General features: G+C 46.3%; 5 protein-coding genes, 1 non-coding gene and 1 pseudogene across 13 annotated transcripts; 4 read left to right on the top strand and 3 right to left on the bottom strand.

The window, feature by feature from the left end:
• Positions 1-9,133: 9,133 nt before the first annotated feature.
• On the bottom strand, positions 9,134-20,641 carry UBFD1 (ubiquitin family domain containing 1). Of its 2 annotated transcripts, none has more exons than XM_068565556.1 (7): positions 20,466-20,609; positions 19,952-20,281; positions 18,854-19,062; positions 16,163-16,228; positions 15,896-16,001; positions 11,989-12,071; positions 9,134-9,515 (listed from the first exon to the last, which is right to left on the bottom strand). In XM_068565556.1, the coding sequence occupies exons 1-7, from the start codon at positions 20,488-20,490 to the stop codon at positions 9,405-9,407; spliced, it is 930 nt and encodes a 309-aa protein (XP_068421657.1). In that variant the 5' UTR covers positions 20,491-20,609; the 3' UTR covers positions 9,134-9,404. The 2 variants fall into 2 exon arrangements, with proteins under 2 accessions (XP_068421657.1, XP_068421656.1); XM_068565555.1 differs by lacking the exon at positions 9,134-9,515 and adding an exon at positions 14,564-14,614 and having other exon boundaries at positions 12,012-12,071; positions 20,466-20,641.
• Positions 20,642-20,864: 223 nt separating this feature from the next.
• Positions 20,865-47,883, top strand: EARS2 (glutamyl-tRNA synthetase 2, mitochondrial). Of its 7 annotated transcripts, none has more exons than XR_011076943.1 (9): positions 20,865-21,029; positions 23,435-23,590; positions 26,825-27,014; positions 29,532-30,004; positions 31,135-31,243; positions 34,106-34,259; positions 34,373-34,503; positions 38,123-38,882; positions 39,143-39,171. XR_011076943.1 is itself a non-coding variant. In XM_068565762.1 (9 exons), the coding sequence occupies exons 1-9, from the start codon at positions 20,891-20,893 to the stop codon at positions 47,751-47,753; spliced, it is 1,656 nt and encodes a 551-aa protein (XP_068421863.1). In that variant the 5' UTR covers positions 20,865-20,890; the 3' UTR covers positions 47,754-47,883. The 7 variants fall into 7 exon arrangements, 6 of the variants coding, with proteins under 6 accessions (XP_068421863.1, XP_068421862.1, XP_068421864.1 ...); XM_068565762.1 differs by lacking the exon at positions 38,123-38,882 and adding an exon at positions 47,565-47,883 and having other exon boundaries at positions 34,394-34,503; positions 39,159-39,294; XM_068565761.1 differs by lacking the exon at positions 38,123-38,882 and adding an exon at positions 47,565-47,881 and having other exon boundaries at positions 39,159-39,294.
• A 4,465-nt stretch (positions 47,884-52,348) lies between these two features.
• On the top strand, positions 52,349-82,806 carry GGA2 (golgi associated, gamma adaptin ear containing, ARF binding protein 2). The gene is made up of 17 exons (XM_068565302.1): positions 52,349-52,518; positions 61,165-61,249; positions 62,057-62,132; positions 63,017-63,115; positions 66,146-66,269; positions 67,494-67,597; positions 69,077-69,157; positions 69,702-69,839; positions 70,928-71,009; positions 73,776-73,901; positions 74,667-74,789; positions 75,086-75,114; positions 75,508-75,641; positions 77,039-77,196; positions 79,395-79,564; positions 80,546-80,656; positions 81,150-82,806. Exons 1-17 carry the CDS (start codon positions 52,413-52,415, stop codon positions 81,258-81,260), a joined length of 1,857 nt encoding a protein of 618 aa, XP_068421403.1. The 5' UTR covers positions 52,349-52,412; the 3' UTR covers positions 81,261-82,806.
• Positions 55,200-55,555, top strand: LOC137750063 (transcription and mRNA export factor ENY2 pseudogene; annotated as a pseudogene).
• A 9,852-nt stretch (positions 82,807-92,658) lies between the features above and the next one.
• On the top strand, positions 92,659-170,308 carry COG7 (component of oligomeric golgi complex 7). The gene is made up of 17 exons (XM_068524215.1): positions 92,659-93,001; positions 99,189-99,337; positions 99,645-99,761; positions 100,953-101,121; positions 113,016-113,098; positions 113,871-113,993; positions 119,532-119,730; positions 125,507-125,634; positions 126,569-126,723; positions 131,574-131,690; positions 133,771-133,836; positions 139,412-139,598; positions 141,220-141,360; positions 147,192-147,275; positions 150,996-151,110; positions 167,073-167,216; positions 169,888-170,308. Exons 1-17 carry the CDS (start codon positions 92,833-92,835, stop codon positions 170,052-170,054), a joined length of 2,313 nt encoding a protein of 770 aa, XP_068380316.1. The 5' UTR covers positions 92,659-92,832; the 3' UTR covers positions 170,055-170,308.
• Positions 170,309-173,274: 2,966 nt separating this feature from the next.
• SCNN1B (sodium channel epithelial 1 subunit beta) lies at positions 173,275-248,489 on the bottom strand. Its single transcript, XM_068565554.1, has 13 exons — positions 248,418-248,489; positions 202,840-203,158; positions 200,191-200,467; positions 192,197-192,387; positions 182,802-182,905; positions 180,832-180,995; positions 180,412-180,519; positions 177,844-177,961; positions 176,704-176,779; positions 176,553-176,610; positions 175,806-175,867; positions 174,404-174,479; positions 173,275-174,131 (listed from the first exon to the last, which is right to left on the bottom strand). Exons 2-13 carry the CDS (start codon positions 203,148-203,150, stop codon positions 173,751-173,753), a joined length of 1,926 nt encoding a protein of 641 aa, XP_068421655.1. The 5' UTR covers positions 203,151-203,158; positions 248,418-248,489; the 3' UTR covers positions 173,275-173,750.
• TRNAR-UCU (transfer RNA arginine (anticodon UCU)) lies at positions 236,375-236,447 on the bottom strand. The gene has a single exon. It is a non-coding gene; the product is annotated as a tRNA-Arg (tRNA).
• Positions 248,490-261,274: the final 12,785 nt, after the last annotated feature.

Here is a 261,274-nt window from a genome sequence, read left to right as displayed (position 1 = left end):
CCTTCTTGGAGGTACCCAATGTTGCCAGTTCCTTCTGTGTCACTCTAGAATTACTATAGACAAAGTCAGGCAGCCGTACTTCTGGCCTTTTTCAGTAACAGGAAGCATTCATTGTTACACTGCATTTTTTTTTTTTAATATTGATACTTAACAAGGTATTCTTGGAAAACTGCCAAATTGGAGCGTAAGGCACTGCCTCATTCTTTTTCACAACTGCATTTATTCAACAAATAGTTTGAGTGCTTATTAGGCACTAGAGGTCCGGTAGGCAACAAAACAGGCTGCACGAGACTCCTTTGATGGGAATGTACCATAATTTAACATCTGGGGTAAATGTCCTTCTCGCTATTTTAACCCCCATGGCAGCTGCACATTTTACCAAAAATTGCATCTGTCTTTATTGCTGCCTAAGATCATGAAGTCCAGCAGTACAGCCACCGAAGTGACTGCTTGCTAACCTCAACCATACACCTGCAGTGAAACGGCCCCTTCACATCATTCTGTAGCTAAGTCCGGAAGGAGCCAGAATGAGGAAAAAAAGCTCACTGAATCACACACATTACTCATTGATGATGCTATTAAAGATCTGGGTGTTCAAACAACAGCAGAGGCCTTTCTGGTCTAAAAACTTGCTGGAAAGTTCTCTGAGAGACCTGTGTGCCACTATACATAGGCAGCAAACTGGCCAAATGTAGCATTCCAAAGTGCGTGAATTAGGATAAATGGGATTGTGTGCATAGTTTTTAATCGTCTCCCACGAGTGCCTTCGAGGATCAGTGTGTCTGCTGTAGGCAGGGCCCTCTGTGAGAGGGTGGCTGGGAGGCCTGTCATGACCTGTGTGTGGCCCCGTCGCTCTTCTGTGTCTCCCAGACAGCCAGTGCACTCACGTACCCAGTGAAACAACGGTGTGCTCACCATGTGCGGCGCACTCCCCGAGGCAGGGCCTCGGTACACAAGGATAAAGATTGTCTCTGCTCTCAGGTAGCTCACCATCTAATACGGGAGACAGTTAAAATCCACATGATGTTTCACATTCAGCATCACCAATACCTGACGTGATGAACCGAGGACATGTCACCTCTGGTATTGATAAAACTGATCATGAGCAAACAAATCCAGAAGGTGGAACTTTAAAAAGCCAATGATATGGGACAAAAAGGACAGGGTAACTAAATTAAAGGAGACCAGAGACACATCAACTTCATGGGAAATGTGAAGCTTGAAAGGTTTGGGGGAAAAAAAAGACATTTTGAGGACAATTGAACTCTACATAGGTGATAAGTGTTAAATTTCTTAGATATAATCAGTATTATGTAGTAAACTCACCTTATTCTCAGGAGATACATACTTAATACATCTTGAAGCATCAAGATGTCTGCAGCTGACTTTCAAATGGTTCAGGAAAAAAAAACAGTAGCAAAACTGTTAACAAATGGTGACTAGCTGACAGGTATATGCACGTATATGGGCATTCACTGTACTACTGTCAACTATCCTGTTTGAAATTTCTGAAAATAAAGAGAAAATTCAACATGATACATGTAACAAAAAGTGTATTGATGGCATACAACTGGATATCCAACGATATGGGATTGGTTAAATAGAGATAATTTTACACAGTGAAAGATGGGTGTTTTAAGTGAAAAGGGACTATAAACAGCATGATTCCATTTCCATAAAACACATACCAAAATGTTAAAGATTACCACCACATGGTAGAAATAACATTGGCTTATTTTCACTAATCAGTATTTTCTAAATTATAAATACCATGTTTTGTGTAATAAACGAAAAACAAAAGTATTAAAAATCTGTGAAAACCGAAGAGTCGTTCAGCAGAAGCTGAGGAGTGAGGCTTGGGAAAGGCGTTCCCGGGCAGTGAAGCCGAAGCAGTTTCTAAGGCTCTGCCAGGGTCAGCCCCGTGGCAAGGGCAGGAGACATGGAAGCGCCCCGTGTGCACTGATGTCATTTGTTCAGGCAGGGATATGGCTGGAGCGTGAACTCATGGGTGGGGGGGCCTGTGGTTCAAGCTGTGGCCGGGATCAGGTCACGAAGGAGGGCCCTACCATCTGGTAAGGAACTTGTCGGCAGTGGGTGTGGGATTTTCTGCAGGGAAGACACAGTCAGCTATACTTGAGCTCAGCGGTTGGCGGCAAAGGGTGGACTGAAGGGGATGAGTTTGCTGGTTACTAGAAGAACCCAAGAGAAAGACGCAGATTTGGAGGATGGGATAAAGAGAGATGGATTGCAAAAATATTCTGGGGATAAAGATAGCAGTACTTGGTCAGTTGACGGAGGAAGTTAAGTCTAGGGTATCTCTCAAGCTTATGGCTTGGGCTATTGGTGCTGGGTGAGTTGCTGTCTGAAACAGGGAATAGAGGAGGGTCAGACTGAAGAGGGAGACAAGGACTTCCCTGGCGGTCCAGCGGTTAAGACTCCATGCTTTCACTGCAGGGGGAGTGGGTTCGATTCCCTGGTCGGGGAACTAAGATCCTGCATGCCACGTGGCACAGCCAAAAAGTTGAAAAAAAAAAAGAGGGATATAATTTCAGTTTGGGATGATGGATTTATTTGTGGGATACCCAAGCAGATGACAGATAATGAGCCAGATCTCAAGAAAAACTCCGGGCTGGAGTCAGAGTGTTTGTGAGGTGCTTCCCCTGGGCCTGTTCCCTCCTACTGCGAAGTTCCCACTGAGGATCCCCTCTCCCTCTGATAAGGGATTTACGTGGGAATGACTGACCCTCTGCTCATGAGATGGCCTCTTAGTGCTTAAGCCTAAAGTGAATTCTGCTTCCTTCAGAGGGGGAACAGAGCTGGGGTGGAGAAGCTAGGAGAACTGTGTGAGACTTACCCCTTGAAATTTCTCTATCAAGTGCATGTATTACTTACGTCTTAGTTTTTTAAATGGTAGCCAAGCAATAAATGTCAAGTCACAAACACAAGTTAGTGCCCTTAAGACATTAAACTGGGGAGAGAAAAGAAGAAAAACTATGAAAGCAAGACAAGAAGTAGCCAAGTTCTTTCCTAAGTTCTCAACAATACCATGAGCATCTGCACAGACTCTGGCGTCAGGCATATCTGGGTTCTGAATCACAGCCTTGGTCCCTGACAGGCATATGACCTTGGCTAAGTCACTTCCCTAAGCCTAAGTTTCCTCCGATGGGTAAAGTGGGGCTGACAAGAGGGACGTGGTGGAGTGGTGACAATGTAACGCGTGTGCGTAATCTGACCCGGTGCCTGCCAACGGACAGACTCAGTGAAGGAGCTGATGTTACGGGACTTGCAGGCAGAGTACTTAAGAGCAAGTCCCCCGTGGAGAGAGGGTCCAGAAGAGGAACCCACTCTTCACCAAGGCTGGAACCCTAAAGAAGGTCCTTTCCAAGTGATTTACCTGGCACATAGCAAGAGGTCCAATCCCTGCTGGGTGGTCTGCCACAGCTGCTGTTTTCTACAGTCTGCAGTATTCACCTGAAAGCCCCAGACTCACAATGAACGGAAGTCAACTAACACAGGTCTCGGACACTAAGGTTATTATGTTTGTGTGCTTGTCGAGGGCAGAGTAACAAGCCAATAAGAGCCCTGTCTGGTATTTCTACTCTGGAATTCTTGCGGAAGAAAACAATTCTCTTTCCCTTGGGGTTGCAAGTCTGGTAGAAGCTAAGTCAAGAGAGAACAAAGCAGAGCCAGGAGTTGGAGGGTCAGGCGCCTGATGTGACTTAAGCGCCTGCATAGGCCTAGGTCTGACACTCCGGATTTTCTGGTTACATGAGCCAAATCCTCTTGCGTAATTCATGTGAATTCGGTTTGTCACCAATAACCAAGAGTCCTCAGTCATGGACCCCTGGAGTCCTTAAATCTCAGACTTAGATGCGGGAGGGAAGCCAGAGTGATCAGAGGACAAGGGGACTCTACCCAGCGGGGGCGCGAGTTCCCTGACAGCCTCCTCCTGAACCCCAGCTCCAGAAGCTGCAGTAACAGACGGTACAAGACTCACGACGGGAAGCGAAAGAGAGTCGGGGTCACCGTGAAATTAAGATGAAAAACATATGGGAGGAGATTACTTTAAAGTGAGAGAGAAAAGCCAGGACTAGCAACAACAGAGAAGTTAAAAGGGTATTTAAAAAAAAATACAAGACTTGGGAGAAGGACTCAAAAACATAAGGATTATTGATCGGAAAGAACAGTTCTAGAAGATATATTAGACCATGTTACTAATATCATATCATCTGTATATTAGATGATATTGCTGAATTGATATTAGTTTTCTTAGGTGAGGTAACCGTGTCATACTTAGGTATAACAATGGCCTTATTCTTCAGAGATGCTGCTTAAATATTCACAGGTGAAGTGTCATGATGTCTGCATGCCTGTCAAATGCTTCAGCAAAATAAAGTATGTGAGAGAAAGCAAATGGAGTTAATATTTTAACACCTGATGAACCCAGGTGAAAGCATGAGGTGGTCACTAGCATTCTTCAACTTTCTGTAGGTTTGAAAATTTCCAAAACAAAAAAGGGAAGACAGCAAGGGACTGAAATTAGATATGGAGGAAAGTGGTAAAAATAGAAGAAACTTGAAAGCTAGGAGTTATAAAATGCGGTGAAGAGTAGGAAAGGTTCTATCAGTAGAATAAGATAGGCTAACAAGGCTTCAGAACAAAAATAGCCTTGATGAACTGGAAAAGCCAGAGGTTAATCCCAGCTGGAAGCAGCCGGGTGGTGTTGGCACAGGCCTCCAGGGTGGAAAGCACGTCAACTTCCTACAGCCGGCATGGGCTAGACAGACCGCTCGGGCAAAAGCAGGAAGAAGTCCTTGCCTACTGCCCTAATGACAGTCTGTTCTGTGGGATCCTGTTGTAGAAAGTGTTCTGTTAGCTGCCCATGGTTGAGAAAATGCCAAGATATCTACCCCCCCAAATATGGTAAGAAATTCAGACTGGAGTTTATCTCATTCTCCATCTTAGGAGGGTCAATCATCCTATTCGTTTTAAGGTGCCTGCAATAACGGTTCAGAATTAGGATAGAATCCAGAAGTACCCTCCGTGCAGACCGAAGATTCTCTAGGTGGGCATCAGGCAACGAACAGCATATAGCACAGCCCCACCCGTCCCTCCCTCCCATATAACAGTTAGAGGCTTAAGAATCTAACAGTGTTGTTTCAGGATTATGAGGTATTGGAAAAGTGGAAAAGAGCCAGGAAGGGGCAGTGAGACCAGAACCTTCAGGAACATTTACAACGCAGGGGGAAGAGAAGAGAGGGTTCCAGTGGGAGTGGTGCTGGGTCAAAACCAAGTTCTGACAAACTATAGTCACTCTTTGTGCCAAGGATTCTGCTTTTGTCCCATTTTTGGTAACAGATTTCCCTCCCTCCTCCTGGGTCTTTGTAGCTTGAGGCTAGAGCTGCAGCTCCGTCTCAGTGTTTCACCAAACACGTCCTCGAAGAGTGAAGTCACACGAGGCGCTAGGTGGGAGGCGTAAGGGCTGGGAGGCAGCTTCCCCTCCAACACCTGGGGGCCGGGCCAAGGAGAACAGCCCTAACAGGGACGTGGCTGACTGCCGAGGTGGTAGTGTGACTAACACAGCGTAAAACAAATCAAACCCCTTTATCAACTATTTTCAGCAGGAACAAATTTGGATATACGTATATGCCAAGTAAGTAAGAAGGTAACATGGTACACCACAGCTGGCCAAAAATGGCTCTGGGCCCAGTTCCAAATGTTGGTCAATCCCCAGTACAGATTAGGCGCGTGAAGAATTGGAAGGAAAAGGAGACGCAATTAATTATCAAACTTTAATTGATAGACTAATCTTACAGGATAAACAATAAGACAGCTAGTCAAGGTTACACTTAAAAAAAAAATCCAGCAGCGCAAATCTAATAGACTAAATAACGTTCATCTCCTCCCAAACAGGCATTTGATTAAAAACAAAAACCAGAACAGAGCGTACACCACAAGGAAAACATGGTACTTATGTATATTGTCAAATAATTCTGCAGAAGTGGTTAAGAAAGAAAGAGACTTTTAGAAATTCAGAAAGCAGTAGAACCACCCAGCCTGGCCGGTAAATTTGCCAGACGTCGTGTGCTTTGGAGGGCTCCTGACCGCCTATAACTTCAGAAAGGCCACCAGGCCCCTCTAAGAAGGAAACAGGGGCCAGTCTTAACTGGAGATGACTTTTTCACAAAGCCTTAAGACAAAGGGACCATCCTTTCCCAAGACAACAGGCATGAGCAGAGGCAAGGAGAGAAAGAGGCGTCCCTCAGAGGATGCGGTGGAAAGCAAGCCGCCCTCGCGTGGCCCTCGGCACCCGGGGTCCATACCACGCCCTTCCCTGCCCCCGGCAAAGAGGGCGGGCCAAGTGCGGGAGCCTGGGACCGCTCCTCCAGGCACGTGGTTAGAGTGAGAGTAAGAAGAAAGGCAGCCCCTTCCGGCTGAAATACGGCAACTTTTCAGAGACGTGGCAAAGTGAGTCTCCTTGCCCCTTGTAATCTAAAGCAGCAACTCCGGAGAAAGTGCATCCTTAGTTCAGTTCGACTTCATTTAAAAAGAGCTAATGCTACTTGCAAAAGGCCCGTCATCGATTAAAATACTTAATACCAAAGAGTTCCAGCAAGTGTCGGGACTGTCTTTCTACATTTTCTGACCAGACTGACTGGAACAGAGCCGAGGGGCCAGGCCGCCACAGGCACCAGCTGGTCACTATCCTGCCAAGTCGCCGCAGGGAGGGAAGGAGAGGCAGGTTGCCTGTGCGCGAGCGAGCCCTGCAGGGGGACCGCCGGCACGACCTCCCGAGAGAAAGCAGCAGCCCCGGCCACGCCGCCCTGCACGCACGCCCCGGGCCGCAGCGGGGAGACCACAGCCAGGGCTCTGCCCAGAAAGCATCCTGAGGGAAAAATGAACACCGCGAGGCTACCGAAGGGCAGAGTCTCAGTTTGCTAACACAGGTTTAGTCAGTACGTTCTGGACCGTAAGATGACGATGAAGCGACCACTCACGGGGCCGAGTGACAAGCTAGTGAATACTGCTGGGACCCAGGCACGGCTCTACACCCAACACTCCTCCCAGCGGCTCCTGGTGCCGCCCCCTCGGCTCTCCGGGGCTTCCAGCAAGGTCTCCACGGAGTCGGGAGCCAGAGCCCAAGATGGTTCCAGCAGATTTAGTGAGCTCTGTAAAGCAACACTCAGACAGGTCCATACGAAAAGATGTCATTTACATTATTTATATATCTCCAAGTAAGGAAAAAAGCACCATTTTACTTAAAATAAAAAGGCTCACACAGGCTTTGGTCCTGTCTTGAGATGACACCAGCCTGAGCGAGAGGCGGTTTGGCCCTTGGGGAGCAGGGAGACGGACGGGACACACGCTGTCGCCGGGAGGGAGGGGCGTCAGGTGGCACGGGCAGCCGCACGAGTGGGGCAAGTGAGGAGACCTGGCAGGAAGGGCCTCAGAGAGCAGCCCCACGCGGCCAGTCTGGGGACGGAGACGCGTGCTGCAAGAGACCAAAAGCAGGCGTGTGGCACCGTCAGGACAAGCCCCTGGGACAGGGACGCCGGCCGACAGAAAGGGCAGTACTCAAACAGAGGTGACGCTCTTCCTGCTACGTGACCGTTTCCTCTGTAGGCCCGTCAACTGCAGAGGGAGGCTTCAACAAGTAGCAAAGAAGCACTCTTTTCTCCAGGAGCTGCGGGCCAACGAGGACAGAAAAGCTACAGTCGCTGCTCCTTTTTCAAGGATGAAAAACAGGCAGTTTCCTGAACACTACACTTCCCGTACATACTTATGCCCCCCAAAAAAGCAAGAGTAGATTTTCCTGCCCAGATGCATAACTTGGCATTGACTACACCACGAAAAGCAAGAGTCTGTCTGGATGGGCTGGATTCCTGAACTACAGCTTAGAAGGGAAGGGCGCAGAATATCACCATAAACTGGCTCACAAGGAATAGTCATCTTAGGTGAACACATGCTAATACATTTCACAGAATGAGGGGTAACAGTCTAGAATCCAAAGTGTGAAGTTTGGAACATCTCTCGCCAAACCTTACTATGAGGGCCTGCACCAGTGAGAGGAGAATTGCAAAGACAGCAGCAGAGCAACAGCGAACAGCACAAAGGGTATCATTCACCAAGAGACCGTCCCCCGTTCCAGAGTCAACCAAGCCACCGGGAGACAAGAGAACTTCACGTGGACAAAGAACATCAGGGCTAAAACCAGAAGAGGGAGAGCTGATCACGAAAGCCATTTATCCAATTTTCGATGTTTAAATACATCGGCCAACCCACTAGGTCAGACGTCTTCTTCTTGAGAAAGGCAGCATCTCTGAACCTGGGATGAAGGACACTTGAACATAATGCATGAGCAGAAGGACCCAATGGAGACGCGTAATTGAAAGAATCATTGGACTGCTGAAGAATTTCTCGAAACTTCTAAGGAAAGAACGATCTGGGTCTGTGGCTGTAGGGCTGTAGAGCTGGCTTCCACCTGGCTCCTCTCAAAGAGGTCTTTGTCGGCCTACCCAGGCACACCTGTGCCAGGCTGGGCCTCAAAGCCGAACCAGTGAGGGCTGCAGACAACCGTCAAAGCGGCAGCGGATCTCCCCAGAGATCGGGGCCCAAAGGGCAAGACGTTTAGACAGGAGTCACCGCGACACACTCTGCTGCTCAACAATCACCACGGCCAGTGTGAGCGACCCCGACCAGACCCACAGCTCTTCCTCTCCCGCCTCGTGTTCACGAGCAGCAGCGTGGCAAGAGGGAAGCCAGGAAAGGAGGTGGTAATGAGGTACAAAAGGAGCAACTGACATCTTTGGGTTTTTAAAACATAAATTCCAATCTAGGAAGTGGGAAAATAAAAAGGGAAAGAATTCATTCTGAATCAATGGACAGAGAAATATGGCTTACTAACCCCACATTCTGCATACAATTTCATATAAGAGAGGGAAAAACCCACCCCAACTCATCATAACGCAGTCCAAATGTTTGCAACCAAAGATTCATGAAAATAGTTCAGGTGAAATCACTTAAAACAAAAAAAAAAAAAGAAAAAGAAACCAGAAAGCTTTCGATCATTCCTTTCTAAACAAAATTGGTAGATCTACTCTCAAACACACTTAAGAGTATTCCACACAACATGTTCAGAATTCAGATTTATTGATTTCCACCATATTGACTTTTAAAAATGGTATGAAGCTGACTGCAAGAAAGGGAACCGGTGATTTTAAGTTAAAATTAAGCTAATGGTGAAAGTACATCACCTCTGGCTTCAGTCACCACATCACCTTAGAGTGGATATAGATTTTTTTTGAACAAAGTTCCAGAACTCTGAAATCCAGGGATGCTGCAGGCCTCTCCCAGCAATGTCCTTCACTTTGGGTCAGTCTCCTGGGCCAGAGGTGAAAGTGCTTTCAAAAATACTGCCATTTCCCCAGCACAGTGTCTTTGATTGCATCCACATATTGAGTTGGAACCCAGTACACCCAGTAGTAAGAGGCTTCCGTGGGGCCCAACTGAAACGCCTGGAAGGGAAAAAGGAAAACCAAGCGGTACTTCAGAGGTCGGGAGACTGAGCAGGCAGCACAACAAACACGGGGAGGGCTGAGAAGTGAATTAATTAAAAAGGGAAGGGGGAAAAAAAAAAAACTGTGCACATGGGGAGCATTCTCCTGTCAAAAATAAATGGATAAATAAAACATAAAAAGGTGGGAGAGTTAGGCACAGCCGATCCTGAAGCGGTGGTTCCCGAACTCGCGTGTGCAGCAGAGCCAGCTGGGGGCTTGTTAGAATAGACTGGTGGGCTCCAGCCCTTAAAGTTCCTGGTCCTGGAGAGGTGGGGCAGGGCCTGAGGATCTGCATTTCTAACAAGTTCCCAGGTGATATAATACTGCTGATCCAGAGACCAGTTTGAGAACCACTGCCCTAGGAAAACTGTCACACATGCAGGAGGAAACAGACATGAGTGTTCAAAGCAGCACTGTCAGAAATGATAAAAACCTGGAAACAACCTACATATCCATCAGTAAGGGAACGCAAAATTAAAAGTGACCTACTCGTATGAATACTGGATTTACTTTTTAAAGGTATGAACTGGATCTAGAGTTAATACAGACAGATCGTAATGTTGAACCAAAAAAAAGCAAGTTGCAGAACGATACATACCATGATACCATTTATGAAAACTGAAAAAACACAAAACAATACCGTATCTTGGTCATGGATATACATGAAAATAAACGCACAGAGAGATGGGAAGGATCCACATGATAAATCATGATAATGGCAATGGGGGGAGGGGAAGACAATGGGGACATTCACTGTTGGTATATTTTCTTTTATTTAAAGCAAGATTGAAAACAAATTACAAAATATTTACAATAGTCATTTCTTGGTGATGGATATATGGGTTTGTTATAGTACTCTCGGTCCTTTTCTGTGCTTTTTAACATTTCTCTAAGGTGACATTCCCCCTTTTTCTAAGGTGACCTGTGAATCTAGCTAGTGAAATGGCATCTGCAAAGAGGGAAATAAACACTTTCATTAAGACAAAGGCCAAGGTGCTACTTAATGGTGTTTAGAAAAGAAAGGGGGCGATTAGAACCCACCTCTGCCAGCAATGACTCCAGAGAGAAATCAGCATTTAAACTAAATACAAAGGCATTAGCCGCCCACACCACCTCCTTAAAAGATGTCCGAAATGGTCCACTCTACTTGTTTGAAATCCTTCTTCCCAGGCTGTCTGAAAACTGGGACTGCAAACCCTACCGGGTCAAACTGGTGAGACAGATGTTTCGAAAGGGAGTGAAGGGGCCCAGCTGAAAATATTAAAATCCAACTTTTGAAACCGAAAAAATCACTGAGCAGGCAAAACAAATCACCTGCAATCCTTTAAAGACTACAGAGACTAGTGGCGGAAGGGGCGCCCGAGGGCCTCCCCTGTGTTGTCGTCACCAGTGCCCGGAGGCACCACACCCATGAGCTGTGCACCCAGGGCTGCACTGCCAGCCACGGCCTGACGCAGCCCCTGAGCTGACAGAGCCCGACACGGCAGCAGAGGGGACACGACCGGCTGACTTCCTAGAGCCAGGGCACCTGGCATCTGCCCAGAGAGAACTGCCGTGCCTCGAGATCCGCTCTTCCCGGACCTCCCCGCACCGCCCTCTGCCGTGAACTCTGTGCGCCAACCCGCAGGCCGCACCGCTAGCCCCTGCTCCTCCCTGGGCTGGGCCGATGACGTGGCTGCATCACGGCCACCTCCTAGGCCGAGCGAGGGAGGCAGCGCCGCCCGCACCCTGTCACTGCTCAGGTCAGGCCCCTGGCACAGCAACTTCGGAGCAAGGTGGCTGAACTCCATTCTTAAAGCAGCCCCTTCAACAGTGCTGGGAAAACAGAAGGTGTCTGCCTAAGCTGCTCAGGGAGTCTCGCCACGGAACTCTCGCTCTGCTCCGCAGACTTGGAGAACGCCTCCAGACACGCTGTCTGGGAAAGAGCAGCCGCTCTCTTTAGAGCAGAACTCCATGCTTAACCAGGTCACAGACTACCCCCTCCCCACAGGGTCCTGGGCCACTCGATGGCTGCCCCCTGGGGTAAGCAACAGCACTGCAGAGAGGGGCAGCCTGGTGCCCTCACAGACGCCAAGGCGAGTGGGAGGTTTTGTTTCATACGCAAGACAAAACTGAAAATGAAGACCCACAAGCCATTAACCTCCTCTTTACATTTATTTTCCTGGTCTAAAAACAAAATATTACAGATATGAGAGATGCAAAAGAGATAAAGTGTATCCCCTTTAAACTGCTGGGGGCAGGGTGCGGTTTGCAAAATAAACAGAACGAGGAATAGGTCACGGATTAAGTTCTAAGAACGGGAAGACAACATGAGGGTCTTAAACCTGCGCGTCTTCTCAACACTGAGTGTTCTCCTCAGTGGAAAGTCCACTCCCTGCTGGAGGAGCAGAAGCAGGAGACTAGTGAGGGCTAGGCCACGCCGGCTACTTACCATCATGTGGTAGTCTTCGTGTCCTTCGATAGGTTCACTGACCACATTTTTAATGGAACCCATGGGCAATTTCTCAGTCCGCTCTAAGTTAAGAGGGATTACAGTGATTATTAAAGGCCCCCCTGCTCTACTCCTGTGACTCAGCAGTCCCTCCTCAGGGTTGGTGGCCGGGGGAATCTACCTCCACCCTCTAGGGACGACGGGAGAGATCTTCTGGTCAGTACACCTCCAGCCCTGCTTGGGAGTTGGGAACTTCTTAGGAGCAAATGGGGAACCGGACTTGACAGAGGTATATTAAAGGTTTCTGAGAGCAGAGGTATAGCTTGCCTGGTGTTACTCTGTAACGTCTGATGATTAATAAACACCCAAGAAATTCCTCTGCATCCTTACTGCCAAGCCCAGCCCTGGCTGAGGTCTTTGGTGCCTGGGATAGTCAAGGGGACCATAAAGAGGCAACTGCATGCCCCTGTGACTCGTACAGGAAGGGGGATGCTTGGGGCTTTCAGACCAGTTTCTATCCCTTGATCCTGCTCACTCACCCTCCCCCCCCATTCCCTCCCTTGGCCCCCCACCCCTCCAAATACACACACTTGAAGAAGTTCTCTGAGAGCATTCATAACCTCTTATGATTAACACTCTAAATGCCACTTATCACATGGGGTCAGAAGACATTTTGCAGCAAGTTTAAGGATGGCAGGTAAGAAAGAGGAGGCAGCGAGGGACGCCTGCAGTGAGATGAGACTGGAGGTGAGCCGAGTGCAGCAGGACAGGGCTGGTGGCAGGAGAGGCGGGGGCACCTGCACGACAAAGCCACCGCCCAGAAGCAGCAGACACCTCAGGGACAGGGAGGAGTTCTCAGCACATGGAGAAACCAAGCTGGAAAACTCATTACAGGCTTTGCAGAAAGCAAAGTCTGGAAAATGGGTAAGTTGACAAAACAAACCAGGAACTTAGAGCCCTGACTTGTCGTCTAGTTGGTGACTTGAGACATGTTATTTCCATCCTGTGGGCCTTGGTCTCTGAAAAATGGGGGTGAGGAGATGGGACCTGAAGATGTTCATTCAGATTTTGACTTCCAGTGGCTCTAAAACAGTGACCCACAGGTAGGACCTGACCAGCACTTATCTTTAAGATGGAAACTTTTTTAAACACCAGCCATTTTGAATTGTCCAGAGATTTCATGCAAAAATATGGACCTCTGGCTTCTCTTGAAAACACAGAAGATTCAACAATCCTGGGCCCACATTCCTGAGTGACAGCATTCAGCTAGATTAGAGACTCGAGTTCCCTACAAGCAGGGCACATGCTCCCCCGAGGCGGCTCCACGTGGTCACAGGTCCCAGTTCCTGCCTGGAGCTCATTCTTCTCCCTCCACTGGGCCTGAGGCTGTCAGTACTGCCTTCTACACACGCTACCGCAGGAGCCCTTGAGTGCCACTCGGTAAAGCACCCCATCGAGAAAGAGGCCAACTAGCGGCTGGGATGGTCACGTCAGCAGAAAGATGAAGCCAGTGGCTGGCAGCCAACTCCCAGAACAAGCTGTCCTCCTCGGACAGTGCTGAGGACACTCAGGTGACAGGACTCCTGAGCTCCCAAGTGAGAAGAAAGCCTGAGGTACACTGACACAGCAGTCTGGGTGGGAATGGAAAGCCCCGCCTTGGTCAACCCTTGAAGACATGAATGTTCACGGCCAGGCTCTTTAACAAGGCTAGTGAGTAATGCGGCTCTCAACAGCTCTGAAGCCCTGATACATCAAGACTCTTCTAGAGCTCTGCCTTTGTGCCAAAGCAGAAAGGCAGCTGCTCCTACAAGCTGAAATAAAACCTCTAACTCACGTGTGGGAGGTTCTCTTTAGCCCCTGCAGTTACGATGTTGTTTCCTATATAACTTCATAACCTGAAAACACTCCCTGAGGAACCAACGAACACTTACACACTTAGTCCTCGTCCAGCTCCCCTGCCTGCACCCACCCTCTGGGCCAGCATCCTTAGCCCCTGCCTCCCATTAGGCTGCCCGAGTGAAAGTGCAAGCCTAGGAAGAGGCGGGGTCTCAGCAAGTCAATGCAATGGTGGAGAACTAAGCAAAATCACCTGCAAGGTCATGAATAAGTGACAACCTGACAGAGGCAGGGCAGCTCACAATTAAAAAAAACTGATGATGTGACAGGCTCTGCAGAAGAGAATGACCTGCTAAAGGGTTCAAAGGCCCCTGGGAATACTGGGAAAGCCCTTAAATATTATGCACAACTTGCTTTTTGCCCATGCAGTTAGAGTCGAAAGTGAAATGAAGACTATAGCAAGGAATCATAAACTTGTTAGAAAACTCAAGCATTTTGGCCATTTCAGTCTTTGTTCATTTTAAGAATCAGGATAGGGTGGAAAACAAGAAACATTTTCAAATTTCACATGATTAAAATCTCACTCTCCGTCACCCTTACTCCAATTATTTTCCATAAAACTTTGGTCCCATTTAAAGCAGAATCATACTAAATGGCCTGTCCCTGAAACCAAGTAACCTCAGACGATGAGATCCCCTATACTTCTCTTTACCATTTACCTCGAACACTGAATACCTACAGTGCTGGCCAGAAACAGGTGACTTAGGCATGTTCGGTTCCCTCCAGGAATCTAACAGGGGGACAGACAAGTCAGAGAGTAATGAGTGCTCTGAGGATATAACGGGGCTCTCTATGAACAGAAGGGGCAGCAATTCATTTGGAGGGTGGGGGAGATATCAGGGAAGGCTTCATTAGGAGAGCACATTTAGGTAGGACCTCGGAAGACTTTGTTAACAACAGGAATGGGAAGTAGGCATTCTGGGTGAGGGCACAGCATGAGCAAAGACATGAGCTGTGCAAAGCACGGTGGGAAGCTCAGGGAGTGATGCAGTTGAAGTACGTAGGGCACAACAATGCAAGTGGGGCAGGAAGCGAGGTCAGAAACTTAACTGGGCCCCATCATTGAGAATACGGGACACTATGCTTAGGCATTTGAACTTGGCCTTAAAGAGCGCAAGGTTTTTGAGCACAGGAACCAGTGAGGAAAAACCAGTACAGAAGATGGGCAAGACAAAAGAGATCCCAGATGGGGCAGGGATATAGATTAATTTGCTTTAACAGACCAAGTTTTGAGACGCTAGGAGTTAACTGGCGCAACAGAGTGGCAAAGAAAGGGACACAGATAATTCTGGAATGTAACTGACAAGACTTTGAACCATCTGGGGGAAGGGAGAGGGAGGACAGTCAGAGACACTTCCCAGCAAATAGCAAGCCTGATTCACAGGCACAGGCAGAGTAGGTGGGGGGAAGCAGAGGGCAACCAGGCAGGGAAGGAGAGGCAGGTCCCTAGTACAGGGGCAAACTCTGATCTACAGGAGCCAGGCAGGTGACATAAATGAATAAAGCTGGCTACAATAAAAGATAAATGAAACAGTGAGGACTATAGCACGGACCACCTGAAGCCACAGCTCGGCTCTGGCTGATCGTTGCCATGTGAAAATGCAGGTCCAGAATGGCTAGATCTTTTGCTTCTTTTCAAGAGAAGCACCAAAAAAAAAAAAAAAAAAAAATCAGATCCAGTGAAACCTCCTGATTTTCACAGATTGTGTGTAAACTCATAAAACCCTTGTCTGTGGACTAGACCTGGCCCTCAGGCCACACATTTGGAACCTCTGGTTTTGGCTGCAACTGAAGAGCCAATGTTTGAAGGATTGGCCCTGAGATCAGACTAAAAAGAATGAGGAAAGAGGGTCCAAATAGAAGGCGAGCATCAAAAAGCAAAATTGAAAGCCAGGAGCACACAAAGCACAGTGGAGAAGGATTTCAGAATGAGGAGCGGAATTGCACCCAAGGCCACGCCCTGCAGGGTACGAGAGGCAGTGAGCCAGGAAGAGGTGAGAGCAGTCCGTACCTTTAGTGCCGATCCACAGCTGGTCTTGTTCTAGCTTAAAGGTAAGTCTCACTTTTCCCCCGGACTTATTGTACATGCCAGATAAGGGTACAGCTGGCAGGCGCTCCTGGAGACACAAGAGCATGGTAAGAGAGGGAGGAACCAGAAACAAGGCGAGACAGGAAAAGAAGACGGGACAAGAGTCGAGGACCTGATTGCAGGAACCTCAGGAAGTCAGAAGGTGAGCCTGGTTCCTTTTCAGATTGCTCACAAAGGAGTTTGGCTTACCTGGGCACCCTTAACAGATGGCATCACATCTTCAGGTTTTCCTTTATCCAACACTTTCCTGTGTTGCTATAAGTCAGAAGAGATAATTAAATGAAACAGCTGACTGCACATTAGTCTATTATTACCTCTTTGAAAAAGAGAATGAATAAAACCTTAATGTTTTGGTTCAAAAGCTTTTTGTGACTACAGATATGGGTCCTTTGACACTACAGAGCAGTGCTGCCCAGCAGAAATTTCCGTGATGGAAATATTCTGTATCTATGCTGTCTAAAACAGTAGCCATGAGTCACTTGTGGCTATTACGCATTTGAAATGTGGCTAGCATGAGTAAGGAACTGAATTCTTCATATTACTGAATTTTAGTCGGCCACATGTGGCTACCACATTAGACATCAAAGCTCTAGAGCAATCAGGATTTCCAGATTGCTAATTCAAATAAACTTTACTTCCTTCTCCCCCTCCCCCGAAATCACCACTGAAAGAACTAATCATCACGATAAGACAGCCACAAAGGATGCTTGCTCTCCTGGCATGTACAGAACAGGACAGCCGTTTCTGTCAACTTAAACTCCCAAAGAAACCTATAAGGATGCTGATAATCAGCTTAGCTGCCTAGAAGGGGCACTTCTTCAACAAATGGAGACTCAATCCATTGCAGAAATCTTCCCCATAACCCCACCCTCAACCCCAGCTAAACAGAAAGCTCAGGAGCCACATTTCCAAAGAGAAATGCTGATTACTCTATAGCCTGACATTAAGAAGTCTCTAACCCCACTCCCACCTCAGGAGTTTGAAGCAGCTCATTAAGGGTTCTAATTAGGCTCATGGCCCCCTAAAACTGTTTTTGTCTGGCCCAAATGCCTGAGTCTTGTTTCCTCTCCATCTGTGGCTTTACAGGTACAGTCGCTGTCTGGTCAAGCTAGAACCGTAGGGTAACAAGTGGGTAGAGGGTAAACATTTAATCGAATTTAAGCACCAGGTGGCCAAGAGCCAGCTTAAACCCGCACCGGCACGGTGGAAACCCTCTGGTAGGAGTAAACTCAACACTACCAGACTACTAGCAAAAGGTCACTCTACATATCAGCCCTAGATTCTTGAGCAAGCTGATGAAAAGCCAGGAGAACGGGTCCCTCTCAGGAAGCCACGTTACGCCTCATAACCGGCATCAATGGAACAAAGCTGCGCGGATTAGAAGCCTAACTGGACTCATAGCTCACAAGTACCTTTTGAAGAATTTTCCCTTCACTGTGGAGAACACTTCTAAAGCCTGTTAAGCTACCAGTAGTAACTCAAAACCTGGATTTAAGAGGCATGTTATGCTCCAAGGGTGTAACCAGTGGGAAGGCTCATTCACGTCTGACATGTTCCTATTTGACAATTTCACACATTGTGGCAGAGGAAGATATGAAAATGGAAATGCACTCATTTAGTTACATTATCATCCCATATTTAGAGGCAAAAGTGTCCAAATAAACACATTTTAGATGTTAATATAGGTTTACAACCCCTTATCTGAAACCCTATGGACAAATGTTTTGTACTTTATAAAGTCTAAAACTTTTTAAGGATTTTATAAACGTAATAGTTTCTTTCTTTTTCGGAATACAGTTTTAAAATACACTACATAATATTCTTTGTGGAGTCTAGGGTAGCACCTTGTTATCAAATGTGTTAATATTTCTAGGGCAAAACATGACTATTCACACTAATTCTGATCAGGTTTTGCTGCCAAATTTATAAAAGCACTTGGGTTTTCAGACTCTTTTGGGGTTCTGGAAGCACATATAAGGGATTACGGACCTGTAACACAAAATTGTGTCCTTCTCACACTGTTGGCCATGTGCCTTGGTGCCTAAGGTCACTGAAATTGATGCTGGTCAAGGTTGGTTTACTCTCCTCAGGATACAGACTGAGTTGAGAATATCTATTTTCCTGGAACACATTAAGAGTGGCCAGGAGACTCCATAACTACAAGTGGGGTTTGCTGGGTGATAAGACCACAAGTGATGGTTCTTCCAATCAGTTCCTTCCACAGTGAAACACTCTTACTTTTCCCAATTACAAAAAAGAATCTGAATGGCTACAATGAGCACAAAACAGGCTGGATCTCTTCCATCCAAAATGAGCAACAAAGCATGTAAAAATTCAGGCCCCCATTTCACAGACCAGGAAGAGGGAAAAAATGAAAATCAGCATAGCTATCTTCCTAGTCAGCTTCATTTGGCTTCCTGAAACAGTCACTTTTAGAGGAACCTCTGAAAGCTACTGATTTCCATGCCTATCCAGAAAAGGGCTTGTTGACGTGAGGGAAGCCACAAGCCAAAAAACAAACATAAGCACTTGTATAAAATGGAGGATTAATTCCAATAGTGGCATTTTTCTCTGGCGCTAAATAGGAGAGAAACCCACAACTGCTTCATTTCAATACCTGGTCTAAAGCCTGCCTTTACAAAGGCCTTATCCTAAAGTAGATAGACTTGAGACACACTGACCCGCCAGATGAGACAAAGATGCAAATCTCAGGTAGTTGTCACCTCCACTCAACAGCCAGCCGCACCCAACTGCTGCCATAAATTTCCATCATGGGCCCTGTCCAAAAAGGAGCTTATTCTAGAAAGGATACAACCAGCCTAGGCTTGAGAGGACAAAGCCTCACACTTCCCAGGACCAACAATCACACGACAGACTCACTTTCTGCCTGCAGAGAGGCTCCTTCTTGTTCTCTTCGGCCTTTGCGTCCTGCTGGGCAGCATCTTTGGGTGTGTTTACTGCTAAAACATCATTTATCGTGGAGCCAACCACCATGATCTTGGCTCCACTGGTGACTTTTATTTCTCTCAACGTCTTATCCTCAGGGACAAGTCCCTTATACATGACTTTCTGCATGGCAGGCGGGAGACCTTGGGAAAAGGTAGAGGACAGTGAAAGGAAGAAACGAAAAACATTCTTGCACAACAGACCCGAAAGTGAATACTGCTCTATCGCCAATTACTTTTGTGCACTCAGGCAATTCACAACCTCTCTAAGCCTCCAGAACTTCATAAGAGTAATGACAATAGTTCCTTCTGTATGAACTTGTTTTAAGGACTAAGATATAATACATATGGAGCATTTAGTGCAGCACCTGGTATTTAATAACTGATCAATAAATATCAGCTATTATTCATTCCAAGTTGTTCCTCAACCATCTTGTGACTCAAATATTAAGTGAGAGTCCACAAACCCCAGGGATATAGAAACCAATAAGGTTTCTGTTTTTATGGAGCTTACAGGGTACGTGCAGAAAATGTAAAAAGAAAATCATTTCAGATGGCAAACTGCTGTAAATAAGAAAAAACTAAGTAATACGAGCATCTGTGAAGGGGCCAGCATGAGAGCCAAAAACAGTGTTTCCTAAACTTCCCTTATTAGAAGTACCTGAGACATTTGCTAAAAATAATTCCTGGCCACATTCCAGACCCACTGAATCAAAATCTCCAGGGGGAAGGGCCTAGGAGCTGTAAATTTCACAAGCGCCTTAGGTGATTCTATTAGAGATGTTAGAAGCACGAGTTAGAAACTTGGCCCGAAGAGTCAGAACTGGCATTGAATCCCAGCTCAGCCACGGACTAGCTCTGACTTTGGGTCTCATTTTCCCCACCTGAATAATGGGCACATTACTACTTACTTGGGAGGACTGTTGTGAGCATTGAGAAAGCTGATGCAAGGAAAGCGGCCAGCGCGGTGCCTAGTACAGCGTCAACACTAGACAGGTGAAGTGGGAAAGGCTGTCAGAGCCACGGGGATTACCTGTAATCGAGTGAATCTTCTGTTTTAGCTCGGAGCCTGTGCTATCCAGGGGAAACTTCACGTCGTGCTTAGTCTTGTTCCAGATGATCTTCAGGTCCACCAGCTCCCTGCCCGCGCCGCCGCCCGCGTCCTCGCCGTTGCTGACCGAGGCCTGGGCCGCGAGGTCCCCAGGGGGCTGGGCCGGGGCAGGCTGCAGACTGCCTCGCGCGGCGCAGGAGTCCTCGGCCGCCACCCCCGCCGCGGCTTCGGCCTCCAAGCAGTTGAGGGGCCGCGCGGGCCCCTCGGTCGCCACGGTCTCGGCCTCCGTGTCCATGCCAGTTTCCTCCATGCCTGCAAGGGGGTTAGGGGGTGGGCGCTCGCCGCGGGCTGGGCCTGGGACCGGATTCTGCCCGGGCGCCGCCGGACCGCCGCTCCCGAGCCAGGCTGCTCCCCCCGCCGCGCCAGGCCGCATCCCCCAGGGGCTCCCGCCTCACCTCGGCCCGACCCGGGCGCCCGCCACCCCCTCGACACTCACCATCCGGGGCTCCGGCCGCCGCCATGATGATTGTGTACAACACCCACCGCTCCCGCAGAGGCCGCCGGGAAAAGGCGAGCTGGCTGAGATTGGCCCCGGTAACAGCCCCTAATCGCGCACAGCCTGGCCGGAAACAGGTGGAGGTTTCTATGGAGACCCGCCTCCTCCGCTTCCCCGGCCCGGCCCCTGCCACGCTTTAGCTTTCAAGAACCCAGGGGGCGGGCCCGGGAAATCGCCCACTCGCTGGACTCTGCCCCCTAGAGGCCGAGTGGGGCCGCAGTCGTGCAAGGGGGCGTGGGCTTGTAGGCTAGGAGGCCTGCGCCTTTAAGGGGCGGGGTTGCGCCTGCTGTGGCGGAAGCGGATTTGCTGGGAGGAGTCCCCGGAAGTGATGCACGGAGAAGCCCACGTGTGCGATTCCACTCCACATGGCTGTGCTCCTGAAGAGGTTGTTGCATCCCCGGAGGCCCCCGGCGGCCTTGGGCCGCCCCCTGGGACGGCGCGAGGCCAGCCTGGACACTCATGCCGAGGCTGCGGTGCGAGTGCGGTTCGCCCCCAGCCCCACAGGTAACCTTGGCGGACGTGACGCTGCAGGCCGAGACCCACCGTCTCTTGCCCGCCCCCCGAACGATCCGAGCGAATCCCTTCCGGTGGAGTCAGACTGGGCGGGCAGTGTGGCCTCATTATACAGAAGCAGAAATAGGTTTACGAGCGGAAGTTTTTCGCATTGCCAGGAATTTCGTGTTTATTGTACTGTACCATTTCTTTGGGCCCCTTTTTTCCTTTGTGTATATAGTAAATGTGTATTGAGTACAAAATGTTCTAGGCGCTGCGATACAGTGGACATAGAGAAAGTAGGACCCCCGCTCCCAAGAAGCCTACACTGTAGTGGCTGCAACAAACACGTATAAAAATAACTAGTTTTAAACAGTCACGTGTGTCATGTGGAAAATGAAGCAGGGTAGGGGACTGGGGGTTGGGTAGGATGCTCAAGGATGCCTTGCTGAGGAGGTGACATATGAGCGGAGAACCAGATAACAAGAAGGAACTAGGTATGTGAAACCTATAGAAGGAACCTTCTGGGCAGAGGAAATTGGAGGTACAAAGGCCCTGTGATTAGTGTTGGAGCCTAGCAAACCAGAGAGTGAGGCAGGGGCCCATTGTATACCCTAGCGGCGATCTTGTCAGGGCTTCCGCACCAGTTCCCCAAATTCTTTTCTCACCAAGGCAACCTGCTTGCCCTCTTCACACCAAGCATGCCTCTCATTCTGAACTCCAGGGTCACAAAGCTACCTTTGTGGCAAGATCTCAGCTACACAGAGTGACAGGGGTCTTTCTCGGCAGGCAGTATAGTGTAGAGCACGCTTCTCAAACCACCCCTGGTGAAAGGACTGGTTTCTGATTTCCAGTCAATTATGGACTAATACTTTTATAAAATCAATATAAGGAAATTAGTAGAAAAAGGAAACTCGTAAAAGCATACAAAATATGAGACTATTTCTTTTTATTGAATTCAAAAGATATAAAGTTATTCTGTCAAATTGCTGTCAACTTGGTTGGGAACTGCCAACAGTTTGCAGACAAGCTCTGGTTTGGGTGCCAAGGCCTGGGATTGTCTGGGCCCAAATTTCTGGCTTTGCCACTTCCTATCTGTGTGGCTTGAGAAAATTATTTAACCTCTCTGAACCTCTGAGTTTTACCATCTGTCAAACAGGGCTGGTAATAGTACCTGCCTCATGGTTTGAGCTAATGCAACTGAGGCACTGGATAAGGACTGGTACTCATGGAAAGCACTTAGTAAGCAGAAGACTCCATTATGATGATTTTAATTCTCCTTTCCTTGCTGATCTGTGGGAAAAGCCCATGTTGGAAAGGCTGTTGACTACAGATAGAAGAATGTAGATCATTATAATAACTAAAATTAATAGGGTACTGTGGTCAGCATTTATGCCTCACAGCAACCTTGCAAGGAAGGTTTCTATTTTTTGTTGTTAATCTCTCTAACAAATTAAGAAATTGACGCACACAAAAGTCAAGTAGAGTGCCCAAGGGGTAGCAGAATTTGAATCAAGGTCTATTTGATCTAAAAGGTCTTGCTTTCAACTACTGGACCCCTGTCCTCTATCTTGGGGACCTCTGGTTTTGTGGTGGCCTTGTAACTAGCTGAAGGTCACATACATAATCAGTGTTGAGCTGGAGTCTACCTGACTCCAGAGAAGCATTTCCTATCCTGTGCTGCCTCCTGTACTTGGAGATGCAGACAAGCCCGTTGTGGAGACAGGGCCGTAGCCTGGCCCAAAGAAGGAAGGGTAAGGGGGGAAATGACAGCCCTGGGAAAACTGTTCACTTTAACTTTTCAGTCAGGAATGATGAAAAAGTAAAATATTAAGAGTTTAAACTTGGGTGAAGAGAAATACAGTGGCATCGAATATTACTTTTGGTTAGTATCTAAAGCCAGCACTTAAAGTGTCAAGTAGACAAAATTCAAAACGTATGATGTGGGTAGTCACGTACAGTGCATAGAGGGTACGGGCAAAGTGTAATTTTACAGTACATTTAATTAGTAATTAATTTTTCTTTTTGCCCAAGGACTTCATTGAATTTGCATAAGTTAGATGCATGTGTGATGTGGCTTCACTGAATAACTGTCTGCTTCTCCTTTGGGTGAAACTTGGCCTTAAGGCAAATGTCAAAGTAGAATGATGGGTGCAGTTGGGGAGGTTTGGAGCCATTTTACACAATGACATGCTCCAAAACTTCAGTGTTCTTCCACTTCCAGGATGAGGGTAAATGAGTCAACCAGCCCAGTCCTCTTCTGTGGCAACCTGCCTGCCTAGGTGCCTGATGGGGAGATGGGACAGGGTAGCGCCATTTCTTAGACTTTGATGTTCCCTGAGACCTTGTGTCACAAGCAGAACTTACTTGCCCCTTGTCTTCCCCATCTTGTCTGAGCGGTTCTCTTCTTCCGCCAGGCTTCTTGCACCTGGGCGGCCTCCGCACTGCCTTGTACAACTACATCTTTGCCAAGAAGCACCGAGGGAGCTTCATCCTGAGGCTGGAGGACACGGATCAGACCCGCCTTGTGCCTGGGGCAGCGGAGAATATAGAGGACATGCTGGAGTGGGCAGGTGAGGCTGGCAGGGAGGGGCCCCTTCTCCCAGGAAGGAGCAGGGAGCAGGGAAAGGAGCCTGGAGGTTTTCTCACGTGGCCCAGGGTGGAGAACGAGGAGTCCCTGGAGGAATGAGTACATTTGTGCTGCCTGGGGTGGCAAGTTCCACCTGGAAAGATGCTGAAGTTCCCGGGGCGGGGGGTGGGGGAATAAAAAGCTCCAAGGCTGTTTTGAGATTCTTGTTTTTATCTCAGAATCTCACTTCCTACTGGGAGCGGGCAGGAAACACAGGCCAGGTGGAAGATGGACCGGGAGTCTCCAGGGGTGTGGTAAGCCCGAGAAAGTGCCAGCCCTGTTGATGTGGGAATCCTGGCCCAGCTCGTCAAATCTTCTGATTTCCGGGGAGGAGCCGGAACTCCCGGGTGTTTTGTTTTTGTTTTTGATGACTACTTCCCATTGTTAAATCTGAGCTCAGATTTTTTTTTGTTTTTTTTTAAACCACATCGTATGAGCCAAACAAAACACGTGCAGCTTCTTAAGTCAGTGTCTTTATGGGAAGTTTAATCCTGAGGCCAGCTAAGCTCAGGGAGGACAAGGAAGACTGTATGTGTGTTCCCCAGGTCAGTAGCTGCCTTCCTGTTGGAACGGGTATGACTGTTTAAGCTCGCCAAGGGCAAATGCCAAAAACACCAAGACTGTCTTGAGATGTGTATTCTAGTCTCAGGTAAATCATTAACTAAATTCTGGGTTCCTGAAGGGCAAAAACTGATTTCATTTCTGTCCTCTACTGCAGAAGGTTGTAGCAGAAACTCAGTTGAGATTAGTTGAATAAATGATTTCATGCACCAACGTCACTTACTGTGGTCCAGGTAGTTGTAGTGTTCAAGCATGGAACCAAGACCCTGCACTCAGTAAGTAGGGGAAGACAGATAAAAGGTGAATTCATTCTTACTACAATATTAAATGATGATAAGTGATGTGGAGAGAAGGGTAGCAGGCGAGGGAACCAGCAGGGCGCAGGTCTTGGAGATGGGGGGGGGGACTTCCCCAGGGAGGGGCTGGTAGAGCAGAGAGTTGCACAAAGTGAGGGGCCAGCCCTGTGGTTACCTAGGGGGAGAATGCTCAAAGCAGTGGGAATAGCAGATGCAAAGGCCCTGCGGAAGCTTAGTGCTGGGTGTATTTGAGGAGCAGCAAGGAAGCCAGTGTGGCCCAAGCATGGTGAGGTAAGCAGAGGACCTGGAGACGTGAGGACAGGGAGGTTGGCAGGAGCCCGTGACTGGCCACGTGGCGTGGAGCACCTGCTACACCGTGCTAGGCACGAGGGTACCGTGATGAGCAAGACTGCCTGGTGCGTCCTGCCCCGTGGAGCCCCCAGCTCGGCACAGCGGTGTGAGCCTTCTGGCGAGGCAGAGGGCAGGGATCCACACCCCAGGTGGCTGAGTTCTGGAGCTTCTTGCTGTGGGCATCGGTATGTAATTTACATAGGATGAAATTTACCATTTCAAAGTGGTCTTTAGTATATTCACTGAGTTGTATATCCACCACCACTGTCTTAATTCCAGAACATTTCCATCACCCCAAAATGGAACCCTGCACCAGGCACTCCCTAGTCCTCCTTCCCTCCTGCCCCTGGCAATCACTAACCTACTTGCTGTCTCTGTGGTTTGCCTATTTGGGACATTTCATTTTATGTCTGGCTTATACTTAGCATAAGGTTCGTGTATGTTGTAGCATGAATCGGTTCTTCTTTCCCGTTTATGACCAAACAATATTCGTTGTATGGAAATACCACCTTTTACTTACCCATTCGTGAGTGATTGGGCATTTGGATTGTTTCTACTTTTTGGTTATGATGAGTAAAACGGCCATGAACATTTACATACTACTTTTTATGTGAATCTGTTTTCAGTTTTCCTAGTGGAGTCTCTCTTAAACCCTGGAGCATTCCAAATGCTGGACACGTTAAGGGTAGAGCAGGAAGGAACCCCAGATGCAGCTAACCCAACCCCCCTTCTCTGACAAATGAAGAAATACCAATACCAACAGTACCAACGATGGTCACAGCCAGGACCTACTGAGCACTGAGACGTGCCAGGCAAGGTGCTGAACCCTTCCCGTAGGCCGTCCCGTTCGAGCCTCGTGATGACCCTCGGGAGAAAGTAAATGTTTGTTTCCTTCTTTTGTAAAGGAGGAAGTGGAGGCTCTGATAGGCGTCTTGCCTGGCCTCAGAGCTGGCCAGTGCCTTTGCGCCCAGGCCCCTCAGCCTCCAGAGTTCGTGTGACGTCTGGTGTGCAGCGTTAGCCCTGTCCTCATCTTCCTGATTCGTTTGAAAGCCATTTCAGGGCAGAAACGCCATCATCCAGCTCTTCTGCGTCCACCCTGCCTCTCCCGGAAGCGTTTATAAGTTAAATCTATCCTTTGTGACCTGAGGAAACCAGACCCGGGGTTGGCGGTTTCGCTTATAATATGTCACATTTAATCTAACAGCATATGTTGCAGCTGTTCTACATGAAGCCGTTGCGCTAAGCACTGTGTAAGCACTGGTGCGTTTACGCCTCGGTCACTCTGCACAGTAGACTCTCAGCTCCACTTTTCAGAGAAGGAAACCGAGGCTTAGAAAGGCTAAGGAATGCAGGAGGCAGTCCACCAAGTGGTTAAGAGTGCGGACTTGGGGCCAGCTAGCCTGGCGTTGGTCCTTGGCCAGGTGACGTAACACAGCCCCTCTATGCCTCCATGTCCTCCTTACTGAATGGGGGTAATAACGGCACGTACTGGGTGGGGTGGTTTTGAGCTTTAACAGCGATCACAAAACATAAAAGCAGCCTGGAAGGTGCATGGCACTATCCCTTGTGACAGCCAGTCAGGGGCAGAGCCAGGAGTCCAGCCGGGCTGAATGGGCTGTCCCTGAACCACGCTTCTTCTCCCAAGTCCACTGTTCCAGGCCTGGGCTGGCTTCTCCCTCCCTGGGGCGAGGATGGAGGGAGAGGACGTGCCTGTAAGGGCATGGACCGTGGAGCCAGTGCACCTCCATCCGACTCCTTATCCACCAGCCACATGACCTTGAGCGTTAACCTGTCTGTGCTTTAACTCTCCATCTGGAAAAGGGAAATCATAAGAGTAACAGCCGCATGGATTGTCATGAGGGTTAGAAGCTTTGCTGTATGTGTAAAGCGCTTATAACAGTGCCTGGGAACCAGTGTCCTGTGTGTCGTAGTTATTACCGTTTGGTGATTATTCTCGGCCTGTGTTGTAGGCATCCCCCCTGACGAGAGCCCCCGCCGGGGAGGTCCTGCGGGGCCCTACCTGCAGTCTCAGCGACTTGCGCTCTACGCCCAGGCCACTGAAGCTCTGCTGAAGAGCGGCGCTGCGTACCCGTGTTTCTGCTCACCCCAGCGGCTGGAGCTCCTGAAGAGGGAGGCCCTAAGGAACCGCCAGACACCCCGGTGAGAGCCCCAGCCTGTCACGGGTGCCTCCCCGGGGGTGGATGTGTTCGTTAGCTCTTGCTGTGTAACAGATTATCCCCAACTGGCTTATCTCAGGGTTTCTGTGGGTCAGGTTTGGGCACAGCTTAGCTGGCTCCTTTGGCTCAGGGTTGTTCTCAAAGCTGCATCAAGGTCTTGGCCAGGCTTGCAGTTACCTCGAGGCTGGACTCTCAAAGGATCTGCCTCCATCCCTCTCCGAGGCTGTTGCCTGGAGGCATGTGTTCCTGGCCATGTGGGCCTCTCCACAGGGCAGCTCACAGCTTGGCAGCTGGCCTTCCTCAGGGCGAGCCAGGGAGAAGGCAGGGGAGAGCGAGGAAGGTGGAAGCTGCAGCTTCTGCATAACCTAATCGGGGCAGTGACATCTCATGGCTGTGTCGTGCTCTGTGCGTCAGAAGGAAGTCTGTAGGTCCAGCCCATGCTCAAGGGCGGGGAGGACACGGGAAAAACACCATGAGGCGGGGATCACTGGGGCCGTGCTAGCTCTGCCTGCCGAATTGGGCCTCAGGCATGTAAAGTCATTTAAATTATTTCTTATTTTGAATCAGTAAAAGTTGTCTCATGTCCAGAAAGATGTATGTGCAAAGATCTCTCCCAACCCTAGCTCTCGCTCGCCAGAGACAGTTGGTGTTAGAACTTTCTTATCTCTCCTCCAGAGGCATGCAGTGCATGCACTGAGGAACGCATATTGGTTCTCTTCTTCCCCGCTCAAATGGTAGCCCACAAGATACGTGTCATGCAGTTTACAGATCCCACTTACTGTCTTGAGGATCGGTCTGTATGAGTCCATAAATTCTCCTCTGCTTGCATGGTATTCCATCACAGGGCTGTATCATCACTCACTTGATCAGTTCCTTTCTAATGAACATTTATGTTATCTCTAATCTTTTGTTACTAAAAAAAGAGAGCGGTGATGAATAATGTGGATGTACATCACTTGGCACATGTGCAATGTGTTTGTTGGATTACCTCCCTAGATTTGGAATTGCAGGTCAATTTACAGCTTTGATAGATACTGTCTAGTGGCCCTCTACTAGCTTGTACTCCCATCAGCATCATAACATTCAAGTTCCAGTTTCAGTGAACTGTTTGGACAAGGGCTTGGATGTTCGTACAAGGTCACGCCATCCGCTGCAGCATTGCTTTTTTAATCATAAACGGTCTACTTGCCCATTGACAGAAGATTATGTTTTAAAAATTACAATCATGCCCTATCCTGGATCCATACAGCCATTTATTTATTTATTTATTTTATACATTTATTTATTTTTATAAATTTATTTATTTATTTTTGGCTGCATTGGGTCTTCTTTGCTGCATGCGGGCTTTCTCTAGTTGTGGCGAGCGGGGGCTACTCTTCATTGTGGTGCGTGGGCTTCTCATTGCGGTGGCTTCTCTTGTTGCGGAGCACGGGCTCTAGGTGCGTGGGCTCCAGTAGTTGCGGCACACGGGCTCAGTAGTTGTGCCTCGCAGGCTCTAGAGCGCAGGCTCAGTAGTTGTGGTGCACGGGCTTAGTCGCTCCGCAGCATGTGGGATCTTCCCAGACCGGGGCTCGAACCCGTGTCCCCTGCATTGGCAGGTGGATTCTTAACCACTGCGCCACCAGGGAAGTCCCATACAGCCATTTATGATTGAACATTTAGCTCAGTGTCAAGGATGGTACTTACAAGTGTTAACATTTGTGTATCAGTTAGGACGCTTTTGGGAGCAAGTTAACAAATACTCTGTTTAAAAGGGACAAACCAGAGCTTCTCATACTTTAATGTGCAGAAGAATCACCTGAGGGTCTAGTTAGCAGGCAGCTTCTGATTTAGCAGGTCCAGGGTGGGTCCAGCAGGTCCCGAGATGCTGCATTTCTGACAAGTGAGGCTGACGCTGGAGGCCTACAGACCACACTTTGAGTAGCCAAAGCATAAACCACATAGACATTCATCTTCTCTTTCTGCAGAAGTCTGCAGGTGGGTGACTCCAGGATGAAGCCAGCAGCTTTGAGAAGGCGGGACTCTATTTTGGCCTGTTTCTGCCTCCCTTGCCGCCCCCCTCCCCCATCAGTTCCAAGTGGCTGCAGCACCTTGTGGCTCGCTCTCCTCTCACTTACAGAGAAAATCTTTCCCAGAACCTTCATCCTCCGCTACCCCACAAGCATACTTCTTTTTGAATCTCAGTGATGGGTCAGTGCTTTAGGGGAATGAGATTGCATGCTTGGCAAAACCAGTCATGATTCACCCCCTTGGGTGACATTTGACGTTTCCTCATTAGCAAGGAAGAAGGGAAACAGGCTTGTGACTGCTGTGCTATGTTATCTCACTTAGTTCTCCCACACAATAACCTTATTATCCCCATTCAAGACTGAGGAGACAGCTGTAAGAGGTAAATGACTTGCCCAAGGTCATACAGTTATCAGAGGCAAGGGTAGGGCTCACGCCCGTCACCAGTACCCTTAGTAACTCTTAGTTATTGTGCTGCTCTGCTTCCCAACAGGTATGACAATCGGTGCCGGAGCCTGAGCGAGGCACAGGTGGCCCAGAAGCTGGCCAAGGACCCCAAGCCTGCCATCCGCTTCCACCTGGAGGGGGAGGCGCCAGCCTTCCAGGACTTGGTGTATGGCTGGAATCGGCATGAGGTGGCCAGTGTGGAGGGGGACCCAGTCATCCTGAAGAGCGATGGCTTCCCCACCTACCACCTGGCCTGCGTGGTGGACGACCACCACATGGGCATCAGCCACGTGCTGCGGGGCTCCGAGTGGCTGGTCTCCACCTCCAAGCATCTGCTCCTCTACCAGGCCCTGGGCTGGCAGCCCCCGTGCTTTGCCCACCTGCCCCTGCTCCTCAACAGGGATGGCAGCAAGCTGTCCAAGAGGCAAGGGGACATCTTCCTGGAGCATTTTGCTGCCGCCGGCTTCCTGCCGGATGCCTTGCTTGATATCATCACCAGCTGTGGCTCAGGGTTTGCAGGTACGCACTCCCCAAGAGGTCCTGGTGGGACCATAGCAGTGAAGAGCCGGGGCCTTGGGTCAGGCCACCTGGCCTTCACTCCCAGCTGTGCTGCCCACTGGCTATGTGATCTTATACAAGTTCCTTCTCTTATTTGACAAGTGTTTATTGAGCCAGACACCGTGTTACGTGCTTGGGGCTACAATGGTGAACAAGGTAGATGTAATCCCTGCCCTCAAGTATCTTATGATCTGTGAGCCTCGGTTGCCTCATCTGTAGAATGGGCTAAGTGTCTACCTCACAGGGTTAAGTTAGGGTTCACTGAGCTCCTGACTATGAGGCACCAGCACAGTATCTGCCACACAATAGCACAAAAATTACAGATCCTGTGATTATTGTAACTACATTATTAATAGTAGTGCAAGTAGGTACTCTGACAGTATTACTAGTATTACGATGACCCTAGTTTATTTCAAGCTGACCAAAGACTTAGGGCTCACATCTTGATGATGCACAAAATAGGATGACCTTTTGGAGGGGGGGCGATTTCTGAAAATGTGGCCATAGTCTGCTTCCTGCTTTTTCTGCTCATATCTCATTTAAGCCTTAAAATATCCTTGAGGGGTATTTATTATCCCCACTGTTTGTTAGAAGCTTGTGAGGCTCAGAGAGATTGAGTAACTTGCCGAAGTCACACAGCTGGCGAGGGCCGTGGCAGAGGCTCAAGCCTAACCAGGATGCCCACTGACTGCTTGGGATGGGGCCACTGCTCGTGAGAAGCAGCTCCCGGCTCAGCTCTCCTCACTCTGGCTGCACTTTGGAATCCACCAGGAAGCTTGTAAAACACAGTCGTGCTCAGACCCCATCCAGAACCAGTCGGGCCAGGATCCCTGGGGCGCAGCCAGGCGGTGAGCAGGCCCTTCTTGCAGCTCGTGTCTTTGAGGGCGATGAGGGTTGATGTACCCGGATTGTTGTCAAGCTTTTTTTTCTTTAGTGACAGAACCCTTTCTGCAAATGAAAGCTCACTCGGGCCTTTGATATATAAAATAACTAGAAGTCGAGAATCTGTTAGGGCAGCCTCCCTGGTGATTGAAAGTGGAATGGCCGGGTGGGGGGTGGGTGCTGAGCAGCTGGGCCTGCCTCACTTGCAGAGAACCAGATGGGCAGGACCTTGCCAGAGCTGATCACACAGTTTGACCTGACCCGGGTCACCTGCCACTCGGCCCTGCTGGACCTGGAGAAGCTCCCAGAATTCAACAGGTGAGTGGGGAATCTGGAGCACCCCCAGGAGAAAAGGGCTCACCTACTGATGCTGGGTCCCCACGGTGGAGGGTCTAGTGGGCTCTGGAGTTACACGTGCTTGATTTTGACTGTGGGCTCAGGTGTCTAGTGCCATGTGACCACAGGTGAGTCACCTAACCTCCTCAAGCCTCTGTTTTCTCTTCTCTAAAATGGGGCTAATAACAGAACTCACCTTAGGCGATTGTTCAGTTAAATTAAGCCTCAAACTATTTTGCACATAGAAAGTGCTCAGTAAAATGGCAGGTACGGTTTTTGTAGTCACCATTACTCCTGCTCAGCCCCTCCCCAGCCCAGCCAACACAGTAATTGAGTGCTGTCTCATGGCATCTGTTTTACATTTCAAGTAGTTCTTCCCTGTGAAACCTCCAGCCACAGTTACAGTTCGGATCACTGTTGCCATGTCTCAGGCTAAGGGCATTAGAGGGAAAGCCAGAGGACAGGTCCGTACTTAGGGGCCAGGGACTCTTTGACGCCTTCTCTCGAGCCTTGGTTTGGGGGCAGGCTCTTCTCGGTGCTTTACTGGCATGAGCCCAGGGGATTCACATCGACTGCGGGTGTGTCAAGGATGTTACTTCATGTACTCCCCGCATCAGACCTAAGGTCAGTTGTATGATTTTGCCCTATTGTGCATATGAGGAGAGCAAGATGTCAGCAAGTTGAATAACCAGCCCAAGTTCAAGTTCACACAGTAATGGTGGGCATCTTTTTTCTTTATTTTATTTTTATTTATTTATTTTTGACTGTGTTGGGTCTTCGTTGCCGTGCGCGGGCTTCTCGTTGCGGTGGCTTCTCTTGTTGTGGAGCACGGGCTGTAGGCGCATGGGCTTCAGTAGTTGTGGCACAGGGGCTCAGTAGTCACGGCTCACAGGCTCTAGAGCGCAGGCTCAGTAGTTGTGGCGCGTGGGCTTAGTTGCTCCACGGCACGTGGGGTCTTCCCAGACCAGGGATCGAACTCGTGTCCCCTGCGTTGGCAGGCAGATTCTTAACCACTGTGAGTGGGCATCTCGTGAGTGGGGCATTCAGGAGCAAACAGCGTGCACGTTGAATGCAGCCTGTTCTTTACCTTTCTTATCACAGAGAAAGCGATGTCCCTGGGAGAAATGGAGTCGGAACAGGGGAGATACTCTGTGACCCATTCCAGTCCTCCCCAAAGCATGAGGGGGAGCCAGAGGGAGACGGCGGTGGGCTTTTGCTTGGGATAGATGCCCTCAGTTTTTTTTTTTTAAATAAATTTATTTATTTTATTTTTTATTTTTATTTTTGGCTGTGTTGGGTCTTCGTTGCTGCCCGCGGGCTTTCTCTAGTTGCGGCGAGCGGGGGCTACTCTTCGTTGTGGTGCGTGGGCTTCTCATTGCGGTGACTTCTCTTGTTGCAGAGCACAGGCTTTAGGTGTACGGGCTTCAGTAGTTGCGGCATGCAGGCTCAGTAGTTGTGGCTCACAGGCTCTAGAGCACAGGCTCAGTAGTTGTGGCGCACAGGCTTAATTGCTCCGCGGCATGTGGGATCTTCCCGGACCAGGGCTCGAACCCGTGTCCCCTGCATTGGCAGGCGGATTCTTAACCACTGCGCCACCGGGGAAGCCCTGCCCTCAGTTTTCGTGCAGCCGAAGCTGTTCTCTTTAGGTGTTTCTGTAATCAAACCACTGCTATGATTATTTCAGTAACAGTCGTAAAGATAGTAGTTGTCATAGCAGTGCTAGTGGTGTGGTGGAGGTAGTGATAGTAACTAACATTTATCTAGCACTCGCTACGTCCCAGGCCGTGGACTATCTCAAGCCTGATTTCTTTCTTCCCACTGTCTCGTCTAACTACTAAGGAGGTCCTAGAAACAGTTTCAGTACCAATTTCATGTGATTTGTCTTTGTTCGTTTTAGAAAGTGATGGTTTTGGGCCAGTTGAGTGCTCCAGATTGCTTCCCAGAGGGTCTCATCCTTCCAGCCTCTGTTCAGACCCCCTGCCCGTCTCCAGCTGCCGGCGGTGGCAGTAACGCAGGCCTTGTGCTCGGTGCTTGACACACAGCTCCTCGTTTACTCTGCCCAGCGCCCTGTGAGCGAGGCCCCGTTGTTCCCACAGTAACAGACGAGCACCCTGAGCTCCGAATGGTTGGTTGTGTAACTTGCTGCAGACATCTGGCAAGGCTGGCTTCACCCACAGGCCTGTGCAGTCTCAGAGCCCATGAGGTGGTCAGCAGTCCCTTGCTGCCTGCCCTTCTTCTACGTCAGGGACAGGGGGCCAGGCGCCTACAGAATGGCCCTCGGCCCCTCGCTGCTCGCTCTCTTGGGTCCCTCCAGTCCTGCTGGGGACAGGGTGAGGGCACCCCAGAGACGGGCCTGACAGGGCCTGGTTTGAGGCTTGGAGTCTTAGAGGTTTTGCTGCTTCTGAAGGATGGAACAAGGCGGTTAGAAGAATTCTGAAAAGGGGAAAATTTGACCTGACAGGAAAACTTGAGCTTTTTAACTGTGAGCCGTGAATTCAAAGAACTGTGCCATCTGGACATGGCTTTGAATCCCAGAAATCCATATTCTCGACCTCTGCCCATTTGCTCCAGAGCCCCACGCTTCGAACTCTGCGAGGAGGCAGGCACCCCCAGGTTCTGCTTTGTAAACTCAGGTACCTGTCGAGGCCAGGCAGGTAGCTCAGAGGAGGGCGGCGGGCCAGGTGAGAGGCCCTGGCGAGCAGAGGGACGGGCAGACCTTCGGCACCCTCCTCTCTGCTCCAGCCGGAAGGTGTCATTCTTCAAACCCCACCCACTCCCCTGGGGAGGAGGGTGGTCTGGGCTGGAGATGCCCGTGGCAGGACGGTCCCTTGGTTTCCCCGGCAGGCTGCACCTCCGCCGGCTGGTGAGCGATGAGACCCAGAGACGCCAGCTGGTGGGGAAGCTACAGGCTCTCGTGGAGGAGGCTTTCGGGAGCCAGCTGCAAGACAGGCATGTGCTGGACGCGGCCTACGTCGACAGGATCATCCTGCTGAGACAGGTGTGGTGTCGGGCGCTCGGGGGGACCCAGGGAGCGGGTGGCACCCCACTCCTCCCCCTCCCGCTGCGTCAGCGCCCCATCCCAGTGCGTTCAGTGACCGCCTCTTCCCCCAGGGTCACATTTGCCGCCTGCAGGATTTGGTCTCCCCAGCGCACTCCTACCTGTGGACTCGCCCTGCTGTGGGTCGAGCGCAGCTGGGCGCCGTCTCGGAGAAGGTGGACGTCATTGCCAAGCGTGTGCTGGGGTGAGTGTCCGCAGGCTGCGCTCAGGGTTCTGCACCTCCCTTCCCTCTCTCCCCACCAGGGCCCCCTTCACTCCGGGGCTCGGCTGTCAGGCCTGCAGTACAGCCCCAGAGCTAGTGAGAGGTCCTCGGTGAGATGATCACTCACGGCTCTCTTGGTGGAAGGGCTGACCCTGAGGAGCCCGGGCTCTCCCGGGAAGAGGCGGTGGTCTGGCGCTGGGATTGGACCCACCTGGGTCCCGTTCCCGCCCGACCCCTCACTGGCCCAGTTAGTTCACCTGCCCAGGGGGCTTCAATTTGTCCAAGTGACTGCACGTCCTTGAGCTTCCATTTCCTCACCTATAGGGTGGAGATGATACTAGGTCTTATTTTAACAGTAGCAGAACTCTCCAGATTACGAGGGCACAAAGTGCAACCAAAACGGGCTTAAGCAAGGCGGGGAATGATTGGTGTATGTAATTGCAGAGGCTAGGAGAAGAGCCAACTTGAGGTCCAGCTTAAAGCAGGGGCCAAAAATATGGCACCAAGACCTAATTTCTCCCTCTGTCCCTTTGACTTTCTCCCCCACACTCCTCCACGCCCGCTACTCCTTCTGCAGGGGTTCTGTATCGGGTAGATGGAGCGTGGGATGCTCTACCAGACAAGACAAGCACCTTTCTCCCTTACCTGCACCCAGAGCAGGCAGTTTGGGGCTGAACGGCCTTCTCCACATCTCCAGGGTCCTGTCATCCCTGGGTTTTGCTCTTGTCCCCGTGGTCTGTGGTGGCTCACGATTCAGCCAGAGGAGGAAGGAGGAAAGGGAGAGGGGGACGGGATACTCCTCCCCCTTAGGGACTTGACTTAAAAGTGACACACTCGTTTCCACCCGCATCCTGCTGGCCCGAACACCTGTCTTACGGCCACTCCAAGCTACAAGGGAGTCTGGAAAATGTAGTTTTTACCTTGGGGGCCAGGTGCCCAGCTGAAAATTGTGTCAGTACACATGAGAGGGAGAAAGGATACCGGGGGTCAAAAGCAGCCTCTCTCACAGTCTCCACTGTGGTGGTAAGACAGCAAAACCTTAGCCTCCGACTCCAGCTGTGTCCTGAGATTCACTCTTATGGGGCCTGATTTGCCTGGTTTTTCTGTCTCCGAACTAGTCACTGAGGTCTGGAGAATGTGATGTGCTGACAGGCTTAGGTTAGGTCATACGCGGGGCCCTGAGTGGACCCCCCCCACCCCCCAGCCAAAGCACGTGGGCTGAGGATGGAGCTGGGTAGTTCCACAGGGAGAGTTAGGGCCTGTGGAGAGAGTTATAAAGGTTAAATTAGATAATAATAGCAAACACTCGTGTGGGTTTGCTTACACACGTGCCTACAGCGTGCTATGTTATATACCATATACATTAGATGTGTACACGGATATGTGTGCATGCTATGTGTGTGTGTATACACTTGAATTCACAGCGACCTAATAAAGGAACTACTGTTGTTATCCCCATTTTAACAGGTGAGGAAATCAAGGCACAAAGAGGTTAAGTAACTTGTCTAAAATAATACAGCTAGTAAATCGAAGGAGCAGGGATTGAGACTCAAGCTGGCTGGAGTGAGAGACCGTATGTCCAATCATATTCTCTATTGCTTATCCTTGGTGTAAAGTACTTGGACAGCCCCTGATAACAAGCAGCCATCACTGTGTTATTAAAACGTAACATTTCGGCTAGATAAGAATACAAGTAATGTGGCAAAAATGCAAATGGTACAAGAGGGTTTTAAGCAAAAAATAAGTCTTCCCTCCTACTCAGCCCCCAACAGAAAGGCAGTCCCAAACAGCAGTTTCCTTTGTGAAATGTCTGTGTATTCAAGGATATGTGTATACAACTCCATTCTTCCAATTTTTTGAATTTAAAACTTAATTGTTATTAATACATTCAAACCTCTTGAACCTCTAGGTTTAAAACCTAGAAATTATTTTAAAAGGTATATATCAGGAGTCCCATTTTTCATCCTTGTCCCCTGTCTGCCCCATTCCAGAACCCTCTCTGGATGTTACTACTATTCATAATTATATCTAAATAATCCTTATTTTTCAGCCTTTTTACACAAAAGGTACAATACAGGGAATTCCCTGGTGGTCCAGTGGTTAGGACTCCGTGCTTTCACTGCCAAGGGCCTGGGTTCAGTCCCTGATAGGGAACTAAGATCCTGCAAGCCAAGCATAGCAGCCGAAAAAAAAAAAAATAAAGTACGATACAATAACACTGTTGTCTTTGGGTGGGATTTTTGTTTTATTTTTATCTTTTTAGTGAAGTATAGTTGATTTATAACATTATGTTAGTTTCAAATGTACAACATAGTGTTGCAGTATTTTTATAGATTATACTTCATTTAAAGTTTACAAAATAGTGGCTGTATTTCCCTAAGTGTCTTTATGTGTTTTTTTGCTTGTTTGTTTGTTTTTCCCTTAACAATTTATCTTTAGATCTGTCCAGGGCTTAGAAGAGCATCCTCATTCTTTTCTCAGCTACAGCTATGCCCTTTTTATACCACTTTACCATGATTTATATAATTCATCTCCTATTGATGGACATTTGGATTGCGTCCAAATTTTGTGGTTACAAACAATGCCACAGTGAGTAACCTTGAATAGACATCATTAAGCACCTTTACAAGTAAACCTCCAGGATAAATTCCCAAGCGGTATTATTAATAATACTCCCTTAATTTAGGACATTCCACATGAGGCTGTCAGTTCTAGTTCACCGGGCTAATGTCTTACCTCCCCACCCCTGCCATGGGATTAGATTTTAGAGACCCTCTGGGGCTCCCACTGAAGGCAGGAAAGCTGACGCCCAAATATTTAGAAGCTGCCGGATCTCTGGAAGTCCCTCTGTGCCCACGCCAAGGCCTGGAGCAGCTCTAACGTGTCCTGGCTGCCAGTGTTGGCTGCCTGGGGCCTGTCACTCTTTCACCAGCTCCTTGGCAGCCTGCTTCCCCACAGTGACATTGAGGAGTCTGTCTGGTTTTTTCCCACATTACATTTTTTTTGTTTTGAAGTATAGTTGGTTTACAATGTTGTGTTAATTTCTGCTATATAGCAAAGTGATTCAGTTATACATATTCTTTTTCATAGTCTTTTCCATTATGGTTTATCACAGGATATTGACTATAGTTTCCTGTGCTCTGTGGTAGGACCTTGTTGTTTATCCATTTTATATATAATGGTTTGCATCTGCTAGTCCTAAACTCCCAGTCCTTCCCTCCCCCCACCCCACCCACCCTTGGCAACCACAGGTGTGTTCTCTATGTCTGTGAGTCTGTTTCTGGTTTGTAGATATGTTCATTTGTGTCATATTTTAGATTCCACATATAAGTGGTATCAAATGGTATTTGTCTCTTTCTGACTTACTTCACTTCGTATGATAATCTCTAGGTCCATCCATGTTGCTGCAAACCACATTACATTTTATATTTTCAATATTTCCTCTTCTCCATTTCATAAATAGCAGCAATCATGTGGTCCAGTTTTAAGATGCAGTAAGAATGATTATGTTTCTCAAATTGAAACTGAATTGCTCAAGTACTGGAGTGAGTAAGGAAATCTGCACTAAAAGGCTCTTTGTTCCAATTCCTCTTGAACCCAGTCCCTGAGCCAGTAGCCCTCCACACTGAGCCGATGTGGGGAATGGAGTGTCTGGGCCCTTTCGGGAGCAGGTGGTGTCAGAGGTGGCGTCGAGGATCGTCTGCACTGGTGAAGATCTCCAGCCTCGGTCCCTCCTCCGTGTGGAATGACTCCCCCTGCCCTGCTCCCGGCTCTTGCTCTAACTCAGAATCAGGGCTGGGACGAAGTTTTTGCAGGTCCCGCTCTGACTAATTGGGGACTTTCTCTTGAGCTCAAACATGCTTTGGGGAGAGGGTCTCAGCTGGACTGCCAGGAAAGTGGGGAATGGTTGCTGGCCTGTTGTAGTTCCTTAAGAGTTTCATTTGTGGGCAAAGAATGGTTGTAGCAAGTTGGCGGCAGGGACATTACTGGAGCTGGGGTCTCCTGATTTCCTTCTTTCTGCTCTTCTCTGCTACATCCCGCAGAAGCCTTGAAGCTGTGTTTCAGATCATTTCCCAGAGGGCTTCATTCTTCCAACCTATGTGTAACCCAATCCTAAGTTTCTTTTTAGATCCTCTTGCAATGTCTCTGAGCTCTTGGATGTAATAAATATTAGCTAATATTTAACTTTTTATTGAAATGTAAGAGCTCATACTTTCAAGTACTTACCATCTGTTCAGGCAATGTACTTAGTGCTTTACAAGTTTTAACTTAGCTCCACCATAGCCCTGTGAGGTGCAGACACTATTATTATTCCCACTTTACAGGTGAGAAAACTGAGGCATGAAGATTACATGACACAGGTAGTAATCAGTAAATCCTCTTATGGTGTCCTCTTAGTTTCCCTATTTTATGCCCACTTGCTTGGATTCTCTGTGTTTGTAGTCTCTTGGTTGGTGTTTCTTCCCCAGCTAGGATGGGCATGGGGGTAGTAGATATCCCCCCACCCCCAAGGCAGGCTTGAACATTGGTTGTGCTGTTAATCTATATTGTAGCTGATGGATAATCTTCTGAAGTCCTCCCTTCCACCCGCTTGCCATTGGCCCATGCTGGCCCCTTATAGACTGGCCCTCTTCTAGGCTTTTAGAAGGACCCGGTATGAGTTTAACTCAGGACATGCTGAACGGAGAACTGAAGAAGCTGTCAGAAGGTCTGGAAGGCACCAAACACAGTAACGTGATGAAGCTCCTCCGAGTGGCCCTCAGTGGACAGCTGGTGAGGCGGGTGGCTGGACTGTGCCCTGGAGCCCTCATTTATCCACTCAGCTAACGTTCACCGGCAGCACTCAGCTCAGTTTGGGGGCTACAGAGACGAATGAAACATGACCGCCCCCCTCATTCAGTCATTCAACAGACAGTACTTACTGAGTACCTACTATGTGTAAGCACCATGCTAGGTACAGTGGATACGGTAGTGAGTGAAACACACGTGCTCCCTGCCTTCATGGAGCTGGCGGTTGACTGGGGCTAATGGACATGCCAACCCAGCAAGAGCAGGCTTCTGGGACCCATCCTTAGAAATTAGAGCCCGTAAAATGCAAACTCTGCTCCTTGGGATGCAGGCAGCAGTGCTGGGGTTGGCCTGGGGTGTAACTTCTGCAGACCAAGGCTGGGTGTTCACTCCTCAGGCATCTTAAGGCAATGTTTTCTCTTTTTGTTCTCAGCAAGGACCTCCTGTAGCTGAGATGATGTTGTCCTTGGGACCAAAGGAAGTGCGGGAACGAATACAGAAGGTGCTTTCCAGCTAGGGAGAAGGTGTGCAGGACAGCAGAGGTGGCCACAGGAACTGTACTCGTGGGACCTGCCCTCAGAGGGGAGGAGCAGGAGGCCTGGGGCCCATTGGAAGCCTGTGAAAGGACCCAAGAATGGACACAGAGCCTCTGGGTGCACAGGTGCATTTATGGCTCTACGCCAGGCCCATCCTTACCAGTTGGCCAGGGTCACCCAGCCCCCTCACCTCCCTGGCGCTGGAAAGGAAGGCCTCACGCATGGTTCTGACACCACAGCACACAGCAGAGGTTAGGAGCTGGCTCGCTGGACAGTCACAGCTCATGTTTCAGTCTGCTCGGGCTGCCATGAAAACATATCACAGAATGGTGGCTTACACAACAGAAAATGATTTTCTCACAGTTCTGGAGGCCGGCAGTCCAAGATCAAGGTGTTGGCAGGTTGCGTTTCTCCTGAGGCCTCGCTCCTTGGCTTGCAGACGGCTGCCTTTTTGCTCTCTCCTCACATGGCCTTCCCTCTCTCTGCGTGCCCTCGGTATCTCTGTTTGTCCAAAGGTCCTCTTCTTAAGAGGACGCCAGTCAGATTGGGTTAAGGCCCACCCTCACGGCCCAGTTTGAACTTAATCACTTCTTTAAAGGCCCTGTCTGCAAATTCGGTCACATACTGAGGTACAGAGAGGTTAGGGCTTCACATGTGAGTTTTGAGGGGAACACAACTCAGCCCATACGTAACAGCTTGGCAGCAGCCTGGACTCCTGGGTCCCAGTTCTTGGGCCCAGTTTGACTTTGTTTTTTCGTTTTGTTTTTTTTTTTAATAAATTTATTTATTTTTGGCTGTGTTGGGTCTTGGTTGCTGCACACGGGCTTTCTCTAGTTGCAGCGAGTGGGGGCTACTATTCATTGCGGTGCGCGGGCTTCTCATTGCAGTGGCTTCTCGTTGCGGTGTGCGGGCTCTAGGCGCGCGGGCTCAGTAGTTGTAGCTCACGGGCTCTAGAGCGCAGACTCAGTAATTGTGGCACACGGGCTTAGTTGCTCCACGGCATATGGGATCTTCCCGGACCAGGGCTCGAACCTGTGTCCGCTGCATTGGCAGGTGGATTCTCAACCACTGCGCCACCAGGGAAGCCCCCAGTTTGCGTTTGGAGCAATGACTGACAAGCTGGGCTGAACTGGCTTGTTAGACTTTCTTTGGGGCTTATAAGGGAAGAAGCCACAAATCTGCCCAGGGGGAACACTTAACGTTTTATACTACTCTTTGTCCTTGGGCTTGGGGCAGCCTGTATCTCCCTTCCCTAAAGGTTGTCTCTTCCTCTTTTCCAGTTCTCCAGACCTGGTCCTTGGACTGGAGACCTTTACCCTGCCTGTTTTGCATCTTTTTCTTCATATTCGCCTCCTTCTTCCACCCATTATTTGTAAATCACTGTCTGTGGGTTTCTGAAATGAGATGTTCTTCTTGGGGTGAATAGGAATAGCTGAAGTGAAAGGAGGATGGTGGCCGGCTACAAAGACCCCTACACAGCTTCTGGGCTTCCCCTTTGTAGCCCCCAGTCACTGCTACCTCCTGGCATTCACACTGAATAGCTGTGTGGTGTGTCATGGCTTCCATGTTGTTCTCTTGGATCCCTTACTCTGTGGGAAGCCAGCTTCCACACTGTGAAGACAGTCAGACAGACAAGGATCGGAGGCCTTCTGACAACAGCCGTATGAATGGGCCATCTTGGAAGTCAGTCTTCCAGCCCCAGTCAAGCCTTCAGATGACTGCAATGCTGGCTGACATTTGACTGCAACGTTCTTTTTTTTTTTTTTTAAATTGGAGTATAGTTGCTTTACAATGTTGTGTTTGTTTCTGCTGTGCAGCAAAGTGAATCAGCCACACGTATACATATATTCTCTTCTTCCTTGGATTTCCTTCCCATTTAGGTCACCACAGAGCATTGAGTACAGTTCCCTGTACTATACAGTAGGTTCTCGTTAATTATCTGTTTTATACGTGGTGTATATGTGTCAATCCCAATATCCCAATCCATCTCACCCCCTCTTCCCCCTTAGTATCTATACGTTTGTTCTCTATGTCTCTGTCTCTGTTTCTGCTTTGCGAATAAGTTCATCTATACCATTTTTCTAGATTCCACATATGTGTTAATATACAATATTTTTCTCTTTCTGACTTACTTCACTCTGTATGAAAGTCTCTAGGAACATCCATGTCTCTGCAAATGGCACAATTTAGTTCCGTTTTATGGCTGAGTAATATTCCACTGTATATATGTACCACATCTTCTTTAGCCATTCCTCTGTTGATGGACATTTAGGTTGCTTCCATGTCCTGGCTATTGTAAATAGTGCTGACTGCAGCCTTCTTGAAAGATCCTGAGCCAGAACCACTAAGCAAAGTTGCTCCTGAATTTCAGACACACCGTTATGAGATAATAAATATTTATTGTTTAAAGCCACTTAGCTCTGGGATAATTTGTTACCCAGCAAGAGATTGCTAATACACTGTCCTTGTCCAGGGGAATAGGGAAAGGGGATTAAAGAATTTGCTGAGTTTCACAGAGACCTAATCCTTGCTTGAAAAGTACATCAGATAAAGTTCTTTGATGGCAAGCAATGGAAACCAACTCTGCCTAACTTAGGTTTATTGGAGACTTTAAGTTTATGGGAGTTTAAATTTGTGAGAAAGTCATAGAGTCTATGGGAAAGCCAAAGAACCAGGTCTTGGAAAAGACAGGAACCAGGGAAGCTCTGAGCATGCAGGCATTAGGAGCTCATGGCCAGTCTTGTCTGTGTTCTTCAGTGGGAACACATGAACTCAACTTTTTTGTTGTGGTTTCTCTGTATTTTTTTCCCCTTCAGTTTTGGATGATTCAGCTAAAGATTCAGATTCTAAGAAGAGAGTGTCTGGTTGAGCTAACTGAGGTCATGTTACCATTCCTCAGCCAGGAATATATCCAATGGAGGAAAAGTTCCCAAGGAGAAGTAGGGTGCTTTTTCCAGAAGAAGGGGCAATGGCAGAAACAACAGGTGTTCCGCCAAAGGGGACACAGAATAATAATGCTTGCAATTTATTGTGCGTTCACATGAGCCTCAACCACTTCTGGGTTTCCAATTATGCTGGTAGGGGACTTCCCTGGTGGTGCAGTGGCTAAGACTCCACGCTCCCAATGCAGGGGGCCTGGGTTCGACCCCTGGTCGGGGAACTAGATCCTGCATGCATGCCGCAACTGAGAGTCTGCATTGCTGCAACTAAGACCTGGCGCAACCAAAATAAATAAATAAATATTTAAAAAAAATTATGCTGGTAAACATTTTAGTTCATCATCTCTTTAAATCTTCACAACCCCATGAGACAGGCATTATTATTATGGTTGTTTCTATGTTTTAGATAGGGAGACTGAGGCTCAGAAAAGTTGATCAACTCTTCTGAGGTTTTAGTATGAGGCTTACGACAACCCAGAGTCTAACCTCAACCCTTGTCACTCTGAGTGACATCAGAGCCTCCGATTCTAAGACATCAAGTATGCTTACAAGAAACTCTAGCTCTTGGTTAGGGAATCTGTTTTAACAAAATGAGTGATCAAATTGCTGAGTCGATAAAGCTGTGGCCACTTCCTCGGTTGGAGTGAGTTGTCTGAGAAGCAGCATGTATCCTCTGCTCTGGGGTTTTGCTCAGGATCAGAAGGAATGTGTAAAAGGACTTCACAGAGTTTAAATAACCTCAAGTCTGTCCCCCAGTGTTTTTTCAGAGTATAGTGAAGTGAAGGCCATAGAGGCCAACTGTCTAGACTCAAAAACTGGTTCTGCCACTTACTGTGTGACTTCTGTAGCTCAGTTTCCTCATCTGTTAAAACGGGGATAACAGTTGTTATCTGTCTCAACAAATTGTAAGAATCAAAATAGATGGCATATGTAAAGTTCTTAAAACAGTGCCTGGCACTCAACAAATGTTATCAATTACCATCATCCTCATCAGCAGTATTTTCATTCTTAGAGATGCTGATCTTGGTTGCAACACATAGAAACACACTCAGACTAACTTAAACCATGAAAGTAATTTATTGGAAGAATTAGGACCCACAGATCCCAAGGGCAGGACTCCCAGCTGGACCTTACAAGAGACTGGAATCTGTACCCAAAAACCCATTAGGACCCAACACACTCACCTTTATCCCTCTGAAACTGCAGTTTCTAACCTTTGTCTCTGTCTGGGTGTCTGCTCCTCTCATCTTTCTTCTGCAGGCTGGCTTTCTCTTATCTCTGCGGCTGTTGAACAACTGCCCCAGCCCTAAAGCTGAATCATCTCCCCTCTGCTACACTGCCAATTCAATAACTAGTATTCCATGTCCAAAATCCCAGGAAAGAATCTGATTGGCCTAGCTTGGGTCAGCTGTCTACCCCTGGTCCAATCAACTGTGGCCAGTGGGACAGAGTCATGTAAGCAATCATGGCTGCAGGAGACCCACTCTAGTGGTGGAGAGGGCCATTCCTCCCCCTGAGCATATTCTCTTCCCATGGAGTTTAGAGTGTACCCTTGCCAGAAAATTACTATTTTTCTGTAGGCAACTTTGGAATCTCATTCATATTGCCTTTATCCTAGCTTATTTTTTTCCTCATAATGCTTATTGCTATATGAAATTACATAGTGTATTTGTACATGTTTATTGTCTATCTTACTCTAAAGAAGGTAAGATTGAGACAGGCAATAAGTTTTTCTTATTCTTGGTTGTAACCATAGCACCTGACACATTGTCTGACACATCGTAGGGAGTCAGGTAAAGCTCTCATGATGAAAAAAATGTTTGAGGCCTCCATCAGTCAGATCAGTTTCTTCAGAAGTGGCAATTATCAGCTGATCTAACTCTACCAGATTCCAACAGTTTCCCAGTTTCACTTTCATTGACTCTGGGGAATCACATCTCTTTTGCAAGATTTGCAGTTGTAGTTAGCTATCTGATCTATTGCCTGTAAATTGCACTGAATCCAGCTATCTGTGAAAGACTGACCTTTGACAAAGACTTTGAAGAGTGAGATAGATGGAATACTTCAACATAGAGAGGTGTTTAGTGGGACCTAAATTAGAAATTGTCTAATTGATTAAATATGTTTGTCTTATGATGAAATTCCCTACCTTCCCAGGGACCAGGATAATAAATACTTAGAAAATGAGGACTTCCTGGGTGAGAGCAGAACCCAGAGAGGGTAGTTCGTGCATTCATGTTCATAGATGTCAGAGGACTTTACAGATGAAGTGAACTTTGAACTGGGTTCTGAGGGATGAGTAGGAGTTTCCAGATCAATGGGGGTTGGAAGGTATTCCAAACAAAAGGATGAAAAAGAATTCACCAAGTTGGGTGGAGCCAAGGGTAGGAGTTGAGGGAGTAGGAGAAGTAGCTGAGAAACCAGGCAGAGGGAAATCCAAACAGCCCTTCTTTGCCAGGTTAAGGGTATCAAGGTGCCATCTGATGCAAATAGCAAAACATCCAGATTGAAACCAGCTTGAACAGGAAGATTTAGTATCCCACAAAGCAGGAAGTTCGGGGGTATGGCAGGCTCTGGGGTAGGTTAATTAAGCGTTCAGTGACCTCAGTGAGAACTTAGGGTCTTTCCATCTCTTTGTTCTATTGGCCCCAGCATCGGCAACAGCCTTGGGTTGGTTCTCTCTGCTCACCATTGTCTGCCTAAAGTGCTTAGGCCTCTCTGCACTTCATGTTGTCAGAGAGAGCGTGGCTTTCTGTGTCTCTCTCCCTGAAAGCAAGGAAACTTTTCTCCAGCACCCTCCCCCTCGTGACTTCCCCATTCTTCAACCCATCCCTTGGGGAAGTGGGCGGGGGAGTCCCCATAGATCAGTCAGACCCAGAGCTGAGGGCGGGGCCAGCTCTTCCCTGCGTTCCTGGACAAAGTGGGGGTCCATTAGCGAAGACATGAGTTGGGTCTTCATGAAGTGGAAGGTGAGGAGCCACTGAAATGCTTTAAGTAGGGCAGTGACAAGATCAGATTTCTGTTTTTTTAAAAGATCATTCTGGCAGCTTTGCTAAAGAGAGATTTGAGCAGGGCTGGCCCAGGAGCGGGGAGCCCTGGTAGGAAAATGAGACATGAAAGAGGGAAACATGATAAAGCCATGTTTCATCCTCACAGCCTGACCCACCCCCCCAACCCCATCTACCTTTCCTGCTTCACTTCACTCATTCCTGCCACACGCGTCCCCTTCTCTGGTCTCCCACCATGTAAGCCTTCCTTTGTGCCGCTATTCTATCTGGAATACTCTTGTCCATATGCTCTTCTGCCCTTTTGCCTGGTCACCTCTCTCTCAGCCTTCAGATCTTTTTTTTTTTTTTTTTAATTTGTTTATTTTTTGGCTGCGTTGAGTCTTCATTGCTGTGCGGGCTTTCTCTACTTGTGGCGAGCAGGGGCTACTCTTCGTTGCAGTACACGGGCTTCTCATTGTAGTGGCTTCTCTTGTTGTGGAGCACGGGCTCTAGGCGCGTGGGCTTCAGTAATTGTGGCACGTGGGCTCAGTAGTTGTGGCTTGTGGGCTCTAGAGCGCAGGCTCAGTAGCTGTGGCACACGGGCTTAGTTGCTCCGTGGCGTGTGGGATCTTCCCGGACCAGGGCTCGAACCCGTGTCCCCTGCATTGGCAGGCGGATTCTTAACCCCTGTGCCACCAGGGAAGTCCCCAGCCTTCAGATCTTTGCTCCACTCTCTCCTCTTCAGGAAAGGCTCTGACTCCCCCCAGTAGCTCTCCTTCCTCTGCTATTGATCATCAGCACCCTATTCTTTTCTATAGCACGCAGTGAGAATTGAGTGCATAAATAACTGTGAAAGTAATTAGTTCTGCAGTTATTTGTTAGTGTCAGATTGTAAAGTCTACGGGAACAGGGACCTCATCTGTCTTGCTTACCACTGGACCCCTAGTGCTGAGAATGGTGCCTGTTCACATGGTAGGTGCTCAGTCAGTATTGCTGAGTGAAAGGCCAGACATACACCTGATTGGATCGGATGGTCAGGGTGAGCGGTCAAGTGCACAGTCGCTATGTTTAGTTAGGGTACTGTTTTGCAGTATTCAGGAACTTCACATCATTTGTGGTTACTATTTTCATTAGTGAATTACAGGATATGCATTTTTTAAAATATAGAAGGCAGTAGACGCTTGGCTTGGCACTCATTAAACTCATTATCACGCCCTGGGGATCTCCAACTTAGCCTTCATATCTGGGCAAAATGTTGGGGTCCCAGCCCAGGCCCGAGTGCCCTCCCCTCTGCCCCCTACCACCCCTCCCCCAACCCTGATTGCAGTAGGACAGCCCAGCCAAGGAGGGGGCAGCCTTCTCTATCTAGAGAACTCCTCTTGTCTTGATCTCGGAGAGGCAGTAGTGAGTGGTGGTGTGAAGCGAGATCTAAACTCCCTGCCCAGGAATTGAATCTGGGTAGCCTGGATAAAAACCAGGAATCCTAGCCACCACACCCCCTGGCTCTTGCCCCCGGTGAAAAATGCATTTCTCACAGAGGCAAGAGCTGTAAAAACAGGTACAAAGTTTATTATTAGAGACATAGCACAACACAAGTGGGAGAGCACACAGAGAAACCGTTTGTTAAGACAGAAGCAAGACAGAGATGCCCCCAGAGAGAAAGGGTGTGGGCATCCCCCCAATGAGGAGTGCAGTAAAGAGGCGGTTAGGTCATTTATATAGGGCAGTTCTTCCAGGTCTTTGTTTACCTTTGGCCAATTACCTGGTTTCTTTTTCCACACCTGACGCCCTAGGACCCTCCCCAACGTGTGTGCGCAACTTTTTTCCAAGATGGATTCCAGCCCAGGGGCCTATGGGATGGCCTTAGCATCACATATTATGGGGTGTGCCCCTCCTTTTTGACCCCCAAGGAGCCTTTCTGCGCATGTGCAATGTTTCCCTTGCCCCAAGGATGGGAAATGTATGACCTCTTGATCTTTTAACAGGGTTTAGTCCCACTCTGTCCCTGCCATAAAAATGTCCAATGTCTGACAGATGTAGAGAACAAACGTATGGACACCAAGGGGGGAAAGTGGCGGGGAGTGGGGGTGGTGGTGTGATGAATTGGGAGATTGGGATTGACATATCTACACTAATATGTATTAAATGAATAACTAATAAGAACATGTCCAATGTCTGGTTATTTACCCAATTTCTGTTGCTGGTTTTTATATCAAGGTGCAGATTCTGAAATATAGACAGGAGTCTGGTCATAAATATGTAGTCCTGGAGCCCGTTTGTCTCTTGCTTCAGGAAACAAACAGCGGGCTGGTAATGATGAATGTCCACCCTGGAGCCCATCTTCTCCTCACCCCAGGAGGTGTGAACAGGAGGCCAGTTGTAAATGCCTAGCCTGGAGCCCATCTATCTCCTGCCTCAGTCTGAGTCCATTCAGTCCTGTCTTCCTTCATCCATTTGACAAACACCTACTCTGTGCCAGGCCCTGTGAGGCCTGAGGGTGTGGAGAGGAATTAGACAAAGCCTTGTTCACTGTGGGGGCTAAGTCCACAGATTTTTGTTCCTTCCTTCACTCAGTGCCTTAAGCTTTTAAAAATAAGGGCTTCCCTGGTGGCGTAGTGGTTAAGAACCTGCCTGCCAACACGGGGGACACGGATTCGAGCCCTGGTCCGGGGAAGATCCCACGTGCCGCGGTGCAACTAAGCCCGTGCGCCACAACTACTGAGCCCGCGCTCTGGATCCCGCGAGCCACAACTACTGAGCCCACGTGCCACAACTACTGAAGCCCGCGCTCCGCCACAGGAGAAGCCACCTCAGTGAGAAGCCCTCGCACCACAACCAAGAGTGGCCCCCGCTCACCGCGACTAGAGAAAGCCCACGTGCAGCAACGAAGACCCAATGCAGCCAAAAATAAAAATAAAAAAATTAATTTATTAAAAATAACTAAATAAAACACAAATAAACAAAAGATAAGGCTCCTGCCTCAAAGAGATCACAGTGTCATAAGTGACTAACAATCACAAAAACGCAAGTGTGGAGGAGGTGGTGGAGGAGCAAGCAAAGGGATACAGGGATATGGATATCCTTGAGTGTAGGGAGTCGGTCAGGAAATGCCTGCGTGACAAGGAGTTGGACTGTTGTTTTTTGCTTTTAATTTCAGAGAAACAGTGAATAATTTCTTAGTATAAGTATGTCCCATGCAATATTATACTTATACTAAAAAAGTTATTTATAATTGTGTAGGGGTGGCCAAAATGGGTGAATGTGATCAAAAGGTACAAACTTCGAGTTAAAAATAGGTAAGTCCGGGCTTCCCTGGTGGCGCAGTGGTTGAGAGTCTGCCTGCTAATGCAGGGGACACGGGTTCGAGCCCTGGTCTGGGAAGATCCCATATGCCGGGGAGCAACTGAGCCCGTGAGCCACCATTACTGAGCCTGTGCGTCTGGAGCCTGTGCTCCGCAACAAGAGAGGCCGTGATAGTGAGAGGCCCGCGCACCGCGATGAAGAGTGGCCCCCACTTGCCACAACTAGAGAAAGCCCTCGCACAGAAACAAAAACCCAACACAGCCATAAATTAAAAAAAAAAAAAAAAAAGGTAAGTCCTGGGGATGCAATATACGGTATGGTGATTCTAGTTAACAATACTGCACTATATATTTGAAGGTTGCTAAGAGAGTAGATTTTAGAAGTTCTCATAAGAAAAAGAAATTTTGTAATGATGGGTAGTGTTGGATACTAACAAGACATATCGTGGTGATCATTTTGCAGGACACACAAATATCAAATCATGTACACCTGAAACTAACACAACATTATATGTTAATTATATCTCAGTTTTTTTTAAATTAATTAATTAATTAATTAATTTATGGCTGTGTTGGGTCTTCGTTTCTGTGCGAGGGCTTTCTCTAGTTGTGGCAAGCGGGGGCCACTCTTCATCGCGGTGCGCGGGCCTCTCACTATCACGGCCTCTCTTGTTGTGGAGCACAGGCTCCAGACGCGCAGGCTCAGTAATTGTGGCTCACGGGCCTAGTTGCTCCCCGGCATGTGGGATCTTCCCGGACCAGGGCTCGAACCCGTGTCCCCTGCATTGGCAGGCAGATTCTCAACCACTGCACCACCAGGGAAGCCCTATATCTCAGTTTTTAAAAATTATTTGTTGTTTGTCTGAAATTCTGATTTAACTGGGCTTCCTGTATCTTTACTAGCTAAATCTGGCAGCCCAACCCTGAGGTACTTTGACAGACAACAGAGGCAGGATGTTCCAGGCTGAGGGAACAGAACAGGCAAAAAGATACGCAGTGGGAAAGAAGGAATCAGAGGTGGTCCCTCGAGCATCGCCTGGAGGGAGAATGATTAGATTCTTGGGCATTACCCCAGACCTACTGAATCAGAAACTGTGTGGGTGGGTCCCTGCATTCTGTGTTTTAACAAGCCCTCCAGGTGATTCTGACAAATGTTAGTTTGAGAGCCACTGATCACATGTCAAAATGTTAAAAGAGTGCAGATGCTTAAAATAAATAACATAAGCCAGGTATAAGAAATATTCAGGAGGTGATGGATGGTTCTTGGCAGGGTACAGTCTCCAGTCATCTCCAGGCATTTGTTGCAACAAGGAAACCCAGCTCCAGTGTTGCCAGATGTTTAGAACTTTTGAGAGATGAACACATGTTAAAGATTTCACTTAAAACCTGGTGAGATGTTACAACCAGTTCAAAGGCGAATCCAAAGAACAGACACATTTATAGATCAGGAATATAGAAATGAATGTGCAAAATGGAGGCAAAGCTGTTTTTTCCACAGGGGGAGGGTTGTGTCTTCCTGGGACAGAATCATTTGCATGTCTATAGACAAGAATAATTTTCCATTGCTTTCAGTTATTTACAGTTTACAGAGAAGTAAAATAATTCCCAAGGAACCAAGATCAGATAACACAGAAGGGCATGCTGTAAACAATGCTTAGTTTTCATTGATTTCATACAAAACTTCCCCAACATGAATAATGTTACAGACTGAATGTGTCCCCTTAAAATTCAAATTCACACACTGAAGCGCTTATCTCCATGTGATGGTATTTGAGGTAGGGCTGTGGCAGGTAATTAGGTTTAGATGTGGTGCTGAGGGTGGGGCCCTCAGGATAGGATTAGTGCCCCGATAAGAGGAAGATATCAGAGCACGCTCTCTCTCCACCCTGTGAACACACAGCAAGAAAGCAGCCCTCTGCAAACCTGGAAGCAGGTTGTCACCAGGAACCCATCAGCAGCACCTTGATCTTGGACTTCCCAGCCTCCAGTGAGAAATAAATGTCTGTTGTTTAGGCCAACCAGTCTGTGGTATTTTTTACAGCAGCCCAAGTTTACTAAGACAGGTAACAACTGTAAAAGAACCTGGCACACAGAGGGGAGTTCAGTCAGATAATTTCCAAATAGAAGGCAGCAATCTGTTAGATGGAGATGTGTGTGTCTGGACTTATTTTGGAGCTGAAATAGCACAGCAAATGTACTGCTAAACCTAGACCGTGTGTTTATTTGGGGTAGGGATGGGACCTAAAATCCTGTAGCTACCTCTTACTGCTTCCACTGTTCATCTGGCCATTCAACAAATATGTATTGGCACTGGTGTGCCAGGCACTACCCTAGGTATTGGGGACATAAAAGTGTACAAAATTCCTGCTTAAATTAGTGGCGTGAAGCAGGTAATGGAGTATAGAGGATTTGTGCTTCCAAGGAAAATTACACATTGTCTAGAGAGCACACCTTTCCAGTTCCTATCCTTTCTTTCACTGTCTCAGAGATGTCTTACACTCTTAGCTGTAGATAACTGAGAGCAACGCAAATAATCCTTGCCTATAAACATGCAAATTGGGGAATTCCCTGGCGGTCCAGTGGTTAGGACTCCGTGCTTCCCTGGTCGGGGAACTAAGATCCTGCAAGCCCCATGGCGTGGCCAAAATAAAAATAATAATAAATAAAAATTTAAAAATGCAAATTAATTCTGAGCTAGTTTTGTGTCCACCTGCACATCTGTTCCAACATTTGTTTATTCTGTATAAACTTGCCCTTTTTCTGACTTCTCTTTTGGACCGATTATGACATCCGCTTGGTTCTCTTGTTTAATTAGAGTTAAAATATTTAACACGCGTTCATTTTACAATGCATGAGAACCATAACTTTTTTGGGGGGGGGGGAATTACCCTTTGATATAGTAAGTAAATATCTAGTACGCTCATGGTGTAATGTGTTACGGAGAAAATAAAGCAAAGTATGGAAGGAGGTGATGGTCCAGAAAGACCGTCCGGAATAAAAATGCTAGAAGAATTCGTTACCTGAGACTCAAATTTAACGGGGCGTCCTCTATTTCATCTGGCAGGCCTTGCGAGGTCGGCTTGACCAACTTTGACCTGGTTGCGGCTCTGGAAGACCAGTCCGCGAGCCCGACCCGCGCGTGGAGGAGGGCTATCGGGGAGGCTGCACCCCCCGCCCGGGGCCTGCGCGGAGGCGGGGCCTGGTGTGTGGGCGTGGCACCACGGGCCCCGTCCCATCACGTGCCGACCCTCGCCTGCCGCGTCGGCAGCCCCGGAACACGCCAGACGCCGGCGGCTGAAGGGCAGGGGAGGCCGCGGCCTCGGCTGCGGGGCTGGGCCTATGGCGGCGACGGCGACGGCGGTGGCGGCGGGGGCCGGGGCCGCGGCGGGGGCCGAGTCGGCCGAGGGGCCCCCGGGGCCGGCGGCGGCGCTGGAGCTGTGGCTCAGTGAGTAGCCAGGGCCGCCCCTCGGCGCGGGCCCAGCGCCCCACGTGAGGCCTGGCTTCCCGCCTCCCTGGGCCTTTCTTCTGAGGCCGGCGGCGGGACAGGTGGCCGCGGGGAGGTCGGCGCCCGGGGAGCGGGGCTGGGCCCGGCGCGGGTGGGAGGATCGCCACGGGGAGGCCCCGAGAGGAGTCCCAGGAATCCGCCAGGGCTGCGGACCCGAGGCTGGGCGCTCTGCTCCCCCTCCTCCTCCCAACCTCCCCCAGTCGCGGTGCATGAACACTGTTAACAACATAATGGCTAAGGTTTATTGAGCTTTGCTTTTATGCCAAGCACTGTGCTGGAAAGCATTTCAGCCACTGTTAATCCTCGTTACGACCCCAAGAGACAGCTTCTGTTTTTAACCTCGTTTTACAGATGGGGACCTTTCGACTTCCTCATTTGTGCCACATACCCACCCTGTGGGAAGGAGCTGTCTCTGGCTGCCGACTTTAATGTCAAAATAAGCCCTTTACACCTTTTGTGCATGTGGGTTGTGGCCGGGTTTCTCATGTGTGTTGTCTCCTGGAAGACTCACGGCAGTCGTTAAGGGTCGTTATTGTTCCTGCGTTACCGGTGGGGACTCGAAATTCCAGGAGAATAAAGCGTGCTGGGAGTACTGAGATGCGTAACACAGGGTCCTTGCTCACAAAGACATTTTTAAGTGGGTGGTACAAGCCGACAGTAACAGCACTTTGTTACATTACCTGCAGATTGGGAGGGAGCCGGGTTTAAAGTGCGGTGGTGGGAGTTGGGTTTGTTTACCTGGGGATTGTCTCAGGGGACATAGCATTTGCGTGGACAATGGAGGCGACAGCATTTCAGATGCGGGAAACTGCATGTGCAAAAGCTGGGGGAACAGGAGGGTGTGGGGCGTTCTGGGAAGAAGGAGGTCACTTCTGCAGGAGTGCAAAGCCTAAAGAGTCTGCACTGCTAATTGGGGTGAGATCTTCAAGGGTCTTGTACGTTGCAGAAAGGAGTTCAGTTTATCCCTGATGCAGTAGGGGAGGGGATGTTGGCGTTTTCAGCCTGGGACTCTGATCCAGTACACTTGTTAAAAGCATCACCTGCAGCCGTGAGAAGAGACGAATTGGTTAGGGATGGGGGAGTTCAGGCAGAGAGAATAGATGAAAAGCTCTTCTGGTAGTGGGGGGTGAAGTAGGACAAAGCTATTGGGATGGAGAGTAGAAATAATTAGCTAGTACCATCAGCAGGCTTGATGCATTAGAATAGAGGCAAGAGACCAGGAGGCATTTAGGATGGATCCCAGGTTTCAGGTCCAGGTAACTGGTTGGTTACAGATGTCTCACTTGTTGACTTGTGGAGTTTGAGGTGCTTGTGGCACAAAGAGAAGCTCTCTGGGCAGTTGGTTGGCTCCAGAGAGGGTAAAAGAGCTGGAGGTCAACTTGAGACCTTCAGTTCACTGGCAGTGAGCTTGTCCAGGGAGGCTATGCCCATTAGGAAGAGCAGAGGTTTGCAGATGGAGCATGGAGAATCTCAACATGGAAGAAGCAGGCGGGAAAAGCAGCCTGGAGACAGAAGGCGGAGCCTACAGGCTGGGCGTGGAGGGGGAAGCTTGGACGGTGGGGAGCTGCAGGTGGATGTAGTTGGTAGGTAGTTTTGCTGCTGAGAGATAGAGTAGGAGGAGGAAGGAGGAGGGGGAACTTCGAATTTGGCGACTAAAAGGTTACTGAGCTACCTTAGTGTTAAATGGTGGGGACAGAAGGTGGTTGACTAGGAGGCAGTGGAGTTGCAAAAGTCAAGTGGGCTGAGTTAGAGGCCAGCTAGCGGCCAACACAGGTTGGGGAGAAAAAGGGAACTGTGGCTGCTCAAGGACGGGGTCCTGAAGCTCCCGCTGTTTTAGGCCAGCCAGCGTGGTCCCAAAGTTGTGAGATCTTCCAGTTGTTCAGGTAGGGCTAGAACCTGTACCAATAGCACACACCCACTCCCCAGTCTCGACAACCAAAAATGCCTCCAGACATTACCAGATGTGCCCTGGCAGAGAGGGGCAGGCTCACCTCTCCCCTCCCCACCTGAGATCCTCTGAGTTTGGGCTCTGGAGTGTGGAGTGGACTTCAGAAATGTATCTTGTAGTCTTCGTGGTTGTGCGATTTGCACCTCCCCGCCCCCGCCCCTCCGTAGGGCAGAGAAAGTGAACTGTGTAAACCAGACTTCTGGGGGCTGGGGCGCAGTGGAGGTGGTACGTGGGAGGACAAGGGGTAGAGGGGCTGGTGGTGGGGCAAGGACAGGAGTGTCGTTGAAGGAAAGCACCGTGAGTCTGGACTGGATGGAGAAGGAAATCACTCTAGGGGGGTCTGAGGACCCCCGAGCTCAGCTCACTGTCAGGTCTTACCTCAGCAGGCAAGGCAGCTGTGTCCCTAAGATCGGAATGTAATACCATGTCCGTCTCGGGGCTGTGAGGATGAGAGGAGTTAGTACGTGTGAAGCACTCAGGATAGTGCCTGGCACACAGTGTTAGCTATTATTATCATTAGTCTTCTTAGTTGGGAGTGGCAGAAAACTAACTCATGTTGTGTTACCAAAAAAGAAGAACATCAGACCTAGGAAGCTGTTTCAGCAGAAGTTCATGCTTTAAAAATACAAGTAGCAGGTGTGCTAGCTTTCTGTGTGGTTAGATGCCCAAGCTGCTGAGGGTCTAGGTCCAGGCAGCTGAAGAGTGTGGTTAGCAAGATGAACAAAGATGCGCAGATGAGAGCAGCAATTAACCAAAAGTTGATAGAAACTGGAGAAAGAGAATGCCTCAAAGAGTTGCTGAGAGCTAAATTAATTGAATGTGGCTGGAAGGATCAGTTGAAGGCACACTGTAAAGAGGTAATTAAAGAAAAAGGACTAGAACACGTTAGTGTTGATGACTTGGTAGCTGAAGTCACACCAAAAGGCAGAGCCCTGGTACCTGACAGTGTAAAGAAGGAGCTCCTACGAAGAATAAGAACATTCCTTGCTCAGCATGCCGGCCTTTAAGATTGAATTAGATTGTGTTGTTTTGTGGTTTTATTTCTGAAAGTAAAATTTGCCATAAATTAGGAATCGATTTCCCAAAATAAAACCCTTTTTTGTATGATGGTATACAGTTTTCAGTAATGATGTATACAATTGTATTGATATTTTTCCCCTGAATGTGTTATTTTAATAAACGTCTCATGAATGAAAAAAAACACAAAAACAAGTAGCAGCTTCTGGGCATTTTGCAGCTTTTCTTACCCCACTTAGTTTATTTTGGGCATTGTTCCACATGACTGCATTTAGAGCTGCCTCATTCTTGTTAATGAAACGCCTCCAGTGCCCCATTCCGTGGGGTGCTATACTCTGTTTAACCAGTTCCTTGTTAGTGGACACTTCGGGTTGCTGGGAGTCTTGTGCTATTAACAGCAGCCCTGGGGCCTCTTGGTCTCTAGCTCTGGTAGTGCTGCCAAGGAGTCAGTAGCTTAAGTAAAGCTAAGGCAGGCTGCTCAGTAAATCTCTCTCCTTCCACTCCGACCTACTCCCAGGTGAAAAGTCCTGTCTCCTAGCCTTGCTTTTATGCCTCCTTTGGGGATGGGAGTGGCTCTATTTATACTCTCCCAGCTTCTCAAGGGTTATCTTGGAGCCCAAGCATAGGTCATTCCCGTGGCGGGTCTTGCTTGGGCTTTCAGCGTGTGCTTAATTGAATGATTGCTGGATGTAGGGGTCGATGTGTACCCCCTATAAGATTCCCCCATGCAGTGCGCACTGCTACGGGGTTGAGTTCTAAGTGTTCTCAAGGTGAGCGCTCCCCACAGCCTCAGGGCTCCCCTTAGTAGCACAGGCTGCTCTAGCGCCAGGGTCATGACCCTGGTGGTTGGATGGCAGCTGATGTGAGATGATTTGACTTTTGAATTAGTCACTGTTAGATGAACCATTTCAGGGAATTCCCTGATGGTCCCGGGGTTAGGACTCAGTGCTTTCACTGCCGTGGCCAGGGTTCGACCCCTGGTCGGGGAACTAAGATCCCACAAACCCACAGCATGGCCAAAAAAAAGATGAATCATTTCATTCACAGGTGGAGGGCTCAGCTGTTTTCTTTCCTTCTTTTTTTTTTTTTTTTTAATTTTTCTTTCTTTTTAAAAAAAAATTTTGGGGGGTGGGGGCACCGTGCTGAACTGCATGGCATGCAGGATCTTAGTTCCCCAACTAGGGATCGAACCCACGCCCCCTGCGGTGGAAGTGCGGAGTCTTAACCACTGGACCTCCAGGGAAGTCCCCCTCAGCTGTTTTCTTAATACCGCTCACCCTGTAGCACAGCGGTCCCCAACCTTTTTGGCACCAGGGACTGGTTTCGTGGAAGACAATTCTTCCACGGATGGGGGAGTAAAGGGGGGCTGGGGGTGGGCAGGTGCTTCAGGAGGTAATGCCAGCGATGGGGGAGCGGCAGATGAGGCTTTGCTCGCCAGCCCGCCACTCACCTCCAGCTGTGCGGCCCGGTTCCTTACAGGCTGAGGCCCAGTAAGGTCCACCCGGAGGTTGGGGACCCCTGCTGTAGCAGACTTGAAATGCATACAGACGTTGCTTTTATTAAGCAAATATATGGCAGTAGTCCTATATTTGTCCTGCCCGAGTGCCAGCTAAATAAACCACCTTGGTGCCCAGGATAGCCATTCTTTTTAGTGATAAAGGCATTTGTGATGAGATAGATGCTTTTATTTTATTTTATTTTATTTATTTATTTATTTATTTATTTTTGGCTGCATTGGGTCTTCGTTGCAGCACGTGGGCTTTCTCTAGTTGCGGCGAACGGGGGCTACTCTTCGTTGCGGTGAGCAGGCTTCTCATTGCGGTGGCTTCTCTTGTTGCAGAGTACGGGCTCTGGGGTGTGCGGGCTTCAGTAGTTGTGGCGCACGGGCTTAGTTTCTCCGCGGCATGTGGGATCTTCCTGGACCAGGGCTCGAACCTGTGTCTTCTGCATTGGCAGGCGGATTCTTAACCACTGCGCCACCAGGGAAGCCCGTGATAGCCATTCTTGATGGGGCGGTGATAGGTGAAGCAAAGTAGGGTTGTTTTTTTTAAAAAAAATTAATTAATTGCTTTTATTTGGTTGCACTGGGTCTTAGTTGCAGCTCGCTGGCTCCTTAGTTGTAGCACGCGGGATCTTCATTGTAGCATGCGAGAACTTTGTTGCAGCATGAGGACTTCTTAGCTGTGGCATGCATGTGGGATCTAGTTCCCTGACCAGGGATGGAACCTGGGCCCCCTGCATTGGGAGCGTGGAGCCTTAACCACTGTGCCACCAGGGAAGTCCCAGAGTAGAGTTTTTTTGAGTTTCTACCTGACCAGGCCCTGTCTGGCTCCTAGCCACTCCTTGGGGCAAATTGGAGTCAAACAGACCCGGAGGGTTGCTCTGGACTGATCAGACCGAGCTACTGGTCCTCTGGGGGTCTTTTTCTCTAGAGCTGCTCAAAGCCACTGAAATAGCTTGGCAGGATGGAATTAGGTGTTCAGAGATCCAGTTATTTCAGAACTGGAATAGCCATCTCCTGGTGTCAGCAATATGTGCAGCCAGCTGGCCAGACTCTGCATAGTAAAAGATGAATCATTCATTCATTAGTAGATACCCATGCTGATGACTATTCTAGGTGTTGGAGATGGGAAGGTGAATGAGAGAGACCTTCTTCCTGCCTTAGGGAGATGATAACTTAGTGGTAAGAAAGTCAAAGAAGCTAGTTCCCAAGAGAGGCCCTGCCTTTGCCAAGGAACTGAAGATTTAACCCTGAGAAACATTTGGGCCCTGGAATCAGGCAGACCTGGGATTGAATTTTTTTCATTTTCTAGCTTTGTGGCTGGGCAGGTTTCTTCAGTGGTGAGGTAGTAGTACCAACTTCAGTTGTTCTGAGGTTTACAGGAAAGGGATGCTTGGAAAACACTCAGCATCTTGTCTGACCCACAGCAAAAACAAAGTGGAGTGGGAGGGCAGCTATTACTATTATTGCTATTATTTGGGAGCTATGAAAAACCTTGAGGGAATCCTTATCATATAAGATATAGCAAATAAAATAACTTACACTTTATAGATCTTTTTGCTGCTTTGCCTTGGTTAAGGGTTTAGAACATTATTTAACCTTATAGAGGTTTTTTCCTTCCTTTCTTTGGAAAAACTGGTGACCTGGCAGTAGGGGAGGAGGGAGAGAGCTGGATTCTGCATGGTGAATTGGGGTCCTGCCTGCTCTTCTCTGCCACTAGGGCGTAGAGTCAAGTGTTGAGGTCTGAATGCCTTTTAGGTGTCAAGCTTGACCTTGTAGTGAAGTGAAACTTAATGAAGCTTAAAGGGTAAAGAATTGTCTTAGATGAGTCAGATCTCCTTAATCAGACTCTCTGGAAATCACTGCCTTAAGTTTATTTCATGAGTAATTATTTTGTGCCTATGGGTAAGGCATTGTACTAAGCACTATAGGAAGCATATGGCTTCTGCCTTCGTTTTTTTTTAACATTTACTGAATATGTTGCTACCAACTTTTTAAAAAATACTTATTTATTTATTTAGGCTCTGTTGTGTCTTAGTTGCGGCATGTGGGATCTTTAGTTGCGGCATGCAGACTTCTTAGTTGTGGCATGCATGCGGGATCTAGTTCCCCGACCAGGGATCGAACCCGGGCCCCCTGCATTGGGAGCATGGAGTCTTACCCACTGGACCACCAGGGAAGTCCCTCTGCCTTCGTTTTGAATAAACTTTTGAAGTTTAAGTGTAATAAGTCATGTGTACATACTAAAGTAAAAGGCAGAGACTATTATAAGATTAGCTATCTTTTATTGATTACTTAATGTTTGCTGCTATACTGAGTACTTTAGACACTATCTTTTAAAAATCTCATGGCTATCCCATGAGGAGGGTACTATTTTCCTATTTTATAGTTGAGGAAACTGAGGCTCAGAGAGCCCAAGGACATGTAACTAATAAGGGATGGAGCTGCAGATCCCCATCCTGAAAGAGCAGGTAAGATGTGGGCCTTCTGAGAAGGAAGGGATGGCTTCTGTTTTGTGGGGGTGGGAGATACAGAAAGATTAAGAAAGTCTTTATGAAGTGGCATATTGAATTGGGACTCGAAAGGTGAACAGCATTTTGAGAGATGGAACACAGGGAAAGAGCTTTGAGGAGGAAAAAGGTGAGAGGCATATGGGAATCGATCATCTAATTCCTTTGCTCTCCTTTGTTGTCTTTTTTCATTTAGGATGGAGTTGGTGGGTGGGAAGATGTCCTCTGAATCTCATTGTTGAGCTGTGGGGCACGTGACTTCTGCATGACATAAATGTGACTGCTGTCTGGAAAAGTTAAACTCTGGTTGACTGTGTAGTCTTAAGTGATCAGAAGGGAGGAGAATTAGTAGGGGCTGGAGCAGTGGGAGGAGGCTTTTGGGAGGAGATGGAAATTCAGAGTGGCCTTGAAGAATGGATAGGATTTTGAGAGGAGAAAAGAGGACGTTCAGGCAAGAGGAATAGTGTCAGAGATATGACCATAAGAATTACTTATTTGCAGAGCTTGAAAGAGCTTCTCTGTCAGGACCAGTAAGATATTTCACTGGAGAACGAGGTAGGCCAGGACAGGCTGGACAGTGGGGAGTAAGGGAAATGTTATGAAAGGGCAGGACGAAGACAGTCTCAGCAACTCCTTTGTGAGAATGTGGCCTGGTTCATTCTGGGGGCGGGGCATGTGGAATGGGCATCCTTGTTGGGTTGCTGGCCGGGGATTCTAGGCAGCAGCAGTGGGAGGAGAGGAAGAAGCTGCTACCATCAAGCACCAGGAAAGATACACACAACCCCTCATTCCAGGAAGTCAAGGATTGCCCCTCCCTTCAGTGGAGCAGGGTCTCAACATTAGGCCTTCTGATAATCCCTCTTTCTCCAGGTATCTCCTGCTCCTGGCTGTGCCCTGGTACTCTTCATGCTCCGTGTCCTCAGATTTCATCCAAATATGAACGTTCCAATGGGGGAGACCCTAGCGTGACTAGATCTGGGTTCCTTGGGCATGTGTATGGTAGCAGAGAGAAATAGCATTTTGAGGAGTGAAGGCAAGGAGGTCCTCTTGTCAGACTGGATAAGCCACTGACATGTGGAGAAGCTTCTTACATAGGATGGTCAGGAGATTTCAGTAAATGGAGGCTCAGATTTGGGCCTGTTACTTTGAGGATATGGTGGGAGCCGCTCAGGGCTTCATTGTATGTTCTAGTCTTCCTGTCACATGGCTAAGAAGCTTACAGGTTCTGGCCCATGCCCAGATGCTGGCCCAAGCCCGTCCTCATTGCAGGGCCAAAGTGGGGGAGTCCTGACATGGGCATGAAGAAGGTGCACATAGGCCATCCCTGCACTGGGAATGGAGCCCCTTTCAGGACAGTAGCTTGTTAACCAGTTTAGTGGTTCATTCAGTCAGCAAACGGTCACTGAGGCTGTATCATGGGCCAGACACTGTGCCTGCCGGTGATGATCAGTCCAGGCCCCTGTCCCTTTCAGCTGTCTGCTCACTGGGTCTGATCCCCTAGAGGTGATGGCACAGTCCTTGGCTGTTGTCATATTTGGGGGGCTAGTGGTGTGGAGAGGTGTATGTGTCTCTTTATTATACTTTAATTTTATTTTTTATTTCCTTGACAGATAAAGCCACAGACCCAAGCATGTCAGAACAGGATTGGTCAGCTATCCAGAATTTCTGTGACCAAGTGAACACTGATCCCAATGGGTAAGGTGACTTCACACACATGCTTGACTTTGGGGGCACCTCAGACTGCGCATGCCTTTGTTTCTCAGGATTGTTTTACGTAGCATAGATTGTTGTTTCCTTTTTTTCTCCCTCTATGATCTACTGAGTACATTATTTTTCTAGAAATAGCAAATTCATGTGGTTTTCTAAAAAACAAATAGTCAGTTTGTAACTGGCAGTTATTTAAAAAATTTTAAATAGTGTTATGAAACACTACTCCTGAGGACATCTCTGAATGTTAGGGATAGAATGTAGCTAGGGTACGTAGCAATGTGAAAGATCAGTGTGTTCTCCATAATTTAAATGCAGTCTTTCTTAAGAAAAAGCAGGGGAAAAAGGGGTAAGATTTTGTTGAATTTGATTTCTAAAGTATCTGGATAGGAATTTAAGAAATGAGTGAGTCATCCGGATGCTTTATCTCCATGTTGCTGAATATTCATTTAGAAACGAGCAAGAAGTTTGATCACATTTTCTGCCCTAGTGTTAACTGAGCAGTTGTCATATGACAGACAAGGTCTGTGCTGCTCACGACCAAGTTACTCACAGGTCTGGAAGTTGTAGGGGTGGGTTGACTGGGGAGAGGATGGTGTGCCCTGGAAGCGTAGCTATGAGGAGGGTGGGTGGGAGTCGGCCTCCTTCAGGGGCTCATGCCCGGCCGTGTGCAGTCACATCCCACCTCTGCTCTGGGACCCGAGCTCCTGGAGGAGAGGGGACTTTACCAGCTGTGCTCAGCCAGGCTGGTGTGTTCCTCTCCGCCCAGAGTCCAGGTGTCTTGTTTTCCCTTAGCTCAACCCATGCACCTTGGCTACTGGCCCACAAGATCCAGTCTCCACAAGAGAAAGAAGCTCTTTATGCCTTAACGGTGAGTTCGGCTTGCCCCTTAGCCTAAGCTCTCCTGTCCTGAGGCTAGCATTTCCGTGGGGAAGAGACTCTGAGAGGTTCACCTTCACTGGCCTTGAGAAAGCAGGCTGGAGGGAGTGCTGGGCTCAGATTGCCCCATCCTAGATCTGTTTCTGGAGAGTAGTATTGAGCCCGCTTTGCAAGAAGGAAAGGAAGGCTTTATTTCTTTTTGCCCTTTTTAGACCAGGGCTGGCAAGGTCAAGTCCCACAGGGCCAGATTGGTAACATAAGTGAATGAGCTGCTGGGTGGGGACCAAAGAACTGGAGAGCCCATGCCCAGTCTAAAGAGGGCAGCTACAGTGCAGGACCCGCTGGCTGTTGCCAGGCGTGAGTTTGGGCCCAATGTTGCTAGAACTTCCTGTTTAAGAGAAACTGGAAATCTAGATTTTTAAATATATGAATTCTCTGAATTTTTCAATATTGGTGACTGATTTGAAATGCTAAACAAGATTGTGGACCAAAGAAATCATTTACAGGCCCAATTTGTCACTCGAGTGCCAGCAGGTAACCCGTAGTTTAACAGTTCTTGGGTATTCCATGTCCAATTTCTGCCTCTAAGGAGAAAGAAGGAAGTGATTCTCTGACTGGTTTCACCTGCCCAAAGGGTCACCTTAAAAGGTGGGGTGACCTCAGGGTACCCCACTGAGCAGTTTCCTGGGCACAAACCTGTCAGTTACAACAAGAGCAAACAGGCACTTTTTTTTCTTAATCTAAAAGTGTCACCCTTTCTCCCAAACTTTAGTGTCCTCAGTCTTGAGCCGTGATTTCAGCAAATACTTACCAGGTTTGAAATGAGCCCTGGAGCCAATGGTTTCCCCTTCTCATGGGGGTCCTGTGTCTGCGCAGGTGCTGGAGGTGTGTGTGAACCACTGTGGGGAGAAGTTCCACAATGAGGTGGCCAAGTTCCGCTTCCTGAACGAGCTCATCAAAGTGTTGTCCCCAAAGGTGAGTACCCTGGGCTTGGCTTTGCTCGCTGTTCCATGCCCCCCAGCTTTCAAATGCCTGTCACCCTTCTTGGTCCAGAGGCAGACCTGCTCATGGATAGAACCTGCCAGCCTGTCCCAGGTTTGTGAGAGCTGAGAGGTGAAAGCTTTCCTCTCCAAGATGTAGGATGATGGTCATGGTCATCAGCTGATCCCCGCCCTTTGATTGTTAGCATTTCCAAATTCTCCCTTTAAAAATGGCCTTGTAGACAGGTGGCCTAGAGGGGCGAGCACAGAGGGGCCTAGCTGGTGGGCACAGGTTTCCTGGTAGAGACAGCAAGACATGCCGGGTGTAGCTCTAAGTTTCCTTCTTTCCTTGTCTTCTGTAGCTTTCCTCCTGGTACCTGTCTTAGCGACACCATTCTCGGGTAACTAACATTGGTGGAACCTTCCTTTGCTGCTTCCCAACAATTCTGATACCAACTGGGTGTCCTGTGATTTAATTCATTTCTGAAAATAAGTACTCAAAGTTGGGGCAGACCCTACAGGTTAAGAGCTCAGTCCTACCTAGACTACACCTACTTCAGACACCAGTCATAAGTCTCGGGGATGCCCAAGCTACTTGCACTTCTGCCCGACCAACTACAAGTTCAGAGGTTCCTCTGACCCCCTCTGCCAGGTTCCATAATTCACTAGAAAGATTCACAGAACACAGGAAAGCACTATACTTACTAATATTCTTTTACTGTGAAGAATATAAATGCAAGAGGGCTTCCCTGGTGGCACAGTGGTTGAGAATCTGCCTGCCAATGCAGGGGACACGGGTTCGAGCCCTGGTCTGGGAGGATCCCACGTGCCGCGGAGCAGCTGGGCCCGTGAGCCACAATTGCTGAGCCTGCGTGTCTGGAGCCTGTGCTCCACAACAAGAGAGGCCACGATAGTGAGAGGCCCGCGCACCGCGTTGAAGAGTGGCCCCCACTTGCCGCAACAAGAGAGAGCCCTCGCACAGAAACAAAGACCCAATGCAGCCGTAAATAAATAAATAAATAAAAATTAAAAAAAAAAAGAATATAAATGCAAGAGATACATAGTCCAAGGTCTTGGGGGTGAAGAGGGAGCAGAGCTTCCATGCCCTCTCCCGTGGAACCTGAGCATACCACCCTCCCAGCACATCCATGTGTTCAACCAGAAGGCTCTCTGGACCTGGTTGTTTCGGAGTTTTTATCTGGAATTATCTGGGCATGATTGATTTAATCACGGGCCATGTTATTGAACTCAGTCTCCAGCCTCCCTCTCCTCTTGGGGAGGTCAGGATAGGGCTGAAAGTTCCAACCCTCTAATCCCATGGTCAGTCCCTCCCTTGAAACTAGGTGCCCACCAGGAGTGTTTAGCAGAAACTCAGGTATGGTCCATGCGGCTCATTGTAAATAACAAAAGACGTTCCTGTCACTTAGGAAATTCCAAGGGTCTTTGAAATTCTGTGCCAGGAGGAACTGAGGACAAGGGTCAAATATATATATATTTATATATTTATATATTTATATATATATATATATATATATATATATATATATATATATATATATATAATTTTTTTTTTGATTTCCATAATCCTTTAATTTTAAGAGGATCTTTTATAATGATTCAAAACATTTGAGTTTCAGCAATTCCTTTCACTTTACCTTATTTTCATTCCAAATACATTTTTATTCTAGACTTGCCACAGTCAAATAATGAGTGTCCCCAGTGGCTCTAACCTAGGCCAGTATATGGTAGGATTTAATTTTAGTGGCTTTATAGGTTGATTCTTTGAAACCCAGAAAGAGCCCTGGAAATGGGTGCCAGATAATTTGTCTTCTAGCTGTGCCTCAGCTCTCTACCAGCCTTGGGCAGCTCACTTCTCTGGGCCTCAGCAGCCATCTCTTTAGTGATAGTGTGGGCTGGGCAATCTACTAATGAAACTGCACAACTAGGAAGGGATTTGAACCCAGCCAAAACTCAGATTGGGACTTGAAACCGCGGGCTGGGACTCAAACCCACTGTCTTTTTTTTTTTATCATTATTATTAATTAATTAGTTTATTTATTTTCAGCTGCATTGGGTCTTTGTTGTTACGCACCGGCTTTCTCTAGTTGTGGCGAGCGGGGGCTACTCTTGGTTGCGGTGCGCGGTCTTCTCATTGTGGTAGCTTCTCCTGTTGTAGAGCACGGGCACTAGGTGTGCAGGCTCCAGTAGTTGTGGCATGTGGGTTCAGTAATTGTGGCTTGCGGGCTCCAGAGCACAGGCTCAGTAGTTGTGGCGCACGGGCTTAGTTGCTCCGTGGCACGTGGGATCTTCCCGGACCAGGGCTCGAACCCGTGTCCCCTGCATTGGCAGACGGATTCTTAACCACTGCGCCACCAGGGAAGTCCCAAACCCACTGTCTTTTAATTAAAATCAATCACCTGGTGTCAGGACTTACTGAAGCTCAGGTTCATTATGTCTCAGCACAGAAGGAGTTCAGCAAGAGGCAAAGTCATAGGCAAGAAGTAGATTTATTAATATAGGACGCCTGTGAGGGATACAAGCGCACAGGCAAGGCGGCTCTGCCCCGAGAACTAAGTGGGAAAACAGATTTATTTAGAGAGATATACATTCCAAAGGTAGAATGTCTCAAAAGGTGAGAGCAGTCCTGAAATATGAGGTGGTTAGTTTTTATGGGTTGGGTGATTTCATAGGCTAACGAGTGGGAGGATTATTCCAGCTATTTTGGGGAAGGGGCAGAGATTTCCAGGAATTGGGCCACCACTCACTTTGTGACCTTTTATGGTCAGCCTCTGAACGGTCATGGCACCTGTGGGTGTGTCGTTTAGCTAATGTGTTACAATGAGCGTATACTGAAGCTCAGGGTCTACTGGAAGTCAAATCTTACGCCATCTTGGGCCTAATCGGTTCTAACCAGTTTATGTCATATCCTCAACAGCTGTGTCGTTCTCTAAAGGTTATGTCCTGCCGCCTTCCTTCCTGTCTCACTAAGTCCCTTCCAGCTCTGTAATTCCCTTTCCTTTTTCAGTACCTAGGCTCCTGGACCACAGAAAAAGTTAAAGGAAGAGTCATTGAAATACTCTTCAGTTGGACAGTCTGGTTTCCAGAAGACATCAAGATCCGAGATGCTTACCAGATGCTGAAGAAGCAAGGTCTCACTACCATTACTTATGTTGCATTCCCTTTTCACAGTAGTTGTTCCTTGATTTTTTGTATGCTTTGTCAGTTTGGGGTGAAAGCTGGAGATCTTGTGTCCAGTAGATACAACAATAGAGGCTGACAAGGTAATTTTGATCCCTGGAAATGGGCAGACCTTTCCTTCTCGTTGACAGGAGTTGAGCTGGGTTTGAGATGGTTGTTGCTGTAGTTACCCTCACTATACCAGGTTTCCCTCTAGTGTTAGCTTGTGTTTAGGGTGGAGGCTGATTGGCTAGAGAGTTTCTCTCAGTGTCTGCTCTACTCTCAGCTTTGGGTCTTCCTCTTGCTCTACACTTCAGAGGGGGTCTTATTCCATCGCCTTTCCTAACAGTAGACCCTTACTACTTGTTCCTCAGTGCCCAGAGCCTGGTGGTGGTGGTGCTGGTTCTGCTGTGAGTAAGCCTCAGTCTCAGGCAGGCATGTGTCCCTGGTCTTGGTGGGACCTGTTTGTGATCCTGTCCCATCCCGACTCGGGTCTGGGCCAGGACACGTTGCTGCCCCTCCCCCCTGGGGCACAGGCTTTTCTTTTCTTTTTTTCCAGCTGCAGTAAGTTTTCACCACTGTTCTGAGGACAACAGGTTTGGTGTCCTTCCCCCAGCAGTGTGAGGCTTTTCTGTCGGGAGAGAAGGATTTCAGTGGGCCATCAGGCCTTTCCCATTCTCTTTTTGTGAGGCCTCTGGAGAATGAGCCTATTCCTCTCGTGTTGTGAGCCCCAGAGTGTGTCCTGTGTAGAAGCTGGGAGTCCATGTTCCTTTTCTCTTGGGCTCTGTGGGAGGAACTTGGATTCAGGATGGACTATTTTTCTCCCTGTCGCATGCACTCACTTAACATTTTTAGGAGTATTAGGGATTCTACACTAATTTCTGGGCTCTGGGAGGTTGTATACCTGCATAAAATGATCACTATTTGTATAGTGTAAGGCCCATTGACCACTAGCCTTACGGTCCGGTTCTGCTCTAATTTAGTTGGCTCTGACCTCCCCAACTTTGTGCTGGTTCCATGGGTTCTCCCAAGGGAGGATGTAGAGCCTTGATCATACCCTGGGTGTATCTCTGTAAGGTCGTTGACAGTGTTTTCCTGGTGGGACATCAGGAAGCAGGGGTTTCTGGACTTTATACTGGATCCTGCTGAAGTCAACGGGTACCTATATCCGTATATTCATGAGTTGCATGTTTTAGGAATCATAAAGCAAGACCCTAAACTACCAGTGGATAAAATCTTGCCCCCACCTTCTCCCTGGCCCAAGAGCTCCATCTTTGATGCCGATGAAGAAAAGTCAAAGGTAAGGAGCTTCTCCCTGACCTTGGTGGCCTACCTGGAGTCTGACCAGACCCCTTCTTTTTTTTTTGAATTTTTGAATTTTATTTTATTTATCTTTTTATACAGCAGGTTCTTATTTGTTGTCCATTTTATACATATTAGTGTATATATATCAATCCCAATCTCCCAATTCATCACACCACCACAGATCCCTTCTTTTAGGGACTCTCCTGCAATGTCCCCTGATCCCGAACCAAAGTGTGGGAGAGTGTGGGGAGGTGGGTTTTGAGTTCCCTGTGGAGCAGAGAGAGGTAGCTTAAGGTCTGGATGTTTTCTTTGTGGATAGGCCAAATGATAAGTGTCCTGTTCTTTATATCTTTCACTTTATCTGTTCAGTGTTCCTGAGGGAAAGAAGGTACGAAAAGTTAACCCTAGTGGGTAATGTGGGTGGTTGGTCATATCCAGAGTGTGGTGTCGGGGGAGGAGAGTGGGGAGTAAAGAATTGGTTGTATGTTGGCTCAGATCTTTTTAGTGTCAGTAAGCGTGATCTCACCCATTTTCCTTCCATTACTGTCTCCCAGAATTGTTGCTCCTCAGACATCAGTAAGGAGAGGGAAGGGAAAAGCAAGGTTGTCCAAACCTAGGCCAAGACCCAGGGATAACTCCAGGGTGCCCCTGAAAGGTGGCAGTGCTTTTGGTCATGAGTGTTCTTGGTCCCTCACAAGGTCTGGTGAGTGTAGAACCAGGAAGACTCCAGTCCGAGGACGGGCCTCTTCTGGTACCCTCTGCCTTCCAACTGCAGCTGTCAGCTGTACTCTTCCCTTGGATCTAGGTGCTCGCTGTGGGCAGAATGAGCAGGGCTGTGCTGGGTTCTGGGCGGCTTTCCCTCTGGCTCCTCTCCTGCGGGTGCTTCCCTGTTGCAGGGGGTGGGAGGAGCAGGGGAGGAGGTGTGGCATGGACTTCTGAGAAAGATAGTCTTGTGTCAGCTGCTTAGACTCTCCGGCACTCAGTATCTCCATCTGTCCTGCCATCCATCCAACAAAGAGTGAGTGACTCCTGTACCTATTGGGAATAAGGTGGACAAGATCGCCAGGGTCTGTCACATCAGAGTATGCGGTCCAAGACAGCCTTGGCACTGTTGACATTTTGGGCCAGTTAACTTTCTTGTTGGAGGTCGTTAGGCACTGAAGGGTAGAGTGTGTACAGTATCCCTTTACCCGCTAGATGCCAGGGGTACCCCCAGTTGTGACGACCGCAAATGTCTGCGGACTTTGCCAGAGGTTCCCTGGGGACATCCACCTCCCTACCCCATGGAGAAACCAGTGGTCTGTGGGGATGGTCATAATCCTTACGTTATGGTGTCGTTGTGAGCATTTGGTAAGATAATGCATATAAAATGTGCGAGCTGTTATTAGTGCTGATTCTGCTATTGCTGGTGCTGTCAGTCTGGGCTGTTTGACACAGAGGGAATTGGTTTCACCTAGTCTTGTTCCCTCTTCAGCTTCTGACAAGGCTTCTGAAGAGCAGCCATCCTGAGGATCTTCAGGCTGCAAACCGGCTGATCAAGAATTTGGTCAAGGAGGTGGGCGTTTTCCAGGGGGTTCTGCAGAGCCAGCATTTGACAGGGGCTGGGCAGTGTGTATGTGTGTGTGTATGCTTGAGGGAGGGTGTGGGTACACAGTTGTCTGGGAGAAGGGATGGCCGCCTAGCCCTGAACCGGGGAACAGCTGTGGGCTCCCTGAAGGGCAGTGGGGTGGTGACTGGAAGCAGAAACTGCTGTGTGTTTCTCAAGTACTTCTGTCCAGGAACTCAAAGCATTTCACAGACACCAGTTTCTGTCCCAGTGACCGGTATTGGTGTGGATAGAATCCAGGTTTGGGAATTTCTTTTCCAGAGGGATTAAGGCTGGTGGTACAAAGGAATAGTCCCAGCTCCCCAAACTGCATTGTCTGTCCCAGGAATTCCGGGCCTTGAGCATCTTCTCTACCCGCTGAGTGAACACTCCATCCACTCTGTGTTTTGGCGGCTTCCCTGAGCTCTCCACAGTGCAGCGCCCCTTTCCCGGCGCTTGTTCAGGCTTTCTCCAGAGCTTCTGCTCCCTCACTTCATCCTCTTTCTCCCAAAAGGAACAAGAAAAATCAGAAAAGGTGTCCAAGAGAGTCAGTGCTGTGGAGGAGGTACGGAGCCACGTGAAGGTGCTGCAGGAGATGCTGAGCATGTACCGCAGGCCAGGGCAGGCCCCGCCAGACCAGGCAGCCTTGCAGGTACTCTTTGTAAAACTAAATTTCAGGTGGGCCTGAGTATCACTGACATACTAGGAATACACATGTATTTCAGGAAGTCATCATACAATCAAAATTTATGTCCCTCACCCGCCCCCAACTTCCTCATTCCCTTCCCTTCTGTTCCTGCCTCTCTGCCCATCCCCAGGCAACCGCTGATTTGTTTTCTGTTCTGATTAGTATATATTTCCTAGACTCTTATATAAATGGAATGATACAGTATTACACTTTTTTTTTTGGTCTGGCTTCTCTTCTCCCCCTTGGCGTAATTATTTGAGACCCGAGACCCATTCATTTTGTTTTTTTTTTTTTTTGGCTGCACCGCTTGGCACGAGGGGTCTCAGTTCCCTGACCGGGGATCAAACCCATGGCCCCTGCTTTGGGAGCGTGGAGTCTTTTTTTTTTTTTTGATTGCAAAGCAGTGTTCATTATTATTATTACCATTTTTAACATTCTTATCGGAGTATAATTGCTTTACAATGGTGTGTTAGTTTCTGCTGTATAACAAAGGGAGTCAGCTATATGTATACATATCCCCATATCCCCTCCCTCTTGCGTCTCTCTCCCACCCTCCCTATCCCACCCCTCTAGGTGGTCACAAAGCACCGAGCTGATCTTCCTGTACTATGCTGGGGAGCGTGGAGTCTTAACCACTGGACCGCCAGGGAGGTCCCAGTAGTTCATTCCTTTTTACTGCTGAGTGGTACTCCGTTGTATGCATATATCACAATATGTATATCCATTCGTCTGTTGATGGATATTTGGGTTGTTTCCAGCTTTGGGTGATTATGAATTAACCTGCTGTAAACAGTTGTATACAGGATTTTGTGTGAACATACACTTTCCTTTCTCTTGGGTAAACTCCTCGGCGTGGGATTGCTAGGTCATATGCTACATGTATTGTTAACTCTTTAAGAAACTGCCAAACTATTTTCCAGAGTGTTTGTATCATTTTATATTTCTGACAGCAGTGTAGAGATTTCCCATTTCTTCACATTTACACATCTTGAGATCTTTCTTTTTTTATAACACACTTACTGAGAATTTATATAACAAGCTCTGTTTTGTAGGTCGTGTATGAGAGGTGTGAAAAGCTGCGGCCCACCCTGTTCCGGCTGGCAAGTGATACCACCGATGACGACGATGGGCTCGGTATGATCTTTTTTTTCTTTAATTTAAAAAAGAAATTATATTTATTTTTGGCTGCGTTGGGTCTTTGTTGCTGTGTGCGGGCTTTCTCCAGTTGGGACGAGTAGGGGCTACTCTTCGTTGTGTTGCTCGGGCTTCTCATTGTGGTGGCTTCTCTTGTTGTGGAGCACAGGCTCTAGGCGTGTGGGCTTCAGTTGTTGTAGCATGTGGGCTCAGTAGTTGTGGCACGCGGGCTCTAGAGCACAGGCTCAGTAGTTGTGGCGCACGGGCTTAGTTGCTCTGCAGCATGTGGGATCGTCCCAGACCAGGGATTGAACCTGTGTCCCCTGCATTGGCAGGCAGATTCTTAACCACTGCACCACCTGGGAAGTCCCTTGGTACAGTCTTATTCTTTAGGCATAGACAGCACCCAAGAGTGCAGGACAGACATGGGGCTTCCTGCCGTGCTGCTGGCGCAGAAACAGGACAGTGGCCCCTAGGTGTTATGGTGGTTGGGCTTGGGGAGGGCGTGGCCTGAGTTGATTCTTCTAATTTCCAGAGGAATCTAGGTTTGAGCAAGAAATGAGCCGCAAGTCTGAAAGCATAGATAAGGGTGGAAATTTACCATGTAGATTGGGTGTGAAGGGGATAGAAGAAAGAGCGGCTACAGTTGAAGGCTTGAAGAAAGGCTGAACGTTCTCAGAGGTCTGAGAAACAGCTGCGAGGGGCTCCTTGGAAGGTTTCACACCCAAAGTGCCTTCAGGGGCTGGGTGGGGAGTCTAAGTGGGGTTACCAAGTGGAAGGCACAGGGGAGAACTGTAATCCTGTACACAGGTATTGAAACGTTTAAAACTATTTTATTTTATGGAAAATCTCAAAACACGTAACAGGGATTTATTCTATGCCCATGTACTCTTCACCTTTTGTTAATAATTACCAACTCATGGCCAGTCTTTTGATCTTGTTTTATCTGTACTGCTTTCTCCCGCCATCCTCCCCGCTACATCCCCAATTCTATTTTTTTAATTTTAATACGATCTGGCACCTTATTAGATGTCTGTTTGATGACTGTCTATGCATTTACTTTATTTACTTTACTTACTTATTTTTATAGGATCTTAGTTCCCCGACCAGGGATCAAAAACCCGTGCCCCCCCCTGCAGTGGAAGCACGGAGTCTTAACCTCTGGACCACTGGGGGAGTCCTCCCAATTCTATTTTTAAGCAAATTCCAAACATTTCAAAGTAACCAGTCAGTGTTCAGATTTTCCTGGGCATTTTTCCTTCTAATCATTCCTTGCTGACCCTCTTTCTTTTTTTTAAGTTTGTTATAAATCAGTATCAAAAAGAAAAACCACGCTTTGTAATTGGTTGATATTTAAGTCCCTTTTAACGGATAGCCCCCGTTCTTTTTTACTTCATGCATGAAAAACATGTCCTTTGACTTGCAGAGTTTCTCTTGGTCTCAATTTTCTGATGGCATCTCCCATGGTATTTTTTTTTTTTTTTTGGCTGTGTTGGGTCTTCGTTTCTGTGCGAGAGCTTTCTTTAGTTGCAGCAAGCGGGGGCTACTCTTCATTGCAGTGCGCGGGCCTCTCACTATCACAGCCTCTCTTGTTGCGGAGCACAGGCTCCAGACGCGCAGGCTCAGTAATAGTGGCTCACGGGCCTAGTTGCTCCGCGGCACATGGGATCTTCCCAGACCAGGGCTCGAACCCGTGTCCCCTGCATTGGCAGGCGGATTCTCAACCACTGCGCCACCAGGGAAGCCCTCCCATGGTATTTAATGTTTCTCTGTTCCTGATATTTCTGAAATTCCTGCTTTCTTATGAACTGGATCAGGAGGCTTGTTCAGATTCAGGTTCAAATGGCGGGGCGTGTGCGGGGGAGCAAGAATGCTTCACAGGTGATGTGAAGGGCCCGTGGTATCTGGTTTTCTGGGTTTTTTGTGATGTAATTATTGTCTAAACCCGTTATTTCCTCTGGTTGCAATGAAGTCAAAGGTCACAAAATTTAAATTTTAATCACCTTGCACATACCAAATAAAACACCTTGCCAGGTGAATTCAACCTCGTGTTAGTTCACAACTTCCATCCAGTTTAAAAATTGACAGGAAATGAATAGTTGGTCGCTCTTGCAGTGCTCTCCTAGTACCGTGGCCTGCAGTGTTATACATAGCCCCTGGCCCTGTTGCTGTTCTGTCTCTCTCCTAGAGAGGCTTTCTTGCAGGTAAACCAGATCATGAGATACTCCTGACATTTTTGAAATCCACTGCGTACTTCATACTTACAGGATGTTTCAATTTGGATGTCAGATTTTCATCAGGAATACTTGATCTGTACTTAGATTTTATAAAATTTACAGGTGAAAAAGTAGATTCGTGTACCAACTTTTTTCCTACACGCTTCCCAATGACTGAATAAAGTACCAAAAATTTCTTTTAATATTTGCATCCACATTGACAAAATAGCTTTAAGTTTTGAATTAAAATTAAAGTTTTAGTTCCTCAGTTGAAAGACCCATATTTCAAGTGTTGGCCATCATATTGGACAGTACAGACAAAGAAAGTGAAAAAATTTGGTTCCTCCTACATCCTGCGAAGAAAGTGTTGAGGTTCAGGGGTTGAGTGACTGGGTGTGCCAGGGGACTGATCTCATGATCTGGGGGCAGGAGGCAGGGATATACTGAACCTGGCAGAGCCGTGTGACAGCTGCTTTGTGGAGTGGCTTAAAAAAGACTGAGATTGTTGGTAGCTAAACCAGGGGATTCTGATTTTTCTCTCATTCTTCAGCGGAGGTTCTCCAGGCAAATGACCTCCTCACCCAGGGAGTTCTGCTGTACAAACAGGTGATGGAGGGCCGTGTCACCTTTGGGAGCACAGTGGTCAGCTCTTTGGGAGACATACCTGTCTCCAGAGGTATGTGCAGAGAGCCTCTCCCACCCTCTGCCGTGGGGCAGCCTGCAACCACCGGGAAAGAAATGGATCCCTGAATGCTCTGGGTTATGGTATAGAAATGAGAGAGCATGTCCTCTTTTCCCTTTCCCTTGGGAACTGGTTTTATATAGCCAGCCTCTGCCCCACATGCCATCATGGGTTGACTGCTAGGCTGGAACTAGCTTTGGCTGTAAACAGAAGCGGTGGCTATACCGTGCCCAGGTTTGGATTGCACCTCTCATGAGTGCTTGCTTATGGGAGCTCACACCAAAAAAAATATGACCTTCTTCGGGTGGTTCCTAGTGCCAGGCTAGCTAAATCAGAATCATCTGGAGTACTGGTTAAAATGCAGATTCTCGGACCTTCTGAATCAAGACTACTTAGAGCTGGGACCCGCATTTTTATCAAGCACTCGAGATGATTCTGATTCACTGTGGTCAGAACCTCAAAGGCCTCTGACCTGGAGCAGTCAGCTCTGCTAGTGTCCAGGTTGAATGGACCGTTAGAGGATTCTGTGTTTACTGGGGTGGGAAGGCAGTTCCTCTGGTTACCTCGTATTTCAGATGCCACTCAAGGCTGTAAGTCAAGCCAGTCAGCTGAGGTGGAAGGTTCATCTGGGGTGTGCTTAAGGGTGGGGTGATGTGATGTCTTTTGATTGGGAGGAGGCCTGAGGGAAACTGATAACCTTTAAGTGGAGACTTTGCTCTTCTTCTGACTGACTTATTTTCCTAAGTGTCTGTTTTCTAGTGTTTCAGAATCCAGCAGGCTGCATGAAGAACTGCCCCCTGATTGACTTGGAGGTGGACAGTGGGTCCGAGCAGGCTGGGACTGTGGCGCCATCTTTACTGCATCAGGACCTGGCAGCCTTAGGTGAGGGTGGTGTTTAGGGGCAGCAGGCACAGAATGGCCCTGATTCCCAGGGAGAGAGTAAGCCCATTCCCCTTGGGGAGACTATGCCTGTTTTTAGAAGGAATTGGGTATACCGGGAAGTTCAGAGAGGTCCTCCTTGTACTCAGTTTCAGATTTGCCATGAATGAGTTGAATGACTTTGGGTAATTTGTTTTGTCTAGGCTTTCTAAATATTCTAGAAAGGATGATGGTATCAGTCTCCAATTCATATCAGGTACAGCTACTGGTGTGCATCTCACTCTGTTCCTTCTTTACAGGGATCAATGATGGCCCAGTTACCAAAAAGGTAAGGAAGCTCTTCCTAGGGACCGGAGAGGAGAGGGCAAGTCCCTCAAACCTACCTTCATGAGGGCAGCAGTGCCTGGGGGAGGGTGGAGGGCTACAGCATAGCCTGGTGGCACTGTGGACTCGGAGGTCCAAAGCCTCTTCCTCACCTCTGCTGTCTGGCTTGAACCCCTGGAGGGATTTTGCTCTCCTTCTTCCCTACCCTCTTTTGTTGTATCCAGGCTCCTGCTTACCAAAGGTCTGCTGAGGAGTCACGTCCTCTTGACCTTTCTCCACCTGCCTCAGGAAGTGTAGTAAGCCTGGGCTTTGGGGTCAGGAGAGCTGTGCCATGATGTTACCATGGCTCATAGTCACTCGTGCTCTGGCCTTACGTTAGTCATTCCTGGTTTGACAGGTTGCGAGTCAGAATTGCGGTCAGGAAAAGAGGAACCCTACCACCAGCACGCTGCCGGGTGGTGGTGTTCAGAGCCCTTCTGCAGAAAGGAACTTGCTGGATCTCCTCTCCCCACAGCCGTCTCCGGGACCTCTGTGAGTCTTGTGGGCAAGGAACGTAGAGGAGTGGCTCCTGTGTGCAGTTCTCGCTCACTGCACGAGGCCAGGCAGAGGGGCCCAGGGGTGCTGCTCTCTCTGAAGGGCTGCTTCCTTTCTATCGGAGTTCAATGCGTGCTGCTCCTTTCACTCTGCATTCTAAGTCAGGAAAATACACGTTTTGGCCCAGACCTCCAGAAAGGGGTTTAAGGAGCAGCAGCAGTAGATGATGATGTTTTTTGTCTTTATAGGTTTTTTTTTTCCCCCGATTTCAGTGTAATTTGAAGCAAAGTTTGATTACTAGAGAAATAGATAATATAGAAAGTCCCAAATATCTCTCTCTAAAGACAATGTCGAATGGTCCTTCTTTGCTTTTTTTCTACACGTGTAGTAATGTGTTACTGTGGCTTATTTTTACACAAATGAGATTACAATTTACAAACTGTACTCCACTGTGGTTTTTTATATCACACATCTTGGATACATTTTCATCAATTTATGTAAACTTGCCTCATTCTAATAGTTGAATAATAATTCATATACATATAATATATATATTTAATCATTTCCCTCTTGTGGATATTTACACAGCTTCCAGGTTGGAGGAACCTGGAGTGTTTCTGTAGTACAGATTTATAAAAGTAGAGGTGCTCTTAAGTACGAGTATAAACATATTTTCATAGATCCTGTCCCTTTGCCTCTGGCAAGGCTGGAACACTTTGCCTTCCCCCAAACAGCCTGGGAGCCTGTGTCCCTGGTGGAGACCACAGAGCTGGGTGGAAATGGAGATGTGCTGGGAGGTCATTCTTGTTTGTACCCGTAGGGGGTTTCTTCCTAGTTTACTGTTTATAACCGCTTGACATGGAGTCAGTAATAATTCTAATTTTGGTGGGTTACTTACGTCTGGAGTTTGGTTTCCCATAAATGTTTTTGATTTGTATTCCAAATGGACAAAATCATGAAGTATGAATGAAGTGGTCAATGTAACTTGCGCTGTCACCTTCCTAGCTTACGTCACGCTGGTGATCATGTATGGGAAACTTCATCTGACTGAGCTACTTGTTGTCAGAGACTACCTGACAACTACAACATTAATTACTTTATTGGGTCCTTATTGTATGCACACATTCCGCTCAGTGCTCTTCATACACTTTCTCATTTAATTCTTGTAACAGCCTATGAGATAGATACTAAACTGTTTCTATTTTACAGATAAGAAAACTGAGGCATGGGTTAGATTACTTGTCTAAAGTCATACACCCGTAAAATATATACATACACACATATACACATGCATATATATTTATTTTTTTCCCCTTATTTTTCAGAAAGCCTAATCAGATTCCTGGATTTCTCTACAGTTTTTGCCAGTCTTGATATTTATTATTTCTTTGCAGGAATTATATTCCGCAGAAAAGTATCCCCAAGGAAGTGCCACCAGGTACTAAGTCCTCTCCAGGTTGGTCCTGGGAGGCTGGCCCATTGGCTTCTTCTCCGTCTTCCCAGAATACACCTCTGGCTCAAGTGTTTGTCCCTTTGGAGTCTGTTAAGCCCAGTAAGTAGAGTTTCACCCTTTTTTTCCCTTTCTGTTAGATGCCCAGCTTTATCCACTCTGGATTGGTGTGGGTGGCTCTTAAACTGGGGAAGATGAGTGGGGGAGAGATATTGCCTGGGGACAGAGGATAAGGCGGGTGGCCTATGGTCTCTTAGCTAGTACTTTTTTAAAATTTTCTCTGTTTTGGAGTTGACACTGAAGGATATTGGCAGGCGGAATTTAATTAGGGACCTTGAATCCACTTAGGGAGATGATCTTCATTTGGAATTCAAGAAGGGAATGTTCAGTGTGATCTGAAATAACTCAGAAGAGGTGGAATTAGAAAGAAAGGAAGAATTTGGCTGGTGATCCTCTTCCTTTCTAATGATCCTCATTAAAGCAGGAAAAGTAGCTATTAACCTCCCTTACAAAGAAAAGGAAACGGAAGGCCCAGCTAAGTAAGGTGACTGCCTGTGGTCAGCACACTGGTATGCGAGCGGGAAACAACTGGGGTCTTTAGATCTAGGGCCTGGGCCCCTTCCTTGGGCACAGGGCCTTCCTGTGGCTCAGTGTGGTGAGCTCAGATTACAGAGGGCCCTGGAACCAGGCAGACGAAATAAAGTCAGCAGTGGGGTCCCTTTGCATACTTACTTTATTAATTTTTATTTAAACATAATAAATGTTCATTGTTAATTTCCTGGTTTTGATAATTGCACTGTAGTTATATATAATGTTAACATTTGAGGGAGCTGGGTGAAGGGTACATGGGAATTCTTTGTGTTTTTGTAACTTTTTGTAAATCTGAAATTATTAAAAAAATTAAAAACAAAAACAATATTCAATATAGTTTTAGAAAAGATAGAATAGAGCAGAAAATTAAAATCATCTGTACCATTACCACCCAGAGATGGAAGTTCTGTTAATATCTTGATGTATTTTCCTGTTTTATCCATGTACATATGTTTAGTAAATTGTCACCATAGTATATATACTGTTTTATATCCTGCTTTATTTAATATTATAAGCTATAGCATTGTTTCATGCCCTTATTCTTCAAAACCTTGATTTTTTAAAAATGAATTCATTCTTATGGCACTAACATGTACTGTTTTATTCAGTTTCTTTCTGAAGGATAATTTGTTTCCAGTTGTTTACTGTTATAACAGTGTTACAGTGAACAACCCATTGCAAAAAATGGAGATCCATTTTTGAAACTTTCCTGATTATTTCATTAGGATATATACTTAAAAGTGGAAATGCTGGGTGTAGACATTTAAAATTTTGATCTTCGTTACCAAGTTCCTTCCTGGAAGGACTGCCTTTTTCCCCATAACCTCACCTCCATACCTCATGAGTATTTTCAGTCTTTTAAATCTCCGACAGTTTCATTGTTAAACTATATTTTTATAATGTGCATTCTGATAAGTGATGTTTGGCATGAAATAAGGATCTTCATTAAAATTTTTTCCATATGGTTAACAAGCTGCCTGCCATTTATTGAATCAGCCAGTGATTTTCAAATATATGCTCTTGACATGTTAAATTCTCATATTTGGGTCTGTTCTGCATGCTGTTTTCAATTGCAATTTCGTACATATCTGAGTATTATTAATGCAAATAGCCCTACTCTCCCTTCTTTTTTAATGGTTAGTCTAATGTATCTTTTCCCAAAATTAACTTACGAATCATTTCTTAGCTAAACTAGAACAATCCCTTTAGTATTTCCAAGACCTAATTAATTTGAAAAGATCTGCTGTCCTTATAGTTTTGTAAAATTAAATATAAGAGATGTGTATGTGTATGTAGTCATACAAAAGAAACCAGAAGGATATAGGCCCAGATGTTAGCAGTGCTTATTTCTGGGGAGTATTAAGGGTGTTTTTTATTTACTCCTTTATGGTAGCCTATATTTTCTATAGTGGTCATACATTATTTTAATCGTAATCATTTCTTGCTCAAAAAAATGTTTGTTTTTTTTTTCTTAAACTGGTACTGGATGGTTGGATGGAGGGGAGAGATCAGTTTGGAATGTCACAGGAGTCCAACTAGAGGTAACGAGGACTTGGATTATGGTGGTGCAGAGGGTTAATTCCAGGCGCTGTTCTGACTGGAGAAGCAACAGGATTTGGTGATAGGTGCACATCTCTTTCAAGCATGGCTCCTCTTTCAGGGGAGTGTGTAATAGTGCTAATCCTTTTGGTTGGGTCCTTCTCTACCAGGCAACCTGCCTCCTCTTATCGTGTATGACCGGAATGGATTCAGAATTCTACTCCACTTTTCCCAGACTGGGGCCCCTGGCCACCCAGAGGTGCAGGTGCTACTGTTGACCATGATGAGCACGGCCACCCAGCCTGTCTGGGACATCATGTTTCAAGTAGCTGTGCCAAAGGTGAGTCAGCGGCTGGCCCGCTCCTTTGAATTTTTCAATAAAGGCTATCATTTTTGAGCACCAGGTCCTTTGCTGGGATGTTATCTATTAGGTGGAAGGGTTAGAATCTTCACTCAAAGTAGGTTAAGATAAAATGGGAATTTTGTTGGCTCATTTAACTGAGGATTCCTGAATGTCTGACTTCAGATATGGCTGGATTCAGGTAAATTCTTAAACAGTTCCTTAAGAATCTGTCACTTTCCATCTCTTGACTTTGTTTTTCCTCTCTGGACCCTGTTGTCTCATAGACTCCCTCCACCAAGCAGGAAAATGGTTACCAGCAGCTCCAGAGTTACATGGTCCTTATCGCTTTTTATCTCAGAAGGAAACTCTCCCCTGACATGAGGCATGCATATTGATTACCTAAGGAAGGGCTAAGATTGGCCTTGTTGGTATTACTTGCATACCTTGGACCAGTAACTCGTGTTAAGGGGTATGAGGTACTCTGGCCAAGTTGCATGTTATGTTTTTTTCTCGAGGGAAGTAGGTCCCCACAGATTAACAGCCATACCAGAATCACAAGAAATGGGCAAGGGGCCTGTCCTGAAAGGAAGGATTCAAAGCAGACAAAAATAAACTATGTGTTTTCTAATACTCATGGTAATTTTGTAGGGCATGCGCTATTATTACCTCTGTCTTATAAATTAAATTGTCAATCCAAGGTTCAGAAAGGTTAAATATTTTGCCCCAAATCACAGAGCTAGTAAGAGGCAGAGTTAGAATTCAACCCAAGATATGCTGTCACTCTTCATGCTGCCTCTCAGAAGCCAACCTTTGATCACACAACTTCAGATACATTCTATATATGGGTCGAAGGGTTTTTGGATCCTTTCATCAATTGGTGGGGTGGAGGCCAAGCTCTCCTGTTCACCTGATCTCCCTCATTAAAGCTGTAGTTTGTTAGGAATGAGTTATATGTTGGATTTTTTTTCCCCCCAATAGTCAATGAGAGTGAAACTACAGCCAGCGTCCAGCTCCAAGCTTCCTGCTTTCAGTCCTTTGATGCCTCCAGCAGTGATCTCTCAGATGCTGCTGCTTGACAATCCACACAAAGTATGTTCTGGTGTCTGTGGTAGCAGGGAAATGGGGGCCCCTGAACTCTAGGGAGGCAGCTGGGCAGGTGGAGAGAGGTATATTGAGGTCTTGCTTTGGTTGGGATGGTGGTAGAACATCCCTTGCCAGAGTCCATTTTCCTTTGGGGCTTATTGAAAGATCTGTGACCAGATTGTCATAGCTGGGGACCAAGGGAGTGGTACACACTCTCCCTAATCCCATGGAATCCTCTGAAAGGGTGAGGCCAGTCTGTCCTCTTAGCTGGTCTCCAGGAGGACTCCCAGGAGGTAAGCCTGGCTCCCTTTGTGTTTGCAGTCCCAGAGGGTCAAGGCCAGGGTGTGCCTGTCACACAGTTGCTTGAAGCCCTCACTTGGGTGGAGTTAACATACATATACTGTTACTTGGTGACTACGGGGGTGGGTAAAGGCTTTTACTCAGGGCCTGTCTCTGTGTTCACTCCCCACTAATATAACGTCTTTTTATCTTTGCTCAGGAGCCCATCCGGTTACGGTATAAGCTGACATTCAACCAGGGTGGACAGCCTTTCAGCGAAGTAGGAGAAGTGAAAGACTTTCCCGACCTGGCAGTCTTGGGTGCAGCCTAACTCCTCACTGGACAGACCCTGCCATTCAAGCTTAGGCCAGTGTTACTTTTGCTGTCTAGATAGGACTAATCACGGTGATTTAGTGCAGAGTGCCAAGAGTTCTATCCTGACATCAGGCTCTGGATGCCAACCTCTGACTTATTCTGCAGATATTGTGTGTGTGTGTGTGTGTGTGTGGCCCGGGGGCTGAGGGGCAGGGATGTGGGCGGTGTGGGAAATGCTAAAGCATTTCTGATAACCATCTGCTACGATCATGTCTGGTTTTGCATGTTGGTGGACACTGATGTCCCTGCCTCGAGTTGGAGGTTTTATAAGCCAAAGTTGTTGTTGTTGTTTTCCATGTATTATTATCTTTTCATTCATCCACTCTGTGCCTTGTCAGCCTTTGAAAGACTTGGTTGCTCCCAGGCTGCTGTTCTCAGGGACCTTAAAAGGAACCTGGTTGGTCTTGGGGCAGAGTGTCTTCTGGGACACTCTCTTCCAAGAAAGACCTTGTCTCCATTTCCATTAGCGAATGCTGCTTGCATGTGTTCAGGAAGGTCTTCTAAATGGACTGCTTGTTGCACTGTGTTCTAGGCGAGGGGCTGCCACTAGACCAGAGGACCGCGCTTGGTGGGCCAATCATGTCCTTCACCACTGTGCCTTAGAATTGCCCATAGATGGACCCTTCAGGGCAGAGGGGAAAGCAGATCCCAGGCCTTATTCAGGCCTCAGGTTCCATGGGTTGGGCAGCCTGTCTGGACCCTTCCTCAGGACCCTCATCTCCATCCTCATCCTCTTTCACCACAAGCATTTACCCAGAGCTCTTTGATTGTGACGCCATGCCAGTCATTGTAAATCATAACTAACAGGTTCGCCCTGGCCTGTTGACTTCACAATCCAGGATGAAGAACTGTGATGCAAATGAGATATGAAGTGAGTTTAGCGATGAAAAGTGATGACTAAATATAGAAAGTCATGGAATAAATACCCGTGTAGCGAATATACTTTGTGGAGTTTTGAGTAAGTAGGAGATGCAAAGCCTGTTGCATTTAGAGATAATAGGCTTGAAGGGATCATTCATCTGTTGAAGTAAGGAAGACTTCCTGAGGGATGTGGAACCTTAAGAACTGCTTCAGTGAAGAGAAGCCCTGAGGATCTGAATGAAGCTGGAAGAGAGGTGGATTCTTGTTACAGTCATGGTGTAAAGGAAAAATTCAGGCTTGCAGTCAGTTAATACTTAGCACCTGCAATGTGCTAGGCATTTGTGCATGTTTTACAAGTCTTGCTTGGCCTGATGGGTGGGTGAAGAGAGCTGAGCCTGGCTGAGATGGCCTGATGAAGGATGCCAGATCCAAGCAGCTCACCTGTCTGGGTAGGAGTCTGCCTCAGAAACTGCAAGGCTCTGTTTGGGGCTCTTTATCACAAAATCTGGTACTTTACAGTCTGATCTTTTACCTTCTACATATAGTTGGAAATCTGCCAGCACTATGGTGGGGATGGGAGCTGTAAAAAATCAAGGTATGTTACTTTTAAAGCAAATGTGAAAACTCATAAAACAGATAAATGATGGGGTGACTTCTTCATTTGGCATAACTCATAAGGTTCATTTTAATCGAAAATTTTGTGTTCAAATATTCTATATAGCTTTTATAGGCTCTAGCTATCTCATAAAGTCTCCTAGAGGTGCCCACCATAAAGACGATGCCTACCTAGAACTCCCATCAAAAATGGGTGAATGAGACCTACACATGAAAAAACCTTTATCACATAGTTAAAAGGTAGACTCACTGCGTGTGAACATTCTTCTGTCTTCTGGGAGACAGACTCCCAGTGGTGCTCTGCTTAGATAGAGTTGGACAGGGTAAGGGGGTAGGGAGGTGGGTGTCCTGAAAGTGGCCCTGGTTTATGTTATCAGTGCCTTCTAATTATGAAGTTCAGCGACCACTTAAGAAGAACCAACCCGTATCTTTTATTCACTCAGCAAGTTGTTGTTGACTAGCTTCTGTGAGCCGAGCACTGTTGTAGGCACTGCAGATACAGCAGTGATAGAAGGTCCCTGCCCTCGCGGGTCTTCTGATGGGGAGGGACAAATCCATAATGTGTCTGGTGGAGATTTGGCACTGACGATCCAGTATTTTCCCCTATCCTGAACTCTTCCTTCCGGGATCCTGCTCATCCCTATTTCTTGAACTACCTCTGACTGTTCTTTTTCCTCTGTCCCTTAAATGTGTTTCCACAGGGTTTAGTCCTTAGGACTTTTCTAAGCATTCTGGGCAGTTAACTACTAGATGAGTGGTAGACCTCTATCTCAGGCTTCCACCTCCTTGCTGACATCAGGTCCATATTTTAAGCCGTCTAATGGATATCTATCTGGAGGTTCCACTGTTGCCTCCAGGTGCTTGGAATGGAACGGAACACAGCCGCTTCTCTCATTCTCTCTCTGTTCTTCTATTTGAAAGCACCTATCCAAGCCTTCATAGGTCCTTGATTCTTGTTTCATCTCCGTCCCCCTCAGTACTTTTGTCTCGTCTAGTCTATTTCTAAATAGTATCACATCTTGCCCTCCCCACTGCATTCACATTGTCACTGCCCTGGTTTGGCTTTTTTTTTTTTTTTTTTTTTTTTGGACGGTGCCGTAGCCTGCCTCTCAGTTCTCCTCTGAGCCATTATACTTGCCAGCATCAGAATTCTGTAACATACCTGGGCACTTGACCCCTGCTGAAAAACTGTGAATGGCTTCTTAATGCCCTAAAAGCCTATGCAGCCAAATTCAAGTTGTTTACTCTGGCGTTCAGTGCCCTTCTGTAACTTTGTATGCTCCTTACCCTTCTGGCATCATCTGTCAAGAATAGAGCACACTTTGCCAGAGCCACAAGAAAGTCCCTTCATGTTTTGGTAATGCCATGTTTTCTCGTATCTCTTTGAATACACCTGTAGTTAACTCCTTTTGTCTCTTCAGTGATTTAAGATTGGGCTAAAATGCTGCTCTATCTGTGAGCCACTCGCTGTGGATATAGTAAACGTTGAAAAAAGGATAAATAATGACCAAAAACATGAATATTACCCATTAAAAATAAAATAGTGTAAATTGAGAGATCAGACATGAAAGGTTAAAAGCAAAGGTGATATTCTCATACAAATAGTGTTTAGTACAGTGTTCATAAATCACAAATTCTTTGAATACATCTAATATAGAAGATGCTTACCCAGGCCCAAAATATAAAATTCTACAAACTAGTGTGTTTGTTTTAAACTAAGAAGAAAACAATAGAGTGCTAGCCATAGTTTGTTTCATATTTTTTTAAGCAGTAACAGCCTGACCTCTTTCATCTGGAAAGAGACAGAGTCAATTAGATAAGCAGGAAATATCCTCAGAGAAGATAAGGCCAAGGTCCAGAGATCTCATCACACATTTAATGTAAGCTGAAATGGAAAAACTCCAGGCCTTTTGTTCCCTTGCCCAATGCATTCCCAACTATACCATGTTCATTCTGAGAAAGCTTGCATCTAAAAATGTGTAAACAATCTGCTCCTTTGACTTTTATTCTTGAACACTTACTTTATCCCACAGCTAGAGGTAATACTATGATTTAAAAAGCTGAAAAACATATTGCAGTGTTACAGGCTCCAGATACATAGGCTTTTTTTTTATATATAAAGAATTTTATTTATTTATGGCTGTGTTGGGTCTTTGTTTCTGTGCGAGGGCTTTCTCTAATTGCGGCAAGTGGGGGCCACTCTTCATCGCGGTGCATGGGCCTCTCACTACCGTGGCCTCTCTTGTTGCGGAGCACAGGCTTCAGACGCGCAGGCTCAGTAATTGTGGCTCACGGGGCCTAGTTGCTCCGCGGCATGTGGGATCTTCCCAGACCAGGGCTCGAACCCGTGTCCCCTCCATTGGCAGGCAGATTCTCAACCACTGCGCCACCAGGGAAGCCCCGATACATAGGCTTTTAAAGTTTGAGGTCTTCTGAAGCCCCAACAGTTTGAAGTAATTAAATCAACCCTTACTTGTAATTCCATTCTTTAGCTTCACGTACTACCTCTAGCCATGTGACCTGAGACAAGTAATTTGTCCTCTTTCGCTTCCTTCCCTGTAAAGTGCATAATAGGATTGTTTTGAGAAGTGAGTTAATAAATGTGAAGTGACTCCAGTACTTCATAGGACTAAGCTAAGACTCATATTTCATGTACTGTTTGCTTGTCCACCTGGCTTCTTAAACATGAACAGACTTGACTTACCCATAACTTTTTTGGCCGTGCCGTGAGGCTTGTGGGATCTTAGTTCCCCGACCAGGGATCGAACCGAACCCTCGCCCCCTGCAGTGGAAGCGTGGAGTCTTAACCACTGGACCGTCAGGGAAGTCCCTACGACTATTTGAAGTTTACCTCATGAAATAAATGCAAGCAAATATTTTAAATTTTGGCAAGGTTCAAATTAATACTGAGATGCAGTTAATGTCAAGGATAGAAAGGTAACAAAACATTGGAAACCTTACGCCTAAGTCTAGTCAAAAGCAGAAATCCGTAACAATATACTTAGAAACTAATCAACACTTCCTATAAAACATTCAGTTAAATTTTGTAAACAAGACTATGTAATTCTAAAATTCATAACCCTGTCACCAAAATCTGAAGCAGATACTTTTTAGTCTATTCTTGTTTTTGAATGCATAGGTAAAATATTAACTTTAAAGCTAGTGGCAGGACTTCCCTGGCGGTCCAGTGGTTAAGACTCCGCGCTTCCACTGCAGGGGGCACGGGTTTGATCCCTGGTCAGGGAACTAAGATCCTGCAAGCCACGTGGCGTGGCTAAAATAAATAAAATAAAGCTAGTGGCATATTGAAAGAATACACTGTGTAAAGCCTTTGGGAATGCAGTCAGCCACATTGATAGATCAAATGGACAATTTGATCATCTCAATAGATGTAGAAAAGGCATTTTCTCTCAATCATTGTTTATTCCTAATAGGATCAAACAGCCAGCATCATGTTTAATAAGGAAATGACAACAGTGGCTTAAACACAAAGGTTTATTTTCTCATTGAAAAGAAAGCCAGAAATAGTCCCAAACCATTTGTGGTGTCGACTGAAAAAAAAATGCGCAACTTAAAAGTTGAGAATTTTATTTGGCAGACTTACTGAGAATTGTAGCCAGCGATACAGCCACTCATAGCTCTGAGGGACTGTTCCAAAAACGTAAGGAAAGAGCCAGGATATATAGGAGTTTTTGCTGGGGAAAAAAAACCCAACACTCTCCCCCACGTGTCTAAACATCAAAAAATTACTTTTAATCACAAAAACAGACATCTCAAGTTAATTATTTTAGTGCTTTTCTATGTATGGGAAAGATGCAAGAGCCTGGACTCTGAAATCATTCCTTTGGTGCGCGTCTTAACTATCTAGGGCCAGTATCTTGTTTTTTTCCATTCTGATTCCCCTCAGAGTACACCACAGGGGCAGCTGCCGTGGTTGATGGCTTTATGGCTGCAACATCCTTTGTTTACGGAAGTGGCAAGCGACATTCTTAGTCCACAGTGGTATAAGCATCACAAAGTTATTAGGGACCTAGAGCTCCAGCCAGCCCTAAGTCAGCGCCCAAGGACGTGCTCCTCAACATTATGTTACGAGCTTTAACTGCTGACTGTTCTAGGCAACAGGAAGGGAGTGGGGGAGCCAGGAATAGAGGAAAACTGCTGACGTTCTTAAGGTTTCCTGGAAATTTTATGTGATATTTGCATTCACATCTTATTGGCTATTTAGTAGCATGGCCACTTGGAGGTGCAGAGAAGGCTAAGAAATTGTCATATTTGCATACAGTGCCACACACTTGGCTAATGAAGAAGGGGAGGTTGGATATTGTAACAATTTATCTGTTTACCGGAAGACACTATGGCAATCTTTTCTACTGTTTAAAACCAAACAACTCAGGTATTTGTATGTATGTATGACTGTTTATATTTGGGTCATAGAATTACAGATTTGTTTTCTTTAAAATTTATCTGAATTTTCTAAACTGAAAAAACATTATTTTTAATTCTCAATGTTAGTTTTTCAAAAGTAAAACAACAAAAGGTGGAAATTCTTCCCACCAACTGATTACCCTTCTAGGAGACTAGTAATCACCAACTGATTACTAGTTCCTCATCTGTCCTTGGAGATATTCTAGGCATTTTTAAACAAATGAACCGTTCCACACTTTGCTTTTTTTTAATGTAACAATATAGATGACTTGGCGATAATGCCATTATCAGTATGAACTGTGTAATAAAAAGGAACAGCCCCTGCTTTCCTCTCTTCTGACAGCAGATGGTATCAATCACTCATATGCTGAAAGTGCTTTGTATTAAAACTGGCACATGAAGTTGCTGATAGTTTCCATGTATCTCCAGCCTCTCACTTCCACTGGCTCCATTCCTGTGGGCCCAAGCCTGCTTGAATGTTCCCTGCAACCCTCCCCCTTTCTCCTGCCTTGTTTCTGGTAGCCCTGCATGGTAGAGTGAAACAAGCATGGGTTTTGGGGTCAGGTTAAGTTTCTAGTTTTCTTGCCACCTTGGGCAAGTCACTTAACAACTCGGCCTTGGTTTTTATATTCTTAAATGGTAAAAATGGTAAAAATCTACTTAATAGGTTTTGGTGAGGATTTAATGAGGTCACCAAAATACCAGACATGATAGGTACTCTTTAAATGTAGGTGCTATTATTTCTCCTCAAATTGCCTCATCTGAGATTTCTCTTTTTTAATTTACTACCTTAACTTGTGGTGACTTCCATTTCGTCACTATGTTCATTTCAAAACCTCTCCTGCTCTCATGGAAACCAGTGAAATTTTGCTAAGGATACTAATAACCTAATATTTGCAGAGACAGCAAAAAGGGTTGCATTTGATAAAATCTGACCATCCTCTCTATATTTGTTAAGATTAGGGTCAACTGCAGGAAATGGAAAAAACTCAAGGTAACAGTGGCTTAAAAGATATTTAGATCTCTGTATTAGCTTCCTGGCATTCCTGAGCAAAACTGGGTGACTTAACAGAAATTTATCATCTGGCAGTTCTGGAGGCTAGAAGTCTGAAATCAGGGCCATGCTCACTCTGAAACCTGCAGGAGAATCCTGGTAATCTGCGACAGTCTTTAGCATTCCTTGGCTTTTAGCTGCATCACTCCAGTCTCCGCCTTCATTGTCATGTGGCGTTCTTCCTGTGCGTGTCTCTCCCATGACCATCTTGTAAGGATACTGATCATATTGGATAAGGGGCTCACGCTACTTCCGTAAGATCTCATTTTAACTAGTTTCATCTGCAATGATGCTATTGCCAAATAAGGTCACATTCTGAGGGACTAGGGTTAGGATTTGTATCTTTTCTGGGGGGTCAGCAGGGCGGAGACACAATTCAACCCATAACACTCTCAAGAACCCCAGAGGCAGTGAAACTAGGACTGGTGTGCAGTCCATGGTCAGGCACCTAGATGCCGTCAATCTGTTGCCCTGCTGTGAGTGACTTAATTCCTAGAAACACTTCATGGTTCTAGATGACAGTTATAATTCTAGCCATCACGTTCACATTCCAGCCAGCAAGAAAGAAGGAGAGTAGTGTACACGTCATTCTTTTAAGAACATCTCCTTGAAGTCCCACATGAAAGTTCTGCTCACATCCCAGTGGCCAGTACTTAGTCACATGGACACACTTAACTTTTTGTTTTTTGGTTTTTTTTTACAGCTAATTTTTAATTTATCCATTTACTTATTTAATTTTAATTTTATATTGGAGTATATTTGGTTTACAATGTTGTGTTAGTTTCAGGTGTATAGCAAAGTGATTCAGTTATACATATATCCATTCTTTTTCAGATTCTTTTTCCATATTGGTTATTACATAATACTGAGTAGAGTTCCCTGTGCTATATAGTAGGTCCTTGTTGATTATCTATTTTTTATACAGTAGTGTGTATGTGTTATTTCTTTTTGACACACTTAACTTTAAAGAATGCTGGGAGATGTCTTTGTCTTGAGAGGCTATGGACCCCGCTGGGGAGAACAGAACAGAATCAGGAGATATCTAGCAGCGTCCACCATACACTCCTGATGCTTTCTCGTCCCATGGCTTTCTGATACTCTTCTGATTCTTCCCCCAGTTCTTCCTCCCACCCTAAACTTCCAAATATAGGCATGCTGCTAAAGGCTTTATCGTTAACCTTCATTGCTACTCTACTAAATCTCCCTGAAGTACAAATCTGACCCTACTACTTCTCTAATCACAACCTTTTGATCATTTCATTGGATTAAGTAAAACCAATTTCCCTAGCATTCAAGGTTCTCCATAGAATAGCCTCATCCAATCTTGGCCTCATCTGAATCTCAGTTTCCCTTTTTGGAAAATAGATATAATACCCGCCTTGATTCCAAAGGCTGTGAGGATTAAAATGGAAGTGTAAGGGAAAGCAAGTTTAATCTGTAAAGGTCTGTAAACATGTAAGGAATCTAGTGCTCTGTTCCTTCACATGGATGGACGGGTCCTATGCTGTAGCCAATCTGGACTCTTCCCTGACCTATGAATCTGTCTAGTAGAAGTGGAGAGGCTTCCACACATCTTAGCTCTGAGGAGGAAGACACAGTCTCTTCTGGTAAACCTGGTTTATGCCAATGATCCAGACATGCAGCTGCAACCTGATTCTGATCACCGGGCATTTTCCTCATATCCTGTTATTTTTCAGCTGTTTCTTTCTGTTGAGTGCTCTGCTTATGGGACAGACTCACCTGCCAGACAACAATATTATATACCTTTGGCAGGGGCTATTAAGGTTTGTACCATGTTCTGATGTGCTGGCACACCTCCCTATACATGGGGTAGCAAGGAAATGTATTAACCAAATTTAAGAACCCAGAGGCAGTGAGTCTAGGGCTGGTATGACAGTCCCAGATCTTTCAGTGTCCTCTCTTTACACTTCCAACAGCCATTCCTACCAACCTGTCCATAAGAGAGTTCCTCATGGGCAGGCGTGGTAAGAAGCAAAACTGTCCCACATGAAGCCAGTCTGGGTGACCTGGACAAGCATTACGCCCATTTAGGGAAGGGTGACTCAGTTTTGGCATGTCTCAAAAAGTGTGGGCTCAGAGGCAGAACTTTTGGCTATGGCCCAGTAAGGAAATTTCAAGTCCTCTCTCCAAAAAGGCTAGCTATAAAGCTAGAAAAATTTGACAAAAATAACCATTTCAGTGCTACAGAAATCAAATAAAGGTAGATGGCAATCTGAGAAGTGTTTATGCTTGAAAAGCCACTGAAGTTTGGGTAAACAACATTTGCAGTTTCTGTCATTCTTCCCTGGGGCTGCATCCAGCCTCTCCCTTGCACCAACTCTGTAGGATTGATATCTTCTTTGAAATGATGTTAGCAGAAAAGTGACAGTTGCTGTGGTGGGCAAGTGGGGAGGGCCAGCAGTTCTACTAGTTTGATGTTGTGGTCATCATTAGAAAAAGCATGTACCTTGATGAAGATGTGCCCATGTACATCAGGGACCAGAGACAGCCCAAGCTAACCACAATCCCAGCTGACACTGAGGCTGCATTCACATGCTGAGGAAACACAAAGGGGCACAGTGGAAAGGAAAAGCTGGGACCACCTTGAAAGTGACCTGATATTTTGAATGTGCTCCCTTACCCACACACAGATCCACTGACAGGACAGAAGCCCTACTAGCTCAAAAAATTTGGCACAACTGTAGTCTGATCATTAACTGCCTTTAAGCTATGTAGACACAGGAAGTCAGATTTTAAAATAGAATAAAAACAAAAAAAATAGAGACATCAGAAGCTACACACCATAGGGGAGAAATTTCATGAATTTATCTCAGGCAAACTACTAAACAAGCAAACAATAACAGGAACAATCTTTGGGGAGTCCAGAATCTAGAGTTGCTACAATATATTATCTAAAATACCTAGTTGTCAATAAAAAATTATGAGATGTGCAAAGAAACAGGAAGGAAAGATCCATACTGAGGGAAAAAGCGGTAAACAGAAACTGAGTCTTCAGACAATGGATTTAACAATCAGCATTCAAAGTAGCTAATATAAATATGTTCAAAGAACCAAAGTTAACCATGTTTAAGGAATTATAGGAATCTATGACAAATAGTGATTCTCAATAGCAAGGCAGTATAAAAAAGATGGAAATTCTGGAATTGAAAAGTACATAAATCGAAATGAAGAATTCACTAGAGCCTCTCAACAAAAGATTTGGGATGGCAGAAGAAAAAGTCAGTGAACCTGAAGATAGGTCAGTAGAAATTATCCAATCTGAAAAACAGAAAAAAGAAAAATAAATAGAGCTGCAGAGATCTGTGAGACACCATCAGGTGTCATACACATAATGGGAGTCCCAAAAGGACAAGTGAGAGAAAGGGACAGGAAAGTTATTTGAAGAAACAATATCCAAAACCTTCCCAAACTTGCTGAAAAACATTAATCTGCGCATCCATAAAACTCAACAACCTTCAAGTAGGATAAACACAAAGAAACCCATGCATAGACACATTAGAGGCAAACTTAAAAACCAAAGCCGAAGATAAAATCTTGAAAGCTGTCAGAGAAATGACTCATTACATACAATAGGTTCATAATAGATTAACAGCTGACTTCTTATTGGAAATTAAATAGAGTTCAGAAGGCAGTGGGATGACATATTCAAGGATCTGAATATGAAAAGAATTCTATTTCCAGCAGAACTGTTCTTCAAAAATGAAGGCATGGGCTTCCCTGGTGGCGCAGTGGTTAAGAAGCCGCTTGCCAATGCAGGGCACACGGGTTCGAGCCCTGTTCCGGGAAGCCCGTGCACCCCCAACTACTGAGCCTGTGCTCTAGAGCCCGTGAGTCACAACTACTGAAGCCCGCGCGCCTAGAGCCCACGCTCTGCAACAGGAGAAGCCACCGTGATGAGACGCCCACGCACCACAACGAAGAGTAGCTCGGGCAACTAGAGAAAGCCCGCGCAGCAGCAATGAAGACCCAAAGCAGCCAAAAATAAAATAAAATAAATTAATTTATTAAAAAAAAAAAAAAAAAAGAGCTCAGGCTCCAGTAGCAGGCTTGGCTGAGTTCAGCTCCCAGAGCGCTACCTTCTAGCTACGTGACATTGACCCACTTGCTTAACTGCCTCAGATCTTCCTCTTTAAGTTGGGGGAGAATAACAGCACTCATAGGACTGTGAGGACTAAGTGCGCTCATACAAGTAAGGGCTTTAGCGTAAGAACATATTTAAGTGCCCAAAAGTCACTTAAGTTAGCAGAGTAAAAGAGACGCCCGCACCCTCTGACGGCCGGCCCGCCACGCTTCCCGGAAGGCAGGCAGTCGCTATAGTAACGAGTACCTACTTCCGGAAGAAGTACGGCGCGCGGCGAGGGTCAATCCCAGCCGTACACGTCAGCGAGCTGACGGAGGGGCTGTGGAGAGGCTCGTTGGCGGTGCCGTTAGTCCCGGCCCGCCGCCTCCCAGACCCGCGCGGGTGCTCTCGCAGGGCCGCCCGCTTCTGCAGCCTCGCGGACGCCCGGAGCCAGCGCTTCAGGCCTGGACGCTGGGGTGCGGCGGTGCAGCCATGGACTTCTCCAAGTTCCTTGCCGAAGACTTCGACGTGAAGGAGTGGATCAACGCGGCCTTCAGGGCTGGCCCCAAGGAGGTGGCGGCCGGGAAGGCGGACAGCCACGCGGCCACCCTGGTGATGAAGCTGCAGCTGTTCATCCAGGAGGTGAACCACGCCGTGGAGGGTGAGTGGCCGGGCAGAGCTCCCAGACGGGCCCGGGGCCCCCGGGGTTGCACGTAGTGGGCAGTAAAGGTCGGCGCCTCCCATGGAGAGCGAGCGAGCCCTGCTCCGGTTCTCCCGCAGTCCTTACGGGGATATGCAGGAGAAGGTCTCAGCCCGCTACTCGTCTCTTTGCAACACTTGCGGACTTGGGATCTTGGTTTTCCACCTCTGGCGGTGCTGTCAAGTTTCCTTTTAAAACTTAAAAGAGTGAATTTTAAGAATATTAAATAATAGTCAACTGATCCTTACATTTGGCAAAAAAGCATATAGAGGGTGTATAGGAATGACAAATCTGGGAAACATTGTTTTAATGGATTTAAAAAAATTATTTTATTGAAGTATAGTTGATTTACAATGTTGTGTTAATTTCTACTGTACAGCAAAGTGATTCAGTTTATATATCTATATCTATCTATCTATCTATATATATATATACACACATTCTTTTTCATATTCTTTTCCATTATGGTTCATCACAGGATCTTGAATATAGTTCCCTGTGCTATACAGTAGGACCTTGTTGTTTATCCATCCTGTATGTAATAGTTTGCATCTGCTAATCCCAAACTCCCAATCCAACCCTCCCCCACCGCCCCTGTTTTAGTGGATCTTTATGTCAGTGGGAAGATGGGCTGTCCTGACGGGAGACTTTTAAGTACCAAATTCACTAACCAGAATAGTGAATTATAAAAAATAACACACCAGAACCATTTCATTAACTCCTCGACCTGGTTTTCATTCACTGTACGTTTATTCAGTGCATACTGCAACCAGTCTCTCTGCTCGGCTCTGTGGGAAAGAGGCTCAGACTGCCCACACTGGGAGCTTATGGTCCTGTAAATAGAACTTTGTTTTATAGATGTGTCCACTGTTTAAGAAAAGGTGGAGGTGGGGGGACGCTTTATTTCACTGCAGATTCTTTATTGTACTTTGCATTTTTAGTAATTATTGAGCATCTACTATGCACCTGCCAAGAAATGAGTGCTGGGGATGAAAAGTTTACCTTTCTAGAGCTTGCTGCCCTGTGGGGAACATACGTGAACTGTTTAATTACAATGAAGGGTGGCTTTACTGAGAGTAGAACCAGAAGCTGAGAGCTGGATGAAGGAAGCAATGATCTCTTGTCTGGGAGAATCATAAAGGGCTTTTCCCTGTGTTAGGCCTTGAAGGAAGACCTCACAGGGCAAAGATGGGGAGGACATGAATAATAATATAATAGCAAATGTCTGAGTTCTTGGTGTTCATCAGGCACTGTTTTAAGTACTTTATATGTATTAACTAAGTGGTTCTCAACAGGGGTGGTGGGACTTCCCTGGTCCGCCTGCCAATGCAAGGGACACGGGTTCGAGCCCTGGTCCGGAAAGATCCCACATGCCGCAGAGCAACTAAGCCCGTGCGCCACAACTACTGAGCCTGTGCTCTGGAGCCCGTGAGCCACAATTACTGAGCCTGTGCGCCTAGAGCCCGTGCTCCGCAACAAGAGAAGCCACCGCAATGAGAAACCCGTGCACTGCAACGAAGAGTAGCCCCCGCTCGCCAAAACTAGAGAAAACCCGCGCGCAGCAACAAAGACCCAAAGCAGCCAAAAAAAACAAAAACAAAAAATCCGCCTTCCAGTGCACAGGACACAGGCTCGATCCCTGGTCGGGGAACAGAGATCCCACATGCTGTGGGGCAACTAAGCCCGCACACTGCAACTACTGAGCTCGCGCGCCTCAATGAGAGAGCCTGTGTGCTGCAAACTACAGAGCCCACGCGCTCAGGAGCCCATGCGCCACAACTAGAGAGAGAAAACCCACATGCAACAACTAGAGGGAAGCCCGCACCGCAACAAAATATCCCACACGCCTCAACGAAGAAGACCCCAGTGCCGCAACTAAGACCTGATGCAGCCAAAAATTTTTTTAAAGTAAATAAATAAATAATCCCTGCATGATCTGGCTCCTGCCAACCTCTCCAACCTAAGAATAGATCTTGTTCAACATTGTATCTCCAGACCCTGGAAAACAGTTTGTGCCCAATAAATATCCACTGACTGAATGAATGAACAAATCAGTCCTCCTATTAGAGTTCCTCAACAACTCCTGTTTGAGCCTCTGCAATAACTTCTCTTCACTGCAGACTTGGGACCTTGTTTCATCTTCCATAAAAATAAAGCTTTAAACCTCCGAAGGCTTCTCACTGCCCATGGGATGAGATCCAAACCTTCAGGATGGGCAAAAACACCTTTCACAATTTGATCCTAATCTACTTTTCTACCTTATCTCTAGCAGAAGTTCCCCCCATGAAAGTGCAATCCTTCAATAATAATAATACTAATGACTAATATTTATTGATGTTATTGATGAAGCTCTGTTTGAACTTCCCGCCTTTCTCTGGATTGGTTAGGCCTTTTTATACCCACATGCCTCTGCATGTTCCCTCTCCCTTTAATACCAGAGAGGTAGTAACGTATAATGGAAAAGAGCCTGGGATCTGGAACCAGTTGCCTGGATTCAAATCCAGGCTCCCCATTCATTAACAACATGATGCTGGGCAAGTTACTGCCCTCAGCCGCAGTTTCTACAACTATAAAGTGGGAATAATAACTATGCCTACCTCTAAGGATTACTGTCATTTTTAAATTAGATAATCATGCCAAGGGGAGGGGGCACTATTAACAGTTTGGCCTGGACACTTCTTCATTGCCCAGGACTCTCCCAAGCACTGCAGGACATTAAGCATTGTTGGGTCATTTCCACTAAATGTCCTACCATAGCAACAACTAAAAAATTCCTACCAACTTCCAAATATTGTGGGGGGGGTGGTGCAGGGGTGGCATTACCACCCGTTTTCTTTTCTTTTTTTTAATTTTATAAATTTATTTATTTATTTTTGGCTGCGTTGGGTCCTCGTTGCTGTGCGCGGGCTTTCTCTAGTTGTGGCGAGCAGGGGCTACTCTTCGTTGCAGTGCGCGGGCTTCTCATTGTGGTGGCTTCTCTTGTTGCAGAGCACGGGCTCTAGGCTCACAGGCTTCAGTAGTTGTGGCACGTGGGCTCAGTAGTTGTGGCTTGCGGGCTCTAGAGCGTAGGCTCAGTAGCTGTGGCGCACGGGCTTAGTTGCTCCGCGGCATGTGGGATCTTCCCGGACCAGGGCTCGAACCCGTGTCCCCTGCATTGGCAGGCGCGTTCTTTTTTTTAAAGATTGAGAATCCCTATTTTTTTAAAAAATTTATTTATTTATTTTTATGTTTGGCTGTGTTGGGTCTTCGTTTCTGTGCGAGGGCTTTCTCCAGTTGCGGCGAGCAGGGGCCGCTCTTCATCGCGGTGCACGGGCCTCTCACTGTCGCGGCCTCTCCCATTGCGGAGCACAGGCTCCAGACGCGCAGGCTCAGTAGTTGTGGCTCACGGGCCTAGCCGCTCCGCGGCATGTGGGATCTTCCCGGACCGGGGCACGAACCCATGTCCCCTGCATTGGCAGGCAGATTCTTAACCACTGCGCCACCAGGGAAGCCCTTGGCAGGTGCGTTCTTAACCACTGTGCCACCAGGGAAGTCCCTCTTTGGTTTGTTTTCGTTTTGTTTTTTTTTTGGCCGCACTGCACAGCATGCAGGATCTTAGTTCCCAAGCAGGGATCAAACCCGCGCCCCCTGCAGTGGAAGCACAGATTCTTAACCACTGCTCCACCAGGGAAGTCCCCATGCAAGGATTTTAACATCACATTAAAGAGTTTGGATTTGGTTTAAAATTAGTGTAATGGGAAGGTACTGGAGGATTTTTAAGCAGGGGAATGAGATGGTTTGATTTATGTCCCCATTCAGGAGACTATGGCTGTAGTCCAGAAGAGAGGTGACAGTGGCTTCCTCTGAGGTTATAGCATTAGAGATGGTGAGAAATGGGTAGATTTAAGGTATTTTTTAGGAGGAAGAAAGGGGAGAACTTGATGGATTGGAATGAGGGATGAGAGGGGAAGAAAATCAAGAATGATGGCAGATTCTTGAGCTGAGCAACTGGATGGAGGTGCCAAGTGTACAGCAGTGTTGAGAGAATTTGTAGTAAACATTCATAACCCACTACCTAGATTCTACAATGAGCAGTGTGCTGTTCTCGCTTTATCACAGTTCTATCCATCCCTCTCTCCATCCATTCGTCCATCTTATTTTTGATTTCGAAATAAATCAGTATTTCAGAGTAAGTTACAGACATCAGTACACTTCACCCCTAGACATTTCAGTTGAAACCCTAAACATTATAGAGTTCAATACTTGTTTACGGCTCTTTTTTTTACTAGATAAAATTTACATAAGGTGAAATGGAGGGACCTTATCTGATAAGTTTGGGTTTTGACAGATGTATACGGCTAGTGTAACTCAACCCACCATCAAGATGTAGAATGTTACCATCACCTCGGGAGAAGCCCCAGTCCGCTTTCACAGGGAGATTTGGCCCTTACCCTCCCAGAGGCAACCACTGGAGGTGAGAGTTTGTTTGTTTGTTTTGATTTTTTTTTGGCCACACTGCAAGGCTCGTGGTGTCTTAGTTCCCCAACTGGGGATCGAACCCAAGCCCTCTGCAGTGGAAGCGCGGAGTTCTAACCACTGGCCCGTCAGGGAATTCCCAGGAGGTGATAGTTTTAAAATGGATACTAGAAAGAATTAAACTTGTGTGTGGCCGTGCTGTGGAGAGGGAAAAAGAGGTTCACAGGGAACCAGCCAGACATGAAGAGTGACTCTGAGGTTCAGCAGGCAGGGGGCCAGACTGGGACCATGACAGCGCTGTAAAAATCAGCGCTGTAGAAATCACTGTTCCCTGGTGGCACAGTGGTTAAGAATCCGCCTGCCAATGCAGGGGACACGGGTTCGAGCCCTGGTCCAGGAAGATCCCACATGCCGCGGAGCAACTAAGCCCGTGCGCCACAACTACTGAAACCCGTGCGCCTAGAGCCCGTGCTCCCCAACAAGAGAAGCCACCGCGATCAGAAGCCCACGCACCGCAAAGAAGAGTCGCCCCAGCTCACCGCAACTAGAGAAAGCCCACGCGCAGCAATGAAGACCCAACGCAGCCAAAAATAAAATTAAAAAAAAAAAAATCAGTGAAGTCTCTGTGCCTCGAAGAAATCTTTGTTCTGCCTTTGTTTTCTTAAAACGTTACTTAAGGTCAGTGCTGGAGACAGACTGTTATTTTATGGCAGAGCCGGATGAACAGGTTCCTGAAGCGTGTCTTCAAGATGTTAAGGTTCCGTTCAATGCACCGGTGGAGCAGAAGGCTCTGGCCATCTTTGGTTGATTCCCCAGCGAATTGCTGTTTAACGGGCTAAAGGGTTATGCTGTTAACCCTCCTGTTTCCAGATAGCACATCATGGTCTGCAAGGATTTTCAGATTTTATTCTACATTTGGGATGCCTGTTAAAAAAATACAGGTTCCTTGATCTTACTTGATCTTCTACCAGGATTCCTAAGTAAGAATCTCTGGCAGGTGGCCTGGGGACCTGCATGTTAACTGCATTCCAGCTGATGCTGGTGGTCTGTGGACTACATTTTGAAAAGACTGTGGAAAGCAGACGTTGGGTCCAGACACACGTTGGTTTCAGTTCTGAAATCTTGGGCAAGTTACTTAACCTCTTCTGAGACTTCGTTTTCTTATCTGTAAGAGGTGGCTGCTAATGACTGCTGTGGACATTAGGTGATATAATGTATATAAAGCACCTGGTGCAGAGCTGGCATTTACCACTGTCACGTTCCTCCATTCTCCTTCCTCGAAAAGGAAGTTGCTTGGGAGTTCCCTGGCGGTCCAGAGGTTAGGACTCGGTGCTTTCACTGCCAGGGTCCAGGTTCAATCCCTGGTTGGGGACCTAAGATCCCACAAGCCACGTGGTGTGGCCAAAAAAAAAAAAAAAAAAACCAAGGAGTTGTAGTAAGAAGACAGCTGATGTTGGGTCGGGTTGACAGTTTATTCACAGGGCCCTCACCATCATTCTGGGGAAGACAGGGTCCCGGCAGAGGCCAGCTCTGCACCTCTCCCCACGCCCCCCCGCCAACTTTCCTCAGGCTCAGAAAACTGCATGGTTGGTAGTGCCTTAGGGAAGATTCGCTTCCTGCTGTCTGATTTATTCGTATTGTTCACTGGTGAGTGGTCCGATGTTCACCTTTGGTTCTTGGGTTCTTGCTGCAGAAACAAGTCACCAGGCCCTTCAGAACATGCCCAAAGTGCTCCGTGATGTCGAAGCCCTTAAACAGGAGGCATCTTTTCTGAAAGAACAAATGATTCTTGTCAAGGAGGACATTAAAAAATTTGAACAGGACACATCTCAGTCGATGCAGGTATTTTGGCTCCTGTCCTAAGTGTTGACTCTTGTTTTTGGAAGATGTTCACTTTCCTCGTGGGAGGTCAACCTTAACTCAAAATTCTGCCAAGCACTCAGACTACTCTTTTGTTCGGTTCTTTCAGCTTATTCATCTCTCTTTAGCACCGCTGAACAATTTAGCCGTGTAATCGGTGCCGTACGGGGTACAGAGGCTCCCTAAAGGCAGGAGCATGCCACGATACTTATGTTTCGAGTCGCTGATGGAAGGCAGAGGAAATGGAACTGCCACTTCTTTAGTGTTTGACCCCTCATTTCTCTTCTAGGTATTGGTAGAAATCGACCAGGTGAAGTCCCGAATGCAGCTTGCCGCAGAATCTCTTCAAGAAGCCGACAAATGGAGCACACTGAGTGCTGATATCGAGGAGACATTTAAGACTCAAGTAGGTTTCTTGTTTAGGGGATGTTGTGACATCTCTTTAAGCAGGAACTTGAGGTTTGGAGAAACAAATGAGCTAGCTATGCCACTCACAATCAGAAGGGCTAGTAAATAGCCGGGTGTGGGAATATTCAGGCATAGGTTGGGGGCGATCTGAGACTGCTCTGAGTTTTTCCACCTTCTTTAGTTTGTATCATCTGCTTGACTGAAGCCTTTTAGTCACAAAAGTGAGTTCAGGAAAAGCTTAAAAAGGCAGAGAAAATGGAGTAAATGGGAGTGTGGAACTTGGGCAGGGGTGCCCTACACACCGTGGGACCTTAGCAAGTTACTCTACCCTCCTTGGATAGCAAAGTGTGGAAAATAGTGATATTTTTGATACCTGGTTATAAGGATGGAGTAAGATGATATCTTATGAAAAACTTTTTTTTTCAATTGTAAAGCAAAATTAATTATTTATCATCTCTTTTGCTATTTAAAAAAAAACCTTTAAAAAGTTTTTTAAAAGTTCTAAATGCACATGGGAAAAATTGAGTAAACAGGAATAAACAGTGAAAAATAAGTCTTTCTCATAGTTCTGACCCTCCCAGTCCCCTAATTTCCCTTCTAAATACAAACCCTGTTGTCAGCTTTGTGCCTGTTCTTCCAGATAAACGTACACACATATATGTTCCTTGCCCTGTTTTTCCCCCACAAATGGTAGCGCATTGTGAATACTCCTTCGCACGTTTTTTTTTCAGTCAACAATCTATTATTCTGTCAGTTATTGTTACCTTTTTTTTTTTTTTTTAATTTTATTTATTATTTTTGGCTGCTTTGGGTCTTCATTGCTGTGCCTGGGCTTTCTCTAGTTGTGACAAGCGAGGGCTACTCTTCGTTGCGGTGTGTGGGCTTCTCGTTGCGGTGGCTTCTCTTGTTGGGGAGCACGGGCTCTAGGCACGTGGGCTTCAGTAGTTGTGGCGCTCGGGCTCAGTAGTTGTGGCTCACAGGCTCTAGAGCGCAGGCTCAGTAGTTGTGGCGCACGGGCTTAGTTGCTCTGCGGCTTGTGGGATCTTCCCGGACCAGGGCTTGAACCCGTGTCCCCTGCATTGGCAGGCAGATTCTTAACCACTGAGCCACCAGTGAAGCCCTGTCCATTCTTAATTGAAGTAGCAGGGGTGTTTTAACATAAATATCCTCTATTCTGGTCTTTTTATAGGACATAGCTGTGATTTCTGCCAAGCTCACGGGTATGCAGAATAGCCTAATGATGCTTGTTGATACACCAGACTACTCAGAAAAATGTGTGCACTTGGAGGCGTTGAAGAACAGGCTGGAGGCCTTGGCCAGCCCCCAGATTGTAGCAGCATTCACATCTCAGTCTATAGGTGAGTGCTGGCCATTTATCATCTCTCTGTACACCTCTTCACGAAGGTAAGGCTTTCCGAATCTTCAATCTTTAGAATGTCTTAATGTTGATTAAATTATGTAGATTGGAAGTCAATCTGTAGCTTTATGGTGGTTGTCTTTTGTTCAACATTTTATATGAACTTTTTCAAAATACAGAAAAGTTGAAATAACCATCAGTGAACACACCGTCTAGATCCTAGTGTTAGCATTTGCCACATTTGCTGTATCACATGTCTACCCACCTATTCACCTCTCTATCCATCAACCTTATTTTTTTTAATGCATTTCAAAGTAAGTTGCAGACATCAGTATACTTCACTCCTAAACAGTTTAGCATTCATATGAATAACTAGAGTTCAGTGTTGGTTTATGATTCTTTCTTTTTTTGAGGTAAAGTTTACATTTAGAAAAATGTACAAACCTTAAGTGTACCATTTGATGAGTTTTGACGCTGATCAAGACCATTATGATGCTGTGTTATTTTCCAGTGATTTTTTTCAACAAATAAGTTTATCTAACTCCCTTTCCATTTCATCCACAAAACTATTGGTTAAACAAGAAGTAGCAGGAGTAAAGCTGTTTTCTTACCTTCAGTTATTTACATTGGCAGAATGTAGTCTGTATCCACTGCCCTGCTTCCTGCACTCTTGCTCGTATATCACGCAAGCCCCTCTACTCTGGGGTTAATGTTCTCCTGAACCTGTTCTGTTGAAGGTCTCCAACAGCTGTATCATCACCAAACCCCAAGGCCTAATATCACTTTATACTTTTCTGTTTCTTTTCTTTTCTTTTTTTTTAATTTTTATTTTATTTATTTATTTTTGGCTGTGTTGGGTCTTTGTTGCTGCACGCGGGCTTTCTCTAGTGGTGGTGAGTGGGGCCTGCTCTTCGTTGTGGTGCACGGGCTTCTCACTGCAGTGGCTTCTCTTGTTGCGGAGCACGGGCTCTAGGTGCACGAGCTTCAGTAGTTTTGGCACGCGGGCTTCAGTAGTTGTGGCTCGTGGTCTCATAGAGCGCAGGCTCAGTAGTTGTGGCGCACGGGCTTAGTTGCTCCGCGGCACATGGGATCTTCCCAGACCAGGGATCGAACCCGTGTCCCCTGCATTGGCAGGCAGATTCTTCTCCACTGCACCACCAGGGAAGCCCTACTTTTCTGTTTCTCATTGTCAACAACAGTTAACAATGTTTTTTACTCCCTCCTGTTCTGAGAATACTTTCTTCCCTTGGCTTCTGAGATGTAGCATCAATTTTGTTTATATGATGATACATTTCCAATGGTGAAATTAAATCATAAGACGTTCTGATATCTTTGTTTTCCTAGTTTGTTTAAAATTTATTTTTTCATTGAGGTAACATTGGTTTATAGCATTACGTAAGTGTCATGTGTACAGCATTATATTTCTACTTCTGTGTACACTACAGCATGCTCACCACCAAAAATTTAGTTTCCGTCCATCACCATACAGTTGATCCCCTTTACCAATTTTGCCCTCCTGGTGCCCCATACCCTCTGGTAACCACTACTCTCTTCTCTGTATCTAAGTGTTTGTTTTTATTTGGTTTGGTTTTTTCATTTATTTTGTTTGTTTTTTATATTCCACATTTGAGTGAAATCATACGTTATTTGTCTGTGTCCATCTGACTTATTTCACTAAGCATAATACTCTCAAGGTCTATGCTTGTCGCAAATGGTAAGATTTTATCTTTTTATTTTATGGCTGGGTAGTATTCCACTATATATATCGCATCTCCTTTATCCAATCACCTGTTGATGGGCACTTAAGTTGGTTACATATCTTGGCTATTGTAAATAATGAAACAGTGAGAAGTGCTGATACCTTAAGAGTTCTGATTGATGTTTTATTTTGTTTTAGGATGGATGAGCCTAGGCTTTAATAATTAAGAAAAGTCTATAGCTAGATAATTATATATGAATATGCAGACATGTGCACATATAAATTCTTATCATACGTAAAAATGTTATACAATTTCAGTATGCTGATTTTGACCATATAATTTATTATTAAACTAGGACACTTTTGAGAGGAAAAGGGAGTGCTTTCAATAATGCAGCTGGGGCAACAGGTGTAAACCAAGACTGTCCTGGGCCAGCTGGGACATATAGTCACCCCTGTACCCGTATAGTATAGAACCCTTGGAGAATGACCCTCTGGATAGTTGAGTTTTCAGTGTGGGTGAGAGCAGCTTAACCTCCTCATTCTGAGCAGTAACACTATCTTCCCTCCAAAGATGATTTCTTTCCACTCCAGTTCTCTCGATAGTCAAGGCCTGCAAAGGTTTGGCCTCCCTTGCCCTGGTGGTGAAGTCACACCGAAGTGGGCCCCTCTTGGAACTCAGCCCTGGAGAGTTGTGTATGTCTGTTCCCAGGAGCGAGTCATCTCTTCTGTAATCCCTGTGCTGTTCAGTAACTCCAAAGACAGAAACAAGTCTCAGTCAGTACTTGATACTATCCCGTTAGGTAATTTTTAAAAGGTAAATATTGTCAAATTTTATTAAATGGGCTTTTAGCATCTATCAAGATCGAATGTGTTATTTTTATTTCCTCTGACCGACCAATATGGCAAATCATATTAATAGCATTCCTAATTTTACATCATTCTTACAATTCAAGAACAAACCCTACTTGTTCACCGTGTGTGTGTGTGTGTGTGTGTGTGTGTGTGTGTGTGTGAATATACTACTAGATATTTGCTGATATTTTATTTATTTATTTTTTGGCCATGCTGCGAGGCTTTGTGGGATCTTAGTTCCCTGACCAGGGATCGAACCTGGGCCCAAAGAAGTGAAAGCGCAGAGTCATAACCACTGGACCGCCAGGGAATTCCCCTGAAATTTTACTTAAAATTTTTAAATTGAGGTCCTGTAAGTGAATATCTCTGTTAGGTTTTAGTATCATGATTGTGTTGGCTTCACAAAAACAACTGGGACCGTTTCATTCTTTCTTACTATTAGTATTTAAATAGCATTTTTATCAAATATTGCCATGGCCCCATTGAAGGCTTTCTGTCTGCAGTTCAGCTTGGGTATAAGTATGAGGACCTCTGCCTTCTTTTTTGTTTGTATTTGCTTTACTGTGTCTTTGCCTATTTTGTCTTAACCCTCAAACTTCCTGAGATGTTTTATTTTAGACTTGTCTGTTGGAGATGGCACATAGTTGAATTGTATTTTTTGATCTAATCCTGGTATTTCTTTTTTAATCAGTGACTTTATCCCATTTAGGTTTTTTTTTAGCAGAAATTTCCAGTCTTACATGTTTCTATTTTTATATTTTCTTCTTTATGTTTCTGTTTCTTTTGATCTCTATATTTTGCTATGTTTTCTTTTTTTTTTTTTCTCATGGATAACTTGAAAGATACATAACTTGTTTTTAGTTTTACTAGTGATTTATGACTTCAGATAATAAACTAAATTTTTTTCTCAGTTTATCAACCTTGTAAATGAAACAATATATGATTCCCTCAGTTAGTGCATTTACACTCCCCTCCCTGTCTCCCACCCTTCACCCTCCCCCTGCCCTATTCTAGAATATTGCATAGTCTAGAATTTTTCTTCATGGTATACCATCAAATTAATAATTTTTTTATTATATAGCTTTCTCTCTGAAATGTAAACATTATAAAATTTTTGTGTTCTGTAATATTTAATTTTATTTATTTATTTATTTAAAAAATAAATTTATCTATTTTTGGCTGCATTGGGTCTTCGTTGCTGTGTGCGGGCTTTCTTTAGTTGTGGCGAGCAGGGGCTACTCTTCGTTGCGGTGCGCGGGCTTCTCATTGCGGCGGCTTCTCTTGTTGCGGAGCATGGGCTCTAGGCGCGCGGGCTTCAGTAGTTGTGGCACGTGGGCTCAGTAGTTGTGGCTCGCGGACTCTAGAGCGCAGGCTCAGTAGTTGTGGCGCACGGGCTTAGTTGCTCCGCGGCATGTGGCATCTTCCCGGACCAGGGCTCAAACCTGTGTCCCTTGCATTGGCAAGCAGATTCTCAACCACTGCGCCACCAGGGAAGTCCCATGTTTTATTTTTATATAACTGTTTTATAACCAAAAATTGCCATGGTTGTCTATGCTTAATATCATGTTTTTAAATGGATTCAGTCTCATTTCCAGACTTTTCATCCCACATTCTCCCCATTTGTTAATTCTTTCTTCTTTCCTTTCTTTTTTTTCTTTTGGCCATGCCGCGTGGCCCGCGGGATCCTAGTTCCCTGACTAGGAGTGGAACCCAGGCCCTCGGCAGTGAGAGTGTGGAGTCCTAACCACTGGACCACCAGGGAATTCCCTGTTAATTCTTTATTTTGAGGCTTCTCTTCATTAGCAGGACTCTGTTTTTAAGTAGACTTTTTTTCCCCTCAGGAAGGGCATGGGGATCATATGTATGTATATCCTTGGTATTTAAGTAAAGAATGTATTTTTATTGCTTTTCCATGTAGAAAAGAATGACTGCTTTTGGAATTCTTGGTTCATACTATTTTTCCTTCAGAAATCTAGAGACGTTGCTTCCTTGTCTTCTGCCAACTATATTCTGATGTTCAGTATGAGACTGGCCTGCTTATTTTTTTCTTTGTACGTAGTTTATTTTCCTTGAATAGTTAAAATAGGGTGGGCAAACATTTTCTGTAAGGGGCCAGATAATAAATTTTTGGGCTTTGTGGGGCATATGGTCTCTAGCACAAATACTTAATTCTGCAGTTGTGGCACGAAAACTCATATGTAAGTGAATGAGCTTCCCTGTGTTCCAATAACATTTTATTTACAAAAACAATTGGTAACTTGGCTCATAGTTTGCTGACTTCTGGCTTATGAGATTCTTTCTTTTACCCTGTAGTTTAGTTACTTTACTAGGTTATTTTTCGGTTTTGAAAATTTTTAATGTTTTCTGGAACATAGTATCTTATTTGCTGATTCATATTTTTCTTCATTTCTAGAAAATTTCTTTCTTAAGACTTTTTCATCTATTTCATTTATTTTCTTTTTCATTTTTGAGAACATCAACTATCTGTTCATTAGCTCTTCCTTTCCCCCCTCAATGTATAATATGTTCACGCTGGTCTATTTTGACTCTTTGCCAACAATCTCCTCCCCTCCATAGTCTTTTATTTTTCAACAGTCTGTCTTCCATTTGATCAATAGCATTTTCTAAAGTATGTGTTCTGCTCTTTGTTCTTCTAATTAATTTTTAATTCATCATATCATTATTTATTTCTTAATTTTTTTTCTTAGCTCTGCCAACCTCCCTTTATATCTCACTGTGATACCTTAGATCCTATTGAAGAAAGCGTATGCCTTGTGTAATTTCCTTGAGAATGTGAAGCAGTTGTAGTGTAAAATTTTCTCTTCTTTCCTAAGGTAAATCTTTGGAAGTGCTCTCTCTTTTAAGAAAAGTCTTTTTAAATTTCAATTTTGTTTTTTATTATTTATTTTTAATTAATTAATTAAATTAATTTTTTTGGCTGTGTCTGGTCTTTTTAAAAAATTTTTATTTATTTATTTATTTTATGTATCTATTTTGGCTGCGTTGGGTCTTCGTTGCTGTGCGTGGGCTTTCTCTAGTTGTGGCAAGTTCGTTGGGGTGTGCAGGCTTCTCATTGTGGTGGCTTCTCTTGTTGCGGAGCACGGGCTCTAGGCACGCAGGCTCAGTAGTTGTGGCGCACGGGCATAGTTGCTCCACGGCATGTGGGATCTTCCCAGACCAGGGCTCGAACCCGTGTCCCCTGCAATGGCAGGCGGATTCTTAACCACTGCGCCACGAGGGAAGCCCTGTGTCTGGTCTTAGTTGCAGCACACAGGGTCTTCGTTGTGGCACGGGCTCTTTATTGTGGCATGTGGGCATCTCTCTAGTTGTGGCGTGCGGGCTTCTGTCTAGTTGTGGCGCACGGGCTTAGTTGCCCTGCAGCACTTGGGATCTTAGTTCCCCAACCAGGAATCGAACCTGTGTCCCCTGCAGTGGAAGGCAGATTCTTTACCACTGGACCACCAGGGAAATCCCTAAATTTCCATTTTAAATCCAAGGTCATGAGGCTTTTCCATTGTTTTTTTCTTAAGAGTTTTATAGTTTTAGCTCCTACATTTATGTTGTTGAGCCATTATAAGTTAATTTTTGTATATGGTACAAGGTAAGGGTCCAACTTCTTTCTTTTGCATGTGGACATCCAGTTTTCTGAGCAACATTTTTTTTTCCTGAGCACATTTGTTAAAAGGACTGTCCTTTCCCCATTGAATGGTCTTGACATCCTTGTTGAAAATTATTTGACCATGTATGTGAAGGTTATTTCTGGGCCCTTTATTCTGTTCCATTAGGCTATATATATATGTCTGTCCTTATGCCAGTACCACATAGTTTTGATTATTGTTGCTTTGTAGTAACTTGAAATCATGGATTGTGAATCCACCAATGTTGTCCTTCTTTTTCAAGATTGTTTTGGCTATTTGGGGGTCCCTTGAAATTCCATATGAATTTTAGAATGGGTTTTTCTGTTTCTCCAGAGAACACCATTGAACACCATTTTGGAAGGGATTACATTGAATCTGTAGATGGCTTTGGTAGTATTATCATCTTAACAATATTAAATCTTCTAATTCATGAACATAGCATGTATTTTTATTTATTTGTGTCTTTTAAAACTTCTTTCAGCAGTGTTTTGTCACTTTCAGTGTACAAGTCTTTTAGCTCCTTGATTATATTTATTTCTAAGTATTTTATTCTTTTTGATGCTATTATAAATGGAATTGTTTTCTTAATTTTTTTTCAGATTGTTCATTGTTACTGTATAGAAATGCAAGTGAGTTTTGGTGTGTTGATTCTGTATTCTGCTGCATTAACTTATTAGTTCTAACAGTTTTTTTTTTTTTGGTGGAATCTTTAGGGCTTTCTATAAATAAGATCATATCATCTGCAAACAAAGATATTTTTCCTTCTTCCTTTCCTGTTTGAATGCTTTTTACTTTTTTTCTTGCATAATTATTCTGGCTAGAACTTCCAGTACTAAGTTGAATAGAAATTGCAGGACTTCCCTGGTGGCTCAGTGGTTAAGAATCTGCCTGCCAATGCAGGGGACACGGGTTCGAGCCCTGGTCCGGGAAGATCCCACATGCCGCGGAGCAATGAAGCCCGTGCGCCACAACTACTGAGCCCGCGTGCCACAACTACTGATCCCGTGTGCCTAGAGCCCATGCTGTGCAACAAGAGAAGCCACCTCAATGAGAAGCCCGCACACCACACGAAGAGTAGCCCCTGCTCACCACAACTAGAGAAAGCCCATGCGCAGCAACGAAGACCCAACGCAGCCAAAAGTTAATTAATTAATTAATTAATTAATTAATTAAAATTCAAACCTCAAGTCCCCCATCCAAACCTGCTCCTTCCTTATTCTCCTCCATTTCAATAAATGATAATTAAAAAAAAAAAAAAAGAAGAAATTGCAAAAGTGGGCATCCTTGTCTCGTTCCTGATCTCAGAGGAAAAGTTTGAAATGGTCTTTCACCATTGAGTATTATGTTAGCTGGGGGCTTTTCATATATGGCCTTTATTTTGTTGAGGTTGTTTGCTTCTATTCCTAGTTTTTTGAGTGTTTTTGTCATGAAAAATTATTGAATTTTAACAGATGCCTTTCTGCATCAGTTGAGATGATCACGTGGATATTGTTCCTTTGTTCTGTTAATGTGGTGTATTTCATTCATTGATTTTCATATGTTGAACCTTCCTTGCATCCCAGAGCAAATCCCACTTGGTCATGGTGTATAATCCTTTTAATATGCTGTAGAATTCAATTTGCTAGTATTTTGTTGAGGATTTTTGTATCAATATTCATCAGGAATATTAATCTGTAGGTTTCTTTTCTTGTAACGTCTTTGTCTGGCTTTGGTATTAAGGTAATGCTGCCCTCATAGAATGAATTAGAGCGTGTTCACTGCTCTTCAATATTTTGGGGAGAGGTTGAGAAGTATTGGTATTAATTCTTTGTTTGGTAGAATTAATCAGTGAAGCCATCTGGTGTGCTTTTCTTTTTGAGAGGTTTTTGATTACTGATTCAATTATTAGTTTTAGGTCTATTCAGAGTTCCTATTTCTTCATCATTCAGTCTTGGTACATTGAGTATTTTTAGGAATTTGTTCATTTCATCTCATTTATCCAATTTGTTGGCATATAATTGTCCATAGTACTTTCTTATAATTCTTTTTATTTCAGTAAAATTAGTAGTGATATCCCCTCTTTCATTTCTGATTTTATTTATTTGAGTCCTCTTCCTTTTCCTTAGTGAATCTAAGTAAAGTTTTATCAATTTTGTTCATCTTTTCAAAGAATCTTTTCAACCCTTGATTTTGTTGATTTTTGTTTTGTTTCTGTATTCTCTATTTACTTATCTCTGCTCTTCTCTTTATTATTTCTTCCCTTTTTGCTAACTTTGGGTTTAGTTTGTTTGATTTTCTTAGTTCTATAAGATGTAGAGTTTAGGTTGTTGATTTGAGCTCTTTCGTCTTTTTTAATGTAAGTATGTACAGCTATAAATTAGCTCTTTGGGCTACTTTTGTGTCATCCCATAAGTTTTGGTATGTTAGGTTTTTGTTTTCATTTGTCGTTTTCTAATTTCTCTTGTGGTATCTTCTTTGACCCATTGGTTGTTTAGGAGTGTGTTGTTCAATTTCCACATATTTGTGAATTTTCCAGTTTTCTTTCTTCTGTTGATTTTTAGTTTTCTACCAGTGTGATCGGAAAAGATACTATATGATTTATATGATTTTAATCTTTAAAAATTTATTAAGACTTGTTTTGTGGCCTGAGATACGGTCTGTCCTGGAGAATGTTTTATGGGTACTTGAGTATGTGTATTCTGCCATTGTTGGGTGGAATGTTCTGTACTGTCTGTTAGGTCTAATTGGCCTGCAGTGTTTGTTGAAGTCTCTGCTTCCTTATTATCTTCTCTCTGGTTGTTCTTGACATGCTCTCCGCATGCACCTTCTGTATGCTCTGTTCCTTTTCTTTTTTACCCCCTGTGGTACTTTTGCATAGGTCACATGCTGGAATTTTTTTGTTTGTATTTGTTTCTATTTATTCATATTTGTATGTGGGTGCTTTTTTCTGGGTCTACTGTTTACTGAAAAATAGTTAGCATGGGATCTCCTTGGAAACCCCTCCTTTGTTGACCTGGACTTAGTTGAGAGATTTCCTCTTACCCTTGATTTAAAGGCTACGTTCTCTGTTGTGCTTTTCAGTTGCCCAAAGAGAATGGGTTCAGGACTCATCTCCAGCCTTTTCGTTCCATATCTTCCCCGTTTGTCAATTCTTTATTTTGAGTCTTCTTCTCATTAGCAGGATTCTAGGACTGGAGCTGGGCCTTTGGAAAATCACCATCTGGCAGCTTTATTCCTTATGTTTTCTCATGAATTTGTGGCAGCTACAGACCACGGAGCTCACCTGCGTGTTTTGGGTGTATGTCTAGTTATGTGAGGTTAGGGGAGTAGGAGTGGCGGCAGACAGCTCCATGAATTTAAGTTTTTTCCTTTCCTTCTGTGTGAGTTGGCTACTTGGTGCTGGAATCAGGTTTGAAGAATGCTCTGTGGGTCAGGATCATGGGCTTTGGTTTTGGGGTTAGCTGTTTTTGACAGCTTTCATTCGCAAATGTGAATCAGGCTTGATTCCAGATTCTACTCTCTGTAGGCAGGATGCCGATTCAGAAGGGGGAAATGGCGCTTTTCAGCCCTGTGGCTGTCCCACTGCTGAGCTGAGGTGGAAGCAGGCCTTCGCCTGCCTGCCCAGTCCTCCCTTGGCGCCCAGTCTTTACCTTTCCATCACGCTGCTCCACGCGTGGTACATCCAGAGTTCTCCCAGCATCACCACTCATCTGCCAAAATGATTGAATATCTGATTGCTATTCTGTGAAGTTTGGCTTTTTTTTTTTTTTTTGGCCATGCCCCGCAGCATGTGGGATCTTAGTTCCCCAACCAGGGATCAAACCCACGCCCCCTGCATTGGAAGTGTGAGTCTTAACCACTGGACCACCAGGGAAGTCCCCTCTGAAGTTTGTAGTACAGACATTTTCCTGGCTTCAACACAGATGAATGATATTGTGTTTTTCTTTGGGTGGTTAATTTTGAATATTTAAAAAAAAAATTATTTTTGGCTGCATTGGGTCTTCGTTGCTGCACACGGGCTTTCTCTAGTTTCGGCGAGCGGGGGCTACTCTTCATTGTAGTGCACGGGCTTCTCATTGCAGTGGCTTCTCTTGTTGTGGAGCATAGGCTCTAGGCATGTGGGCTTCAGTAGTTGTGGCTCGTGGGCTCTAGAGCTCAGGCTCAGTAGTTGCGGTGTACAGGCTTAGTTGCTCCGTGGCATGTGGGATCATCCCGGACCAGGGCTTGAACCCGTGTCCCCTGCATTGGCAAGCAGATTCTTAACCACTGCACCACCAGGGAAGTCCCTGGGTGGTTAATTTTGGTATCAGGAAGGGCTTTTTTCTGCCGCAAAAGTAATAAGCTCTTTAATCAGTCATCTTTCCTAGAAGGCCAAGGTGCTTCTTTACTAACAGTTTTTAAAGGGAAATCTGATAAATTAGTACATCCCCAACACATTACCCACAATCTTCAAATATACATGCCTGGTTCATTTTACACAACCAGTGAATTCAGTTGATAAAGTGAAGCAACTTTTTGGAGCCTGATTTTACATATGGCAGGGATATTCATTTATTTAAGTGATCTTATGAGAATGATAAGCATTTTAAAAGCAAATAGGCATTAAAAAAATTAACTTATTTATTTTTGGCTGCACTGGGTCTTCGTTGCTGTGTGCAGGCTTTCTCTAGTTGCGGCGAGCAGGGGCTACTCTTCGTTGCGGTGCGCGGGCTTCTCATTGCGGTGACTTCTCTTGTTGCAGAGCATGGGCTCTAGGCGTGTGGGCTTTAGTAGTTGTGGCTCACAGGCTCAGTAGTTGTGGCGCACAGGCTTAGTTGTTCTGTGGCATGTGGGATCTTCCCAGACCAGGGCTCGAACCCATTTTCCCCTGCATTCGCAGGCAGATTCTTAACCACTGAGCCACCAGGGAAGTCCCAAGATTGCTATCCTTCAAAGACCTTACACACTGATGGCGGGTGAGGCTGGGAGAAAACAAGTACACAAATAATTTTATTACAAGATGGAATGTGAAAACTGCCTTAGGCCTCCCCAGGATGAAGGAAAGGATGAAAGAAAATCGAGGAAGGTTATATATGAAAGAGCTAGTATATGTGCAGAACCTTGAAAGAGATGAATTAAATTTTTTTTAATTGTTTCTGATTATAAAATAATACATATATAGGTTATTAAAAATTTGAAAAATGGGAAAAATATAGAAAAGAAAATGATATACCAGTAAAATGATATACTCACCACCCAGAGATGACTGTTAGTATTTTCTTCCAGTTTTCCCTTTGTGTACATATATCTTTTAAAGAAAGTATATACATTGAGTATATGCAATTTTGTATCTTTTTTGCTCCCAGTCAGCAATGTAGCATGAGCATTTTCTCATGGATCTAAGATTTTGATAGGTGAGGAAAAGTATTTAGGGCAGAAGGAATAATATATATTTGAATGGTATAGAAATGAGAAAACTCAGGGACTGTTCTGCGAATAATACTTAAACCCATTTTGTGGAATGAACATTGGCATGTGGTATCTGATTGAGTCACACGTTCTACCCTTAACTTCACTTGTTTTTCATATTTATGATCTCCACACATGAGTTAATTCATTGTCTTGGTGGGAACTTCTGAATACTAGCTCATGTATAATCCACATTTATCCTGCTGAATTCTTTCTCTTGGCTGCAACAGAAAACCTGGTGACAGCATGTGCATGTTTTCCATTGTTTTTCTTTAGATCAGTCCAAAGTGTTTGTGAAGGTTTTTACTGAAATTGACCGGATGCCCCAACTTCTTGCATACTACTACAAGTGTCACAAGGTGAGAAGCTGTGAGTGATTACCATTGTGGAATGCTTGTAGAACTGGGCTACAGAATCACAGTTTTGAATCCCAGTTTCCTACTCAAAGGTAAAAATATTTGCCTCCATGCCCTCTGGTCTTTTTCTTTTAATTAGCCAGTAGGGGGTGCTCTTGGTCCAGCCTGTGGATTCATTTGATTGCAAGTTGGAAAAAGTCATTAGTTTTCAGCCTCACTTGTATGTATAGCTAGATTTCCTTTACAGACTGAAGAGTTTTAATTTTTCCTATTTTTGTCTTTTAAGGGCGATTAGGTTTATTATGCCTTCAGCAAGCCTTAAGAATTTTATCTGTTTTCTAGGTTTGTTGAAATTAGGTTACTGAAAATCTTGACAGCTTCCTGGGCTAACTTAATTCCTTCAAGTCCAGTGCCCATCTGTCTTTTGAGCAGTAGTGTTAGGACATGAAGCTAAAACACATATTCACGCCCACCTCTGAGGTCTATTCAGAAGAATGGTAGCATGCTGAGTACATTGGCATGCTTTGGGGGCAAGAAAAAAGGGGAAAGGATCACTTGGAGGGCAACAGATTCAAGCTCTGGATGATGATCAGAGCAGGTGACTGTAAATTTTTTTTTCCTGCCTCTTTTGAAGGGAATGGTCGTCCGTGGGTACCCGATTGCCTGGGAGAGTAGGCAGTGGCCAGTCGCTTGCCCTGGTAGGAGGGCAGGGCAGTTGCAGCAGGCAGCATGTCTTGGCGGACCCAGTAAGGCCTCCTTTGTTCTGCCTCTGCAGGTCCAGCTTTTAGCAGCCTGGCAGGAGCTGTGCCAGACTGACCTACCCCTGGACCGGCAGCTCACTGGACTCTATGACGCCTTGCTCGGTGCTTGGCACACGCAAATCCAGTGGGCTATGCAGGTAACAGCTCTTTTGGGTTCTAGCGAGAACAAAGCCCGTGGTGCCGAGGGAGAGGGTGATGGCCTTAGGAGCGGGCCGACCGCAGAGTACCCAGGCCACCCAGAGAGAGCACCGCTGGAAGAACCTCCCCATCTGCTGTCGTCACCAAAGGGGCAGGAAAATCTTTAGGTCTCTGTTCTAGCTCTTCTTATCACTCTTATCTATATCTTAAATAGAATCTAATGTGACAGTGTTGCTTGTTGTTCAGCAGGGGAGCTCGAGGAATTCCTGGAGGCGGTTATCTTTTGATCTAAAAGCAAGAGGCCCTCAGTCAGGTGGTGCTTGAGTGAACAAGGCTGTTTTAATCTTAACTTTGGGTAAAATTTACCCGGCCTAAAGTTAGTTTCCCTTGTTCTCACAGTACGCCAAGAGTTAGAGGAACAGTATAATTATAAAGGCACCCTCTGACTTAGGGGAGAGGTGAGACAGAGAACTTCATTTCATTTCCTTTCAGGAACTTTCCGTCATTTACTTTCCTAAAGTCTCTAGGCATTTTCAGCCTTGAAGGATATGAAACATTGGTCCCTTGTCTTGATGCCAGGAGGTGCGCTAGATCTTCTCTTTAGAAGGGGAAAAAGGCTGTCTTATGTCTGAGTAATGACTGACTGGGCCTGTTTATGGTGTGGCTTATATTTTTTTCAGAATTAGCTGTGAATCGCCCTTCACATATTGGTCAGTAATTTGCTGGAATGAACTCCACTGTAGTTGGAGAGAATTCCTCGTATAGGGTCATGTCATTCAAGGTGGTTGAAGTGCTCTTCTCCATCCTCTTTTCTTTCTCCTTGAACCAACATCATTCAGACAAAAAAACCCAAAAAAACAAAAAAACAAAAACACCCCAAAACCGGCGAACAAAACAAAAAACAACCTCCTGTAGGAGTTTCCCATTTTTTATGTAATCGTCAGTTTTCAGTGATCCTGTCCATCCGCACGCATTTCTGTGTCCTTGTCTCGTCTACTGCTTATATCATGAGGATAAAAACAGTTCATGCCTATAAGTACGGTTGCCCTTCAGCGTCTTGGAAAAAGGATTTCGACTTCTCACACTTTTATTTGGGCCTCACCCCAAGTTTTGTAAGGCGTAAGTTTATGCTAATTTCCACTTTTGTCCCATGGCCCATTTTCTTTTCAGAATGTGAGCATGATAGGTGACTGTCATCTCCTGAAGCTCAGTAGAGTACAGAAGAAAACCAAAGGCACCAGGGTGAATGTGTCTCTAAAGATTTTTTCCCCCGGTATTTTATTTTATTTTTTATATTTTGGCCATGCCACGTAGCATGTGGGATCTTAGTTCCCCAACCAGGGATTGAACCCCGGCCCCCTGCAGTGGAAGTACGGTGTCTTAACCACTGGACCACCAGGGAAGTCCCTTTCCCCAGTATTTTAATATGGAAAGTTTCCAACATGTAAAAAATTTGAAAGAATTGTACAGTGAACACCCATGTACCCACCTCCTGTGTTCTACAATGAACATTTTGCTATATTTGCTTTATCACAAATCTATCCATCTATCCATGTGCATCTGTTCATTGACCCATCTTATTTTTTGATTCATTTCAAAGTAAGTTGCAAACATCATTCACTTCAGAACATACGTATTATTAACTAGAGTTCAGTATTTGTTTACTGGGATTTTTTTTAGGTAAAATTATGAAATGCAATGATCTTAAATGTGCCATTTAATTCGTTTTGACAAATGCTGTTTAACCTAATCCCCTACCAAGATACGGAACATGACTATCACCCTAGAAAGTTCCCTTGTGTTCCTTCTCAGTCAGTCTTTGTACCAACATCCCTGAAGGCAACCGCTGTTCTGATTTTTCCCACCATAAATTAGTTTATCCTGTTTTAGAATTTCATGTAAATGGAATCATATGGTGTATGTCCTTTTGGTGAGGCTTCTTCCATTCAGCATGTTTTTGGAGATTTATTCATGTTGCTGTATGTATCAGTAGCTTGTTCTTTTTTATTACTGAACACTGTTACATGGTATGAATATATAACAGTTTTGTTTATTGAGTCTTTTTAAAAAATTTTCATTTATTTAATTTATTTATTTTTGGCTGCATTGGGTCTTTGTTGCTGTGCGTGGGCTTTCTCTAGTTGCGGCGAGCGGGGCCTACTCTTTGTTGTGGTGCGTGGGCTTCTCGTTGAGGTGGCTTCTCTTATTGCGGAGCACAGGCTGTAGGCGTGCGGGCTTCAGTAGTTGTGGCTTGTGGGCTCTAGAGTGCAGGCCCAGTAGTTGTGGCGCTCGGGCTTAGTTGCTCCGTGGCATGTGGGATCTTCCCGGACCAGGGCTCGAACCCGTGTCCCCTTCATTGGCAGACGGATTCTTAACTGCTGTGCCACCAGGGAAGCCCTATAGTTTGCTCTTAACATTTAGGTCTGATTAATTTTGAGTTAATTTTTGTATATGGTATCAGGTAAGGATCCAACTTTTTTTTTTTTTTTGCATGTAGTATCCAGTTTTCTGAGCACCATTTGTTGAAAAGACTGTCCTTTTCCCATTGAATGATTTTGGCACTCATGTTGAAAATCATTTGACCATGTATGTGTGTTTATGGCCTCTCTATTCCATTGGGCCATATGTCTATCCTTATGCAAGTACCACACTGCTTTGACTATTATAGCTTTGTAGTAAGTTTTGAAATTAGGAAATGTGAGATAGCCAGTGATCCTCTTCTTCAATATTGTTTTTGCTATTTGGGGTTCCCTCAAATTCCATATGAATTTTAGGATGGGTTTCCTGTTTCTCCAGAAAACACCTTTGGGATTTTGATGGAGATTGCATTGAATATGTAGTTGGCTTTGGGTAGTATTACCATGTTAACAATATTAAGTCTTCCAGTGCATGAACATGGGAAGTATTTCCATTTTTTTGTGTGTATTCTTTAATTTCTCTCAGCAGTGTTTTGTCGTTTTCAGTGTACAAGTCTTTTAGTTCCTTCGTTACATTTATTTCTGAATACTTTATTCTTTTTGATGCTATTGTAAATGGAATAATTTTCTTAATTTCCTTTTCAGATTGTTAGAATAGAATTGCTAGTATAGAAATGCAAGTGATTTAAAAAAAATTTATTTATTTATTTGGTTGTACTGGGTCTTTTAGTTGTGGCAGGCAGGCTCCTTAGTTGCGGCTCATGGGCTCCTTAGTTGTGGCATGCAAACTCTTAGTTGTGGCATACATGTGGGATCTAGTTCCCTGACCAGGGGTCAAAGCCAGGCCCTCTGCATTGGGAGTGCAGAGTCTTAACCACTGCGCCACCAGGGAAATCCCTGAATGTGAGTGATTTTTGCTTGTTGATTTTCCATCTTGCAACTTTGCTGAATTTGTTTATTACTGCTAACGATTTTTTTTTTTCAATTTGTTAGGATTTTCTACATATAAGATTACATCATTTGTGAAAAGAGATAACGTTACTTTTTCCTTTCCAGTATAGATGGCTTTTATTACTTTTTCTTGTCGAATTCTTCTGGCTAGAACTTCCAGTATTATGTTGAATAAAGTGGCAAAAGCAGGCACCTTTGTCTTGTTCCTGGTCTTAGGGGAAAAGCTTTCAGTGTTTCACCATTGAATATGATGTTAGCCATGGGTTTTTCTGATATGGCCTTTATCATGTTGAGGAGGTTCCTTTCTATTCCTAGTTTATTGAGTGTTTTTTTTTTCCCAATTATGAAAGGGTGTTGAATTTTGTCAGATGCTTTTTCTGTATTAATTGAGATAATGAGCTTTTCCCCCCTTCATTCTGTTAATGTCGTATATTACATTGACTAATTTGATATGTTGAACCATTCATTCTGGAGATCACTCTCAGTCATGGTGTATAATCCTTTTAATATGCTGCTAAATTCAGTTTACTAGTATTTTGTTGAGTATTTTTGTATGTGTATTTATAAGAGATATTGGTCTATAATTTTCTTTTCTTTTAGTATTTGTCTGGCTTTGGCATCAGGTTAATGATGCCCTCATAGAATGAATTAGGAAGTGTTCTATATTAGTTTGCTAGGGCTTCTATAACAAAGTACCATGGACTAGGTGGTTTAAAGAATAGAAATTTGTTGTGGAGGCTAGAAGCCCAAGGTCACGGTGTTGGCCGTGATAGAAATTTGCTGTGGAGGCTAGAAGTCCAAGGTCAAGGTGTTGGCCGGGTTGATTTCTTCTGAGGCTTCTTTCCTTGGCTTGCAGATGGCAGTCTTTTCCCTGTGTCTTTCCTTTATGTGTGCCTGTGTCCTAATCTCCTCCTGTATAAGGACACTGGTCAGATAGGATTAGGGCCCACCCAGATGACCTCATTTTATCTTAATTGCCTCTTTAAAGGCCTTACGTCCAAATATAGTCACATTCTGAGGTACTGGGGGATTTGGACTTCAATATATGAATTTTGGGGAGACACAATTCAGAATATATAACATGCTCCCTCCTCTCCAATTTTTTGGGAAGAGTTTGAGGAGGATTGGTATTAATTCTTTTAATGTTTGGTAGAATTTACCAGTGAGGCCATCTGGTTCTCGTTTTTTCTTTATTGGGAGGTTTTTGATTACTGATTCAGTCTCCTTACTAGTTATAGGTCTATTCAGATTTTCTGAAGTCACTTTTGGTAAATAATATTTGTAGGAATTTTTTGTCCATTTCATCTAGGTTATCCAGTTTGTTAGCATACAACTGTTCATAATATTCTCTTATAATCCCTTTTATTTCTATAAAATTGTTAGTAAATGTCCCAACCTTCATACCTGATCTTAGTAATTTGAATCTAATCTCTTTTTTTTTTTTGGTCAGTCTAGGTAAAAGGTTTGCCATTTTGTTAATCTTTTAAAAGAACTAACTTCTGATTTTGTTGATTTTCTTTTCTCTATTTCGTTTACCTCTGCTCTAATCTTTATTATATCCTTTCTTCTACTAGCTTTGGGTTTAGTTTCTTCTTTTTCTAGTTCCTTAATGTGTACAGTTAGGTTATTGATTTGAGATATTTCTGCTTTTTTAATGTACGCATTTACAGCTATAAATTTTCCCCTTTGCACTGCTTTTGCTGTATCCATAAGTTTTGGTTTCCATTTTCCTTCATTTCAAGATATCTTCTAATAAAAATGTGAATTGATTGATTTTATAATTTTTAAACTTAACACTTTTTTTGGCCTTAGTGTTGCGTAAGAACAGTCGTATATCATGTTTCACATTTGACTAAGTGAATCTGTACTTAAAACAGGGGTCCCCAACCCCAGGGTCCACGGCCTGTTAGAAACCGGGCCGCACAGCAGGAGGTGAGCGGAGGGCGGGGCCAGCGATAGACAGAAAGTAGCCAATTGTCCTGGACAGGATGCAAGTCTTGCTAGTTTATTTGGCTTTCTGAGCATGTTCACATGGGTGCTGAGGAAAGCTTGGGGCTCTTGACTAGACCGCTTTCCGGCCTGGAAGGGTTTCTTTGAGCAGTCCAGGAGTCTGCTTCTTTAGAAGGTCTGCTCCAGTGTGCTAACACACATATGTCTCTCCCCCTGCAGGTTTTCAGGAACCCCCACGAGGTGGTGACTGTGCTGCTCATTCAGACCCTGGGGGCCCTGGTGCCCTCTCTGCCCATCTGCCTCAGCGCCAGTGTGGAGAGGGCAGGGCCCGAGCTGGAGCTCGTCAAGCTGCTGGAGCTCTACGACGCCACCGCCCACTTCGCCAAGGGATTGGAGATGGCCCTGCTCCCCCATGCAGGTAAACATCCTTCCTCCCAGCTCACTGGCTTGTTTTTTTTTTTTTTTTTTAATTAATTAATTAATTTATTATTTTTGGCTGTGTTGGGTCTTCATTTCTGTGCGAGGGCTTTCTCCAGTTGCGGCGAGCGGGGGCCACTCTTCATCGCGGTGCGCGGGCCTCTCACTGTCGCGGCCTCTCTTGTTGCGGAGCACAGGCTCCAGACGCGCAGGCTCAGTAGTTGTGGCTCATGGGCTCAGCTGCTCCGTGGCATGTGGGATCTTCCCAGACCAGGGCTCGAACCCGTGTCCCCTGCATTGGCAGGCAGATTCTCAACCACTGCGCCACCAGGGAAGCCCTCGCTGGCTTGTTTTTACTCGCTCTTTTTGAAGCTTCTGGGGCCTGGGTTTGTTTGCCTTTTCTGGTGACCGATTTTACAGAAATGGAAGGGATCAGTGTTTTCCTTCTCAACAGCTATGAAAACCTTTTCCATGAAAACATTGCCATTATGGAAATAATTGTTGCTTAATATATTGTTGCCTAGCTGCAGTGCTGCCTAGGTGCTTTACACACTCTGGGGAAGTGATAGACACTTCTGCAGGGGCTTAGAATGTAAGAGGCAGGTAGGCATTAGTGGCAACGAGTTGGCAGTGAGTTACACTGGGAGGGTAGTGTGCTCTTCCTTTCAAGGCATCACAGAACCTTGGGTAAGTCAACCTAAAAAGTAAGTTTAAGAGAACAAATGGATTAGGGGAGCTTTTTGATAGGACAACAGCAAGTTTTTAAGGGCAGGGGTGCTGCATTAGGACTAAGGGTGGCTATGGGGAAAATGGGCTTTCCCCAGCTGCCATCTGAGAGCAAAGCACTCCTTGGCATTTGGGCAAACAATGCCTGGTGTGTTGCATGTCCCCAGCTGTTTCCCATCTAGGTTAAAAGCATCATAAACTTTTCAATCATACAGACTTCATCACGAATGCTACTGTCAAATCAGGAAATCGCTTCAGGAAGCCCTGCTTCTGCCGTTTGGCTGCTGTGTGTCACTGACTTGGTTTATTTAATAGTTATTCTCTTTAATTACCTTTGTGTGTAATTACCTTGTACATTCCTGGGAGTGTGTTTATTGTTCGAGTTCCTGATGACTCATCGGTGTTTTTGGCACACTCACTGCTCAGGCCCTGGTTGTGGGAGAGGCATGGTGGATGTGGCTTCCAAGGGACCTGGATGCTGTGGTCCTAGTGGCTGAAGAGTATGTAGGCTGAGCGTCCTGTGGAGCAGAGTGGAATGAAGGCAGGGCAAGGAGCAGGTTGCTTTTCTCCCACTGGTGATGGACATTATTGAAGAAGAGAGAACCACCCTCTGAAGAATCATACAGAAAATGCTTTGTTAGTCAGCCATGGAAGTTTAGATTTTTAATGATTCCTACTGAGGTTTTCAAAAAAGTATACGTATTTTTTAATTTAAAAATACTTTGGAAACACACACAAAAATAAAAATTAAAGAGTAAAAATGATCCATAATCTCATGACTCAGAGAAGGCCATGGGAACATTTTATTTGCTCCCAGTAATTCAAATATAATTATACATTTTCATAAATAAATATAAAATATATGCATATATAAATATATATGCAAATTCATATTTAAAAATATTAGTTTTTAAAAAAAATTTTATTTATTTATTTTTGGCCGCATTGGGTCTTCATTGCTGCGCATGGGCTTTCTCTAGTTGTGGCTAGCGGGGGCTACCCTTCGTTGCGGTGCGTGAGCTTCTCATTGCGGTGGCTTCTCTTGTTGCATAGCACGGGCTCTAGGCACGCGAGCTTCAGTAGTTGTGGCTCGCGGGCTCTAGAGCTCAGGTTCAGTAGTTGTGGAGCATGGGCTTAGTTGTTCTGCGGCATGTGGGATCTTCCTGGACCAGGGATTGAACCTGTGTTCCCTGCATTGGCAGGCAGATTCTTAACCACTGTGCCACCGGGGAAGTCCCAAAATATTAGTTTATATGATCTTATATTCTCTTTTTTGCTCAAATTAATATAATGAGCATTTTTTATGTCATTAAATATTTTCCTAAGACATGGTTTTTAATGACCACTTGATAACTATGGCCTACTTTAATTTTTAAATCTGCTATTATAAATAAAACTATTATTAACAATCTTACGTATTAATTTTGGAGCCCAACTCTGATTATTCCTTGGGATAAGTTTGAAAATTACAATTGCTAATAAATGAAAAATTTAAAGATGTTTGTTACATTTTGCTCTTTAGAGAGTTTCTGCCTGTTTTCATGTCCATCAGTAGTAAATGAGGCTGCTTATTCCCACATGCCCTCACCAGCACTAGGCTCTATCTTTTTTTTCCCTTGCCAGGTTTTTAGACAGTTAATGATATATTATTTTAATTTCCATGTCTTTGATTACTAGCCAGTTTGAAAATTATATTATAAAAAGTTATATTTTTCTCTTGAATTGCTTATTCTTTTGCTTCTTTTTCTGTTTGAGGGTTTCATCTATTTCTGGTTAATTTATAAGAGCAATTTATTTAAAGCAATATATTATTAAATGTATTATAAAAAGCAACAAAGTATTGTTATAAAAATTCATGATATAGCTATCTGTAACACAAAATGAAAGTCTCCTGTAATCCCACTTGCTAGAAATAACCACTGTTACAAATTTGGTGTATATTCCCTAAATATCCTTATATATTAAGGATTTTTTTTCTCATTATCAAGTATGTTGTAGATATATTTTCTAACTTTCTAGTTTGCCTTTAACACTTTTCCATTTTAATAATTAATAATGTACATAGTATATAATTCAAAATATGTAAAAGGTTATGCAATAGAAAGTCAAAAAGTTAAATAATTTGTTGACTTTATAGTTAACAAGCAATATGTATTCAGTATAGAAAAAACCAGGAAATACAAGGAAGGAAAAAGATCATGCTCAACCAACTGTCCAGAAACAGTATTTTGGATTATATACACATGCAAATTTTGTATACGAGTGTGTGTGTACTTAAATGTTTTTAATAGAATATTTTATTATCATTATCACCCCCCCATTTTATATTGATTCAATATTGTCATCCAAAACACAAATTTTCCCAGTTCCACAAAAGTCTTTATAGCTGTTTCCCTACCTCCCATTAAAATCCAGTCGGTGTACATGCATCGTCTTTGGTTGTCCTGTCTCTTTAATCTCTTTTAATCTAAAACAGTCATCTCATCTTTTGTCTTTCATGACATTGACGTGTTTGAAGAATACAGGGTAGTTTTCCTGTAGAATGTCCCATATTCTGTAATTATCTAGTTGTTTCCTTGTAATTAGATTTAGATTAAACATTTTTAGTAAGAATACTACATTGGTGATGATGTGTACTTCCTATGGCATCACATCAGGAGACATATAATGTCTAATTATTGGTGATGGGTTGGATTAATCACTTGGTAGTTGTATCTGCCAGATCACTCCATTGTAAAGTTACCTTTTCTTCTTTGTAATTAATAAGTATCTGTGGCGTGATATTTTGAGCCCATAGAAATATACTGTTCCTTAAGAAGTATTTACCTAGTGACTTTAGCATCCATTGGTAATCCTTGTCTGAATAAACTTTTACATTGCTGATTATAAAATGGTAATATTCTAATTCTCTCATTCCTTTTACATGTATTAGCTGGCATTCTTTTTTTAAAAAATATATTTATTTATTTATGTATTTATTTTTGGCTACGTTGGGTCTTTGTTGCTGCGCACGGGCTTTTCCTAGTTGCGGTGAGCGGAGGCTACTCTTCGCTGTGGTGCGCGGACTTCTCATTGCGGTGGCTTCTCTTGTTGTGGAGCACGGGCTCTAGGCGCGTGGGCTTCAGTAGTTGTGGCACGCGGGCTCAGTAGTTGTGGCGCATGGGCTTAGTTGCTCCACTGCATGTGGGATCTTCCCAGACCAGGGCTCAAACCTGTGTCCCCTACATTGGCAGGCAGATTCTTAACCACTGGGCTACCAGAGAAGTCCCTTGCCGGCATACTTTTGTGAAGAGGAGATTTTTCTTTCTCTTTACTATCACTATGAACTCATTGGATTCTTTTTTTATTCATTGTATTATGATCCATTATTTTCATTATTCATTTTGATGCTCGAATTATTTCAAATTTGGTCAGTGGTTGCCCCTTCAGGCTGGCTCCTGTATCATTTTGACATGTCCCTATCAGCCTTTGAGTGCTTTATTGTTTTTTGGCACAAACTGTTCCAGGAACACTTTGTGCTTTCTCTGCCTCAGACCTGGAATCAGCCATTTTCTCGAGGAGCTTGGTTTCTTCTAATGGGAAATGGTATTTAGAAACCAAGAGCTGGCACCAGGGGTGCTTATTGTTGCTGGGCTTTTATTACTTCCTATGCCGTTTGTGGACAGAGCTAGGAAATACATAGTTTTTAAGAATACCAGTTTATACTGGTACTTCCAAATCAAATCCAACACCAATAGATTTTTACCTCTTGCTGTTCTCAGTTGCATCTCTTTTCTCCTACGGTGAAAATTCTGGTTCCCATCAGCAGTGTGTGAGTGTGTTTGTGTGTGTGCATGTGGTGTGTATGTGTGTTATATACACATACAGTTATTTTTCATGACCCTATTATGGATAGGTCAAAATGTATTTCATTTATTTATTCAACTATAAATGGACTAGTTCTAGAGTGCTTGATGCTGAGGATGCTATGCTAAGCAAAACCAGACACAGTCCCTGCTCTCATACAAGGTATATTCCAGTGGGAAGTAACCAAATAATCACACTAATGAGTGTATAAGTACAAAGTGAGATGAGTACTTTGAAGAACAGCAAAATGGTTTTAAGCAAATAAAGATGATTGAGACTAGCAGACTTGAACTTAGGGAGTACTGAAGGAAGAATAGGAGTTAACCAGATGAAGAGGGATAGGGAAGAACAAGGTCGTTTCAGACAGAAGTAGTAGCAGGTGGCCAGAGGGGAGCTTTTGAGGAGCTGAGAGAAGGCTAGAGGCTAGGGGAATTGTGAAGAAGGCTGAGTCTATAGAAGTAAAAATAAAAGTAGCTGGCCTTTATTGAGTGCTTACACATACTAGACACATACTATTTTACATAATCTCCAGTTAAGCCTTATAAAATTGATGCCATTATTAATCTCTTTTTATAGTTGAGGAAACAGACACTGAAAAGTTAAGTCATATGTACACAGTCACCTAACTAGGAAGCAGTAGAGCTTCAATAGAAGAGCCTTCACCCTTAACTACCACCCTCTTTCACCTCCTGAGGTCAAACGATGCAGAACCTTGTAGGCTATGGAAAAGATTTTGGATTCCAGCTGAAGAGATAATTCTTAGAAGTTGAATTGCTGTGCCATAGAATATGCACATTAAAATTTTTATGTAGTTGAATATAGGAATTTTTGGAATGCCTAGTGTATGGGCTCCAGATGGAAAATGTTCTTTCTGCAGAGCCTTTTCTCTGTAGCAGTTCTTGAACTTGACCCTGAGGAGGGTTATCATTTGAAGAGGTTCTTGACTATGACGGGTTGTAGGATTAAGGGGATCGGTATCTTTAATAGTGCCTTAGGCACATAATACACAAAGCTCAAATTTATCAAAAGATTTACTGACATGATTGCTTCAGCTTCCATGAATGGTAAAAGCAGATGAACAGAAAGTAGTCACCCCTAAGATGAAATAGGAAAAGTTCCAGTGGAGGTCCTTTCACCTGTTGTTTTTCAGCAATTGATTTCCAATTCTTTGTTCATTATTGCATTTAATTTCGGATTCCCTGAAGATGAGCAAAACGTGGTGAAAGTCGTGGAGCTGGTGGATGCTGTGTATGGTCCGTACAGACCCTACCAGCTGAAGTACGGTGACATGGAAGAGAAGAACCTCCTCATCCAGATCAGTGCGGTGCCTCTGGTAATGGCATAATACTGGCAGTGGCCATTCAGGAATCATTCTGTTTGCCAGGCTCCGAGGGTTGGGAGTGGGTGGGATGCGTCGGAGAAGGTGTGAGGTGGCATTAGGAATGCAGAGAGTGGGAACTGGTGTGCAAACACTGGGCTCTAAGTGCTTCCTGGGCTCTTGTAATCCAAATGTAAAATGAGACCACAGATATGCTACCAGTTTTTTATTTAAAATCCTCTAGCAAAACTTAGAGGCTTAAGTATTCTTGAGAGTAAGTTGATTATCCCCCTGATTCAGTCATTATCACACAGCCTTTTGTTTAAGGCAGCATATGCAAATGGACACAGGAGCTGAGTATTCATGGACAGTACTCTAGGGCCAGGTTCACCAGGTGGGCACCAGAGGGGAATTTCCATTGTAAATGTTAAGGTTGCCTAGCATGATGTGAGTTGACATTTAAGAATAGATCTTACAGTAGTTAGAATCTGCCGCCTCCCGCCACTTTTCCGTTTTCTAAGGACGTACCTAGGAAGTCTGTTCCGCTCAGTTATGTTCTTGCCCCTGAAGGAAGCATTTTCCTTTCACTGCATTCTTTTGGAGCGTGTGATATGGAGAATTCAAATCCTAGCTTGAGAGCCAGAGGGAGAGATACCATCTTAAATCACAGAAAAAGAGGAAAGAGATGAAAAATATAAAGATGAATATAAGGATTTGATCCTGCTTTTTAGCCAGGAGTTTATTTCTGTGATCTCACTGACCACTTAGACTGTTCTTCCCTAGGTCAGGCTCTTAAAGAGCTGTCACAGTTTGGGACTGCATTTCTGTTGTACCTATTAAGTCATTTTACCATGAATGAGGAGGTTTGGAGCTCTCCCCATCTTAATGTTGTCTATTCATTTGTTCTTCAGTCTGAGGCAGCTTTTTTTTGTCTCTGTTTGCTGACCAGGAACGTGGGGAAGTCATTGACTGCGTGCAGGAGCTGAGCCACTCTGTGAACAAGCTCTTTGGCCTTGCTTCTGCAGCCATTGACAGATGCATCAAATTTACCAACGGCCTGGGGACCTGTGGCCTGCTGACAGCCCTGAAATCCCTCTTTGCCAAGTAAGGCTGGGGGAGTGGGGTCAGGGCCAGCCTCACTGGAGAATGATGTCTCTCCCAATTAAAAATGTGTGTGTCCTGTATTCCTGCCATGAACCCGGGAGAGGCACTTGCACCTGAGCCCAAGGGGGGTGTTCTTAAGGATGTTAAGAACACTGGCACGTTTGTAATGGTGGAGCATTTGAAGCAACCTGAATGTCCATCAGTTTGAAAATGGCCAAATAAGATACGGTATATTCAAATGAGGGGAGTTCCCTATGTGGCAGTTAAGGTGTTAATTAGATCTACACATAACAACATGGATAGATCTCAAAACGTACTGCTGAGTGAATAAAAGGTTGCAGAATACTATATAGAGTCTCATACAGTGTGTGAAAAGAATATACAAAAAATAGAGTACATTTTCTGTAGCAGGGTTCGGCAAATTTTTTCTGCCAAGGGCCGGATGGTACGTATTTTAGGCTTTGAGGGCCTTACAGTCAACAGAGACTTTCGTAGTGCATCGCCCTAGTAGTAGAAAAGCAGCCAGAGACAACACATACATGAGTGGATGTGGCTGTGTTCCATTAAAACTTTATTTACAGAAAACCGGGAGTGCCAATTCCTGTTCTAGATCTTTTTTTGTCACTTTAAAATGCATTATATGTTCCTATAGCATAGAGGTCAGCAAACTCTAGCTCGTGAGCCAAGTCTATTTTTGTAAAAGTTTTTGTAAAAGCTATATTGGAACGCCACCATGCCCGTTCACTTACCTATGGCCTGTAAATCCTCACTATAAAGTTAGAGTTGAGTAGTTAGGACAGAGACCTTGTGACTCTCAAAGCCTAAAATACCTGGACCTTAACAGAAAAAGTTTGCTGAGCCCTGATGTGGAAGGTTAGGCAACAAACTCAAAACACTCGTTGTCTTTGGAGAGATGGGGAGGGACTAAGGTGGTGGTCTTAGGGGATTTAGCTTTATTTGTTATTTTCTGATTTTTTAAAAAATTAAAAATATAAATTAATTTATATTTAAAATGTAATTAAAAATATAAAATAAAAAATATATAAAATCATGCTAAGTGAAAGAAGCCAGTTACAAAAGACCACATGTTATATGCTTCCATCTGTATGAAATGTCCAGAACAGGCAAATCTGTAGAGACAGAAAATAGATGAGTGGCTGCCTAGGGCTGGGGAGAGGGGAGTATTTGGAGGAGATGAGGGATGACTGCTAAAAGTTATGGGGTTTCTTTTCGGGATGATGAAAATTGTTCTAAAGTTGATTGTGGTGATGGTTGCACAACTGTTTTCTGTGACTACCCTAAAAACCTTTGAATTGTGTGGTATGTGAATTAAATCACAATAGAGCTGTTAAAAGAAAGAAAGAAGGGGAAACAAAAATTAAGTTTACTTAGAAAAAAGAAAAAGAAATCAATATAAGGCTGGATTCTCTGACCTGTGTAATTGAGATGTAAGGGCCCTCAGGAGGTTAGATGCTTTAGTCTCTAGCTTATAGACAAATACATTCTTAGGCTCTCCAAGAAATCTTGTTCTAGAATGAAGTTGCCACGAGTCTCGAGAAATTCCTCATATTGAACCGAATGCTCTTTTGCTGCCGTAAGTTGAGGGAGCTCTTGTCATTCCAGAAATACTGACCATGCCCCTGTGAGCTCTAAGGGTCCTTGGACCCAGTACTGTTGGTCACTGCCATGGGCGGTCTGCACCTTCCAGGGTAGCTCACAGGAAGGCACTGAGGGCTGCGAGATCACATCCCCTGCGTAAGACAGAGGGAGCCAGGTGAGCCCAGACGTGTCCCCCAGGAAGAGAGACATCAACAACAAGTTTAATCAAATAAAATGTATCTCTTTCTCTCTCTGCCACCAGCTGGGATCTTGTGGACAAAATAAATTTTTTTGAGATCTAAAAATTTTATTATAAAATTTAAAAAGTAATGCTTCTAGAAATACATATATATTTAAACATGAAAAGGTGTAAAAAGGTGAAAGTCTTCCTTCTTTCCTGCGCATCCTTAGGCAGTCCTCAGGAGTCACAAGTTTTAAACATTTTGCTTTGAGTCTTCTCATTCTTCTCTCCAGACTTTAAAGAAGATTTTTTTGTTTATCACCTTTAACTATGATGTCTTGACGCAACTCTGAAAGGTGAGGAACTGAGCCTGCTTGAGGCTGGGGCTGTCTCTTATCCCCTCTCCTCCCAGCTCTTGTTGGCGATATTTTCACTTTTAGTTCTTCTGTTGGTTACTTCAGTTACTTCATTTTAAAAAGTAATACAAATCCATATTAAAAATTCAAACTGTACAAAAAAGGACATATGATGAAACCAGGTCACCTGCTCTAGAAGGGGAGGTTTTGAAGCTACCGAGACAGCTGATGTTTATAAAATTAGGCAGGGAAATGAGGATGATGCCAACTTGCCCAGGGTTCAAGTGGGACCTTGTTCAGGAGCGGGGAGGGTTTGGGGATGGTGTTCAGGAAGGCAGGCGTAGGGAGGATGGAGGACGCAGGCAGAGCAGGAGGGGATTGGCCTAACTTGGACTCTGCTGAAGCTGCAGAATATAGCTGCTGATGGGGTGTTGCAGGGTGAGGGGTGCTACAGCTGTGACGGGAGCCTGGGCCCCGGAGTTGTAGCCACCTGGGCTCAGATCCTGTCTCGGGCCCTTACTAGCTGGGACCTTGGGTGGGTTAGTGTGCCTTTCTGAGTCTTGGTATCTTTTATTTGGGTAAACTGATGGTGATAATCTCTCCTTTCCATGGTGGTTGTGAATATTGAGTGAAAGCATACAATTAAAGCACCTAATGCAGCAGCTCTTACATGGTAGAGACACTTGGAAACGTGTATTGTGAGAGAATCAGAAGGTTTTGGTACAAATGCCATAAAAATGTGATGTGATACACACATCACGTGCGAGCCCCGCTGTGGCTAAACAGTCACCCCCCTACCTCCCCCTGGCCCCGCCTCAGTGCTCGGCGGCTGCTCACTGTTCCAGGGACTCTGTCGGGAGGTTCTGTGCAGCTCATGCCTTGTTGGACGGGGTGTTCTTGTTTAACGTCCTTCAGCTAAAGCACAATTAAAACGTTCTTCAACAGCTCCCTGTCGGTGTGTCCTGAGGGCCCTCCCCCTCCCCCAAGGAAAGCTGTCACCTCTCTGGGTGCAAAGGGAAGGTGCTGTCCGTGGCATTCTGGTTTCGTAGCTTCTCGGCCCTGTGTGAAGGGAGCAGCGGCGGCGTCTGTCCTCAGTGGAGTGGTCTGCGGCAGTTCCTTCCACTTGCTTCTCTGAGTGGCCTTTCTCTCCACCACACACACCTACTCTTCAGGGCCGTGCCCTGCGTCAGCACAGTCCACTGTCCTCACTAGAGCTCATGGCCTGGGAAGGAGAGAGGCGAGACTTCCTGTGATGTATGCAGGTGTCGTGGGTTTTAGGGAGCCTGCTGGCTTCCAGAGCACATGACCATCCACCCCTGTCCTCCTTACCACACCCTCCCAAGGACTTATGTGTTCATGTTCCAAGAACTATACAGCTGGCCCTCTGTATCCAGCGTTCCTTATCTGCGGGTTCAACCAACTGTGGATCAAAAATATTCAGAAGAAAAATTTCCAGAAAGTACCAAAAAGCAAAACGTGAATTTGCTGCATGCTGGCAACTCTTTATGTAGCATTTACATTGTATTTACAATTATTTACATAACATTTATATTGTGTTAGGTATTATAAGTAATCTAGAGATGATTTAAAGTATATGGGAAAATGTGCCTAGGTTCTATGCAAATACTATGCCATTTTATATAAAAAACTTGAGCATCCATGGATTTTGGTATCTTTGGGGGAGGAGGGGGGCAATCCTGAAATCAGTCCCTCGTGGCTACCCAGGGAGTACAATACATAAAAACGATACCACTGCACATCAGCTTTCATTTTATACTTTTCAGGGAGCTTTTGTGTCTACTATTTCATTCATTTCATTTTATTTTATCATCATGACAACTCTGCGGGGCAGTACAGAAGTCATCATTAAGTCCATTTTAAAGATGAGGAAACTGAGGCCCAAAGACACCTAGGTACTTGCAGTGCAGGTCTGTCATTGACTCAGGACCTATTTCTGGATGTCTCCTTTATGTCCAGGTCTGTGTTAATTCCTGGGGATACAATTATGACCTACAAATGGATAGTCCCTATTCTCCCAGAGCTTCTAGTCTGGTGACAGCAATAAACATTAAACACATACATTAAATAAGCTATTTAATTATACTTGTGTTAAGTGCTGTGAAGGAAAGTATGTGGTATAGGTGGGAGCAGACAGCAGTCTGTGAGGGAGGGTTTTCAGTTTTGAATCCAGTTTCATGCTCCTGTACCATTAAAGTCGGCCTCTTGCCTGCCATGGAGCTTAGCTGTTTAATCTAAATTCAAGGATTTGAATGCTACAGAAGTACCCTGGATATCAGTGAACTGCCTTATGGTATCCTAGGTGGCAGTTGGGTATTATAGTGGGACCATGACGTTTTAAAACAGTTCTTTGAATCAGCTTCCAAAGAAATGCCCCTGTTAGGATGAGGGAGTAATTAACCAGCATCATCTCTCACCTGGTTGGTCACAGAGTCTTGGTCTTAGTGGCCATACCCTTCCCCCCTCATCTTGAGCATCTCTTAAAGCCGCTCTGCCAGGTGAGAAAGACAGTCTTGCCACATAGAGGAGACCTTTTTGTGGTCAGAGCTTTATAAGTAGTGACAACCCTTGGTAGGATAGCCTCTGAAGGTGCTCTCAAGGTCATTAGCAGTTTGTCCAAAGCTGTATAATTCCAGGTGTCTCTAGGTCTGAGGAGTTTATGATGATACCGTTGTCATTTTTTTCTTTCCCCATAGGTATGTGTCTGATTTCACCAGTACTCTCCACTCAATACGAAAGAAGTATAGGCTGGATGATATTCCTCTCAACTCCCTTTTTCAAGAAGATTGGGCGGCTTTTCAGAATTCCATTAGGTAAAGTGGGGGTAAACATGCATAATATAGTATATAAAAATGATAAATGTGTAAGGTGTTTTTTTTTTCTCTTTCACTGCCCCTCCCACTTTTTTTAAAGCAAATACTCTAGACTCTGAAAAGAAGCCAATAAACAAAGAAAACAGGCCAAACTAAACAAACACCAAAAAGACCCCTCTTGTTCTTAAAATATTTTAAAAAGTTCTTTATGAACTCATCTCCTTTGGTGACTTAAGTTTTTTTATGTTTGGTTTGAGATTTTTTTTTTTCCCCTTAGCCTATAGTTTCTGCAAATGTAAAATAAGTTAGAGCTTTTATTTTAGAAAATGCACAGCTGATTGGATCCTGTTTCTGGATCTGTGCCACAGTAGTAAATGGTAAGTCAATGCTATTTGGCCTGCAAAGAGCCGTGTAAGAGTTCCATGAAAGGCCTTGAGGTAACCCTCCCAAGTCGTTGTTGACAGACAGATTCTGGCGTAGCCTGTGTGACCTGTGGGCCACTAGGTAGACACCCTGTTGCCCTAAGCCCTGAGGTCTGGTGGGAGTGTGATTGGCAGTGGCCTGAGGAGTTTGGCTCTTGATGTGTCCAGCCTGAGGGAATGCCCTGGCAGTCCAGTGGTTAGGACTCCGCGCTTCCACTGCAGGGGGCACGGGTTCGATCCCTGGGCGGGGAACTAAGATTCTGCATGCTGCACGGCGCGACCCCAAAAAAAAAAAAAAAAATAGACGGAAGCTCTGGAAGCACTGGGCCTGCATCGTCCCAAGGCTATGACCTGAAGCCTCGGTTGACTAGGTGTATGTTCTCTGTTGTGCTGTGGTTCTCCCACTCCTGTGAGGTCTAACAACTGTACTATCAGCCTGAGATAAAAAGCGATCTAGAAATTTCTTTTCCTTACAACCATTCTTTGCAGACATACGTTCTGAAAAGGCAAGCTGCTCTCCCCCCACTTACATTTCTTGCCTGACCCCCGGCCTAGGTGGTATGTGCAGAGTGCCCATGGCACATGTGGGTCTCAGTGCAGATCCAGACCCTCCAAAAGCTGTCTTCAATCAGGGTAAACCCGGGGCCTCCCAGGACCATTTGGAGTGTCTCCTCATGGGCTCTGATCTGAACTTTTGTTTTTGATGAAATTTAATGTTCTAGATGCTAATATCCCTTATCAGCTGTGGCAGCTTGGTACACCAGAAAATATGTGCAAGGTTGTTCTCTTGTAACTGAGGTGAGTGGAATATTTCACTTTCTCATAAACCTTTCTTATGATGGAATGCCTAGATATCCTGGTGATGATAGACACTTTTAGAGAAAGTTAAAAGTTAACTAGACCTAAGATGTTTTTAATCCTTGGATTTGTCCTGACATTATAGTTTGGTGTTGAAGGACTCAGTAGCTGGAGTTTGAGGCCTAGCATAAAATTACTTGAAAATTAAAGGATTATTAAATACAGAAATGATCATTCAGGCTTATCTCTGAGAAACAAATGGATTAATCTTCATCTGCCTTTCATGTGATCAGAGAGAAACAATTCTAAGATCAAAACAGTTTTCTCTTCTATGCCTGGCAAATAGCAGGCAGCTCACAAATATTAATGAATTTTGGTTTTTAAACTTCAGATACAAAGAATTTCCAACCCATTTTATTTGTTTGTTTGTTTTGTTTTGTTTGTTTTGCTTTTTTGGCCACACTGTGCAGCCTGTGGGATCCTAGTTCCCTGACCAGGGATCGAACCCGTGCTCCCCGCAGTGGAAGCTTGGAGTCTTAACCACGGGACCTCCAGGGATTCCCTCCAACCCATTTTCTTAAGGACAAAGCCCAAAAGCAACCTCAGTATTTTTGGAAATGTAAAATTATTTGAGATCATGTTGGATAGAATTCTGATATTAGAAGGGACCAGCATTTCCCTTCTACATGAATTACTAATGAATGGAACATTTCAGGTAGGCCCTCAAATGGTTAACTGCTTTCCCACAACCCAGCACACCACCAAAAGGGATGAATAGTTAGAATTTTTATGAATGGGACAATGTTTGTCCTGCAAATGTCGGCATTCCAGATACTTGAAGTGCTTTTTGTTTTGTTTAGGATAATAGCCACCTGTGGAGAGCTCCTGCGGCAGTGCGGGGACTTTGAGCAGCAGCTAGCCAACAGGTAGGAGAGGGCTGTGGGCCGGTCCTTGGGCTCTCAGCTGGGGGAAACCTTGACAGAGTACGCAGCGCAGTCTGAAGCCACAGAGCTTGAGGACTCTCTGTACCTAGGATACGAGGTGTCAGTATTGTCACCATTCAGCATTTATTGAGCACCTAAAAGGAGCAAGGCTCTGACCTCCTTGGCACATAATTTTACTTAGATACGGAAGTTTCAGCCTAAATGAGGAAGCAGTACGTGTTGTCTCCAAATTATGAGTGGGCAGGGCTCCCACTGCATGTTTGCAAGTCAGTTATTGGGAATGGAAAGTTACAGGCGGTGGCGAGATCCCCTGGGCCAGCCCACAGAATCGGGATGAATCCGGCCAGCCTGCCTTCTGGGTTCTGCAGTAGGATTCTGTGCTGCAGAAGCTGGTGTGTGTGTCAAAGGAGGATTTCTGGGGTCAGGCCTAGGAAAGTCCCTCCTGCCCCCTCTCCATTCTGATACCTGCCAGGGCTTTTACACTGCCCCGAAGTGACCCCATTCGGACCTGTTTTTCCCTCCAAGGGCTTCAAGCTTCCCAAATGCCCTCACTTCTTCAGCGGAATCTCTCATTGCCTTGATGCAGCTGCTTTCTCTGTTCTGTAGGAATTCAGGGGAAGAAGTCTGTTTCCTAGGTGGTGTTAGGGCCCAGCAGCAGTCCCTTCACCTCTTTCTGGGATAACTCTTTGTTGTCCTAAAGTCACCTCTGCAGGAGGGAATTTCTGGCAGTGGTACAAAGTGAAAAGCAAGCTGAGGCCTCGGGACTGGGTGGGCGGTAGGGCTGAGCTGCCGGGGAAGGTCGCCAGACCGGCCGCGGGGTCAGGGCTCTGAGTTGGTCATTTCTTCTTCTCACCACTCTTTGTCTCCTTTCATTTCTGAACCCACGGGTTGCCTTCAAGTCCCAAGATTTTTCACCATGGTTCTCATTATGGGGAAAGCCTTGCGGGGGCCAGGGGTGGGGGGGGCGGGTTGGAATGGGCAGCTGTTGCAGTTCATAACTCCCAAGCAGCCCGGCATAGAGCTCATGTGGCTTCTTGGAATGAATAAAACCGGAGTACCACAGGCATACAGCGGAGTGTGGATAAATAATATAAATGATGAAGTAGACGCCCCCTTCCTCCCTCCCCACTCCCACACACACTTATGCTCATGTTTATATGCACGTGTGTGCGTACACACACACACACACACACACACACACGGTGAGGGGAGCCTATGGCAGAAGGGTGAGTAGGTCTGGGTTCATGAAGAGCCCCTAAGAAAAGGTGAAAATTTGACATTTATATATTGGAAAGAAAGGCATGTAGCTTATTAGTTTCTTAATTACGGTGGTAATTACAGCCTGGGCCCAGCTCAAAAATTAAAAGTTCACGAGTGTACAAAGTATTAAAAACTGAAAGTCTACTCACCCCAAAAGTTCTTGAGAAGAAACGTTAAGAGCCCCCCTGCCCCCATCACATTTGTTGAGCTCTGCCGTGAAAGGCTTTACATGAATTAACTCCTTAATCCTCCCAGGGCGTCCAAAGAGATAGGTACTATTCTTACCCCCATTTTTACACATGAAGAGACATTGAGGCCTAGAATTTGGCACCGGTAGTGACTTTTTAAGTAAAAGAAATTATCTGCGGGAAGAGCTGTGTCTGAGGTGATGCCATGAAGAGGCAGTGATCTGAACCTGGGCGTCAGCTGGGTCATCCCGACTGTGAGCATCACCTGCACAGTGTCCTTCCTCACAGATGAGTGTCCGTCCTCAGACTTGGGTTTCTCTGCATATGTGTCAGACGACTTTCCATATCAGAACGTGTAGACTTGCCTTAATCTTTTAATGAAGATGAGTATTACATTCTAAAGGGTAAGGAAGGATCTGGTTAAGAAGGTGAATGGGGGCATGACAGATAAAGGGTGAGCCCCTCTAACTGCATTTTGCAGCCCAGAGAGGCTGAGAGGCTGGCCCGAGCTTTGGTGTGAGATGAGAACAGATTAGGTGTATCCAAGGGAGCCTTTTTAAGAGGTGACGTCATTCTGGAAGCACTGAGCCTGGAGAGGGAAAAGAGTAACAGTCATCATCTGTGTTCCCAACAGGGAGCCCATGCATGTGGCTGCCACCTATAAAGCTTAGCTTATCTCCCTGTCAGTTTCACCGGCAGACCCAGACTGCAACTTAGGAGCACTCCCCTCAGGTGGCAGAGGCAGTCGCTCGAAACACTCCAGATTACTTCAGCGACAAGAGTGACATTGGCTACTGGGCTTTTAAGATCACCTGTTTGCAGACAGGGATCGTTTTGTGACTAGTGGGGCGAGCAAAGCAAGGTTGAGTTGGGTGTCACCCGAGGGATTTCTCTTGTACTTGGGTGACATACAGGGAGATTGCCGTGGTTCCTCTATACTTTCATGGTGCCCACCACTTATTTTTGGAACAGTGGTATTTTCACCAGGACAAGGTTTTAGTGGGACAGTTCAGTGGGACAGTGAGGTTTGGGGAATCCAAAATAAATGTCCAGGTTCCTATGGCTGAGGAGTGGGCAGCAACTTTTCCAGAAAAGGAGATGAGTTGAGGAAGGAGATGGAATTGGGATGTTAGTCCCTCCCTCCTCTGCTCATACTCACTGCCTTCTCCTGGCTCAGCAGGCAGCACAGCACTGGCACCTAATGGACTCTCCTGTTAATCTCTGAGCTTCTGAGGGCAAGCTCTATGTTTAATCATCTGATATCGCCAAGACCTGGCTTAGAGCCCATTGCAATGATGAGAAAACTTTTTTTTGTTCTTAATTTTTTTCTTTATTTTTGGCTGTGTTGGGTCTTCATTGCTGCGCACGGGCTTTCTCTAGTTGCGGTGACGGGGGGCTACTCTTCGTTGTGGTGCGCGGGCTTCTCACTGCGGTGGCTTCTCTCGTTGTGGAGCACGGGCTCTAGGTGCGCGAGCTTCAGTAGTTGCAGCATGCGGGCTCAGTAGTTGTGGCTCGCGGGCTCTAGAGCGCAGGCTCAGTAGTTGTGGCGCACGGGCTTAGTTGCTCCATGGCATGTGGGATCTTCCTGGACCAGGGATCGAACCGTGTCCCCTGCATTGGCAATGGATTCTTAACCATTGCGCCACCAGGGAAATCCTGAGAAAATGTTTCTTAATGAATGAGGAGATCAAGTGTTCATTTTGGTATGGTTTAGTTCTCAATAATAGGAAATACATATAGCGGGAAATCAGATTCTAATGATGAGGTTATCTAATGGTGACTGGATGAAGAGGAGGCTAGGGGAAAATGCCATTAGTTCCTTAGGGTTGGAGCTATATTTATGCCAACATTTAAAAATATTAGATTTGGTTTTTATTGTAGAGCACACTATTGTGACATTTTAAGCTATAAATTTTTTAAAAATTTAATTTATTTATTTTTGGCTGCACTGGGTCTTCGTTGCTGTGCACGGGCTTTCTCTAGTTGCGGTGACGGGGGGCTACTCTTCGTTGTGGTGCGCGGGCTTCTCATTGAGGTGGCTTCTCTTGTTGCAGAGCACGGGCTCTAGGCGCGCGGGCTTCAGTAGTTGTGGCACGCAGGCTCAGCAGTTGCGGCTCGCGGGCTCTAGAGCGCAGGCTAAGTAGTTGTGGCTCATGGGCCTAGTTGCTCCGCGGCATGTGGGATCTTCCCGGACCAGGGCTCAAACCCGTGTCCCCTGCATTGGCAGGAGGACTCCTAACCACTGCTCCACCAGGGAAGTCCCTTAAACTGTAATCTTTAGTACTCAAAACATTCCCAACATAACTGTTTTTCTTCAGCTTGGATGGCAGACTGATGCCACTTGCCCCTGGCAGCCTGGGACTGAGACACGTATTGCAGTAACCCCAAGAAGGAGAGCTGACTTCCCGGAGGGCAGAGACGAAAGCTCAGCTCTCAACTTCCTGCTCACCAAACCCAGGGTCACCTGTCAGTCAAAGAATAATTACGGAGCACCTGCTATGTGCCCGGCACTGTGCTAAGTGCTGGGAATTCAGAGATGAAGACCACTCTGTGGTTTAGCCTCACCATCTAGTGTGTAAGAGAGGTGAAGGCTGGTCAAGTCAGAAGACAGAGTGCCTGGGGGGAAAGATTGGGCAGAGGAGATGCCCCTGGGACAGGTCCTTGAAGAAGGAGTAGGATTTTTCCAGGTGCACCAAGGAGGGGAGAGCATTTCAGATCACAGGAGCATGCGAGCAAGACACGCAAGGGTGTGAAGCATGGTGTGTGGGCTGGGGGCGGTTGGCATGGTAGCAGGAATGTTTGTAAGGATACGGGGGCTCCAGCGATGGAGGACGCTGGGGGCCGTGCCTAGGCATTTTTAGTTTTATCTTGGGGAGCACTGAAGGATCTTTGGGAAAAAGACAAAATCAGATTTGCCTTTTGGAAAGATCATTCCAGTAACCCTTAGGAGGACAGATTAAATGGAGCGTGGAAGGGAAGGCAACTATGATCCAGGCAAGAAATAGTGACGACTTGGAAGTAAGGCCGCGGCAGGGACAGGCCACAGTTCCACAGAGAAAAGACGCGACCAAAATTACCGGTAGGCGTAACCAACAGGGAAAACTGTAACTTGACCTTAGTGGCAGAGGCAGGTGGCTACTTGTGTCAGTAGTGGTTCCTGAGGAAAGTCCTGTCCCCAGGATTTGTTTGCAAGTACAGGCATTTCTTGACAAGCTCATGGGATTTGGTTTTGAAGAGGTGAGTGCCTACAGGCTGCCATGTCCAAAGTGATCTTTTTTATAAGAAATTATGGTAAAGGAGGCGTAGGGGAATTAGGCACAGTTGGGATGTACTACAGTGTCTAGTCTTCTGGCTACATAGGTTTGTATAATTCTGTACACATTTAAACGTATAGGCTGAATGGTGAGGTTGGGCTAAGGAGGAAACAGAGTGAGGATTTTCAGCATCCGTCAAGGGAGGTCATCCTCGTTGGAGACAGAGATTCCACTCCCCAAGCAGCGCCAGAGGTTGATCAGCCCATAGAACCTCCTCCAGGCATTGTTCTTTCTCAGGAAAGCACCGGCCTCTCTCAGTAGATCTCTCTAAACCTCAGAAATAAACTTTACGGTGCCGATGAACACAAACACCACACGAGCCCAGCGTGTGCGAGAGTGTGAGTCCTGTGGGTAGACGCGTGCAGCGAGCTGCTGTCACTCTTCTCCAGGGACACTGCCGTGTCTCGTGCCTCTGACTGCGGTGCTGGTGGCTCCCCTGGTTTTGACTCTTCCAAAGAGTGATGCTAATATAGCTCATATATAGAAAGTGCACAGTATTCCAGATTGTAGTGAGTTGACAGCTGCCCTGTAGGCTGTGCATTATATTAGGAAGATGGCATATTCTGTTAGAGTCAGTGTTAAATAGGAAATAAAAACACCTGGTGTTTACTGTGCACCTGAGGTCCAGCTCCCTCCTAAAGGATCAAGGGCGTCTCCATTTCCTTATAAAATGGACCCTACATCAATCTGCCTCATGAGGATATCCTGGGATTTAGTAAGGAGCAGTCTGAATGCTCCAAGAAGAAAATTCCATACAAATAGCTCAGGGCATAATGGTCATCACTTTCATTACAGGATTTTGTCCACAGCTGGGAAGTATCTCTCTGAGTCCTACAGCCCTCGGAGCCTGACCGGTTTTCAGGATAGCATCTTGACAGACAAGAAGAGCTCTGCCAGGAACCCATGGCAAGAATATAATTACCTTCAGAAAGACAGCCCTGCCGAATATGGCAGTTTAATGGAAATACTCTATACCCTCAAGGTATGAGACCTGACTGATGGCATTCTTGCAAATGAAAACTTTTCCCTGGTCACTCACGCTTTCCCTAACCCAGGCTTTCTGCCCCTGTGTGTGGGCCCTGGGCTGTGGCATGGCCTCCCACGTCTCTGTCTCGTTTATGTTGGGGTTTTAAGAAGCTAATCAACTAAACTGGGGTCGAACCAATTGAAACACAGCTGTAGGAGGTGTTGGATAAATGGAGCTTTATTACTGACGAAAGGTAGGCTGGAGAGTGTGGCTCTCGATCTGCAGCCGCAGAAGCTCGCTGTTCTCCTCTCCGGAGTTAGACCCGTCAGCAGGATGGGCGGAGCTGGACGGCCCCGGGCCCCCACGCGGGCACAGCCCCCCGTACTGAGTGGCAGAGAGGGGACCGGAATTTCTGTACTGCCTGGGGGTGAGCAGAACCTGGGAAGGTGGACCCCAACCCAGGAGCCAGGGGAGGAGCAAGGGTGGGGAGGAGCCAGGAGCACCCCTCGAGTGCAGGTTCTTCCATGCGGCAACACGACAGCGTGGGAATCAGTGTTCCCTCCTGGCTGTTCCTTTGGCTTAAACTCTTCGTTTGTCTACCATAAAATGGCCCTTGACTTTGAGCTTTGGGCCTCTTGGGGCCCAGGGACAGGGGGACCTCCCGACAAATGGAATGAGCCACACGCTCCCTGGGAATGGCCTCAGGGTTCTTAGAGGGCCGCGGCCTCCTTTCCAGAGCCACCCCCCGCCCCCAGTCTGATTTGAACCTCACTCTCTTGGTGATAAGCCAAGGAGGTACGGCTGTTCCCATAGCACCAAATTCTATCTGAAATTACCCTGATGGGCCACGAGCTCTGGAGGTGACCGCACAGTGTGCCTCAGGATGTGTCTGAGGTCTCAGCGTTGCCCTCACAGGGTCTCCCCCATCCCTCTGTACCTTGACCCAGCAACTGGCTGCATTTGAGCTTGACAAACACTTCTTGAAGCCATTCTGCAAGTTCATTCATCCGTGCTTCTGTGATTACGTTAAAGCAACTCTGTTTATCTTTATTGCTGATCTGATTTATGTCTGTTTGTTGTAATCAGTTCATTTATAATAGCAAAACTAAGGTTACATTTTCCACCTCTGTATTTTCTCAGGCTGTTTGGAATACCTCGGGACTCACACAGGTGGTGCATACTCTGGTGTAACAGCCGAGTATAACTGACCTGACCTCACTGGGAATCAGGGCTCTGTCTATCACTCTTGTTTCTACATGACACTTCTGATCATTTTTTCCTTCTTCCTCTATCCCTGAGGGACAGTCACAGGTTAATTTTTCCTAAACTACCAATCCATGAGCTTATATTAGCTTAAATGCATCAGAGTCACCTGGGAAAGTGAATGAAAAATATATCAATAGTTTCCTGGGCTCCAGAACCCCAGTGGATCCAGATTCAGTAGTTCTATGGTAGACCCTGGGTATCTGTAACTCAGTGTGCTCTCCAGGGGGTTCTGGGGCACAGCCAGGTTTGAAACCACTGTAGTAGAGAACCCTCTTACTATTTTCCTTTCAGTGGCTTTTCAAAATGCTCAGCTAATACCTTGGTTGGATTCAGGGCCTAACACCCTGCCTTCTGCATTTTCTTGTCTTAGGAAAAAGGGTCAAGTAACCACAACCTGCTGTCGGCGTCTCGAGCGGCTCTGACTCGGCTTAACCAGCAGGCCCACCAGCTGGCTTTCGATTCCGTCTTCCTGCGCATCAAGCAGCAGCTGCTCCTCATTTCCAAGATGGATGTAAGTTTCCCACCAACTGGAAAACGTGCCCCTTCACCCCCCAGCCTAGGCCTAATATCCCCTTCCCCGAGCTTTGGGCGGTGCCCCCTCTGACTCTCCTAGGCTAGAAGTCCACCTGTAGAGTCACTGTTCCCTTGCAACTCATTGCTTAGCGAGACTGTCCTATCTTAATTGTAGTTACTGTGATGCTGTGTTTTCAGACTGTTTCTTGGGATTATTACTATTGCTTGATTAACTTTCACAGCAGCTTAGCTGTGCCCTCTCAGGGAGAAGTAAGGGAGACTATGTGCCACTGGAAAAGTTGGGGCCGGTCAGAGGAGCTAATTGTCTGATGAGGTTGAATTGTTTTCGTGCCAAACATTTGTGGAGACATGGTTCTGGAACTTTGTTCAGGAGAGCGCCTTACTCGATTTGATCTGGTGTTTTTGAGGAGAGTTTGAAGGGTTCTGCTCTTTTCTATCCTTGATACTCTTGCTATTTGGCAATTCTTAGAACATCTCACTTTCCTTGCCTTGCACACACTTCTCTTTTCTGGTTGTCCTTATTCCTTTTCAAGGAATTGCCTATCAGTCCTGTTTTCTCTACTGGCTCTGACTTTCCCTGGGTCCAGATCTCACGACTTTCCTTTCAGATTTCTGAGACAGTCCCCTGATTAATTTTTCTCACTGACTCCTCAAGTCTATCTGGATTTGGCTTATTTTAAAGATAGTCTTGGGACTTCCCTGGTGGTGCAGTGGTTAAGAATCCTTCTGCCAATGCAGGGGACATGGGTTCGATCCCTGGTCTGGGAAGATCCTACATGCCGCAGAGCAGCTAAGCCCGCGTGCCGCAACTACTGAAGCCCACGCACTCTAGGGCCCACGTGCCGCAACTACTGAGCCCGCATGCTGCAACTACTGAAGCCCGTGTGCCTAGAGCCCATGCTCCGCAACAAGAGAAGCCACCGCAATGAGAAGCCCGCGCACCGCAACGAGGAGTAGCCCCCGCTCGCCGCGACTAGAGAAAGCCCGCGCGCCGCAGTGAAGACCCAACGTGGCCAAAATAAAACAAAAGAGTAAAGATGGTCTTTTGGGAAAGATCCAGTTATGGGCTTTTACTAAGCAAGAGATCCTTTAAGGAAGTCGTTTGCTTTTTGCTGCCCTCTGGAAAGCATACTAGGCCGGGAGCCAAGGGCCACTCGCTTTATTCACCGTATGATCTGGTTAGGTCTGTGCGAAATGCCGTGAGATCTACTCCAACCAGATTTTGCACTTCTGGCCTGGCTGGGGCAGGGCTGTGTGTGGGGCTGGTGGTGTGGGGCCCCTGCTGTCACATCCTAGTGGAAGTGTTGTCGATGGAGCTGTTCCGGGCACCGCCCATGCGTGGTCTCGTTGGGTCACACGGCTGAGGCTGTTACCTCCTCTGTGAGCCTCATCTCCTTATCTTTAAAATGGGGATACAGTAATCCTCACCATATGGGTATGTGAGGATTAAGTGAGATTGTGTATATGATAGAATTTAGCACAGCCCCTGTCACAGAGTCGATGCTTAATACGTGGTGCTTTTCTTTTTTTCTGTGATTCTCAAGAGTAATGACAGTTTTTAAAAATAGAAATTACATATATCCATTTTCAGAAATTCAAGCAATATAGGAAAGTACAAAGAAAAAAAGCAGTAAACCCCTTCAAAGTCCCAACGTCCAGGAATCATCAAGCCAGACGTCGCTTCCTGCCCACTCACATGTTCAAGGCTGGACGGGCATTGGTAGGGAAATGACCCACAGGAAGAAATGGAATTGTGCTACACGTGCTGTTTTTCAAAAAAAAAAAAATGTGTACAATATAAATTTTATTTGAATTTAACTAGAAAAAGAAGATAAACGAAACCAAAGGAATGGTTGAACTTGAGATCATAGTTTCTTCACCATGAAAGATATCAGTCCCCAGAAGATCTCTTCAAGATTAAGAAAGAAAGATTATGAAAACTGCAGCTAGATGGGAGTCGTTGGTTTTTGTTAATCATGTTTCTATTTTAGATAGATATTGACATTGATTCGCCCGCCCTGAAAGCCGATGGGATTAGCATTCCTTACATCTCGCATCTTCCTTCCCCAACCTCCCCGGTTTGGTTGTTTTTATTATTTTTATTTTGTCAAAGGTTAACGTCTTGACCTTCTGTTCTGAAACCTTAATTCTGCCAGTTGTTTAGTCTTCTTCTCCACTGAGCCCAGCTCGGTGCTTCCCACCTGTCCTTTGCCCTCTACTTCTGCATTCCACGCTCATTGTTCTGCCCCGGTCCTTGGTTGCCTGATCTCGCCTTCTCATTCAGGCCTCACCACAATGGCTCGGGCGCTGGGAATGGACACAGGCAGCTTTGGCGATTAGGAGGAGTTCTCCCAGAGTGCCAGCCTGAAAGCGCACAATACAAAGGCAAACACTTGGGCCTTAAGGATTTGAAAATTAAACCCTGGTCATTAAATGTTTGTTTTTAATGTTTGCTGGTAAATTGTATCACTCTTGTACATTACAAGAATATAAACCAACACTATATTCCCTTTCAAAATAGATTGTTGAAGTTTACCTGCGTTACCTGGTGACAGATGGTTAGAAAAGGCCCTTAGAAGGAAATTTTAAATTCAAAAATAATCTGCCTCATTTCCCTATTGACCCTCTTCAGGTCCACCCTCTCTGCCTGCTTTTTCAGGCCCTCCCTCATCAGTCCACTCTGTCTCACCCTTATTCCAAAGTACTTTTCCACTCTGGCTCTTCTTTCCCTCTGCCCTCTGCCCGATCACCCTCCGACTTCGCTCCTCCCGCCTCCTCTGTGAAGCCTTCCCAGGGCCTGCAGCCCACGGTGCTGGTCCTTTAGATGCACTCCGGTGATGTGCTCTTTCCCCACAACTCAGCCCTTGCTCCTGGCCTCCCCTTCTCTGCCTCACTGACCCTCACCACCTCTGCTCCCTCCCTGTGCCCCTCTGTGCCAGGACTTCACCACCAGGTTGTATTGTTCCTTCTTTTTAAATCTGTCTCTGTCTGTTTCCATGGCCACTGCCCTGGTTTGGGATCTCGTCATCTCTGAATTGTTTGCCTTTGTTGCCTTTCATCTTCCTCTCCGCCCACAATCCTTCTCAGAGTTGCTGCATTAATCTTCCTAAAGCATCACTCTGATTTTGTCTCTCCGCATTCAGATCCCTTACTTGGCTCCCCACAGTCAGTGTGATAATCTATTTTTAAAAACTTTTTACTCTGGAAATTTTCATACATATGCACGAGTAGAGGGAAGAGTGTAATAAACTCTGTGTCCTCATCACCCTGTTTCGTCAATGATCAACTCCTGGCCGTTCTGTTTCATATATACCCCTTATCTAAAATAAGAACTCTAAAAATAATCACAATACCATAATCACCCTTAATAATACAATTAAAAATAATTCCTTAATATCATCAGTGTTCAAATTTCCAGTTGTCTTATAGGTGTCATGATTTAACTGTTTGAATCAGGATCCAGATTAGTTCTGCACGTTGGGATTGGTGGATGTGTGATGTGTCTTTTACGTCTCTTTTGAACTCTACAGGTTACCTTTCCATCTCTCTCTCTTTCTCTCCCTCCCTCCCTCTCTCCTTCCCTCCCTCTTCTCTCTTTCATTTTCCCTTTTCTTTTTTTTTTTTAAATTAATTTAATTTATTTATTTATTTTTGGTTGTGTCGGGTCTTTGTTGCTGTGCGCGGGCTTTCTCTAGTTGCGGTGAGCGGGGGCTACTCTTCGTTGCGGTGCGTGGGCTTCTCATTGCGGCGGCTTCTCTTGATGCAGAGCACAGGCTCTTGGTGCCCGGGCTTCAGGAGTTGTGGCACGAGGGCTTAGTGACTCCGCGGCATGTGGGATCTTCCCGGACCAGGGCTCGAACCTGTGTCCCCTGCATTGGCAGGCGGATTCTTAACCACTGCACCACCAGGGAAGCCCTGTCATTTTCCCTTTTCTTAGCCTGGTGTTCACAGCTGTGCATTCTCTTTCTAGCCTTCCCTCTCTGCACCTCATGCATCCTGTGGCCGGCCTCTTCTCTAGCCACCCTAGGCTCTTGCTCCTCTGAACTCTTGTTGTATAAAACCTGACTGAGAACTTCTGCCACTGAGAACTCTTGAAGTGGAAGCCTGTGCGTGTGTGTGTGTAGGTGTAGGGGGTATAGGGTGGGTGTGTGTCAGGGGTCTTGGTTCCCCAAGGAGAGCAAGAACCAAGATTGCCAATTCTTTGTCTCCTCCCTACAAAGCCTGGCACAGGGTGCTATGCAGCATGGGCACTCGGTGCACGTGCATGATCGGCGTGTTCCTTCCCCGTGGGGTGGGAGTTAACTGAAAAAAAAGTAGGAAATTTTGAAACAAAAGAGGATTCTCAGAAAACAGCAAGGAGGGCTTCCCTGGTGGTGCAGTGGTTAAGAAGCCTCCTGCTGATGCAGGGGACTCGGGTTCGATCCCTGGTCCGGGAAGACCCCACATGCCACTGAGCCTGTGCACCACAACTACTGAGGCTGTGCTCTAGAGCCCACGAGCCACAACTACTGAGCCCGCGTGCCACAACTACTGAAGTGCATGCACCTAGAGCCCGTGCTCTGCAACAAGAGAAGCCACTGCAATGAGGAGCCTGCACACAGCAACAAAGACCCAACACAGCCAAAAATAAAAACAAATAAATAAATACATTTATAAAACAAAAACAGCAAGGAGTTTAGAAAACTATAGGGGCAGGGGTGGGGAAGAAAAGGCTTTGTCTAGAGCAGGAAAATTAGAGTCGAGTTGGTGCTAGAGAGTGTGGGGAGGACGGCTGAGGCTTGGCCTGGGCCGGGATCCCAGGGGTGGACACGGTCATGACATTCCCGGAAAGCTCCTTAAAGGATCAAGCAACCAGATCGGGCAACAGGTGGCTGCAGAGAGCAGCTACCACGTGACCTCAGGAGTCACTGCAGGAGTCCAGCCAGAAAGGGCCTTGTTTTCCAGGCTGGCCTTAGGGTGACTCAGGTAAGAATTCAGCAACTAGATTTCTGTGGAAAGCTGTGCCATGCTGATAATTAACCACATGTGTGCTGGTAATTGGCCTAACTCTGTAGGGGAGGCCAGGAAGGCTCCCACAGTGACGTCATAGTCCCATTGAATGATGAAAGAAGACGTGTTGGTGCTGCAGGTCTCCAGACAGGGGGTCCTGAAAAGGACAAAGGGGCTGTTGGTGGGGTTTGGAGGCTCCTTCTCTTCCCTTTCCCTTTGAGTTCTGAATCAGATGAGACATAGATCCAGAAAGCAGGTGGAATAAAAGCAGCACCTTTAACTTAGTAAAGCAGTGTTGGTGAATGTGGTTTGGATATTCCGGCAACCAGACAGGGCTTCCAATTCACATATGGTCTCTGTGGAGGATTTTAGGGGGTCCTGGTCTCTTCAGAGGGCTGGCTGATGACCTGGGAGTTAGTGAGGCTACCTGTGCCAGCAGCTGTTAACCGGTTGCCCTCACCCTGTAGAGAAATTCAGAACAAGAATATCCAACTCTTCCTTTCACGTTCTGAGCGGGTAAACACAGAAGGGATCGGTTCCCATCGAATAGTTGAGTGGAGAAGGTGGGATTTCCTGCTTTATGGATCTGAAAGGATGCAGCGAGAGAGAGGATTACTTTCTCTGTGGCGGGCTTCAAGGTGATGCCTTAAAGAAGAGAAATCCCTGGTGTGCCACGTGGTGATGATTCCCAAGGCCAGCTCTGAGCAGAGATAGTGCCTGTGGTGATGCTGCGTTCTTCATGTAGTTTCCAGCACGTGGTGCTTTCGCGTGCTGCCTGGGTGCTGTGACATTGACTGTTTCCTCTCCTTCCTCCCTTAGAGCTGGAACACCGCCGGCATTGGAGAAACCCTGACCGATGACCTGCCCACCTTCAGTCTCACTCCTCTCGAGTACATCAGCAACGTAAGAGCCTCTGTGCGCTTTTCTCTGCGCCGGTCACGGCATCTGAGACCTTGTCTTGTCTGGCCCTTCTGGGTAAAGTGGTCCTTGCTGCATCAGTTCTGTCTGGACCTTTGCTTTTGGATAGTCCCCATCCATATCCAGGACTTTAAGGAAATGCGGTTGATTTCCTTAAATCAGCTGATGAAACACATGCTGATTTCAAAGCCTAACACATTCCCGCCCCTCCCCGATCCCTCTCAATGTGAGGTGTGGCCAGTGCCTGAGGGCATCAGGGTGTGAGTCCAGCTCCATTGCTCTTGAATGTCAGTGAGCATAGGAAGTGCTGTACAGGAACGATAGACCCCAACTGTGTCTTCCTCACACTATGGGGGAGTTCTGCAGTTTTCAGGGGTGATTTTGAGATAGGTGATTTCTGCCTTGAGCTCTCACTTTAGAATCCACCCCTGTGTAAGTTATGACTGTTGTAATAGATACGAAGGAATTTTATTTTATTTTTTAAAATATTTATTTATTTATTTTGGCTGCGCTGGGCCTTAGTTGCGGCATGCGGGATCTTTGTTACAGCATGCGGGATCTTTAGTTGTGACATGTGGGCTCTTAGTTGCGGCATGCGGGCTCCTTAGTTGCGGCACGCGAACTCTTAGTTGCAGCATGCATGCGGAATCTAGTTCCCTGACCAGGGATCGAACCCGGGCCCCCTGCATTGGGAGCGTGGAGTCTTACCCACTGGACCACCAGGGAGGCCCCTGCAAAGGAATTTTAGAAGTAAATATTGTACAGTTAGAGGAAGTGTGTGTGATCCCACTGGTGGGTAGCAAGGAGGATGGCTTTCCTCTCTCTGTTCACTGAGCAAGTCCAGAACGGCAGTTGTTTTCCTCTGTTTTTCAGGGCATTATTCAATACCCGGGACGGAACTAAAAATGTTGGTTGGTCTTTACAACCAATGAGAATAATCTTATTTTTAGAATTGAGACATGTGTATTGCAATCGAAATTGATTCCAGAAACGATGTTGCGTAGAAGGAACTCGAGAGGCTATCGAGTTGATTTTAAACACAGAGGAGTAAGGAAGGTGAGGGGGCGTTTGCAGGCCAGGGCTCTTCCCACCGGCTGCCGCTCGTCCGCCCCCAGGTAGGCATCGTCCTCATGAGGTCATCTCCTGATGACCTCAGCTCAGGAAATGAATATCTACTGAGCATGTACTGTGTGCAGGGGCAGTGCTAGGCTCTTATCGGTGCCATGAGATAGTGTGCAGTATAGAGCGAATCAACAACTTTGTGAGCCGGTTGGCAGCAGCCGTGTTTTGTGGTCAGAAGCACCAAGGCTCTGGGGGATGGGAGTGGGGCAGGGAAGCCACTCATTCAGCAGTCGCTCTGTTAGGATGCCCGGTGCTTTATGTGTGTCTCACGCAGTATTAGTTTCATCTTTGCCACAGCCCTCTGAAGTAAGTGTGAGATCACCCTCCGAGGTGGCGAAACCAAGGCCCCGACAGATTAAGGAAGTTGCCCAACGTCACACAGTGGTAGAGCCAAAACTCAAACCCAGGTCCTTCTGACCACAGAGCTGTTCACTTTTCCTGAGTCACTGCGCTTACCCAGCCAGGGTATCAAGGAGTATTTATTGAATATGGGAGAATAGTAGACAAACATCTACAGGTGTGATGGTGAGCATCCCTTCCCACATTGATTTCCGAGAAATAAACATAGACAGGACTCCCAAGAAAAACGTGGCATTGTGGAATCTCTCTAGAAACCACAGCAATCCCCACAGTCTAAGGCCAATTAATTCAAGTTTGAGATGTCAGATTATTGAAAATTTGCACCTAACCGACGCTTTGCCTTGCTGGTGAATGCCCTCACCCACGCAGGACTGTGTGAGCATTATAAGGGGATGAAATAGGAGAAAATCCTTTGAAGAAATAAAACAACATAGATGCAAGGCATATTGATGATGATTCTTTATTTCAAGTAAAACTGGGTTTGTGGATTTAGCCAAGAGGTTATGGCTACGGATGAAAGGGATACCAAATACAGGAATATGCCTGTGGTCTCTGCACATAGTAGGTATTCAGGAAGTGCTTGCTGAGTGGAATTACAACAGAGAAATTCTAACCCCAGAAGTCAGCATCCTTCTCTTCCTCCAGCCTTGGGGAAAAATGATGAATTTGTTGCCATTTCAAGCTGAAATGTACAGTGGTTGTGGTTATTAGTGACATAAGTGACCACTTGTCTAGTTTGAGTGTTTCACTTACTAAGTAAATGAAAGGAAAAGGTGCTGATTTTTTTTTTTTTAATGAAACTCTCTAGGAGTTAAGCCAGCATTTTATTTATTTATTTATTTATGGCTGTGTTGGGTCTTCGTTTCTGTGTGAGGGCTTTCTCCAGTTGCGGCAGGCGGGGGCCACTCTTCATCGCGGTGCATGGGCTTTCACCATCACGGCCTCTCTTGTTGCGGGGCACAGGCTCCAGACGCGCAGGCTCAGTAGTTGTGGCTCACGGGCCTAGTTGCTCCGCGGCATATGGGATCTTCCCAGACCAGGGCGCGAACCCGCATCCCCTGCATTGGCAGGCAGACTCTTAACCACTGCGCCACCAGGGAAGCCCTGATTTTTTTCATTTTACCATCTATGTACAAAGCGCTTTAAAGGGAGACCAAACACAATTTTTCATTAGCACGATGGGCCACATTAAGTGTTTGGAGATGAAGGTGTAATCATCCTGTAGTCCTCTGGGCTGGTAGATTTTGGGAGTCTGTCTTAACTTCTGGACACCTGCTACCATATAGGTGTATGTAAGGCCAGATCGAGAAGATCTTTCTCTAATAGTCCTTGGACTTTTAGCTTGCAGAATCAGTATCAACTCTAAGTTGGAATGAATGTGTGAAATCAATATGGAGCCAAAAAAATCAACAGCAGGCTCCAGTACCTTTTTAAGAAAATATATATTACGTTGTCATAACCTGAAAATCAGCCTCATTTTGAAATGACACATATACTTACTTAAAATACTAAACAGTTGTGAGTTGTAATAGAAATGGGTGTCTAAAATGTATCCATGATGACAGTCTGTGTATCTGACAAACACATGACAAATCCTGAATTACTCATGGGCTCATCCCAAATGTCTTGTAACCCTGCCTTTGCGATTCCTCACCAACCAAGAAGGTTTATTTTCTAGAGTTTGTATTATGAAAACATACAGTTTTCCCTCCAAATTAATTTATAATTATAAGCTGCTTTTTTCCCCAACAAAATTCCTTCCTTCGCCTGGTTAAATCACTTAGAAGGAAGAGACCCAGATCGAAATCCAGAAGACAGGATTGAAATTCTTGCTTGACCATGCACTTGTTGACATTAGCATCTTCCTGGTTTTTCATCTATGAACAGTAATAATAACTTATATTTACACAAGTGCTTTAAATTGTGCAAAGCACTCCAGTATCCATTACTCATTTGAGGTAGAGCTCGCACTGAATGCATTCCAAAAATACTGAGGCCATGAGTGAGAAGGATGAATCTATGATCTATGTGCAAACTACCGGTGACTTTTTTTCAGATGTTGCCTCACCAGTGTTACCACACACTGGAAAGATCAGACCTGGAGCTGCTGCAGGGTCTTGCAGTTTTGTCTGTCCACCATTTGCCTTCACATAAATGTACTGCATGAAATAATTACCGCCGCATGTGTCAACGTTGGGCTGACAGTGCTTTCTTTTGTTTCAGATCGGGCAGTATATCATGTCCCTCCCCCTGAACCTTGAGCCATTCGTGACTCAGGAGGACTCAGCCCTAGAGCTGGCTTTGCATGCTGGAAAGCTGCCGTTTCCTCCTGAGCAAGGTAAGAGAGACCTGCAGGAAAGAGAGCGGCGGGCTTGGATGTGATCGCATGCCCCTTGTAACACCTTACCCTCATCATACCCGTCCTCCACACTCGCACTGAAATAGTTGTCAAAGTGTACAGTCGGGGCTGAGAAAGATTGGGGTTCTCTTTTTGCACCCTCTGAGGGACTTCTGCGGGACAGAGTGGATTAGGGAGGGCTCACTGTATGCAGGGCATCCCTGGGGAACTCCCCCAGTGCCGTCAGTTGGGAGGTGGTGGCAGGTGGGCCTGGGGTCGTAGGCATTCATTGGTGATAGAAGGGAGGTCACAGGGCAAGGGGCCCGCCAGGTGTTTTCTCTCTCTCTGCTCCCCCTCTGTGTGGGCCACCTGTCAAGTAAAGTGGCACCTCATAAGAAGAGTTTTTCTTGTCAAGACAATAATAAACTCTTCAGGGTAGAGGTTAACACTTCTGTCCAAATGCCTCTGGCTGTAGTGAGCTTCCAACTCCCCAAGGCTCGTGGGTCTCTAAACTGGCAAGGTAAAAAAATACAATACGTTAACACTTTTCCTTTTTCTCATTGTCTGGGCCTGACAGATTTGAACAGGGACCACATACTCTCTGATCCAAAATCATCTTATCCCTAACATTGGGCATTATAGGCCTCCCTCTGTAACACTGAATAGACAGAAAAAAAATCACTTGGTATATAAAGGATTCAGCAGCTCAAGAGAAGGTACCGCACTGAAAATAAAATCACATCGAAAGGTTAAAAATAAAGGGTGGCTAAAAGGCATCTCATGTAAATTCAAATAAAAAGAAAACAAGATGACTGCATCACTATTAAAGAAGTTGAATCAAATCAAAAGATAATAAATGAGACTAAATGATTCTTTATGTCAATAACAGGTGGATTCCACGGTGAACCTGTAGTAGTCAGGTACCCTTTTGTGGCCAGTAACACAGCACTGAAGTATATAAAGAAGAAGCTGGCAGACGTATAATGACAAAACCACATTAGTACTGAGAAAATCTTGTACCTCTCATTTAGGCTTTGACAGATCAAAAAGGAAAATTAACGAGAAGAAAAGAGGAATTGTTCCGTATAATCAGCACATTTGATTGAATCAATATGTCAAGATTTTTATCCCACAGAGAATAGGCATAGTTGTCAAATTTCCATAAACTGTTTGCAAAAGTAATACAAATAAAATCTCCATAAGCTTCATAGGATTATAAATATTAATGGTACTTATATAATTTTTGAAAATAAAATTCTATTTAAAACTCAGATTTAAAATGTGAAACCTGCTAAGCTAAACTATGAGTGACTACTAATAATCTTCATGATAGGGAAGGGAAGACTTTTTTGAAATGAAAGATAGAAACTGTAAAGGAGGGGACTTCCCTGGTGGTCCAGTGGCTAAGACTCCATGCTCCCAATGCAGGGGGCCCGGGTTTGATCCCTGGTCAGGGAACTAGATCCCACATGCCACAACTAAAGATCCCGCATGCTGCAACTAAGATCCCGCGTGCCGCAACTAAGACCCGGTGCAGCCAAATAAATAAATAAATATTAAAAAAAAAAAAAAGAAACTGTAAAGGAAATTGAAAGATAAATGATAAACTGGAAAAAAATAGCAACATATATGATAGATGATGGTTAATATCCTCATTTTATAAAAGTTCTTACAAGTCAGTAAGAAAAAGATGAACACCCACGGAAAAATAAGTAAACAACATGAAGGCATTCAGATAAGCTAAAACATAAAGAAATGTTTTAACTTTAGTAATCCTCAAAGAGCTGCAAATGAAAGTAGGATGGATCATTTTACAACCTATCAAATTGACTATATATACATGCATATATTTTATCTTATTTTATTTTTATTTATTTTTAAAATAAATTTAATTAATTAATTAATTTATTTATTTATTTTGGCTGTGTTGGGTCTTTGTTGCTGCACGCGGGCTTTCTCTAGTTGTGGCGAGCGGGAGCTACTCTTCTTTGCGGTGCGCGGGCTTCCCATTGCGGTGGCTTCTCTCGTTGTGGAGCATGGGCTCTAGGCACACGGGCTTCAGTAGCTGTGGCACACAGGCTCAGTAGTTGTGGCACACGGGCCCTAGAGCACAGGCTCCGTAGTTGTGGCACACGGGCTTAGTTGCCCTGTGGCATGTGGGATCTTCCCAGACCAGGGCTTGAACCTGTGTCCCCTGCATTGGCAGGCGGATTCTTAACCACTGCGCCACCAGGGAAGCCCCATGCATATATTTTAAGTGTTTATGCTTAATATTGGCAAGATGGAGGAAAACAGTTTAAATTGTACAGTTTGAATTTCTGAAGGGCTATTTGACATAAGATCAAAGACCTTAGAGATGTGCATACCTTTTAGATCGGGAATTCTACTGCTAGATAATTATGCTAATAAAATAACCATGAGTGTAACTCCATGAATGTTCATCCCAGCATTGTTTATAAAAGCAAAACATTAAAAAGAAAAATAAATGTGAAACTCTAGAAATTTTGATTAAACTGTTTTTGTACATCCGTATAGTTATATACAGCCATTAAAATGATATAAAAAATATTTAATGACATACATATATTCTCAGCATATTGAGTGTGAAGAATGGTTATAAAATAATATATGCAGTATGAGTCCATTTAAAAAAAACCCGCTGTGCATGTAAGCACAAGGAGAAGAGACTAGGGGACTTCCCTGACAATCCAGTGGTTAGGACTCTGAGCTTTCACTGCCGAGAGCATGGGTTTGATCCCTGGCCGGTTGGGGAAGTAAGATGCCACAAGCTGCACGGCAAGGCCAAAAAAAAAAAAAAGACTAGAGAACGTTCACACCACTATCAATTGGTATATCCACTTTGGAAACAGTTTGGCATTTTCTAGTAAAAGTGACAGTGTGCATACCCTCTGGCCTATCAGTTTTACTCCCAGATATATATCCTAGAACCTCTTCTGTGTGTGCCCCCCACATATATTTATAAGGATATTTGTGGTGACGTGGTAATAGCCCCAAACTGGAAGTAACCTGAATGTCCACCAACAGTAAAGTGGACACCTACGTTATGGTACAGTCATGGGATGAAATAGTATGCAGTATTAAAAGTGAACAAGCTACAGCTATACATAATGACATGGATGATTCTCACAGTCACATGATTGAGCAAAAGAAATAAGACAGAAAGAATCTGAACAGCCAAAGTTAGAAGGCTTGCTGGGGGTTGCATACCTGGGGAGAGGCTGCAGAGTGGGGTACCTGGGATCCTGCTGCGTGTGCTTGGAGGGGCATGTGAGAGCTTTGGGGTACCGGCAGTGGCCTTTTTCTTGAACATAGAGGTGATTGCGTTGGCATTGGCTTTATAGTTGTTCTGTAAAGCATGTAATGTGTTTTATACATTCTACCAGGTGTATGGTATATCTCATGATTTAAACAAAGGAAAAAGCCAAAGATGAGACCCTAGGAGAATAAATCGATAAAGGTTGTCTGGAGGGTGGTTTCTATCCAGAGTTAAAGTAAACCCATCCTTTTTGATCCAGCAGTTCTTCTTTTAGATGCCCATTCAAGAGAAATCCATGCTTATGTGCCCACGGAGGTGCATATGAGGTGGTTCATTGCAGAATTGTTTGTAATAGCAAAAAATTAGAAAACCCAAATGCCTGTTACTCAGGGAGTAGGTAGGTATATTGTGATGTATCCATAATGGAGAAAATTTCTCTTTGATTTTCTTTATAAGAGGTAGAACTATTTGAACTTAGAGATGAGATCTTCAGAAATATGGATCTTACATTGTTAAGACAAAAAAGCAAGATACAAAATAATACATACAATATTATTTATGTTTTGAAAAAGCCCCACCCTGTGTATTTCTGTACATACATATGCACATAAAAGCATTGAAAATAGGTCTGGCAGAACACATACCAAACTGGTATCAGTGGCCACCTCTGGGCAGGGAAGTGGCAGCAGAGATGTGAAGTATGGTTAGTTTTTACTCATGATATTTATGTACTGTCTGAAATTTTAAAATTAGAATATATTTCTTTATTGTATGTTAAAAATATATGTAAACTACAATGCTAGTAATAGTTATTGAAGGGTAATGAGTTTATGTGAGTTTTTTTAATTCAATTTTTCTATATATATATATTTATTGATATAATATTAATATATTAGTTTCAGGTATGCAACATAATAATCTGATATATGTATACACTACAAAGTGATCCCCACAAGAAGTCTAGTTACCATCTGTCACCATACAGTTGACCCCCTTCACCCTTTTTGCCTCCTCCCTTAATTCTCTTCCCCTGTGATAACCACCAATCTGTTCTCTGTATCTATGAGTTTTGTTTTGTTTCATTTGTTCGTTTGTTTTGATTTTCAGATTCCATATATAAGTGAAATCATACAGTATTGGTCTTTCTCTGACTGACTTATTTCACTTAGCATAATACCCTCAGGGTCCATCCGTGTTGTTGAAATTGACAAGATTTCTCTCTTTTTTATGGCTGAATAGTATTCCATTGTGTATATATACCACATCTTATTTATCCATTCATCCATTGATGGACATTTAGGTTGTTTCCATATCTTGGCTATTGTAAATAATGCTGTGATGAACATAGGGGTGTGTATGTCTTTTTGAATTTGTTTTTGTTTTCTTTGGATAAATACCCAGAAGTGGAATATCTGGGTCATATGGTGGTTCTATTTTTAATTTTTTGAGGGACCTCCATACTGTTTTCCATGGTGGCTGCAGTAATTTACATTCCCACCAACAGTGTATGATGAGGGTTCCTTTCTTTCTACAACCAAAACTTGTTATTTCTTGTCTTATTGATAGTAGCCATTCTGACAGGTGTGAGATGATATTTCATTGTGGTTTTGATTAACATCTCCTTGATTATTACTGATGTTGAGCATCTTTTAGTGTGCCTGTTGGCCATCTGTATGTCTTCTTTGGAAAAATGTCCATTCAGCTCCTCTGCCCATTTTTTAATCAGATTGTTGTTTTTTGTTATTGAGTTGTATGAGTTCTTTATATATTTTGGATATTAGCCCCTTATTATTGATTATATGATTTGCAAATACAGTAGTGCCCCCTTATCCACAGGGGATGTGTTCCAAGACTGCCAATGGATGCCTGAAACTATGGATAGTACTGAACCCTGTATATACTGTGTTTTCTCCTATGCTAATGGGTGGGTGGTATATACAGTAACAATACACCGGACAAAGGGATGACTCATGTCCCAGGCGGGACAGGGTGGGGCAGGGTGGGGCAGGGTGAGATTTCATCATGCTACTTAGTGCATTTTAAAGCTTGCTATATGAATTGGTTTTTTCTGGAATTTCCCATTTACTATTTTTGGACTGTAGTTGACTTTAGGTAACTGAAACCTCAAAAAGCAAAACCACAGACAAGGGGGGACTACTGTATCTTCTTCCATTCAGTAGGTTGGCTTTTTGTTCTGTTGATGGTTTCCTTTGCTGTACAGGAGCTTTTTATTTATTTATTTATTTTTAAAATTTATTTATTTATTTATTTTTGACTGTGTTGGGTCTTCGTTGCTGTGCGTGGGTTTTCTGTAGCTGTGGCAACTGGGGACTACTCTTCGTTGCAGTGTGCAGGCTTCTCATTGCTGTGGCTTCTCTGTTGTGGAGCACGGGCTCTAGAGCGCAGGCTCAGTAGTTGTGGCACATGGGCTTAGTTGCTCCACAGCATGTGGGATCTTCCTGGACCAGGGCTCAAACCCATGTCCCCTGCATTGGCAGGCGGATTCTTAACCACTGCACCACCAGGGAAGCCCCCAGGAGCTTTTTAGTTTGATGTAGTTCATTTGTTTATTTTTTCTTTTGTTGCCATTGCCTCTGGAGTCAGATCCCAAAAAATATTGCTAAGAACAATGTCAAGGAGCTTACTGCCTAGGTATTCTATGGTTTTTGGTTTTACGTTCAAGTCTTTAATCCATTTTGAGTTAATTTTTGTATATGATGTAAGACAGTGGTCCAGTTTCATTCTTTTGCATGTGGTTGTCCAGTTTTGCCAACACCGTTTATTGAAGAGGCTGTCCTGTCCACTTTGTATATTTTTGCTTCCTTTGTCACAAATTAATTGACCATATATGTGTGGGTTTATTTCTGGGCTCTGTAATCTGTTATATTGATCTATGTGTTTTTATGCCAATACCATACCATTTTGATTATTATAGCTTTGTAATATAGTTTGAAATCAGGGAGTGTGATATCTCCAGCTTTGTTCTTCTTTCTCAAGATTGCTTTGGTTATTTAGGGTCTTTTGTGGTTCCATACAAATTTTATAATTATTTGTTCTAATTATGTGAAAAATACCATTGAAATTTTGATAGGGATTGCATTGAATCTGTAGATTGCTTTGGGTAGTATGGGCATTTTAACAATATTAATTCCTCCAGTCCATGACCATGGAATATCTGTTCATTTATTTGTGTCTTTTTAAATTTCTTCCATCAGTGTCTTACAGTTTTCAGTATACAGGTGGTTCACTTCCTTGGTTAAATTTACTCCTGGGTATTTTTCTTTTTGATGCAATTGTAAATGGGATTGCTTTGCTGATTTCCCTTTCTGATAGTTTGTTATTAGTGTACAGAAACCCAATCAATATTCTGTATATTGATTTTATATCCTGCAACTTTACTGAATTCATTCATTAGTTCTAAGAGTTTTTTGCTGGAGTCTTTTAACGTTTTCTATATGTAGAATCGTGTCATCTGCAAATAGTGATGGTTTTACTTCTTCCTTTCCTACTTGGATGCCTTTTATTTCTTTTTCTCGCCTAATTACCATGATTAGGACTACCAACACTAAGTTGAATAAAAGTGGCAAGAGTGGGCATCCTTGTCTTGTTGCTGATCTTAGAGGAGAAACTTTCAGCTTTTCATCAGTGAGTATGATGTTAGCTGTGGGGTTGTCATATACGGCCCTTATTATGTTGAGGTACTCACTCTATACTTACTTTGTTGAGAGTTTTTATCGTAAATGGATGTTGAATTTTGTCAAATGTCAATTGAGATGATCCTATGATTTTTATCCTTCATTTTGTCAATGTGGTATATCACATTGATTTGTGAATATTGTATCCCTGGGATAAATCCTGCTTGATCATGGTGTATGATCTTTTTAATGTATCGTTGAATTTCGTTTGCTAATATTTTGTTGAGAATTTTTGCATCTATGTTCATCAGGGATATTGGCCTGTAGTTCTATTTTTTTTTGTGGTGTCTTTTCTGGTTTTGGTATCAGAGTAATGCTATTCTTATAAATGAAGTTTGGAAATGTTCCCCCCTCTTCAGTTTTTTGGAAGAGTTTGAGATGGATATGTATTATATCTTCTTTGAATGTTTGGTAGAATTCATCAGTGAAGCTGTGTTGTCCTGGACTTACGTTTGTTGGGAGGTTTTTGATTACTGACTCAATCTCCTTTCTAGTAATTGGTCTATTCAGATTTTCTGTTTCTTCATGGGTCAATCTTAGAAGATTGTATGTTTCTAGGAAGTTATCCGTTTCTTTTATGTTATCCAGTTTTTTGGTGTATAATTGTTCATAGTAGTCTTTTATGATCCTTTGTATTTCTATGGTATCATTCTCCTCTTTTCATTTCTGCTTTTATTTATTTGAGCCTTCTCTCTTTTTTTCTTGGTGAGTCTAGCTAAAGGTTTGTCAATTTTGTTTATCCTTTCAAAGAACCAGCTCTTAGTTTTATTGATCTTTTCTATTGTTTTTCAGTCTCTATTTCATTTATTTCCATTCTCATCTTTATTATTTACTTCCTTCTGCTAACTTCGGGCTTCATTTATTCTTCTTTTTTCTAGCTCTTTTAGGTGTTAAGTTAGGTTATTTATTTGAAAAATTTCTTGTTTCTTGAGGTAGGTCTGTATTGTTTTGAACTTCCTGCTTAGAACTGCTTTTGCTGCATTCTGTAGGTTAGGGTGGTTGTATTTCCATTTTCATTTGTTTCAAGGTATTTTTGATTTTCCTTATGATTTCTTCATTGACCCATTGGTTGTTCAGTAGCATGTTGTTTAATCTCCACATATTTGTGATTTTTCCAGTTTTCTTCTTGATTTCTAGTGTCATACCATTGTGATTGGAAAAGATGCTTGATATAATTTCAATCTTCTTAAATTTATTGACTTGTTTTGTGGCCTAACATGTGATCTGTCCTGGAGAATGTTCCATGTAAACTTGAGAAGAATGTGTATTCTGCTGCTGCTGCTTTTTGGCTGGAATGTTTCATATATATACACACACACACACACACACACACACACACACACATATACATGTGGCCATCTAGTCTAACAGGTTATTTGAGGCTGATATTTTCTTGATTTTCTGTCTGGATGATCTATCCAATGATGTAAGTGGGATATTAAAGCCCCCTACTATTATTGTATTGCTGTCAATTTCTCCCTTTAGATGTGTTAATATTCGCTTTATATATTTAGGTGCTTCTATGTTAGGTGCATAAATGTTTACAAATGTTACATCCTCTTGATGGACTGACCCCTTAATCATTATGTAATGACATTCTTTGTCTTTTATTACATTCTTTGTTTTAAAGTCTGTTTTGTCTGATATAAGTATAGCTACACTGGCTTTCTTTTCATTTCCATTTGCATGGAAAATCTTTTTCTATCCCTTCACTTTCAGTCTGTGTGTGTCCTTAGATCTGAAGTGAGTCTCTTTTAGGAAGCATAGATAAGTCTTGTTTTTTATCCATTCAGCCACTCTGTGTCTTTTAATTGGAGAATTTAGTCCATTTACATTTAAAGTAATAAGTATGAACTTATTGCCATTTTGTTCATTATTTTCTGGCTGTTTTGTAATTCCTCTATGTTCCTTCTTCTCTTCCCTTGTGGTTTGATGAATTTCTTTAGTATTACGTTTATATTCCTTTCTCATTATATTTTGTGTATTTACTGTAGGTTTTTGATTTGTGCTTACTATGAGGTTCACATATAACAGTGGCTCTCTCTCTCTCTCTCTCTCTATCTCTCTCTCTCTCTATATATATATATGTAACATGTATAAAATATACTATATTAGTATATATAAAAATATATATACTATATTAGCATATATAAAATATACTAATATATATTAAGTATATATATAAATATATATATTATATACTGCCAAATATATATATGGCAGTATATTTTAAGTTGGTAGCAACTTAAATTTTTCTTTTTTTAATTTACTTATTTATTTTTTGGCTGCGTTGGGTCTTTGTTGTTGCGCACGGGCTTTCTCTAGTTGTGGCGAGCAGGGGCTACCCTTTGTTGCGGTGCGTGGGCTTCTCATTGTGTTGGCTTCTTTCGTTGCAGAGCACAGGCTTTAGGCGTGCAGGCTTCAGTGGTTGTGGCTCTCAGGCTCTAGAGTGCAGGCTCAGTAGCTGTGGTGCACGGGCTTAGTTGCTCCGCGGCTTGTGGGATCTTCCCGGACCAGGGCTCGAACCTGTGTCTCCTGTGTTGACAGGTGGATTCTTAACCACTACACCACCAGGGAAGCCCGGTAGCAACTTAAATTTGAATGCATTTTAAAAACTCTACATTTTTACTCCCCCCTGTCACGTTAAATGTTTTTGATGTCATATTTTATGTCTTTTTATTTTGAGTATCCCTTAGCTAATTATTGTAGTTAATTTTACTACTTTTTTCTTTTAACTTTCATACTAGCTTTATAAGTGGTTAATCTACTACCTTTACTATATATTCATCTTTCACCAGAGAGATTTTTATTTTCATATGTTTTCTTGTTATTAGTACCTTTTCTTTTCAGCTTAAAGAAGACCCTTTAATATTTCGTATAAGGCTGGTTTAGTGGTGATGAACTCCTTTAACTTTTGCTTGTCTTGAAAACTATCTGTCTTTCAATTCTGAATGCTAGCCTTGCCTGGTAGAGTATTCTGGGTTGGAAGTTTTTTCCTTTCAGCACTTTGAATATAACATGCCAATCCCTCTGGCTTTCAGAGTTTCTGTTGAAAAATCAGCTGATAATCTTATGGTGGTTTCCTTGCACGTACAAGTTTTTTTTTTTTTTTTTTTCTTGCTGTTTTTAAGATTCTCTCTTTAACTTCTGACATTTTAATTGTAATGTATCTTGGTGTGGATCTCTTTGGGTTCATCTTGTTTGGAACTCTGTGTGTCCTGGACTTCAATGTCTGTTTCCTTCCCCAGGTTAGGGAAGTTTTTAGCCATTATTTCTTCAAATAAATTTTCTTCCCGTTTCTCTCTCTCTTCTCCTTCTGGGACCCCTATAATGCAAATGTTATTCTACTTGATGTTGTCCCATAGGTCTCTTAAATTATCTTCACTTTTTAAAATTCTTTTCTCCTTTTGCTGATCTGTTTGAATGAGTTCCACTGCTCTGTCTTCCAGGTCAGTGATTTGTTCTTCTACTTCATCTAGTCTGCTATTGAACCCCTCTAATGTATTTTTTAGTTCTCTTATTGTATTCTTCAGCTCTGCAGTTTCTGTTTGGTACTTTCTTATATTTTCTATCTTTTTGTCGATGTTCTCATTATGTTCATCCATTCTTTGCCCAAGTTGGGTGAGCATCTTTACGACCATGAGTTTGAACTCTTTATCAGGTAGATTACTTATTTCTGTTTCATTAAGGCCTTTTTCTCAGGTTTTGTCTTATTCTTTCATTTGGAAACTATTCCTCTGTTTCCTCATTTTGCTTGACTCTCTATGTTGGCTTCTATGTAATAGGCAAAAGAGCCACCTCTCCCAGTCTTGAAGGAGTGACCTTGTATAGGAGATGAGCCTTATCGTTCACCTTTTCCCTAGCTCTTGGTTGTCTCTCAAACCTCTGTGATTGTCTAAGTAGCCTGGCTTATTCTTGATAGGCTCCAGTTGTTGAGGATGCACCAAGACCTGTCAGTGTTCCAAAGGGAATGATCTCACTCAGCACCCAGATTCAGGCTGATTGGAAGCCAGATACTCAGGCAGCAGCTTTTCAAGTATGCAGATGTATACAGTCCTATGGGACTGCAATCATAGACCCTGCTGACCTCCAGACTGGGAGATCTGGAGGTGTCTCCTGGGCAACAGTTGCAAGCATCGGGACTTCAGACGAGTGTATAAGCTCCTTGCTGGGAGGTACCAGTGAGCAGTGGTGAGGCCAAGGGAGGGTGCAAGAATGGTGCCTACCTGCCTGCTTCCCTGAGAGCACCTCTGTAGCCCTTACGTGTGTGGCAAACCTGAAGCCTATCCTCAGGTTGAAGCTCCAGGACAATTAAATGTCCCTTTTTCACCTGCGGACTGGGGATGTGGTTCAGTCTGCTGCATAGTGTCCTGGGTGTGATGTCCTGCCCAGAACTGGCTTTCTGGTTGTTGCAGTCCTGTGCCCAGGAGCACAAGCCCCTCTGGTTATCAGAGCCAGGCAGTCGAGGTGTTCCCTGTGTGGACTGCACTTGCCCACTGGCATTAGCAAGGTTGGGGAGGAGCGCTGGGGGCAGGGCACACCTGTGCTTGTAGTGATGTGGGAGGAGAGTGTGGAGCGGGGCGCACCCTCAGCTTTCCCGAGGCCATGTCTGTGCCTGTCCACCTGCGCCCCAAGGGAGAGGGAGAGTGCTGGCGTTTTCCAGCCCCTTTGTCCCCGAGGTCAACCCTAGATACTCCCTGCCCTGCTGGCAGATGCTTTAGGATTAGCAGCTGAATCTCCTTCGCACAAAATCCAGTCACCTCTCAAACTGCTGCCTATGCGCTGGTTCCTGGGGTGAGTCTGTGCACGAGCTCCTCAGCAGGAGTGCCTCAGATTCCCACAGACCCCAGGTCCCCTGCACATAAACTCCATTGGTTTCAAAGCCAGATGTTTTGGGGCCCTCGTCTGGCTGCAGGTCCCAGGGTTGGGGTGCCCGATGCGGGGCACAGACAGACCTCTTGCCGCTCAGGAAGGGGCTCTGCCCATGAGGTCCTGCCCTACCGTGTGGGGCTTGGTGAGGCTGTATGTCTGCCTCTCCTCCCCACCTTCATGGGGCCCTCCCCCTCCTCCCTTGCTGTGGAGGAAGCCGGTCAGCTGGTGCTCAGTCCTTATGCAGTGGGTGTCACTTCATGAATAGTTGTGGGTGTGGTGTGCTGGGGGAGAGGTGAATTCAGGGGCTTCCTGTGCTGCCGTCTTGGACTCAAGGGCTCCAAGTGGTTCTTATTTCCATCTATTGGCTAATACACTTTTTAAGTTTAAACATTTTTTAAACTTTTTTTTTCATAGAACTTTTCACGTACACACACTCACACGCAAAAGTAGTGAGAATAGTAGAAGGAAACGCAGACACTCATCACCTGGCTTCAAGAATGGCTTCTTGTTTCATGTATTCTGCTCACATTTTTTGCTAGAGTATTTAAATCACATCCCAGGCATCATGTTATTTCATCCATAAATACTTCATTATGTATCTCTTACTGATAAGGATTAAATTCAGGTTCAAATTCTTTGGCAAGAAAATGTGGTGCTATGTTTATCGTCTGTTGCCTTACATCAGGAAGAGCATAATGTCTTATTGTTCCACTGCAAATAAATATATACAGATTTAGTGAATATGTGATTGTTTTCATTTGCTCACTCGTTCATTCATTCACTCACTTAAGAAATGTTTATTAATCGTTCTGTGTGCTGGACTCTGAGTTGAGCATTGTTCAGAAGGAAAAACCTCCCGGCCATAAAGTAACATTTGAACAATGGTTGAATACATAACAACAAGAAGAAGCTGATCTGGGTAATTTTTTTGTTTTTACCTTTCATTCAACGTTTTATTATGAAAATTTTCAAGCATACAGAAAATAGGAAAGAATTACCCAGTGAACTAGCATTCTAGTTCTAGGGTTTTTTTTCTTTTTTAAAAATTTTATTGGGGTATAGTTGATTTTCAGTGTTGTGTTAGTTTCTGGTGTACAGCAAACTGATTCAATTATACATATACGTATATTTTTTTAAATATTCTTTTCCATTATGGTGTATCACAGGATATTGAATATAGTTCCCTGTGCTATACAGTAGCAGGACCTTATTGTTTAGCCATCCTATATATAATAGTTGGCACTAGTTCTAGTTTTCTCCCATTTTAACATTGAAAGTTTTATGAAGCAGATGGTTAAACAGCCAATAGGAACTTTTTGGCTTAGATAAATGATGAGTAGGAGGGAGATTTAAAAATCATTGCGAGTCTTTTTCCTGTGAGGAAATTGAACTCTGGGAATTGTAAAGGGATGTGTCCAAGGGTCACAAACACAGTGGGTTAGAGCAGAGTCATTTGCAGGAAAACTGCAGCCTCCACGTGTCATGGTCCTCTTCCTTGGTGGAGTTACCAGGTTTGGCTGCAGTGGACTTGGGAGATCTGTGGAGGCAGCTGGAGCTGCCGTGGAGTCATGATTCTGGGCACTGGGGAAAAGTGCTTCCCAGGTGTGGGCAGTGGGCCCGGGAGGCTCCTGCACTCTCTGTGGCCCGGCTGACAGGCAGGGGGCCCAGCTCCTGGTTCCGGCAGGTCATCTGATGGGCAGGTGCAGCCTCTCTGCGGAGCTGCTGCTGTGTGGTGGGCCCCCGGGAAGAGCCAGCCCTGCGGGGACTATGGGGTCAGGAAGGGGCCGCCGTCTGTCGTGGCCAGGCCATTGCTGAAGTCAGTGCAAAAGCTCAAGCGTTGCTGAGCCCAGCCTGGCCTTTTAAAACCCCTTTTTCTTGAGATTTCTTTTCTTTCCTGCATTTTGTCTGTCTTGCTTCTCTTTCCTGGTTCTTGCCCTCACCCTCTGACTAATGATTCCCTGCCCACTTAAAAACCTCTGATGGCCGCTTAGGACCTACAGGACAAAATCCAAACCCCTCGTGGCCTGGTGTTGGGGACCCTTCCCAGTCCTGCCCAAGGGAGTGCTTGCGGCCTCATCGCCTCCCTTTCTGTCTCTCCTGTGCCCCATATGCTCACATTCCAGCCACTCAGAAGGATTTTTTCTTCATTTTCAAAATTAAAAAAAAGTTTTGATTAAAAATGTACTGCCCTGAGACCGTCACTGGTAGCATCTGAGGGACTGTTCTCCCCGCGTGCTTTTCTCTGCGGATCTGCACATACACGCGCTTCTTCACAAGCTGGACCGTCTCACACGTGCTCTGTTTGTCACGGGCACTTTTTAAAAACGAGTTTTGTTCTCTCTGCTCAGAATGCTCTTTTTCCTCGTGTGCGTTTGGCAAACTGCCCATCTGTCCAAGTAAGCACAGGCACTCGCTCCTGGTTGTGGGCTCCCGCTGGTCTCAGAATGTGCAGTTGCTGCAGCACTGACCTCATTGAAGGCTGTCTTTGTTGCCTGGCCAGAGAGTGCCTGAAGGGCAGGGCCACCCAGGACAGCGCCAGACCCAGCAGGGTCTCCACAAATGGGACTTATGCAGTTAACACACGACTGCCTGCCACCCACTGTGTCCATGTGTCTGTGTCTCTGGGCTCCTCTTCCGCTGACCTGGAGGGTCTCCCAAGGCACCAGCCTAAGTCTCTTACTCATTTTCACGTCTCCCTCTCATCCATTTCTATCAGCTTTCAGTTCTGTCCGACAACCCTAGAATCTAGGTGTTTGGTGCTCTGGCCTGTTAGGTTCAGCCCTTTCTGGGTCAGAGTCAGTGAGAAGGAGGTTTATCCCCCAAACCAGCCTCCCTCCCAGCTGCGTTTCTGGCCACACTATAGCCAGTCCAGTTCCAAGGCGGAAACGCTAGATCACACGTTACTGTCCTTGTCTTCATTTGTGTTTATCCCGTTTTGATTCTTAGCCTTCTGGCTTGTATTTGTTGTACAGATGCTCTATGTAAAACAGGTCACAGTTCTCAAAGAAAATAGATCACATCATCCCACCATTGCACTCACCGGTGTTGCCGTGTTCCCACGTGCCCTTTGGGCTCCCCTGTAAGCAGATCACGGTGTTTACAAGTAACTTTATATTCTCTGTTACTATTATTATTAGTGGTGGTAATAGTAGCATTTTGCTTATCTTCTTCTAATTTTCCACTGCTTGGCTCCGTACTTACTTATAAAAAAATGTTGCTCTCATTTCTCCCCTTCTTTCCACTTCTGCTGCGGGGTGTCCCCCTTGCCCTCAGGCGTCAGGCCCGTGCCTCTCGTGCCTGGATGGCCGCTGCATCTCCCTCCTTCACCCTGCCCTGGCCTGGCAGGCCCTCCCAACATGGGCTCGTCTTCTCACAACCTTGCAGGGAACCTGCAGTCACTGCCTGCTCCCTACTACATGGGGTGCACGTGGTTCTCGGGGTGCCCTCCGTGACCCAGCCCAGTCCCCTAACACACTTCCCACTGCTCCCTGCACATACTCCCCCCACCCCCAATAATCATTCTAGCACTAATGGCTACCGTGCACATGGCACTAAGCGTGCGGAAGGGCCCACGTGAGGGCCCCGTGTAATTCCCACAGCAGCCCTGAAAAGCCAGGACTGATGTTACCTCTATTTTACCGATGAAGCGAACAGTCAGGCGGCACCCGGCTCATTAGTGGTAGGCTTGGTCTTGAACCCAGGTCTCGGTTCTGATGTGCCACCTGTGTCTTCAGCACTGCCGTCTGTCTCCTGCTGGGCTGTGCCAGCTCTCCACCCTCTCACCTGTGGTGTGGCCCCGCTCCCTCTTGCTCTGTCTGCAGAACTCCTCCTGGCCTGCCTGGCTGCATCTGCCCCCAGCCTTTGAGACCTCTGAGATTGTCCCGCCTCACCTGATTGCTTTCTTTTCTGGATCCTCATTGTCCTGAGTCAATACCAGTTGACCTAAGGTGTAACTGTCCTCTGTTTCCTGCACTGCCCATTGAGACTGTAGCTTTGTGTATTGCATATGGCACCTATCATGGGGCCTGGTCACCCCGAAGAGCCCCGTAAGAGCTGTCGGTGGCCGGTTCTTCCTGACCAGGCTGTGTTTCTTTGGGTGACCCTCTTTCCCTTTCCAGGGGACGAACTGCCCGAGCTGGACAACATGGCCGACAGCTGGCTGGGCTCTGTCGCCAGAGCCACGATGCAGACCTACTGTGACGCGGTCCTCCAGATCCCTGAGCTCACCCCGCACTCCACCAAGCAGCTGGCCACCGACATTGGTGGGTCCCTGGGACGGGTGGGGGGGGGGGGTCAGCTCTGGCCTGTTGCATCCGTCAGGCCCCCTACCCTCCAGGAGTGTCGTCCCAGGTCTCCTCTCAACTTCTGCTCTGGGCTTGTCTGTGAAGCTTTGTTAAAAATGTGGACTCCCCAGGCCCCACCCCCAGAGATTCTGACGTAATAAGCCTGGATAGAAGCCTAGACACCAGTGTTTTGACAGGTGTCCCTGTGGACTCGGATAGCTGCCGAGGCTGAGAGCCATTAAGGGGCGCTTTGCCGAGATGGGTTGGGATGAGTGAGGCAGACTTGCGTGATGCCGCCTTGCCCCGCCTGGCCTTCTGCCCATCGACAGAATCATCATGCAAACTGACGTTGAATGAGCTCTCACCGTGCACAGGCATGCCAGGTGCTGAGCCAAGCACTCGCACCCACTGGCTTACGCAATCTTCAAAACTCCCCTGTGAGCTCAGCGCCCCTGCCTTCGTCACACTGATAAGGAAGCGGGGGCACCCAGCCAGGGTTGCCCCGTGGTCTCCATCCAAGTACCTGCCTGCCCCCCGGGTCACAGGGGCGTGTGACCACCTGCTCCTGCTGGCGCACGTCCCTGGAGGTGATGCCGCCTGCAGGGTGCTCTGAGGCGGGGGGTACTGCAGGCAGGTGGTTGGGGCGTCTCCCCAGCCTCTTGGTATCGGTCCATTGCCTGCCTGTTCTTTAGCTGGAGGCAGCTCTTGGAGCAGGCGAGGGAGAGGGTGGTGGGAGCCTTAAAGATTAGCTCCTTGGGGACCCAGCCAGAGCTTTGCCCTGGGTGACCCCAGGCCCGAGCCAGCCTCTTGTTTTGCTGAGGAAGAAGTGGAAGTGAGGCCCTTTGCTCCGGGTCCCAGAGCAGTGAGTGATGGGGCCAGGCCTGGAACCCAGCTGCCCCAACTCCCGGCTGTGCTCATTCGTGGTCAGCTCTCAGCAGTTACAGGGCAGCAGCCAGCTTTTGTCATCTCACTGGGTACAGGTTCAGAGAAGAGATGAAGGGGTTCAGATGCTCGTCGGTGGTCCCTGTTAGCATAGGCGGGAGCATTGAGGGGAGAACCAGCGGAACTAGTGCGTGAGATGTGGGGGTGGTCCCTAGAGTTCACTGGTCCACACCGCGTTGCCCTCCCTGTTAAGCTGCCGTCCACATCCATCGGCTCACTCGCTCAGCGTTGACTGAGTGTCTGTTACGTGCCAGCCGTCGCGCTAGGAGATGGGATGCAAGAGAGGTTTGGACGGTTCCTGTGCTCACTGAGCTTACTCCGTGAGGGAGTGTGCTTAGGGGCCGGGAAGTTGCCAGGTGGTAACACGATAGAGAGCGGAGAGGTCTGTGGCAGTGTGTGGCCACCTTAAAGACGCTCAAATTAAACATTAAAATGTAACAAAACCAAAAACACTCTTGCTGTCTGAACAGAAGACGTCATGGTTAGATGATGGGCTGCCGCTTCGCAGGTCCTGGCCTGCAGTCGAGGGGAACTCACAGTTTTATGGGTGAATATGTGCCAGAGGCAGGTGCCTGGCTGGTTGGTGGTGCCCTTCCCGGGAAGCGGCTCGCTGGGACGTGAGTCAGGCAGCCAGGGCAGAACGGGCACCTCCTATGGGCTCTGCCCTGAGCCGGGCCTCAGAAAGAAGACACAGGGAAGATAGAGCCGTGCCTGGAGCTCCAGCCTAGTCGGGCCGAAAAGATCAACGTGGGTGGTCATCAGAACATAAGGGGGGACCTGCCGGGTGACGCGTCTCCCAGTCCCTCAGAGCAGGAAGAGGTGGAGGGCGCCCTTCCTTGGGCTCGGCCAGCCCTGGTGCCCAGGAAGAGGAAGGGAAGGAGCAGCCGATTACTGACCACCCGCGTCACGTCAGGCGCGTCCGCGGTCCTTGTCCCACTTCATCCCCCGAACATGCTGCCCGATGGGTACGAACTGCATCCACAGGTGGAAGTAGAGACTCGAGAGGTAGATGCAGTCACTGAGGTCACCCTGACCTCGGAAATCCGGTTTTCTCCTCCACTCTGCCGGCGCTGCCCGAGCTTGCCTGCCGGTTGGAGGGCACTGCTGCTTTTCAGAAGGGCAGGAGCCGCAGACCCTCTCTTGGAAACGCTCATCGACTTGGCCTGGGGGTGGGCTCAGTAATCTGTCCTAACTCGTACCCTAAGGGGTTATCTGGGAGGTGTGGGAACTGCGTTACACCAGGCCTGGCCCTCTGCACCGTCCAAGTCCCCCCTGTAGGGGCTCTGCTGGGAAATCTTTGGGAGCTGCTTAGATAAGCCCTGTGTCTCCTGACCCCTTGGGTTTTCCATGTCGTCAGTGGGGTCCGCCGGGGAGCAGGGCTGGGAACGCAGGAGTCCCCAGGGTAGAGCTTCGGCTGAGGTCGGCTGGCTGGGCTGGAGGGCTGAGTGTGCAGTGGGAGCGGCGGGGATGGGGCGATGTTGGCAACTCCTTTATGAGATTAGAATTCCTGGACCCGGGCCGAGCTCACAGGCAGGTCTGAGCCCCTTGGAAAAGCCCTCAGAGTGAAGGCTTGTGGGCTGAGGGCAGACCTGGCAGCCAGCACTTGGGGGTTGGGGGGTGTCTTGTCCCTTACCGCGGGGAGGCCTTTGGGGCTCGTCCTCTGGGTGCTGAGTCTGTCGAGCTGTGTCTGTCTGCCCCCACCCCACAGACTACCTGATCAACGTGATGGACGCCCTGGGCCTGCAGCCGTCCCGCACCCTCCACAACATCGTGATGCTCCTGAAGGCCAAACCCGAGGATTACAGACAGGTCAGCAAAGGCCTGCCCCGTCGCCTCGCCACCACGGTGGCCGCCATGCGGGGCGTGGACTACTGAACCCCGCGCACCTGGCTGATGAGAGGGTCGGGGCTGGAGTTCCGGGGCCACAGAAGCCCCCAGAATGGATTTGCTCTAAAAATCCGCCTGGGATTGGGCAGAATTTGTTTCAGAAAGATGTGGTTCATTTGTATAATCAAAAAAAAAAGGTTGTAAGTTAGAGGTGTATTATTTATCAGGGAGGAATTTTCAGATGATTTTTTAAATGATCCTGTCTTGAAAGTGCAATTAATACATACTGTGAAATGAAAGAAGGCTGTCTTCTTTCCTCAGTGAATATTTGGGTGCTTCTCATGTGCTGCGCTGTCTGCACTGAGGATTCGGCTAGAAAGGATAATCCCAGCTGGGTTAGCCTGCTCGTGCCAGCCCTCCGGAGGGGCACTGCCGCGAATGTGGCCTCTGAACCAGCCCCACTGGGCTGCCAGGGCCGTGTCTCTCTGGGTTTGTCATCCAGGGATTCCCACACATTTTGTCCCCACATCTTTGGAACCAGTTTGGCTGGCCCCGAAAGAGCATCAGCTGCGAATCCGCACCAAGAAAAATATTTTGGTTTCTCATGTGGTGGATCGCAGACTGTCTGTGGCAGGGCTCAAGCCTGGCTCCTGCCTTGAAGTGGGAGCTGGAAACCTGGAAGGTGAAAAGAGCTGCTTTGAAGTGGAAACCTCTTTTCAGTGACCTCTGTGCCAGTGTGGGTGAGAGCCACCAGGACAGGCTTGGTCTTGATTCCCAGCTTTGCCACCTTCCAGCTGTGTGACCTTGGGAAAGTCATTCACCTCTCTGAGCCTCATTTCCTAATCCGAAAAACAGGGGTCATAATGGTACCTAACTCATAGGGTTATTTGAAGAGCCACTGAGACACAGTGGGGGCAACAGCATGTAGTAAGTGTACAATAGCTGCTAATTTCATAGTCCTCTAGCGTCTGTAACCTACCTTCCCTTTGGGGGTAGAGGAGGGAATTACAGAATGCCATTTTTCTGGGCAATTTTGGCCCTGCTAGACTAATTTGTCACCCCTAAACGGCTCTAATGGGACCCCAGAGTAGGAATAGGACAGCCCTTATCTCCTCTAGATCCGGAGGGGAAAGGAATGCCTGTCTGCCTGACCCAGAGCCTGCTTTTGGAGATGGGGCCATCATCCATCTTCACCCCAGCCCTCAGTACTCCCCAAGAGAGGGATGGCAACTGATACCCACGTCAGCCTGGTCCCCGTCTCCCGCCTACAAGCAGCTTTGGGGGCCAGAAGCTCCTTCCCGCTCCGCTTCAACACGTCTCTGAGCAAAACTTCTCCCAGGAGTCTGTAAGGGGCTGCCCGCTGTAGATACACCCCAGGATGGCCAGGCAGCATCTCCCATCCTCAGTCACAGTGGTCGGTTCAGAATGAGCATGTGGCCCAGGCCGATCCAGATGAGCCTCACTGTGGAGGCTTTTGCTGGGACACTGTGAAGAAAAAGCTTTCTTCCTGCTGTGGTTGCTGAGCTGAGGGAATGGAGTCTGGGACTGTGGAGGGAGGAGCGGCATATGAAGAGAAACCGTTTGAGAGGGATATCAACACAGAAGAAAATAGAGCCTGCAGCTGAACCCCTGGATACAGCCGTGCTTGAAATCCCTGCACTTTAATTATAAGAACCAATGAATTCCCCTTTTAGCTCAAGTTCAAATTAACTTGTGACCAAAGGGCTGGCAAATGGAGTTAGATGATAATCATTGCTCTGCCTGCCCCAGAGCCTCAGATGAGATAATAAATATGAAAGCCCTGGGCTTCTCTGAGGAACTGGTATTCTTATGACCAGGAGTCTCGCCTTTGTCACTTACAAGAATAGCAATCTAGTCTAGCACCTTACTCTACCTCTCCAAGCGTCAGTTTATTTACTTGTAAAATGGCATGATCATATTTCTCAGTGGTTACGAGAATTCAATGAAATAAGACTTATAAACTACTTGGCTTGGTGCCTGGCATGTCATAAGTGTTTGATACAATAGAGCCATTGTTTAAAAACAGCAAATGATAATAGTGAGTGTGGTGACAACAACCACCATTGCTATTGATAAAAGTCCTAGTCATAGTAGTAAGTGCAGTAATTACCAAGAATTGAGACTCCAGTGTACAGACTCGCCGGGCCCTGAGCTCGGAAACCCGGCTTCCCCAAGGCCTGCCCCACTCAGTCCCTAGCAATGCTGCCTTTGGCTGGAGTGGCATCAGCCTGTGACACCTGCTTCCTCCACAGGTGCCATCGTGGGCACTTAATGGGAGGACAGCTTGTTGGCCTTTCAGGCCAAGGACCCAGGTGTTCTAGACCAGCAGGGCTGGGATGCCCTGGTCCCAGGGTCTGAAGCGAGAGCTCCTTCACCACCAGGGCCAGCAGGTGACAGCAGGGCCCTGCAGTGGTCAACCATCTGCAGCTGCCAGACCACATTCTTCTTTGATAACAGCTCCCTGATCTCTCTTTGGGAAGCCATTAGGGTTGCCATATTTAGCAATTAAAAATACAGGAAGCTCAGTTAAATTTGAATTTCAGAAAAACAGTGAATGATTTATTAATATGCCCCCAATATTACATGGATGTACATCTACTAAAAAATTAATTTGCTGTTTATCTAAAGTTCCAGTTTAACTTGGTGGCCTATATTTTATCCAGCACCCCTAAGAGCCATGTCCCCACCACCCTCAGACCATGTGATTCTGCTGGGGGCCAACTGGCCTCAGGTATGGGCAGGGTCTGACCAATCCCAGCAGCCTGCCAGTTGGGCACACTGATTGGCTCAGAGACAGGCATGTGACCCACTCAGTGACCAATGGGAGTCTGCCTGGGAACTTGCTGTGACAACTGGGAAAGAGGTGCTCTCTCCTAGCTGAGTTTGGAGTTGCAGATGGCCCTTTGCTGCTGTAAAGTAAGGACAGCCTGCCTGGGAAGGCAGAGAGAACAGACATCACTTGAGCTGCTGGAGATGCTTTTGCTTAAGCCAGTTTTGAGTATTTCTCCCATCTTACCTCTCTTTCTCTCTCTCTTGATTCTTGCAACCCAAAGAAATAAGTTGGACGACACTGAAAAAGGCATAAAGCCACTGTTTCAGGCAGGGACAACTTGAAAGAAACTTTAAAAATCACCAGCTTGGACCTTTCTTTGGCCAGGCCTCTGCTCTCAAGTTGTTATGGACGCCCTTCCACCCCCAGAGATGCATCGGGGCACTCTGGCTGCCCAGACAAAGAACAAAGCTAGACTCCGTGTTTTCTACTTTTATTTTCCAGAACAAAACATGTGCCACCTGGCAGGGGCCTCTGATGCCTGCTGTCCACCAAAGCTGCCCTCACTAAACCCATTCACAAGGTCACAGGCGTGCTGCCTGTTCATCTCTGGGGCAGACGGTGAGCGGCCCTGGGAGGGAAGTGGCCTGCCTCCAGGGGAGGATGCTTCGGGTCTTGGAGCCTGGCTGGGGGCATCCCAGGCCAAGGATTGGGTCAGGTTGGGGGGGTGCGGGCAGGAACACAATTCCCACATCCGTACCAGCACCGTTACTCCACAGAGCCCTCGGCCTGGGACTGGCCAGGAGCTGCTGGCTCTCTGTAGAGGGACCCGGACTCTGGCCTTGGCCACCTACCGTCCCGGGCCTGTGGAGAGGGCATCATAAAATGCGGCCTTGGGCAACGGTCTCCACGGCTCAGGTCCGAATTCCTGGGCTGCCCGGGATGGGCAGGGTCTAGATGGCATCGCCCTCATTGTCAGACTCGATGACGTCCAGCGGCTGCAGACGCAAGGAGTCGTAGTTGGGGGGTGGGGTGCCTGGGATGGGCGGGGTCTGCTCATGGGGGTGGGGCCCAGCATCCGGGCCCTGTGTGGCCGTGTCAGGCTGGAAGCCAAAGTTGGTGTGGGCCTCCACCAGCTCAGCCACGGTGGGCGGCGGGCCATCGTAGCAGGCCTGGGCCCGCCTCTGCCGCAGGCTCTTGGCGAGGGCCACCAGCCTGATGATGGTGATCCACACGAAGTCGATGATGATCTCCCCGAACTCGATGAGGCACAGCACCGAGCCCCCCATCCAGAAGCCAAACTGTCCTCCCAGATTTGAGAGCAGCCAGACGATCTGTGGGGAGCAGGAGACTGAGGGCCTGGCCAGGGAAGGGGGGCTGGTCGGGCCACAGATTCCTGCCTCAAGCCCAGCCTCACGGGCTCCTGTGAGGTGGGTTGTTGGCCGGGAAGGGGGAAAGGGTGACCGTCTCAGCCCAGGGAAGTAATTTGACACCGCTTCAGGGACCTTCCTCATTCCTCTGTTGGGCTCAGGACCCTCCCCACTCTCAGGGTGCCAGGTGGAGGGACTGCAGGCAGGGCTGAGGTGCCAGGAGCCCCCAAACTCACGTTATTGGCTGCTGACTCCTCAATGGTGCGATAGTTGTATTCTTGGAAGTAGATGTTGAGCTTGATAATTCCCTTCCTGCAGGAGGCAGCAAAGGGAGCTGGTGCCCTCTCCCCAAGACACACACACACACACACACACACACACACGGACACACACACACACACACACACACACGCGCGCGCGCGCGCGAAAGGCAGCAAGCGCCCCCCAGCCCTCCTCTGGCTCGAGCTTCTCACATGCCACTCCCAGGAGTGGTGAGGTCCAAACAAGAGCCAGGAAGGGCCCCTCTAGGCCTTGGGGCCACAAAAGGCACCACTGCCCAGCACCCATCCTGTGTGCCCCTTTCTGAACCAGCTCTCCAAAGGACCCTGGGGCCTGAGAGAGACAGTCCTGAGGATCAGCTCTGGGCTCCCCCCTCCCGCTCCCAGCCCATGTACAGTAGGCTTGACATAGAGTCCTCAGCCTTGGCTCTCTGTCAGGGGACCTGAGGCAGGGCAGGGTGGCCGAGTGGGCTTCTCCCTTACACCGGATGGTCCTCAGAAAGGCGATGCTCTCTCACACCTCCAGGCTTCTGCCGGGACATTGCTGCCTCCTCTTATTTGTCTGAACCGTTACTACTCCTCCTTGGAGGATTAGCTCAAGTGTCACCTCCCTATACAGACCTCCCTTATCTCTCAGGAAGAAGGAGCCTCCTTCCCTGCTGGGATCCCACAGGAGGGGTCCTGGGCAGACTCCTATCATCATAAGCCCTGTTCGCATACCTCTGTCCTCTAGACTCGAACTTCCTGATAGACTGAACCTTCTGTCTTTCTTGTGCTCAATGCATGTTTATGTTGAATGGATGGAACAATGGTTGAATGGATGGAGGGTGGGTGGGTGGATGGATGAGTGGAAGAATGGAAGGATGGACAATGGAGGGATGGAGGGATGGATGGATGTGTGAGTGGAGAGATGGGTGGGTAGAAGACTGGAAGGATGGATGATGGACAGGTGGGTGGATGGATGAGTGGAAGAATGGAAGGATGGACAATGGAGGGATGGAGGGATGGATGGATGTGTGAGTGGAGAGATGGGTGGGTAGAAGACTGGAAGGATGGATGATGGACAGGTGGGTGGATGGGTGGATGGGTACAAGCATGAAGGACTGGAGGGGTGGATGGCTGGATGAACAGGTGACAGGTGGAAGAACACGCTGTCCTTTAGGAAGCGGTAGGCTCTGAGCCCCTCCCCCGGCTGGCCTCTCTCTCAGCCCCAGTGCTCCTCTCCTCCTCTAGGCTTGCTTCTGAATCTGACCAGCGTGAGAAGGTGTCTGAGTAGCTGCTCTATGCCCAAGCCCCTCCCCTGAGGCTCTGGTTCCTCCTCTTTTCTGCCTTCCCTGGCCTGCCCAGACTCTGAGCTCACCTGTTCAAGGTGATATTGGTGCTTTGGTCCCGCTCCTGAGACAACACATGGAAAATCCAGTCCTGGAACCCAAAAAGGCAGCTGAAAACAACGGTGCCTTGCAGCATCCCCTCCCAATCACGGGCCCTGCTACCTGTGGAGGCAGACCACAGCCCTGTATCTTCTTGAAGCCCCCAGGGACCATGTGTTGGCACAGGGAGGAAGGGGAGGGTGGCGGTGCACGCTGTGGCTGCTGTTCTGGGGAGAACGCACCCGGGTCTCTAGGCTCTCCCCCACAGGCCCGGCCTCCCTGTGCCAGCTCTTCCCCACCTCTGGCCCTTGCACCTGCTGTTCCCTCTGCCCAGATCCTCCCCAGACCTGCCCAGCCTGGCTCAGCCCCATCCTCCAGTTTTAACTCAAATGTCACCTTTTTAGAGAGGTCTTCCCTGACTACCCTAAGGCCTTTTCCCCGTTACCCTCTCATCATCTGGTCTACCCTACACAGCCATTTGAAATGATCTTATTTCGGTATATTGTCTGTCTCTCCAGGTAGAAAGTACGCTCCGTAAGGTCAAAGGACTGTGTGTCTCGCTTACTGCCGTGTCCCCAGCACAGTGCTTGGGGGACATGGGTGGAAGTAAGCGGGGAGGGAGGGGAAGGAGGGAGGAACCCCCTCTGTAAAGTTCCAAACAGCCTGCAGACCTCTGCCCAGACCTGCCTCCCACCCAGAGATGGGCAGCCAGGAGCTTGGCCGCCCCCCTGACTCACCTCAGAGGCCTCAGAAGGCCAGACGGCCATGGAGATGGTCATCTTGTACTGAGTGTCACTGGAAGAGAGAAGGCAGCCTGTCACCGTCTCCGCCCGCCCCACCATCCACAGCCCGCCCCGCCGCCCACCCGAGCCTCCAGGCAGGACTCACTTGCAGGACTCCTTACAGACATCGATGCAGGTCTCCCTCTGCGCCAGGCTCATGCGCAGGGCCGAGTAGCAATAGGCTGAGCGGTAGGGGGTGGGGAGAGAGACTTTGAGTGGGGTTTTGTGCTTTGAACCTCTGGCTGCCCTCTGCCCTCCTGGCCCTGGGCCACCTAAGGCCTGTGGTTAGGTTGAGTGGGGGGAGTTATATCTCAATCCGAACTCCCCTGGTCATGGAGAATCACCTACGTCCACCCCCAACCCGCCCTGTCGCCAGCCATTTCACCGCAGCCTGGCCTGGGGGATCCTCTCCCCAGACACCCCAGCCCCAGCTCAGCAGCATCAGAGCAGCTTTCCCTCCACTTGTCACCCCTGATCCTGGCCGGTGGGCCGGGGTGATGGGGTCGTGTGGGAAGGGATGGGTGGTTGGAAGGGGTAAAGTTTTCCCCTCTTGTCCACACATTTTGTTAGTTTTAAGAGGTGGTAGGGGACTTCCCTGGTGGCCCAGTGGTAAAGAATCTGCCTTCCAATGCAGGGGATGCGGGTTTGATCGCTGGTCAGGGAACTAAGATCCTACCTGCCACGGGGCAACTAAGCCCACGGGCCACAACTACTGAGCCCGTGCGCCTCAACTAGAGAGCCCGTGTGCCACAAACTACAGAGCCCATGCATTCTGGAGCCCACGTGCCACAACTAGAGAAGAGAAAACCCGCACGCCACAGCTAGAGAGAAGCCCGCGCGACGCAACGAAGAGCCCACGTGCTGCAACGAAAGATCCCGTGTGCCGCAACTAAGACCCGATGCAGCCAAAAAATAAAATAAATAAATAAAAGGTTAAAAAAAAAAAGAGGTGGTGGGATGCTCTTCGCTGCTGACAACATCCATCGGTGTTTGGACTCCAAGCCTGGATCCCAGCTCAGTGTGAGCCCAGCAGGGACTCCTCCTCCTGTGGCTTCAGGTCTCAAGGACAAATCCTCTCCTGAACATACATGTTTCAAGTGTACACTTGATGGAGTCGAAGAGTAGGGGGAGCGGCGAGAGGGGCTGTGGTCCGAGAGGACGGGGACTGAGGGCGTGGAGCTCCGACCTCCCTTGTGGTCAGGGCCTTCGGGGGCAGTGGCCCAGCTGGCGGGAGCTCCCCACTCACCCCAGTCTGGGAACTCCTGGTTGTTGCAGTATTTCTCTCCGCGGGGCAGCGGGTACAGGTAGTGGCCACAGCTGCAGTTATGGATCATGTGGTCTTGGAAGCAAGAGCGAATACAGGCCTGGGGGTGGAGGAGGAGCAGAGAATGCAGACTTGACAGTGATGTCCCCACCCCAGCCCCGGGGGAAGGGGGCCCGGAGAGCTTGCTGCCCAGGCCAAGGGGGCTGGGGGAGCCGGGGGAGGGGCCCCTCCCACGCAGAAGCGGTGGCCGAGCTGCCGCCAAGTTGGGGCGTGGCGGTCCTCCCCTGTCCCTGGCCCCCACAGAGGGACTCAGGCCAGACGCCAGCTCTGAGGATGGCCCCTGCCACCTTTCAGAGTTGGGGCCCCACGGAGGACATGGGGAGGGGTAGCTTGTTCCAACACTAAAGCTGACTCTTAGGGACTTCCCTGGCGGTCCAGTGGTTAGGACGCTGTGCTTCTACTGCAGGGGGCACGGGTTTGATCCCTGGTCAGCGAACTAAGATCTGCGTGTGGCCAAAAAAAAAAAAAAAAAAAAAGCTAACTCTTAGATAGCTCTTGTCACAAGGCTGCCAGCAGGCTTCTGAGCCCTTTACATGGAAGGACCCAGAAGGGAAGACAGGCAGGCTTGCCCTGTGCTCCTTCTTCCTGGGGAGAAACACTCAGGGAAGGCGAGAAGTGTGATGTGAGCGCTCGGAGTGGATGGAAGAGGAAGTGACCTTCTACGGAATGTCCCCTGGCTGGGGATTGGGGAGGGGGAGAGTGGACTCAGCTCAGCCCTCCCCTCCCCCCGCCCCGGCCCCGGGCTGGATGAGATGAATCTACTCATACTGGGTTTTCAGGTCATTCCACTCAGAAACGAGCTATGTGTCCCGGGCCAGCCCTTAGCCTCCGAGCCTCAGTTTACTCCTGTCGCTCCCGTCGGCTCAGGCAGGGAGGTCGGCTTGCCAGGGGGCGCTCAGCAAACGGAAGCAGCCATTCCTCACGTCTCTCGCTGCCCAGGTTCCCAAGTGCTGCCTCTGGAGGACTCCCTGCTCCCACCCTGGCCAAGGAGCCCACAGCTTCTTTTCCGCTCTCCTGCTTGCTGCTTCCCAGGCTAACGCATCCTCTCCTCTGCTCTCCCTGGCAAACCTGTGGGCTCCCTGCGGGAGGAAGTGGCCGGGGGGGGGGCGGGAGGCGGCAGATGAAATGGCACAGCCGGTAGGAGCGGGTCTGGGGCGAGGTCAGGGGCAGTGGGGTCAGAAGGGAGCCAAGTGACTTTGGCCAAGTGTCTCACACTCGCCCAGACCTCACTGTCTCACCTGGAAGGTGGGAGTCCTCTCCAGGGCCCAGCTGAGGCTGGGCTAGGGTGGGGCCTGGGCGGGCCGAGCACCTGACCAGGGCCTGGGGCTTTGCCAAGGTCTCCGGCCAGACTGGTGACTGCACTGGACGAAGCAAGAACTGAGGTTTTTCTGGAATGAGGTCTCCAGGGCTGGGGCCTGATGCCTCTGGCCTCCTCCTCTGTGCTCCCCACCTCCCTGTGCTGTCTTGTCTGTCCATCTGTCCCTCCAGAGGCTTGGAAGGTTCCCTGAGCTCTCCATCGCAGGCAGAAGCCCCTCTAGACAGGAGGGCCAGAGTGCGGGGTGCCTGGGGTCAGCTGGATGGAGTGGGCGGGCAGGCGGGCAGGGGGGAGAGTGGAGTCCCCTGACTAAGGCAAACGGGAAAACCACACCTTGCTTGGGGCTCTCAGACACGGAGCCAGGCACTGCTCTGCCCTGGCCCTTGTTATGCCTCAGTTTCCTTATCCACCAAGGCAGACTGGGCTGGGAGAAAAAATGTCAGCAAGTGGTCACTTTTGCAGATTCAGTGTGTCCTCTCCACTGGGGCCAGGTCAGAGGCCAGGCCTCCTGGGCTGACCTTGGAGATCAGCGTAAGGGGGAAGCCCCCAGCTGCAGCAAGGGGGATTGAGGCCAGATACAAAGAGGGACTTCTCAGGTACATCAATGAGGCATTTGGACTGGGGTCTGTAAACCCCAATTTCCTCATTCCTAAAAGTAGTATCTACATCTTAGGGTTGTTGTGAGGATTAAATGATTTAATATATATATGTGAAGCACGTGGAACAGTGCCTGCCTAGCATACCAGAAGCCTGCTGCTATTAGTATATTAATACTTATAATAAATAGCATATATAATAAATGCTATTAATAGCATAATACGTTAACAATAATTAGTAATTATTGTTAGTATATTATTGCCTCGTAGGGGTATTGAAAGGATCAAATGATGATGTAATTCATGTAAACCCTTAACACACACAAGGCTTCTTCTTGGGAGACCCCAGAGCAAGACCCCAAGGGCACACCTACAAAGCAGGGTGGAGAAGCGCGGCCAGCCCTGGGCCCTGGTGAGAACCAGGATTAGACTGGCTCCCTAGCCCCCAGGGCACCCTGTGGTCCCAAAGATCCAGCAGAGTCAGCCTTGCTGGGATTAGCTTTCCCAGAGACCTCAGGCCTCAGGCTAGGTAGACGTGGACAGGGGCCCCAGGGTCATGAGGCTGCACCAACTTCCCACCTGGATGGAGTAGGTCGTGTTGTAGTCGCTGTAGAGGTTTCGGATGGGGACGTCGGAGCCGTTCACGGTGCACTGGCTGTAAGGCTCGCCCTTGCGCTCCAGCCTGTCCTGTGTGAGAGGTTGTTTGTGGGGGGGCCCCTGGTCACCCCTAGGAAGCCCCCTCTGCTCCTCCCTCCCATCTAGCATGCAGGTCTAGGGGATGCTGAGAGGGGATAGAGGGCTGATGCCCCAGCAGGCGCCAGGGGTTGGGAGGCACTCATCTTCCCCCAGAGCGTGGCCGCCCGGTGGGGTTCCAGCCAGAAGGTAAGGCAGGAGTGGATGGTGAGGAGGTCCAGGGCTTGGGGAGGCCCGGATCTCCTACCCTCAGGCCCTGGGAGGTGGGCGCTGGGCAGGTGGGGTGCCCTTGGGCTGCAGCCATACCACCAGCACCCCGATGGAAGTCTCCATCCCCGACATGGCGAAGATGCCCTCTTCTTTGATGAAGGGGTACGACATCTGCTCGTGAAGCATCAGCCGGGCACCGGCTGTGGACGTGAGGAAGGGCACGTAGTCTTCCTGGCCCATGTCCAGGATCAGCTTCAGGCCTGAGGGGAAGATGGGGCCGAGGGCTGCCTGAGCTCGCTCCCCAAGGCTGAAGGGACACCCACCACCCACTGGTCCAAGTCCCCTCCAGCCAAGGGTCTGTGCAGGAAGCTGGCTCTACTTTACGAAAATTCAGACTTCTTGCCTTCTCTAAGGCCCCCATTCGAGTCCGAGCGACCATGGTCTCCTCTCTGGGCTCCTTCTGCCCCCTGTACCACCCCCCATGATCTCTCTTCCACAGGGCAGGTAGACCTAGGGCCACATCACAGGCGGTCCTACCTCCAATCACACAGGTCCTCATTCTCTCCACTCACTTCCCTTTGCTGCCGTGCTCCTTCCTGCTGCTGGGACTTCGTAACGCTCTCCCTTCTCTCTGGAATGCTGTCTCCAGACTCACCTTTCACCTAGAAACTCTTGCTCTTCCTTCAGATCTCAGCCCAAGTGTCACTTCCTTCAGAAGCCTTCCCTGACTACCTAGACTGGGTCTCAGGATCTCTGTGATATGCTCTCCTAGCCCTGGAACTTTCCTTCCAAGTACCTCTCTCACTCTTGAGATTCTTCTTTTATTATCTTGTCTTCCTGCCCCACTCCACTGTTGCCTTCTTGAAGGTAGAGACCAGACCCATTATTTTATGCACCATGGGACCGGGCTAGGTGGTTAGGACAAGAAGGCTAGCATTTATTGAGCACTTGCTACATGCTGAGTGCTGGGCTAAGGGCTTTATTTACATGATCCCACTGGTGCTTTTTTTGTATGAGTTAGGTACAATTATCGTCCCCATTTTACAGATGAGGAAACTGAGGCTCATAGAGGAGAAGGGGTGTTGTCATAGGTCACTCAGTGAGGAAGTGGAGGGTTGCTGGGCTTCTAAACAGGCAGCCAGGCTCCTTGATCTTAATCATCTTCTCCTATAGACTGAGTTGACCAGCACCTCTGTGATACCCAATGTCTTCAGAGGCACAGGGGTGCTGAAGGGTAGGCAGCCCACCCACACCCCTATTGACCAGCAGCCCTGACAGTTGTTGAATGACACCTGCCCTCTGATGGCTGGGGAGGGCAGAACCTGAGCGGGGAGGAAGGATTTGCTCCCCAAGGCCTGGTGCACACGCTGAGTCCGCCAGCCTTTCTCCCAAAACGAGCAGCCTCTGCCATCAACCACTTCCTCTTCCTCCCTTCTGTTTACTACTTCACCTGCTCTCTGTCTCTCGAGAACTGCACAGAAACAAGGCTGAGAGTAAGGGCTCTGCCCCAGGCTAACTATGTGAGTGTGGGCAAATTATTTACAACTTCTCAGAATATCTGCATTTATTGAGCATTTGCTACTTGCCAGGCTTAGAGACAAGGCTGCTTGCTCTGTGCTCAGAGGTCTACCTGCCTTAGGCCAGGATGATTCGATGAGTTCTATACTATATATATGCTCTGCTCTGTACGATATGGGGAAACAAGGGCTTCCAGAAGTTAAGTCTCAGCTCAGCATCACCCGGGGATAAACGGTGGAGCTGGGATTCCACCCGGTCACAGAAGCCTGCGCTCTCGACCACTAAGCTTACTGCTACCTCGCTTTGCTCATCAGCAAAATGGGCACACCAGTCGCTACCCCAGGGATTTATGAGCGTTGGGTGGGGGGACGGCTGAGAAGGCACCTGGCCCAGCCCCCGTGCACACAGTAGAGGCTGCCCCTCCGCGTGCCGGCCTCCGTCTAACCTCGGTCCTGCCCCTCAATGGCCGATGGTAATTTGGTCTTTCAGCTCCACATGATAGGATTTAAATCCTCATGGCCCTGGCTCCAGGACAAACCAAGACTTACCAAACTCAGCTCCGGGGTTGGCTGAAGGGAGGGCCTTCTCCCTCATGCCCCAGTTGAAGATGTAACAGTTGCCATAATCCGGGTGGAAGATGGGTGTGAAGTTCCTGAAAGAAACACCATCAGCTAGAGAGCAGGGCCCACCCCACCCCAGCTGATGTGCCCCCCCTGCCCAGGGCTCGTGGCAGAGGGGAGCTGGTAGATTACTGCTCAGAGAGGCTTAGGAAGGGAGCGGTGAGCAACAGGTCATTCTGTCCCTTTACCTGCACCCATGCACCCACCAGAGAGGAGATTCCCAGACTCCCTTGGGAAAGAAGGGTGAGGAAGGGTGGAACTAGGCTCTCTGGCTTAGCCATGAGTGATGAAAAAGAAGCTTATTTGATGTTTTCATCTGTCTCATCTACAAGGTCTTGTAAGTCATGTGGTCATTTAAACGGTGGCCCCCAAAAAGAGATGTCCACGTCCTAACCCCAGGGACCTAGGAGTGTGATCTTATTTGGAGAAGGGGTCTTTGCGGACATAATTCAGGATCTTGAGATGAGATCAGCCTCTTTTATCCACGTGGGCCCTAAATCCAACCACGAGTGTCCTTAAAGAGACAGAAGAGGAGACACAGATACAGAGGAGAAGGCCACGTGAAGATGGAGGCAGAGATTGGAGTTACACAGACAGAAGTCAAGGAACACCTGGGCCCAGCAGACGCTAGAAGGGGCAGGAAAGGATTCTCCCCTGCAGCCTCTGGAGAGAGCCTGGTCCTGCTGACACCGTGACTGCCGACTTCTAGCCTCCTCTGTGAAAGAATAAATTTCCGTTGTTTTAAACCACCCAGTTTGTGGTCATTTGTTACAGCGGCCACAGGAAACTAATACAGATCATAAGAGTGAGAGGGCAGCTCCAGGCAGTGTTTGCTCCAAGGAGCTGGCAGAATCCAGACAGGTGGGCTTGTCGGGGAACCTCGGGAGCTCAGGTAAAGAGGAAAGTAGACGGAGATGGAGGGTTGTGAATCAGGAGAGGGTGCAAGCAGAGGCCAGGAAAGAGAGAACTTCACAACGAGGTGTGAAGAGCCCTATCCAGGATCCTATCTTATGTCATGAGAATGTTTCCTAAGGAAATAATTCAGCAACAACACAAAATGTTTGCATAAAGATGTTCACGGAAGAAGCGACAGTATAATGTAGTTTCAGAAAATTTGGTTAATTTTTTTTTGATATGGAACTTTTCAAACGTAAAAAGTTGAGAGAACGAAGCCCCACCACCAGCTTCAACAACCCCCTACGGGACTTGCCTGGTGGCGCAGTGGTTAAGAATCCACCTGTCAATGCAGGGGACACGGGTTAGAGCCCTGGTCCGGGAAGAGCCCATATGCCACGGAGCAACTAAGCCCGTGCGCCACAACTACTGAGCCTGTGCTCTAGAGCCCACGAGCCACAACTACTGAGCCCACGTGCCACAACTACTGAAACCCACGCACCTAGAGCCCGTGCTCCGGAACAAGAGAAGCCACCACAATGAGAAGGCAGCTCGCCGCAACTAGAGAAAGCCCGCACGCAGCAACGAAGACCCAACACAGCCAAAAATAAAAATAAATATAAAAAAAACAAAAACAAAAACAAAACCAAAAATCCCCTACGGCCAGTCATGTTTCATCTCTACCTGCCCCCACTCTCCCTCCCATATTATTTTGAAGAAAATCTCAGACATCATAGTTTTATTTGTAAACATTTCTATATGTATCTCTACAAGAACTCTTAAAAAACCATGCTAAACATAACTAACAAAAATTCCTTAATATTATTAAACATTCAATTTATATTGTCTCACAGAGGTCAATTCTGGTTTTACAATTTATTTGTTTAAACTGGGATCCAAATGACGTTGACATGTGATTGGTTGATATGCCTTTTAAATCTCTTAATCTATGGCTCCCTTCATCTGACTTTTTTTTTGTCCTTGTAAAATAGCTGTTAAGAGTTCTGGTTTCATCCAGCTAATAATTGAAGAGGGAGTGATACAATTAGAGGATCAACATTTTGTACCCCTGATTTTTGGGATTTTGGGCAATGTGCATCAGTAGTGACGGATGCTGGGTGTCCTGATGGAAGAGCACAGGCTGTCCAGGAAGTGGCCTTGCCAATAAACAAAAAAACAACAAAACCCAGCCTTGAACAGGATCGAGCATCTGTCTCTACCATTTATAGCAAATACTGGAGACAGAGGAACAAGTTCAAAGACACTACAAAAAGTCAATATGCAAAATCCAGACTCCAGTTTCTTCAACAAAGAAATTGTGAGAGAGGGTAAGGGAGGTAACCTATAGATTAAAATAAACTTCAAAGACTTGGTTACAATCACAACGTGTGGACTTTAATTGGATCCTGATTCAAACAAGTAAACAAAAAAGTACGACATTGACGAGTGTGAACACGACTGGATAGTTGATGGTATTGAGGAATCACTGTTCATCTCTTTTTCAGGTAGGATAACGATATTGTGCTTCTGTTAAAAAAAAGTCCTTCTCTTTTAAGATACATTCTGAACACTATATAGATGAAAGAATATGATGTCTGGGATTTGCTTTAAAAACAGCACAGGACAGGATGTGAATCACGCTTGTTGGATCTGGGTGGTAGGTCCATGTGAGTTCATCACACCCTGTTCTATCTATGTGTATGTTCTCAAGTCTTCATAGGAAATAGCATTTAAAATGTCTTTGGATGTTTTTATACTGTTTTTGTTATTTTACTAAAAAGCAGGAAGGAATGGGGCTCAGTGCATCAAGTACTGCAGAAATATCACCTGAAATGCAGTACTTTCTAAGCTTTCTGTTCCACAACTTTTACTGAGCAACTTTCACGGGCCAGGCCCGTGCTGAAGATTTCTCTTTTAATTATCAAAATAACCCCATGAGGTCAGCTGCTCTTTGTCCCCGTGTTCAGATTAGGAAACCATTTCCTCTGTCTTTTGTCTCACCGTCTGTGCCAGCAGAATGAGGTGGGTCCAGGGCAGGCAGTGAAATCCGATCTGGGAGCTGACCCTGCCTGACACATGGGAGCTGCTTCCTCAACCTCTGAGCTCTGGTGTCCCCCACGGTGAAAGGGAAATCAGGAAGAAAGTGCATTTCTTCACCCAACATTTATTGAGGCGCGCACTGCGTTGGGGACACTGAGGTTGGCAAGACAGTCCTACCCTCGAAGCTCACAGCGTGGGGGACACCACAGAGCAGCGTCATGGCAATTCTCTCCTTCCAAAGTGCATCTCTGGCCTACCTGCTTTCCTCCACCTCTAAGGCTCCCACCCTGGTCCAGGCCGCCGGCATCTCCTACCCCAGTTCCTGCTGGAGCCTCTGCCTCCACTCCTGCTCCCTCACAGTCTTCCTCCTGCACAGTGGTCAGGGCGAGTGTTCAAATTGTGAATCAGCCCACGGCACGCCCCTGCTAGAACCTTCCAGAAGCTCCTTGCTGCTCACAGAATAAAATGCAAACGCCCTACCGGGCTTTCTCCCCCCTTGTTCATTATACTCCAGAGACACTCCAAGATGTTTCCAAATTCAAGGCCCGCTGCTCCTTGGGCCTGGGATATTCTCTGAGCAGCAATTTCTGAGGAGAAATTGCTGGTTTCTCCTCATCCTTCAGGTTTCATCTGCTCGGAGCCGTCCCCTGACCTCCCTACGCAAAGTCACTTCCCAGTTACTTGACCATTTCCACCTGCTTATTCCCCTGCTGGCATGCATCAGAAGCTGAACTCATCTTCTTTAACTGCTTGCTTATCAGCTGCCTCTTGCTTTAGACCATAATCCCAGGCAGGGCAGCTGTCTGTCTGCAGGGAGAAAGAATTTAAAGGCTAAGAGCTCAGGCCTGGGAGCCAGCCTGCCTGAATTTGAATTCTGGCTCTGCCACTTACTAGCTGGTGAGCTTGGGGGAAGTTACTTCACCTCTCCGTGTCTCGTTTCTCCACCTGTAAGACTGGGGTAACAACAGCGCCCACCCAAAGGGACTGACGTGAGGGTTGGAAGCCAAGCACACTGAAATACTGAACAAATTCACCCCCCATCCTCAGAGCCTGGCACTCCGTAGACACTCAGTAAATATTTGTTGGATAAATTATAATATGTGGTAAGAGTATCAACAGAGATAAGCCTGGAAGAGTGGGTGTCGGGGTAGGGAGTGGGTCAGGGAAGGTTTCGTGGAGGAGGTGAGGCCTGAGCTGAGACTTTAAGGATGGGTAAGAGGTAGCCGAGCCTGGGGGGTGGGGAGGAGAAAGGGCAGCCCAGGCAGGGGGCACGACACACGCGAAGTCCCAGAGGGAAGAAACAGCTTTGGGCGGGCACTACAGAGTCTCTGTCCTGTGCGGGATCAGGGCTGTGGCCACAGGGAAGGAACGGAGCAGGGCAAACCAGCTGCAGCCAGGCCCTGCTCTGGAAGGAGAGACCCCACCCCAGGGCTGTGGGGATACGGTGTGCCCAAGGAGCTGTCTTGGTCATCTAGAGCTCAGGAGCAGGAGGCGGCTCAGGGCACGGCCAGATCCCCTCCTGTCCTGGGTTGCACTCTCAGTCTTGCCAACTATTTGCTTGTTGATAATGTTCTTTACCTGGAGAGGCTGCTCCCAGCACTGGCTACCTCCGGCTCCAGAGCTAGGCGTTTCCCTCCAAAAACCTTCCCTGGAACAGAGGCTAGGCGTATAGACGGAGACCAGCAAGCCTCCAGAAAAGACTGGGAAACAGAGCATCCTAGCAGGAAGCAGTATAACAACAGTGGTACTGTGTAGTAGGGTTTGGGGAAGGGCAGAAACTAGCTGGCCAATCCCTGAAGCAATAATAACAACAACAGTAACACTTATAGATGCCTAGATCTTGGTTTCTAAATACCATTCTCCAGTAAAAGGACTGGAGCTCCTCAGAGAAATGGCTGATTCTAGGACTGGGGCATCTTGTTGTGCCAGAAAGTAAGGAAGTACTTAAAAAATAAATAAAGGGATGGGAACATGTCAAAGAGACATAGGAGCCAACTGAAGGAGCTCTCAGTGGCCAAAGATGGAAAATTTTGAGTAAGAAAATAAATAGTGTGGTATTGGATTACAACCCAAATATACATGAGTCCATATCGGTATAAATTAAGAGACTGAATAAATAAACAAATGGAGAAGACATAAATCTTCCTTACAGAAGAATTCCAAATAGTGTTATGTTCCCCTCTCCAGGAGAAGTGGAGTTTAGTCCGTCACCCCGTGCCGTCACCTCCACCCACCAGAGTACAGGCTGAACTCAAAGACGTGCTTCCACGATACAGAGCACAGGCAGGGAAAAGTGGTTACGTTAGAGCGGAGAAGCCCAGCACACAGCACCTGAACCAAGGGAGGAAGGCCAACATCACGGTGGTGTCGAGTGACTAACATGTACCCCACACACTATGTGATGAGGAGCCCCCTCACCTCTGTGGTCTTCTTCCCCCAAATCCATCTTATCTGTGTAAACCCGAATCAAGGGCTTTCTATAAAACACCCAACCAGTACTCTGAAACTGTCACAATCATCCAGAACAAGGAAGTCTGAGAAAGTGCCACAGCCAGAATGGACAAAGGAGACGTGACAACCGACAGCAACCGACAGGGGTCTCTTGGATGGAATCTTGAACAGGAAAAGGTCACCAGGAAAAACTGACAAAATCCGAATAAAGTGTTAGGTTTATTTAATAATGATGTGCCCATGTCGGTTTCTTAGTTTTGATAAATTACTATGGTGATGTAAGATGTTACCGAGAGGGGAAACTGGGTGAGGAGTACAAGGGAACTCTGTACTCTCTTTGAAACTTTTCTATAAATCTAAAGCTATTCCACAATAAAAAGTTTATCTTTAAAGTGCTCATATAATTCTTAACACATGCTCGGCACTGTTCTAAGCACTTTTTTTTTTCTGGTCTCCTCTACTTTTTTTTTTTTTTTAACATCTTTATTGGAGTATAATTGCTTCACATAAGCACTTTATCTATGTTAATTCATTTAATCCCCATGATAGCCCTATGAGGTCATTTCATTATCCCCATTTTCCAGATGAGAAAACTGAGGCACAGAGAGGCTAAGTAGCGTGCCCAACAACACACAGAGCTGGCATTCAAATCCGGGTGGTTTGGTGTCAGGGTCCAAACGTGGCTCATATTTTCCTAAAACTGCAGCTGCTGCGTCTTGAGCATTTGCTACATACGAGCGGGAGAGGAAGGAGTCCAGAACAGAGTGAGGAAGCTGTAGTGTCTGGAGCCCAGCACTGGGAGGGCGGAGAGAGGCACGTGTCCTCGGCACTGAGTCTGAGGCTGATTCAGCAAGGTGGGTGACCAGTTGGCTGTGGGAGTGAGCAGGAGCACAGAGATGGGTGGACTAGGGTTTCTGTGCCAAGTGGCTGGGTCACACCCTCCACTCAGACTGCCGAGTGCTGAAGAAACAGGCTTGGGAGGGGTGGGTGGGGAGGAAAGATGATCTCGATTTCTGATGAGGTGGTGAAGTGACACAGGGTGGGCCTGGCCCAGACTGCCACCTCTGCCACTCACCAGCTGTGTGACCTCAGAGAAGTTGCTTAACCTCTCTGGGCAGTGGTTGCATCATATAAAACGAGGGCTTGTTGCCAGGGTCAAACTGATTTTATACATGTAAAGTGCTAAGAATAGTGCTTGGCATATCAGAAGGGCACAATAAACGTTAGCATCATTATTGAAGAATGAGTTCCTTGTCAAATGTGGGTTTAATGAGAATAATACTGAGTCCTCACTACTGTCAGCCTGTCATGCATATTAACTCACTGAATATTCAAAATAACCCTGTAGAGTAGGCACTGTTATTATCTATTTTACAGAGGAGGAAAATGGAGGCATATAAAGGTTAAGAAATTTGGGACTTCTTCCCTGGTGGTGCAGTGGTTAAGAATCCGCCTGCCAATGCAGGGGACACGGGTTCAATCCCTTGTCCGGGAAGATCCCACACGCCACGGAGCAGCTAAGCCCATGCGCCACAGCTACTGAGCCTGTGCTCTAGAGCCCGCGAGCCATAACTACTGAGCCTGTGTGCCACAACTACTGAAGCCCGTGCACCTGCAACCTGTGCTCCGCAACAAGAGAAGCCACCGCAATGAGAAGCCCGTGCACCGCAACGAAGAATAGCCCCTGCTCGCCGCAACTAGAGAAAGCCCGCGCGCAGCAACGAAGACTAGAGAAAGCCCGCGTGCATCAACAAAGACCCAACGCAGCCAAAAATAAATAAATTTAAAAAAAAAAAGGTTAAGAAATTTCTTCAAGGCCACACAGCTTGTAAGACAGAGCAAGGATCTGAACCCAATAGTCTAACTGCAGAGTCCAGCCTTGACCCACCCCTTCACTAGACTTAACTCCACAGCCCTAGCTACACCACGAAAGTTGTGTGGCCAATACCGGGTGTTGCCTGCCCATCAGCCATCTTCTCTTTGGGGGACCACCCTCAGTCCACGTGACCCAAATGCGGCTCGTTATGGAGGGCGCCATCTTGGCAATAAGCAGGTCATCCCCAGATTGCCTCTGGCCCTGGAGCAGGCCTGGAAACAGCTGGCTCAGTTTAGGGGATCCTGCTCAATGGGAGATGCTCACGCTTCAGGCACCAGGGACCCGACAGCAGATCCCAGTGGATCCTAGTAGAACCCACTGTCCCGACTCACTTGCACTTCAGGACATAGTCTGACTGAGCAGATGGGCCATATATTTGCAATTACAGTATTACATCTCTCTCTTTTAGCTGAGAGGGTAAAAGATGAACTTGTGGGCACAGCACTAGCCCATTGGGTACCAACAACCTTCAGGCAGGGCTGCCAGGAATGGTTGGGCAGGTGTGCTCTGAACCAAGTGCCCTGACCCAGAGAGAGGGTTGGGATCCAGCCTGTAACCAACCAGCCAGGATGTGTGCCATCAGCAGGGAGCCATCACGTAGCTCTTCCACCTGTAGGATTGGCCTTTTCTGATTCTCACAATGGACCAAATGTGCAGCTCTGCCTCCCCAGTGGGCCTTGATTCCATGACACAGCCTACGAGATGCCTGCCTCTTGAGTGCCTGTGCGTTTTGGGGGACAGAGGGTCCATAGCTGTCAGCAGATTCTCAACAGAGGTCCCTGAAGGTGTACGAGTTGACTGAGTTGGGCTGAGGCCACAATCCCTGGGAGGGTGAAACCGGTAGCCTGTCACTCACTCAAAGCGGCAAGACTCAGCAAAACGCCCCTTTCTCCAGAGGCCTTAAGTGTGGGAATTTGAAGCCCCAGGCCAGGAAGACGCCAGCACCTCTGGGAAACAGGATTGGCTGAAGCCCGGGCCGGGACCCAGGTGGTGTGGTCCCCCTCACCCGGAGGCCTGGCCAGGAAGCCAGGAGGGGGCCCTGGGGCTTCAGCAGCTCTGCCTGTACCCAGCCCCTCCCTTCCCCCTTGACCCGCCAGCCGACCTGCAGCCCTCTGACGGCTGCCCCAGATTCGGGGACAGAGCTTGGCTCTCAGGCCCAGGGTCTGGATGGTCAGAAGCTGGGGAGGGGAAGGAGGGGGAGATCTGTGGGCCATTTGTAAGAGGACACAGGCTTTTGGGGTTGACCCTGCCCTCATTCTGCCATCTTTTCAACATTGGGGGTTGTTTGGGAAAAAGGTGTTTACAGCAAAGACTTCCAGGGCCCTAAGTGCTGACATGAGCCACTTCATTTACTTTTTTTTTTTCTATAAAAAAAATTTTTTTTTTGGCCGCACAGCATGTGGGATCTTAGTTCCCTGACCAGGGATCGAATGCCGCACCCCCTGCTGTGGAAGCGCGGAGTCTCAACCACTGGAGCGCCAGGGAAGCCCCCCACTTCATTTACTCTTCACAGGAACTCCAGGAAGTGGATACGGCTATTGTCCCTGTCTTAGGGATGAGAACACCGAGGGCAGTAGATGCTGGGGTACCGGCACAGACCCCCAGCTGCAGGGTACTGGAGGCTAACAGCTCACAGCCGCCCCTTCTCCCGCCACCTTGCCTGGGAAATTAGGAGACCCCGGCCCATCCTCCTGGGGGTGGCACAGAGCCAGTGAGTAACTGATGGGGGCACGTACAAGGGGCTGCTCCCACCCCCCCGCCCCCGACCTCCGCTTAAGGGAGGTCAGCTCTGCGGTGCGGTTTACGCTCCCCGTGGATCAGGTCAGGCCTAGACGTCACCTGTGGCCACAGCCTCCCTTAGCTCAGTCCTCTTTCCTGCAGACTTCTCCTAAAGCGCTTCCCTCAGTACGTGATGGGGCCTTCAGCGCATCCCCGTCTCAGGCTCTGCCCCCAGAAAACCAAAGACACCTGGGCACAGGCAACTGTGGTGTGGGCTGAGTGGCCAAGCTGGGGTGTGGACCGGGATGTGGACCCTGGCTGCAGGGGGCCCGGCGGCTCTTACCTGTAGTTGCAGGGCTCCGCCCCGAAGAGGCAGGCCAGGATCAGCTGCTCGGCGGGGTAGCCCATGGCCACCAGCTCCTGTTTTGGAACCTGTGCGAAGATGTTGGTGGCCTGCAGGGTGTACCACTCCGTCACGGCCTGGGTGGCGCTGCTGAAGTTCCGGAAATTGCACGTGGTCCCATTGTGGCTGCACTGCGGGGGCAAGAGGGGTTCCTGTGGGCGGGGGCTGCTGCCAGGCCTCCGCCCCGAGGGCCAGGGCGGTGAAGGCGCTGCCAGCTGCCCTTCCGCAGGGGGCGCCTGGGCACGAGGGCTGCCCACGGCTGGGCCGGGGGGAGTGTGTGTGCACTCACGGTCACAAGGCTCAGGCTGTTCCCTCACCCACAGCTCTGCAGTCACAAGGACTCACGCGCAGCACCAGCCACCCCCATATAATACAGCCTCAGGCACAAGGGAACACACACACGTACACACGTATACACAGACAGACCCCGCTTTCTGATACCTGCAGTCACATGATGTCCTGGGGTCACAACTCCACACACACGTCCACGTACCTTGATTTACGCAAGTGGCACCACATTCATGCTCACGTGGGCACATCTACAGCACACACTCGGACCCTCCACTCCCCTGACTCCTTTCCCAGCCCCCTCCCCAGACATCCACAGGCAGCTCCCTGGAGGCTGTGTGGACCATGAAGGACCCAAGACTCCAGGTCTGCCCACCCCTCGGCTGGGAGAAGGACCCGGGCCTTGTCAGCTTGAGCCTACAGAGGGGTGCAGGCCCCTCCACCATGAAGCCCAGGTCCCCTGTAGACAAAGGACAGACTAGGCCCTGACACTCCAGCCTTGGCCACTCTGCCTCTACTGGTCCTCCTGGTGGGCACCCAGGAGGCCTGAGGGAGAAGCTTCTCCTTAGTTCTGAGACAGCCCTCTCCAGGCCGGCATGGGACACTGTCCTCAGGCCGGTCCCTGGAGGTCCTCATCTCCCCTCAGGGAGATGATACTACTTAAGACTCACTCTCGGGACTTCCCTGGTGGCGCAGTGGTTAAGAATCCTCCTGCCAATGCAGGGGACACGGGTTTGAGCCCCGGTCCGGGAAGATTCCACATGCCACAGAGCAACTAAGCCTGTGCGCCACAACTGCTGAGCCTGAGCTCTAGAGCCTGTGAGCCACAACTACTGAGCCCGCAAGCCACAACTACTGAAGCCCGCGCACCTAGAGCCCGTGCTCCACAACAAGAGAAGCCACCGCAATAAGAAGCCCGCACACCGCAACAAAGAGTAGCCCCCGCTCGCTGCAACTAGAGAAAGCCCGCATGCAGCAACAAAGACCCAGTGCAGCCAAAAATAAATAAATAACTAAATAAATTTATGTATATATATAAAAAAGTGACTCACTCTGTCCCAGGCTCTGTTCTCAGGACTTTTTTTTTTTTGGCCACACCCCATACCTTGCAGGATCTTCGCTCCCTGACCGCAGATGGAACCTGGGTCCCCTGCAGGGGAAGCTTGGAGTCCTAACCACTGGACGGCCAGGGAATTCCCAACTCAGGGCTTTAGTTCTATTATCTCATCAATTCTCACAGCAGCCCTGAACCATCATCATGAAGACACTGAGGTCCCCAGCCCACTTGCACACCCACACAACATGCGCTCACACACACACGTGGGGCCTGACGCTGAGAGCTGGTGCAGCCACCAGGACCACGCCTACTTTACAGATGAGGAAATGGACACAGGAAGCCTGCTAACTGCACCAAAAAGTAGTAGGGCATTGGGTCAGAGCGGGCACTGGGCCTCTGGAGCCTCGTGCTGTTTGCTGGTTTGTGTGGAGACGTGGGGGGGCCGGACTGTGGAAGTCCTGACCACATGGGGGGCACGGGAGGCAGTGGCCTCCTTCTGGGGAGTGTCTAGCCCCAGCCTGGGTCCCCAAACAAGGCTGATCATCAGAATCACCATGGAGCCTATTAACAAGACAGATTCCTGGGTCTGGGCCCAGAACTGCCCATTCAGATTCTCCAGGAATGGGGCCCAGGGATCTGAGCAGTTACAGAGCTCCCAGGGGATCCTGGGGCACAGACAGGGAACCTTCTTCCTACTGCTGCCTTGCGGGCATCCCAGCATCCCAGTTATGCTTTGGCAATGACTGTACTGCATAGCTGTGGTTTTTCACCTGTCTGATATTTATGCCTCTGTCTTTTGATAATAAGACTTAATTCCTCGTTGCTGCTGCTGTTGGCTGAGAAACATCTCTTTGTTCACAGAAAACAAGATTATGTTCTTACCAAAAATGATGAAACCAGCTGGGTTACTTTCAAAAGACAACCAAGTGAGCACTACAGACTAATGAGTAGGATCAATAAGAACGTGATTTTGGCACTTTTAACGTTGATAAGTTCTGCATTTCTGCTGTTTCAGTTGTACTACTACAAGCACTATTTATCAGCAAAGACTTTGAATGCTCTTCTGTCAAAAATAACAGCCGTAGGGCTTCCCTGGTGGCGCAGTGGTTGAGAATCTGCCTGCCAATGCAGGGGACACGGGTTCGAGCCCTGGTCTGGGAAGATCCCACATGCCGTGGAGCAACTAGGCCTGTGAGCCACAATTGCTGAGCCTGCGCGTCTGGAGCCTGTGCTCCTCAACAAGAGAGGCCGCGATAATGAGAGGCCCGCGCACTGCGATGAAGAGTGGCCCCCACTTGCCACAGCTAGAAAAAGCCCTCGCACAGAAACGAAGACCCAACACAGCCACAAATAAATAAATTAAATTAAATTAATTAATTAAACAAATTAAATACAAAGAAAAAATATTAAAAGCACCAAGGGAAAAGCAACAAATAACATACAAGGGAATCCCCATAAGGTTAACAGCTGATCTTTCAGCAGAAACTCTGCAAGCCACAGGGGAGTGGCAGGACATATTTAAAGTGATGAAAGAGAAAAACCTACAACCAAGATTACTCTACCCAGAAAGGATCTCATTCAGATTCAACGGAGAAATTAAAACTTTGACAGACAAGCAAAAGCTAAGAGAATTCAGCACCACCAAACCAGCTTTACAACAAATGCTAAAGGAACTTCTCTAGGCAGGAAACACAAGAGAAGGAAAAGACCTACAATAATAAACCCAAAACAATTAAGAAAATGGTAATAGGAACACACATATCGATAACTACCTTAAATGTAAATGGATTAAATGCTCCAACCAAAAGACACAGACTGGCTGAATGGATACAAAAACAAGACCTGTATATATGCTATCTATAAGAGACCCATTTCAGACCTAGGGACACATACAGACTGAAAGTGAGGGGATGGAAAAAGACAGTCCATGCAAATGGAAATCAAAAGAAAGCTGGAGTAGCAATTCTCATATCAGACAAAACAGACTTTAAAATAAAGACTATTACAAGAGACAAAGAAGGACACTACATAATGATCAACGGATCGATCCAAGAAGAAGATATAACAATTGTAAATATTTATGCACCCAACATAGGAGCACCTCAATACATAACGCAAATGCTAACAGCCATAAAAGGGGAAATCCACAGTAACACAGTCATAGTAGGGGACTTTAACACCCCACTTTCACCAATGGACAGATCATCCAAAATGAAAATAAATAAGGAAACACAAGCTTTAAATGATACATTAAACAAGATGGACTTCATTGATATTTATAGGACATTCCATCCCAAAACAACAGAATACACTTTCTACTCAAGTGCTCATGGAACATTCTCCAGGATAGATCACATCTTGCGTCACAAATCAAGCCTTGGTAAATTTAAGAAAATTGAAAACATATCAAGTATCTTTTCCAACCACAATGCTATGAGACTAGATATCAATTACAGGAAAAAATCTGTGAAAAATACAAACACATGGAGGCTAAACAATACACTACTAAATAACAAAAAGATCACTGAAGAAATCAAAGAAGAAATAAAAAATTACCTAGAAACAAATGACAATGAAAACACAACGACCCAAAACCTACGGGATGCAGCAAAAGCAGTTCTAAGAGGGAAGTTTATAGCAATACAATCCTACCTCAAGAAACAATAAACATCTCAAATAAACAACCTAAGCTTACACCTAAAGCAATCAGAGAAAGAAGAACAAAAAACCCACAAAGTTAGCAGAAGGAAAGAAATCATAAAAATCAGATCACAAGTAAATGAAAAAGAAATGAAGGAAACAATAGCAAAGATCAATAAAACTAAAAGCTGGTTCTTTGAGAAGATAAACAAAATTGATAAACCACTAGCCAGACTCATCAAGGAAAAAAGGGAGAAGACTCAAATCAATAGAATTAGAAATGAAAAAGGAGAAGTAACAGCTGACACTGCAGAAATACAAAGGATCATCAGAGATTACTACAAGCAACTATATGCCAATAAAATGGACAACCTGGAAGAAATGGACAAATTCTTAGAAAAGCACAACCTCCCGAGACTGAACCAGAAAGAAACAGAAAATATAAACAGACCAACCACAAGCACTGAAATTGAAACTGTGATTAAAAATCTTCCAACAAACAAAAGCCCAGGACCAGATGGCTTCACAGGCGAATTCTATCAAACATTTAGAGAAGAGCTAACACCTATCCTACTCAAACTCTTCCAAAATATAGCAGAGGGAGGAACACTCTCAAACTCATTCTACAAGGCCACCATCACCCTGATACCAAAACCAAAGATGTCACAAAAAAAGAAAACTACAGACCAATATCACTGATGAACATAGACGCAAAAATCCTCAACAAAATACTAGCAAACAGAATCCAACAGCACATTAAAAGGATCATACACCATGATCAAGTGGGCTTTAACCCAGGAATGCAAGAATTCTTCAATACATGCAAATCAATCAATGTGATACACCATATTAACAAATTGAAGGAGAAAAACCATATGATCATCTCAATAGATGCAGAAAAAGCTTTTGACAAAATTCAACACCATTTATGATAAAAACTCTCCAGAAAGTAGGCATAGAGGGAAATTACCTCAACATAATAAAGGCCATATATGACAAACCCACAGCCAACATTGTTCTCAATGGTGAAAAACTGAAACCATTTCCACTAAGATCAGGAACAAGACAAGGTTGCCCACTCTCACCACTGTTATTCAACATAGTTTTGGAAGCTTTAGCCACAGCCATCAGAGAAGAAAAAGAAATAAAAGGAATACAAATCAGAAAAGAAGAAGTAAAACTGTCACTGTTTGCAGATGACATGATACTACATATAGAAAATCCCAAAGATGCTACCAGAAAACTACTAGAGCTAATCAATGAATTTGGTAAACTGGCAGGATATAAAATTAATGCACAGAAATCTCTTGCATTCCTATACACTAATGATGAAAAATCTGAAAGAGAAATTAAGGAAACACTCCCATTTACCATTGCAACAAAAAAGAATAAAATACCTAGGAATAAACTTACCTAAGGAGACAGAAGAACTGTATGCAGAAAACTATAAAACACTGATGAAAGAAATTAAAGATGTGATACAAACAGATGGAGAGATATACCATGTTCTTGGATTGGAAGAATCAACATTGCGAAAATGACTATACTACCCAAAGCAATCTACAGATTCAGTGCAATCCCTATCAAACTACCAATGGCATTTTTCACAGAACTAGAACAAAAAATTTCACAATTTGTACGGAAACACAAAAGACCCCGAATAGCCAAAGCAATCCTGAGAAAGAAAAACGGCACTGGAGGAATCAGGCTCCCTGACTTCAGACTATACTACAAAGCTACAGTAATCAAGACAGTATGGTACTGGCACAAAAACAGAAATATAGATCAATGGAACAGGATAGAAAGTCCAGAGATAAACCCACACACATATGGTCACCTTATCTTTGATAAAGGAGGCAAGAATATACAATGGGGAAAAGACAGCCTCTTCAATAAGTGGTGCTGGGAAAACTGGACAGCTACATGTAAAAGAATGAAATTAGAACACTCCCTAACACCATACACAAAAATAAACTCAAAATGGATTAAAGACCTAAATGTAAGGCCAGACACTATCAAACTCTTAGAGGAAAACATAGGCAGAACACTCTAAGACATACATCACAGCAAGATCCTTTTTGACCCACCTCCTAGAGAAATGGAAATAAAAACAAAAATAAACAAATGGGAGCTAATGAAACTTAAAAGCTTTTGCACAGCAAAGGAAACCATAAACAAGACGAAAGACAACTCTCAGAATGGGAGAAAATGTTTGCAAACGAAGCAACTGACAAAGGATTAATCTCCAAAATATACAGGCAGCTCATGCAGCTCAATATCAAAAAACCAAACAACCCAATCCAAAAATGGGCAGAAGATCTAAATAGACATTTCTCCAAAGACGATATACAGATTGCCAACAAACACATGAAAGGATGCTCAACATCACTAATCATTAGAGAAATGCAAATCAAAACTACAATGAGGTATCACCTCACACGGGTCAGAATGGCCATCATCAAAAAATCTACAAACAGTAAATGCTGGAGAGGGTGTGGAGAAAAGGGAACCCTCTTGCACTGTTGGTGGGAATGTAAATTGATACAGCCACTATGGAGAACAGTATGGAGGTTCCTTAAAAAACTAAAAATAGAACTACCATACGACCCAGCAATCTCACTACTGGGCATATACCCTGAGAAAACCATAATTCAAAAAGAGTCATGTACCACAATGTTTACTGCAGCTTTATGTACAATAGCCAGGATGTGGAAGCAACCTAAGTGTCCATCGACAGATGAATGGATAAAGAAGATGTGGCACATATATACAATGGAATGCTACTCAGCCATAAAAAGAAAAGAAATGGAGGTATGTGTAGTGAGGTGGATGGATCTAGAGACTGTCATACAGAGTGAAGTAAGTCAGAAAGAGAAAAACAAATACCGTATGTGAACACATATATATGGAATCTAAAAAAAAAAAATGTTCTGAAGAAACTAGGGGCAGGACAGGTATAAAGACGCAGACATAGAGAATGGACTTGAGGACACGGGGAGGGGGAAGAGTAAGCTGGGGTGAAGTGAGATAGTGGCATGGACATATATACACTACCAAATGTAAAATAGATAGCTAGTGGGAAGCAGCTGCATGGCATAGGGAGATCAGCTCGGTGCTTTGTGACCACCTAGAGGGGTGGGGTAGGGAGGGTGGGAGGGAGACGCAAGAGGGAGGAGACATGGGGATATATGTATATGTATAGCTGATTCACTTTGTTATAAAGCAGAAACTAACACACCATTGTAAAGCAATTATAGTCCAATAAAGATGTTAAAAAAAAAAAAAGAAAGACTTAATTCCTCCTTCAGGAAGCCACCCCTTCCCCCTGGCTCAGTCCATGTGGTCTGATAAAGGCTGACATCATCCTCAGCTCCAGGGTACATGATCCAGGACTGGCCAATCATGAAAGCCTGTCCTCCAGCTCACAGTGATTGGTTTAGGGGTGAGCATGTGACCTGATGATCAGTCTCAGGACTTTTACTGGGGCAATTAGGAAAGAAGAGCTTTGTTTCTGGGAAGAGTGCTAAGCTTGTGGGATGTATGTCTGGCATTGCCAGGGTCTTCCATGTGGAGAGAGCCAGCCAGAGAGCAAAGTCAACTGAGAGAAAAGATGAACCTAGGTGGAGAGAGATGGACTCGTGATGACAGCATCTGAACGCCTGGATCCAGCCACATCTCAACTTAATACACCCCTGGACTTCTCATCTTGTGAACCAAGGAATTCTCTGCTTTGCTTAAGCTAGTTCGAGCTGGGTCACTGGCATCCAAAAGTGTCTTGACTAACATACCAACTATTTCTAACTTTAAAAAAGCACTGCAAACATACAAAATAGGCACTGGCTCCAGCCTGTTTTTCCCCCAGCAAGACCCAGATTATTTAAAGAAAGAAACTCCCATCAGCCTCACTAGTTAGGGCCCATTGTTTGACCTGTGCCTGGAGCCCACTTACTAGTCTCATGGCTACTTTGCATCCCTGGGCACTGCAGGTCCTTCCTGGTGCTGGGCTGCTGCTTGCTGAGCCATTGTAGTTGTCCTCAAAGAGGTCAAGAACCACCGGGTGATGGGGATTCTGCTCATTGATAAAGACCAGGGGCATGTAGTTCCAGATGGTGAGGTTCAGGGCCCTGGTGGCGTTGACATGGCTGAGCTCAGGGCCCAGGATCCTCTCCAGGACTGCCTCCATCAGTTCATCCAGGTCCTTCAGCAAATGCTTGACTTTGGAGTACCTGTGTGGGAGAGAGGGCAAGTCAGGGAGGCAAGAGGCAGCTTCAAAGCAGAACGACTGGAGTCTGGGATCCCCTCCTACTCCAGTGTGGCTGCCACCACATGTGAGAAGAATGCTCCTCCACCCCAAGCACGCACCTCTCTATCTACCCACCCAGGCATCCATGCATCCTTCCACCCACCTGCTCACTCATTCATTCACCCAGTATTTGGTGAGCATCTACTATGTGCCAAGTACTGTGCAAGGCACAGAGGATATTATGGCAAACAAGACAGAATGGTTCTTTTTCCTTATGAAATTCACAGGCTAGTGGGAAAGAATCCTAAGAGCTCACAGTTACTGATCACTTACCATGTGCCAGGTGCTAGGTGCTTCCTACATATTTTTATTTAGTCTTTGCCACAATTCTATAATCATCCACATATGGATAAAGAAACTCTGGGAGTTGCTGTGATTTCCTGAGCTCATCCCACTGATGAGGCCGCAGAGCTGAGATTGGAACCTGGGTTTGGTGGGCTCCAGTAGGTGTGCTGTGTAGGCATGGGGCTCTGACTTCTCCCTCCCAGGAGGGATAGAGAATGTTGGGGGAGGGGCAGGTCTGTGATCTGAGGTCCTAATTCTCCAGCAGCAATTTGGGGAACAGGAGCCAGTTTCAGGAGGGAGAAGGCAGATGGGACTGTGGGGCTGGGATCCAGGATCTTCTCTCAGCCCCTGAGGCTCCCATATTGGAAATGGTGACCAGTCAGTCTGGCAGAAATGTGTCCACACCAGCGGGTGTTCCCACCAGGCCCTGGGTGGGGGCTCCAGGCCTTGCACCCCAGTCACTCCAAAACCCAATTTATCCAAGACCTTGCCCCAGAGTGTGATCTCCAGGGTGGTGTGTATCAGCTCTGGCTGGAGGACTTCCTGCAGGAGACAGCACTAAACCCTGGACACAGGCCCAAGTCCTGGTATGAAGGTGTACACCAGCCAGAGCTGACACCAGCCTCAGATGCCGATACAACCTGTACCCTGACCATCAGACCAGCTGCCTCTGTGCACACAGGGAGAGGAGGATTGGGTAGGTGGCGGGCTGCGGGGTAGGGGCTGCTATTACAGCCTAGATGTCCACAGCTGCTGTTGAGCTTGGTAAGTCCTGTGTTGGAATTCATGGGCTCTGGGTTTGAATTCCGGCATGCCACTTAATATCTGTGTGACTTAACCTCTGTTAACCTCTCTGAGGCTCTGTTCTCTCATCTACAAAATGGGGGGGATTGAAATATTTACCCTAGAGGGCTTTTGGAGGATTCAATTAGGTGATGCTTATAAAGCAGGGTGTGTTATTATTATAATTATTAAGAGTTTTCTCAAGTAGCTTCAAAGACTACCCAAGCAAGGAAGAGCAGCCCTATTACTAGAAAGAAGTGACTTTCTGATAGCTGGAAATGTGATCAGGAAATATGAATTCCCTTCCAGGACCTTCTTTTGGACAAGAACGTTCCCTGAGACTCAGACATGCTGGCCCTTTTGTCAAGTCCTTGAATGCACCAAGCTCTGTCTCACCTCAGGACCTTTGCATGTGCTGTGTCCTCCACTTGGGGCATTCTCTTCACTCTGCCTGGCTAACTTCTACTCATTCCTCAGGGCATTTTTCTCTGACTGACCGTCTGCCTTTCCTCAACCCTGACTAGGTTGGGTGTCCTTGGGTGTCCCCTTCCTAGGCCTTGCCATCACGTGGTTAAACAGTGGCAGCTCTAGAGTCAGATCAGGCCTCGATTCAAATTCTACAGTTGCTCACTGTGTGTCTCTGGGCAAGTTCCCTCACTTCTCTGAACCTCCATTTCCTGACCTATGAATTGGGGCTACTATAGTAGTGCCTACCCCTAGGGTGGTTGTGTGGATTAGAATGACATGAATTACCCAAAGAACACTCAACACGCTGCCTGGTGTTTCATAAGCACTCAACGTATGGTTGCTATATATATATTTTAATTCTCACGATGACAATGAATTCAATATTTATGGAAAAAAAAGATTAATGTCTGTTTTCTCTGGTAGGCTGTGACGAGGGCAGGCATGTTGTTTTAGTTACTGATGTATTCCTGGTGCCTAGAACAGTTCCTGGCAATAGTAGGTGCTCAATAAATACACATTGAATCAATAAATAGGCACTGGCATGCCTGAAGGCAGGGACTACCAGGTACTTTTTGAGGTTCTTTTTAAGCCTAGGAGGTTTATGAATTTTGAATCTTACTTGCTACAAAGGGATGAAAGCAAAGAGGGAAAAAGAAAGAGAGAAAGGGGAAAAAGGGAAAGAAGGAAGGAGAGCTGGAAGGAAGGGAAAAAAAGAAATGCAGCCCCGCTGAGACCAGCCGCGCTCCAGGGACCACCTACTGGAAGGGGCTGGTGTTGCAGATGGTGACGGCGGGAAAGTCCATAGCCTTGAAGCCGATGGAGAGGGAGACGCTGACCTCCCAGCTCAGGTAGGTCCTGATGAAGACACCCCATTGCCAGCAGACGAGGGAGGTGAAGAGCAGGGTGAGCACGAACCACATGGCCTTCTTCTTGGGCCCCTCGCAGATGATGCGTTTGGGGCCATGGGTGTTGGTGTTGTCACAGTACCACACCAGCAACTCCTTGTATGTGTAGCCGGGGCCCTTCTGCAGCCGGTGCAGGCACTTGAGCAGGTACTTCTTTATTTGCATCGTGGCTCCTGCAGATACACCCGGGAGCGCCACTTCAGATACCACACCAGCCTCCCGTCCCAGGATCTCCCAGTCGTGGCCAGAGCATGGGCACTGGGGACAGGAAGGCCCTCTTTCTACCCCTCCCTCCCTTCCTTCCTTCCCTCTTGCCATTTATCATCCATCCATCCAACCAACCCCAAAGCATTTATTGAGTGCCTACTGTATGCCAGGCACTGAATTAGCCCCTCTGGACTCAATGATGAGCAAAATGTACAAGGTTTCTTCCCTCTGAGAATTTCCAGCTTCGTGGACAAGTTACTTAAACTCTTAACTCCTCAGGTTCTCCGTATGCAAAACGGGGACAACTGTACCTAGTTTTTACAGGATTGCTGAGAGGGTGAAATTAGGTGATACATGAAAAGTGCCAAGTACAGTGCCTAGCACAGGCTAAGTGCTCAATATGTTAGCTACCATTATTAGCAGCTGTGAGTGCTGAGACAGAGGTCAACCAAACGGTTACAAAATGTGATAGCAAGGATTGGGACCCTGAGTACCCAGAGGCAGTAGCGGGCAGTGGTTAAGAATGAGGACTCTGGAGTGAAACGTCTGGCTTTGAATCTCGGCTCTGCCACTTTCTAGCTGTGTGACTTTGAGCAATTCACTTTCTCAGTGCCTCAGTTTCCTCATCTTGTACAATGGGGATAATAACGGTCCCCACCTCACAGGGTTGATGTGAAGACTAAAATGAATGAGAATATGTAGAGTGTGGATTAATGCCTGGCACCTGTCAGCTACTGTTATTACAAAGGGGGGGGGGCCCCGAAGTCTGGGAGTCCTTGGAGGAGTTGAGTTAAAGGACAGAAGAGGAGTGGTGGTGGGAGGGGGAGGGGACAGCAGGAGCAGAGGCCGATCGGGAGGGAGCCTGGGGACATGAACAGAGCTGGCCGCGCAGGGCCTTGTGGGCCATGTTAAGGAGTGGGGTTTCAATCCTAGGACAGTTGGAACCTGTGGAGACGAGATGCTGTCAATTCTGCGGTCTGAAAAGAGCGCCCCAGCTGCTCGGTGGAGACGGACTGGAGCGGGGTGAGGGTGGCTCCAGGAGTGCTGGGTGCTAGCTGTGGGTCAGCCAGGAATGCTTAACCTTTCTGAGGCTGTTTCCCACCTGCGTGAGCAGACAGGGTTCTTGTGACGTTAACCAAGATAGTTGTCAAAGAGCCTGGCACATGATGGCTCTCAGGAAATACCCGTTTCCTCCTTCCTTCTGCCCATATACAGAGCCAGAACCTGCTAAAGGAGCACCCCAGCCCTAGCCCTGGAGCCCCAACTGGCCAAAGGCCACCTCCTTTGTGAAGCTGTCCTGACTCCCTGGCTGGAATGAGCCCTGACCCCCTCTGAGAGCCTCTGCCTTTCTGGGGGCTCTGTGGTGGGCAGCGTGTTGCCTGCTTCCCATCACCCTCTCCCCTTGCTTGGATGTTTCCTCGGGTGAACCCCTCCCCCAGTCTCAGTTGGTGTGAGTGGCCAGGCTACCATCCCTAGCTCTGGGTGGGGGGGGGGGGGTGGGCTCACATGACCCCAGTTTGGACCATTAGACTCAATTCTGTTACTTTATGTTGGAATAACTGAGGAAGAGACCTCCTTTTTAGCTAAGACTACTAAGCTGGCGGTATTTGGCATCACAAATGGGGAGACTGCCTGAGAAGAAAGCCAACATAGAGGAAAGCAGAGCCACAAGATGGAGACAGATTTCTGACAACATCATTTGAACACCTGGATCCAGCCATTCCTGAAGGCTTTTATTCCCGGATTCAGCAGATATGGGAACCAATAAATTTTCTTTCTTACTTATGCTGATACAAGCTGGATGTCTATCATTTGCAATCAACAGAGAAAGAAATTCTCCTCCTTCTACTCTGTGTCATAGTTGCTTGTCCTGTGGCTTCTCACTTCCATGAGATCATAATCCTCCTGAAGGTAGCAGCACTGTATTCCCGACAAGCCCAGCACAGCACCTAGAACACCACTGAATATCGAAATGAATAATGCCAGACCTTCATATCTAAACAGAGATCTTAAACTTACCCAGGCATGTTCACTCCTGACCTAACTGTCTGACACAGTAACATTCCTCACCTGCCTGGCCAAAGCATTAAGGGCTTTACTCTCTTAACACCACTACCTCTGCTCTCGGATGGAAATCAAGCTCCATGTGCCTGTCCAGGCCATCATGGCTGTAGGACAGATGTTCATAGACTAACCCAACCCCCACCTTTCCCCAGAGGACCCAGTCCCTGCTCTGGGATAATAAAGTAATAATAACTATAATAATAACAACTATGAGAGCAACATTAAAGTACTAAGTGTTTACCATGATCCAGGAACTGCAATATGCTTCATATGTTACTTCATTCTTATACATTTTTATCCACAACCTTAAACTTGGAAAGAACTGGGGCTTCATCTGTCTTGTATAGTCCAACACCCCAAGGCCGAAGAGGTGAAGAGCACATTAGGCTCCTATAAATAGTTGTGGAAGAAATAGACCAAGGGCCTCTCTGATATCTACCCTCTTCCATTCTAGTTTAACCATTCTGATTCAGTCAAGAAGAAAGTTTTAGGTCCTTAACATCCATCTAACCCCCTCTAATCTCCCAGTTTAACAATGAGGCCTCAGGCTCACTCAGAGCCCTGTCAGGCAACGGTATCTGTAACAACAACCTTCTGTTTTCACTGGGTTTCTTTTTAAGAGGGGTCTTCTATTTATGGCAAGAGACACTGGCTTTTGCTTTAGGTTCATAAATACACTTAAGTTAAAAAAAAAAAAAGACCTGAGATTGGTTCAAGATGGTGGAGTAGAAGGACGTGCACTCACTGCCTCTTGCGAGAGCACTGGAATCACAACTAACTGCTGGACAATCATCGACAGGAAGACACTGGAACTCACCAAAAAAGATACCCCACATCCAAAGACAAAGGAGAAGCCACAGTGAGATGGTAGGAGGGGCGCAATCACAATAAAATCAAATCCCACAACTGCTGGGTGGGTGACTCACAAATTGGAGGACACTTATACCACAGAAGTCCACCCGCTGGAGTGAAGGTTCTGAGCCCCACATCAGGCTTCCCAACCTGAAGGTCCGGCAATGGGAGAAGGAATTCCCAGAGAATCAGACTTTGAAGGCTAGCGGGATTTGATGGCAGGACTTCGACAAGACTGGGGGAAACAGAGACTCCACTCTTGGAGGGCACACACAAAGTAGTGTGCGCATCAGGACCTGGGGAAAGGAGCAGTGACCCCATAGGAGACTGAACCAGACCTACATGCTAGTGTTGGAAGGTCTCCTGCAGAGGCAGGGGGTGGCTGTGGCTCACGGTGGGGACAAGGACACTGGCAGCAGAAGTTCTGGGAAGTATTCCTTGGCATGAGTCCTCCCAGAGTCTGCCATTAGGCCCACCAAAGAGCCGGGTAGGCGCCAGTGCTGGGTTGCCTCAGGCCAAACAACCAACAAGGAGGGAACCCAGCCCCACCCATCAGCAGACAAGCGGATTAAAGTTTTACTGAGCTCTGCCCACCACAGCAACACTCAGCTCTACCTACCACCAGTCCCTCCCATCAGGAAGCTTGCACAAGCCTCTTAGATAGCCTCATCCACCAGAGGGCAGACAGCAGAAGCAAGAAGAACTATAGTTCTGCAGCCTGTGGAAGGAAAACCACATTCACAGAAAGATAGACAAAATGAAAAGGCAAGACTTCCCTGGTGGCGCAGTGGTTAAGAATCTGCCTGCTAATGCAGGGAACACGGGTTCGAGTCCTGGTCCAGAAAGATCCCATATGCCGCGGAGCAGCTAAGCCCGTGCGCCACAACTGCTTAGCCTGCCCTCTAGAGCCTGCAAGCTGCGACTACTGAGCCCGCACACCTAGAGCCCGTGCTCCGCAAAAAGAGAAGCCACCGCAATGAGAAGCCTGTGCACCGCAACAAAGAGTAGCTCCCACTTGCCGCAACTAGAGAAAGCCCACGCACAGCAACAAAGACCCAATGCAGCCAAAAATAAATTAAAAATAATAATGAAAATAATAAAATAAATTTTAAAAAATGAAAAGGCAGAGGACTCTGTACCAGATGAAGGAACAAGATAAAACCCCAGAAAAACAACTAAATGAAGTGGAGATAGGCAACCTTCCAGAAAAAGAATTCAGAATAATGGTAGTGAAGATGATTCAGGACCTCGCAAAAAGAATGGAGGCAAAGATCGAGAAGATGCAAGAAATGTTTAACAAAGACCTACAAGAATTGAAGAACAAACACCTAGAAGAATTATAGAACAAACAAACAGAGATGAACAATACAATAATTGAAATGAAAAATACACTAGAAGGAATCAATAGCAGAACAACTGAGGCAGAAGAACGGATAAGTGACCTGGAAGACAGAATGGTGCAATTCACTGCCGTGGAATAGAATAAAGAAAAAAGAATGAAAAGAAATGAAGACAGCCTAAGAGACCTCTGGGACAACGCTAAACGCAACAACATTCGCATTATAGGGGTCCCAGAAAGAGAAGAGAGAGAGCAAGGACCAGAGGAAATATTTGAAGAGCTTATAGTTGAAAACTTCCCTAACATGGGAAAGGAAATAGCTACCCAAGTCCAGGAAGTGCAGAGAGTCCCAGGCAGGATAAACCCAAGGAGAAACATGCTGAGACACATAGTAATCAAACTGACAAAAATTAAAGACAAAGAAAAATTATTGAAAGCAACAAGAAAAAATGACAAATAACATACAAGGGAACTCCCATAAGGTTAACAGCTGATTTCTCAGCAGAAACTCTACAAGCCAGAAGGGAGGGGCACGATATATTTAAAGTGATGAAAGGGAAGAACCTACAACCAAGATTACTCTACCCAGCAAGGATCTCATTCAGATTTGATGGAGAAATCAAAAGCTTTACAGACAAGCAAAAGCTAAGATAATTCAGCACCACCAAACCTGCTCTACAACAAATGCTAAAGGAACTTCTCTAAGTGGGAAACACAAGAGAAGGAAAGGACCTACAAAAACAAACCCATAACAATTAAGAAAATGGTAATAGGAACATACATATCGACAATTACCTTAAACGTGAATAGATTAAATGCTCCAACCAAAAGACACAGGCTTGCTGAATGGATACAAAAACAAGACCCATATATATGCTGTCTACAAGAGACCCACTTCAGACCTAGGGACATATACAGACTGAAAGTGAGGGGATGGAAAAAGATATTCTATGCAAATGAAAATCAAAAGAAAGCTGGAGTAGCAATTCTCATATCAGACAAAATAGACTTTAAAATAAAGACTATTACAAGAGACAAAGAAGGCTGGGCTTCCCTGGTGGCACAGTGGTTAAGAATCTGCCTGCCAATGCAGGGGACACGGGTTCGAGCCTGGTCTGGGAAGATCCCACATACCGCGGAGCAACTAAGCCCGTGAGCCACAACTACTGAGCCTGCGTGTCTGGAGCTTGTGTTCCGCAACGGGAGAGGCCGTGACAGTGAGAGGCCCGCGCACAGCGATGAAGAGTGGCCCCCGCTTGCTGCAACTGGAGAAAGCCCTCGCACAGAAACGAAGACCCAACACAGTCAAAAATAAATAAATAAATTAATTAATTAATTTTTAAAAAAAGACAAAGAAGGACACTACATAATGATCAAGGGATCAATCCAAGAGAAAGATATAACAATTGTAAATATATACGCACCCAACACAGGAGCACCTCATTACATAAGGCAACTGCTAACAGCTATAAAGGAGGAAATCGACAGTAACACAATAATAGTGGGGGACTTTAACACCTCATTTACACCAATGGACAGATCATCCAGACAGAAAATTAATAAGGAAACATAAGCTTTAAATGACACAATAGACCAGATAGATTTAATTGATATTTATAGGACATTCCATCCCAAAACAGCAGATTACACTTTCTTCTCAAGTGCACACGAAACATTCTCCAGGATAGATCACATTCTGGGTCACAAATCAAGCCTCAGTAAATTTAAGAAAATTGAAATCATATCAAGCATCTTTTCTGACCACAACGCTATGAGATTAGAAGTCAATTACCAGGAAAAAAACGTGAAAAACACAAACATATGGAGGCTAAACAATACGTTACTAAATAACCAAGAGATCACTGAAGAAATCAAAGAGGAAATCAAAAAATACCTAGAGACAAATTACAACGAAAACACAACGATCCAAAACCTATGTGATGCAGCAAAAGCAGTTCTAAGAGGGAAGTTTATAGCAATACAAGCCTACCTCAAGAAACAAGAAAAATCTCAAATAAACAATCTAACCTTATACCTAAAGGAACTAGAGAAAGAAGAACAAAAAAACCCAAAGTTAGTAGAAGGAAAGAAGTCATAAAGATCAGAGCAGAAATAAATGAAATAGAAACAAAGAAAGCAATAGCAAAGATCAATAAAACTAAAAGCTGGCTCTTTGAGAAGATAAACAAAATTGATAAACCTTTAGTCAGACTCATCAAGAAAAAGAGGGAGAGGAGTCAAATCAATAAAATTAGAAATGAAAAAGGAGAAGTTACAATGGACACAGCAGAAATACAAAGTATCATAAGAGACCACTACAAGCAATTCTGTGCCAATAAAATGGACAACCTGGAAGAAATGGACAAATTTTTAGAAAGGTATAACCATCCAAGACTGAACCAGGAAGAAATAGAAAATATGAACAGACCAATCACAAGTAATGAAATTGAAAGTGTGATTAAAAATCTTCCAACAGGGGCTGCCCTGGTGGCGCAGTGGTTGAGAATCTGCCTGCCAATGCAGGGGACACGGGTTCGAGCCCTGGTCTGGGAAGATCCCACATGCGGCGGAGCAACTAGGCCCATGAGTCACAACTACTGAGCCTGCGCGTCTGGAGCCTGTGCTCCGCAACAAGAGAGGCCGCGACAGTGAGAGGCCCGCGCACCGCGATGAAGAGTGGCCCCCGCTTGCCACAACTAGAGAAAGCCCTCGCACAGAAACGAAGACCCAACACAGCCAAAAATAAATTAAAAAAAAAAAAAAACTTTCAACAAACAAAAGCCCAGGACCAGATGGCTTCACAGGTGAATTCTATCAAACATTTAGAGAGAGCTAACACCTATCCTTCTCAAACTCTTCCAAAAAATTGCAGAGGAAGGAACAAGCCCAAACTCATCCTATGAGGCCACCATCACCCCGATACCAAAACCAGACAAAGATACTACAAAAAAAGAAAATTACAGACCAATATCACTGATGAATATAGATGCAAAAATCCTCAACAAAATACTAGCAAACAGAATCTAACAACATATTAAAAGGATCATACACCATGATCAAGTGGGATTTATCCCAGGGATGCAAGGATTCTTCAATATATGCAAATCAATCAATGCGATACACCATATTAACAAACTGAAGAATAAAAACCATATGATCATCTCAACAGATACAGAAAAAGCTTTTGACAAAATTCAACACCCATTTATGATAAAAACTCTCCAGGAAGTGGGCATAGAGGAAGCCTACCTCAACATAATAAAGGCCATATACGACAAACCCACAGCAAACATCATTCTCAATGGTGAGAAACTGAAAGCATTTCCTCTAAGATCAGGAACAAGACAAGGATGTCCACTCTCGCCACTATTATTCAACATAGTTTTGGAAGTTTTAGCCACAGCAATCAGAGAAGAAAAAGAAATAAAAGGAATACAAACTAGAAAGAAGCAGTAAAACTGTCACTGTTTGCAGATGACATGATACTATACATAGAGAATCCAAAGATGCCACCAGAAAACTACTAGAGCTAATCAATGAATTTGGTAAAGTTGCAGGATACAAAATTAATGCACAGAAACCTCTTGCATTCCTATACACTAACAATGAAAGATCAGAAAGAGAAATTAAGGAAACAATCCCATTCACCATTGCAACAAAAAGAATAAAATACCTAAGAATAAACCTACCTAAGGAGGTAAAAGACCTGTACTCAGAAAACTATAAGACACTGATGAAAGAAATCAAAGATGACACAAACAGTTGGAGAGATATACCATGTTCTTGGGTTGGAAGAATCAATATTGTGAAAATGACTATACTACCCAAAGCAATCTACAGATTCAATGCAATCCCTATCAAATGACCAGTGGCATTTTTTTACAGAACTAGAACAAAAAGTCTTAAATATGTATGGAGACACAAAAGACCCCGAATAGCCAAAGCAGTCTTGAGGGAAAAAAAGCTGAGCTGGAGGACTCAGACTCCCTGACTTCAGACTATACTACAAAGCTACAGTAAGCAAGACAATATGGTGCTGGCACAAAAACAGAAATATAGATCAATGGAACAGGATAGAAAGCCCAGAGATAAACCCATGCACCTATGGTCAAGTAATCTATGACAAAGGAGGCAAGGATATACAATGGAGAAAAGTCAGTCTCTTCAATAAGTGGTGCTGGGAAAACTGGACAGCTACATGTAAAAGAATGAAATTAGAACACTCCTTAACACCATACACAAAAATAAACTCAAAATGGATTAGAGACCTAAATGTAAGACTGGACACTATAAAACTCTTAGAGGAAAACATAGGAAGAACACTCTTTGACATAAGTCACAGCAAGATCTTTTTTGACCCACCTCCTAGAGTAATGGAATTAAAAACAAAAATAAACAAATGGGACCTAATGAAACTTACTTTTGCAAAGCAAAGGAAACTACAAACAAGACAAAAAGACAACCCTCAGAATGGGAGAAAATATTTGCAAACAGCTAATGCAGCTCATATTAAGAAAACAAACAACCCAATCAGAAAATGGGCAGAAGACCTAAATAGACATTTCTCCAAAGAAGACATACAGATGGCCAAGAAGCACATGAAAAGCTGTGCTCAACTTTCAAAGTTCAACATCACTAATTATTAGAGAAATTCAAATCAAAACTACAATGAGGTATCACCTCACACCAGTTAGAATGGGCATCTGTTGCACTGTTGGTGGGAAGGTCAACTGACACAGCCACTATGGAGAACAGTATGGAGGTTCCTTAAAAAACTAAACATAGAATTACCATATGACCCAGCAATCCCACTCCTGGGCATATACCCAGAGAAAACCATAATTCAAAAAGACACATGCACCCGAATGTTCATTGCAGCACTATTTACAATAGCCAGGTCATGGAAGCAACCTAAATGCCCACCAACAGACAAATGGATAAAGAAGATGTGGTACATATATACAATGGAGTATTACTCAGCCATAAAAAGGAACGAAACTGGGTCATTTGCAGAGACGTGGATGGACCTAGAGACTGTCCTACAGAGTGAAATAAGTCAGAAAGAGAAAAACAAATATTGTATATTAACGCATATATGTGGAACCTAGAAAAATGGTACAGATGAACCGGTTTGCAGGGAAGAAATAGAGACACAGATGTAGAGAACAAACGTAGGGACACCAAGGGGGGAAAGTGGCAGGGGAGGTGGTGGTGCTGGTGGGATGAATTGGGAGACTGGGATTGACATATATACACTAATATGTATAAAATAGATACCTAATAAGAACCTGCTGTATAAAAAATAAATAAAATAAAATTCAAAAAAAAGAGAAATAGGTTTAAAGAAAATTATTAATTACAAACAATAGTAATACATACAACAAAAACTGTGACAATGGTAGGCAAATAACAGAAGTTTGCTGAGTACTGCCTTATCTCCTAACTAGTTTGGGACATTAGCCAAGTTAAAATCAATAAGTGCTATAAATCACTTTATGTTGTTCTTGTCAGATTTCACCACCAGGGTGATAGATGGTCTGTGTTTGGAATGTATACACAGCTTGTGCAGAAAGGTTTGAATCAGCTTACAGCTTAAACCAACCCAAACAAGCCAAGTGGAGACTGAGTCCAGGTATGGACTCAGGAAGAGCGGACACTGTCATGCTTCGAGAGTCACAGATCACTATCTACAACTTGACCCCGAACTCGTGGAGAACATTCCTGGCAGCAAATGCAAAAACAATAAATGTTGTGTACAACCGTTTCTGTTTTCTTATAAGAGAAAAATATCCGCTCACTTTCAGAGATAAATTGTACCTGAGATTTGACTCAGTGTCCTGGGGGGAAGGATAGTGGGAACCAAGTGGAGACTGAGTCCACGTATGGACTTCGAGGGGTTGCAAATGGATGACCCATGAGCTGTATTGGATTTGCAAAAGTTTTTTGTTGTTGTTAGCACAGTTTTGTTTTGTTTTTTTCTGTGTGAAGCTGAATCTATTTCATATACTCCAAGCAAAATAGTATTTTGCAACACAATAAATACCAAAATAGATATGGCAATATATTAAACAAGACAAAGAGATTTGGTGAAAATAAAAACCAATGCCACTTTTCTCATTAAATTTTTGTGGGTTTGAAAAAGATTTTTTTTTAACATCTTTATTGGAGTATAATTGCTTTACAATGGTGTGTTAGTTTCTGCTTTATAACAAAGTGAATCAGCTATACATATACATATATCCCCATATCCCCTCCCTCTTGCGTCTCCCTCCCTCCCACCCTCCCTATCCCACCCCTCTAGGTGGTCACAAAGCACCGAGCTGATCTCCCGGATGTGCTATGCGGCTGCCTCCCATTAGCTATGTATTTTACATTTGGTAGTGTATGTATGTCCATGCCACTCTCTCACTTTGTCCCAGCTTACCCTTCCCCCTCCCCGTGTCCTCAAGTCCGTTCTCTAGTAAGTCTGCGTCTTTATTCCCGTCCTGCCCCTAGGTTCTTCATGACCATTTTTTTTTTTTTAGATTCCATATATATGTGTTAGCATACAGTATTTGTTTTTCTCTTTCTGACTTACTTCACTCTGTATGACAGACTCTAGGTCCATCCACCTCACTACAAATAACTCAATTTTGTTTCTTTTTATGGCTGAGTAATAGTCATTGGGTACATGTGCCACATCCTCTCTATCCATTCATCTGTCGATGGACACCCAGGTTGCTTCCATGTCCTGGCTATTGTAAATAGGGCTGCAATGAACACTGTAGCACAGTATTTTTAAAAATATAATTTCCTTTTGTAAATAACAGCTTTATTGAGATAGAATTCACATACCATATAACTCATCCATTTAAAGTGTAGATTCAGTGGATTTTAGTATATTCACAGAGTTGTTCATCCATCACCACAGTACATTTTAAAACATTTTCATCTCCTCCAAAAGAAACTCTGTACCCATTACCAGTCACTTCTCACTCCTTCCTCTACCCTCCCCCACCCCAGGCAATCACTAATCTATTTTCTGTCTCTACAGATTGCCTATTCTGGACATTTCATATAAATTTCACATAAATATATTATGTGGTCTTTTGTGACTGGTTTTTCACTTTGTATAATGTTTTCAAGGTTCCTCCATGTTGTAGCATGCATCATTACTTCATTCCTTTTTATTGCCAAGTAATATTCCATATTATGGATACACCACTTTTTATGTATTCATTCATCAATTGATGGACATTTGAATTGTTTTTACTTTTTGGCTATTATGAATAATACTGCGGTGAACAATCATGTACAAGTTTTTGTGTGGACATATGTTTTCCTTTCTCTTGGGTATATACCTAGGAGTGGATATACCAACTGGACCATATGGTAATTCTATGTTTAACCTTTGGAAGGACTGCCAGACTGTTTTCCAAAATGGCTGAACTATTTCACAATTCCACCAGCAGTGTATGAGGGTTCCAATTTCTCCACATTCTCTATAACACTTGTTATTATCCATTAATATAGTAGATGTGAAGTGGCATCTTACTCTGGTTTTCATTAGCATTTCCTGATAGCTAATGATGTTAAACGTCTTTTCATGTGCTTATTGGCTATTATATCCATTATATGGCCAATATATCCTCTCTCAAGAAATATCTATTCAAATCCTTTGCTTATTTTTTAATTGGGTTATTTGGCTTTTTATTATTAAGTTTAAGAGTTATTTACATATTCTGTATACAAGTCCCTTTTCAGATATAGGGTTTGCAAAAATATTCTCCCGTTCTGTGGGTCATATTTTCATTTTCTTGATGGTGCCCTTTGAAACACAAAAATGTTTAATTTTGATGGTGCTCAACTTGTCTATATTTCTTTTGTTGTTTATGATTTGGTGTCATATCTAAGAATTCATTGCCTAAGTCAAGGTCATAAAGATTTATTCCTATGATTTATTCTAAGAGTTTTATGGTTTTAGCTCTTACATTTAGGTCTTTGATCCAGTTTGGATTAATTTGTGTATATGGTGTGAGGTAGGGGTTCAGTTTCATTCTTTTGCATGAGGATAACCACTTGTCCCAACACCAAGACTATTCTTTCCCCTATTTAATTGTCTTGGTGCCCTTGGTGGTTTTAAAAAAATATATTTAATTTAAAGAAAACCTGAATAAATGAAGAGATATAACATATTCCTGGATCAGAAGACTCAATGTTGTTAAGATGTCAATTAACCTCAAATCAATCTCTAGAGTTAATTCAATCTCAATCAAAATCCCAGCAGACAGTGTGTAGAAATTGACAAGCTAATTCTAAATATTATATGGAAAAGTAAAAAAACTAAAATAGAAGAAAAAAACTTTTGAAAAAGAGGAGCAAAATTGAAGGATTTATACTATCTGATATCAAGACTTACTATCAAGTATAATAATCAGAACAGTGTAATACTGGTGTGATGATGGACATATTAATCAATGGGACACGATAGAGTCCAGAAATAGACCTACAAAGGTGCCAAGGTAATTCATGCAGAAAGGATAGTCGTTTCAACAAAACATGCTGGAACAATGGATATCCATATAAGAGAAAGGAATCTCAACTCCTATCTCACACTAGATACCAAAGTTAACTTGAAATGGATCAGGGACCTAAACACAAGAGCTAAAACTGTAAACATCCAGAAGAAAGTATAAGAGAAAAATCTGTGCAATCCTGGGGTAGGCAAAAGACCTTTTAGATAGAACAGTAAAATCATGAATAATAAAAGGAAAAAAAAGATTTGTCCTTTATTAAAATTAAATCTTCTGCTCTTCAAAACACTGTTAAGAAAATGAAAGAGCAAGTCACTGGGAAAAAATCCTTGTAAGTAATATGACTGACAAAGAATTTGTATGCAGAATACATAAACAATCCTTGCAAATCAATAATAAGACAAACAACCCAACCCCCGCAATGAAGGGCAAAAGATTTAAAAACACACTTCATAAAAGAAGATATATGAATGGCTCATAAGCACATGAAAAAACACCTAACATCATTAGTCACTGGGAAAATGCAAATATAAACCACAATGAGATACCATTTCCCACCCACTAGAAGGACTGACAGTATCTAGTGTTAGCGAAGATGTGAGGCAATCAGAACTCTCCTACATGACTGGATGGAATGCAAAATGGTACAGTCACTTTGGAAAACAGTTTGGCAGTTTCTCATAAAGTTAAATGGGTACTTATTATATGACCTTTCAGGTCCGCTCTTATTTATCCAAGAGAACTGAAAACATATTTTCACACAAAGGTGTGTACATGTATATTCACAGCATTCATGTATACTCACTTATTCATTAATAATCCCAAACTGGAAATAAGCAAGTGTCCACCAACAGGTGAGTAAATAAACAAATTGTAGCATATCCATACAATGGAATACTATTCAGCAATAAAAGGAACAAACTATTGATACATACAACAACATGGATGGATATTTTTTTAAAAAGCCATTATTCTGAGTAAAAGAAGCTAGACACAAAAAAGTACACAAGATATGACTTCATTTATATGAAGTCCTGGGAAAGACATAACTAATCTATAGTGACAGAAAGCAGATCAGTGATTTCCTGTGCTTGATGTGAATAGTGGATCGACTGGAACGGTACACAAGGGAACCTTTTGGAGGTGATGCAAATATTCTATATCTTGAGTGAGATGGTGGTTAATTAGATGTATGCATTTGTAAAAACGCATCAAATGCTATACTTGAAATGGATGTATTTAATTGTCAATAAATTACATCTAAATAAAGTTTTAACAAAACACTTAAATCCACTGCCATCTCAAAATTACGCAAGTTCACATTTTTAAAAAATCTAGATTTTCTTCAACTTTTGAAAAATCAGAAAGATCTGGTAATTGTCCCCACATGGCAGTTTCTGTTCGAAATGACTAGTGGCTGCCCTCCTTAGATGGAGACTGTGCTCCCCAGTTCACCCCAATTCTCCCCATTCTCTATTTTCTTATACTCAGCCCACTTCACTCGTTTTTTAACTCCTGCCTTGGCTTATGCGGACATCTGACTTTGTGACCCCTATAAATTACAGGTCAGATGCTTTCATTAAAATCCCCTGTATTTATTTTTGCAGCAAAACCTCAATTATCCAAGGTTATCAGGGAATAAGAGTTCTGGGTAGCTGGATTTTTATAGTTAATTGAAGGTTAACCTGAAAATGAGTTGGACTCTGGTTATTGAAAAATCTTTCATGTTTCTGCCTCGTTAGCCCCAGAGCATGACTGACTCTTTGTTCTTGAAAACTTAGCCAGGTCAGAGCCATTGATGGGGCTCACTGTACCAGGCTGGAGATGGTGAAGGAGAGTTTTAGGGGGGGCAGTCAGAATCTCCCCAGGGACCAGGACATATCCTCGACATCATTTCTACTTATAAATGCAAATGTGTGCATTCCAGACACCTAGATTTTGGTCTCTAAATACCATTCTCGACTAAAGGGAACCAGGGTTTCTTAGAAAAATGGCTGATACGAGTTTTGGTGCAGGAAATGTACAAGATGAGTCTGAGATCTCTTACCATACCAGAAAGCAAAGAAAGCTATCAAAGACTACTGGGTCGGTTAAAATGATGCTCAAATTGTCCCATCTTACTGGCAAAGATGGGACAATTTGAGCATCATTTAAAAAAAAATTACCAATGGCATTTTTTACAGAACTAGAACTAGAACAATAAATCTTAAGATTGTTATGGAGACACAAAAGACCCCGAATAGCCAAAGCAATCTTGAGAAAGAAAAACGGAGCTGGAGGAATCAGACTCCCTGACTTCAGACTATACTACAAAGCTACAGTAAGCAAGACAATATGGTACTGGCACAAAAACAGAAATATAGATCAATGGAACAGGATAGAAAGCCCAGAGATAAACCCACGCACCTATGGTCAACTAATCTTCAACAAAGGAGGCAAGGATATACAATACAATGGAGAAAAGACAGTCTCTTCAATAAGTGGTGCTGGGAAAACTGGACAGCTACATGTAAAAGAATGAAATTAGAACACTCCCTAACACCATACACAAAAATAAACTCAAAATGGATTAAAGACCTAAATGTAAGACCGGACACTATAAAATTCTTAGAAAAAAACATAGGAAGAACACTCCTTGACATAAATCAGAGCAAGATCTTTTTTGACCCACCTCTTAGAGTAATGGAAATAAAAACAAAAATAAACAAATGGGACCTTATGAAACTTAAAAGCTTTTGCACAGCAAAGGAAACTATGAACAAGATGAAAAGACAACCCTCAGAATGGGAGAAAATATTTGCAAATGAATCAGTGGACAAAGGATTAATCTCCAAAATATATAAACAGCTTATGCAGCTCAGTACTAAAAAAACAAACAACCCAATCAAAAAATGGGCAGGGCTTCCCTGGTGGCACAGTGGTTAAGAATCCGCCTCCCAATGCAGGGGACAAGGGTTCAAGCCCTGCTCTGGGAAGTTCTCACAAGCCGCGGAGTAACGAAGCCCATGCACCACAACTACTGAGCCTGCACTCTAGGGCCCGCGAGCCACAACTACGGACGCCCGCGTGCCTAGAGCCCGTGCTCCGCAACAAGAGAAGCCACTGCAATGAGAAGCCCACGCACCGCAACGAAGAGTAGCCCCGGCTCGCCGCAACTGGAGAAAGCACGCACGCAGCAAGGAAGAGCCAACGTAGCCAAAAATAAAAATAAATAAATAAAAAAAAATGGGCAGAAGACCTAAACAGACATCTCTCCAAAGAAGACATACAGATGGCCAAGAGGCACATGAAAAGCTGCTCAACATCACTAATTATTAGACAAATGCAAATCAAAACTACAGTGAGGTATCACCTCACACCAGTTAGAATGGGCATCATCAGAAAATCTACAAACAACAAATGCTGGAGAGGGTGTGAAGAAAAAGGAACCCTCGTGCACTGTTGGTGGGAATGCAAATTGATACAGCCACTATGGAGAACAGTATGGAGGTTCCTTAAAAAGCTAAAAATAGAATTACCATATGACCCAGAAATCCCACTCCTGGGCATATATATGCAGAGAAAACCATAATTCAAAAAGACACATGCACCCCAATGTTCATTGCAGCACTATTTACAATAGCCAGGTCATGGAAGCAACCTAAATGCCCATCGACAGATGAATGGATAAAGAAGATGTGATACCTATATACAATGGAGTATTACTCAGCCATAAAAAGGAACGAAATTGGGTCATTTGCAGAGACGTGGATGGACCTAGAGACTGTCCTACAGAGTGAAGTAAGTCAGAAAGAGAAAAACAAATATCGTATATTAACGCATATATGTGGAATCTAGAAAAATGGTACAGATGAACCAGTTTGCAAGGCAGAAATAGAGACACAGATGTAGAGAACAAATGTATGGACACCAAGGGGGGAAAGCGGGTGGGGGGGCGGTGGTGGGATGAACTGGGAGATTGGGATTGACATGTATACACTAATATGTATAAAATGGAAGACTAATAAGAACCTGCTGTATAAAAAAATAAATAAATAAAGTAAAATTTTTTTAAAAAGCATGCAATTAATTGAAACATATTAAATACATTAAAAATCCATGAGTTCATAATAATACTGAAAAATGGGAGTAAGTAGAACATTAATGTTATTAATAAATGTGTCATTAATAAATGGGTCCCACACAGGTTGTTGTACCTGTATTTGGAGCACTAGCAGCTATTATGTTCAATAAATTCCTTAATTTACTGCAAGGGTCTGTAAAGTTGAAAAGCCAGGCTGTTTTTGTATGGCCCTCTGGTTAATAATGGTTTTTATGTTTTCAAAGAGTTGTAAAGAAAAAAAAAAAAAAGAATATGCAGTGTTTGTGGCCCACAAAACCTTAACTATTAACTATACCTGGCCCTTTACAGAAAAAGTTTGTCAAAACCTGATTTACTGTGTCCTACATATTTGCATTAAATAAGAAAAAAACAATCCTTAAAATAGGTTTTCAAATAAGTATTTGTAAGTTTGATTTCGTTATTTGCCCCCCCAAATACCTGCTAATTCAATGTTTCCCAAACATCAATCATTTGCATACCACCTTCACGATTTTTGCTAAATCCCGATAGCACTTGTATCATTATTCACTTAATATATAACATCATCTGAACTCGTCTTTTTTGCTTAAAAAAATTCACCCTCATCCTAAGCAACACTATGCCTGTGAATAAGTTTGATGTGCTAAGCCATGTTTTTCTTAAGACATATTAAAATAATTCCACGATTGAATAAAGGGTTCCTCTCAAAAGATTTAAAACCATCTTCCTTATGATCCTTGAGGAAATTCTCTGTTAATTGTTTTCTGCCCACTTGAAGCACACAATCTCTATCAAGCATTTCCTCCTGCGTTTTCATGTCAGCCTTTCAAGTGAGTTCGGGTAGCCAGAATTATGCCCATTTCACAGAGAAGGTAACCAGAGCACAAAGGCACTTACTCACGGTCACAGTGAGTCAGGCAGATCTGGAAACAGAAATCAGGTCCCTTGGCTTCCAGCCACCTCTTACCGACACGCCTGATGGGACATGTGACCTCTTGCTCCCGATCTGGTGGGTGCTGGGGAAGTCTGCAGGGTAGCAATAGGCTCCACCTCCTCTGTGTGCACATATGCACCTCCTTTGCCCAAGGCTGTGGTTCCCGGGCCTCCAGGGGTCCTCCCATAAAGCCAAATGCAGTGTGACTGATAAGACCTTAAAAAAGTGGCTCCCAGGGGGGTGGGGGACGGGGCAGAATAGGGTAAGAGGGTTAAAAGGTACAAACTACTAGGTATAAAATAGATAAGACACAAGGATGTGCAGCACAGGGAATATAGCCAATGTTTTATAATAGCTTTATATGGAGTATAATCTATAAAAATATTGAATCACTATGCTGTACACCTGAACCTAATTTAATCATGTAAGTCAACTATACTTCAATAAAAAAAAAAAAGTGGCTCCCTCCCGTCCTCCAGGAGAGGAGACACAGTGGTCTTAGTTGAGCTGCTCAGAGATGAAGAGTGCTGCCAAGGTATATCATTAAGTGAGAGACAAGAAAGGGCAGAACCATATATAAAGCTGGTATGCATTTGTGTTAAAAAAAAAAAAGGGGGGGGGGACTTCCCTGGTGGCACAGTGGTTAAGAATCCGCCTCCCGATGCAGGGGACACGGGTTCGAGCCCTGGTCCGGGAAGATCCCACATGCCGCGGAGCAACTAAGCCCGTGCGCCACAACTACTGAGCCTGCGCTCTAGAGCCTGCGAGCCACAACTACTGAAGCCCATGTGCCCTAGAGCCCGTGCTCCGCAACAAGAGAAGCCACCGCAGTGAGAAGCCCACGCACCGCAGTGAAGAGTAGCCGCCACTCGCCGCAACTAGAGAAACCCCGCGTGCAGCAATGAAGACCCAATGCAGCAAAAATAAATAAACAAATAAATACATTAAAAAAAAAAAAAAAGGAAAACAGCATAGAGATATTTAGTTGTGTGTGCATAGCCCATCTCCAAGGGGCCAGACAACAAAGTGCTGACATAAGCTGCCTTCAGGAAGGGGAACTGGGTGCTAGGGGCACAGGCAGGGAAGGAGACTTTTAAAAATGAGTTACTCCTTTGGCACCTTTTGTATTTTGGACCATTTCAATGTTTAATCTATTCATTTATTCAGTCACGAAATATTTACTAAGCACCTACTGCATGCTCAGCACTGTTCTAGGCACCCAGCAACCCTCAGTAAGAGGTCCCTTGCCTTTGTGTAGCCTACACGCTCCCAGAAGACAGAAAAAAAACATTTAAAAAAGCAATTTTAAAATTTGTGCTGATTGGAGTTAAGTGAAAAAAAAAATCTGCATGGCAACCATTCGATTCGCAAAGATGAAAACGTTTTGTAATACCAGGTATTACAAAGCACACCTTTACATGCCAATGGGGTTTAAGTTGGTGCAGTCACTGGAGAGTAGTTTGGCAGTCTCTATTGCATTTACTATTTATTGATTTATTTTTAAAATATATTTTATTTATTTATTTATTTGGTTGCGCCGGGTCTTAGTTGCGGCAGGCGGGCTTCTTAGTTGTGGCTCATGGGCTCCTTATCTGCAGCTCGCTGGCTCCTTAGTTGTGGCATGCATATGGGATCTAGTTCCCTGACCAGGGATGGAACCCGGGCCCCCTGCATTGGGAGCACAGAGTCTTAACCACTGTGCCACCAGGGAAGTCCCTTTTTATTTTTTATTAAAAAAAATGTTTTTGGACACACTGCGCAGCTTGAGGGATCCTAGTTCCCTAACCAGGGATCGACCCAGGCCCCTGGCAGTGAAAGTGCCGAGTCCTAATCACTGGACCAGGGAACTCCCCCTATTGCATTTAAAATGTGACAGCCAGGACCCAACAGTTCCACTTCTTGGGCATGTGTCCCTAGGTGCCTGTGTGCATGGGTGCTTTCGCGAGTGTGTGCGTGAGCGTGTGCACATGTGTGCGCACGTGTGCAGGTACGCACAGGAAGGATGGTGACTGCAACACTGTAATACCCTCAAACTAGAAACCACCTCAGTGCCCAGAATGAAAAGGCTGCTGGAGGGTGGATAGGTGCCAACTGCTCTCCACAAGAGCTATGGGAGCAAAGCAAGGAACAGCAGTCCCGACAGGCGTGCCGGAGTCAGTGATTCAGGTGAGCTGAGGTGTTGGTGCCCTTGGCCTTTGGGTGGCAGGCGCGGGCTGGGGCAGCAGGAGCACCCGCCCCCCCATCGCTGGCAGGCACAAGCCGTCTTGCCCCTTCACCTTAATGCTTGATACAAACATGCCCATTCTCTCTCTTCCATGACGTGAGAGGTTGGAAAGCACCGGTTTAGAAGCGCTTTCATGTTCATTCTAGCCCCGAAATGCTAAGAATGTGTGGCTCTGTACTGCCGAGGTCACGTCCGAGTCCTCACCCTCCTCCTCCTCTATGGTGTCGAGGCAGTGACCACACTCCACACCCTGTGGAGATGTCCTTTGGGGTCACTGCCCCACGCCTTGGGGGTGGGGTCCGGGGGTGGTATGGGGGATGCCACAGGTGTCCCACTATTTCACTCCACGGAGGGGTGATGGCAGAGTCACCCTCTGATCCTACAGGGCAGGGAGCACCCTCCCAGGGCAACGAGGGATTCCCACACACAGCACAGACGAGCACATCCTGGGGCTTTGACAGGCCACCAAACACGCGACGTTAAGGACCCAGAAGGGACTTACATTCTCATCAGGGTCAGACAGGGGAGGGCCTGGGAGTCAGTCCCCAGTTAGGGTCTGGCTCTGTTGTTTCCTCCAGTGGGGAGGGGCTCAATTCATGACAACAAGGGGTTGGCCTTTAGGGGTCTTAATTTTCTCATCTGCAAAGTGGGGACAATAGTAGCTGTGCCTTCTAGGTTGTTGTCAGGATTCAATGAGATAATGAGTGGGAAGCACTTTGCACAGTGCCTGCACGTAGTAGTCTTGATAAGTGATAGATGCTATTATTATTATTATTTTATGCAACGAGAAGAATTATTCAAAATTAACCAGAGTATTCAGCCTGAGTTTTGGGGACTGTCATTTGCGGCAAAATGGCCAGCTGGAGAAGTGGCACCCAGGCTCTGCTTCCTGTGGGACTGAGTCCTTCCCTGACAGGGAAATCCCATGATCCCCAAGGTCTCTAGTGGTCCCCAAAGTCCCCATGGCTGGCAACTGGCTTTCCCAGACAATTCCTATAAACAGCTGTACCTAATCCCAGGCTGCCTGGCATCAGCAGCTGTGTATGCAGCCTGTATACACAGACCATGTATACTGGCCACTGACAAGAGCACTTTCTACGCTTGTTCCATATGAAGGAAGGCCCATGGAGCTGAGGGTCCCTCCCCGACATAGAGCCCTCACCTCTTCATACCCTAGCCCTGGCATGTCTGTCTGTGGGATGATGGGAAACCTGGGGGATCAAAAACATCTCTGTGGGCTTCCCTGGTGGCGCAGTGGTTGAGAATCTGCCTGCCAATGCAGGGGACACGGGTTCGAGCCCTGGTCTGGGAAGATCCCACATGCTGCGGAGCAACTAGGCCCGTGAGCCACAACTACTGAGCCTGCGCGTCTGGAGCCTGTGCTCCGCAACAAGAGAGGCCGCGATAGGGAGAGGCCCGCGCACCGCGATGAAGAGTGGCCCCCGCTTGCCACAACTAGAGAAAGCCCTTGCACAGAAACGAAGACCCAACACAGCCAAAAAAAATTAATTAATTAAAAAACAAAAACAAAAACATCACTGTGTGTCTGACTTTGGCCTTGTGGGTTACCCTGTAAAGCCCTTAACCCACACCTGTGGCAGTGTAGATTCATCCCATCCCTCTGCACGGCCATGACCAACCCACAAAGATGCAGGTGGCAAGGCAGAACCCAGAACTGGAATACAGGATCCCTTCCTCCTGTGCCAACTCTAAGCTATCCTGGGAAAGAAGTGGCACGGGTCCCTGCTGAAGCCCTGCTGTGTCAAGCTGGGGGGCAGGGGACCCCACCCCATGTACCTCCCTCCCTGCACCTTCTTTAAAAACCTGGAACATCCTGCAGTGACTCAGGTGCTAGCACTCTCTCTTTGTCCCCAAGCAAAATGAAACTGTCTTTCCGGGATAGGCCACTTAGGACATGCACTTCGTGATCTGGGGTGTTGGGAAAGGAAGGGAGCCCGTCAGGCACTAGACACGGCCCAGGAGGAATAGGGACAGAGTGGTGACCCTGACAGAGCCAGCATGGGGCAAAGCGTATGGGCAGAGGCCGTTGTCATCTTCACCCCAACCCCACGTCAGGCTCCATCCTGCCCACCTGCCTGTTCAAAGCGGCCCTGCTGTGCCAGTCTGGCTGGTCCTGGGATGGAAGATGAGTCATCATGTCAGATAAGCGCTCAGAGCTGGCGAAGAACACTGGCCACACCTTGCAGGAAGCAGGCACCAGCGTTCTTAGAAAACCTGGTCTGGTCTCCAGATGTGAAGCCATGATGGGAGACCTCCCCGCAACCCTCCACCCCGACCCCGGCCCCAGCCAGCTCCATGGAGCACAAGAGATCCCATTGCTCAGAGCTCAGCACGCCACACACCCTCGCCCCTCAGGGACTACACAAAAAGCAGGTTGCAGAATCCAAAAGAGAGAGGCATTTGGGAGGAAACGCTTTTTCAGTGCTTCATGGTGGACTGATGTCCCTGATGGAAACGAGGCATCTAGGCCCCAGGAATGGCTGCTTGTACCTGCTTTTCTCCCTAACCATCGGGGGACCGGGAGGAGTTATACGGGTTCGGTCTGTTCAGGTTGGAGGATGGGGGAGAGTTACCGAAGTCCAGCCCATGCTCCGCGTGCCCAGTTGTGAGCCCCCAAGGGCTGCTCCGGGCAGAGAGGCACCTTTTTCTAATTTGCTCGAAGGCGTCGTATGGGCTAGAAGGGGAGGTCCTGTCAAACATCAGCTTCTTCCCGGAGCCACAGTCGCCAACATTTGGCTCAGCTGGGCCATGTTTTCAAAAGAAGACTCTCCTATGCATTGGCTGGAATGTGGGGATGAATTTCCCCAGGAAAAAATTCAATAAAGATAGTTTTCAGTAAAGGCATACCCACAACTCCCGGTATAGGGGAACAGCTCAGGACTTATGTGCTAAAGCCGAGCTTTGAGTTTGAATCCAGGTGTGCTGTGCAACGTTGGGCAAGCTACAAGGTGCCTCTGTACCTTCATTTCCTCATCTGAATCCTGGGGACAGTATTACACCTACCTCTGAGGGTGATTAGAACAATGCCTGGTTTGCAGCAATATACGCGCCTCAGCACCTAATAGCTTTTATTCAAGGGCCTATGCAAGTGAAAAAAAATTATTGTTTTCCAAATACAAAAAGAAAACTGCAGCATTTAAAATGAATGGAACAGTTAAATAAATGTTTGCAACGTGGATGCCAACCAGACAAATGCCATTCAACTCTTAGGTAGTAATACGCCAATGACAATGGGAGTTCATTTTTTTGACAGTGAAAGAAATAAGGATCACAAAAGAAAATGACCACAAGGATGAGGAACCTCGGTCTACACGTTTCCTTGAGCTCTGGTGCATCCTGAGGGCACAGACCTTGGGGACCCCTTTCCTGGTGATGAGCCATCACCCACTTCCTAAGTGTCACATTTACCAGCCCCAGCCAAGAGCTTAGAGTCAAAATCCTAAAACCGCTCTATTTTTTTTTTTAAAGACTCACACATACATAAATAGGATCATCAGCAATAGTTGGGAGATGCCTTGGATCCCTTCATATGCCAACATGATAATCCAACGTATAGAGAAAATCTCAATACACAAATCTATTTAAAAATCTCACTTCAAAAATAAATGCTCAAGTCATGGCATGAATGACGAAACCAGAGCCCACAATTCAGAGGCATTTACCACAATCTTGCAGGACAGGACTTCTATGTTCAAAAGTGACCGGATCAGACCAGCTTCCAGGTTTTAGGAACTCAGATGATGCGTCTGCGCTGACTGCTTGTTTCCAGCACCTTCTGGGTTCTTAATCCAACTCATACTGGACTGGTAAAGAAGCTCCAAGAAGCTGCCTCTGAGGACAGAGGCCTCTGTGGCAAAGGGGGGGTCCAAGGCTGGAGCTGAAAATGCTGGCCGTCTTTCTGTTCTCTGGGACTAACTGTCTGATGTACAAGGGCCAACCTTTAGCGCTGCCTTCATGATTTGGGCTGCATCTGGGTACCAATTACACTTTCATCAACTTAATATCTTTCTTTATATTGACCCACTCTTGTTATCACTTAAACACCTACTTTAGCTTTGTCCTAAGCAAGAATGTCCACAAAATCACAGTCCTGATGTTACTAATTATATATGTTTTCTAATACACCTCAACATAAATAATTACTAATGAGATGAAAGACATTTGCTCACCATCTAAAAACCATCTCCACAGGCCACACTACAGGGAAACAGATTCAGCAAAGATCTTCCCTTGTCTCATAAACTCACCAGATTAGAGAAAATACCTTGGTACTTGCAACTCAGAAACAACCTGCCATGCTGACCCCTTGGCCCCGAGCTGCTGTGCACATCGGGGTTCTTACGAAACCCGTTCTGTAGGTTTCTCTGCTCCTGGGTCTAGGATTATATCAGCCTCCGTCCTAGGAGTAGCCTGACACACGTCCTGCCACCCCAGCCAGAAGACCCCAAAGAACAAGGCATCAGATGTGGCCACAGCTGCCAGAAAAACATGTTCTTTTTGTATGGCCTTTAAAGGAGAAACATACGTGCATCTGGGCTTTGGCCAATATGCTAAACCCTGGAGGACCCATCTTGTCATGAGGCCAGAGTACTCCTGGTTTGTCATTTCCTTGTCCACCTGGTGACCAAGTACCACAGGTGGGTTTGAAAGGTGACCACACCTTGTGGCGATTAATCCCTCACTGCCTGGCTTCCTTGCATGAACACAGATGCTCGTGGCAAGAAAATATAAATGTACAACAGGAGCAGAAGGATGAGACAAACTAAGATAGAAGCGCACGATGGAATATTGGGGAAGAATGGTTAATTATTTTTGTTTTTAAAAAAACTATGGGGCTTCCCTGATGCCGCAGTGGTTGAGGGTCTGCCTGCCAATGCAGGGGACACGGGTTCGAGCCCTGGTCTGGGAAGATCCCACATGCCGCGGAGCAACTAGGCCCGTGAGCCACAACTACTGAGCCTGTGCATCTGGAGCCTGTGCTCCACAACAAGAGAGGCCGCAATAGCGAGAGGCCCGTGCACCGCGATGAAGAGTGGCCCCCACTTGCCGCAACTAGAGAAAGCCCTGGCACAGAAACGAAGACCCAACACAGCCATAAATAAATAAATTAATTAATTAATTAAAAAAAAAAAAAACAAAAAACTATGAATTTCTAGGTATCTATGTGCATAGGGAAAAAAGAAGTGGGTGAAATTAACCAGAATGTTTATAGTAATTATGTTTGGGTGAAGGATCTTGGCTTATTCTTAAAAAATTATTTTTAGTTTATCTGTGTTTTGGAACATTCCTACAATGAACATATATTGCTTGTATAATAAAAAATAATAAATGAGAAAATGATTTTTTATAGCAACATGGAAAAAGCTTATGATAGAATGTTAGGTGATAAAAGTGAGATTATAGCTTTATGGAAAAATCTATTGTCAGGGAAAATGTTAGGGCAATGGGAATTATAGAAGAATTTGTTTAAATGCAGTCTTCCTAGAATTTAGGGGAAATTCTGGGGAAAGGAACAGGGAAGATGCTGGATTGGCTGGGATTAAGTGTCTACTATTTGGCAGAAATGGGGCTTGTCAGAGAAGTTCAGATTGGATGTATACTTTAGCTTGTGTTCTAATATTTGTAACTATTTTCCAAACATTTCTGTTACTTTTACAGTTTTTTTAAAAAATTAAAAAAAAAAAAAACCCAAACCAAACAAAAGGGAGAGGTATTCAATCAACTAGGAAAATCTGCTGGGGTCTCCAGTAGCCCGGCAATTCTTTCCATAATTTACGCAGGAGGACCTTTCTTTTCCTCTTGGGGACAGGTGAGCCCAAGGTGGATTTCAGAGAAGGTGGCGGCATCAGAACTTGTATTTCTTGGATGATTCCTGTCTTCCAAAACCTTGCTGACAGAGTCTTAATGCTGTGTTTGCTTCCTTATTGCCGAGGACTTGGCTACACCAGGCTTTATCCTGTACAATCACAATTACATGGGAAAACACCTTGCCCACCAGGCCCGGTGCCAGGAGCAGAGTCATCGCGTCCTGATGGACAGATGACTTTGGGATTCGGGGATGCCAATGGTGTGCACACAAGCCCACGGCTTTGCCCCTACCCAACCATGCAAGTGGCCACTTGCCCAGGGTGGCTGGTATGTGTCGACAGCTGGCAGGGAAGAATGTGGTCAATTTCATTTGCTCCCTACTCTCTCCCTGCCAAGGCTGGAGGCAACTTGCAGTGGAGAGTATATGCTGAGCCTTGGAAGATGCCAGGGGCGCAGGGGGAGCGGGTAGAAGTGGAGAAGGCAGGTGATTATTGCACTGGGAATAAAATGCAGTGTCCCTGACTAGAGTCAGAAAAATAAGGTCAACCTGGTAATATTTTGAGGCTCACGTAGTAGGTCTAGCCTCTCTCTCTCTCTCTGTTTTTCACTGGGAAACATGAATTATTCTATTATCATTAAAAATAAGAGCTTTGGAGTCAGACAGATTTGGGTGGAGTCTTGGACCCATCACATCACCTCTCTGAGCCTCAGCTGTCTTATCTGTCAATGGGGCCAACAATAGCACCTCCCTCCCTTGGCTTTTTTTTTTTTTTAATTAATTTATTTAATTTATTTATATTTGGCTGCGTTGGGTCTTCGTTGCTGCACGCGGGCTTTCTCTAGTTGTGGCGAGTGGCGGCTACTCTTCACTGCGGTGCGTGGGCTTCTCATTGCAGTGGCTTCTTGTGTTGTGGAGCACGGGTTCTAGGCGTGCAGGCTTCAGTAGTTGTGGCTCGCGGGCTCTAGAGCGCAGGCTCAGCAGTTGTGGCGCACAGGCTTAGTTGCTCCACGGCATGTGGGATCTTCCCGGACCAGGGCTCGAACCCGTGTCCCCTGCATTGGCAGGAGGATTCTTAACCACTGCACCACCAGGGAAGCCCTGGGCTTTTGTTTTGTTTTGTTTTCAGTGAGGATTAAAATGAGATAATGCATGTAAAGCACTTGGCATAGCGTTGAACAAATGTTGGCTAGTATTACCATTATTAGGGGAAAGAAAGATGACAACATGTAGGTGGCCACTAAGCTTACATACTTACTTGCAAGGCTGCTTTATTTTAGAAAGGACAGGTGCTGGAAGGGGAGTTTCCCAGCTCAGTAAATGCATTACTTGGTTTTGGACTAAATGAATGATTTGGTTTTTGGACGGCGCTTCCCGGAGGCTCAGCTGTCACCTGTCCCATGCCTGTCAGAAACTTTCAACAGCTCCCAGTGTCTGCGAATAAAGGCCTTACAGTATGGCCCCAACCTCCAAGTCTCCTTTTATTCCCTTCAAAATGGGTGATGGTTAAGAAGCTGGGTTCGAATCCCAGCTCTGTCACTTACTCGCTGTGTGACTGTGTGGAATTGACCTACCCTCTCTGTGCCCTGGTTTTCCAATCTGTAACAAGAGGGGAAAATAGTCCCTCCTTCACTGGGTTGGTGTGAAGAGTCAATTGTAAATGTGAAGGACCCGGCACAGCGTCTGGCACATAGAGAGACCAGTGCCTGGAGCAGTTTCTGTGCTTCTCATACCATGTCCAATGGACCACTCGCTGGAGCCCATGGATACTCCGGACATTCCCACCAGGTTGCTTTTACTCATGCTGTTTCTCTCCTGGAGTGCCTTTGCCCCAGGCCCAACTCCAATGCCACCTCTTCCACGAAGTTTCCCAGTCCTCACTGAATGGACGTCATCTTCCCTCCTCCTTAGTCCCATAAGATTTTCTGTGGACCACCCGCTCCTGTTTGATTTGTTCCCATCTGCCTTGTATCATGGCTATTTATGTCCCTTTCTAATCTATCCGACTGGGTGATGAGGGCCCTAGTCAGATTCCCCAATGTTTGAACTTGGAACTTTGCACGTGATAGTTGCTCAATAAATATGTCTGGACTTCAGAGCTGGGGGGTAGGGCTGACATTCAGCTGCTATGCCTCGGTGTGGCTGCAAGAATTGTTTATGGCTGGAAACCTTCCTAACTGGAAGGTGCCCTTCACCTAAACATTCCAATTATTGCTACTGCTTATAGGTGTAGGGAGGAGGTGTCGGGGGTCGGGGGGAGAGGCGGGGGGAAGCACCTGGTTTCCCTCCATCCACCTGCCACTTTGAGCTGTTGATGGGTTGAATTGCATCCCTCCCTCCCCAATTCATATGTTAAAGCTATAATATCCAGTACCTCAGAATGTGGTTGTATTTGGAGACAGGGTCTTTAAAGAGGTGATTAAGTGAAAAAATGAAGCCCATAGGGTGGCCTAATCCAATCTGACCAGCATTCTTATAAGAAGAGGTCATTTGGACACCCAAAGAGACACCAGGGATGGGCAGGCACAGAAGAAAGGCCATGTGAAGACGCGGTGAGAAGGCGGCTGTCTGCACACCAAGGAGAGAGGCTTCTGCAAAACCAGCTCAACCAACACCTTGATCTTGGACTGCCAGCCTCCAAAACTGTGAGAAAATACATTTTTGTTGCTTAAGCCATCCAGTCTGTAGTAGCTGTTCTAGCAGCCCTAGCAGACTAGTAAAAGCTGTAAGAGAAAAGGAACTGGTAGGCATGAGGGTGAGTGGGGGTGAGGAGAGAGCAGGCTGAAGGGCTCTCCCAACTCCAGGATCGGGACGATGGGGTCAGTAAGTCTATCCCCTGCCCCCAAGTAGGAATGATTTCAGTTTAGGGGTGAATCTATTCTTTTTTCCCCCAACCAAAGGATGCCATAACCTTCCATGAAAATACACTCCTGCCTTGCAAGTCCCTCCTCATTACCAGTTTAAAGGCAACAAGTGGCACCTTAAATTTTTTTTTTTTTTAAACTTAGGCAGAGGGGCTTCCCTGGTGGCACAGTGGTTAAGAATCCACCTGCCAATGCAGGGGACACAGGTTCAAGCCCTGGTCTGGGAAGATCCCACATGCCGTGGAGCAACTAAGCCCGTGCGCCACAACTACTGAGCCTGCACTCTAGAGCCCACGAACCACAACCACTGAGCCCGTGTGCCACAACTACTGAAGCCCGCACACCTAGAGCCCATGCTCTGCAACAAGAGAAGCCACCGCAAGGACAAGCCTGTGCACCGCAACGAAGAGTAGCCCCCGCTCACCACAACTGGAGTAAGCCCACGCGCAGCAACGAAGACCCAACGCAGCCAAAAATAAATAAATTAAAATTAAAATTAAAAAAACAAACAGACAAAAAAACTTAGGCAGAGACAAAGAGTGAGTGTCCAAGCTTTTGACAAAAAGGCCTTGCAGTTTTCCTGCAGTGAGTCCAGCAATGGCTTCCGGTCACACTCAGAATAAAACCCAAATTCCTTACTATGGCCTGGAGAGGCAGTGAGGTCTGGCCCTTGCCCCCCTCCAGACTCACCTCCTACCCTCTCACCCTTCCTCTTTTCTGCTCTTCCGATTTGCCAAGATCTTGCCACCTCTCCTTTGCACCTGCTGTTCCCTTGGAATCACCCATCCCCAGCAGCTTCCACAGCCCTCCCGGCCCAGCATCAGGATGACTCGGGAAGCTCTTAAAAAACCCACAGGCCAGGGCCTCATGCATAGCAGCTCTGACTCCCCAGGTCACGGTATCTGTATATATATGTTTTTAACTCTTGCACAAAGTCCGATGCACAGGCAGGGTTGGGGACAATTGCCCTAGATCTTCATAGAGTTGCTTCTTCTTTGAGGCCTCAGCTCTAATGCCACCTCTCAGAGAGGCCCACCCTGACCCCCACGACCCCACAGCCCTGTTTATTCTCTCCACAGAAGCCAACACCATCAGAAACTGTCTAATCTCTTCGTTTGCTGCCTGTCTCCCTCCGCTGGGATTTGAACCTCCCTGCGGTGTGACTGGGCCTCTCTCTTCGCTGCTCCAGCCAATACAGGAGCCACAGCCCACACGGGGCGACTACTGGGCACCGGAAGCGTCATCGAACTGCGGTGTCCTTTCCGTGAGAAATCGTACAAAAAAAGAGAGACATAAAATACGAATATTTTGCAAGATGAAAAGAGTTTGGGAGATGAATTGTAGAACAATGTGAATGTACTTAACACTACTGACTGTACACTTAGAAATGGTTAAAATGGTAAATTTTATTTCTGTGTGTTTTACCACAACTAAAAACTTTAAAAAGACATGTTGAACATTAAAAAATCTCATCAATAATTTTTAATACTGACTACTTGTTCAAGTGATAACATTTTGAATATATGGGTTCCATAAACTATATTACAGTACTAAAATGAATTTCACCTGTTTTTTTCTTTTTACTTTTTTTTTTTTCAGTGCGGCTATTAGAAAACTTTACGTTACTTATGTGGTTCCTGTTTGTGGCTTGTGTTATATTTATGTTGGATGGCGCTGACCTAGAACTGTGGCCGGCTCACAGTAGGCACTTAAATGTGAGCTGAATATCAAAATGAGTCCAGTTGCTGCCAAAGAGGTGCTTTTATAAGCATAAGCACGCTGTTCTGTCTGCCAGGCTGCAAGAGGATGGGAGGGAGGCTGTGGTGGAGCTTTTATGTAACTAAGTCATCACAATTAATAATTAATGTCTATTATTATGCTGATAACAGCAGCTGCAGTTTGTGGAGCACCTAACGTGCGCCAGGAACTGTCATGGCACTTTGTGCACGTCATCTCATTTCATTTTCAAGTTAGTTAGTCCTATAAGGAACCACTGCCTCCATAGGACAGCTGGCTGCCCAAGGTCACCCAGCGGGTGAGGGGAGAGCTGGGTCTGTAAAGGGCTGGCCCAGCCGCCCCAGTACACCTGCCTCCTGCCGGGGCCAGGACCCACGTGCCATCCTGTCATGTAGGACTTGCAGGCCCTGCCTGAGCCAGACAGTGGGCAGGGGCTTCTGGCTTCTGGAGCCAACAGAGAGCCCCCATGAGGCAGCGAGTCCCTGCCCTCAGTGTCCAGGAAGAGAATGAAACAATTTGTAATCTCTGATCTCCTCGAGCTCACCCATCCAGATCCACTGCCGGCCCTCTCAATTTCAAGGACTCCGGGGAACCGGTCCTGGCCCAGGTGGTCATTCTTGCTCAAGGCAGTTGTGGCGGATGGCGCTGGGCCCGGCCTGACCTGCCAGAGGGCCCTGCCCCGTCCCTGAGGATGCAGCAGCCACAGGATCTGCGGGTGTGGCCTCTCCCCTCCTGCCCTGTGGCTTTCAGGCCTGGAGCTGCAGGCCCAGACCCACCTGAGACTCCATCTCTGGGGCTCAGATCCTCTTGAGCAGGGCCCCCTGTGGTATCCAACGTGAGACCTTTTTGGAGGGGGTCTTTGATCCTAAGATGCAAGAATCAGAACCCTTTGGAATGGGGGAGGGGTGCAACGCATGGACAGAAAATTCTCCCACGTCTGGGCTCCAATTTCATCTTTAAACTGTCGATATGGACTTGAGGAAACTGCTTGGGTCTGGTCAAAGAGACAGGGACTGAAGAAGCCAATAAAGAGCTGGTTTCCGGGCCTTCCCTGGTGGGGCAGTGGTTAAGAATCCGCCTGCCAATGAAGGGGACACGGGTTCGAGCCCTGGTCCGGGAAAATTCCACATGCTGCGGAGCAGCTAAGCCCGTGCGCCACAACTACTGAGCCTGCGCTCTAGAGCCCGTGCGCCACCACTACTGAGCCTGTGCTCTAGAGCCCGTGCGCCACAACTACTGAGCCTGCGTGCCACAACTTCTGAAGCCCGCGTGCCTAGAGCCCGTGCTCCGCAACAAGAGAAGCCACAGCAATGAGAAGCCCGCGCACCGCAACAAAGAGCAGCCCCCACTCACCTCAACTAGAGAAAGCCCGTGCACAGCAACAAAGACCCAACGCAACCAAAAAAAAAAAACAACAAAAAACCTGGTTTCCTAGGCGACAGCTGGGTGTCAAGGAGCCTGACCTCAGAGGGAATAAAGATCCTGCCATCTGGGGGACCTCAGAGCCCCCAGCCTAGGTGCGAGCCAATGGATGGGTCAACCAGTGCCTAGCCTAGAGTAATGGTTCTCAAAGTCTGGCCCCAGACCAGCTGCTGCAACATCACCTGGGAACTTGTTAGAAAGGCAGCTCCTCAGGCCCCACTCCAGACCTCCTGAATCAGAAATTCTGGGTTTGAACAACTAACCTGGGTTTTCACAGCCCCCTAGGAGATTCTGGGCCACGCTAAATTTGAGGCCTATAGCCTTACTACTCAAGTACCAGGACCAGGCAATCAGCATCACCTAGCAGCTTGTTAGAGACACAATATTCAGGCCCCACTTCACTTACTGAGTCAGAATCTGCACTTACCAAGACCCCCCGGCACTCGTGTGCGTGTTAAAATTTAGGACGCGTTAGCCTAGAGTTCCTTGCCATAAAGTCAGGGGTCTCAAACTCAAATGCTTCCAGGGACCAAGCAGGTGATGTTAAAAAATGAAGCCAGGTTAGATCCAGCTGATTATTGCTCTTTGGAAATGTGAGCCCAGGACGGCCAGATCTTCCAATTTTTCAAGAGAATCTGGAAACCCAGATGCCAAACTTAAATGTCCTGATTTAAAAATTACTGTGTGTGTGGGACTTCCCTGGCGGTCCAGTGGTTAAGAATCTGCCTTGCAATACGGTTCGATCCCTAGTTGGGAAACAAGATTCCAAATGCCGCGAGGCAACTAAGCCCGCGTGCTCTAGAGCCCACGTGCCACAACTAGAGAGCCTGCATGCTGCAACTACTGAGCCCGCGCGTCCTGGAGCCTGCGCACCACCACTAGAGAGAAGCCTGCACGCAGAAACAAAAGATCCCACGTGCTACAACGAAGATCCCGTGTGCCACAACTAAGACCCAATGCAGCTAAATAAATAAATAAACATTAAAAAAAATTATTGTGTAGGTCACACAAAATCAGGCCTATGGGGCACAAGCATATAGGCCTTGGGGCAGAAAAGGTGCCTCATCTCTGGGTAAGCTTTCTGAGCCTGGGAGAGCCCTCCCAGGCATGGCAAGAGGCACACAGTAGGGACTCAAGAAGGGCTGGGACAGAAGTTCCCAAATTCGTCTGCGTAATGGAACCACAATTACATTGAGTAGCTGTCGCAGCTATTCAATGCTGCCGTGGGAGTGTGAAAGCAGCCAGAGATAATATTAAATGACTGAGCATAGCTCAATCAGTTTTTCTTTTCCTTTGGCCGTGCCGCGCAGCTTGCGGGATCTTACTTCCCTGACCAGGGATTGAACCCGGGCCCCTGGCAGTAGAAGCGCGGAGTCCTAACCACTGGACCACCAGGGAATTCCCAGCACAACTGTGTTTTAATAATTCTTTATGAACACTGAATTTTAAGCTGCATGTAATTTACATGTCACAGAATATGATTTTTCTCTTGATTTTTTTTTTCAACCACAGAAAAACCATTCTTAGCTCATGGACTGCACAAACTTGGCCTTTGGGCCATAGTTTGCCAACCTCTGGGCTGGAGGAATGATTTGAGGGCCTGGAGGCCTGGACTGCAGTCCTTCTTCCCGGTATTTACGCACATAATCTCCCCTACACAATCTCTGAAACCTTAGCAGCACTTGATTATGAAAAGGTTATGTTGACAAGGCCCGATCAAGTATTGACTTGGTCTGGCTCTGGGCCAAAGACTTCAGATTAGACCCTAAATCCTTCATCACCCTGGCAGGATTTTAGGGAGCTGCCTTCCAGTGGGCTACTCCGAACCCCACCTCCCTGGCTGGTGCTATCATTGATCCTTAACATGTAGTGACCATTTAGCTATGTGGTGGGCACTGTCCTTAGAGCTTTACCCGAATCACCTCATTTCCTTCTCACTCCCCAAGAGAGGGAGGACTAGTATATGCCCATGTGTATTATCATATACCCATTTTTTAGATGAGGAAACAGAGGCACAGGTGATTTTTCCTAAAGTCGCAGAGTGACAGGAGTAGAACAGAATTGAACCCAGGTCTGCATGACTCCAGAGGCTGCTCTCATAACCAATTTGCTATATTGCCTCTCAATAATCCATCACTATCACCAGTCAACACGATGCCCAGACACAACCTTCTCAAGGACAAGCCTTGGGCAGCAAACCTGGGCTCTCTGCATCTTAACTGGCATCCAGACACCAATCAACCTTCTCTGCCTTGAGCTGCAGCCAGACCTGGGGGACCCAAGATCGATTCTGTACCCACTCCAGGAAGAAGGAGGCTAGCAGAGCTGCCTCGTATGACTGTGCACTGCACAACCCTAGGGGGCATTATTCACAATGTACCCTGTGTGGACGGCACCCCCGGGCCTGTGGAGCTGGAGGCTGCAGGTGAGGTACTCATGTTGCCTGGCACAAGATTGGCCTTGGGTGCCCACCTTAACTGCTATCCAGAAACAATTCATCCAAAAGGGGGGCAGCCCAGAAGGAAACGCCACCATGGACGGTGGAGGTGCAGGCTGGCAGCTGTGGGGAGCCCTTTGGGTCTGGGGCAGGGAGTGGCTGGCTCTTACTGGAACCGCCTCCATCCAGCTTGGAAAAAGATCCTGCTCCCTGATCTGTCTCAGACTGGACTGACCGCAGCTCCCAGCTCTGAACTCTTGGCCCTGCTCCAGGTGAGCGGTCCCCTTCCCATCCCTGCACACCCTGCCTCCTTGGAAAGAAAGAAGGGCTCTCGACTGTTCTCTCCCATCCTGCCCCCAAGCTGCCCCGCGCTAGCCCTCCAGTGCTCGTTCTCACGCTGGGCAACACCTGCCCCTGGGCATCCAGGGCCGCTGGGAACTCCCAGCCAAATGCTCCCAGTTCTCCCCTTAACTACTGCTGTCCTTGCCTGTGTGTTTTTCCTGTGTTTGTTTTGCTTTTATGATTTGAGCCAGGCCCTGGGCCAGCACTTTACATGCACCAGTTCACGTGACCTTCGTCACAGCCCAATGAGGCAGGAACTATGATTATCCCCATTTTACAGACAAGGGCTTGGAGAGGTTCAGAGAGGTTAGGTTGCTTGCCCAAAGTCACACAGTTAAACAGCGTCAGAGCCAGGAATCAGATTTGGGTCTTTTAGACTTTAGAGCCCAATTCTTACCTTTCTAGGGGATGAATGTGTCATGTCCTCTAAGTCTGTTTCCCTATCTGCAGATTGGGTCTTGGGTCTGGGAAGCCATGTGGGTGACCATGATGTTGCTGCTGGTGATGATGGTGATGAAGGAGATGATGATAATAATGGGGATGATGGTGATGAGGAGGAGGAGGTGGTGGTGATGATGAAGATGAAGGTGATGATGATGAGAGCAGTGATGAGAGGATGGGGCTGATAACGAGGCAGGTGGTGATAATGACGATGATGATGATGGTAATGAGCACGATGTACCTGCCCGATACAGCTATTGTGCAGACCACATGAGGTAACTCAGGCAAAACACTGCTCACCGTGCCTGTTCTATAGTTAGCACTCTACAAGTGCTGGGTCAGCTGAGGTCTCCGTGCCCTAGACCTCCAGAGTGGATTCCACGGCACTGCAGTGTGTTCAATAAGCACCCTCCTCCTCAAACACTAGGTGAAAGGCAGGAATCAGAGACAAGAAAGGGAAAAAAGACTAACGTTTTTCTCTGTTGGTCCCTTCTACTTCCTGCTAAGTCTCCATTTCCTGCCAACCTCTGAAATCCAGCTTGGCTTTGGAACTAAGTCCCTGGGAGGGAGGCCTGGCCTCGGTGGGTTTCCTGGGCCCCAGGTGGCCTTCACCCAGGCCTCCAGGGAGATTTGGAGGCTGAGAATCTGGTGCCCAGGAAGGGGCTGCTGCCCCAAGAATCACAGCCATTTGCAAGCTGGGCTCCTGCCCTTCTCTGTTGGGGGAGATGATTACGATCTTCATCCACACAGCGACCCAGGGTTGGTCCTAGGGGAGTGAACAGCTGAAACCTTATACTCAGCTGCTGGCAAACCAAGGGCTTTGAGAGCCATTGTCACAGAGTAAAACTTTCCATTCCTCCTCCACACTCACCTGGAAGCTGAGGAGAGGCAGGGTGAGCTCTGTGGTCAGACTGCTTGAGCTCGAATCCCAGCCCCACCATTTGCTAGCTCCGTGTGACCTTGGGCAAACTACTTAACCTCTCTGAGCCTGCTTTCTTATCTGCAAAATGCTGACAACTACATCACCTGTTTCACTGGACTGTTGGAATAATACGATGAGACCCCACAAGTCTCTCCAAAGGTCAAGTGAGGGAGAGTGTCTGTACCTTTATGGTCGCTGAACGAATTCTACGATGTAACGCTTGTGCCGGGCATGTAGTGTATACTTTAAAATGCTGCCTATTGTTATTACAGAGGAGAAAGCCACATGGGCCCCCATCAACATTTCTCTGACGAACTATATCTTGTGTTGAGAGAAACTGAAGTCAGTTCATCCCTGTGCACAAGGCAAGCAAAACAACATGGTTCCCAGACAGAGTGGCCACACCTTCTCCTGTGACTGAGATGAGTTTTGGAGCCGTCTGACTGCAGGGAGTTTTTAGCCAATTAGATCCTAAGATCCAACGGGAACACAGCTCCACCCATCTCAGGCCCAGCCACTGGTGGGCCACAGTGGGAGTTCAGGAGTGGGAGTGAGGATGGAGAGGGGGTCTCGGGTGAGGGTCGAGGAGTCTCCTGGGGGCTGAGACATGTGACTTGCTCCACCCTGTATCTCCGGGGCCTAGTCCATCAGTGGCAATCATCCAGCCACCTGTCATTCATTCACTCAACCAATATTCATGGAGTGTCTACTGGGAGCTGGGGCTGCAGCAGCGAAGCAATAAACAAAACAGACAAAATCTGGCCCCTAGAAGTTTAAATCCCTGCGAACTAGTGTTGTAGCCTTCAGGAAACACTCCCTGAATATTCCCAAAGGCTGGGAAATGTGTCTGATGCCCCCCCCCCACTTCCCCCACCTTGCTCTGCCAGGTTCTTTCTTCTATGGGGGGAGATCTGCCCAATGGGTGGGTCATCCCATGGCCAGGCTGCCACCCACTGTCATCTGGTGTCAGAGGGGTCAGGGAGGGTGAGGCCCAGACCGGCTCCTGCTCCACCAGCCAGCAAGCTGCAACCAACCAGTCGACCCTGCGCGTGAATACCACCCCTCCCAGGACACACACGCCCAGGCCGATTCTGATCTTTCAACTTTCCCTGAATTCTGCAGGTGTCTCGGTCTTTTCAGCCCAGGACTCTCCTCCCACTGCCCCACCCTCATCCCTTCTCGAAGCAGGGCTAGAACAGCATTTCTGGAGTTAATCAGAGCAGTAAGAAGGGTGGGGCCAGTGAATGGGGGTCAATCACCTGCTGCTAAGGTGCTGTGCTTGCTTACTTACCACCCTGCAGGAGGTCCTATTGTCCGCAATCCACAGGCCAGGGTTGGGGCACAGAGGTTAAGTGTCTTGCGCAAGGTCACACAGAGCTAAGCTCCAACTCCAGCCTGTTTAACTCCCAAACCTTTAACCGTTACATCAGCTGACTGTCCAAAGAAGACAATTAAGGCGTCTGGGGGATTTCAACACTTAGGGCGTGGCAGCAATGCTCTGAGGACAGGAGCAGTGTCCCCAGGCAGTTTGCAGTAAACCAGGACCCCCAGGCCCAGTAAATGCCCCTCCTTCCACTTGGGGGCACCCAGCCCGTGCCAAGCACACATCTAAACATTTTATATTCCACCCTCCCCAATCTCTAAACAGCCCTTCAAAGGCTGCCTCCCGGTCCACCCCGACCTTCAGCCTCAGACCCCGAAGGTCTCGCTTACCAGCCAAACTCCTTCTCACTGTGGTGCAAACCGCTGAGAAAGGACAAAGGTGATCCCTCCTGGGGTGGTGGGAGGGGGCGCCTCTCAACCAGGAAAATCAACAAACTCCACACACAGACAGGTGAGAGTGGAATTTCAGGAATCAGCTTGTTTTGGGAGGTTGCAATCCGGCTCCCACTTAAGGTCCTTGATGGAGCCGGCGTGCAGGTGCGGCTCCTGAAGGAGGGTGTGCCAGGCTTCCCAGGTCTTAGCCCTCCTTCCAGGCCTCAGCTTGGGAGTGAGTTCCCCGGCATGTCAAGAGGAAGCAAAGCTACCTGGGTTGTCCCAGAGGTCTGCAAGGAAAGGGCCCCTGATCTTCAAGACACTGGGGAGAAGGAGAAAGTTGGGGCTGAATCTGGGCTCTGTTGTTATCACTGTGAGGCCTCTTGGGAAAATCCCTGAACCCCTCGGAGGCTCTTACTGCCTCATCCCTCATCAGCTGGCCTCCTCTTACCTTATCTTGGCCTCCCCAACCCATCCCAGGGAAGTCCTCCAGATTCATCTCAGCCCCCTGACTGTATCTTTGCTAGGATATTGTTTCCTTAGTGTAAAAAATAAATTCCTCTTTTAAAAACAAAAATGCTAAGACTTTCAGGCTTATTTCAAGTCTATTTATTTTCTTAACAATTACTTAGGACTTACTGTGGGCCAGGCAACACTCTAAGCACTTGACACCTTTAATCCTCATAACATCCCTAATGGGGTGAGAATTATTATCACCTCCAGTTTGCAGCAGAGAAAAGTGAAACACAGAGAGGTTAAGTAACTTGCCTGAGGTGACACAGCTAATAAGTGAGAGTCAGGATTCAGATCTCTGTAGGTTAGGAGGCCACAGGTTTAGAATTGCTGCATCTTTGGTGGATTCCCACCAGCCAAGATGATTTTGTCTGACTCGACATTCTGTGATTTTACACTATGGAAATGAATTTTTTTTTTTTTTTTGCAAATACAAAGTGATATAAAAATATAGATGGTTCTTTTATAAACTCCCTGTATATAAACTCACTCCACCTGAATCTGCTGGTCTTAATATTTGGTCCAGTAGCTGATTCTAGCCTCCCTATCCTCTTAAACCTGACCTCCTACAGTTGTTCCAGAGATGCAGAGCAAGCACTCTGTATAGATAAAGTCATCTAGTTCTTGCAGGATTCCTTGCAGGTACTCTCTGACAACCCCATTTTGTAGGTGGGAAAACTGAGGCTTTAAAGAAGTACACACACTTAATCAAGTATACACAGCTAAGAAGTGGTGGAATCAAGGACTAGAACCCAAGCAATCTGATATCAAAGCCCCTACTTGTTTCTTTGTCATCCCTAAATATTTTCACTGTGGCAAAATATACAACATAAAATTTACCATTTTAACCCTTTTTTTGGTAAAGATATACTTTAGTGTCAAGATTCAGGTTGAAACATAATTGTCTTACAAAGACTGTGAATTCAAATGTCATAATTGGAGTTGCAAGATGCCACACCAGCCCCCCTCCCAGCCTTTCCTGCCTGTGTCTTACATCAAAGGAGTTAAATCTGTTCCACAAAATAAAAATTAAAGTAGCCTTGGCTTACCAGCAATTACACTTTCACTTTTCCCACCCAGCTAATTGTTTTAAAACTAACTTGCTAATACGCTGTCAGTGCAAATTTATTCATAATAGACATGAACAAAAGGGTCGCCATTTCAACCATTTTTAAGTGTACATTTCAGTGGCGTTAGGCATTCACATTGCTGTGCAACCATCACCACTTACCCATCTTCAGAAAAATTTCATCATCCCAACCAGAATGAAACTCTGTACCCATTAGACATTAACTCCCCATCCACCCCTCCCCCTCAGCCCCTGGTAACTTCTCTTCTACTTTCTCTGAATTTGCCTCTTCTAGACGCCTCATATAAGTAGAATCATACAATATTTGTTCTTTTGTGATAAAGGCCCTACTTAAAACCATAATTCAATTTTTATTTGAAAACATATTATATAATTTGGGTCGTAGTCAAAGGGGGAGTTAACCTTATCTCTAGTGTCATGCTTGTTTTAAATAAGGAGAAAGAAGATACATGTGGCTAGATTTTATAACTATAATATAACAACTGTATGAGGGAAAAAACACCTAATGAGTACCAAAGTGTATGCAATGAAAGGTAAGTCTCCTTCTCATCTATCAGTTTCCCTCCTCAAAGTATAACCAGCTTCTAGTGTGTCCTCCAGGTTCTAATGTGCATATACAAATATATACACATATAACATTGAATCCCTTTTAAAACACACACACACACACACACACACACACACACACACACACGTGGTAGAACACTATACACTGTTCCATACCTTGCATTTTTCTTTTAACAATACATCTGGGAGATGGTTTCACATTTATTCATGCAGAGCTACTGCTTTCTTTTGAACGGCTGCATCATATTCTCTTGCATGGCTGTCCTGACATGTACAGTACTTAGTTCCCCTCTGGTGGATGTTTAGCTCATTTCCAATCAATTGCTCTCACACACAGACTATCTTTGTTCTAGCATGATGTGCCCAATGCAAGGATATCCACTGGATAAATTCCAAGAGGTGAAGTGGCAGAGACAGAGGGTATGAGCATCTTCAATACTGACAGTTTTCTTACCCCCGCCTCAGGTTGCCCCCAATTTGTGCTCCCATCAGCAGAGTCAGAATCCCGGTTGCCCCACCAACACTGAGTGTTACCCAGCGAACTCGCAGGTGGAAAACAGAATCGGTGTGGTTTTGTTGTGCATTTCTGTTTTCAGAGTTCAGCATCTTTTCATCTGTTTGAATTCAATTGTATTTCTTTTTATGTAAACAGTCGAATCATATCCTCTATTCCTTCCCCCCCACCCCACCCCCGGCTTTTGGATCCCGCGGTTCGTCTTTCATTTATAAGAGCTCTCTATGAAATTAACTCTTTGTCATAAAAGTGGCAAATACTTCTACTGGTTTGACATGCCTGGGCTTATGGATTTTTGTTTGTTTGTTTTGGTCATGCAGAAAAAATTAATTTTTATGTAGCCAGACTCAGCAACTTTTATCTTTAAGGCAAGGCCCGTGCTTCTACCCATTAGGCAGTACTGCCTCCCCGCTCTGATCAGCACTTTGAAGAAGACACGTGGAGTGGGCCTGCTTCTTGATTGGAGGTCCTCGGCAAAATATTATTGTCCCCAACCTAGACTTGGGCCTGGACACGTGTTCTCAAGGCGCCAAGGGAGAAGAGACTGTTCACAGAGAGACCCTAATCGCGAGCTTTTACTGGGAGGGGGACAGGTCCTCAGCTCCCTGATCCCGCACTGGAAAAGAACTCCTCTGAAAGTCAAATCTTGCCCCAGGCCCTCAAGGTGGACCCACTGGAGGCTGTGAGACTAGAAAGGAGAGCAAGTTCTAAAGAATAAAACCCCCCCCCTAGGCCCCTTGGCAACTTTCCTATCTGTAAAGAAGTGGTTCTTTCCAGCCTCCCCTGCTGGAGGGGATGTGCCTTTGTCCTAGGGCATCCCCTCCAGGTTTGGTCTTTGCGAGGGCAGAATTCTCACCACCAACCCACTCTTCTACAGGGAGGTGGATGCAGGTGGCCAAAGAGGATCTCATTTGAAGGTTTCCTCCAGACAAGTGATTCTGAAATTTTCGCTTTCATGAGAGCCACCTGGTCTTGTTAAATTACAGGTTGCTGGGCCCACCCCCAGAGTCTCTGACTTAGTCGGTCTAGACTGGGTCTGAGAATCTGCATTTTGAAAAAATCTCCAGGTGATGCTGAGGCTTCTGGTCCAGGGCCCACACCTTGAGACCCACTGGCCCAGGACATCCACTCCCTGGGGGCCCCCATCTCAGGCTGGGCAGTGGTATGAGTTAGGGTGAGAGGCCTGGAAGAACACAGGCTTCATTCAATCAAAATAACAACAACTGCTCTGTGCCAGGGGCTGTGCTATGGGCTGTGCATTCATTCTCACCTCATCCTCACACCAAGCCCACGCAGTAGGTTTTACTAGTACTAACTCCGATTTACAGTGGAAAAACTGAGGCTCAGAGAGGGTGCATGGGCTTTAGAATCAGACAGATCTGGAGTCTGATTCCAGCTCAGCCACTGACCCATCGTGTGAGCTCTTGAGCAAGTGACTTACCATCCCTGAGCCTCTAACTCATCAGTGAGTGGGGACCAAAAACCTGATTCTTGGGGCATTATGAGGATGACAGGGCTGATGATTATAAGGGCATCTGTAAGGCACAAGAAATGTATATCTCCTTTCCTGCTGCAAGCCCCATCATGATCTCAAGGTCCTCTTCTGTCTCTCCAGATCCATCTTCCCTCTCCCTATACTCTGAGATACTTTACCAGAAGTCACACTGGACTACTGTCACTTCCTAAACCTGCTTCACCTGGTCATGCTCCCAGGCCTTTGGAAAGGCTGTTTCCTCTGTGTGGAAATGCCTTTCTCACACTATTGCTCCAGAGAAACTCCTATTCATCCTTCAAAACCCACCTTAGAAGTCCCCTCCTTTTTGTCACTTTCCTTGAAATGTTGTGCTCTTCCTGCCCTTGGAAAGGCAGGAAGAACGACAACATTTCCCTCTTTCACTTGTGTTCCCATAACATTTTATACGGAGTACAATTTGGAATACAAATTGCACTGTTACAGGGACCAGGCAACTTATACCACCACCAGCAATCATCAGCATCATCAGCACTTAGTGTATTCCATGCACCAGGCACTGTTGTACGAGGCTGAGGTTTGTTGATTCATTTAATGCCTAAAATAGCCCTCTGAGGCAAGTGCTACTTATTATCCCTATTTTCCATATGAGGAAATCGAATCACAAAAATGCTAAATAATTTGCTTTAGACCATACAACTAATCCATGCCAGAGCTGGGATGCAGAAGTTGGCTGTGGAGTCTGTGTTATTAACATTTATATTATGCTGCTCTTTATGAATGAGGGGTGGGCCAGGTGGGGACTGTGCCACCCTGGAGGGCGCCTGCCCCATCCCAGGGGGCAGCCGAATGTCAGGGCTGGAGTTGTCAGCCTTTCTGATCCTCTTTTCTCAAGAGGATCCAGAACTACGAAGTTTTATGTGACAACTCCCACCTTTTAAAATCTTGGGAGTAAGCTAAAATTGAAAAAGGAGTGTGGAGCTCACAAAAGCTGCACACAGGTCTGCTTTGCGGGAACCTCGTCTCAGTTGGTTTCTGCATCTTAGCTCAGGGCCAGGCGCACAGTAGGTCCTTTGTAGGTGCCATGACACTTCTGGACCTCACTGTGAGGTGGGCGTGGCTCTCACAAGCTGAGCTCTCATCCCAGTCCCACTCAGCACTGAGATTCTCTGACCTGCACTTGGGATGTGGACGAGGTCCCAAACGGTGGCCCTGAGCACCACCCCAACCTTGGGGCCATCTCTGGGTCTCCTCCGTCCAGGATAAGACTTCCTGCTTTCCAAGTGCTGACAGTGAGTTAAGTGTTTTGTTTCGTCATCCCACTGATCCACTCAACAGTTCTGGGAGGCTGCCATCTTCATCATCCCTGGGTTACAGATGTGAAACTGTGGCTCAGAGAGTGGAAGGGAATTATTGCGCAAACTAGGAAGAGGTGGAGCTGGGACTGTGGTGCACACAGCTCTGATTCTGGCTTCTCCCCAGCCAGCTGTCATCAGGCCTTCCACCAAACTTTTGATGGTTCTGGCCCACGTTCTAGGGCAAGCACACTCCCACGGTACAGCCCGGACCTGGAAAGTTTGTGGTACACAGATAAGACCCTGGACACGCCAGTCTGTCAGGCATGGTTTCTAACTCCTTCTGTGTCCTGTTGGACGGTGGGGATGGCATTGAGAGTGTCTACAGGGAACTGCTGGACACGGTCCCTTATGGGAATTCTGCCCACTGCGGCCTGGACAGGCAGAACTTGTGGCCTGGCTCAATCCCAGGCCTTTGGGCTCAGCAGCAACTGCAGATAGCGGGGTGTAGTGTTTGTACTTGTCCAGAGACAGAAGGATAGAGATGTGCGTATGTGCACCTGTGCATGTGTGTATGCCTTGTGTATGTGTGCACACACGTGCGTGTGCAATGGAGAACAGGGGACCCTGTCCCCCAAATTCAGATCCCGTGAAGTTAGTTTAGGACAAAGTACAAAGAAATCTTAACCCAGAGATGTCAATTTACAGAAGAGGTTGAAATATGAAACAGTCCCCTAATTTTTACAACTTAACTGCCCATCAGTAGGCATATCCATGGCGGAAAACAAGGCAGCAGTTAAAATAAATAAGCTAGATTTATATGCAGCAACTTGGATAACTTTCAAAGAAATGGTAACTGGGTGGAGGGGGGTGACGAGTTTCAGAATGATGTGGATGGATTATACCGTTTCTATTAAACATCCACCCACACATTACTCTGCAGCTTACATACCTTCTATGGGTATGCATGTATACGACTGCCTGGGTGTAGGAAAGGCCTAGAAGGAACTCCCCAAATTATGAAGGCAGTTACCTTTGTGGGAGCAGGGAGGTCAGGGGTTGGAAAGTTACAGACAAAGGAGAATGGATCCGTCTACTCCTCACGGCATCACACAGTTCAGTGGGCAGGTACATTGGGCCACTGGTGGACGTCAGGTGGGGGCCACAGGGAGGCTTAAGCCTTGGGAACTATTCACACAGGACCCCCATGGACTCTCTGAGGGCTCCGCTGTCAGGGACAAACCTCCGCTTTGGCTGTTCTGCCCTCACTCCCTGGTGGAGATGGGCTGTGGGAGCTGTCCTGCCTCTTGTGGATGGAGGAGCTCTGCTGCTTCCTCTGGAAACCTCCCCCTGCCTCAGTTTCTCCCTCCACACTGGAGGGAGAAGTCCCGCCCCAGCTGTCCGCCCCCACCCCCAGCCCAGCACCCCCAAATCTCCGACATATGCCCCTCTGGGGGATAGACAGCAGGGCCTCCGGATCTGGCTTCCTCCCAGGGTCGCCCCAAGGGGGACAACTCAGGGAATGAACCCCCGTTGCCCAGAGGCGGGCTGGCAGAAGAGGCTAAGGTGAGCTCTGGGGTCAGACTCCCTGGGTTCAAATCTGGGCTCAGCAACTTGTCCCTGGAACCCGGGGAGGCGTCTCCAGCCTCTGACCCTCAGTTTTCTCCTCAGTAAAATGGGGACACCATGAAGGCCCTAATTCCAGCAAAGCGTTGTGCGTCCCGGCGCCTAGCCCGCGCTCTCAGGTGTCGCTGCTGTCGCCCTCCCGAACGACACCTCACCCCGCCCCTCGGGGCCGAGGACGCTGCAGCCCTCTCTGCCGCCCCCGACACACACTCATCTCCCGGTCCCTCGGCTCGCATCGGGGGGCTTCCCCACTCCCCACAATCCTCTGCGGTGGTCCCCCTGCGCCCGAGGCCGGGTCCCCGCAGTGCCGCCGGCGCCGCCGCCGAGCGCCCTCCGCTGGGAAATGGCGGGGTAGGCGGCGGGGGAAGGCGCGGAGCCCGGCGTCGCTGTCGTACCTGCTTCCCGCGGCGGCTTGGGATGCGCGCGGCTGGCGGCGGCGGCGGCGGCGGCGGCGGCGCTCGGGAGGAGGCGGCGGCGGCGGCTGGGCGGCTGTCGCGGTGGCGCCGCGAGCGCGCGGACAGGGACTGGGCGGGAGCGGGCGGCGGGGCGGGGAGGTCCGGGAGCGCGGTGGGCGGGGCTTGGCGGCGCCGACGGCCACCGCGCCCGCGCGGCTCCCCGCCGCCCCTCTTTCTCACTCTCCCCCGAAACAAGCTCCCGCCGCTCGCGCTCCCTCGTACCCGCTCCCGCATCCACGTCTGCCCGGCACACCCACCCGGACCCCTCGCGCACACACCCCGCATTCTCCCTCTGCACATCCGGACCTGTGGCACCAATATGTACGCACAGACCCCGTCATCCTCGTGTTCCCCAGACAGACCACTGTCCCCACAGTCCCCTACCCCGCCCCCCCCTTCCAGCACATACGTGCCCCGTGCAACACTCCATCCTGCCCCGCGGTGTACCTGGACACATCGCGCACACCTGTACGACCACGCCCATCACATCCACACCCCCGCAGGCACCGATTGTCCTCTGGGCAAGCTGAGGACTTGAAGGAGTTTGCATAGGAACAGGCTTCTGCAGCTGATATCCCTGCCCCTCACCCGACCTCTGCATTCCCTCACCCTCACCTTTGCTTTCTCAGTGACCTTCTCCTTCCTTGGCCTCAGCCACATCCTCCAAGGTCACTCCCAGATCGCCGTCAGCCCCTGAAGGCCCCATCTGTTTGGACCTCTGGCTTCCTCCCAGTGACACCCACTACACCTGTGCTTCAGCCTCAACGTGCTGCCAGGCCCCCTTCTCTAATCCTCATATCCTTCCCTCTTCTCATCAGTTCCAAGGACTATCATTTCAGTATCTTCATTTCACATGTGCATGGCAAACCCCAAATGTCAGCCTTTCTTTGTCTTGCCATTTAGAGACTATTCCTTTTCCCTTGCTGCTGTAACAAGCGACCACAAATGTAACTAGCTTAATACACATAAATGTATTATCTTACAGTTCTGGGGGTCAGAAGTCCAACACCACTAAAATCAAGAAGTGGTACGACTGTGCTCCTTCTGGAGGCTCTAAGGGAGAATCTATTTCCTTGCCTTTTCCAGCTTCTAAATACTGCCTGCAGTTCCTGGCCAGCAATGTCAGGGCAAGTCTTTTGTATACACCACATCTCTGGTTCTCTCTCTTCTGCCTCTCTCTTCCACTTACAAGGACTCTTGTGATTACATTTGTTCTACCTGGATGGATAATCCAGGATAGTCTCTCCATTTCTAGGTCAACTGATCACCAATCTTAATTCTAACTGCAGTCTTACTTCCCCTTTGCCCTGTAATTTAACATATTAACATATTAACAGGTTATAGGAATGAGGACTTAGACATCTTTGGCTGTTATTCTGTCTATCACAGAGGCCGAGCCCTGCTGGAGAAAATTAGTCATCCGAGACGATTTTTGCCACTATAAATTTATAAACCTCCACAAGCAGAAAGACGCCTATCACTGTCAGTATTTGCAGTAGAAAAATAATAAAATAAAATGTGGAATGTTTATGTGATGGAATACTATACAGCACTGAACAAGAACATATTCCACCTATGCATATGAATGTTCAAAGACTTCAAAATCATGAATGAAAAAAGCAGGAGAATTGAAATAATAATGAGAGCAAACACGTTTATAATGCTTATTCTGTGGCAGATATTGTTTCTAGGCACTTATATTAAAACTCACAGCAATCCCCTGGGGTAATACAGATGAGGAAACTATGGCACAGGAGGTTGAGTAACTTTCCCAAGGTCACACAACTAGGAAGCATCAGAGTCGGGATTTGAACCCAGAGTCAGTCTTAATCCAAAGCCTGTGCACTTCACTGCAGCAGATTAATTTATACAGTATGAATTATTTCAAGTAAAATTTTTAGAGCACATAAAACTGTATATATATATCCAAATCACTTTGCTGTACACTTGAAACTAACACAATATCATAAATCAACTATGCTTCAATTAAAAAAAAAAGATAGGTGGATTCATATATCTGCTTCTAAATTCAGTCCATTGCATTATGTTGTTTAGTGGAGATAAATAAAGGAAATCCAGCCTCATGTAATTTTACCCACCATTGCTTTTGTCAGCCATTGCTTTCCTCAGTGCAAATGTCAACATGGTGACCAGGCAAGTAACATCTTAGTATTATTATGACAATAATTTGACTTCATGTTTTTCTTGAAAGGATCTTTGGGACACACTCCCACTTCCCCCCACCCCTCCACCAGAAGTCTGTGAACCACACTTTGAAAACCATTAGTATAAAAACCACTAGGTTTGATAAACCTCGTATATCCAGTTGTGACCGTTGAAATTGTTGATATTAGACTATTATTGACCTACAAAAATGGCAATATCATATGGTTCCACCCAATGCGTGTTATTTTGGAGGGTTTTCCTTTTGGTTCACACCCTGTTTCCCTGGCCAGGCCCTGTTGTTGAACATCACTGGGTGCATCTCCTCTGGGACTGTGTTGCTGTGGGCGGCTTTGTACAAATGATATGTCTTTCTTTATGTCATAATTTCCAATGGGGGGGAGCTGGAGTTTGGGGGGTGTATAGGAACTATGAACTGGTTGATGTTAGGCTGACATATTTTAAAGTATGTATTCTAAGCAGCTGTGAACATGGAGAGGGGTGTTCTGAGAGCTGGCTGAAGGACGTCGTAAAGTCCACGTGGACTTTTGTCAGGTGTTTAGAACTATGGATCATTTGGCAAAAAAACAAAAACAAAAACCGAAAACCTTTTTCTAGACAAAGACATGTGGGCTGAGTTATGGCACAGTTGGATGAATTCACGTCTGGATAGATTCACGAGTGGTTTGGGAGGTAAGTGCCCCCAAAATGTTCTATTGAGTATTTATGTACTATTGTGGAAGAATAGTCCTCCCGCTTTCTTTAATCAAGTTAGTGCAATTCTAGGAGATGATGAAATATGAAAAGGGATCCAAGATCAGCCAAGCCAGCCCTGGGGATCAGTGGGGTGTTCAATGCCGTTCTTTATAACCACTATTTAAACAATACATTGTATAAAAGATAAGGCGACTATTCTTTTTTTGTCCCCCTAAGGAGGGGGTCACTGAGCATCCATTCATTCTACTTTAGGTAACTGCATGTGATTTAGTTCTGGGGTCACCACCCCTTCCTTACTCCTAGTCCATATTTTGATCCTGGTGATGCTTATTTCATCTATCACCACCCCATTCAGGGTTGATACTACCCCAGCCTTGAAATCACACATTGTATTCCTCTTGGGATATTGATTGGTTCAAAGGAGGGAATGAGACAGAACTCAAAGTTAACCATAGTCAATGAAACTCTACACAGGGACTTTCTCTTTGAACTCTTCGGGAGTCCCACCTGCTTCCGAGTTGTTCAGATACGGAGCTGCACCTGGAAAGAGGCTGCATGAGAATGAATCCCATCCAGAGAGACGACAGAGAGGAACTAGGTCCCAGTTTCATCATCTGACCCACATCAAGCCATACCTGTCCTACCCCTGGACATTTCAGGTGCATGAGGCTCTACATTTCCTTTTTGCTAAGCCATCTTGGGTTGGGGTGTCTGTTGCTTGCAACTAAAGACTCCTAAGTGATTCCGGTGAAAATTTTATCCAAACTACAAAAGAAGGAAGTCAGGGGGGACAGTTGCAGAATCTTGACATCTGGAATGCCAGGTTCCAAACTAAGAAGATAAACTACCACAAGCACAGATGTAAAGTCCTGCAGTTAGGCTCAATCAGACAAATTTTGTGCTTAAGTACAGAATGGGAAGCCATGGCTTGGGACCTATGCCACCCCCTGAGATATAGAGCCTCTTAGAGATGCAGCACCACCTGCAGGTCTGGAGGCCCTGGGCGCTGGGTCTCTGGCTTTGTTGGCAAAATCCTTATCTGGGTCCATTGATCAAGGTGGGTCCCTGGATCTTCAGTTTCATTCCCCCAGGCCACAGCAAGCTTGGGTGTTCCTCTTCTCTGACCACAGCACACCAGCTTACACCATGCCTGTCCTTTCCGTTATTCCACTTTCTCTCCCTGGTATAGTCCCCCTTGGCTTCCCCTTCCCCCCATTACTACTACTAATACTGAACTGTGGTACTATTTGCCAGGCACCTTGCTAAGTCTCTATCCTCCCAAACAATCTTATGAGGTAGGTTCTATTTTTGTTCCCATTTTACAGATAAAGAAACAGACTTGCAGCTGTCAAGGATCTTTGCCCAAATAGCAGCAAAGCCAGGTCTCTCTGTAACCAAAGTCCATGTTCCTAAGCATTTTCTTAAACTGCAGATTTGTAAACAGTAGGGTGTGTGTGTAGAGGGAGGGGGAATGGAGGAAATCCAGTTTTCAAACGTGTTTTGTAAGATCACGTGGTATTTAAAAAATTTTTGAACCAATGTTTAAAAGTCAGAGAATAGCTCATAAAAATCAGCTTCCTGATTCTCTGGAAAATAAGCAGTCAGGAGGTCTGGGGACAACAGGGCTTCCATTCCTGCTTGGTCTAAGTGACCTGGAGCTGGGTGGCAGCTGAATGGACCTGTGACTCCCCACTCCTGCAGTGCCTAGAGTCCCCACACCCAGCCTGCCTGCACGTTGATGCCCCACGGACATTTGAGTGTGGAGCCTCTGCTCCCAGCACCACCAGCCCTCCTTAGCTTGGTCTTCCCTGCACCCCAGCCAGTCTGCCACAAAAGCCTCCAGCCCCTGCCAAGCTTGGCACTTTCCACTTTGTTCCCAGAAATCCAACCACAGAGGCCAGATCACACAGGGCAGAGCCAGGCTGGCGCTCAGGGCTCACCTGGTCATTTGGAGCACATACCTTTCCATTTTTCTCTCCCTCCTGGCCTAGATGAAAAATTTAATCAGCTTCTGGGGTTTTGACCTGAGGAAAAGGAAGATCTGGGAACAAACTTTGCAACTTTGCTATTGAGGTTTTCAGTTGCATCCAGGAACCTTGAGAAAGGCCAGGTTGCAACTTGGTGACTTTAAAACACTCGAATACTCTTACAGTCTAGTCAGGGAAGACAGACAATAAACAAGACAAAGAAGCTTTTAGATGGTATAACTGCTGTGGAGCAAAAGAACACAGGCCAAAGGGGATGGGGTGAAAGTTGAATTTTAAAAAGTATGGTCAGCTTGGGAATTCCCTGGCAGTCCAGTGGTTAGGACTCCGTGATTCTACTGCAGGGGGCATGAGTTGATCCCTGGTTGGGGAACTAAGATCCTCAAGCCTAAAGGAGGTGAGGAAGCCAGCCCTGCTGGTACCTGGGAGAAAAATGTACCAGGCAGAGGAACAACAAGTGCAAAGACCCTGAGGCAGAGCATGCCTGGCGTGTTTGAAGAGCAGTAAGGGTGCCAGTGTGTCTGTAGTGGATGTGAACAGGAAGACAGTAAGAGGGAGATTTAGGAAGTTCACATGGGGTGTGGAAACAGAACACAGGGCAGGGCCTTGTAGGCCAGTGTAGGGACTTTGGTCTTGAAGCACTGAGATAAGGGCCTTTAGAGCATTTGGGGTGATGTAACCTGATCAAAAAATTTTTAATGTATTTTTTTATTGTGATAAAATACACATAACAATATTTATCATTTTAACCATTTTAAAGTTTACAGTTCGGTAACATTAAGTACATACACATCGTTGTTCAATCATTACCACCACCCATCTCCAGAACTTTCTCATCTTCCCAAACTGAAATTCTGTACCCATTGAATAATAACTAACCAGTCTCCTCTCCTCCCAGCCCCTGGTACTCAGTATTCTACTCTCTGTCTGTATGAGTTGGACTATTCTAGGTACTTCATTTAAGTGAAATCATGCAGTATTTGCCTTTTGGAGTCTGGCTTATCTCATGTGTTCAAGACTCTTTCATGTTGCAGCATGTGACAGAATTTCCTTCCTTTTTAAGGCTGAATAAGTGTGTATTACATTTGTTTATCCATCCATCCACTGATGGACATTTGTGTTATTTCCGCCTTTTGGTTATTGTAAATACTGTTGCAATGAACATGGGTGTACAAATATCTGTTCAACTCCCTGCTTTCAATTCATTTGGGTATATCTGACCGAAAGTTGAAAAGACTCACTTTATAAGAAGGGTGGCAGTGGCTGAAGCAGGGACCAGGGTGAGAGCTGTGGAGGGGGTGAGAAGCAGTTAGATTCTGGATATATTTTTCAGGGATAGCAGACATAATTTGCTAGGGGATCAGGTGTGGGGTGTGAGAGAATTTAGGACCAAGTCTTCCCAGACAACCCAGTACTTAATGAGTATCTTCACTTTTTTTTTTTTTTTTACATTTTTAATTTTATTTATTTATTTATTTATTTATTTTTGGCTGTGTTGGGTCTTCGTTTCTGTGCGAGGGCTTTCTCTAGTTGCGGCAAGCGGGGGCCACTCTTCGTCGCGGTGCGCGGGCCTCTCACTATCACAGCCTTTCTTGTTGCGGAGCACAGGCTCCAGACGCGCAGGCTCAGTAGTTGTGGCACACGGGCCTAGTTGCTCCGTGGCATGTGGGATCTTCCCAGACCAGGGCTCGAACCCGTGTCCCCTGCATTGGCAGGCAGATTCTCAACCACTGCGCCACCAGGGAAGCCCAATGAGTATCTTCACTTCTGAAGCTATTTAAGCAAGTTACAGAATAATGCCTGCCAAGTAACATTATTTACATAAAACCTATATAAGATAATAGGATACATTTTAATGAGCACATATAAGTTTATGTAAATGTAGAGACAGAGCTCTAGAAGGATACATATCAAGTTGTTAACCGTGGTTACCTCTAGAATGAAAGAGAGGAAGCAGAGGTGAGGGGGGTCAAGGAGAATCTCATCTTTAGCTGTGTTCCTTTTTTAAAATAAAAAAGTATATTCATATAACACTTGTGTAATTAAAAACCCTAATAAATAGTGTTTACACTTTAAAAAGAATAGAAGGGGTTTGGTTTAATTTAGGACCAAGTTCTCCCAGCCAATTGGGTGTTGAATGAATCAGATTCACTTTTTTTAAAATTAATGTTTATTAATTAATTGTAAAGTATGGTTGCTTTACAATGTTGTGTTAGCCTCCACTGAACAACAAAATGAATCGGCCCTGCACGTACAGATATCTCCTCCCATTTGGACTTCCCTCCCATTCAGGTTAACAGTGCATTAGGTAGAGTTCCCTGTGTTTATACAGTACGTTCCTATCGGTTGTCTATTTTATACATAGTGTCAATAGTGTATATGTGTCAATCCCAGTCTCCCAATTCCTCCCACCCCACCCCTTTCCCAATTGGTATCCACACATTTGTTCTCTATGTCTGTGTCTCTACTGAGTCAGATTCACTTTTGAAGCTATTTAATTGCTACTGACGTGGCCTGAATCACTGGTTCATGCTGGGAAGGAAAATAGGAGACTTTCATTTGGCTCAGTCTGCTGAAAGTGAAAACCTTCCTAGCTAGCATGGGCCCACAGCCCAGGACCGGCCAGGCAGCCTTAGAGGAGTCAGCAAAAATTAAAGTGTAATAACGTGAGTAACAATAATCATTTCAACAACATAAAATAGCAGCAACAACCGCTTATACTTATGTAGCACTTGCAGTGCCGGCCACTGCTCTAAACATTTTATATATACTAACTCACAATAGCCCAGAGAGGTAGATATTACTATTACCCTCATTTTACGAGGAGGAAATGGAGGCACACATATTTCCACTGGTTGCACATTCTGGAGATCAAATTCATCTCCTGTTTCTTCCTTGCCTGTTTCTTGCCTTTTTACTTCATTTTTGAGGTTTGGATCATATTGAAAGGCTTAGTACTGATGTAACAAACAATGAAGCTGTGGGGATGCCTACAGCAGGTCAGTTTCATTCTTGCTTCCCTGGCATGTTGGCACATAGTCTCCACACAGCTGACAGAATAATCCTTTTATCCTTTAATAATCCACATCATATTAAACAAACAAAAAAATGAAACTTAGCAGTCACCTTGGAAGATGCTGGATGTGGCAGGATGACTCTGAGATGGCCCCCAAGTTTCCTCTCCTAATGTTAACTCCCCTGTGTAATCCCCTCCCCAACCACGTAAGTGATATCAGAATCAAATCTCTCCCCAGCTGAGCCTTCCGGTGAGACCACAGCCCAACCAACACCTTGATGGTACCGTCATGAGAGACCCTGCAACAGAGGACCCAGCTAAGCCATGCTGGGATTCCTGACCCACAGAAACTGTGAGGTAATAAATGTGTGTTATTTTAAGCCACTAAATGTGGTAATTTGTTTTGTGGCACTAGAAAACTAATAGGCTAGAGAGGCAATTCATTATTTTGAAAGCATATAAATAAAGGAAAAGAGTCAAGCATGTATTCTGCCTGTCCTATACAGGGTAGCCAAATAGGTGATGTGAGGAAGTTTTCATATATATATTCCAGCTAATTAAAGAAAGAAAAAAAAATGTCGGCACTTTGAAACTTCTAATGAGGGACTTCCCTGGTGGCGCAGTGGTTAAGAATCCACCTGCCAATGCAGGGGACACAGGTTCAATCCCTGGTCCGGGAAGATCCCACATGCTGCGGAGCAACTAAGCCTGTGCACCACAGCTACTGAGCCTGCGCTCTAGAGCCTGTGAGCCACAACTACTGAAGCCCGTGCACCACAACTACTGAAGCCCGCACACCTAGAGCCCATGCTCTGCAACAAGAGAAGCCACCGCCATGAGAAGCCTGCGCACCGCAACGAAGAGTAGCCTCTGCTGGCTGCAACTAGAGAAAGCCCACGTGCAGAACGAAGACCCAATGCAGCCATAAATAAATAAATAAATAAATAAATGTTTAAAAAAAAAAAAAGAAACTTCCAATGAATTAGTGGACCTAGGCAAAAGTCATTTATGGCTGCTTATATCATGAGATGGAGGACAATCAAACAGTGTACACCTCTTGATGAAAGTACCCAACATCATCTATGAAGTATTCTTGCCAGAAAGAAAAGGACCTTTAGTCTGATTAGGTCTCTCTATATGACTACCAATTTACAAGAAATCCAGGGAACAGAGGAACTTGTTAAATAACACCATGGGGATGTAACCAGTGAAATTCAGATGGTGGGAAACTCTATAGGACAAATGACCCAGTTTCAACAGATTGAAAGAAACAAATAGAGATTGAGGAGAACCCTAGAGATCAGAAGAGACTTAAGAGCTGTTTAAACAATTGTAATTCATGAATATTACTTGGGTGCTGATTCATACAAACTCTATGAAAGTTATTGATAAGACAGTTGGGGCATTCAAACACTAAATAATTTGTGGTATTTTGGAGTTATTGTTAACTTCTTAGGTATGACAATGGTTTTGTTGTTTTCTAAAAGAGACCTTGTATTTAAAGATATAAAGGCAGACCTCATTTTATTGCATCTCACTTTATTGCACTTTGCAGATATTGCAGCTTTTATAAGTTGAAGGTTTGTGGCAACCCTGCATCAAGCAAGGGTATCGGCGCCATTTTTCCAACAGCACATGCCCACTTTGTGTCTCTGAGTCATATTTTGGTAATTCTTGCAATATTTCAAACTTTATTATTATATTTTATTTTATTATTATTATTTTATGTTATTATGGTGATCTATGATCAGTGATCTTTGATGTTACTACTACAACTCACTGAAGGCTCAAATGATGGTTAGCATTTTTTAGCAATAAAGTATTTTTTAATTAAGCTTTGTACCTTATTTTATTATACATAATGCTATTGCATACTTAATAGACTATAGTAAAGTATAAACATAACTTTTATATGCACTGAGAAACTAAAGCATTTGTGACTCGCTTTATTGTGATATTTGCTTTATATTCGCAGTGATCTGGAACCAAACCTTGCAATATTTCCGAGGTATGCTTGTATACAAAAATATTTAGAGGTGAAATGATAAGATGTCTGGGATTTGCTTCAAAATAATCCATTTGGGTGGTATGGGAGATATAGATGAAATAAGATTGATCACGAATTGATAATGGTGAAACTGCATGGTGAGTCCCTGTGTGTTCATTATACTATTCTCTCTACTTTTTGTATGATTACAAATTTCCATAATAATAATTTTCAGAAAATCTAAGTAAAATCTAGTGTTTTCCGTCTCAGAATAAGAGCTGAAATGGCCTCTAAGTTTACCCATCACCTGCAACCCTCCATCCTCTTTGCTATTTTCTCTGAGCTCATCTCCTTCCGTTCTCCCCTTCGTTCTTCCATGTGACCCTCACTAGCCTCCTTGTTGCTTCTTGAATACCCCCAGCCTGCTCCTACCTCAGGGCCTTTGCACTTGCCATTCCGTCTTGCTCCTCTATCAGGTATCCCAGGGCCTGTTCTTCTCACTTCTCTTAGGTCACTGCTTAAATGTCAACCCTAGGGGAGGTCTTCCTTGATTATCCCACATAAAATAGCAATATCTACCACATATAGATATTCTTGTCCTTATTTTCTTGCCCTATTTTTCTCCGTGGCACTTGACATACATTACACTTTACTTGTTTGGGTCCTTGATTGTCTTCTTTCTCCAAAGGGGTGTAATTGCAGGAAGGCGAGGACTTAAAAAACAAAAATCAATGCCTATAGCACCAATGCCTAGATCAGTGCTTGGCATATTACTATCTGTGGAATTAATGAATGCTTGTTTAACCTCCACTTGTCTTTTGTTATTTATTATGAATAATTTCAAGTGTACAGAAAAGTAGAGAGAATCACATAAAATAAACATCTCCTAGGTATAATACTTGGGAACATTTGCCATGTTTGCTTCATCTCCTTTTCCTTTTTTGGCTGAAGTATTTTAAAGTATTTATAGTCAACATGACATTTCATCGCTAAATACTTCCGTATGCATCTTTAAAAAAATGAGACACTTCTTTACTTTGCCACAATACCGTTATCACACCTAGCAAAATGAACCCCAAATCCATAGTACCATCAAATTCCTCCATATCCACATTTCCCCAATCGCCTCCAAAATGCCTTCAAACCAGGACCCAGTCAAGATCCTCAAACTGCATTTGATCACGTCTCAGAATCTCTAGTCTTTGTTAAGCTTCTTTCTGGCCCAGCAAGATGTCCCAAGCTCAGCTGGATCTGACTTCTTTGCCAACATTTAAAAAGTGGTAGGTCTGGGCTTCCCTGGTGGCGCAGAGGTTAAGAATCCGCCTGCCAATGCAGGGGACACGGGTTCGAGCCCTGGTCCGGGAAGATCCCACATGCCACGGAGCAACTAAGCCCGTGCGCCACAACTACTGAGCCTGCGCTCTAGAGCCCACGAGCCGCAACTGCTGAGCCCTCATGCCACAACTACTGAGCCCACGCGCCTAGAGCCCGTGCTCCGCAATGAGAACCCACCGCAGTGACAAGCCTGCTCACCACAACGAAGAGTAGCCCCTGCTCACCGCAAGTAGAGAAAGCCCACATGCAGCAACGAAGACCCAACACAGCCAAAAAATAAATAAATTAAATAAATTTATAAAAAAAACAAACAAACAAAAAAAAGTGGTAGGTTTAACATGAAAGTCAGGATTTTCAGTGCTCCCAGCAAAGTCAGCAGATCTGGCAACAGTGAACTCACATTCCCGCTTGGCAGAAACTGGCCGCAGCTTAGTAGGGCCACCCCATCTAGACAGGGCGTGCACACGCAAGCTTGACACAAGCCTCCCCACCCCCCAGGACCGGTTCTGGCCGTGCCGTTATGCAAGCCGCCTGGCTTCTGCCGCATGTGAGCTGCTCCCTCTGGGTTAAGAGCACAGACTTTGGTGTCTGCCTGCCCCTCCTCCTCCCTCCCATCTTTCCTATTTATGAAGTGGCTTCTGCGTGCCAAGCACGATGTGAGATGCTGGGGTTCTAAAGGCAGATGAGACAAATATGCAGGTTATTGGCTTGGGTGATCTTAGAGCCACTCCTTGACCTTCTCCTGCAAACTACATTTCCCAGGGGCCACTGCCACTCACTGGCTGGCTGGTTTCCAGCTAAACTGAGCCAAAAAGAGACACTGGAAGGAGATTGGATGGTGGGAAAAAGGGAGGAGCTAGGGCCTCTTCCCAACTTCAGAGAGTGTTTTCCAGCAGAGGCTACATCTCCTCCATGGTTTAGCTCATCACTGGGTATCCCCTGCTGTTACTCTAGCTCCTCCTGGATGGCCCCAGAGAGGGACACCAACCCCTCTGCGTGCCCCAGCAGTGACAGCAGCTTCCTGCTGTCGCTCAGCCCAGGGTGGCTTCACCATCTCCTATTTGGCTTCTCAGCTGTTGGCTCATTTGTGTAATCAATTCCTTGTATGAAGTTCCCTCTGTTTGAAATAACTGGTATGCTTTGTGTTTTTCCTCATACAACAGGCCTGGCCCGTGACCTCATGGAACATATACCGGTTCTTTTTCTTTATCTGCGTTTACTTGCTTTGTGACTCTTGGCAAATTACTCAATCTCTCTTAGCTTTGTTTGGTCTTCCTGTCAGGAAAATAGGGTAATAGTGGTACTCCCCTCATATTATTGTTGTGAGGATTAAACGCAATGATGCATATAAAGTGGTTAGCTCAGTCCCTGGAACCTAATATTAAGTGTTAAAAAATGCTACCTATTATTCTAGGCTACATGGTACAAACTGTTCCTGCCCCCACCAGGAGACAGCCATGGACTTCTTCCTCTGTGGCTCCATAGACATGCAGCTAGTGTTTATTGAGCACCTACTATTTCCAAGGTCTTAACTTATTTACTCTTGATAAGTATCTCTAAGGTGTAGGTATTACTCTTCTCCCCATTTTCCAGA

Source organism: Eschrichtius robustus, chromosome 16 (assembly GCF_028021215.1).
Source record: "Eschrichtius robustus isolate mEscRob2 chromosome 16, mEscRob2.pri, whole genome shotgun sequence".
Taxonomy (NCBI): Eukaryota; Metazoa; Chordata; class Mammalia; order Artiodactyla; family Eschrichtiidae; genus Eschrichtius; species Eschrichtius robustus.
Note: the sequence above shows the minus strand (reverse complement) of the source record. Positions and strands in the feature narration are given on the sequence as shown.

Bases quoted from the DNA above. Each gene is read 5' to 3' on its own strand.
- UBFD1 (XM_068565556.1), bottom strand. From the start codon at position 20,490: ATGGCGGCGGCCGGAGCCCCGGATG. The intron at 19,063-19,951 runs GTAATCCCCGTG...CCTTTTCCCAAG, and splicing joins GAAGATTCACTCGATTACAG to GTCTCCCGCCTGCCATGCAG. The intron at 16,002-16,162 runs GTAAGCCAAACT...TTGTGTCTCCAG, and splicing joins CATCTGTTAAGGGTGCCCAG to GAGCGCCTGCCAGCTGTACC.
- EARS2 (XM_068565761.1), top strand. From the start codon at position 20,891: ATGGCTGTGCTCCTGAAGAGGTTGTTGCATCCCCGGAGGCCCCCGGCG. The intron at 30,005-31,134 runs GTACGCACTCCC...CCTCACTTGCAG, and splicing joins CTGTGGCTCAGGGTTTGCAG to AGAACCAGATGGGCAGGACC. The intron at 34,260-34,372 runs GTGTGGTGTCGG...CTCTTCCCCCAG, and splicing joins GGATCATCCTGCTGAGACAG to GGTCACATTTGCCGCCTGCA.
- GGA2 (XM_068565302.1), top strand. From the start codon at position 52,413: ATGGCGGCGACGGCGACGGCGGTGGCGGCGGGGGCCGGGGCCGCGGCG. The intron at 61,250-62,056 runs GTAAGGTGACTT...GTTTTCCCTTAG, and splicing joins GTGAACACTGATCCCAATGG to CTCAACCCATGCACCTTGGC. The intron at 69,158-69,701 runs GTGGGCGTTTTC...TTCTCCCAAAAG, and splicing joins TCAAGAATTTGGTCAAGGAG to GAACAAGAAAAATCAGAAAA.
- COG7 (XM_068524215.1), top strand. From the start codon at position 92,833: ATGGACTTCTCCAAGTTCCTTGCCGAAGACTTCGACGTGAAGGAGTGG. The intron at 139,599-141,219 runs GTATGAGACCTG...TTCTTGTCTTAG, and splicing joins AAATACTCTATACCCTCAAG to GAAAAAGGGTCAAGTAACCA. The intron at 147,276-150,995 runs GTAAGAGCCTCT...CTTTTGTTTCAG, and splicing joins CTCTCGAGTACATCAGCAAC to ATCGGGCAGTATATCATGTC.
- SCNN1B (XM_068565554.1), bottom strand. From the start codon at position 203,150: ATGCAAATAAAGAAGTACCTGCTCAAGTGCCTGCACCGGCTGCAGAAG. The intron at 200,468-202,839 runs GTAGGTGGTCCC...TCTCCCACACAG, and splicing joins TGCAACACCAGCCCCTTCCA to GTACTCCAAAGTCAAGCATT. The intron at 177,962-180,411 runs GTGGGAAGTTGG...CTCCACCCCCAG, and splicing joins ACACGACCTACTCCATCCAG to GCCTGTATTCGCTCTTGCTT.